General features: G+C 34.4%; 15 protein-coding genes and 1 long non-coding RNA gene across 50 annotated transcripts; 7 read left to right on the top strand and 9 right to left on the bottom strand.

Annotated features, from left to right (window-relative positions):
* Positions 1-2,944: 2,944 nt before the first annotated feature.
* LOC106056257 (myoglobin-like) lies at positions 2,945-27,095 on the bottom strand. Of its 10 annotated transcripts, none has more exons than XR_008776454.1 (16): positions 24,432-24,597; positions 21,206-21,342; positions 19,939-20,034; positions 19,565-19,684; positions 18,984-19,102; positions 13,801-13,815; positions 13,315-13,414; positions 11,160-11,313; positions 10,488-10,539; positions 9,163-9,232; positions 8,980-9,055; positions 7,645-7,746; positions 6,967-7,063; positions 6,654-6,730; positions 5,776-5,893; positions 4,194-4,329 (listed from the first exon to the last, which is right to left on the bottom strand). XR_008776454.1 is itself a non-coding variant. In XM_056019489.1 (15 exons), exons 2-15 carry the CDS (start codon positions 21,320-21,322, stop codon positions 4,175-4,177), a joined length of 1,350 nt encoding a protein of 449 aa, XP_055875464.1. In that variant the 5' UTR covers positions 21,323-21,342; positions 27,075-27,095; the 3' UTR covers positions 2,945-4,174. The 10 variants fall into 10 exon arrangements, 8 of the variants coding, with proteins under 8 accessions (XP_055875464.1, XP_055875461.1, XP_055875462.1 ...); XR_008776455.1 differs by having other exon boundaries at positions 5,776-5,875; XM_056019489.1 differs by lacking the exons at positions 5,776-5,893; positions 24,432-24,597 and adding an exon at positions 27,075-27,095 and having other exon boundaries at positions 2,945-4,329.
* Positions 27,096-27,104: 9 nt separating this feature from the next.
* LOC106056261 (serine/arginine repetitive matrix protein 1-like) lies at positions 27,105-39,206 on the top strand. 3 transcript variants are annotated; one of them, XM_056019481.1, is made up of 7 exons: positions 27,105-27,203; positions 31,887-31,937; positions 32,362-32,445; positions 32,568-32,651; positions 33,538-33,970; positions 34,070-37,033; positions 38,772-39,206. In XM_056019481.1, exons 1-7 carry the CDS (start codon positions 27,123-27,125, stop codon positions 38,885-38,887), a joined length of 3,813 nt encoding a protein of 1,270 aa, XP_055875456.1. In that variant the 5' UTR covers positions 27,105-27,122; the 3' UTR covers positions 38,888-39,206. The 3 variants fall into 3 exon arrangements, with proteins under 3 accessions (XP_055875456.1, XP_013068358.2, XP_055875455.1); XM_013212904.2 differs by having other exon boundaries at positions 38,754-39,206; XM_056019480.1 differs by having other exon boundaries at positions 27,106-27,203; positions 38,757-39,206.
* Positions 39,207-40,394: 1,188 nt separating this feature from the next.
* On the bottom strand, positions 40,395-60,186 carry LOC106056262 (uncharacterized). Its single transcript, XM_056021110.1, has 7 exons — positions 60,054-60,186; positions 59,913-59,958; positions 54,940-55,173; positions 53,373-53,582; positions 53,042-53,152; positions 48,264-51,566; positions 40,395-46,952 (listed from the first exon to the last, which is right to left on the bottom strand). Exons 1-7 carry the CDS (start codon positions 60,108-60,110, stop codon positions 45,037-45,039), a joined length of 5,877 nt encoding a protein of 1,958 aa, XP_055877085.1. The 5' UTR covers positions 60,111-60,186; the 3' UTR covers positions 40,395-45,036.
* Positions 60,187-63,979: 3,793 nt separating this feature from the next.
* LOC106050999 (E3 ubiquitin-protein ligase TRIM71-like) lies at positions 63,980-83,589 on the bottom strand. 8 transcript variants are annotated; one of them, XM_056019472.1, is made up of 3 exons: positions 83,260-83,588; positions 72,704-72,942; positions 63,980-65,700 (listed from the first exon to the last, which is right to left on the bottom strand). In XM_056019472.1, exons 2-3 carry the CDS (start codon positions 72,738-72,740, stop codon positions 64,835-64,837), a joined length of 903 nt encoding a protein of 300 aa, XP_055875447.1. In that variant the 5' UTR covers positions 72,741-72,942; positions 83,260-83,588; the 3' UTR covers positions 63,980-64,834. The 8 variants fall into 8 exon arrangements, with proteins under 8 accessions (XP_055875447.1, XP_055875446.1, XP_055875445.1 ...); XM_056019471.1 differs by lacking the exon at positions 83,260-83,588 and adding an exon at positions 75,895-76,093; XM_056019470.1 differs by lacking the exon at positions 83,260-83,588 and adding an exon at positions 73,024-74,527.
* Positions 74,605-75,312, bottom strand: LOC129921582 (brain tumor protein-like). Its single transcript, XM_056021109.1, has one exon. The coding sequence runs from the start codon at positions 75,310-75,312 to the stop codon at positions 74,605-74,607; it is 708 nt and encodes a 235-aa protein (XP_055877084.1).
* LOC106051000 (uncharacterized) lies at positions 77,258-90,121 on the top strand. 3 transcript variants are annotated; one of them, XM_056019477.1, is made up of 4 exons: positions 77,258-77,446; positions 83,187-83,245; positions 83,841-83,920; positions 87,434-87,612. In XM_056019477.1, exons 1-4 carry the CDS (start codon positions 77,393-77,395, stop codon positions 87,595-87,597), a joined length of 357 nt encoding a protein of 118 aa, XP_055875452.1. In that variant the 5' UTR covers positions 77,258-77,392; the 3' UTR covers positions 87,598-87,612. The 3 variants fall into 3 exon arrangements, with proteins under 3 accessions (XP_055875452.1, XP_055875453.1, XP_055875454.1); XM_056019478.1 differs by lacking the exon at positions 87,434-87,612 and adding an exon at positions 89,839-90,121 and having other exon boundaries at positions 77,259-77,446; XM_056019479.1 differs by lacking the exon at positions 87,434-87,612 and adding an exon at positions 89,249-89,513 and having other exon boundaries at positions 77,262-77,446.
* Positions 90,122-90,187: 66 nt separating this feature from the next.
* Positions 90,188-119,985, bottom strand: LOC106056263 (vitamin K-dependent gamma-carboxylase-like). Of its 4 annotated transcripts, none has more exons than XM_056019466.1 (18): positions 119,471-119,985; positions 115,529-115,859; positions 112,411-112,639; positions 111,524-111,679; positions 110,591-110,756; positions 110,309-110,387; positions 108,413-108,519; positions 107,492-107,655; positions 102,302-102,477; positions 100,466-100,609; positions 99,449-99,580; positions 98,571-98,725; positions 96,802-96,983; positions 92,584-92,708; positions 91,737-91,854; positions 91,255-91,381; positions 91,062-91,167; positions 90,188-90,330 (listed from the first exon to the last, which is right to left on the bottom strand). In XM_056019466.1, exons 2-17 carry the CDS (start codon positions 115,592-115,594, stop codon positions 91,071-91,073), a joined length of 2,223 nt encoding a protein of 740 aa, XP_055875441.1. In that variant the 5' UTR covers positions 115,595-115,859; positions 119,471-119,985; the 3' UTR covers positions 90,188-90,330; positions 91,062-91,070. The 4 variants fall into 4 exon arrangements, with proteins under 4 accessions (XP_055875441.1, XP_055875443.1, XP_055875442.1 ...); XM_056019468.1 differs by lacking the exon at positions 115,529-115,859 and adding an exon at positions 115,071-115,120 and having other exon boundaries at positions 119,471-119,984; XM_056019467.1 differs by lacking the exon at positions 115,529-115,859 and having other exon boundaries at positions 119,471-119,984.
* Positions 119,986-125,494: 5,509 nt separating this feature from the next.
* On the bottom strand, positions 125,495-133,519 carry LOC129924512 (uncharacterized). Its single transcript, XR_008776451.1, has 2 exons — positions 131,279-133,519; positions 125,495-125,970 (listed from the first exon to the last, which is right to left on the bottom strand). It is a non-coding gene; the product is annotated as an uncharacterized LOC129924512 (long non-coding RNA).
* A 1,882-nt stretch (positions 133,520-135,401) lies between these two features.
* LOC106056264 (leucine-rich repeat protein SHOC-2-like) lies at positions 135,402-142,591 on the bottom strand. 2 transcript variants are annotated; one of them, XM_013212911.2, is made up of 6 exons: positions 141,203-142,575; positions 139,893-140,041; positions 138,598-138,732; positions 138,220-138,343; positions 137,145-137,243; positions 135,402-136,747 (listed from the first exon to the last, which is right to left on the bottom strand). In XM_013212911.2, the coding sequence occupies exons 1-6, from the start codon at positions 142,347-142,349 to the stop codon at positions 136,578-136,580; spliced, it is 1,824 nt and encodes a 607-aa protein (XP_013068365.2). In that variant the 5' UTR covers positions 142,350-142,575; the 3' UTR covers positions 135,402-136,577. The 2 variants fall into 2 exon arrangements, 1 of the variants encoding a protein (XP_013068365.2); XR_001215685.2 differs by lacking the exon at positions 135,402-136,747 and having other exon boundaries at positions 138,220-138,339; positions 141,203-142,591.
* Positions 142,592-142,960: 369 nt separating this feature from the next.
* On the top strand, positions 142,961-159,642 carry LOC106056265 (SEC14-like protein 1). 2 transcript variants are annotated; one of them, XM_013212912.2, is made up of 16 exons: positions 142,961-143,341; positions 145,620-145,769; positions 146,700-146,831; positions 146,999-147,127; positions 147,425-147,659; positions 147,778-147,932; positions 148,064-148,253; positions 148,449-148,537; positions 148,657-148,727; positions 148,840-149,146; positions 149,700-149,837; positions 150,657-150,905; positions 151,333-151,478; positions 151,915-152,016; positions 154,828-154,879; positions 156,035-159,642. In XM_013212912.2, the coding sequence occupies exons 1-16, from the start codon at positions 143,279-143,281 to the stop codon at positions 156,077-156,079; spliced, it is 2,253 nt and encodes a 750-aa protein (XP_013068366.2). In that variant the 5' UTR covers positions 142,961-143,278; the 3' UTR covers positions 156,080-159,642. The 2 variants fall into 2 exon arrangements, with proteins under 2 accessions (XP_013068366.2, XP_013068367.2); XM_013212913.2 differs by lacking the exon at positions 154,828-154,879.
* A 901-nt stretch (positions 159,643-160,543) lies between these two features.
* Positions 160,544-197,743, bottom strand: LOC106056266 (dynein beta chain, ciliary). Its single transcript, XM_013212914.2, has 58 exons — positions 197,157-197,743; positions 196,556-196,746; positions 196,243-196,429; positions 196,046-196,145; positions 195,707-195,918; positions 195,024-195,257; positions 193,930-194,097; positions 193,686-193,802; positions 193,305-193,433; positions 192,978-193,114; positions 192,699-192,767; positions 192,399-192,525; positions 192,144-192,290; positions 191,829-191,937; positions 191,481-191,725; positions 191,145-191,280; positions 190,322-190,518; positions 189,797-190,051; positions 189,461-189,630; positions 188,969-189,191; positions 188,380-188,583; positions 187,337-187,738; positions 186,427-186,897; positions 185,683-186,180; positions 184,832-185,071; positions 183,204-184,211; positions 182,123-182,893; positions 180,918-181,091; positions 180,502-180,705; positions 179,616-179,717; positions 179,283-179,450; positions 178,175-178,414; positions 177,695-177,856; positions 176,882-177,199; positions 176,489-176,567; positions 176,042-176,268; positions 175,343-175,504; positions 175,014-175,247; positions 174,447-174,707; positions 173,680-173,826; positions 173,427-173,565; positions 171,978-172,372; positions 171,385-171,654; positions 170,606-170,761; positions 170,247-170,371; positions 170,039-170,154; positions 169,241-169,500; positions 168,478-168,648; positions 168,177-168,299; positions 167,861-168,054; positions 166,903-167,179; positions 166,343-166,570; positions 165,764-165,955; positions 165,243-165,362; positions 164,717-164,959; positions 163,509-163,697; positions 161,885-162,139; positions 160,544-161,619 (listed from the first exon to the last, which is right to left on the bottom strand). The coding sequence occupies exons 1-58, from the start codon at positions 197,511-197,513 to the stop codon at positions 161,257-161,259; spliced, it is 13,398 nt and encodes a 4,465-aa protein (XP_013068368.2). The 5' UTR covers positions 197,514-197,743; the 3' UTR covers positions 160,544-161,256.
* A 436-nt stretch (positions 197,744-198,179) lies between these two features.
* Positions 198,180-210,272, top strand: LOC106056267 (CDP-diacylglycerol--glycerol-3-phosphate 3-phosphatidyltransferase, mitochondrial-like). 2 transcript variants are annotated; one of them, XM_056019461.1, is made up of 10 exons: positions 198,222-198,311; positions 199,507-199,656; positions 204,672-204,873; positions 205,241-205,318; positions 205,803-206,086; positions 206,692-206,873; positions 207,700-208,055; positions 208,243-208,468; positions 209,937-210,019; positions 210,144-210,272. In XM_056019461.1, exons 2-10 carry the CDS (start codon positions 199,622-199,624, stop codon positions 210,261-210,263), a joined length of 1,566 nt encoding a protein of 521 aa, XP_055875436.1. In that variant the 5' UTR covers positions 198,222-198,311; positions 199,507-199,621; the 3' UTR covers positions 210,264-210,272. The 2 variants fall into 2 exon arrangements, with proteins under 2 accessions (XP_013068369.2, XP_055875436.1); XM_013212915.2 differs by lacking the exon at positions 199,507-199,656 and having other exon boundaries at positions 198,180-198,311.
* LOC106056268 (ADP-ribosylhydrolase ARH1-like) lies at positions 209,337-225,337 on the bottom strand. 4 transcript variants are annotated; one of them, XM_056019465.1, is made up of 13 exons: positions 225,285-225,337; positions 218,367-218,416; positions 217,286-217,456; positions 217,088-217,141; positions 216,382-216,483; positions 215,458-215,533; positions 214,960-215,016; positions 212,954-213,075; positions 212,697-212,802; positions 212,076-212,249; positions 211,855-211,905; positions 210,930-211,032; positions 209,337-210,729 (listed from the first exon to the last, which is right to left on the bottom strand). In XM_056019465.1, exons 2-13 carry the CDS (start codon positions 218,380-218,382, stop codon positions 210,658-210,660), a joined length of 1,104 nt encoding a protein of 367 aa, XP_055875440.1. In that variant the 5' UTR covers positions 218,383-218,416; positions 225,285-225,337; the 3' UTR covers positions 209,337-210,657. The 4 variants fall into 4 exon arrangements, with proteins under 4 accessions (XP_055875440.1, XP_055875438.1, XP_055875439.1 ...); XM_056019463.1 differs by lacking the exon at positions 225,285-225,337 and adding an exon at positions 220,310-220,333; XM_056019464.1 differs by lacking the exon at positions 225,285-225,337 and adding an exon at positions 220,090-220,154.
* A 5,561-nt stretch (positions 225,338-230,898) lies between these two features.
* On the top strand, positions 230,899-240,242 carry LOC106056269 (uncharacterized). Of its 6 annotated transcripts, XM_056019456.1 has the most exons (4): positions 230,899-231,039; positions 231,265-231,478; positions 234,992-236,754; positions 240,106-240,242. In XM_056019456.1, the coding sequence occupies exons 2-3, from the start codon at positions 231,433-231,435 to the stop codon at positions 236,701-236,703; spliced, it is 1,758 nt and encodes a 585-aa protein (XP_055875431.1). In that variant the 5' UTR covers positions 230,899-231,039; positions 231,265-231,432; the 3' UTR covers positions 236,704-236,754; positions 240,106-240,242. The 6 variants fall into 6 exon arrangements, with proteins under 6 accessions (XP_055875431.1, XP_055875432.1, XP_013068374.2 ...); XM_056019457.1 differs by lacking the exon at positions 231,265-231,478 and having other exon boundaries at positions 230,934-231,039; XM_013212920.2 differs by lacking the exons at positions 230,899-231,039; positions 231,265-231,478 and adding an exon at positions 231,606-231,691.
* Positions 240,142-252,578, top strand: LOC106056270 (solute carrier family 15 member 4-like). Its single transcript, XM_056019460.1, has 11 exons — positions 240,142-240,282; positions 241,569-241,737; positions 243,507-243,605; positions 244,027-244,100; positions 245,033-245,172; positions 246,474-246,643; positions 247,519-247,727; positions 248,612-248,798; positions 249,066-249,254; positions 249,642-249,776; positions 250,444-252,578. The coding sequence occupies exons 1-11, from the start codon at positions 240,142-240,144 to the stop codon at positions 250,665-250,667; spliced, it is 1,737 nt and encodes a 578-aa protein (XP_055875435.1). The 3' UTR covers positions 250,668-252,578.
* Positions 252,579-261,446: 8,868 nt separating this feature from the next.
* Positions 261,447-287,903, top strand: LOC106056243 (solute carrier family 15 member 4-like). Its single transcript, XM_056019455.1, has 12 exons — positions 261,447-261,691; positions 265,422-265,628; positions 266,511-266,679; positions 267,313-267,411; positions 268,179-268,252; positions 268,773-268,912; positions 271,665-271,834; positions 274,132-274,340; positions 276,368-276,554; positions 277,232-277,420; positions 278,496-278,630; positions 285,641-287,903. Exons 2-12 carry the CDS (start codon positions 265,485-265,487, stop codon positions 285,844-285,846), a joined length of 1,722 nt encoding a protein of 573 aa, XP_055875430.1. The 5' UTR covers positions 261,447-261,691; positions 265,422-265,484; the 3' UTR covers positions 285,847-287,903.
* The last annotated feature ends 455 nt before the right edge of the window (positions 287,904-288,358 follow it).

Raw genomic sequence — 288,358 nt, 5'->3', positions numbered from 1 at the left:
CCAGACCCCCAGCTATTCGTCTGGGGAAGGGGGCGGGACGCTACTGGTACAAATTTGAGAAACACTCCTATGAGGAAAAATCGACAGCTAATTGACCACAACTGGAAAAAATAGGGTTTCACTGGCAGCTTAAAAAAAAAACGTATTCTATTACGTGTAACATTAAATCTGGTCTATCTATTGTTAGTGTAGGTATACGCTGCATGTGAGAGACGATGTGTTGCACACAGAAAAATATACCTAGAGCTTAGATCTTTAGATTGGCTAACGAGACAATTGGATCTATGTTCGTTCATTATTTTTTTCATTTCATCATCTAAATATTTTTTAGGGGAAAAAATGGGGGGGGGGGTATAAGCAATGTTCTTAAGTTTTCTGAGAATTCGTTCTTATTAAAAGGAAAATTCTTCGTTTTCAGAAAATTCGTAAACACCTACCCAGAGGTGGAAGCCTCCCCTTGCAGCCTATTTGGCGTTTCCATAAAATTTTTCTGAGAAAAGATTACGTGTTTTTTTTTTTTTTTTTAAGTGAACCAAAATAAATGAACTTATACCTGCACTGATCGATTTGTGTACCACTTTAAATGTGTGTCGATTCTATTTTAAAATGTCGCTGTACGTGACATTTTATCAAAAGTTATTATTATAGGCCTAGCTACTTGTAGGTTTAATTATGGTGTATTGAAATAAGATAGGACTGAACAACAACTGAGAATATTTTGTCTTCACTAGATTTTAGAGTTCCTTATGGAAATGTTTTTACATTGTAGGCCCTACTGTTAGGTTTGTAACGCCCGACAGAAACCATCCTAAAATAGATTAAAGATTACGTTAACGCATGATTTTTTTGTTCGGGGGGGGGGGGGGGGAGGCGTTTTTTCACCCTTTGCTTACACCCACACATATGTGTGTATGTGTGTGTGGTATTAATTTTCCTAACATTAATTAGTCCCTTAACTTTTCCGGACGTCTATTGTACCCTAAAATAGATTTTTAGTTGTTTTTTTCTGGAGTAAGTGGAATAGCTTATAAAAGATAAAAAAACGCTTCTATAAAATGGGGTTAGCCCTAAAAATCAATATTGTCATAAAGAATGGTCTTTACGTAACGTGTTATCTCAAAAATTATAATTCAGGGAGTGGGCAAATTACGTAAAGCGGGCCACATGCGGCCCGCCGGAGTGTTTTATGCGGCCTGCAGACACCTACAAAAAATCAGGTGTGCCCACACGTTATAGGCTACATATAAAAATGTCAAATATATTAAAAACAAATAATTTAATTTATTTAATAAATATCTATATAAATTTTGGAACTTCTGATTCTTATCAATTATGATGTAGAGGCTAAAGAAACATTGTCTCTACGTCATTTTTAAAAGTTTAAAGTAAAACGAAGAATATTTTTATTCGCAATATTTCGAAACATTCAGTCAAACACACAAACTCAGGCCTTTTAAAATGATATGTTTAACAACTGATGGAGCCCGTGCTTTGACTGAGAAAAATAATTAAAAAAAAATAAATTAAAGAAAAAAGTTCCAGTCATAAATACTAAACGGGAAAGTTTGCGCAAATCTGCATTGAATATCAAACCTATTATTGACCCAATCATCTTAGTTATCAAATTCATTAGAGCTAGGGGTCTTAACCACAGGCAGTTCCAAGAAATACTGAAGATTTGGAAACAAAACATGTCGATGTTCGGTACCATAGTAGTTAGTATCTGCTGGCTTAGAATGGGCAAGGTATTGAGAAGAATATGGTATATCAAGAAATTATGTTCCCTGAAAGAAATTGATTGTGATGTTACTAATATTTCTACTGAAGAGTGGAAGACATACTTCATATTTTTCATCGGAGGTATTGCAATGGATTGTTTGCACATGAAATGTATGTGCATTTTAAATCTGTTCAAACAAAGCCTGTCCATTTCTCCAGGCAAGTAAAAACAAGTTTTGTCATTTTCCTTAGTTGAAAGATGAACCTATTTCTAGTGAAATGGTTGAAAAGTATAAGATTTATTTGGATTCTTTAGTTGTGGAATTCAAATGCAAATTTTAAGACGTCTGAGAACTTGGAACCAGTTTTCAATACCCTCAGCTCACCATTTAGTGCAGAAACTGATTCAGTTCCAGACGACATACCTCCAAGCAAATTATGACCCAAAAGAGAAGTTCCAGTCAGTTCTTTCTGCGGAAATTTTATGGGTGTCAGTAGCTGTATTTACACACTTAAAAAAACTTTGATGCAAAACTTTAACTTGTTTTAAAATAAACAAGTGTAAGAATAGGTCGATGTTGACTGTAATTTGACAGCAGTCACAAGAATAACAACTAGTAAGCTAGTTCCATAGTTAAGGAACATTATGCACGAGTGTAAACAGTTAAATACTTCATGTTAAGTGCATCTTTACATATGTGGTAACATGTGGAGTAAAAAGATTATATAGTTTTAAAAAAATATTCCTAAAATGAGTATAAGAGATTGTTAACTCTCCTTGTAATTCAACTGGGTGTGGGAAAAAAAAAAGAAATGTAAATGTATAATGCATAATACATTTTAATTAAATGACATACACAGCAAGAGTATTTTTCTAATTGCATATATATATATATACACACACTATTTTTTTTTTATGTGGCCTTCGGTAGAAAAAGGTTGCCCACCTGTTATAATTTATTCATAAACAATATTTTTTTAATTTCTAAAGATCACTGCATCGTTCATGCTATGGCATACACAGTGCACTCTGCTCAAATCTCTATAGTAGACAAGGGGGGGGGGGGAAGAGAAGGTTTACATGCTGTCATTAGGAGCTCAGAACAACTCAAAGAGTCAGGATTTGAATTCATGCCCCCCTTGATAGGTAGCCAAGTGATTTATACCATTCAGCCGACACAAAACAATTTAACAATATTAAAAATGCAAAAAACAAAAAAATAGATTTCACTTTTAATCAGGTGTATTATTATTAAAGAAATTATTTGCTCCAATCGCATAAACAGGTCAATAATATTGTAAAAATATTAAATATAATTATAATCTTAATGTAAAGCACTGGTATAATCTTTTGGTAAATGATTGGTATATACTTAATGTAAAGCACTGATATAATTCTAATGTAAAACACTGGTATAATCTAAATGTAAAACACTAGAATAATCCAAATGTTAATCACTAAATGTAAAACTCTGGTATAATCCTAATGTAAAGCATAGGTATAAACTTAATGTACAAAACATCATCATTTATCAAAACGTACAAGAAAGTTAATTAAAAGATCCTATATATAATATAGTCAAGCAGAAGTCATGTGATACAAAAATGCTGATAAAAGGTTGCAAAATTAAAATATCTTTTCAAGGACAGGTTGTTTTTTTTGTGTTTATTTGTAATAGACCTTAAAATGCAGTGCTGTAATGGTGAGCTATTTAAATAACATGGAAAATGGGAAAAAAAATCTTTGTTTTTTTTTTTGTCTCTGTGTTGAAAAAGAAAGCTGCAAACTTAAAATGCTCTACAAAACTGAACAACATAATTAACTAGATTGACAATTTAAATTTAGGAAAACGCACCAGAAGTAAAGTTTACAATTTTCTACCTCCTGGGATAAACAACAAAGAGAGATTACATTTAAAAAATAAGAATCAATGAAAGTAAATTTAAAGAATAGGTAAGGCAAAGACCGCATACAATTAACCATATTCTTGAGACTAGATTAAGCATGACAGTAGTCAGGTAGCTGGGACTAATTATCTCAAAAATAATTATTTAAAAAAATATATATTTACAGAAAGATTTCTTTAAAGCTTTATCAATAGTGACTAGGTCTGCATCAACAAATACCAAAATGAATAATCCTTCAATCATTGCAACAAAAATAAAATAATTGTCACTGAACCTGATTACAATAGAAAACTTTCAAGATTTTGGCAAATTAAAAAAAAAAAATAAGACCTGACTTTAGCCTCTAATTCTAACACAAGTTTGTGTGTAAAAAAATATATCCCAATATATTATGGCCAACTCTAATACTGTAAGCATACAGATATATTATAACAACATCACAATAAATTACAGCAACACTACAATAAACAACACTATTTCCTTAAACATAACAAATGACTGCCCAAGATTCAATATATATTATCACTTTCAGATTTGATTGAGATCCTTACTTTTGTTTAAAAAATCGCACAGCTCCAAAAATGACTGCAACTCCTACTGCAGTAACTGCACCTATAGTTAACCATGACTTTTTAGATTGCCTTGAACCAATCATTTTGGTTTCTGTGTCTGCTCTAACATCTTTAAGGAATGGCATTACACCTGAAAAAATAAATAAAAAAGAATGTAGATATAGTTTTTTCTAAAATATCCTTTTGTGAGAAATTATCTGTAGCTCACAAATACTTTGTTTTATTTTGCTTCTATAAAGAATAGTATAATGTTCTATGTACGTTAGGATGTAAACACAGGTAGAATTAAATCAACAGTGATGCCAATAAAGATCTCTACTAGTAAAACTGGTTATGCTACCTGGATAACTTGCAAACTTGTATCATTATCTGCCCAATTAGGGTAATCAAAAATGAATTTCGTTTTTTCTAAATTCATAAAAACTTGTGATTTAAAGAAATAATAATAAAATGCAGCATAATATAATCACTTATTATACAGGACAATGCTCTTAATGTTTTGTAAATCAAACCTGCCATAAACTTCAATGCCAGAGTGAGCAGTACGTGTATAATATACTAGTCGACCGGCGGCGTAGCATATGCCGCTATTTTGCATAGCCGGTCTTAGGCCACTGCAACCTATGCGACCGCAGTGGGCCCCCACTTTCAAAGGATCTGCACTTTCATAGGACCCGCTCTAATTCAAGGTGTATACATTTTAATTAAACCATTTTATAACTTAAAACAGATTTCCCGCGCCCTCCTGACGATTTACCAGTAACTCCTGGAATTCTCCCGAAATCTCAAAATATACGAAAAAGTCATTAAAATATACGAAAATATATGCAAAAAAATTGTCATTTTGGGGTGTCATTCAATATGGAAAACAATTCTCAAAGATAGATTGAAACATTTGGTAATTCTTGCTATTGAGCGGGATCTATGTAGGAAACAAAATTATTATGATATACTGTATGACTTTGCTACATGCAAGGCTCGTAAAGTAATTCTGTACGTAGTAAAGAATGAATAAAATGCATAGACAAATTTATTTTCTAATACAAACTCTTAAATTTCACTTATTATCCACTTCCCTACCCAAACTTGGGCCCGCGAAATCCATTTCGCATAGGGTCCCACAATGGTTAAGTCCGGCCCTACTATTTACATATAGTAGATTATTTAGATTAGTTCCTTGTCCAAACCTCCCTCAAGACAAAGGGGGATGGGAGCGGGCAGGGTTTGATACATTTAAACGACAGTGCAGCCAGTCATCCGTAGTCTGAATACTACTCTTGTTTTCTCATGGACAGAAATACTTCTTACTACTCGACAAACTCTTGAGGGAAGAAGAGAATTTTATATATAGATTTTGATAACATTTTTTTATCCAGACTTGGTAATAAAAAGTGTATCAACCATATGTAAAGTAAAGAACCCTTTCAGACGTTGCGATTTATAGGGCATATGATGTGAAGGTCATCTATTTCTATGCCTGACAGTTAATGAGGGTGTCATGTAGCCAGCACAATGACCAACCGCTTTTACTTTCCCTAACAAATGTCAAGTACCCAAAAGTGCTGGGTGTACTCACAGTTGTCCTAAAAATCCCCAAATCCCAGTCTTCACAGAGATTCAAACCCAGGACCTCATGGTTCAAAAGCCAAACACTTTATCACTCAGCCACCATGTCACTAGAATCAACCATAAATCTAGTTTAAAATATAATGATTAATTTAAAAAAAAAAAACGTCTAAATCTAGCCTTCTAAGATTATTTTATTGAAATAAGTCCAATAAGTAAAACAGATAATGTCTCATTAGAAAAACATTCTGAAGGTCTAATATTTAACTGTGGTGGAAGTAAAAAAAAAATTCATTCTCTTTCCCTTGACTTTTGTCGTAGGGGTGCTGTGACAGTTGATGTAAATAAATGTGCTGTAGGTTAGTATCACAAGTGAAAATGAATTAAAAAGAGAATGCTGATGGCTGTAGATCTAGTTGGCTATGAGGTGAGACAACAGGGGCTGAATATTTGTGAAAAAAGCATCAGATGCATTAGAATCTAAAGAAGAGAATACCGGTTTATTATACATTTTTCATTAATGATGGGACTTGCAATAACTGTTGACCTATGTAGGCCTGTTAAACAATTTTAAATAACCTAAGATGTGGATAAGCCTTTATCTAAAATTGATCAAAACATTTTTTCTCAGATAAAAATTTGTCTAATTCATTTAGACCAACTTGATATTTTTGTCAAAGCCTATACAATTTATCAATGTCCTGTTAAAACTTAAAAAAGAAATGTGTAGCCAAACAGGGTTCAGAAGTATTTGTACTTACAAAATTATCATCTCAAAAACATACAGAGTAAGAGTAATACAGGCTGATAGCAATTAGTTTGTTAAACCTGTCTTTTGGTGTATTCTGTGCATTGTAATTGAAAGAATGAAAGAAAAATTAAACTTACTTGTTCCACCAGTTCCTTTAGAGTCTAAACTTTTGTAATTGCCTTCATTCATCCCCTTCGATGCTACAATAATATATCTGTTAATTGGGGAAAAAATGATTATAGAACTGGAAACATTTTCAATTTTCAACTAATTAATTTATTATTAAGTTAAAATATTTTTTTTTAAATATTTTTTTGTTTGTAATTAACTCAGTGTAGTCTTTTCAGATTCCATTAAACTACAATATGTATAAAGTAAAGAATTTATAAAGTAAATAATTTCTATCAAAGCTGGAAAAAGACAAGAACATTTAAATAGGTTAATACAAACTTGGAGACTATTTGGATGTGGTATGTTCTCATTTGAACTAAAGCAGTAATGCAGTTATTGTAAGATGACTTCAGGACATCATTGGTACTTGATTCAACTGAAACAAAAGGAAAGGCATTTAGAAAGCATACATATGTCACCAACATCCAAATACTAAACTTATGAAATAATATGCCTAGGAAGGATAAAAAGCTTTAAGTCAACTAATCCTAAACTAGCTTCATCAATGCTGCAGCTGTGCATAATTTGTTGAATGCTAAATTATAGAGCACACTTGACCAGCTATAGAACAAAATAATATAAGAATAATATTAGATCTTCTTATTCCATCTCATAGCCTAAGGGCATTGTCCTAGCAACATAGATCTGTATTCTATGTGTATGTCAAAATAATAGAGTATTGACATTTAAGATTGAAAGTCTAAAAAAAAAGGTTTTTGTCTGCAAGACATTTGGACCCATTGTTTCACAGATGTTGTCAAACTGAAAATAATCCATTATAAATCATTCACCATCAAATGCTAGCTTTCAATAACTTTTTTTTATCCTAGAACCAAACCAAACCATTAGAACAAGAAATTAAAGTGGACAAAAAAATATTCCTTTAGTGATTATCATATTGTAAAAACTAAATCAACCATCCTATCAATATGTTAGTAAGAAAAAAAAAAAATGTACCTAGATTTCTCAAACCATAAGGTCTGTTTTCTAAATATTCAACAAATCTTTTGTGTTCAGGTGGCATGTAATTTCTCATCTTCACCAGTACATCTCTTTGACCTTTTAAAAAACAAAGTACAACCTAAAGATAAAAATACATTTGATATCAGACTAGAAACATATTAAATGAATGAGAACCATTTACAAAACAAAAAAAACAAAAAAAAATATTAAATGAAATAATTTAAATAATTATTTGAATATGTTTTTTTAAACATAAGGGAATAATAATGTAAAATTATTATTTTTTTCTCAACTTTTTAAATCAGAACTACAACAATTAATTTGTGACAATATACATGTGTATATAATACTTATAAAACTTATTAATACACAATATCAATACTAATCTCTAACTAGATCCAGAATTCAAGTTAACACTACTGTCTTCTAATATTTACAAGTCTGTATCCATATCACCAAACTTTAAAATTTTCTATACTCTGAATGATCTATGCGACTGCAGTGGGCCCCACACTTTCATAAGCCTTTTCAGCCTAACGTCAAAGGAAATGGCAGTGTGATAAATTTATGGAAAATTTCACACCTGGAAATGCTGAAGGTGACTACAGGATAAATTGCTTCAACAGAATTGTGGACGCTGCAATTCAATCCTTGCAGATGAGATTCGCACAGCTGAAATCAAACCAAAATCTATTTGGGTTTCTTTTCAGCTTCAAAAGCCTTCAGCATGATGGCATACAAAAGTTTAAAGCGAGCCTCGAGCAAGCATTGACATCATTAACAAACAAGTCAGCAGATATATGTCATCGAGAATCAGCAGATGAAATGGAATCTTTAAGGCATATTCTGCCAAATACCGTCAAAACTCCAGTAGAAATTTTAGCTTATCTGTCCACTAACGAAAGATACTGGGTACTTTGCTTTCACAAAATACTTAGTTGCACTCAGAATATTTTTAATAATACCTGTAACTGTGACTTCTAGTGAAAGAAGCTTGCCACACCTCAAACTAATCAAGAATTACTTGAGGTCAACAATTCACTAACTTGGATTGAATAATAAGCAATTCTTGCTATTGAGCATGATCTATATAGAAAACATAATTTTGATATTTGACTTCACTACACGCAAGGTGCGAAAAGTAAAATTAATTTGATTGTGATTTTGTACGAATTTATTTCCTAATACACTATCTTAAATTTTCAGTTATTATCTTTATCGCTACCCAGACTGGGCCCAGCGAAATATGTTTCTCATAGGGCTCCACAATATTTAGTGCCATCCCTGGTTAGCATACACAAAATATTCAAAACTGTATCAAAACATTACTTTTTTTATGCTCCACTCCTAGCAGGCCATCTAATGCTTGATTGGTTGAACTTTGAGCAGCACTATCTCCCAGCATCTGCATTAAGAAATGGATACATTTCATACATAAAATGACTGAATGCAGGTAATAAGTTAAAGCCATTTCCCCCAAGAATCAAAAAAAGTCCAACCACTTTCACTTACTTTGATGGGTGTAGTTGAGATGCCTTCATAGACAAGTCCATCTGGCAGTGGAGTTCCTTCTCCACCCCACCTGGAATGATGTTTAGCTTTATTATCTCAAAAAAAAATTGTTGCACAGTTGTACATTTTAAAGTCAATAAAATAAAAGTAATTAAAATGGAATGTTAAATATACAAATACATTAAATACATTCTTTCAACAATTCAAGTAAAACATTTCATAGAAAAATTTGGATAAAAAAAAAAAAGAGATTTTTATGTCTAGTTTTTAAATTGGTTGGTAACTTGGACAAAACTGACATTTAGAGGCAGTTTTTTTCATTTAAAAATATTTTAAACTCTCTTTTAAATGTTCTATTTATAATAACATTAAGGGAATGTCTGATTGTTGCCAATGATCCTTAAGGTTGTGCATAAGCTTTGCTGTGATTTATTTTTATGTATCAAATTTAACCAGGAAGAAAGATGATATGTTAGCCAGGTAAAACATTTACAAAGTTTAAATTTAGGGTACAGTGATCACTTGCCACTTTGTGCTTCAGCTTTTGCAGCTTAACTATTTCACATTTTTAAAAATAAATTAAGGGGAAAAATAAGTAGCAGATATTCTTGCCTTCCAATATTTTCTGAAAAATTCTATTGCAAAAAAAATATTTTATGAATTTTTACAAAAGAAAAAAAATCTAAAATTTGTAAAAATATATTATTAATATTAATTGAAATAAAAGGTGCTACGCACATACTCCTACAATTGTAAACAAAAATGATTGGTTGCTTCAGTTGCCTGCTGTTCCTGTACACTGGGGATCTGGCTTGCCTTGTATTCCAAAACCTGATAAGCTTTTTAGTACAATGGCACCCACACTATCATTACGTACTATACATCGTCTATTGTACATATTCAGTACCTAGGTTCATTTAGTCTAAAAGCAAGCTGGGTTTGGGGTAAAAATTAAAATTTTAAATACATATACTGGTTCTACTTTTTAATATGAATTTCATTTACATATTCTTTAAGGTGTCTGAGATAAAGGTGAAAAAAAGAATGAAAACTTGCATCATGTACAAACTTTGTAAAGAGCAAAAAACTCTGTATAACAAAAAATATCTTTTGCAAATGAAATTACTATTTAAGCTACAATGGTATATCCATTGTATAAAAAAGAAGACACAATCTCTGTGCAACTAATCCTTAGCCCTCTGAGAAGTAAGTTTATAAACTCAATTTTTCCAATTCAGGTACAATGAATTAAAAAAAGATGTAGTCAGTACCTTTACAAAATGGTTTGCCTTTAAATGCATAATATTTAAAACATATGTGATTACCCTGCTAAGAATGGACGAACTTCATTGAAAAAGGTTTTAGCATCCAAATGATCTGAAAAAAAAATTAGTTTATAAATTAAAAATATTGACATTGTTAATAACAAAAATTTTAAACTCACTAAAAAACACTTGTAAAATTATGACAAAGTGAAATAAAAAAAGTATGATGGATGAAAGCTTATTACATATAGGTAATAATTTTAAACAACAGCTTTAGCATGCTGAATAAGTGTCCCTTTTAAAATAAATATGTACATTTTTAAAAATTGACATTGCCATAGAAATGAAAGGATTATTTTTTTTTTTAGCCATTTCATTGAGTGTATAAATGACTCCAAATATCATTTTCTTACTTTTAAAAACAGAATATAGTTATGAGAAGACATTGGTGTTAAAGAGATTAGTCCTGGTTGTGATCTACATATTTTGCATCAAAAGATAAATATCAAGATTGGTCTACTTAGGGACAATGCTAGGCATTTTTCTTATGATTCCCTATAAAAAAAATTTTTTTTTGGACCTCAAAGTACTCCTTTCCATGAATAGTTTATCTTTTGCTTAGTCAGGGATTTATCTTGTTAATACATTCAGTTTATGATGTGCATCAAAAGAATTTACTTTTTTTTCTAAGCTTTTCTAAGTTGTTAAATTATAAAGGGCTGTTTGTTGTACCATGCATTCTGGTCAGTGATTTAGTCATCATCTGAATAACTTTGTTGATTTCATCTAGCTGCAAGGCTACCCTATTCTCTATGTCAGTCAAAGCTGCATCTCTTGCATTTGATACCTCAGCAACATTTAGCAGATTCAAAATCTCAACAAAATTCTGAAACATATATTTTAAAAAGTGATGCACAATTTAAAAAAAAATCAAAACAATATTTCTCATAGTCAAGAATTTTAAGAAAAATATTGATTCTCTATATCTAGAGATTAAGTAAAGAGGTACAATATTAGTGTGGTAGAAGAACAAAACTAAATTATATTGGACAGGTAACTTGAAATAGTCTTAAGTTAATAGTTAAAGCTAATAAGAAGAGGTAATGTTTTATTTTCTTTTTGTCTTAGTCTAATATAATTAATATAATATTTCAATTTAGTTCAAAGCAAACATACTGTAAGAAAAATTCAGGGTAGATGAAATTTAGTAAGTCTTATTGTATTTTATAATTAATGAGGGTATTATGTGGCCAGTAAAACAAAAAAAAAACAAAAAAACACCTTTACACTTTAGTGGAGATGTTAAATAGGTAAACCCTAAAGAATTAAGAACATTCTTGTGTCTTCCAAAACCTTGCCTCCACCATGACCTTCAGCATGGCATAGATAAACTAATATTTGGTCATTATGCAAGCTTATCAGATATAATAATTATTAATATTTAAACTACTGACTTTAAATTCTGAGTAAATAATAAAAAATAACGAACTAAATAATCCCAAATAATCTTTTTTTTTTTTTTTACAATTGCACAATTCACACAACAATTTTCAAGAAATGAAATAAAAATCAAACATTATTTCTGAAGAACTTAGACATAACTCCTCTATTTATCTTCTGTGGATCAAACAACATGGAGAGTAACAAGAAAGCCAATACCTTCCTACACAACCCTATACAAAGAAAGATGGTTGTGATAGGGCTAGTTCCATGATGTACCATACTTAAGTAGCCCATTTATACTTGCGTAAAATAAATGCTACTTTGTAGAAAGCAGCTACAAATATTTTATGATATTCAGCTGTGATTTGTGTGAAATCTACCCTTTGAGGAAATAAGTATGTAAAACTGAACTATGTGATTTATCATCTATAGTATTACCAAACTGCTGTTATATCAGGTCTCTTCTATTTTAAATTACTGTGTATATTATTTTCATTTGCAATCAAACAACAAATCAATTAAAGCCTCATATTTGTTGGCATTCATAACTACCAGAATTATGAAACCTCATAACAGTGTGAAGTATTAACAGTTGCCAGCAGCCAATGATCAAAATAAATAATAGTATTTGATCAAGTAATTCACTTACAGTATAATAATCTGCTTAATTAATCCACAGAGGATACAAGCCATCAAAGTTATTGACTTTTTTTTTTTATTGAGTTTTTTTTTTTGTAATGAAACTATACAAGTCAGGTATTTGACGCAGTTGCTTCTTTTTGAAAACACACAAAGTTTCTTGGAAATATGTTTGTGTTATTATTATTAATTATCATGCTATGGTAGCAAACATTATCAGAACTAACAGTAAGATTCATTATCAAATAATAGCAACAGAGGTGTTGCTAAAAAATAGTTACAAGAAGTCATGAAAATGTTTCTAACATTTTGTAGATGCATCACTTTAAACAGTCAAGACAATGAACAATTCACACTCAAGTGGGATGGTTGTTGAGAAGAAAGATGTTAAAATGTATTTTGTTACTTTTTAACTTAAAAATGAAATCAAAACCAATTTTTTGTCAGAAAGCAAGGCCACAATTCAAAGCCTTTCTCAGTTATGAAACTGCATATTTGTTTATACTCTTTGCCATTTTGTGAGAAAGATGTGTTTTAAACATGGGGCCAACAGTTGGAATATGAAGCAATTTAGTTTATTATTGTTTTTGTTCACAAAAGACTATTAACTTTGCTACACCATCCTTCAAGACTAAATTTCATTTGTAATTAAAAATTAATTAATTGGTTACAACATTAGGAAGGTTAAAAAACCAAATCAAGGTTTAGAATAAGATCAAAATTCAGTTCATAAATCAAGCATTTCAAAGACTCAGCCATTTAGATCATGACGTAAATTTATATGAAAATTTAAATAAGAACTCACCTTTAAACATTTAGCAAAATTGAATTCTACCATGAAGGGAATGATACAAAACCAATCACCATCATATCCTCCAGGTAGATGGTAAATACACTGTAGATTTCTTGCATAATAGAACAAAAATGTAGATAAAGAGAAACATTAACATTTTTCTAAAAAAAAGTTGCAGGTGACTAATTTAATGACATGACATTATAAAGCTTGGCTAAAAAATTGGTTGCTTATTCTGTAAAAAAATATAAATATATACAAATATTACATGTTCTTTAGTTCTTTATTCCATATTCTTTAGTGTTATTTTCTTAAGATTGATATTTTTATCAGGCATTAAATAGGAATATAACAATGAGAAAAATAAATGTAAAAAGTAAACTGTCTGTGATTAAAAAAAAGAAGCTGAAAATAGAAATTAAAACTGTATCTACAGACATGTCTTTATTTTGGTATATTTTTGTTTACATCAGTATTTTATTAAACAAAATAACTTACTCAAAATCAAAAGCTCTGAAACAAAAATTTAAAAAATTATTAAATTATAAATTAAATTAAATTATTATATTAAATTATAATTAAACTATTATCTAGATGTGTCAAGGCATATTAAGGCATATATCTCGAGATTTCATTATTATCTTTTTCAATGTGTCTGCTTTTGCCAAGTTATAATTTTTCCAACTTGGTAGTCAACCCCAAAAATGGCGTAGACAGGTGCGGACAGCACCCTTGCCTCCCCCCTCCCCCATGACACCACTGCTCCAAGATACCTAGGCCTACTTCTTCCCAAAAATTTTGATTAATATATTGGAGTAGACATAGTAAGAAATAAAAAAAAAAGGGGCCTGCACAACTTAACAGGTTTCCCATGCGAACAGTATAGACTAATACATTATTAACCACTACTAGGCTTACTAATCCTGATCATAATCGCTCTAGACTCTATTTACTTAATAGGTCTAGACTAGATCCAGAATATATATAGATTAATATAGAATCTAGATTTTATCTAGATCTAGACAAGAATCACAAGATCTAGATTTCTTGACTAGTTCTAGATATGATATACTCATATAGCATCTAGTTTAGATCTGGATCTAGACTCTTGAAGATTTAGATCTATCTAAATCAGTGTTTCTCAAACTGTGTGCCGCGGCACACTAGTGTGCCGCCGAAGATTTGCAGGTGTGCCGCGGGAGTTTTCAGAACGCCACACGTGCAGCGTTACGCAGGTCTGGCTACTATTAAATTTTTATTTTACGTTGCGATGATATCCCCACTTGCAACGACCAGTAATAATAGTGGGTCGCTCCATATTGACGGAAAGGGTTGTTAGCTCTTTAGGTTATGAAATTTTCCACTATACATAATTATAATGACTCAAATGTAGGCCGCCTTAGTAGACGCAAAGCAGTTCTTGAATTGGTAACGATAATAATAAGCGATGTGTTTCGTGTAAATTGTTTAGGTGTAAGCTAATAATACCAAAACAAAAAAAAGTTACCCATGGAGAAATACGTTAGCAAAAATGAAACTGCGAAAGCATTATATGAAAAGCAAGGAACCAAACTAAGGTACAAAGAAGATTACATCGGATATAGTTTTATATCTTCTGGACCTGAAGATGCTCCATTGTTATTCTGTCTGATCTGCAATGCAACTCTGTCGAATGAGCCGCTTGTTCCAAGCAAATTGAAGAGACACTTGGAAACAAAACATCCAGCTGTAAAAGCGCAACTGAAGGAATACTTCGAAAACATCAGGGCTCAACAAAATAAACAAGCTAAGAAACTTATGAATTACCTAACGCTGACAGAAAAGGGATTGATTGCAAGTCATAAGGTTGCTCAGTTATTAGCGAAACGCAAGAGCATGCATCTGTCATTGCACCAGCTTTAGCAATAGTTGTTGAAACTATCCTTGGACCCGATACTGCCGAAAAAGTTAAGAAATTTCTTTTGTCCAATGATACTATCTCGCGCAGACTTATCGTCAGATTTACAAGATCAAATCTGCGAACACTTCGACTTGATTGACGATAAAGTTTCTCTGCTGTGGTCTCTTTCTTTAAGTTGATGAATCCACAGACGTTAGCGGCAAAGCCCAGCTGCTAGCTTTTATTCGGTTCATAAAGAATGAAAAATGTGTCAACGAATTCTTATTTTGAAAAGACTTACCAACTACGATCAAAGGTGAAGATATTTTCAAAGTGGTGAATGAAAACATTTTGCTATTTAAACTACAGTGGAAAAACTGTGTCAGCGTTTGCACCGATGGCTGTCCTTCAATGCAGGGAAATAGAAAGGGATTCGTCACTCTTTTGCGTCAAGAAAATCCAAATGTATTAGTTGTTCACTGCATGATCCACAGATATGCTCTTGCCTTCAAGTCTTGGCCGAAAGATTTGATATCTGTTCTGAATCAAGTGATTGAAGTTGTAAACTTCATAAAATCTCGACCGCTTGCATTCCGACTTTTCTCTCTGCTTTGTGAAGCAATGGATTCAGACTACAAATGTCTCCTGTATCACACCAACGTTCGTTGGCTCTCCAGGGGAAATGTGTTAAAGCATGTCGTCTTACTCAAGGCTGAGCTGATTTCATTCTTGGAGGCTGAAAAAAAAAGACTTTGGATTTTCTTTTCATGACGAGATCTGGTGGGTTAAGGTGACATTTCTCTTTGATTTATTTGACAAATTAAATTCATTGAATTTAAGTCTTAAAGGACCATCGGAAACAATCATCACTGCATCTCAAAACTGAAGTCATTTGGTGAAAAATTGTCGTTGATGCAAAGTAAGATCTCGAAAGGACTGCTTTCCTACTTACAATGAATGTGCTTCAAATAAAGAAATGAGCCCCGAAATTCTGGACACTTTGACACATCTGCAGTCAGCATTGCAGCATTACTTTCCAACAGTTGGAAGTAATGAGTATGGATGGGTCAGCTCTCCATTTGGAAACAATGAAGCTACAAATCTTACAAAATGAAGAAGAAGAGCAACTCATTGATTTAAAAAATGATGCAGTTCTATAGTCAAATTTTGGGGGAAAACAGCCAGGACATGTTTTGGATTTCAATCAACAAGTTATATCCTGCAATCAGTTTAAAAATAATTCTTCCATTTGCATCTTCATGGTTTTGTGAGTTTGAATTTTCAGCACTGACTGAAATCAAGTCTAAGAAAAGAGAGAGACTTCTTACAATAGACGATGAAATGCGAGTTTGTTTGTCGACTCTGGAGACTTGATTAGATCGCATTTGCTCTCAAAAACAGGCACACCCTACACATTAAATGTAATACTTAAAAACAGGTCAAATCTTTTTTTTTTTATTATAAAACAACTGTTGCTCTTCGTGGTGTGCCGCGAAATTTTTGTAGTTTGTTTACTGTGCCGCCAGACAAAAAAGTTTGAGAAACACTGATCTAAATCTACATCTTGATCTAGAATCTAGATCTCAAATCTAGACTAGATCTAGAAAATGTTTGTAAAATGTTTTACATGTTTGGGATGTTCCTTCAGAGTCAAAGATAATTTACTTCCTAGTCCTGCAGGGCAGGGTTTGAACCTGGGATCATCGATTAATCCAAATGACAGTCCAGCACGCAAAACCGCATGACCAGGCAGCCATCCTAGACTAGGTCTAGACTAAATAGACTCTTGATAAATAGACTCTTGATAAAGATCCAGAACTAAATTTATAGCCTAATCTAGACTTAGACTAGATTACTAGAATCTAGACTAGATCTATAAATAGAATCTAGATCTACTAGATTGTAACTAGGTAACTAGATCTAGCTAGGACAATCTAGGTCAATATTATGATCAGGATTAGTAGGCCTACTACTGGGTTACAGATTCACTTCTTGATGTGATACTACTGCTTACATAATAAATAAATCTGCACCCCTAAGCTGTTAGAAGATAAACTATTTCTTAATGGATTATAAATGTAAGTTTTGTTTAAATTGTTTAATACAATTAAATCTAAATCAAGATCTATGTCTGGCCTCTATTTATTGTAATTTAGATTGTTGTCAAGTGTATAGCCTAATGACGATGTGCGAAAACTGAGCGGTATAAAAGTAGTTTGTTTTTTTTAAACTTACAATTGAAACGAAGTTCGTATTAAAATTCTTTTTTTAAAAACAACATTTGAATCAATATTCTATTCCATGAGTTAGTTAATAAAAGGAAAATCTATTTTATAATCATCGATCCATTGATACTTTTCAACTGTGACCTTAGATGCAATTTTTTTTTTACCAATGAGCGAATCTATGAATGAAGCTTGATTTATTAATGAAGAAGCTAATGAACTTTTTAATAAGACTTACTTCCCCTGAAGTTTTTCACTGAAAAGTGGTGTAATTTTTAAAAAAATCTGCTTGTATATATAATTTTTTAAATTAGATGGTTCACTTTTGGAAAAGAAAAAAGTAGCTGTTGCATCAGAACTTTGAATGATCTAAAATATCATGATGTCGGATTTTCATTTTCTCTTCTAGTTTCTGAGATCTAAATGGGAAGGACGGACAGACAGGCCTCACAAAACTAATAGCATCTTTTCCCCTTTCGGGGGCCGCTAAAAAACATTAAAAGTTTGAGTATTACACAACTATTTTGGAGAATACTTTTTGCAGAAATAAATCATAAGTTTTCAAGAAACTACTATTGGTCAAGGTTTATCAGACATTTACAAAGCAAACTGTAGTGAGTTGTTTATTTTCTCTGTGTGACCAGCATGTCCATTGTACTCGAGCAATCAGTCTTGTTGAATAAAGTCAAGACATGTTCCATTGTGTTATTTTAATAAAAAGACATTTGTTGCAGTGCATTGCTCATTGGTCCTTTTAAAAATATTGATCAATAAATCAGAGAAATTTCTAGTGGGAAAACATTCTTCAATGCCTGGAGACTGTTTGGAATTTTGGAAGCATGCAAGATAAGTAAAAAAATCTTATTTGTTTGTATATGTTGGCACTAAGATTTTATATATTTGTTGAAGGTTTTGGTAAAGCTAAAAAGTAAATACTCTTTGGTATGGCTTGCTACCCTAAGGGCCAAATATCAGGGGAGGCTTTAAGTCTAAGTAAGTAGTGCTAATCATTCAAAATTACATTTCTTGTATAAAAGAAAGTGTCACAAGCACAAGAAGAGAAATAGAAAACAAAATAGAAAGAAATAAAGACTAGTCCCTAGAAGGTTATTAACCCTAGAGTTCCATATAGGTAAAAAGAAGAAAATGATCAGTGCAGAACTGATTGCTTAAGTGCAAGTAAAAAAGTATGTTACACATTCACAGAGTTACATCCAATTTTATGCTATTTTTTCAGATTGCATCAACAAGTTTTTTAGCTTCTACGCCCTCCTCCTTCAGTCATGAAGCAAATATGGATCATCTCAATGAAATGAGATGAAAGCCTGGGCATTAATTGGTTCGGAATGATGTCTCTACACAACAGTTCCTCACCCCTTCACCACACTGAGGATGTGTCCAAAGGAATGGCAGGTACCAATACAGTTTGAGATCAGCAGCGTCACAGTTCCTGCCAAATTGTACACCTGTGTGCTCCAAGCTGCCAGCTCATGAGTTTTCCACAGGGTTCACTCAGTCAATGCTACTGTACTAAATATGTAATTGAATGCTTTCAGTAGTAGAAACCACAAACTTACCCATTAGGATCTTTCAGTCTCCAGTTGGCGAGGGCAAGACCTGCATGGCATAAAACTGGCTGCATCCCGAGGAGCTCAGATATACGATAGAAAGGGACTGCCAAGCTTTTTGGAAGTGACTAAAAATAGGTAGAACAACTTTATTAGTAAATTACATTAAATTACTAAATTACATGTAAAACATAGCTAAAAAAAATACTGACAGACAGGTCAGTACAATTAAAAAAGATCAAGAAATAGTCTTACAATAAAACTGCTATAGTAATTATAAAAAGAATTTTGAATTTTACCTTTCTTAAAGAATAATATAATTTAGAAAACCTAATAGAGTCATGGTAAAATCAATTTGCAGAGATTTTACTTTATATATATAATACATTTAGTTGACAATACGGTGATAAATTTAAATGTTATGGCATTTACTATGAATTACTGAATGGCTAGACCTCTAATAATGATGGGGAACATTAAATTTTTATATTTATATAATGTAACTACAACAAAAAATGTGAATTAAAAATTTTATTTACACAAAAAAACAACAATATTAGCATTAAATTTTACTTAGCATTAAATTTTACTTTTGGAATGCCAGCTTCCCCATTTTGCCACACATAGCCAGCAGTAATAAAACTGAGCTGTAGATGGGCCAATCTGAGCTGCCTGTGACCAGACAGTTGGTTGTAGTCTAATAAAGGTAACTGAAAGAAAAAAAAAATTATTTATTTTTCTGTTTTATACATATAAAAAAATGGTGTCTTTTTTTTTTTTTTTTTTTAAGCTATGAACAAAAATAATCAAATTACACACAAAAGTTCTTAAGAAAGAACAAGACTGACCAGGAAGCTAATTAATTATATTTGTAATTTAAAGAAAAAAAAATGGTATGGAACAAATTAAAAAAAAAAATTTAGTTGTAAATATTCTTGCTAAAAAAGAAAAAAACAAATGTCACCTCATGAACAGCTTCTCTGACTCTCTTTGCTTTGTACAATTCAGGTAATTGTTCAGCTAATGTATTCCAGGGATTGAAGTAGGTTGGAAGAGATGTCTGTTAAAAACAAATAGATGCATACAATTTCACAAATTTTGTATACGTAGTGTGATCAAATATATCTGCATTTTCGATAAAGGTACTGTTTTGACCTATTAATAATAATAATATCTTTATTATCCACACTTTTTTTTTATGGTTTAAGCTCTAAAAGTCATGATCATATTAGAAAGGTTTGACTAGAACTCATTAAACATTGCACATCATCATTCTTATTCCACAATTTCATTAAATGAAAAGGTGTGTCTCAATTTTGGGGAATATTTTTTCAAATGAAGATATTTCATTATCATAAATAATTAAAGTTAAAAGATTTAATGTTTTTTTTTTAAAACTCATTGTAATTTATTAGGCTAATGTAAGCCATGCAACAAGGATATAACACACACATTCGCTCTCATGGATATAACACACACACACACTCTTATAGATATAACGCACACTCTCACTTATGGATATAATACACACACACACTCTTATGGATATAACACACACTCTCTCTCATGGATATAACATACACATACTCACTCTCCCTCTCACACACACAATGTGTTGCTAGATGAATAGCTGAACATGATAAATTGTTCAGGCTACTAAAAGTCAAAGTTTTATTTCATGCTTTTTTAAAAACTGTTTACTTCACTAGTTTCACTAGACCCTGGGGAGCCACAACGCTCTTTGTATTCATCCATTTTCTGTTTCTTTTGCCTGCCTCTCTCCTTTGTTCCTGGTACTCATCCTATATAAAAGTCTCGCAAAAAATCTAAAGACCACACTTGCTGGCCCACTTTACAAAAGGGCCCCAAAAGATAGTTTTAAAAGAAAACTTAGCATAATAAAACATAAAAATAAATGGATTTTTGCTGAACATATGGTGTTATCAATTCCCAATAGTGAACAAGATATTTTGTTTGTTTTACAAAGTTTTAAAGTGGTGTCACATGATATTCAGTTATTGCCCACAGAGTAGAAAATCCTTCAACAATTTTCTTTACGTTTCACAAATCATTATTGTGGCCATTTTCTTTTTTTTTTTTGGCTTCAGGCTAGCAATTTTATTTTTATTATATCCAAAAATCCTACTTGGTCCTACTAGAACCAGCTTAATATCTAATTGAAATCAGATTGTAAAATTAAAATCTGGAATACATTTTTGTGCTCAACTTACCAATGGATTCTCCACCAAAAATCCAAAATTTACTGATATCTTGAAACTATTAAGATTGAAATCAAAGCTCTGTGATCTACCTGCAATCCCATTAGTGTTAACACTCTGATTTGGCATTTTGTTTTTTTATTTGTGATCTGCAAAAAAGTAAGTAAGTAAGTAGAATTTAGAATCTAGATATATGTTGTAGGTTGGTAATGTTTGTAATATCTTAAATGTGGCAGTATATCCTATCTGTAGGTGTAATCTCTTTCTAGAATTATATATTACATTATCTGTAACTTCAACAACTATGGCATTATTATTTAATACGCCGGTAGTACACAAACTGCTTTGCAAATGTTGGCGAGAAGGTGCTGTGCCACAAGATCTGCAGGATGCTAAAATCATTACACTTTATAAGAACAAAGGTGACAGAAGATACTGCAACAATTACAGGGGCATCTCCCTCCTAAGTATTGTAGGCAAAGTCTTTGCTCAAGTGATACTTCCCAGGCTACAAAAACTCACTGATTGGGTCTATCCAGAATCACAATGTGGCTTTCGCTAAGGGAGATCCCCGATTGACTTTTCTCCATCCGCCAACTCCAGGAAAAGTGCAGAGAACAAAGGATGTCTATGTACATTGCGTTTATTGACCTGACAAATGCCTTCGATCTAGTTTGCAGAGATGGCCTCTTTAAAATTTGTACAGATAATAGGCTAAATGTAATATCTTTCCACCAAAATATGATGGGTACAGTGCAATTCAACGGTGCCAGCTCTGACTGTTTCAGTATAAACAGCGGAGTTAAACAAGGATGTGTCCTGGCCCCAACCCTCTTTGGAATACTATTTTCACTGCTAATCCACAATGCATTTGACAAATCCACCGAAGGCATCTATCTCCATTACAGATTTGATGGCAAACTCCTAAATATTGCCAGACTGAGGGCCAAAACTAAAATCAGAGCCACCCTCGTAAGAGATATGCTATTCCCGGATGATGCAGCGGTAGTGGCACACACGCAAGAGGAACTTCAGTCACTAATGTCCCGCTTCTCTCAGGCCTGTAAAGAATATGGCTTGACTATTAGCACGAAAACAAATGTTATGGGACCACCTGCTACAGCACCACCCTCCATCCTCATAGACAATAACAAGCTGGACACCGTAAACGAATTCTGCTATCTGGGATCCACAATTAAAGATGACCTGTCTCTAGAAGAGGAGATAAAAAAACGCATAGGGAAGGCTGCCTCGACCTTCGCTATACTCAGGCCAAGAGTTTGGGAAAACCATAAGCTAACTACGGTGACCAAAATGGAAGTCTACAAGGCATGCGTTATGAGTACACTGCTGTATGGCAGTGAATCATGGACCACCTATGCAAATCAAGAGAGAAAACTGAACTCATTCCATTTGAGATGTCTCTGTCAAGAGCGTGGGCGTGTAAGATGTGAGATTGTGTGTGTGTTTGTTTATTTTATTAGTTGGTGTGTGAATTGTTTTTATCACGGGATTTTCAAGGGGGGACAATTAGGTTTCTAGCGGTCAGTCTAGCAGTTGGAGAGCTGACCTGGTCTGAGTAGGGTGCTGGTGTTTTGTGTATTTCATAAGAGTGATATAATTGTGTGCCTTATTAAGTATTAAAGTATTATCGATATTCATGAATATAAGGAGTTAGAGTTGATGTATACTAAGTGTTCGTATTTGAGTTAAGCAAGTATTGACAAGTGTAATTGAGAATCATACCCTAGATTATCGAGCCATACGTAAGTGGTAAAGAACTCACCCGAGTTCCCTTACAGTCTCCATAGGATCTTGAATGTCACATGGAAAAAAAAAAGTGTGCAATACTGAGATCCTTGCGCGAACAGGTATTCCCAGCATCTTTACAGCCCTCAGACAACACCGTTTGCGCTGGCTTGGACATATTCGCCGGATGGAGGACAAGCGCATCCCGAAAGTCATCATCTATGGTCAACTCGCAACTGGCACAAGAAAAACTGATCGCTCCCACCTCCGTTACATAGATGTAATAAACCGTGACCTCAAATCAGTGAACATCAATACTGACAATTGGGAAGACATAGCTCTAGACTGCAACAGATGGAGAGAGACGGTGACCAAGAAAGCTATGGACAGTGAAAGAACATGGGTCTCAGCTCAGGAAGAAAAACGTACAATCCAAAAAATGGCCAGCTCCTCTACCACCGAAGCAAAAGCCACATTAACCTGCGCTATCTGTGGATGGGAGTGTCTCTCCAAAATAGGGCTCCACAGCAACATGACGAAGTGTGCTCTGAGATGAACCATAGATATAGTCGTTCTACGACTGAAGGAGGCCAATGAGAGTACAGTAGACAAGTCAAAGTCAAGGTCTAGATTTTTAGACTCTTCTAGATCTAGACACATCTACATAGTTTGCTCCTCCTTTCTTTTTCTTTGACTTGAGAGATCCAAATGAGCTAAATCAAGAGTATACATACTAATACTAGATCTAGATATATTTATAGACTATGTATTTTATTACCTTTATTTATGATAAATCAGTTGTGTAAAAAAATATTTATATAACGATAATAAAATATTTTTTTCTTATGAATAAATAGATTTGTTTTTTTTTTTTAATCAAAAAACTTTATTAATGCGAATACTATTTATTGTTTGGAAGAAATAAATTGTGGCTCTTTAAAAACATTGAAATTTTTTAAATCGTAATTTTTGGCTCTTTCGGCTCAAAAGGTTGCCGACCCCTGAACTAGACTTTACTAGACTAAATCTAAGACAAGTCTAAGTTAACTAAGACAACTAGACATCTAAGACTAAGACTAAAGTCTAAGTAATACTAACTTACTCTAAAACAGAACTAATTTATATTATTTATAATAAATGGTATTTCATTTATAATATAGACTCTAGTTCTAGGTCTAATTATCATTTATTATGACCTATAAATAATGTATAATATAATAATACTATAATATAATGTTAGTATGTACTTGTACTCTAAATTCTAATCTAGATTAATTATCATTAAAGTTTAAACGATTAGTCTTTAGATTCTAGTAGATTCATTAAGATAAGACTAAAATTAGATCTAGAATCTAGATCTAGTAAAATTAGTAAAATCAAGACATAGAGAATAGATCTAGATTCTAGATCAACTATCATCTAATCATCTATATATTATATAGTAATCTAGTATAAAAATCTGTAAATCTGTTCTAGAATAGATCTATACCGTACTACTACTAGATCTAGATGTCTTGCTATATATTATAATTACATATAGATCTAGACCTCTATGTATATAGATTATAGATCTATATTTATATAAAGATCTATAGACCCTATAATGGGCCTTTCTAGTCTACACATCTAGAATAGGTCTAGACTTTAGACTCTGTATAGATTCTGAACTCTGAACTACCGTTTCAAACCGTGACCTCCGTGTATGTCGAAGGCGCCGTTCAAACACACGATACTTAGATACCCAGAATTTGTTTAAAAAAAAAAAATACACATATTAGGTGTGATAGATTGGCACCTTCACGGAGGTCACGGATATAATAGATCAATACAAAGTATAAGAGGGTATAATATATGTATAGATCTAGTAGACTTCTAAAATTTTTCTTAGCCGTTTTTGTTGAGCCACATTTAGTCTTTTTCAATTTCGGCAGATGGCTAATCACTGCACTTTATTAATGGTGCCCAGCCACTGGTAGAAATTTGTAACCTCTCTTGGCTATAAAGTACGCTCTTGGAATTAGGTGACTGTAGTTTGCGTTAGATTTTATATCGGAAAGGGAAGTTTTATCGTCAAAATTATTTGTTGGGGGGGGGGGGTAAAACTAAAAAATCTCTGGATTTTTTTTTTAACAAATTAACAACCCCCTTAGCTACGCTCATAGAATTTGGTGACAGTAGTTTGCTTTAGAATAAAAACCTCAAAACTCTCTGTATGGTGGTTTTTAAACTCAAAACCATCTGGAAGTGTTTTAAATTTAAAAAAAAAAGCCCTCTGGGGGAGGGGGTTTATACTCAAAACTCCCCTTTGCTTGGCTACTCTAATAGAATTTTGAGTGTTTAATTTGCTTTTTTTGTGTGTGTGTATTGAAGAGGCATTTTTTAGCTTCAAACCCCGCTTGAGGTGGTTTAAACTCAAAACCCCCTTTGGCTACGATCATATATATAGCATTTTGAGTGTGTAATTTGTTGGATTTAAAATAAAGAATCCTTTTGATTATGCTCATGGCATTTTAAGCGCGTATTTTTTTTTTTTTTATTATTGGAGAGGTATTTTTTAGCTCCAAACCCCGCTGAAGGGGGGTTTAAAGTAAAGAATCCCTTTGGCTACGCTTATAGAATTTTAAGTGCGTAATTTGCTTTTTTTATAATGAAGAGGTGGTTTTTAGCTGCAAACCCCGCTGGAGGGGGGTTTTAAACACAAAACTCCTCTTGGCTACGCTCATAGAATGTGGTGACTGATGAATGGATAGTCTTATATTGAAGAAGGGGGTTTATCGTAGATTTCGGATGGGGTTTTAAAATCAAAATCTTCCTTAGCTATACTCTTGGAATTTGGGGATTGTCGATTTTTTTGTTTAATTTTATAGAAGGTGGTAGGGGCTTATAAACCCAAAACCCCTTTGGCTGCGCTGGGGCAAGTGATGTGAGTTAAAATCTCAACTAAAATAAACAAAATCAAAGCAAAAAATCAGTCAATAAATTCCGAACCCCCCCCCCCCCCGGCTACGCAATATATATATATATATGTATATAATAGAGAGAGATTCACTACCAAAAGTCATTCTCCAAGGTAGCCTAAATTGGAGGGAACAAAAAGAAAGGGTAGTCAAAAGAATAGCTGGCTGGATAACATAAAAAAATAAATAAACCGGCCTATAATCTTTTGATATCCTTCTAAGAGCCGCTGACCGGGAAAAGTGGTCACGGGAACTATCACAACGCCCCTACGACGAAAGTCAAGGGACAGATGAGAGATGAGACTTGTAACTCCTCAGACGAAAAAAAAAACATAAATTAGGCTATCTTGCTAGTCAGGGAGTAATCCCAGAGCCCAGTGCCAAGCATTTTTCTTGCATTCTCAGCTGATGAAACCGGAGTCTATAGCTAATTATTCAAGTCGAAGCTAGATAAAGTGAGAAAGGCGCATACCGATACTGAAATGTTAGGAACAATTGTAACACAGAGTAATTTCGCTTCTCTTTATTTGGTGAGATCGGCGTATTGTCGTCCTTGATGTGAGCAAGACGTCTTGTAACAGGTCTATTTTGTACAGGACCGGATCTAGACAAAATACGGCCCTAAGATTGTAACAAGGCAATTTTTTTTTCTCTGATTTTCATCAGAATGAAAAGTCACTCAATATTATGACTTTTTATTGTAGTTCTTAACACTAGCAAGCACACTTTTTAACCCTACTACTGGTCTAACAACAGAATATCATTCGCATTATTAACCCAATCCAATAAATAGTGTGGCCTAATATAAAGGATTGCATTAGATAATTTTGAAAACATTGTAAAAGACGGACATTTTCACACTTCTGTCTGCAGCACTCAGGAAGCGACATAAAAAAGAATAACCATTTCCCTTTTGACGGATGTCTGGCAACCACATGGACTGATTTAGACGAAAACGAGTGGTCGCGCCCCTACGATTAGATTGTATTGTAAATATTACCCGCCTCGCTCAACCTGTGATGCATCCCCCTCCCCTGCAAACATGACTATTAGTTTTCTATACCTAATTGAGCATCTATTATAAATTTAAATAAAAAAAATATTAATAGATATCATCTCGTTAAAATATAGATCTAGATTCTAATTTATTTCAATATAAACTATAGATCTAGCACCCGAGTATAGATTTAGTCTGAATCCAAATCTGTTATTTTATTCTGGAAATGAGAAATCGGACCGAGGTGAATGCACACATATATGCAGCAGTAAATAAATACAAAAACAAAATGGCATCAGACCAAGAGGTAGGAAATCGCGGAAATTTTTAAAACAAATAGATCTAGTTTTAATCAGGACTAGCCTTTATTCTGCACTACTCTCTTTTCTGGTCTACTTATTACTAAACCTAGATTTAGAATCTAAGCTAGATCTAGAATATTAGTTAGACTAAGTAGAAATAGATCTATTTAGTTTAGCCACTGGCGAGTTGGGGGGGGGGGGGATAGTATTTTCTATGACGTCTATGTCATCTAATCTAGATTGACTAGATCTAGATCTATCATCTATGATTAGAAGTTAAATGTAAGATAGTTAACTCACTGTTATTTAGTGTTAAGACTTAAGACAGTAGTACACTAAGTAGTAGACTTAGACATATATTATATTAATATTATATAGAGTTAATAATACTTAATTAATAGTTAAATTAAAGATATGGTAGATTCTTATAACTGAACACCGACTTTCGGGAACTAGGTCAATTTTTTATTTTATTTTTTTATTTGGTGAAGGTTTAACTTACAAAAAAACTGAAAGCAGATTCTTATTCTGCAACTAAAGGACTATAAAAATAGTTGTGTTCCTTTGTATTACCACCCATATCCATGCCATAGTCAAGATTTTATTTTAAAATAAATTGGGTCACCTCATGCTCCTATTTTGAACGCGGTTTTTGGGCTTTCTCCTTTAGTTGAACAGTGAGCACCGGTGTTGAACACCACTACGTAATTGCTAATAAATTATATCTGTGTTACTTAAAAATTATTTAAATTGTAGTAAAAGAAGTAGATTCACTTTTGCAATATGTATTTATAGTCTATTTCCTCATATACTCTCTCTCTCTCTCTTTATATATATATATAACAGGCAGTGGTGGATAGTTTGTGACACTACACGCTGAGTGTATACCTCTCCTCACCGCCAGCTTATCTTGCGTGATCACATGCAGTGGGCATGGTCTCTGGCTTCAAATTAGCAGCCCACACTTTTTCTTTCATTCATACGTTATATATTCTAGATATCTCGATCTAGTTCATGTTTATTCATTGAAAAAAACATAGATTTATTAATCCCAATAATATTTCTTAATACGATTTTGCTGTGTTCAAAAAGGAGAATGAGCTGAATTCATTATTATTTGTTTGGACACCCCCTTTTAAAATTTTATTTAACAGCTAACGGTATAAATGTGATTGGAATGTCTTTCTAAAGATGTTTGGAAGCTTATTTTGATATGCCCATCAGCCTACGATCAAACAGGCTCATAATATAGCCTTCATCCCTTATATGGGTATGAATTGCCTGGGGAGGTTAAAACAACAGCTTTACATACATGGTTACCGCGAATCTAAATAACTGCCATCTGCTTTGGAAAAACGGAACAAAATTACTGGAACTTATCTAAAATTGGACATGCGCAGTTCCGAAACGTCGTTTTTAGCTCCAAACATAAAAACAAATGAGTCAAATGAATTACAAACAAAAAAAAGCGACCCGTTTAGAAAGGAGAATTCGATGGGGTGTTCAAAATATAAGAGCCTCCTATAGATTCAGAATTAAAAATGAATAGATTATAGTATTTATAGATCTAGATTTAGAATTCTATTCTAGATTCTAGATCTATCATCATGTCAATCATGTATTCATGATGATGATCATCATTTCAATGATCATAAATATGATACTTAATGTCTTAAATATCTAAGTATGATGTCTAGTCTAGTGCCTAGACTCTAGCCTAGTCTTTTAATTAATTATTAATAATAAATAATATTACTTTTTATTAGTATTCTAATAATAATAGTTAGTAATAGTATTAGATTATAATTAGATCTAGATCTATTTCTATAAGTTAAGTTTTAATATAAAACTTATTAAATACTTATAACATTAATAAATATAATTTGAATATGATATTATTAGATATATATTTATATATTTATTATTATTATAATTATACACAGATCATTAGAAGCTCTTATATTTGGAACACCCCATCAAGTTCTCCTTCACCGAACGCGTTGCTTTTTTTGTTTGTAATTCATTTGTTTGTTTTTATGTTTGGAGCAAAAATCTAGGTTTCAGGATTATGCATGTGTCCAATTTTAGATAAAAGTTCCAGTATATTTGTTACCTTTTTCCAAAGCAGATGGCATTTTTTTAGATTCTCTGTAACCATGTAAAGCTATTCTTTAAACCTCCCCCTGCAACTCACACCCATATAACTATTTCACAAGGGATGAGGGCTATGTTATGAGCCTGTTTGATCATAGGCTGATGACTGATGGGCGTATCAAAATAAGTTTAATAAGCTTCCACTCATCTTTAGAAAAACATTCCAATTACATTTATACTGTTAGCTGTTAAAGAAAATAAAAAAAAAGGGGTGTCCAACAAATAATAATGAATTTAACTTAGAATTTTCTTCCTGGAACATGGAAAAATTGTAATTAGAAATATTATTGGGATTTATAATGTATACATGATTTGTTCAATGAATAAACATGACTTAGATCGGGATATCTAGAATATATAATTTATGAATCAAAGAAAAAAGTGCTGGCTGCTAATTTGAAGCTAGAGACTATGTCCGCTACAGGTGATCACGCCAGGTGAACTGGCTGTGATGATGTGAGAGTCATGAAAAGAATTATAAGCATCTATGGGAGGGTGGGGGTGTTAAGATGCAACAATATCCAAATTATGAAAACAAGAAGAGGGTCCATGGATGAGAATTAAAAGTGAGAGTTGAAAATGTCATGTTTATTAAATTATAACAATTAATTAAATCTAATAGATATATATCTTTAATCTAGAGTCATTTCTGTGTTTCTATAAATAGAATATATATATATATATATATATATATATATATATATATATATATATATATATATATATATATATATATATATATATATATATATATATATAAACTATTAATGAAAAAAAAAAGATCTCTATCTATCTCTCTATCCTTCTATATCTCTCTCCCTCTCTCTCTCTCTCTCTCTAGTATATGAGGCCATAGACTATAGATAAATACATATTGCAGAAGTGAATCTACTTCTTTTAATACAATCTAAATGATTTTACATGAACACAGATCTATATAATTTCTTAGCAATTACATAGTGGTGTTTATTGACAGTGATCAGTGTCAAATGAAAGGGAAAGCACAAAAACTGCATTCAGCGTAGGGGAATGAAGTGACCCAAATTATTTTAAAATAAAATCTTGACTATGAGTGTTAATACATAAGAACACAGCTATTTTTATTGTCCATTAGTTGAAGAAGAAGAATCTGCTTTCATTTTTTTTTTTTGTAAAAAAATTAAATAAAAATTTGACCTAGTTCCCAAAAGTCGGTGTTCAGGTATAAGAATCTACGATATATATTGTTACCATTCTCTCTCCTACTCAGGCCTTCTGCTAAACACAACACATCAAAAACTTGACAACAAGGCTCCAAATAATCTGGTACTTTAATAATGGTCAAATCAAACAGCCAATACGACACAATTGGCAACGCAATCAACTGCTACAACGTTAGACCGTATATCACTGTACTAAACTCATAACTCTACTGTCTCTTTCTGGACTCGTACGTTTCACTGGAGGACTGCACCAGGACCGACTTCATGGCTGACTAACAGTCCCAGTCTCAACGCTCTCCGGTCTTGAACTGCCGCTTTCTTACACACTGTGTCTGGTCTGCGCAGGCTTATGATCAGATGACCATAACACGGGCGCTATTCACGTGCAAAGTTCATGCCAGTACTGTCCCTTGCCTTTCAATATCGCACGCTAAACTGTATTACTGGCTTGTGTCACCTATGTCAGCTGATCACACACAGTTAACCCTTTTGCGTCAGGAATAGGGTTATAACAATGTGGAATAAGAATATGATAGATATAATCTAGGTATAAATATAGATTAGATCTAGAATTCTAGATCTACTCATCTAGATCTAGTACTAATATAGCAGAGACAGTAGAATTAGATTTCAAAAATTAAAAGTTGAAGTCGAGTTTCATAGACGATAGATCTATTTATTAAATAAGAAATTTAATAGTAGATATAGTATTAGTAGTAAATTTCTAGCTAATGAAGCTGATTTCATTTATATTTATGAATGAAAATATGAAGGAAATAAACAAATTATCAGGTCTTATGAGCTACAAGAAATGTCAGAGTGGTGTGGACATGATGGCAGAAACTAACAAAATATTTAAAAACTGTGATCAAAATAGTCTGAAACAATTATATAGATTTAGGCCTAGGTATCATTAAAGTAATTGGTCAGCTTATCAACAATTTTTTTTTTATTGAACTGGGGAGGAATCCCTTAAAATAGTAAAACAATTGAACTAACTCAATAACCATATTTCCTAATATTTCCACTTTCTGTGGTCCCTTCTCTCTTAGCTGCCTTCCTCAGGTAGGTTTCATCTTCCTCTTCCCTTTTGATCCACATCACCATCTCCTTTAGAACCAGCTAGCTCTCAAAGAAGCTCAGCAAAAAAGCATCTTGATTGTAATCTGAATTAAACTGTTATTGAAATGCATTTTGAAATAAATATTGTATACTATACACTCTTCTTCAAACTAGAACTTAAATGGTATTCATAAATACTTTTCAATAATGTATTACATGTTTAGTTTTAAATTGTTGTATATTGAACCTTTGATTTTTTTGTATGTGCAGGATGAGGATTTAGAAGCTTTGAGAATTGCAGCATTAGCAACTCTTAAACCAGTAAGTATATCTAAGTTGGTTTGAAAACTAGATTTATATCTTGTTTTATAAAAGAAGTGAAGAGAGAAGAGAGCATCTATAATATAATAATGACATAACTAAGACTATTAATCTTATTCTATCAACTATCAGTTGTAAGCAATACATTTTTTAAATCTGTGTGAGCAATATATAAATTTAAAAAAAAAGGATATATGTTTGATTAAACCAAATCTTTGGATGAATTGGAAAATAAACTTAACATTGCAAATAAAATAAAGCTGTTATAAAAGATTCACACTCTCAGTTTTGTAAAAAAAAAAAAAAGTTCAACACATAGTTGTAAAATTTCAAGCATATAGGTGTAATTTGAAATTGCTTATACACCATTTTTATAGTTGTCTAACATTCTCTCTCCCCCTTTCTAAAAATCCCCTTTTCTCAGAAGCCCATCCAGCAAGTGATTACATCTATATCTGGAGTCAACCGTTCATCTTGGAATGAGTTCCATGCTGATGTTGTGCCAGAGGTAGTTAAGTATTATATGAACATTTCAAAGCTTTGAGAAGATTTTTTTTGAAACATTTCATAATATATATGTGTGTGTTTTGTCTGTGTGGTTTGTTAGAATCTATCGTTTGTTTTCCACAGCATCAGTATATTCCTGAACCATTACCAGAGCCAGCTCTTACTATGAACATGCTAGGCCAGAATGTGCACCCCTGGAACAATGGGGTAAATAGAGTATTATTTTGTTATACATTATTTTACCTTTCATAGCTGTGCATTAAAGTGTTTTAAAAAGGTGTTAAAAAATGATCAAATGATAGTTTGCTTTATCATTAAGTAATTAGTAATACAATTTTTTAAAATCTTCTAAAATAGTTTCTTTTTAACAGTGCAATGTTTTTTGGTTACCATCTTATCATTTTTGTATGTTGAAACTTTTCTCAACCATATCCCAAAACAAGCAGCCAAAATGTTGTTTCCATATTAAATTACAGTAGAGTCCAGATAGTCTGAAATAATTGGGACCAGACCTTTGTCGGATTAACATTAAGCAAAATTATTGAAATAAATACAATTACATAAACTGGTACAGGAAATATTTAATTTCATCTCTCTGAAACAAATTCTATGTGTGAAGTGTGTGACAAGAGAACCAAATGTTTCTTATATATTTGTAAAATAGTTTTCTAGATTATTTACTGTATCAGATTTTAAAATAACATTATCATACTGTTGCAATTTATTGCACTTCACTAAATAATATTAACATACCCTTCCTGGAACTATTCCAAGTATTTATGATTTATTAAAGCAGTATTCTTTTAACTTTTAAAAAATTCCTAAATATATCCTAATTTTGGTTTCAGATGAAGCAGACTTTCAGATTAATTGAAGATTATTGTGACTCCACTGTAGTTAATTGATAAACTAGTCTATATCTTTCACTCATCTGATTCATTTTGAAATGAGAAGTTGGATTTTTTAAAAATTTATGTTCTCTTGAAAACTCTCTCTATAGATATTTATATATATATATATATATATATTGTACTCTGTACCAAATGTACCACTGCTTTTATAGATGGTATTTAAATTTTTCATTTTCTTTCAGATTGCCTTGGGTTCTGAAAAACCCTTCCGTTCTGGTATTCCATCAGAAAGGCGACCATTTCACCCAAGGGCCCACCACAGATCATTTGGTGACCGGGGTCGACCTATACACGACAGGGGCAGATATCCCAGACGTGGATATGTGTCTGAAAGAGGAAGAGGATTGTTTATGTCAGCACGGGGAAGGGGAATGGGACCCAAAGGACACATTGAAGTAGAATCAGCAGGTGGAAATTTGATTGTCATCAACCCAAAAGCTGAAGAGAACAACATAAATGTTCAGACTGGGAATAATTTGCAACTTTCTAATAATGTTTTGCACCAGACAAGTAAGCCTAAACTCATACTGCCGCAAGATAAGTATCACCTAACCGCCTCCTTGAATGAAAAAGGTGACTCCAGTAATACTAATTCACCAACCACAAAGGGTAGAGGTAGTGTATGCTTTCATTTCTTAATCTCTTACTAATAAACGCATGGAATATATTCCAAGAAAAACGTTATACCATTTTTCTTTCTGGTTATATTTTCAGATAAGTTTTCCCGGTACAATGACAGTGGAAGTGAAGATGAAGATGATGACTGGCTGGAGACTTCCAAGGATGTTGACACCCACATGATGGAAGAAGAAAGAGACCTAGAGACATCGGCTACCAATGCAGATTTTGAAGTAGAAGTTCGGAAGCTGGACTTCTCTGACCAGGAAGAGGAAGAAAAAATGAAAAGTCTATCTGATGCTCCTGTAGCTAGTGACGATGAGAGCATTGATCTCGATGTCTTAGCCAGTGATGACCATTTGATAGGGGATGAATTTAGTGAAGATAAGAATGTAGTTTTGTTGGACGAGGACAAGCTGAGTCCTGAGATTGATTTGGATGTTCTGGTAGATCCCCCAGATGAAAGTCTTAAAGTGGCAGATAGTGCTACTCTATCTAACTCTGTTAATCAATGTGAGAGTGTTAGAAAATCCCTATCTTCATCATCCTCTTCCTCGTCATTAGAATCATCTTCTGATTCTGATAGCGAGAATGAAGATGGAGATAAGGTTGAAGATGCTGAGACAGATATTAAAACAATTAGTGTTGGTTTAAGTGCTCCGGAAGTGGGTTTAAAAATATCTCCCCCATTGGAGGAGGATGCAGATTCCCTGGACAACCTTTTAATGGACATTTCTAAACAGCTTGGAGAAGATCAGCCACCTACTCTGCATACAACTTCATCACCTCACAGATCTACAATTAAAACTGAGTCGCCTCATAGGATATCACCATCCCCTGAACAATCTGTTAAGTCACCTGTGCAAACAAAACCTACATTGTCTTCTGTGGATTCTCAGCATAAATCATCTTTATCACAACATAAATCCTTAGAACATAAAGTTGCACCTGCTATTACATCTCAGTCTCCTAGACAGAGATCCATTTCACCAAGGACTAAAAATTTAAAATATACTGGGACTCACAAAGGCACTGTTTCACCCAAACAACGATCTATTTCACCAATACAAAGATCTCTTTCACCCAGACAAAGATACATTTCACCCAGACAAAGATCTGTTACACCAAAACCTAGATCTATCTCACCAAGACACAGATCTGTTACACCCTTACGAAAATCTATTTCACCCAGAAGGAGATCTATTTCACCTTGTAGATCTAGTTCGCTTATTGGCAGACCTGTTTCACCCAGACGAGGATCTAATTCTCCTAGATTAAGTTCTATTTCACCTAGGAGGAGATCTATTTCACCCAGGCGGAGATCTATTTCACCCAGACAGAGATCTTTTTCACCCAGAAGGAGAGCTATTTCACCTAGGCGGAGATCTTTTTCACCCAGAAGGAGATCTTTCTCACCCAGAAGGAGATCTATTTCACCCAGAAGGAGATCTATTTCACCCAGAAGGAGATCTATTTCACCCAGAAGGAGATCTAAGACACCCAAACAAAGATCTTTTTCTCCAGGTCGCAGGTCCCTTTCACCCAGAAGAAGATCTATTACACCCAAACAAAGATCCATTTCAACCAAAGTCAGATCTTTTTCTCCAGGGAACAGGTCTATTTCACCTAGGAGGAGATCTAGTTCACCTAAGTATTGCTATTCATCAAAAAATAGGTCTCATTCTCCAAGAGGAAGAGCATTATCTCCAAGGCAGCGATCCATTTCACCACATCCTATTTGGTCTAAGAAGAGAGATGATTCTCCTAGAAAAATTGCACCTCCACAAAGACAGCATTCTCCTTCACCTTCTCATGTAGCCTCACAAAAATCTATTACTCCATCAAAAAAGTCATTGTCACCTAGGAGATATACTGGTTCTGATAGAGAAGAAAGCAGAAGGAGTCAGAGGCCTAAAGTTTATCATGGTTCAGGACATAATGCTGATTATAATGGACACAGACGTGACAGATATCTTCTCGATAGGGACAGAGGTACTTCAAATCACATTTCTCGTTCCAACATAGATAGTCCTGGGCGACAAGGGGACATGAGTAACCTTAAACCAAGAGACAAAAAGCTAGAAGACATCCCAGCCATAGATTTAGAAAAACTTCCACCAGAGGAAAGGTCCAGAATTGAAGCCAGAATGAAAAAATTTTGTACAAATGAAGTCAAGATTGATCCTGCCAAAAAAGTTTCACTCAAAAGCATAAAAGAGCGCCCCAAAAAACGCAAACAATCTGGTGATGAGGATACAGAAGTGAAAAAACCTAAAAACATGAATAAAAAAAAGCCCAAAAGTACTTTTGATTTGATTATTGGTGAAGGGAAAAAGGGCAGAAGCTCAGATGGAAAAGATTTAAAAACGCTGGCAGTTTTGGAGGATGAAAGTGATGATTCTGATACTGCAAGATCATGGAGGCAGGAAGGCAATCCTACAAAGAGACCTGCACGCCATTCTCCATTCCAAATGTCTAGTGATTTGAGAACACAAAAGTCTGGAAGGGGGTCTCAGAATCTTCATAGCAAACACAGAGCAGCAGATATTCAGAGAAATGACACAATAAAAGGTAGATATGCAGACAGGTTGGATGTTTCTAGAATCAGCAGTAGTGGTAAGGCTCTTTTTGATGAGGTTGAGGCTAAAAAAAAAGTAAGCAAGGTTGTGAGCTCAACTAAATCTTTAGTTATTCAAAAACCACTGCGCATTGAGGTGCAGGTTATTCCAAAAGAAAGGACAAAGAAGTCAAAGCCAGACTTTACTGAGGTGTACAATGTTCCGGCCAAGCGTCTGCACAACAGTGATGTTAAAGAGTTAAGTGCCTCTTCAGAGAAAAAAGTGAAAAAGAAAAAGAAAGATAAAAAGAAATCTATAGTGAAAAATGAGCCTGACCCCCTTCCAACTTCAGAGGAAACATCAGATACAGTTTCTGCAATGCTGTGTCAGGCACAGGCCCCCCGGCCTTCAGTTTTAGACCGTCTTGGCAAAAAAGTTCCGCTAAAAGTGCACAAAGAAAAGAAAAAGAAGAAGAAGAAAAAGAAAGTGCTATCTGATGATGGTGAGCATATCATGAGTTAATTAATTATTTTTTTTGAGACCCCCCACCCCAGGTCAGTCCGAATGTGGTGCTATTACAAGAAGAAATATTTTATAGCTATATATGCTTACAGCTGCACATTGTTTTAAATGTGTGGACTAATTTTTTTTTTTTCTGAACACATTTTTAAGGGAAAAGGGTTGGATTTATAATCTTATTTGGGTATATGAATTTTTAAAAAAATTAATGGGGGTTTATTTTTTTGGTTATTAACACTAAAGTTTACTTGCATTTTTTTATTTTTTTTTATTTTGTTATAAAATTTTTGAAATTGAATGAAATATATTTGATTTTTTTTTTTTTTGGATAAATAAAAATTAAAAAGTTTTTTTAGTTTTAATTAGCAAAAAGGAATGTGCATTTATCTTACCTTCTTTTAATGTCATACTTTGTTGCTGATATTTGTTAAGTTACTATATATTGCAATATTTGTACCTAATTTAGTGAATTTCATCTTATTTTCATAGGACTTATGGAAAGTTTTATATGACTGAATGATAGCAGTATTTCGCACTAGAAATCAGTTTAATATTGATTGGTTTAGTGATAATATTGTTTTTACAATATTGTAATATTTTAATTTTGTTCCCTTTCCCCCTCCTTTTTAAAGTTATTTAGTAGTATGAAACTTTTTTTTTTTTAGATGTAAGGGGGATATTACAATTTCAGGGGCGTTTTTCAAGTTTAGATATTTGTATAACAAGCATAAGAGCAAACTATCTCAGCTCACTAAGAAAAAAAAAACATGCATTAACTTGTCTGTTGTGAAGGTTTTGCTTGGGGGGGTTGCATATTTCAATTGTTATAAATGTCGCTGATGTTGTCTTGAGATGTTGTATGCCAATGAGTTTTTTTTTTTATGGGGGATAAAATTAAATGCATCCAATGTTAGTTTTGATCTTCATTTTCTATACCGCTTACAATCTGTGATAAACTACTACCCAGTGCTTTCACAAGTGATCTGATCTATGGGGGCTTTCATTGGAATCTATTGATGACATGCTCTACATTGATGGTCAAGGAAACAAATGTATTTTGTTCTTGTTTGTTTCATTTTAGTCCACAATGTTTTGTCATTTTAGATTAACTTTTGACATACAAATTGACTTGGTATTGCCACCGATGTTATCTTATGTGTTCAGCTTATTCATTTGTTTTATACCACAGCGTCCAAAGCAAGCCAACTGTGATATTTGAATAACTTAACATTCTTTTCATAGCCCATTCCATGTTACTATTGTTGCTTTTTCATAGAATTTCATTCCATTTTTTTAGTGCAGTGTATTTTTTCTAAGCATTTAAAAGTGTTGAATTTCTCCGACATGTGTGTTTTATCGTTAAATTATAATATTGCGGGTAGCTGAAATAGATTATTTTTAATGAAAAAAAACAACAGATTTCCATTAAAAATTTAAAGACTGATTTGAGATATATTTGGATGTAACTCACTTTTACAAAGGCTTATGAACTGACTACTCTGCGTTTGATGCAACCTAAAAATTTTGTTGTTGTTTATGGAGGTTACTCAACCTATACAATGGTGCTAATTGTTTTTTATCATTTCTTATTGATTTTTTTTTATGCTGTTGACTAATTTCTAATGCCTGTTCTAAAACTCATGTAATAATTGATGGTCATATCACATTGATATATTATCTGTTACTTGTCATGTTCTATCAAGCAGACTATTCTTCATCAGAGCAAAATGTCAAGACATCAGAACTTGATGCCAAGATTCAAAAGATCAAGGCCAAGAATGAAGCCATTGCTCGAAGACAGAGAGAGATTGAGCTGGATAAAGAAAAATATGGCTGATCAGAGGATACCAGTGCTCACTGTTTGAAGGATGGAATTATTGTTAATTAGTGTAAATATGTTCATTATTTTATTTCAGATGATTTCACATTGTACAATACATTTTTCAAATTGAGAAAAAAAATTCTCTAAGATGTATGATAATAAATTTAAAATCATCAGTTTCTATTAAAAAATAAAAACTACAAAAAAAAAAAAAGACTTGCAAATTTGAATAAAGTAGGAGCAAGTTGAAGATTTTAATAATGGTTTTAAAAAATTTAGGAGTAAGAATAAAAATATAAACTGTTGAGCCAAATAAAATGTGATGTGCAAAATCTTTTTTTTTTTTTTTAATTTGTTTCACTTTTGACTAATTAAGAACTACCATATACCTTATGATTAGATTCAGCATTGAAACACCACTGCTTCCAATGTGGGTTTGCTGTTACACACAAAAATGGAGTTATTTGACTTTTATAGACATTTCTATTTGAAAAGTTTTTCTTCTTCATATATAGTAGTCACTATTGTGGAACAGTTTGGTGCTACTTTTAGTTTTAATTTTTTTGCTCCGTAATGGTTAGACCTATGGAAAAACTAAAAGTATATAGGCATTGCCCATTCATTTTCCAATAAAAATAAACGCATTGTTTAGTTTTTCAACACATTTAAATTTTACATATGGTCAGTCACAATTACGGAACAGGATTTTTTAAGAAGTCACAATTGCGGAACACTGTAAAAATGTTGGAACAAAGCCTATATAAAGCATATATTTATTAGTCTTATATAATACGAACTCATTATCCTTTACATTAATTTTATTTTATTAAAGCTTAAGACAACACGTCACTTTTTAATTCTATCTCTTCTTTAATTTAATTGAAGTCACACTACCCTGATTTTCCTTACAAGAATTTTTTGGTTATATTTGTCCTCTTTTTGTTGGACGTCTGGTAATCATAAATTCTATATTACTTGTAATATGTATTTAAATTTATATTACTCATAAACTCATTATTATTATTATAGCTTTTATATGCTCAGAGCGCTTGTGGACCGGTGGGGGGAGAGGGGGTATCTATGAGTTGGTTTTCCGTGCTGCCGTTATTAAACTCCAATAATCTAATTTACTATGTAAATGCGCAGGTCAAATAAAATTGTTTAAAATTGAATTCCTGGTAGATAGCTATGAAATGAAGTGTGTCCACATCCATTTATAAACCGAAAATTAGGTGTATCATACAGGTGATGGGTCATTATCATTTTTAAAAAACCTTAAGCCCTGGTACGTGAAAAATAATGGACGATTCCAAACCTGTCAACTTTAACCTGGAGTCAAAATTAATTTTCTGCTGTAAAAGGAAAACCCTTATGTTGGAAATGGACCATGCGCAGTACCGTTACATAGTTACTAATTTCGACGAGCTGTTCTGCACAAACATGCCTGTTCCGATATAGTGACTTGGGCATAGGTCAGCAGGTTATCTCCTTGACAAAAACTCAATCATATACAATATTGTAATTGCAGACAATGAATAATGTTTTATTTATTCCTTTTGCACATCTGACAAAATAATAAATTATGGCATAATAAAACAATAGTTTGATACAAAGAAAAAAATATGTAGAGAAAAGTATACAAATGAAATATGAACATGCATAAGATGGCTAAAATAGCTGATCCCATATTGCATACAAGGTAAAGGCACATTAAATAGAGCATTGTTTGAGGCACTTCATGTTTTAATAAAACACAAATTAATAGCTCATAAAGACTAATAATTCAATAAATGATTAGATGGGTATACTTCATCATTCTATAATCCATTCTACTGATGCATGCATTGTACACAATTTTTACCCACATGGCATTATTTTGTGATAGTAGCCACCTAAGTAACACATATGACATTCTGATACATCCAGGAGTAACCTTAGAACTATGTCGCACAATAACATAGTGTCTCAATATGTCCCGACATAGTAATTGTAGTAATAGTAAAATAAAAGTCCAAGCATATTTATATCTGCTCCTATGTAAACAAAAACCTAACATTTTTGTGCGCTCTACTAATAGACAAACTGGTTTTAAATCTAGAACATTTCTTTTTGACAATATGAATAGTTGTAAACAAGCCACACTTTTCATTCCACCTAGTCTGTGTTTGACAAAATTGTACAAGTAAATGAAGATGTTCAAACTAAACTAGCCAGGCAGACAAAAACAAAATATGGGATAGCTGCAAATCATTGCTGATCATATTTCAGAAGACAACTAGATGGAAACAATGCTGAAAACTATAGAAGTACAGGCTCTACTATGCAGGCATAAATAACATTACATGCATGTTTTTAATCAGTAACAGCTGTGAGATGGAGAACAGCTATTTTGCAAGTATTTGTTCCAGTATAATGGAAGACAATGGCCCATAAAATAACGAAATGTAATTTGGGTCTCATGAAAAAAAAAATCATGACACAACCTTGACAAGTAATAACATCTGGCCAATGTCACTTGCTAACACCAGTAGGTACAGCAAAAAAACATTTAGTACACATTTACTTATGTAAACATTGAACTACTGCAATATACATTAACTCAAGGAAAACATTTCATCTAAATAGCAAAACATTGAGACCTTCAGTTATTTACAATGGACTCAAATGTGCACATTATTATTCAAATAGTGATTCTAACATTACTTAGTAGACAAAACTTTCTACAGAGAAACAACTATTTTGAAAAACAAGGACTATAGAATTATTATCACTCACTATTGTTTCTTCTTTATTATTGAAGCTTTTTTTTTAACTAGAAGGAAAAATATCAAGTGTGACATGTTAACAGCACATTTATTTATAATGCATTACATTATAAGCCCTGAACATATTTTTTTTTTCAATTTTAAATCAAATGATAATGTTCTAAAGATTATAGAGTAATGAAATAAAGTTATAACTGGGAGAAACTAATTATATTTGTTAAATCCTAACTTAAAGCAACTGTATTTAAAAAAACAACAACCTTATTGGTATTAATAAAAACTATATATACAAGTCTACTTAATAAAACCTAGGTTTTTTTGTTGTTTTTTTCTAAAAAAATTAGATTTTTTATTCATTTATAAAAAAAACATTGTGGACAATTTTTGTCAGGTGTGCAGTTTAATAATAATAATAAAAAGTCTCAGTCTGTGAACAAATTAATTAATAAAGACATTCTTGTATGCACAAACCAAAAAAATAATGACAAACTGGACACAACTCTCCAATGTTGCACATGGTATTAAAACAAACAAAACCTGTCTCTACCTACAAATGTGTTGAGTGCTAAACAATGTGCACAACTTTCTACCTTTACTTAAATGAAAACCAAATGATTTATTACAAATTCTGATATTCAACATGAATGTACTGGAATGATAGCAAAAGACAAAAGTAGTTTGATATTTGATGGTGAAATCTGTAGGCATTCTGTCGTTGCTCTTGTTGGCTCATTGACCTAGGTTATGGTACAAGACAAAAAGTCCAAAACAAAAAAAAAAAAAAAAGATCAAAACTGTCTAGAAGATACAAGAGAGGAATGTTATTATTATTCTTTTTTTTAAAGTAACAAAAGCATCTATCCAAATATAACAAAAGAAACTACCCTCAGAAGATCATAGCATATCAAAAAATACACTTGATTTATTCTATCAATATCCCACATTTTTTTTTCTATTTCATAAAACTATTCTTTTAAAACTATGTGTATGCAACCAGAAGTTCAATATATTTGGTTTAAAATGAGAGCTAATGGAATGGTATAGCCAGTTTTGAAATATAGGATAAAATATTCTTCAGGTGAGGGCATTCTACTGTAGATTATTTTAAACACAACGCTAATACTAGGTGTTACTGTATTTTAAAGGGCAATTAGGCAGATATGAGTGTTTTATAGAAATACATGCATATGAAATACCGCTCACTGACTGATCATCACAAAATCTCTGGACCACCAAATGACACTTAAGAAAGATTCTCATTCTAAGTACAGAAATTGACCAAAATTGGCGAAAAATCGGAAGCTCTCTTAAACCATTTATTATTTAATTTTCAGTAATTTACTAAAAAGGCTGAAGTACAATTTTGTAGAAAAATCCATTGAAAATGTATTTATAAAAATTTTTTTAATATCATAGAATACAATTATGTCCTTTTTTTAAACCACTCAATAACTAGTGCATAACTCACCATTTTAGACACTTAAAAAAATAGATACAAAAAAAATATTTTTTTTTTTTTAAAGAACAGAATATCTATACACAATGTCCTGCATGTGTGGATGGACAAAATTACTCTGTTATGAAAAGTAAAATCTGTAGATATTGTGAAGCACTATTTTATAGCAACTTGAGCTAGAGCTACATGAATCTACAACTAGAGCTACATGAATCTATTCTATTCATCTATTTCAAAGAATAATAATTTCATATCCTAAAACCTACAGACAAATGATTTAAATAACCTTTATAACTATGTCTGACACAATGATCACACTTTGTGTTTCAATTTACAATGAAAAATTTTTTTATAACTTTTAGTATGGCAGATTTTTCTATTGCCAGTAATATTTTGCACACTATATCAATTTTGTTTAACTATCATTTCACTCTTCAACTACATGACTCTACGCCAAAACATTTAGTATAAAAATACAAAACAAAATGAGCATAAATAGTCATCAATAAATAAAGTCACACAGTACAAAAACAAAATGCACCTTTGTTCATCACAATTTGTGCAGCATTAATACAACCATCAACAAAAGTAATACTGTTTGAGGTGAAACAATAATAATCATCAAGAAAAAACAACTTAAAAAACTATACACATATTAATATATCTTATGGTTCAGTTTGCATATATTGTTTCAGGCACAACTATTTTGACTTGTGTAGTTAGATGTACATATTTACATTCACTATTTTACAACAATTTATATGTGAAAAGTACAAGACAAATAAATAATGTTCCAGTAGATAAGTGGATCATGTTCAGGTTGATATCAAAACAACTCAGAGGATATGGAGGGAAGCTTTTACTGTTTTTACTGTTCATAAAAGTAACTATTCAGTTTAATTCAGAATAGGTCACTTGAAAAGAAATCACTACTTAAAGATAAAATAAATTGCATTTTCTTCATACGTATTCAATTTAGCGAAGAACAGCACTACATAGCCCTCAACTTTCTTACTTCCTCGTTAAAAAAAAAAACAACAGAAAACCTTTCGGCTCAAATTTCAATTCTACATATCTGAATCCACAGTTCAAAGTAATTTTTTTATGTTGTAACACTTTAATTTAAATTAAAAAACAAAAATGCTTTTGCTTCTTTCTTTCTTCAACAACAAGAGCAAAAGGAAAATTACTTTGTACATATCTGAACCAACATTTCAAACAATTAGCTTTATGCTACAAGATTAAATGAACAAATAGTACTGTCTTTTTAACTTCTTTCAAATATAACAGTTTTTTTTTATGATAGCCTACATTGATATTTAATGATATTTAATTTTAAAAAATTTGCATAAAACTACTAGTAAACAAAAGTTTTAGTTTCATTAGCACATTTTCTTACAATGTTTGTAAGATAAAAAAAAAAATGTTTTTCTAAGAAACTACATTATGAAATTATAGAATTACAAAAAAAATATATGTATGAATGAATTAGATTAACATATGGGATGAATGTACTTTTGTGTACTTGATAACATAAAAACACATACTTAAATAATAATATATTTTTGTTCCCAAGATCCATATAAATATATAGAAAATGATACTTTTTTTTTTTTTACCAACCTGGTAATATCTAAATAGAAATTAGGAAATATCTGATTAAGATCAAAAAGTTTGTTCATTCTGTATTTAAAACAAGCAAACCTTGTCTAAAGAGTGCAATGATTTAAGAGTTGGTGTCAGGTGACAAACTAAGTTATAAAATAAAAGTTTAATAACATTTTTTTGAAAAAAAGAATTATTAAGAAGAGATGACAACAAGAGATAACCTTCAAACTGTTTGAGGTTGCCCATAGAAATATTCATTGATATCACAGCCAGCAGTACACAAATTCATGTTACCTCTCATATACTAGACAGGATTTCTGAAAAAGTTAAAAGCATTAGCAAGATTCAACAGAACCAGAGCTAAGCTTTCTCTCCCTTGAAATAAAAGTGAAGTGTTTCTTTTTAGAGGAAGCAGGAGCTGAGTTGATTCTATTGAGTTGGCTTGCAGACTTAACCTGAGTACCATCTCTAGCCTGTACATGTTCTTGCCTGGCCTGTTGCAAGGCCTTGGTTGCACTGTGGTCTATCAACACATAGCGCATTTTGGCAGAGTCTTTAACCTTCTTTGGTCTTTTGTGAGGACGAAAATAAACAGTTGGAGGGTGTTGGGCAGGCTCGTCAGAGGCTTTGGTCATGTCTACCTCTATGTAGTTCAGTTCCTGTTCATCATCCGATGAATCAGATGTATTTTCTGAAGGGGAAGTTGGCACTTCTAAGGGGGCAGGAGGTAGTAGCCTGTGTCTTGGAGGCACCATGGGTGGCGGAGGTGTGGAAGGAGGAGCAGGGGGAGTGTATGGAGGAGAAGGAGCATAATAAGATGGTGGAGAATCAGAACTATCTACAGGGGTCAAACAAGGTGATGATGAGTGAGATGATGAAGAAGAAGATGAAATGTGTCGAATACGAATTGGTGGAGGAGGATCACAGTGGTAAGGAAGTGTATCGGCACTGTTGCTGTATGGATCACAAGAAGACAATGGTTTCAACTGGTTGGAAGTCATATCAATTTGAGAGCTTACTGCTTTTGAAAAACTGTTTACCTGGGATGTATATGTTAATCCTAAACCTCTGGGTAGAGTCAAATATTTAGCAGATATTGCTTCAGTGGAGGCAGAACTGCGCTCAGCTGCTGCAGCTGCGTTTAAAGAATCAATATTCTTGTAACCACTTGATTTGATAGTAGGAACCTGAAGCTGCTGACTGGATGAGCTAGTGGACATGGCTTCAGCTAACCTTTGGTCCTCAGCAAACTGATTTCTTCTAGAAATAATACTAGAACTTACAAATTTCTCATATTCCTTCCGAGGTACCCTATCACTAGAGGATTTGTTTGAAGTCTGGATATTTTTCATAGCATCTTTCTCTGAAGCAATAACCATTGGAATACTTAATTGAAAATTTTCAAATTTTCCTGGATCTGGATCAGAATGCCGCAAGCTGTGATACTTTTTTTGCTGACTAGAAGGGAAATCACCAAATGGGGAGTTCGGCTTTGGGGAGAAAATGGAAGACATAATAGAAAGCACATTGGTCTTGGTTGGAGAGACACTAGATTGACTACTACTGCTACTGACATGTCTGATACTAGGCTGCACATGTTTGCTTGTAAACTCTTGGTTAACATAAATGGGATAATGCACTTCTTGATTGGGAGAAGACTTAGGATAGAATGGTGAAGGAGGCGGGCTAAAGCCACACAAGTCCACAGGGAAAAATATATTTTCTGCACAAACATCTTCCCTCTGACCAGAATCATTGTTGCTCAAAGCAGAACAAGAAGGATTGATGGTCGAACAAGGTGACAAGGTTGGCTGAAAGAAAGCCAAGTCAGGATAAATGCTCTTTGAAGGGCCCTCAACGGTAGAAAAGGTTGGAGAATTCTGTGGTGTAGATAAGGATGATAGAACAGATAGCGTGTCATTATGCTCCAAGTCAAAAGTCGAGACCCTTCCAGATGCTGAGTGTAAGTGAGATGTGGTCAACATTTTGGCCTTCCTTTTAATAACAACATATTCATGGCCATGGCGTGGACGCAAGACAGTTTTTGCTGGGTGAGCGCATTCCATGAGGCCATCGGGCAAGCTGTGGGAGGTGATGGCTCTTTGAGACCATGTAAATGTGAAGCTGTCATCATTGTTTCTTGATATCACATCTATGGGCAACATCAACGTGGTATAATTTACAAGTGGATAAGTATTCTCAGTGTCTGTCACAGGAGAAAATCGGGCTGCTGCTTGTGTTGAAAGTTGTGCTGCAAAATTTTAAAATAAAAAAGTTTTTAAAAAATTTAACCCAAATATTCATGTATAGCAACTAAAATTTACTTTTATATTATGCCTTGAATGACTGAAGAAATAATAAGAATTTACCCAATCATTCAAACTGAAAATATTAAAGAACTTAATTTAGTAAAAAAAACAACAACTATAAAATATTCTAATAATCTATGAGTAATTTAGAATGACAAATGTTTCAAATATAGCTAATAAAAGACACCAAAAGGATTTTTTTTTCAATGTATGGAAAAACAACATTTAATAAAGGTGTCATAGTGATGTTTCTATCAGAAGTCTAATATTGTGTGTGAGAATAGTTTTGTCTGGGTTGAATGAGATATGTTCTGAGAATTGTGCATTTGAAATCAATATAGATCTTACACATATTCTGCGTTTCACCAACTCCCTCAACGACCTCATTCCAGGCAATATAAAAAACAACACAAAATTTAAGGGAAAACAATTTTGCCTATTATGTATTCAGACTGGGCGTGTGACTTTGCCTATTATTTATTTAAACTGGGTGTGTGACATTCAACTCAGATTTCATAAAACTATGACATTGACCATAGTAAGATAAAAAAAAAATAAAAAAATGAGGACACTGCTAAATGAAACAAATATAGACTATTGCAAACAATAATACATCCCGAACAAAGCTCTATACTAGTTCAAGCAAAAATAAAACATGAAAATAAAATGAAAATTATGTTACAGATGTTGAAAGGCAGTTGGATCTAAAAAAAAACAACAATCTAATAAATAATAACAAGTTAAAATGAAAATTATGCTTCAGGTGTAGAGACTGAAAATAGAGGTTTTAAATACTAACATATATACACTAAAATAAATAAGTAACTAAAAAATCATGCTTTAAAACACATTCATAAAACCAAAATATTGAATTAATCGTGCACAAACAAATTTTAAAAAATATAAAAACAACAAATGAAAACAATATCTCATTAGGCATTCACTATGCAAAAAAACTGCAGATCAATTTTTAGTTCACAAATGATTAATGTTAGTAAAAAAAATGTGTCAACTAAACACTGGATATCACATGGCATGAAAAAATGAACTGAAAAAAAAAATTAAAAAAAAAAAAAAAAAAGGTTAAAATGAAACTGAAGCCAAGGACGAAACTGAAGGGAAGACAACAAACATGCTTTGAATGCTGGTCACATTTTGGTTCTGAGTGCTCCAGGTGCAGCACAATGCATACAATAGAAATTTACCTGCCTCGTTAACTCTTATCCAATTTGAAAGGTGCCTATGTGGCAGTTATCGTTTATCTTTGTCATTCTGTGAACTGTCTTTTCCCTCTGTTTCTTTCTCCTTATTAAAAACTTTCACTTCATCTAGTTCTACATACAGGGGTTCAGTACTGGTTGGGATGGGTGGAGACGTCTCTAACACAGGTGACAAAGGCACCTGGTATGACTTCATCTTCGGGGGTAGGTTTGGTGGCAGACGCTCATTACGTGCATCAGTTTGATGAAAGCTACTACTATCTGGAGGTTTTGGAGGTCCTGTGTAGGATTCAGAGGTCGAGGAATGGGTCACACTGTTGCAGCCAATAAGCTTTTCAAAACTGAATCTTCTTTCACCCTGGACTGTTGTTTTAGGAAGCTTTAAGTAGAATGACTGGTCAGTATCTTGTGCAGGACTTTTAAGTTCCAAAGAAGAAGATCTTTGGTACATAATGGGTTTTTTGAGACTATTCTTTTGCTGAATCATTTCAATAAGCTTCTCATCGTCAGTTTTGGAGGAGCCCCCCTGTGCAGATAGAGGTTTTTGAATCTGAGAGTATGGATAGCGGGGAATGGCTGAACTCTGCTGCACATGAAGAACAGTTGAAGAACTGTCCATTTTCTTTTCCACCCTTGTCAGTAGTGGTGACATGTCTGAATCATCTGAGACATCTTTAATGGAGGAAGAGCTTTCACTCTGTTCTTTTTGTTTAGGTGGACTATTTGGTTTTGAAGAACTAGACCCCAAAATGCAACTAGATCCTATTACTTGACTTAGAGCTGCAACATTACTACCATCAAGTGATTCTTGGTAACTGAGACGATTGGGGAAACTTGATGATCTGCGTCTTCCCAGTTTTAATTTTGAAGTCTTTTCATCTTTCACAGCTTTGGATGCTTCATGCTCTGACATACTTCGCTCTAAAACACTATTTCTATTCTTATTGGACTTTTCCTGGAGCTGGAGAGCATTTTTATCCTTTGAACTCCTGCGCTTAAACCTAGCAAGGAACCCTTCTTTAGCAGGCTCTGGTAATTGCACATCTCTGTTTGCAATATATGACTCGCCTTGAGCTGAATCAATATAAGTGTTGACATATGTTGACCGACTTTCTGTCATTTTCTTGGTGAAATCAATCAAATTTGGAAAAGGCATTGGTGGTTCACTGGGGCTAGGAGAACTATGATTGGATTTTTTAGCCTTTGTGTAAACTTTTGTTGCACTTTTAACTGGTTGAGCTTTATTCTGGTTGCCAAGGTTCACGTCTGCTAAGCCTATGTGGTGGTTGTCTTGCCTCATTGTTAAGGTCATGGGACGAGGAGGACAAGGTGGGGGTGGCGCTGGTCCTAGTTTAGTTCTTTGATTTTGTTTGGCAGTATCCTTCCCTGGAGTTTTGGTAACATGGATTGAATCAACACTGGGCACAACCATACTTTTTCTATTGGGAACACAGGACATGTCCATATAAGTGCATTCTCCAGACATATTTCTTTCATAGGTCATGGAAGCCAGTTTTAAGTCAGCTTCTGAAATGTATAGGTCTTTGGAGTTCAAGTCTCTTGCAGCATCTACATCCAAGTATATCTCATCTTCACAACTTTCTGATCCAATCACACCCATATCCATATAATCCCCTCGTACATGTACATTTGTACCTTTGAAAAGACACTGGGCCTGTGGACTTTTTCCAGACCTGAATGGTGACTCTGGAACCACAGACAGCTTATGTCTTATTTTAGGGCTTCCCATCATGCAGTAATTGTCCTCTTTCAAATCCAGTTTTTTTTCTTGGCTATCTTGACTGTTTACAGCACTCCTTTCAGCTAATAAGTTACTCTCACCAAGAGTGTGTACAGACTGACTTTGTTGTATATTTGAATGGCTAACAATTTGTCTGTTAGAATATGCAGCTTGTAATTTTTTCAGTAATGCAGGACCTTTTGGGGGCAACTCTGGTGGTAAATCATTGTCCACTTTTAAAGGTAAATTCTCATAAATAGCTTCACAGTTAACATAGTTTTCCTCATGTAGATGTCTCCCTGCATCAGAAGTGAATACCTTGACCAGATCATTATTGAACCTTTTATGGTTAATGTTTTCATCCATCATGCACTGTAATGATGCATAAATGATAGGATCATTAGAAACACTGGAATCATCCAGTTTAACAAAGAGTATCTCCTGGTTATCAGAGCGCTTGTCCTCTGACCTGTTTTGTTGAGAAAACTTGGAGCACTGTTGGCCAGATGCTTGAGTAGCATAATGAGTGTTAGAGGGAGTGTTTAAATTGACAAGACTATTGCTCTGACTGCGAGATTTGACATGCTTAGCATCAATAGCTACAAGACCAGAATCCTTCATCGTTGGAATAGATTCAGAACTCCCAGGAAAGTGTACATGGCTGAATGACTCATCATCATATCTGCTCAAATTGACATAAGGCAATGGTGCCAAGATGTTCTTGACTTTTCTTTGACACAATGGGCTTGCAGGCAAAGGTTCTGGCATGCTTGTGTTTAACCTCTCAGTTATAGTTCTGTCCATTTTTCTAAGTACCATTGGATTTTCAGCTTTCATTTTAAATGGAGAAATATTCCCAGAAATGATTGTCAGATTATCTTCCAAATTATTCAGTCTATGCTGAAGTTTGTTAGGACTACAAGTTGAGTTTGATTGATCTTTATTTAGTTCTTCCCCCTGTTTCTCACTATTTTTAACTGCACAATTCTGCAGAATTTCATCCAATAAAACCATTTCTCGTTGTAAGTGGGATTCTTGCATTTGTAAGCGCTGTAATGATTCTTCTCGAGAGACAGAGGGAGAGGGACTTTTTCTGGCCAATGCATTGACTTTCAGATTAAACAGGTCATAGGATTTATCTTGTGTGGGCTCCTCTGTGCCACAATGAGTTCCTTCTTTTCCTTTGTAAGTAATCTGCTTATAATTACAATAATCGTTATTTAGGACATGTTCTGAATTAACTACCTCGGGATAGTTTCTAGGGACATGGTAGTTGGACTCTGCAGCTGTATTGCCCACGTGTTCTGCAATTTTCCTACCATGATTAGGAGGCACATCATAGATTCCAATGAAGTGATCCACGTTGTCCCGTGATGCCACTATGCGATGATGGTCCATCACACTCACTGAATGTCTCTTGTACCAGCTCCAGTCCTCAGACTCAGCGCTTCCAGTCTGGTTGTCATAGCAGCAGTTCAAGGTAACAGGGAGAGGTGCCTGGGGGGAACTACTATTTGGATGATGATGAATGTATGAGGATGAATGAGTGGGTAACATATCAGCAATGAGATGACTACTGAGATCAACCTGTGAGCCTGCAAGATTGAGGTACACAAAAGAAAGATGGATTCTTATAATCTTTAGTAGTTTGCTCACTAAGAGATTTAATTATTTTAACTCACTAGCTCATACTTCCATTAGAAAACACAAGAGCCCAACTGTTTGTCAGTATCCCTAGCTAACTTTGCACACTGACTTATGCTAAAACAATGGTCATTCTTCATTTGAAAAATATATAAAAAATAGTTGCAAACATTTGGTTTTCACTAAATATATCTTTTAAACATCATATAAAGATAAACTTTTGAAATAGAATTCCTAATTATTGTAGAGCAGTAGGAGCTAATGAGTTAAAAGAATAATGCAATGAACTTTGAAGACTTCCAATGATAACCAAATAGAGCTATGTAAAATTTGTTGGCACACCAAACAGTGGATTTGAACATACACTTCTGTTAAAAATACATTGTAACTTTTACGGAATTTAGAAATGCTTGAAATTTATCTCTGAATGATTATAATAACATTATTATAAATGATAAATATAAATATCAAATCAAAGTTCTGTGAATACTGAGAAATGGTTTGTATTGCTCAGTCAAAAAGTAGAAAGCTCTCTTCCATCTGGTGACTTACATACACACAAAACCAAGACCAGCATGCTTTTGGATGGAAATTACCCCCCCCCCCCTATTTTTCCCTTTTTAGGCTGTACCCCAAAGTCTGAGGAAGAAAACTGAAAACTATCCCAGACTTTGGCAGATGCAGTTCAACAGTAAGCCACTCCTGCAAATCCACTTAGTGCTAGTCATAGATCCCCTGGTAGTTCTCTATGGTTCCACAGTGAGGCTAAGACCCCTTTTGTTACTTTGACAAGCAGATTAAACAATATTCTTTCAAACTACAAATATTTATTTAAGAAGATTCCTAAGCCCAGCACATTCTTACAATTAAATTAAAGGTAAAATTACAAATAGATGACATCAAAGGAATTATTACAATAAAAAAAAAAAGAAATTGAAAAAATTTCAATACAAATTTTGTACAAAAATTTAGAAATTGTAGAAACTATAGCCCAAAAAACTAACTGTAAAGGATCTCCCTAAGAAAAGCATCATTTAGTTGTTTTTGTGTTTAGTTTTTATTATTATATTACAGAAATAGAAATATCATAGAGTAATTCTGATCTGACAGATTGTGAACTGTGGTATACATAAGTATCTGGCTGCTGTGGTTGTTTCTTATGTCATTGTTAAAGACCTTATTGATGACCACAATGAATTTGAGTTGTTATTGGACAGTGACTATAAAATATTGAGTAAATAAAACATGTTTTGTTACTGCTATAGACTTTATTAAATAACCACAAAGAATTTTATATACTATCACAGATGGCATATTAAGTATTGGCATAGATAGTTAATAGCCATGTGTGAACATTAAAATATTCCTTAAACATAATGCCTTTTTTAAGAAAAAATATTCATTACATATAAAGATGTCCACTTACTTCTGTTTAAATTTCTTCTATGACCATTAGACATTTTGCCCATGGAAGCTAATTGAACAATATCTTCAATGTCTTTGGCCTGCTCTGATTGTAGGGCAAACACACCAGTGCCTAGAAACATTCATTAAACATACAAAAATATAATCAATAAATATCCTAATGACATTATTTTACGTTTTTTTTTTGTTCCAATAAAATTGTTATTATTGGTTTAACCGAACTATCTGAATTCAGGAATAATTGATAATTTGGACAAAGATTCTATTAATACTCCGAAAGGGGAAGAAAGCATATCAAAGTATTGAAAATTAAAAAAAAAACAACAACCCACCTTTACCACAGCGACTGCCTCCTTCAAAACAAAATTTGTTGTCATTCGCTCCAAATCGTCGCAAATCTTCAATATTCCAGGAAAGCAGAATTTTGGGAGGTGTCTGAGCAATGAGACAAAATCTAAGGTCATGGATCACTAATCTAACCTGGTCTTTAGCCAGACGACTACTAGATGGAGCCTTCACGACTGTTACTGGAAACTGGTGCTCTATTGTTGTTTTAATGGGGAAAAAAAATAAATTCAAATAGTGGTTTGAAAGGTCATAATTTTTTTTTAAGCATTTAAGATCTTAAGAAATTAATTAATTTCTAAAATCATACAAGTTGCTACAATACTAATGATGACATAATTAATTAATAAAGAAGACCTAAATGCATGTCTTAAAAAAGATTTATAATAAAGAATTAGAAATGAGGGGGAAAAGGAACAAATAGTATGGCATGAAACTTTTAAAATAAATTAAAATATAAAGAAAATGAAGGGTTTTTTTTTTTTGGATAAAAAGAAAAAAAACAACTGTAGACTAAAAAAGCATTGCCTGGAAGTCAAAAGATTAAGGAAGATTGCAGTATTTCAAAAGGCTGTTAAGATCCAATAGTGACTTACAAATTTTTTCAAATAAAACATAAATAATGACAACTACAGAGAACTGATTAAATTATATTGTACAGTCAGTAAATTAAAATTAATGCATTGCTTTTAATTCCAAAGATTATGGATAAGTGCTTTCACATGACTATGCAAACCCAGTTGAGACCTGCAAATTTTACTCATAAATCATAATTGTATTTAAGGCAATTATAGTAAAGAGGATTGTTAAGTGCAATCATTTAATACTCACTTTTGTTCAGTGTGCTTCAACGAATTTTTTTTTTTTAAAACATTAATTTAGCTAAAGCATAGAATTTTTTTGGAGGGTAATATATAAATCAGAGGTTATGTTTATGTCATAAAAACTATATTTATTTTTCTTTAAATATCAGTTTATAAATGAATAATTTAGAGATTACATTTTATTATGACAGGATCAAGAATCAAAATTAAAAAAATGATATTCAACTAATGCCAAAGTTGTTTCTCCTCAAGTTGCTAACAACAAAAAAAAAAACAACTGAAAATGTTTTTTAGACAAAGATTAGAAACATAAATTGATTAAAAGATTTATAGAGATCAGGTCACAGACAAAGAAATCCTATGCAGAACATGGATTTCATCACTTCATGAAGTTGTGACTGAGCGTGTCATGAGGTTTGCAGGACATGTCCTCCAACAGAATGAATTAGTTGCAATGACATGGAGGCCAATACAAGAAAAGTGCAAATAAGGATGTCCGTGTATAACTTGGTACAACATTTTCAAAGAGGACCTCAGAGCAGTGGACAACAGATGGAAAGAGTAGATTTTTCCAGTGACAGATCTTTATGGAGGCAACTTGCTACCCAATGTGCTGAATGGTGCGGGAGGATCTAAGTTTATGTAAGTTTACTCAAATTAAAACCTACAAATATTTAAAAAGATATTTAAATATTCTTTAAAAAAAAAGAAATTAAATTTGAGAAAATACCTTCCCCAAGGCTTTGCCTTATTTTGATTTCAAACTGTATCATGTGTTCTCTTTGCTCAAAGGCCATGAGACTGGTAGATTTGTGACATATGATAGCCAAAACATGTAACTCTTTATCAAAGGCAATGCCAGCATCAAGCCCGAAGAATGCCTCCAGGGTAAAAAAAGTTTTGGGCTTTGCCTCCTCTTTGACAGCTTGAGAAACATCTTTATACAACAAAACTTGCAGTTGATCTGAAGAAAGACAAAAAAAATGTCAGCTACTTACTGCAGTGCAAGTACCTTATGTAACCCTTTTAATATTCATTTATTCCCCCACCAAGTTTGATATGCCTGCAGTTACTTTCTAACTTTTTACAAAACTTATATCAACTCACTCTGGCAGAATTAAAAAAAAAGTTTGTACACACTATTTCTCCATCATCCAATCTTGGATCAAGCTTAAATTTAGCACAAAATTTCTTTTACCTGATAACACAAGAATTAACAATCAATTAACTATTGGTAATTAATTATTTTGTTTGGTAACTCCAATAAGGGAAAGAAATTGTATTTGGCTGATTGTGAAAGAAATTGTATTTGGCTTATGTGGTGGTATTAGTCAAATTAGTCCCCTTTAAAGGTTGCTGCTCTAAATAAATAAAAACAAAAAAATATATTTAACTATAAAATCTTCTTTAGTCATAAATACCTAACTAGCAGAGTGGTTAGCATGCAGAGGATAAGTGAGCCAAGAGTTTGAATCCAGGTCGACCCCCCCCCCTTTTTTTTTCTTAAAGCTTTTCAAAACCAATTACAGTAAAATCCACCCAGATCTCCCTTTCTTTCTCTCCTCTCACCCCATTTACCCAAATAGTCCAGGTAAGTGATAGGATCATAGCGTATCGAGAAAGCTAAAAGCATGAAAAAGCACTAAAAAAACTTGGTAAAAATATTATCAATCGCACTTATTTATTCTTGTAGGTCTAGATCTATTACAAATGTAACTACATAACTGATCCAAACTAATTGATACAATAACACTTTGTATTAGCTTTGTTTTTTTATAAAAAAGTATTTTTTTAAAATGTTTTTGTTATCATTTTAATCATTCAAAGCTTTAAAGACATGTCAACTCCTGATTTTCAACTACTTAAAAACCAAGAAAAACATTGTTTCAAGCAAAAAAAGAAGCCAAATTACCATTTTTTTAAAGTTCAACGTGAAGATCTTCATATACTATACAGTTAGTGTACAAAGATAACACAGCCAAGGCTATTACAGTAACTAGAGATTTTTAAAAAATCTTTCTATATTTTTAAACTAATTTTTTTATGGCCTTAGAAAAGAGATGTAATAAAAAAAAAAAGATAAAAAAAGGGGGGAAGATTTTTTTTTTTGAGTCAATATTTTTTCTCTTTATTTTTTGTTCACTCAATAATACACTTTTTGTTTTCTTCCCTTAGAAAAAACTCCCAGCCCACTTCAGCTCAGATGCCTCTTTCTTCTTATGGTTGTGATGCGGATAGAGAAAATGGGATGTAACCATCAGACACAAATTATACTAAACAAGCCGCAATTTTTCAAGAAAAATCTGTTGTGAACACTACTCATGCCAGTCAAGTCAGATGTGGTCATGAGACCATCCAGAAAAGATGGGAGACGTACCGTCAATTTTGAGAAGGCTTCAGAAACCCTATACAAAGAGTTAAGGTGTCAGAGTCAGGTAGCTTCCAGCTAAGCAAGAGTTCAGTACTAGACAAAAGAGCTACTAGAGTTTGTTACAGCAGAACAGAGTTTATATGACGGTACATAGATAAAGACAGAACATTTGTACAGTCAGTGTTACATGTTGCCAATTCTACAATATTGGCTGTTGATTTATTGCAAATTAAAGTTTTACGTTACTTTGAGCCGTGAGTTGTCAAGTTCTTTGAGTTGGTAGCGTTGTGTGGTGCAGTGTAGCAGAGAGTCCAAATGGAGAGAGTTGTTACAATATATGCTATAGGTTCAAGAGTGGGCATGTAATTATAAAACAGCTAAAAAAAATTGAAATAATTTGTAAATATCAACAAGTCAAGACAAGGGTAAAGACAGGTTAAGCATCTTTCTTAACCCCTCCCCCCTTTTTTTTCCCACTTTTTAAAAGTTTTAATACTATCATTGGTAAAAAATAATATTTTAAATGTTTGTCACCTTGTTTTTAAAAAGAAAATCAGATGTGCACAGAATTTAATTTAAAGAGTCATCTACATTTTATGTGTTTTTCTACAAGTTTTAGTAGTGACCTCCCTTTTAGTCATTCATTTGTAATGGAAAAACTTGAAAAAAACAAACCCTCAAAACTACTCAATATAGAAAGATGTTTAAACTGTCCTCGTCTAGATTTTTTGAAATTCATAAACTATTCCAACTTTATTTACCAAATTAGAGTTATCCCATCTGCTGATTAATTGATTTGTTATTTCTATTTTTATCTAGATGAAATGTATGTATGGATTTATTAAACAGAGAGAGAAAGAGACAGAGAGAGGTCAGATCTTTAGTCTTGTCTAGTAGGTTTTTTTTTTAATCATTAAAATAAATTATAATACTAATAGGCCTACTATTTCTTTTTCTAAAATTGCTTACAGCTGCAAATATTTATAATATTTATTTTTGGAGAACCTTGAACTGCACACTGACAATCTATATTTACACAACAGTAGCAATTAATAATAATGATTGCTGAATAACAATTCAAGGATTCATTTTTTTTTTCTTTTCCCGCACTCAGAGTTGAAAAAGTCAATAGGAGTAGGATTGCCAACTCAGTGACTCATAAATACAAAAAAATAATTCTACAATCTAGATCTGAAAAGTGGGAGATGGTGAGTCAGAGAAAATAAAATACCAAGGCAACAAAGTAAATATAGATCTATATATTCTATTTTTAGATCTGAAGACTGAGACCTGGTCTAGATTATCTTATCTCATAAATTAAAGAGGTTCCTTCAAAGATATTTACTGATATTGATATATATATAATAATATAGTAATGAATAAATGATAGATTTCTAGAATAGATGCAGATCTATTAGTAATTATTAACATTCCATATCTAAATCTATACCGACATTAGAGTATATAAAACATATCTCAATTAAATTATCTAGTGTCTATAAATAGATCTGAAAGCTGAAAAGCTGAAAGTCTAAGACTAAATCAACAATCTAGCCTCTAGGTCTAGATTTGACTATTTCTAAGTCTAGTTATTTATTTCTAGACTCTAGACCTCTATCTAGAATCTAGATCTATATTTACTAAAATGTAATTGTACATGTTTTTTTAAATAAATTTAAGTGATTTAAAACTAGGTCACTACTCAACTACTGACACTAGGACCTAGGACTAGGTCTAGAGTCTAGTCCTAGTTGGTAGAGATGTTATTTATAACTAATATTATTATTATTCGTCTAGTTCTAGATTTTATTGGCACTACATTCTAATTCTGTAATAGCTCTAAATCTACAGTCACAGTCAATATAAAAGTCTAATTTTGTAGCAGATTTGGTATGGTAGATCTAGAGTGACTAGAGTTTCTAGACCTAGATTATTTTTTCTAGATCTAGTCTATACACCTAGATTAGTCATTAGAATAATTAGATTAATTAGATCTATCTAGAACTAGAATATCTAGACTCTAGTCACTCTAGACCTAGTAGTAGATCTAGAATCTAGATCTAGTAGTAATGGCAATGGCGACCCTGCCCGTAAAATAAAAAATTACATTTCTCCTACTTCACACACTTGAGTGACTTGGACTTGATAAAACTAAGATTAAGACTCACTATTGACAATTGAGATAATTGACTATTCACTATTAGTGACTAGAATCACTAGCTAGATCTATTTCTACTTAGATTCGAGATTGACTAGAATCTAATTTTTGCAATTTTATTAGTTTTTTGTGTGCATAAATCATAATAATAATAATGTTATTTTATGCATTTTATACTGCATACAAAATGCTAAAAAGGCAAGGGAATAATGTCAGGAGTCGTCTGTGACCTATTTCGACCAGTTTCTAGAAGCTCGAGGTCAAGCCAGTGCTGTCCAGCGTAAACAAGTAAATTTTAGGTATCCAATCAAAGAAAGGGGTTAAGTGAGTTAAGGAAAAAAATAGCACACATCAGCTTCTAGAAGGTCAAAGTTAATAAAATAATTATCTGAGAAGTTTACATGATTCTAGAACATCCGATTAAGAAATGTATAAATTAGGGGAAAGTCAGTTAGACGGGTTTCTCACATAGTAGTGGTTCTTGTAAAGCGATGGTCCTCGCTGAGTAATAGTTTGGTAGAGTAATATTAGCGGGTCCATTAAAGTTTTATTAGTTGAAGCTGAATGTTATATATACTAAGTGAAGTTTCATGTATCTTTAAGTTTTATTTATGAAGTGTCAAGTTCTTATTGAATTGAGAAGTTAATTTTATGTGAAAGTTGAAGAAGTATTATTAAAGAAGTTTGGAAGAAAATACAGAGATGTTTCTTCACTTCATTGAATTATCAAGTTTGATAATATAATCTAATGATCTATTAGATTAGATTTAGATGTCATTGTGACTGTCAATCTATGTAATGTAGATCTCTATATTATATACTATATATAGTAATATAAATATAGATCTACAATCTACTAGATCTAATATAATTATTTATAATAATAAATTATATTATATTATAATATTTAGATATCTAAATTTTAAATAGATCTAAAATCTAATTTTTATTTAATTTTAATAATAATAAACTTAAAAGTCAATAAAAGTAGATCTTGATTCTAGATTGGATCTAGATTCAATAATGAATCAATAAATGTTTAAAATAATATGTAAATCTAACAATGTCCAACAATGTTTTCTACTGTTCGATTAGTCATAGATCTAGATTTGATCATTTCTTTAAAATAATAACAAAGATTTGGCTTTCAAAACAGTTTGACTTTTTGACTCACCAGCCACTGGGGATGGTTTCTTGATAATGCACCATCGAGGTTTCCACTGCAAAAATAATAGAATAAAATTAATAATGTACAGCGTAACCACAAATGCTTTAAAAAATGTCATTACAAAATTGTTACATAAACTAGGCCTACTTTTTTGCCTTCGCGAAACTTTATTTTCCCTTCAACTACTTTAATAGCATCGGCCATGTTGGTCCCATGTTCAGCTAATCGTAACAAATTTGCCGACAGCGCTGATTGGCCCAAAAGTTTAGCAAGAACTCGCCTTCGTAGTTGTAGGCCTACTCGTAGATCTTTAGTGCTTCCACTCGGATTTTTTTTTAAATACCCAAATCTGAGTTTCAAAAACTCAGAAATACCAAACTAGAAATTGAAACGTCATTTGTTTCCCCCCTCCCCCGTTACATAAACGTAAAGTTTACGAGGCCATGGCAGGGCAGCCTCTTTTACAAAACTTTTATCAACTCTGTCTAGTAAAATATTTGTAAACGTTAATTATTCGACACCCAAGCTGAAATTTTGCACAATTATTTCCTTTCCTTGACAACACAAGAATGACTTTAAAAAAAAACACCAATTAGTTAATTAACTATTGGTAATTAATTATTTTGTTTGGTATCTCGAACAAGGGAAATATATTTTACTTGACTGGAGTGGTGGTAGCTTAATTAGCCCCCTTTAAAGGTCGCCGCTCTAAATTGAAACAAACTTTAGGTGTATAACTATACAATCTTCTCTAGTCATAAGTAATAACTCAATAACAGAGTGGTTAGCACGTACCGGGCCGAGGATGCGTGAACCACGAAGTCGAATTCAGGTCGTTCCGCTCTTTTTTAAATGCTTTTAAAAACCAATTATGATAAAAATCCACCCAGTATCCCTTAATTCTTTCTTCCTCACCCCTTCCATTCTTCCAACTGGTCGAGCCAGATAAGTGATTGGATCATAGCCAGATAAGTGATTGGATCATAGCCAGATAAGTGATTGGATCATAGCCAGATAAGTGATTGGATCATAGCCAGATAAGTGATTGGATCATAGCCAGATAAGTGATTGGATCATAGCCAGATAAGTGATTGGATCATAGCGTATTGAGAAAGTTCAAAGCATGAATTAGCGCTAAACAAACAAAAAAAAAACATTGATGTTGATATAATGATCTAATTAATAGTAATAATTGTTATTGTAAAAAAAAAATATGAGGGGCCTCGCAAGTATCTATTAAATTGGGCTCCGGCCTGCAGATGATCAATGCGACAAGATGAATTTAAGTGTTGGAACAGAGACTATGAAAAGGACAATGACTATTCTGGTGATATATCAACGACAGCAAAAATTGTTATCATAATATCATTAGGCCTACAGATATGGACGGACTGGCCATATGGGCGTTTGGGCAAATTCCCGGTGGGCCGGTACCTAAGTGGGCCAGTAGGGCCACCGAAACGACCCTATGGATGCTACTATGTATTACATTTTTAAAGCATCGCGTTTAAAAAGAAGTCTCACTACAGTGTAATACTAATTTGATCTAATAAATTTTCCGAAATACTGTAAAAGCCTACATCAGTAGACAGTGCTAGGCCTACACGTAGGTTTCATCTTTTTATGGCCTACACACTTAGCGATTAGTACGAAGCAACATAAGGCCTACATTTCTAATAGAAAAATATAGAACTCACTGTGTGCACGTGTACAGTTATTGGTACTCAAACTTAACAATGATTTTGAATTTTAACGACAGGCATGCCTATAATTGGATGCCTATCATATGATATACAATTTATGGGCCTGATTGTATAGAAATGCCTGCACCGATTTTAACGCCCAGTCTACAGAATCTTAAACAGGTACATTTATATTGGAAGAGTTAAATTTTGTTATCTGCTTGGCTTATAAGTTTGTGACTACGTTGTAATGTACACATTGAACTTGTGAACACATTTTCTGCACGTTAAAATGTATAAAGATAAAACATGATGACGTAATTATCTTCTGTTTTGAAGTAACGTCTGCAATCTATAAGGTAAGATGACACAAGAGCACTTGGAAGATTTCATTTTGAAGGCTATTCTATAAGAAATTGATTTAGACTTAACGACACAATTATAAACATATGCAGTGAGTAGTTCGTTGATGGGGATCTTTTTATGTTGATATGTTCATGTATAGGTCTACAATAAAAATAATTTTAACGTTAAATAGTCCCTATATTTTTTAAAGTCTTACCTTATCTTATCTTATAAATTACAGACGTTACGTATTCATGTGTCAATCTAGTCATGCATCATGTGATGCATGATAATCATTGACTTAAACTTTGCTAAGTCGTTGGTTATTGCGTTAAGCTGTACTATTTTGTTAATATCAAACGATTTCGCAATCATGTTATAAAATATTCAATTCCAACTAATAAATTTTGCGCTTGATAAGTACATTTTATATACAAACTGAGATTTCATACTAATTATCAGCCTATTTGTATGCGGAGATAACAAGTAGAAAACTCACTAATGACGTATCCATTTGTTTCATTTTAGATGCGCTATCAACCTTAACATATTTATGAGGCTAGCTACGAATGGGTGCCCGTCATATAGAACGCGATTTGTTGGATGGATGGTATAGTGTCAGGGCCAATTTTGACAAGTCCGCTTCTTATTTCACACTACGCGGCTACATATAACCGTTCATAAACCAAACTAGCCGAACTGTGCTTTTGAGAATGTTATAAAATCTTTAAAAAAAAAGATGTATTGTTATGCACTATATTAAGATTTGATCACTATTACTGATTGAGAAAGTCTGTGTGTCACAGAAGCTAGTAATCGTGTCAAGCTCGCGTTTATCAGCACGAAACCCTATCGTGATGATATTGTGATCGATCACGGCCCTGGCATTAGCCGCGTAGCTGTAGGCTAACAAAACATTCAGACCACTGATGAACAGTCGAGTCTATCTACTCGTTTATTTCTGATTGGTACCTTGCTACAGAAACAAGAGCCATAATGAGGCACTACGGAGAGTCATTTCACTGACCACACGACATCATTGTATCATAGGCCTACTCCTATGCTATATAACGTTGATGAGTTATAAATAGCAGTGCAAGGTGGGGCGGGGGAGGTAGAAGAAGCTATCTTCAGTTAGTTCTCACAACACTATATTTTGGTGTTCAATTATTAGATTAAGTTGTTTACTATGCACAGTCTAAAACTAGTAGATATTTTTGGCGAGCATCTTTTTCTGGTCTATTATTTTTCACATGCGCAAATATCCGACGTAGTAGTATTTTTTTCTCCTGAAGTAAGAAAAAAAAATTTAGATCTAGGTGAGGTGGCTGGAAGAAGCCTTTACTATGCTAAACCAATACTCTAAACCTAACATGAAAGCTTTTTCATCATTGCTTTTTTTTTTAACAACGCTTACATTAACTCACTTTGCATATTTCTTGAATGTTAGAATTTTTGCTATCGATTTTTCGACCACTTCTTATGTGATATTTGGAGTTGTCGTTCTTTGATTTGCCTTCACCAGTTTCCACAAATCGTTTTTTAAAGTTCTAGAATAAGCATAACAATAACAAATCTAATCATCAATTACGCATCGGTACATTTTAAAAAGTAATTGTGTCATTGAACTCAACTCAGTTACAGCGCTTCCAAATATTGTTGTCATGATACCCAATACTTTATTTTTTTACCTTTTCCTTTACCATCTTTTAGTCTGTTGGACCAAATTTGGGCATCATGCAATTTTTGTCGACCGTCTTTCTCCATTTCTCCCTGTCTTTTGCCATATAACCTCTTTCAGTGGCAGGCCCGTCCATTTTTTTATATTGTCTTCCCATCGCTTTCTCTGTCTGCCTCTTCTACTTTTTCCTGATACTGTTCCATGAAGGAAGGTCTTTGCGGGGAAATACTTACACTGGTTAGTAAGAGTAACAATGTTTATCAAGTGTTTCATATTAACAAACAAATGTGTTATTGTAGCTTTAGTATTACATACATTTACATTTCAAAACACTTAAACATTTGACAAAATATAAATTAGGCATATTAATCGACTTATATCAAATTTTTATTTTATAAGTTGAAGCACACCAATATGCTGAAACAGCGATTTTTAAGACATTCCAACAAGAAAAGCAAAAAACAAGTGCATCTTTTACGAAACTATTTGTTGTTTGTATTAAGGCTTATAGCTAAATAAAAAGCAAGTGAATGCAACCTGCATTGTATTTTATACCTTCTTCTGTAATTTTGTAGCAATTTCAACTTTACTTAATAAAATGTCACTTGTGAATTAAGAAATAACAGGCATGCATATAAACAAAGTTTGAAATCCTTATAACTTAAACAAATCCAGTAAAATCTTGCATTGAACACTAGTGTGGATCAACACTCTGTGATTGACTTACTGTTAAAGCCTCAATGTTCACGCTTTCAAAGCCATTTCACATCTCACTGCATGGTTTATGTTCTGCAATTGACTTCAGAGATGTATATTTTGTATCCGCTGAGCTTCCAACATTGTTGGCTAGCTTTATTTGTGCTCACATATTTCATTTAACAATAAACAGAACAACGTATCCAATGTTTCTAATTTTTAACCAAGATTTATGATGTTTGATTTTCTTTTCCCTTTGCAGAAAACAAAGTTATGTTAACCCCTTAAGTACATTAACAAATGTAAATGTCATGAATTTTACACCAGCATTCATTGAAGACCACAGTGCAGAATTCAAATTCTTACAAATAAGACCTTTATCAATAGGCCTAATTTTTGAAAGTATCGGTTGGTTATTGGCTCGGATTCAATGAACCCCTTTGCGCCTGGTTGCTTCGTCACTGGCTTATACCTGGATTGTGGCTTGAACATTATGTAGAACTCTAAAAAAAAACAACTTAAAATTAAAGTCTACAGACTGTTTCTCTTATCTCTCCAACATTGAGCACACTTTGAAGTAAGTCAGTTTCATTGATATTGGCAAAAGTGATTGGATCCAGCAGATCGAACTGAGAATTGTATACTTTGGTTAGATCTACTTCATTGATCTGAGAGTAGGTTTCAAATATCTCCCAAATATTTCGACTTTTTCTGGCCGATTTAAAACTCGCAAGACTTCTTGACAGACTTTCAGAAGCTTGTCGTGACTTTATGATTTCCGACTCGATCTTTTCACACTTGTCTGTTCTTTGATTAGCCAACTCTTCGAGTAACGCCTTCTTTCTTTGACTTAGAAGTTCTTCATATCGACTAAATGTTCTATTGATGAGGCCTGCCACATAGTCTGAGTTGGTCATTTGTGTGTCCTTCAGTTCTTGTAGCTCTGAAACACTCCTCTGTAATTTTGATAGATCTTCGTGTTTGCTTTTCTTCAAGCTATCAAAGAGGATGACGCTAGATTCCAAAACCTCTTTAATATCTTTTATCTCGTGACCTTTTGACTTGTCGTGTTCCAGAACAGTGCAATCATGGCACACAGGGATGAAACAAGTTTGACAGAAGAAGTTAAATGGTAAAGGGTGTGCGTGCTTTGAACAAAACATGTTTCTTTTATTTATAGATAAGTTGGAACGCTTTTTCTTAGTAATTGCATGACTTGTGCTCCTATTTCGGGTGATATCGTGAATAGGCCTGTTTAGAGCAGGGTCACTCTTGTCATCCCTTGCCTCTAGATCTATGTTTTCCTCGAGTCTGGCTGTTCCATTGTTTACTACAGGAAACATCAAGGAATCGCTGTCTTTAGAAGAACTGCTCCCCATTTCGCAGAAATCTAAAATTATAAAGTAGAAAACTATCAATAGAGAAAAAAAATTGAAGCTTGTTATCAAATATAAATTAGAATGATGAAACGACTCTTCATTCAGGAAATTTAACGGTAATCACAAAGGTTCTTGATGCTTTATTTGGAGGGTGGGAATGCTTTATGGGATCACAGGAGTTTGAGACGTTACAGCCTGAACATAATGTAAATATTCATTATATATATACAGTGGCGTAGTTATACTGAAGTACGACGTGAATCTGGAGTCGACTTTGCCATAAAAACATCAATAGTATCCAAACTAGTCGGGCCTCCCAAAGGAATTAGTGATAGGCTCATGACCCTAAAGCTGCCTTTACAAAACGGAAAGAAACATATTTCCATTGTTAGCTGTTACGCACCCACCATGACCAACCCAGTTGATGTCATAGCAAAGTTTTACGAAGAACTAAACTCCACCTTACTTGATATTCCAAAAACAGAAAAGCTACTCATTCTCGGTGACTTCAACGCAAGAGTCGGCTCTGACCATCACATCTGGAAAGGAGTCTTAGGCAAATTTGGGATAGGTCAATGCAACAGCAACGGATTATTACTACTCCAGACCTGTGCTGAACACAAGCTGCTCATATCGAACACAATATTCAGTCTTCCAATGAGAAAGCGAACTTCCTGGATGCATCCCCGCTCAAGACACTGGCACCTCATAGATTACGTCATCACCAGACAATCTGACCGTCAGGACATTCGTGTCACCAAATCTTGCTGTGGTGCAGAATGTGGTACAGACCACCGCCTCATCATCACAAAACTAAACATTCGTATCCAACCAAAGAGACGTCCGCAAAAATCAAAACCCCTAAAAAGGTTAAACACGGCCAGCTTAGCAGATGACAAAACTGAAAAGTCGCTTGCAAATGCAATAGAGAACTGCCTCAAGTCCACCCTTCTAACTGAATCAAATGTTGATAAAAGCTGGGAATGCTTCAAAGAAGCTATCTATAGCACAGCAATAAACATACTCGGTCCTATGGAGAGAAAGCATCAGGACTGGTTTGATGAAAACAGTACTGAGATCAGAAAACTATTAGACGAAAAGCACAAGCTCCACAAATTGTGTCTGAACAACCCAAACTCCCAGTCCACTAAAGATGCATTCACTAACATCCGCAAAAATGTGCAAAAACAGCTACGCCAAATGCAAGATACCTGGCTTAGCAAGAAAGTGGAAACAATACAGGAATTTGCTGACAAGCACGATATAAAGAACTTCTACCATGCCATAAACGAAATCTATGGACCCACAAAGTCAGGCTCATCCCCTCTATTAAATGCTGATGGGACAATCCTATTAACAGATAAGGAAGAAATCCTAAAACGCTGGGCAGAGCACTTCGAAAAGGTTCTCAATACACCTTCCATCATAAATGAAGCGGCCATAGACAGGCTACAGCAAGTACCAATAAATGAAAAAATGGATGACCGCCCTACGCTAAAGGAAACCGATCTTGCCATTCAACAGCTCGCAAGCGGAAAAGCCCCAGGAGCTGACTCCATTCCCTCAGAGATCTAAAAAAAAAGGTGGATTAGCCCTGATTGAAAGACTTCATAAGCTCTTCTTAATTATGTGGGAAAAAGAATCAATACCACAAGACTTTAAAGATGCCACAATTGTTCATTTATACAAGCGAAAAGGAAACCGCCAGATCTGCGACAACCACAGAGGAATATCTCTTCTCTCTATTGCTGGGAAAATCCTTGCACGCATCCTACTAAATTGGCTCATGCAACACATAGAATTTGGTCTACTACCAGAAAGCCAGTGCGGCTTCAGAAAAGAGCGTGGAACCATTGACATGATCTTTGCAGCAAGGCAACTCCAGGAAAAATGCCAAGAACAAAATGCTGACCTGTTCTCAATATATGTCGACTTAACAAAGGCATTCGACACTGTTAGCAGAGAAGGACTCTGGAAGATCATGTCAAAGTATGGCTGTCCACAAAAATTCATAACCATGGTGAGACTATTTCATGATGGCATGAAGGCTCGTGTCCAAGAAAGTGGAGAACCATCAGAGCCCTTCGAAGTATCAAACGGGGTAAAACAAGGCTGTGTCCTAGCACCTACACTGTTCAGTATCATGTTCTCCGCTATGCTGACAGATGCATTCACAAATAGAGAAAACAACGAGATAAATATATCATACAGATTTGATGGTGGCCTATTCAACCCGAGGCGGCTTAAAGCAAAAACAAAAACAAACGCAGCAGTAATCAGAGACTTGCTATTTGCTGACGACTATGCCCTAAATGCCTGCTCTGAAAACGATCTGCAGAGCATCGTGACTTCTCAAGAGCATGCTCAGACTTTGGCCTTACCATCAATACGAACAAGACTGAAGTCTTATATCTACCTGCTCCTGGGAAAGCCTACTCGGATCCAAGCATTACTATAAATGGACATGATATAAACGCAGTGGACAAATTCACATATCTTGGCAGCACACTCTCCAGAAATGGAAAAATCGATAGTGAAATCGACCTGCGTATCGCCAAGGCCAGTGCATCCTACGGCAGACTGTCTACAAATGTCTGGAACAGACGTGGTATCACCACAAACACCAAGCTAGGGGTCTATAGAGCCGTCATCCTCCCTACATTGCTCTATGCCTCAGAAACATGGACAGTGTACAGTAAACATGCAAAGAAACTAAACCACTTCCACATGACATGTCTGAGAAAAATACTAAATGTCAAATGGCAAGACAAAATACCAGATACAGAAGTCCTTCGAAGAGCGTGTCTGCAAAGCATCCACACAATCCTGATGCAGTCCCAGCTGCTATGGGCAGGTCACGTCTACAGAATGGAAGACCACCGCATCCCTAAACGACTCTTGTATGGCCAACTAAGCGAAGGAAAGCGCTCGCAAGGTGGTCAAAGAAAGCGCTTCAGGGACACCCTCAAAGCTTCTCTGAAGGCGTTCAGCATAGACCCAGTCACCTGGGAGACAGAGGCACTTGACAGAGTATCATGGCTTGAGAACTGGCGCACAGGTTGCTGAGGAAAAAAGAACAATGCTGGCCGAAGAAAAACACCAGAAAAGAAAAGCAAGGCCCACGACACTAGCTCCAGCTGAATAACCTGCCCAGTGTGCGGCCGAACATTCCGGGCTCACATAGGTCTCACCAGCCACATGAGGATGCATAAAACCCAAGTGCAAAGCCCTCAGCCCCCTGGATGACAAAGTGGTCATCATCGAACCACGATGGACGAACTATATATGGTGGGGAGATGGGTGGGGGAGAATTCGAAAATTCCGCCGGGCCCCCACTCCAACTGAGTGTTCAATTTTTTTTACATTAAATACTAAATATTACGCCATTATCTCATGTCATGATGTCGAATGTTAAAATGCAAGCCCACGAGTCCCAAACGATGGCGATTCCCTAATTACGCCACTGTAAACATATATTAGCAGCATTATGGTATAATAGTTATTGAGAGAAGAAAGTAAAAAAAAATTAATGAAAGTCAATTAGAAACAAATACCCAGGAACTATCGTCAGTAGAGTTAGCTGGATCCGCAGCGTCACAGAAGGTCACGGGGTTACGCGACTTGCATAGAACCTGCCTCTAATTAATGTTAGAAACCTCGATGGTTGAGTGAGATTTTAGCCTGGAAGCCTACATGGTCTGCATTTCAATGCTAGGTGATGTGGCTGGTTTGGAGGTCCGTGGTTCGAGTCATGCTTCACCATACGTTATTCCCTAAATAACTTTTGCACACTAGTGCTGCAATAATATGCTATACATGGGCGTAGCCAGGGGGTGGGGTTCTACCATCCCCCGAAATGAAATCTCCCCCCCCCCTGCAGGGGAACAAAAGAGTGTTTGTGTCTTGTATCTCTTTTGTGATGGTAAAATCACAAAATTCTGACACAAAGGGTGATTCTTTATTTCGAGGATCTTGTTAGCTTTTTTTATAGATGTTTGTCTCAAACAACTGCCCAAATGGGGTTTGTTTTTTGTCAATGATTTTACCTGCAGCATTTAGGATTCTATAAAGTTTATTTTTATTTTTAATGCTCAGATTGCCATATCAGGCAGTGATATTGAAACTTAGAATATTGCAGATGTGAGCGTGATAAAACATAGCCAAGGCCTTTTCGCTAACATTAAACGAGGACAGTTTTCTTAGTAATCGTTCAATAGTCTCTCCAGCTATAGAAACAATATCATTTTCCTTCTTTTCCCTACGAAAATCGATTATCATTTCTTTTGTTTTTTTTTACATTTAATAATAAAAAATTATCTTTACAGTATTTTTTAATGTGTTTGTCACAACGTGTGTTGTGGTGCCGGGGATTTCACTTGAATTAAAATAGTTGAATAAATGACGATCTAGGATTCACAATAAAAGATTCTTTGTTAAAACACAACTCTGGAACTTTATTTAAATATAAAACGTAAGTACAGCTTATGTACAAGTTACAGATCAACAAGCACAAATAACATTACAAAGGCTTTAAATCAGAGCTCTTAGAAAACGCGACTGTTTACTAGGACATTCTTTCATCGACTGGCGTTCTTTCTACTCTCGTCAATTCTCTGGCGCTTAAATGTCTTTATTTATTTTCAAATCAACCAATAGATTTGCAACATCGTAATTACGTCTCGGGTAAAACCTGAGGCGCTGTCAAGGATCTAGATTTGTGGGGTAATTCCTGAGGCTCAGTCAAGGGTTTATATTTCTATTTACACATAAGCAAATAAATCTATGATGGCATCTGTGACAGTGTTATATTTCTCTGAAATACTCATTTACGTCTGAGCTCTCTGAGAGCAGGGCAAGAAGAGCCGCATCATCAGCGAATTTTGTGAAGGAGCAAAAAGGACTATCGGATTGAAAATCAGTGGTGTACAAAATGAACCACAATGGCGATGTCACAGCCCCCTGGGGTGTCCCTGTGTTAACTATGCGTGCATTTGATATAACATTGTTTACCCTAACCCTCTGAGATCTCTGGGTCAAAAATTCATTAGCCCATAGTATTATGTATGGACTAATATTCAACGCTTTTATCTTTTCAATGAGTAAATGAAGTTGTATAGTGTTAAAAGCGGATGAAAAATCAACAAAGAACAATCTTACATAAGTGTTCGGTAACTCCAGATGTTTGTAGACACAATTTAAAATATTTAGGATGGCATCATCTACATCTTTAACCTTTTGGTAAGCAAATTGTAAAGGGTCCAACTTACTACAAAGATCATTCAGAAGAAACATTTTAACCAATTTTTCTAAACATTTAGACACAATGGAAGTAAGTGAATCAGGTCTATAGTCATTCATTTCCTTCGGTTTGGAAACCTTTGGCACAGGTACAATTATAGATGACTTCCACACAGGTGGTATCTCATGGTTTAGTAATGAAGTAGAAAAAAATATCTTGGAAAGGTGCAGCTAGTTGTTCAGCACATTCTTTTAAGATTCGCCCTTTTATTCCATCAGGCCCACCAGCTTTCATTGGGTTGACGTTTTTGAAAATGTTACAAACTTGCTCTTTAGTAATCGCTAATTCTAAACAGTTGTTAACGTTGACATCCGCAAGGGCTTTGAGTTTTAGATAATTAAAATCTTTCGTGTCGAAGCGACAATAGAAATCATTTAATTCGTTGGCTACTGTTTGTTCATCTCTTGTAGCAAGATTATTTTTACTTTTGACTTGTGCTCCTGCCATTTTGTTCAAGATGGACGCCTGTCTCATGTCACTTGTCTTAATCGAGTCTTCCAGCTTGGTGCGGTAGTTTCTCCTCCCTTCCTCAAGATTGACGTTGAGATTTCGTTGAGCTCTTTTCCTTGTCTGTCCATCGCCACTCATATATGCTCTTTTCTTTTTGATTATTTCCCATTTTATTTTTGCAGTGACCCATGGTTTATTGTTGGGGTATATCTTGATACTCTTAGTACTGATACACATGTTTTCACAGAATTTGATGTAATTTGTCACTGCGTCGACCCATTCTTCCAGATTTGAAGTGGTCTCTTTAAACAAACTCGCTTTGTTTGGGGACATTTACGCATTTGGTGTGGAGCTAAGCTTGGTTTGTAACACATTTTATGTCAGCAGTGGTTCTTAATTGGATATTAGTTTCACTAAATGCAAGAAATTGATTGGATTTGTAATATAATAATACTTAATAAATATAAATAAAAATAAATAATAATAATACTTTTTAAACTTGTTTGCGATGTCCACGCACGGAGTGCTAGATTTTGCTTTGAGAGAAAACGAATGATGTCCAAGATTCTCTTTAGATAATCTCTTTACTCGTTCCCTAATTTTTAATTAAATCTTGCGCCTTGCTGTCAACACTGTTCCCTACAGACGAATTACAAATTCCCTCCTAGCAAGCGATGACTGAATGTGAGCTATGTTGGTCTCATACTTCTCAATGTTGGTCTCATACTTCTCAATGTTTGTAGACAACCTCCATCACCCTTTGAATCTATTGTTGGATTTAAATATAGATGTAGTACTTGATCTTGGTTAGAAGGGTATGCAGGGGAAGCACAAAAAAAGTGTACTGAACATTTAGTAAGAAATGTACCAACACAACTTTGTTCCTCTTATATATACGGAGCATTGAACAGTGAAATTATACTGTACCATGTATCTCTGAAAAAAGTGTAAAAGTGCGTTGCCTTCAGAGCTTTAAACAAATGTAATTAATTTGATTCAAGATAATCTACAGCTAACATTTAATGTAAGAAAGCATGTAGGAGAAAAACAAAGCAGCGAAACAAATACATTTGTTTCTTTTTTGTCATGTGTTAAACAAATGTATTGTTTTTACTGACAAAGTTTGTCCTTAGCTTGATGCCCCTCATTATTTGATGCCCCGTGCGGCCCGCACCACCCGCACATGGCATGCTACGCCACTGGTAATGAAACTGATATTTAAACAAAATCTAGCTCAGCTCAATACAAAAACAAAATGTCTTTACTTTTCCAAATCTCTGGGTCGTCTTCCGTTCTTAGCATAAATTATGACAGATCCTGTTGTGACGTCATCATTCTCTTCGACGACAAATTGAAGCTCCCTTTCTTCATCATCACATTGGAAACATCCACAAATACATACTTCATAACATGAGCACTAACAAAGGACTTCCGAAGATAATAATTGTTAATAATCAGCTTTGGTTGAAAATATCAAAACTTAATCTTTTCCTACTGTACAGACCTAAGTAAAGAAAATGATGATAAGTGTCTAGTTTTACATTAAAAAAAAGGTTAGTAAGAAAAAACATATGTTGAGTGTTACCTGCCAGTATTTGCAATACTTGTCCTAATAAAGTACTAGTACTATTAGCCTAAATCTTGTAGGTTAAATAAAACACTATTACAACAGTTAACACCTTAAACAACAATAAAAAAAATCATATAAGTATAATTTCACAGTATATACGTAATATACAATAAATATGCCTTCTACTATTACAAACTACATAAGCAGGTATGTAATCACTGTTTAACACATTGAAAGCCTATTACACCAGTTCTGCTTACAACTTGGACCTCGCTCCTTATCTTGTGGAGAAACATTTAAGAACTTAATAGGCATTACGTAGGGCCTACTATCAACAATATATATGTGCGCGCATGTGTGTGTGTTGTGCGTGTGTGTCTAGAACTGGTATATATGTTTCTTATTCAGTTAGGGCCTATCATTCTAATTTCTAAAGTGAGTGTGGTCGGCACTATTTCGATCTAGCTCTAGGTCTCGGTCATTGACACAAAAAAATAAGTAGGGCCTAATAACAATTTTGTCTACCACTTGAAATCGGGAATATGCAATTTTTTTTTTCAAAGGAACATTTTATTATTAGAAGGCTATAGGTCAACAAAGTGAAGTTTTTTTTAAATTTAAAGATGAGAAATGAAATCTATTTATCACAACGCAGTGCATTACATAAATTAGGCTCTTAACCCTGGGATTTGCAGTGCCTGGTTGCAACAGGAACAAGTTTGGGCCTCAAAAGGTGTGTGTGTGTGATGGGGGTTAGCTTCTTTAATTCATGTGGTCGAACTACGACATTTGTATTATTGATGGAAATAGTATAACAATGTTGTTATATTAAGAGTGTGCAAGGGATTGCATTAAACTAATTTATAAGATAGGAGGCAACATTATTATGCGAGGGACATTCAAGGCGTTACAGCACATTTACGTCTTTAATATGCGTAATCGGCCCAAGATCATCTTCATGTGAAGTAAGGCGTCTTGTTGCGGACATAACGAAATTTATAATGTACAACAGTCAGAAGAATTTCCAGTTTTGACACGAGAATTTTTTTTTTTATCTTTCAAGATTTAGACCGATTGATTTGACAATATCGAATTGTAAGTTAATAGAATCTTATGGCCGAAAAGGAGTTATAGGCCTATTGCCTTAAATAGTAAGAGGAACTTTTAACGTGGGTGTCATGTGGCCAGCACAATGACCAACCGTCTTTACGTTTTCCCAACTAATGTCAGGTACCCATTAGAATTGGACTCAGAGGAGCCCAAAAGATCCCGAAACTAAAATCCCAGTCTTCATCAGGATTCGAACCCAGGACCAACGGTTCGGAAGCCAAGCGCTTTACCACTCGGCCCCAGGCCTTCAAAAATATTACAGATATTTAAATGAAAAATATAGGGGAACAAAAGTGGCAACAACTCTAATAAAAAGACGCACTGAACACCAGCATTTCATGTTGATTCGCATGTCTACTTTGTAACATAAATAAAATGTGGTTCTAGAGTCGAGATCGTTTTAAATACAATAAAAGTTACAATAAAAAAAAATTACGAATTGAAACGAAATATCAAAATAGTTATAAACAAAACAAGTCAATCTGCTCATTCCGATATCTCTCCAAGATTCTGTATAGCTTGAACAAAATCGGTTTCTCCAGTATTGACAAATGAGATTGGATTCAACAGCTGAGACTGAGCTATGGATCTTTCAGTTAGAACCTGCGTGCTGTTTTGAAGCTTTTGATATGTATCAAATATCTTACGATAGTCTAGAGTCTCTTGGGCTGATCTGAAATTTTGAAGACTAATGGATATAAATTCAGCAGTTTGTTGCGACCTGGTGATTTCAGACTGCATTTGGTTAGGCCTTTCTGCTATTCGATTGACCAGCTCTTCCAGCAGTATCCTCTTCCTTTGATTTAGCATCTCTTCATATCCATTGAACGTTTCGTTAATGACAAGTTCCAAGGAATCTCTATTGGGCACTTGAGTTTCTACCCGTCCTACAAGCTCTGAGGTACCGCTCTGCAGGCTGGAAAGATTGTGGCTCATAGTTTCGTCGAGGTTTCTAAAGAGGTCAACGCTGGATTCTAATACCTGCCTGAGGTTTCTGATCTCATGACCATTAGAACTTAAATGTTCAAGAGCAATACAGTCACGACAAATTGGTATAGAACAAGTTTGGCAAAAAAAGTTTAACGGCAAAGGGATCACGTGGGACGAGCAGAAGTTTAATGGATTAGTCCCCGGAATAGTCTCATTCATTTCTTCATCGGTAACGTCTCCTACATTGGCCTGTGTGTTGCCCATGACTGAATTCTGAAAAAAAAAATCAGACAAACTTTGAACTATAAAGAATGACTTTTTAAATTTTTGGCCCGTTTTTTTACTCATCATTGTAGATCTTCTATATCTGTACTTAAGCATATTTACGGTTATCGCGGGGCCCCATCACGAGTAGGGTCATAGCTTACGAAAGAGGGGTCACGGAATTCACCGTAGGGCCCTGCTCACACCCACTCTAGGCTGGCTGAGGCTGACAATCCTGTTACACAGTGCAAACGAATGACGGCGTTAGATTCGAACATTAGACCATTGAGTCTCGAACAACAAACCAATCAAAGATATTAATATGATACACGGAAAAGAGAGAGAGAGAGAGAAACTATGTTTAGTAATCGATAATTATAACAATAAAATGGCTGACTGGTGAGTTAAATGTATTGTGCTTTGGACTGTAGGCAGGATGTTCCAACTGAGTTTGTTCTCCCCTGCAGACCAGCAGATAGTTTGAATTAAGACTTAATATAATAATCCAGTCCCTTTTACAGAAGAAACTATTTAAACAAGCCTTTCATTTAAAATTTAAAAAAAAACAAAAAAACTACACACCTTCAAAGAAAAATATGTCGTCACGCTAGAGTTACAGGTTTCTCCAAGGCCTAGACGCCTGTATCAATACGATCTATTATAGTTACGATGGTTTAGAAAGGAACCGATGAATAATTAAAATATTGAAAATCCTTTAAGGGCTATGTAATTCTACGATATAATCACACAGAATTAATTCTTTAACATCTGCTCGTCTGATGTAGGCCTAGTTACTTTTGCGAACAGAACACAGTGGTATTGTAAAAAGTGAGGGGCGAGGGCTATTGCAAGGGTTCTGTTTTTTTTTTTTCAAGTTTGCATAGGGTCGATAAAATATGAGATAACAAAGTTTGCAAAACATCTTGAAATTTGAAAGCTGGCTAGGGCTAGAGTTGTTTGATTGGAGATCTGTGAACTCAAATTGTGTGTGTGCTCAAACGGAATATTGCTTGTGTTATGTACTACATAGTTTTGTACACAACTACAGTCTTTTTTTATTCCGTGCAACTGGTTTATAATAATACAATGTTATGAGCATAATAATAGAGTCGAAGACCATGTCCACTTAGTATGGCTTGAATACACTGAATGACTACACAACACACACATCTCTAGCATTTCGAGAACACATTCTAACGGACAAGTTACACGCACATGTAAACATCCACACATCCCAAAGTGATACCTTGGTTGCAACTAAAAGTTATTAATTGCACTAATTAGTGATTTTTTTTTGTACTTTAGAGAGATTCAGTCGCTAAGAGGTCATTTGAAAAAAACATTGTTCATCATAACATCTTCTTTTTTGAAGTAACGTCTGTATTATATAAGATAAGATAAGATTACAGCTTTCTTTCCATCTTCACGTGAATTGTCATGGCCCACAAAGCCCAGGTCTCCAACATTAGAAGCTACTATAGTCAGCTTCTTGTTGCCTTTCCCGGGCAAATCCCTATAGCCAGCTTCTTGTTGCCTTTCCCGGGCTAAACCCTAAAGTGAGCTTCTTGCTGCCTCTCCCGGGATAAACCCTAAAGTCAGCTTCTTGCTGCAACTACCGGGATAAAACATATAGGCTAAACCAATCTATGACATAGGCCTATTCTAATTTTCCCTTTTATTTAGAGTCTAAAGCTTAATTTTTGATTACGTAATGTGTATCAAGGATTGGCTTCTTTGGTCACATAAGAAGTTGCTAAGGGAAAAGATCGACTCCCGAGACGTAAAATGCCACAGAGAGAGAATGACTAAAGAATATTGTGAGAGACGTCAACATAAACCATGATAAAACGTGACACCTAAAACTATTTCGGAGTGCTCGTTTTTTTTTGTTTTTGTTTTGTTTTCTAATGCCGGTTATATTTTTGAACATTACTCTCTAGCAAATATTTTTACTTTTAATTGCATCACTTCCTCAAACACTGGACCAGAACGTATACTAGAACTGTAATCTAAATACTAAATCTATTTCTTGTAGAGCTGTGTTGATTTGCAGACGTGAAGAAATATTTACTGAAATAGAATGCCTTACATTTACACTTATCTTAGCTCCAGCTACTCTTGGTGCTTTCAGATTGTACGTTTTTAGATCTACATTTTATTATGTTTTGTAAAAATTTATTTTTCATTATTGGAGGAAGTGCTGATATCATGGGCGTAGCCAGAGGGGGGTTGGGTTCAAACCCCCCCCCCCCTTGAAATGAATCCCCCCCCGGGGCGGAATTTAGTGACTAATTTTTGGCTTCGATTTTATTTATTTTAGGTGAGATTTTAATACTAAATCATCACTTGCCCCAGCACAACCAAGGGGATTTTTAGTTTAAAACCCCTTACCTGATATCAGGGGATTTTGAGTTTAAAACCCCCTACCAGGGGGGGGGTTTGAGTTTAAAACCCCCTTCCAGGGGTTTTTGCAGTTAAATCCCCCTCTTCTATAAAATAAAACAAAAACAAAATGCAAACGACAATCCCCTAATTCCAAGAGCACAGTTAAAGAAGATTTTGATTTTAAAATCCCCTCCAAAATTTATGATTAACCCCCACTCCAGAGATTTTTTAGTGTTAAACCCCCAACAGATGATTTTGACAATAAAACTTCACTTTTCGATATTTAATCTAAAGCAAACTACAGTCAAATAATTCCAAGAGCGTATTCAAGAGAGGTAACACATTTCTACCAGTGGCAGGTCTCCATTAATAAAGTGCAGTGAATAGTCATCTGTCGAAATTGAAAAACACTAAATGTGGCTCAACAAAGATGGCTAAGACAGATTTTAGGAGTCAGTTATAGAGATCGGGTCTAAATCTAGGAAATCCTATGCCGAACTGGGAGTCGACCCCTTAGTAAGATTGTAACAGAGCGTCACATGAGGCTTGCCGGACATGTTCTCCGACAAAATGAATTACGCATAAGAAGAGTTGCGATGACATCCTAATACAACTTGGCGCCACACATTCATGGAGGTCCTCAGAGCAGATTGGAAGAGGCTTCAGACATTACCAGTGACAGATTTTTGTGGAAACAGCTTGACGGCAAATGCGCCAAACGGCGCAGGAGGGTTAAAGTCAGTAAGAATAGCACATAAGGTTTTTGAAATAAAACTTTGTAATAGCAGGAAAATGCTCTGTAGATACCTCAGAATATGCATTTTGTAGGCTTTTAATACCAGAAATAGTGCTTGGCGGCGGGGCTCCTAGCGCTCCCCCAGACCCCCTTGCTGGCAATGGCGGGGAATCTACAATTTTTAACTAATACCAGAAAGAACCTATTCTAGGGCACAATAAACGTCTTGCGAAAGAATGAAGGGTCAGAATGTAATAAAGATTATGTACACACACACACATAAATACATATAAATATTTTTTTTTTGCGGGGGGGGGGGGGGGAGGGAGAGAAAACAAACCACCCCCGAAAAAAAAATCCTGGCTACGCCCATGGTTGATATACTATGTTTTTTAAAATGTATATGATAAATTTTGTGCACATTATTAGAAATGCAAAATCAAATTTGCGAAGCTAATTCGTTTGTAGCACAAAATAATTTTAATGTCATATGGAGGAAGCATTAGACTTTCACTTTATGACTTAGTTACACTTATTCAAAAAAGGGGCATCTAACTAGTGGTCAGTAGTGGTAATAAAAAGAAATGTGATTTTCGATTCTAATCCAAGATTGACTGCCAGACATTGAGACATCGTTAAAATTAGAGCTAAATTCTATAGTTTGTAGTTGGCAACATTGACGTCCAATTTAGCGTCCCTGACATTACTCGGTTTATTGTTCCTATTTAATAGATGTATATCTATAAATATACTTCGATGGGCGGGACATGTAGTCCGCATGCCAGACAAACGCCTTCCCAAACGACTTCTGTATGGGGAGCTGTGTGCAGGAAAGCGCTCCCAGGGAGGTCAATACAAACGCTACAACGACACTCTCAAGAGCTCCAAGGAATGCGATATCGACATTCACAGCTGGGAAGCACTAGCTCTCGATCGCTCCTCATGGCGTGAAGCTGTGAGTCTCGGAGTCTCAAGATTTGAAGCAAGAAGAGTGGCCAGGGTGAAAGAGCGCCGAACCAACAAAAGGCTGAGAGAAGAAGAAGGCCTATCTGCAACTGACCAAACCTACCCATGCCACGTATGCGGCCAGCTTAATAAAGCGAGGATTGGACTCTACAGTCATCTTAGAGTCCATAGGAAATGAGAAATGTGCTAATCTTCGACAACGAAGGAGGAGTTATATATCTATGGTGTAGGAGATTTTATAATTAAATTAAACACCGAAGATTTAGTATGTTCTTTATTTAAATTTTTTTTTTGAAAATCTGCCTTACTTTGAAAAGTTATCTCTACAAGCAATACAATACTGTAAGAACAAGAAAAACATGTTTAAAAATACATTATAATATGTGTAATTGTATCAATTAGTTTGGATAGTCCTTTTTTTTTTTTGTAAAAAAGAAAATAGGTGACGGTCCTAATAAATTAATAATAAACGTTAAAATACAAGAAAAGTCATAATTTTTCACCACATTTCAAAAGGTGCCGGTACGCCGTACTGGTGCGTACCGTCACAAAAAAAGCACTGAGTTTGGATCAGTCATGTAATTATACACCTTATTGACCTAGACATAATAATACTGTGCGATTAAAAATATTTTTAACGTTTTTGTTTAGCTTTTAGCATCCTCAATACGCTATGATCCTATCACTTGTCTGGACCAGTTGGGAAAGTGGGAGGGAAGAAGGGGGGTATCTTGGTGAATGTTTACATGATTTAACCCTATTGTCATTGACGTTAGGATTTTTAATTTGGTATCTTCCACCGAGCTCTATGGAATACTTGACATTAGTTAAGGGAAGTAAAGTCGGTTGTGCTCCCTCATTTTGACATAGAGCTTCTTTTCACCTGCCCAGTAGACGATTTTTTAATTGATCGAGTAAGGGCACTAAAGCAATCATTTCTTCCTGCTCTCTTCAAAGTCCATTTTACGATAACTCTGATAGACTTATATTGTTAAATGCTCCCCAGTTACTCAGATCAAGTTAATCTAGATAAGTTGGCCTATAATTACGCACAAACTACGGTATTTCGGAATTCTATACTTTGGTTATTGGTTGTTAGCTGATTATAGTTGCTAGCTGCCAGTCGTCACGTTTCGGGTCACGTGTTAACATGTCAAGCCGAGACCAATCATCATCACCGCAACATGTGAATAGTGGAGATCAATAGCTCGTTCCCACGCCACAGGTCTGTTGGACGTGGCAATAATCTACTGGTCTCCACTGCCCTTAGGTTGCAACGTCGCAGGTCAGTGTTGAGGCCTAATATGACAAACGGCTTAGAGCCACTAGTCTCCACTGACCACAGGTCGCCACGTCACATGTGTTCAGGCCCACTCTAACGATTGGTCCCAGTCCAGTCCAATCTTTTTTTTTGTTCCTTTGTTAGCGGCCCCCGAAAGGGGAAAAGACGCTATTAGTTTTTGTGCGAAATGTCTCTCCTTCCGTCCCGTTTAGATCTCGTAAACTAGAAAAGATATTGAAAATCCGACATCACAATATTTTAGACCATTCAAAGTTCTGATGCAACGGCTACTTTTTTTTCTGAAAGCGAAAAATCTAATTTTTAAAATCAGTTATGCAAGCAGTTTTTTAAAGAGAAAAAGCTAATTAGTATGCATTATAACTTAAACCTAATTTAAAACAAATAGTAATCTTATAAAATTCATTTTCCTCAACCTTTTCTTTTATTGCTGAAATTATTTATTTTTTTTGAGGATTCGAATAAGAGATTGAGCCTTTTCAAAACAATTAGATCAATTATAACAATCAGTTAGGCCAGGGGAGGCGCGGTGGTTGAGCGGTAAAGCGCTTGGCTTCCGAACCGGGGGTCCCGGGTTCGAATCCTGGTGAGGACTGGGATTTTCAACTTTGGAATCTTTGGGCGCCTCTGAGTCCACTCAGCTCTAATGGGTACCTGACATTAGATGAGGAAAAGTAAAGGCGGTTGTTCGTTGTGCTGGCTACATGACACCCTCGTTAACCGTAGGCCACAAAAACAGATGAACTTTACATCATCTGCCCTATAGACCACAAGGTCTAAAAGGGGAACTAGTTAGGTCAGGTTCACATCTAACTTTACATTCACTTTCACCTATCCTTTGATCTGCGGGACCGTTGGGGCACTACACAAGATGTGTTAACCTTCTTTCTCCATTCTTATCTCTCATTTGTCTTTGATATAATTTCATTTGGATGTTCTTTCTGAAAATATTGAAGCCTGCCACTTCGGGGGCCAATTTTGAGTTTGTGTTTCCACACAAACTGTCTTTTGTAACCTTGTTTAAAAGATCGAAACGACTAGTTAATTTGATCCAACGGCCTTCGAGTTTTAATTAAAATTAACACACTCCAACGAATCCGTATTTCACTTTCACTTTACAAATGTTGCTCTCGTCTAAACGTACACTCTAGCTCATTAGCTAAGTCTTGTCAATCCAGCATATCCCGGCAAGTTTATGGTTGATTTTTAATTTCAATCTTTAAAAAAAAAAAGCAAGCTTTTGATGACTTTTGTTTTTGACCAGACTTGTTAAATCGACCCTTGGACTTCTGTTATAGACCAATGTATTTGACCTAGCCAGTTCAAGCGGAAACCATTCTATACAGCTGCTTTGGGACGCCAAAGAAGAGATGCAAGAAGGCGTAAGGGACGGTGTCGTGAAGCGTGGAAAATGCAATTAAGGAAAGAAAGGAAAGAAGTCTTAGCTGATCAGAACAAGGCGTATATGAAGTCTTAGCTGATCAGAACACGGCGTATATGAAGTCTTAGCTGACCAGCTAAGATCATTGCGGTTGAAAAACATGCGTTAAGTTGGACTTAGCTTTTGGCATGAAGACGATCGAATAATTTGAGAAGTGCAGAGAGCCAATACTAGACTTTTCGAAGACAGATCTTTCCACTTTGAGCATGTATCTGCATATTGAGGTCGGTGAGCATTCTGTCGCCGTCATTTAGTACGATTGGTCTAGAGCAGTGTTTCCCAAACTGTGCTCCGCGAAACCCTAGTGTTCCACGAGCTCTGAAAAGATGTTCTACTAACTTTTGGAATAATTAACTTGTAGGTCACCACCTGAATTAATCTCTCTAAAAAAAATAAGCAAAGTGTCTCGCGAAATAGGCCTACTCAATATATGCGAAGTCTTCCGTTAAGGAAAAAGTTTGCGAAACACTGGTGTAGAGAGATGTTAAGCCTCTCCAAAATGCGGAGTACGAAAAAACACCAATATTCTCATTGGGCAAATTTATTCTCAAAGAATCGAATACACTCATATTGAATGGAGAGACGCTCAAATCTGAATCTTATCCGAGTAACCTCGGCGTTCTCTTGGACAGATTACCCAGGAAGTAAGACTAAATATTGTCAAAAGCCTTCTTCAAAGTGGGGATCCTACTGAGAGAGCTCACGCCCGATTCGTTTTTAAATCATATAACCACTCACCTTTTTGGTTCATGGCATTGTTTTATTATTCGAGGACTTATGGGGACTTGCTTTTAGTTAAAAATGTATCAATAAATGTACGCTGTCCCCAGAGGACACAAAACGGATCAAAGCTGGTATACAAAAGAAAAAGATACAAAACTGATTAAAAAAAAACATACCTATGTAACAAGAAGAAGATAAATAATAGCTTGGATTTATCTCTTATTTTTTAAACACCTTCCCTCCAAATTAAATCCCTTAGCTAAGTGCGTGTATTTTGTCTTGATTCTTTATACATACAAATTGTTACTTTTTCTTTTTTGTAGTTGTGTCCTGTCATTTATTTACCAGCTGCCATGCGCGGGAAACTGAAGGAAGAAGCAATGTAAATATTCTTACCTTTCTATATTTATCAGTCTTTCTTTTAATATAGTTTGTTTCACTTTTCTTGACGTCTCAAGTTTTTAGATTAACTGTGTAACGCGTTAGCCAAAAAAGTGGTTGTATGCTAACGCCGAGTCAACGTTCTGTTACCGTTATCTGTATTTAGTATGTTACTAAACTTATCACACGAGAATCTTTTGAAGCACGCTATCTTGGTAATCGTAAAACTTGAGACAAGAATAGTGCTATCTGGTACACAAATTAAGCCAGAGTTGTATAGATCTATATGTGTCTGCATTAGCATGCAGACATTTATCAACCTTTTTTTATAACTCTGTAGAGGAAGAGTTCAGGCCTTTATCTATTACTCGTGATATCGTACAGTAGCCCAAATCTCGCTAAATGTAACTTCCTCTGCCTAACCCCCACTGTTGTTATGTTTCGTTCCACTTCACTGCCACCGCTTGCTTTTTAGGCAACATATTAAATAGGAACTTTTTAATCGTGTTGCTATCCTCAAACTAAACCAATATATAACGATAAACCCAAACACATGTCTACATGTGAACATTAATTACAATCATTTGATTCTTTAGTTCGTACACCAACTTGGGCAGTGACAACCCTCTGTCTCAACTCAACACTGGCAAACATTTTCTATCAAGAGTAAAAAAAGGTGCGTAGTGTAATTTGTTACTTCCCTTTCTCAAAATTGTCCAGATCTCTTATCTGCATAATTCAGTAAGATGAGGAAAAAATAAGTAAGAATGAATTAGAGTTGGAGAATAAATGTTGTTGAACCGACTTTTTAAAATGTTATTAGAGTACCCTTTAACAATTATATATATTGTTACGAATCTCACTATCCAGGCTCTCTGCAAACTGCACCATACACCACCAACTTAAAGAACTTGACAACTCAGGGCTCCAAAGTAACGTAACACTTTAATAGTTGAATAAATAACAGCCAATACTGTACAATTGGCAACACGTACACTGTACAAATATCTCTCCGATAACACCGTTCCGCAGTATCAACTCTTGCACTGGCCTCTCCGTCTCGTTCCGGGCTTGCACTAGGTTCAACAGTTCAGGACTGACTTCACACACTAGGTTCGTTGTGTCGGACTCGATCGCAGACCAAGATCAAGACGCCAGCCGTCTCAACTGTACTTGACAGTACTCCGCACTGAACCGTCGTAATGCTCCGTACAGAACCACACCGCTGAACTGTGCTGTAGTCGACCGGACTGTAGTGAACCGGGCTCTGAACCTCTGCCGTGAACCATCTTGACTGCGACACCTCCGCTCTTATATAGGGTCCCTACTGGCCTTCTCGAACCGGACAGAACGCCGCTCGACGTTTCTAGGTGGTCAGATGACTACAACTCTCGTGACGCTCCTGAGCTCTGTTGACGACGTCGATCCTTCCCGGACCGCCGTCGATCCTTCCCGAACCGCCGTGTTGACACTCGTCTCGGCTGACCGTTGTAACTCGTCACGGTTGACCGCTCGTCTAGCGCTGGCCTGGGGCGATTTGCGTCGGCTGACTACACTCACACCACTACCCCTATCTGTGCCACCACCAGGTTTATAACAATATATATATATAAAAGCATTTCCACGAATAAAAAGAAATCCATTCGTAGTTACTCCCCCTTCTTACCATACCGTAGATCAGGGGTCTCAAACTCATTTCAGCATGTGGGCCACAGTGGAAAGTAACAACCATTCAGAGGGCCTCACCACAAAAAGACAATTTTTTTTCATTAAATTTTACGAACACTACTGTCACTGCAGTTAAATGCTAAAATAAAGTTTTTATAATTATTAATTACATTTAGTGTAGTTCATTGCATGTACAGGCAGTTTAGTTTATTAAAATAAGTTGACGTTGTCTCTGTCACTAATTAAAAAGCAGAAACTGTAGCCCCCCCCCCCCCCCCAAAAAAAAAAAAATTTACTAGGCCTACTGCAGATGGCTTGTCACTCATGTTTCTGTCCACTCAGCTGAGAGCGTTTGGCAGAGACCAGACCATCGATGTTAGGCCTGAAGTCGCGTGTAGTGGTAAGCCGCAAGGTTGCTCTTAGATGCTCCTCAGTCAGTCTTGATCGTAATGCTGTTTTGTTGATCTTCATTCTAGAGAAAAACTGTTCGCAAACGTACGTACTCCCAAACATCGCTAGAACTCTATCAGCTGCGCAGAATAAGTTTGGAAACTTCTCTCTGGGAAGAAACTGGTAGAAATCTGGAACACCAACATCAGCGTATTTTAGCTTCAGAAAAGTGTCACACTGCAGGTCCAGTAGTTCCATCTGGACTTCCTCTGGAACGTTTTTCACGTCAACTGCGAACGGAGTGGCAACAAGGAAAAACTGTGGTTCGAGAGCAGTGAATTGCTGAAAGCGGTGTTCAAATCTTCCAGTAGTCTGAAGAGGATGTCTACGTAGTCTTTCAGGCGCTGTGGTTCAACCGTAATGCTCTGTAGAAAAGACAAATGAGCCAGGTTTCCATCTGCCAGCTGAGTGGCCCACAAAGTCAGCTTGTATCTGAATGATTTGATGCGGTCAAACATCACGGTAATCAGCTGCTTTGTGCCCTGTAGTTGTGAATTGAGTGCATTGAGATGTTGCATGATGTCAGTTAGAAAAGCAAGATCCCACAACACATTGGGTCACTGAGCTGAGGTATGTCTCCGTCTTTCATTGCCATGAACAATGCTATTTCCCGTCTCAGTTCAAAAAATCTCTGCAGTACTTTATCAGGACTCAACCATCTGACTTCCGTATGATACAGCAACTTTCCGTATTCCGTTTCTAAATCAGCTAGAAATAACACAAACTGTCTGTGGTTGAGACCCCGTGCACGTATGAAGTTCACCGTCTTCACGACAACATCCACCACGTTCTTCATTTGTAGACTTTTGCCACAGTGTGCTTCTTGGTGCAGAATGCTGTGTAAGACTGCAAAATGTCCCGCCAAGCTGAGCTGATACTGTTTCTCTACCATTAATCCAACAACAGCAACCTTCTCTAAACACATTGCTAGTGCACCGTCCGTAGCCACTGAAAAAGTTTTTCCCACGGTAGTCTACATCTGTCAATACAAGCTTCCAGTTCTTGAAACACGTCACCTCCAGTCGTCGTTCCTTTCATGGGTAGTAAGTCCAATAGCTCTTCAACAATGTTCAAGTTTTCGTCGACCCTACGAATGAATACGGCACAGTATGCGGTGTCTGTTACACCAGTAGACTCGTCCAGTGCAATGGAATATGCTACAAAGTTTTTTTCAGCGGCAATCAGTTGCTGTTGAACATTTGTCGCTGACTCGGTGATCCTGCTTGCAACTGTGTTCGAAGACAAACTTATTCCCTCGAAGAGTTTCTTTTTCTCGGGGCAGATAATTTCACACGCCTATAGCATACACTCTTTTACAAAGTGGCCTTCAGTGAATGGTCGTGATGCCATCTCGCTAACAACAAAGCTTCACAGAATCTTCGCTTGCAGTGGGCGGACACCTCATTTACTGATTTGTGCAGTTGTAAATCATTTCACGGCTTATATGTGGTCATTGTAAATTTTATCTATTATTTTTTAATTCGCGGACGTAGCCGCTGGCCACACAAAATTGTTTCGCGGGCCACACAGCGCCACGTGTTTGAGACCCCTGCCGTAGACTATATCGTATGCTGATTATTTTTTTTTTATGTTAAAGGGTAATTGGACTATATAAATTTGTAAAGGTTTCTCCATTTGCATTTCTAAGTTATTCTATTATGCAATAGATATTTTGGCCAAGCTAGTCCCCTGTTACAAGCTTATCGCTTGTTCTTTTATTCATAATTCATTAAATCTTTTTAAAATATCATACATTAATGTCATAAAGATATCGCTAGATAATTAAATGAAAATCTCTTTAGATTCAATGTAAAGGTCATCTATTTACAAAAGGGTCGGCCACTTGTCCTCAGTTACACATTTTTAAATCTTAAGTAAAATGGTTTCCAACATAATGATTTCACTATGTGTTTCTTAATTTGTATCTGTCAGGGGACTGAGTTTTATTTATATGTCTTTAGGTAGTTCTACCATCACACCCAGGACACTGAGTTTCATGTCTTTTATATGCATGTGGGTAGCCCTACCATCACACCCAGGGGACTGAGTTTCATGTCATTTATGTTTTTAGGTAGCCCTACCATCATACCCAGGAGACTAAATTTCATGCCATTTATGTTTTTAGGTAGCCCTACCATCATACCCAGGAGACTAAATTTCATGTCATTTATGTTTTTAGGTAGCCCTACCATCATACCCAGGAGACTAAATTTCATGTCATTTATGTCTTTTTAGGTAGCCCTACCATCATACCCAGGAGACTAAATTTCATGTCATTTATATGTCTTAGGTAGCCCTGCCATCACACCCAGGAGACTAAATTTCATGTCATTTATGTCTTTTTAGGTAGCCCTACCATCATACCCAGGAGACTAAATTTCATGTCATTTATATGTCTTTAGGTAGCCCGGCCATCACACCCAGGGGACTGAGTTTTATGTCATTTATGTCTTTAGGTAGCCCTACCATCACCCAGGGGACTGAGTTTCATGTCATTTATGTCTTTTTAGGTAGCCCTACCATCATACCCAGGAGACTAAATTTCATGTCATTTATATGTCTTAGGTAGCCCTGCCATCACACCCAGGAGACTAAATTTCATGTCATTTATGTCTTTTTAGGTAGCCCTACCATCATACCCAGGAGACTAAATTTCATGTCATTTATATGTCTTTAGGTAGCCCGGCCATCACACCCAGGGGACTGAGTTTCATGTCATTTATATGTCTTAGGTAGCCCTGCCATCACACCCAGGGGACTGAGTTTCATGTCATTTATGTCTTTAGGTAGCCCTACCATCACCCAGGGGACTGAGTTTCATGTCATTTATGTCTTTTTAGGTAGCCCTACCATCATACCCAGGAGACTAAATTTCATGTCATTTATATGTCTTAGGTAGCCCTGCCATCACACCCAGGAGACTAAATTTCATGTCATTTATGTCTTTTTAGGTAGCCCTACCATCATACCCAGGAGACTAAATTTCATGTCATTTATATGTCTTTAGGTAGCCCGGCCATCACACCCAGGGGACTGAGTTTCATGTCATTTATATGTCTTAGGTAGCCCTGCCATCACACCCAGGGGACTGAGTTTCATGTCATTTATATGTCTTAGGTAGCCCTGCCATCACACCCAGGGGCCTGAGTTTCATGTCATTTATATGTCTTAGGTAGCCCTGCCATCACACCCAGGGGCCTGAGTTTCATGTCATTTATATGTCTTAGGTAGCCCTGCCATCACACCCAGGGGACTGAGTTTCATGTCATTTATATGTCTTTAGGTAGCCCTACCATCACCCAGGGGACTGAGTTTCATGTCATTTATATCTTTTTAGGTAGCCCTACCATCATACCCAGGAGACTAAATTTCATGTCATTTATATGTCTTAGGTAGCCCTGCCATCACACCCAGGAGACTAAATTTCATGTCATTTATGTCTTTTTAGGTAGCCCTACCATCATACCCAGGAGACTAATATTCATGTCATTTATGTCTTTAGGTAGCCCTGCCATCACACCCAGGGGCCTGAGTTTCATGTCATTTATATGTCTTAGGTAGCCCTGCCATCACACCCAGGGGACTGAGTTTCATGTCATTTATGTCTTTAGGTAGCCCTACCATCACCCAGGGGACTGAGTTTCATGTCATTTATATGTCTTTAGGTAGTCCTACCATTACACCCAGGGGACTGAGTTTCATGTCATTTATATGTCTTTAGGTAGTCCTATCATCACACCCAGGGGGAGTGAGTTTCATGTCATTTATATGTCTTTAGGTAGCCCTACCATCACCCAGGGGACTGAGTTTCATGTCATTTATGTCTTTAGGTAGTCCTACCATCACACCCAGGGGACTGAGTTTCATGTCATTTATATGTCTTTAGGTAGTCCTACCATCACACCCAGGGGACTGAGTTTCATGTCATCAAGGATTGATGAGAACACAGACAAAAAGTAGAGGGCGCCAGCAACACATGCTGCTTTTTGGTGAAACAAAAAAACCCATTGTTTTCCTGGATATCATCTGATCCAAAGTGTTGAAAGTTGAACATTCCAATAGATCAGTTGTGATAAAGCTTTAGTTCATTTCAATTTCTTTTTGTATTTTGTTTCATGATTATGTATTGACAATAAATTGTACTGCACGAACATTTGTAAACCTTTTTTTTTTATGCTAAATAATTACAATACCTTAATTTACTTAATAATTAGTGATTGCAGTAATTAATGAAAAACTATAGACTTTTGGTTATTTTACCAATGATAGCAGTCTGCAATGGATAAAATGAAAATGTACCATAATGGTATTTAATATGCACATAATCACACTAAAGTTGTATTTGGAAATAAATATATAATAATGTAGCAGTAATAGTTCTTTGTTGTAATACAATATTAAAACTAGATGTTGTTATAAACAGAAATGAGTAGTAAAATATAACAATTGTTATTCCTGTTATTTTTTCTTCATTAGATTGGAATGGGTTTATCACATCAATTCCCACAACTGTAATAAGAAGCTCAATGGTGCCTGAATTTGCTAATTCTCTATATAGATTTTCTCTGAGGTTTTTCAAAGTCAGTGTCTAGTGTGTGAACAGTCTGTAACAGTTAAAGGAATTGAGCACAACATATATGCCTTGTAATTCACTTTTACTGGCCAAAAAAAAAAAGTTGAATAAAAAAATCAAAACATTCTTGTAAACTTGTCTAAGTAAATTTACTTGCAAAGTTAAACAAAATTTGAGTAAAAAATAATCTTCTACAAATGCAAAAGTAAATTTACTCACAAAATAACAAATTGAAATAAAAAAATCAAAACATTGTTGTAAAATTGAATAAGTTAAATTTATTTAATTCAAAAATATAATACGGTTTTCCTTTGATTAAATTTCATCATATAATAAATATTTTTCTATTTCTTTTAATATCTTCATCCAACAATTTTACTATCATCCTTATGTTCCTTAAAAAAAAAGAAAAAAATGTAATGTGTTTTAGTTAAAAGTACTTAGCTGAAAATACCATAAATATTTATATTAAAATAACTAACAATTAAAATATGTTTTTATAATGACATGATACTTTGTAAATAAAGGTTTAAAAAATATAAACATTTTTGTGATATTTCCTTTGTTATATCTAACAAGGAGAATTAAAAATCTCAATTATTTCAAAATTCTATGTCTTTGGTTAATCAACATTGTAACAAAGTATGAAGGTCTTATCAATTTCATTAAACATAGGGTATTTCAGCAGTGGCATAAATAGGGGGAGGAGAGAGATGGGGTCCAAATGAAGACCCCAAATGAGTTACATTAAATATTAAGCAATTATCGCATGTCATGATGTCCAATGTCAAAATGCAGGGACACCTAAAGAGGTCAAGCTCTTCAGGCGTACAAATACCTAGCTACGCCACTGTATTTCTGAGTGTCAAAACAATGATTCATGCACGCATTGGTTATATACAAATGGAACACATGGACTCAAACAGTAAAGGTAAAATGATGTAAAAACTATTCACACAAGCAGCAAAGACACAAATAAAAAGGAATCAACTGGCTTGTCCTTCAATAACCACCAGAGGATAGAAAAAAAACAAAAGGGGGGTTGAACTTAAAAACAAAACAAAAAAGGAGTGGTGTACGAATAACTTCCTCTCTTCAAACATTTTGTGCTTCTAAATGAACTTACATGGCAATGTCACTTAGTTGTTTCTGATTTATAAGTGCTATTGAGAAACTCATTGAAAGAACTCCTAGTAGCAATGCACCACAGAGCACCAAGCCCAAGTTGTAAGCTGAAAAAGATGAACCATTAAACCTGGTACCACTTGCAGCTTGAGCTTATGTAACAAAATTACAAACAATGTCCATTATCAGCCTACCTTCTGTGCAAGTTAACAGATATTTTCTTAAAGAAGTGTTTCACACTTCCGCCTAAGATTGGTACACTGGTCTGGCTGGTTTCCTCTTTGTCATCACCATCAAGGTCCATTTCTGGACTGCTTCTTTCTGAAATATTCACATAAAACCAAGACTAGGCAAGTATGTTAGTTTTCTAAAATAATAATACGAAGAAATGCTAGCTTAAAACCTACTAAAAGTTTTTTTATTGTCAAGATCTAGATAATTAAAAAAAAGATACTTGTTTTAAATTTTCCAAGAAAGTTGCAAAACTTAGCCTCATTTGACCTCATTTCTCTTTTATTTTATCTATTTTTTCATCATATAAAAAAAAACATCCAATAAGAAAGTCTGTTTTTTCAGGCTTTTATACTGTCTTGTAGATGTTTTCAGTAGAGTTGAACTTAGTCAATTATTTACAGACAAAACAGTTTGAATAATGAAAAAAAAACAACAATTTTACCTTCAACAGAGCCATCTGAGTAATTCAGATTGGCTTGAGTGGTGTTGACAAACAAGTACATGAAACAAGATGGTGTCTCAGAGACTGTGTAAACTTTATGAAATACATCGGCTGGAATCTAAACCAAATAAAATAAAAATCAGGAATAAATGATACACCCAATGATACCCACACTCCTCTTAAGATTGAAAAAGTGATGCAAGTGGAGGAGAAATTTCTTGAAAGTTGTGATAGAAATGGAAGTGCAAGGCATGACTTATATTGATCTAGTTATTTGAAACAGCAATTAAAAAATTAATGTAATGCTGGCAATGAAAAGGTTGGAGAATAGACCACTGAAGTTATTTTAGTTCTTGCTAATTGCTGAAATAAATTCAGCAAAATTTAAAAAAATGACAATATTGTGCAAAAAAAAAAAGATACATGTAACTCAATACTTATAACATAAAATAGACTGGACCTAAATAAATTAACCAATAGTCTAAACTTTCATTAAATCTGTTTCTCTCTTTAAAACATATAATCAGATCCGAGAAATGGGGGTAGAAGCTACCATGTTTTAGAAGACTTTGAACCTAGAAATTGTTTGTATATTTATATATAAGATATATATTTAAATATATAAGACTAATAGTATTAACAGTTATAATTAAACTATATCTAGTATCATTATTCATTGTTGTTTTTAACTCAAAGATTCTAAATAAACAAAATTTTATTGGACCTGTTTAAATAACAATTATTTATGAAATAATAAGTATATCTTTTTTGTTTGACACTATACATAGATGAAAAGTTAACTGTTTCACACCACTACATTCTAATTGACAAGGAAATGGGAGATCACCTGAAGAGATTCATTTGTTTTCACAGTTATGTTGAAGTCTTCCAGCTCCACAATTACTCTCCCCTTGAGAACTGTTAATGTTGTGTTGCTAAAGTCTGGCTGGACATAGTTCTCTAACATCAAGCCTTAGGAACAATATAAAGTAGAAATCCATTTTCAGGCTAGCATTGTCTTGGGGAAAAAAGTAACACAGTGTAAACACAATCACATAAGCCACATTCAAATAACAAATAAGCCACATTCAAATAACAAAGACATCTTCTTATCTTATATAATACAGATGCTACTTCAAAAAAGATGATTACGTCCTACGCGTCATGCACACACTCAAGAAAATAAAGCACACACTTGTCATACCCTTTGACACAAAACACACAAGCACATAATACACAAAAGACACAATCATACAGTGCACAAAACACATTACATAAAACACAATTGCACAGTACACAAAACAATTGGTACACAAAACACACAATCACTCAGTACAAAGAACAAACATTACACATGCATTACACAAAACACAATCATATTGTACACAAAACACACAGCACATAAAACAATCACACAACACAAAAAAGATACAATCATGCAATGCAATAAAAAATCCAGTACACAAAACATACTGTTATAAACCTGGTGGTGGCACAGATGGGGGTAGTGGTGTGAGTGTAGTCAGCCGACGCAAATCGCCCCAGGCCAGCGCTAGACGAGCGGTCAACCGTGACGAGTTACGACGGTCAGCCGAGTCGTGTGTCAACAGGATGGTTCGGGAAGGATCGACGTCGTGAACAGAGCTCAGTAGCGTCACGAGAGTTGTAGTCATCTGACCACCTAGAAACGTCGAGCGGCGTTCTGTCCGGTTCTAGAAGGCCAGTAGGGACCCTATATAAAGAGCGACGGTGTCGCAGTCAAGGGGTTCAGAAAGCGGGTTCACGACAGGAGTTCAGAACACGGTCGACTACAGCACAGTTCAACGGTGTGGTTCTGTACGGAGCATTACGACGGTTCAGTGCGGAGTACTGTCAAGTACAGTTGAGACGAACGGCGTCTTGATCTTGGTCTGTGATCGAGTCCGACACAACGAGCCCAAGTGTGTGAAGTCAGTCCCGAACTGTTGAACCCAGTGCAAGCCCGGAACGAGACGGAGAGGCCAGTGCAAGACTTGATACGGCGGAACGGTGTTATCGGAGAGATATTTGTTATCGCAGAGCTATTTGTACTGTTCTATGTGCTGCCAATTGTACAGTATTGGATGTTATTTATGGACATTAAACCTTTACGTTATTTTGGAGCCCTGACTTGTCAAGTTCTTTAAGTTGGTGGTGTATGGTGCAGTTTGCAGAGAGCCTGGATAGTGAGATTCGTAACACTGGTGTCAGAAGTGGGATCGGATCGGAATCGGATTGGATCGGATCTACTATGGCTCGTCTGAAACTGCTGTACGAACTTGAATTTAGAGAACTGAAGGAAGAACTCCGTGATCGAGATCTGAAAACGAGCGGAAATAAAGAAACCTTACAAGCACGCCTCCGAGAATGTATAGTTGAAGAAGAGGAAGATCCAGACACGTATCTGTTTGAAGTCGCACCAACTTTAAGAGAGTTCTTGCACCAACAGCTAGATGACTGGAAGGAAGAGTTGCGGGCTATGAATACGACATGGAAGAAGTCCAACGAAGAGACCTGTACCAAGCTTGAAAAGATGTATACCTCAGTGAAGGAAGTGACAAGCCCCGTGGTGAAATCGATGGACGTGGTGGAAGAAACCCTGTACGACCAAAGAGACTTGAAAGATAAAGGAGCTGCGCCATCGTTAAACAATGAACTACTAGCCACCCAAAGCTTTGAAGAAATATGCAGTGACAACGGCAATGCTGATGAATGTGGTGCTGCCTGTCAATCTGAAAACAGGGAGTACAGACCTGTGGAGCCGAAAGAGACAGATGAAGAGACAATGGAAGCTGCCTATAGTTCGAACGAAGCTTGTGATGCAGCTGTACCTGATATGAGCACCTCAAACAGCAAGACATATCAAGTGAATGTTTGCTCCGCGTCCAAGCATTTTGCTGAGGAACGTTTGCAAGTTGCAAGTGGCGTACGAAGGTGGGACCCTACTGATGCTTGCCCAGATTCTAAGACCAGCGAGAGAAGCCCTGATGGTGACCATAAGAACCCAATGAAATCTGACGAAGCTGTTGAGGGACATTTGCAAGCTAAGAGATACCAGCCAGGTCCGTACCCAACAGCCGTTGGTCCAGCTGCCAAGACTGGAGAGGAAAGTCCTGATGGTGGTAAAGAGAATCCAAGGCAGTCTGACGTTGACATTGATGGACATTTGAAAGACGAAAGTAATCGACAAGGTCTGAAACCAACAAGTGATTGGCCCGATACTGAGACGAGAGAGAGAGGTCCTGATGGTGGTGAAGAAAGCCGAATGGAGCCTGAAGCCGAAGACGAGGGACCTTTGCACCTGGAGTGTTGCCAACCTGCCCCACCAGCATGCACTCCAGACAAGGCTGAAGATGATGATCTGTTCCACAATTCCCTGTCCTGTGGATTTGAATCCCATCCCAGTCCTTCTTCGCAAAGCCCTTTGAAGCCACCTCTTTTGCCAACAATCTTGGTAATCCCTGCCCTTACATCCTATACCTCTCCATGTGTCAATTGGCTGCCCTCAGTACCAAACGACAAGAGAGCGATGCAACTACAACGTCACTGCAACAAGAAGACGATCAACTGGAGGAAAAGAAGAAGGCTGCGTTTGCTTAGTCCAACGTGCATGGTGATGCTACCAAGAAATAACTGCAGCCACATGAAGACCAACTGGCGGAGAAGAAGAAGAAGGCTACTTTTGTTGAATGCAAGATGGATGACGATGCAACCTCGATATCACTGCAACCACATGAAGACCAACTGGCAGAGAAGAAGAAGAAGGTGACTTTTGCTGAGTGCAATATGGATGACCATGTGATCACGAGGTCGATACAACGAGATGAAGGCTAACTGGAGGAGAAGAAAACGTTTTCTGAATTCAACATGGATGGCGATGAAAGCACGACGTCCATGCAACCAGGTCAAGACAAACTGGAGGAGAAGAAGGAAGCGACCATTGCTGACTGCAACATGGATGGCTCCGTCAAGCTCAAGAGGCAAGCCAACCGCCACCGATCGACCCCCGCCTGCAGCGATGAAACTCTACAGCCAATGTCATGATTGTTGCTTCTGTCCGGGACGGACAGATCTAAGGAGGGGGCAGTGTTATAAACCTGGTGGTGGCACAGATGGGGGTAGTGGTGTGAGTGTAGTCAGCCGACGCAAATCGCCCCAGGCCAGCGCTAGACGAGCGGTCAACCGTGACGAGTTACGACGGTCAGCGGAGTCGTGTGTCAACAGGATGGTTCGGGAAGGATCGACGTCGTGAACAGAGCTCAGTAGCGTCACGAGAGTTGTAGTCATCTGACCACCTAGAAACGTCGAGCGGCGTTCTGTCCGGTTCTAGAAGGCCAGTAGGGACCCTATATAAAGAGCGACGGTGTCACAGTCAAGGGGTTCAGAAAGCGGGTTCACGACAGGAGTTCAGAACACGGTCGACTACAGCACAGTTCAACGGTGTGGTTCTGTACGGAGCATTATGACGGTTCAGTGCGGAGTACTGTCAAGTACAGTTGAGACAAACGGCGTCTTGATCTTGGTCTGTGATCGAGTCCGACACAACGAGCCCAAGTGTGTGAAGTCAGTCCCGAACTGTTGAACCCAGTGCAAGCCCGGAACGAGACGGAGAGGCCAGTGCAAGACTTGATACGGCGGAACGGTGTTATCTGAGAGATATTTGTTATCGCAGAGCTATTTGTACTGTTCTACGTGCTGCCAATTGTACAGTATTGGCTGTTATTTATGGACATTAAACCTTTATGTTATTTTGGAGCCCTGACTTGTCAAGTTCTTTAAGTTGGTTGTGTATGGTGCAGTTTGCAGATAGCCTGGATAGTGAGATTCGTAACAATACTATTACACAAAACATAATAAAACAGTACAAGTAAAAAAAAAACACTCTCAATAGACAATCTTTGGTCACGTTACTAGGCAAAAGTGCTGAGAAAAATTGGTAGAAAATATATTTAAAAAAAACCCCATCAATTGGACACAAAAGAAACTGTTGAAGTGAGAGAAATCTGTAATCTGTACTACTCTGGTAAAAGGTGCTAATAGAATATACCTGGGAAATCTGCCATGAAAATCACATTTGTATTCTTGTTGTTGTCATTGATCAAAGCTGCCTCCATCTGATCCAGTTTCTCTCTCCAGTTTGACAAATCAACAATCAATGGCATTATATAAGATGGTGTTTCAAAGGGACTCCACTCTGCAGTTAATATGTCCACATTTGGATTAACCATCCTATCAAGTAGGTTTGAAATGTGTAAAATTACAATCGAAGTGTATGAAACATAGAGAGTGGAAGTAAATAATAAATGTTTTTTCAACCGAATCAACAAAAAATGTATACTACTAAAAACAAGTAAAAAAGAATGTATTGAGAGGTTCAGAAACCAGCAACATTCATTTTGGATAAATGTCTACCAAAATCCAAAAAATGAACAAGAAAATCCAAAGTAAACTTAATGGCTTTCAAATTTTCCCTAAATAAATTAATAGCAATCATATTCTTTTTTTTATATATACATATATTTTGCCTTTTAGTTCTAATTTACATTCAAAAGACATTTTAAAAAAATGCAAGAAGAGAAAATATAAAAGAAAACCATAAGAGAAAGACAAAAAGATGGCAGAAAGTGGCAAAAGACAAATAATTTTGTCATGGGCAATGAAAAAAATAAAGAAAATTACTTCATAAGTCAGAATTATTGATACTCTTATCTTTAGGAATAGTGGTAGTTTGTGTGAAATTTTTGCTTTTAAAAACTATACAACTGCTACATAGATATAAAATTGTTTAAGTGATGTTAGTGGTGTGCAGGGTCGGTCTTATGCCACTGCAACCTATGCAACCGCAGTGGGCCCCGCACTTTCATAGGCCCAGTGCGAATTCTAGGAGTAAATTATTAAGTTAAACCATTTTAACTTATTATTAAAGGGTTCTTAGAATTCTTCTGAAATTCTAAAATATACGAAAAAGTCATTAAAATCTCATGAAATTATTAAAATCTTCTGAAAACTGATGCAAATCTCCATAAAAACTGACAAAATTGTCATTTCGGGGTGTCATTCAATATTGACGACACCAATTTAAAAAAACGGTATTGTCAGCTTTGATTAAATAAAAATATAATAATAAGAAGAATTTTAACTACAACAAGAAGTTCAAATTTTTAATTTACTTTAATAGTCACTGGCATATAAATATAGATATAAATCCATATTTTATGTCTATGTCTTAATCTATCTCGAACTCTAAAAAAAAAGCGTTATTTTGCTAGTCGATAGTAAATCCAAAAAGCAGATCTGAATGTTTATCGGCTTTTTGTTGGAAAACTACTATCTACTGTAGATGGCTCATAAAGTGATTTTGTACTTCGTAAAGTATGAATAAAATGCAAAGACGAATTTATTTTCTAATACGAAATCTTATTTTTTACTTATTATCCTTATCACAACCCAGAATGGGCCCTACGCAATCCGTTTCGCATAGGGCCATGCAATCTGTAGGACCGGCCCTTGTGGTATGGGTTCTGGACTATTGTCTCGATGGTCCAGGATTTAAATTCTGTCTGCTACTATCCCTTGCCATCTTGCATGAGGTTTAAGCTCGGATGTATTAATCTTCAGTTCTGAAGAAACATTTCAAAACATGTAAAAAAACGAAAGTGTTTTTTCCTTAGCTTAGGATCTTAATTTGCTTTGTTTGTGCGCTTTTTGGATCTTTGATACTTTTTATAACTTTATTCATTAAGAACTGGATGAGTAAGAGGTTGACTTTCTCCTCGTCAGATGTTTCAATGGAATAGTTATCAAAAGTACATTTACCTTTGCTGAAATCTCCCATTCAACGATTGCCAAATGTCAAAGTAAAGCTCCACATTGCTAACATTGAATTTCTGAAGATTTCTAGCAATGCACACAGCATACTGTTTGATCATGTCTCCATGGGTTGCCCACCTTCTGTTGTTATAACTCCACACCTGATGAATAACCAAATGATATACAGCAATAATAAAAGGCCTAATAAAATCTATGTATATGTGGTATAGGGAACTTCAATTTGAAACCAAGTCAGATAAGATCATTTTTATTGGTCAAAACAAATGGAAATTCTGTTTGACTTCAATTGATCACCTCAGCGTAACTACTATAACAATAACAATATACATGCAAATACGAACAACATTCACACACAAAACATATACATGCTCACAACCAGCCCATTATCAATTAAACTTCTATGTACTTCTCAGTGTAACACTCTGACCAAAAGTGAGATAAAGTTCTTAAATATTTCTGTTTTAGTCCTAATGGAAAGGAGATGATAATTTCATCCAGATCTGATGTAAATGGTGTAATGGGTGCAGGTTGTCTTTAAGGATCATGTGTGTTTTGGAAAGGCATCTTTCATGAAAAATTCTGCAAGAGATGGTAGCTGTTTTCGAGTGATATACGATGCTTTTTTAATTAGTCTATTTAGTTTATGTCTTTGTGCCAGTGAAGTATTACCATACCAGCAGCTGATGGCAAAGTTCATTAGATTACAGATGGTTGCTGTATAGAAAAGTTTCATTATTGTTTTAAGGTAGAAGAGTCATTGATGAAGTTTGGTGTAAAGGTTTTGGAGTGAACACTGTAAAATAACATTTTTAATTAGTTTTTTTTTTATTTTAAAAATATAAATGAACAGGTTTATAACCTACCATAGGATCTAAATATCCAGTGTCACCAGTATCTTTATTATGGTAAGATATGCGGACATGCTGTATTTTCCAACGATGCACCATCATATCCCATGAATAGCCATACAAGCCATTGGTCCAATTATTGTAACCCTAAAAGAAAAACATTTTAATAGACAAATAGCTAGTAGTTTTACTGTAATTTGTAATAGTAGAGATAACTGATTTCTAAATTTAAAAAATGTACAAAATACATTTGTTGTTCTTCTTCGAGCCAGCTTTTTAATGGTCATCTGTAAGCTTATTTGCAGTCTGTCCCAAGGAAAAATAGCACAGTGTTTTTTTTTCATCTGTCAAGACTGTCTCTGTTATGCTAAGTTGATGTGGCAATAAGGTTATAGTGTTTGAAAGTTTTTTAAGGGTGGGCACAATGTCTATAAGGGTGGGTGTCAAATTGATTTGGTTTAGACTTAACTTTTCAATATTACAAGCTGCCTCACATAACCAAATTCTAAGATTCCTCATGTCAGGTAAACCATTGGAACTAGTTGCAAGTAGGAACATGATGGCCATGATAATGCATACTTGTCATAAAGCAAATATTCAAGAAACCTTAACAGTTTATGTCTATATATAGGACTATGCACCATGTCCTAAAGCAAACATTAACCCTGTTTATTGCAAATTTTCATGTAAAACGACACCAATTCATTGTAAACACATGTGCACAGCTGTTTAATTACAATTGGTTGGTTATTTTTAGATTCTGATTCATTTTTTTTCATAAAATAGGCAATTACCAAAAAAAAGCAGCCCACCAGCACAGTAGCAATTTTGGAAATTACTGAAAAAGCAGTACACCTGTCTGGTAGTGCTATTGTATTTTGTATTAATATTTCGTCACATGGTGTGAAGCACAACATGAAAGAGGGAACATGACTGGGGAATGCTTCAAGTCTTACAAAATGACTAAACTAAAACAATGTGAATGAGAATAGGATGGCAGAATAGTCTCTAGACGAGTCTTTTTTTTTTTACCTTTGTAATGCCATGGGAGTATGGAAGGAAACACTGTAAGGCAAGGAACAGAATCGTAAACACAGAGACTGCTTGATGAAGAAAACTTGGCTTTGTTGGCGGTGTCATTTCAGAATGTTCTTTCAAATCTTTGCCAGTAGGAGTCTGCAAAGCACAAATCTCTTATTTATAAATAAAAAAAAAAGAGACTTCAACTCAACTTCATTTTTCCAGCAATAAAATAAATCTAGAGATTGAATGATTTCTATTAGAAAACAAATCGGATCAATATTAGTTTTAATTATATTGGAGAAAGTTTCACCTAAGATCATTATTTTAAAGAAAAAGTCATCTATATAATTATGATTTGACAGAATGTTGAGTATTTTTCCTACCCACATCTAATTGTTGATATAGACATTCTAGTTCATTAGGTTTGCTTTTTTTTTCTATGTTATGATTGAAAAGCAATTTCTGAAATCCTCCTAACTAATGAGAAAAATATTGTTTTCTTGAAATCTTTTCTTTTTTTAATTAGGGTAACATTTTTGTATTTCTAAGATATATTTGAGAGTTTGATTTATTATTTTCTAATTCACTTTGTAACTTTCTTTACCCAAAATGTCTCAAACTTATTTGATTTCACTAATGGTTTGATTCTCAACAGTCAACATTTGTTTGTAATCTGCAGTTCTGTTTTATTTATCTTGGGTCACACACAAAACAAAGCATGCATATACAGTGTTCTAGTAATGGCTTAAAAGGATTAGATAGCATTTTTTTAATAGTTCTTATGAAATTAAGAAATATTCAAAATAAAATGTTTTAGTTAGTATAATCAATTTATGAAATTAAGATATATTCAAAATAAAATGTTTTAGTTAGTATAATCAATGCGCAAATAATTTTTAACAAATGTTTTGCGATAAAACTGAAAATATTAATGTTTATAAATGTATATGTTTTCAAATTCAATGAATTTTTGTCAGCCATTATACACTTTTTTTTTTTACCATCCAAATGAAGCAAATGTTCCAGTTTATAATTCTTTTTCATCAATCATTCAATTAAAATTATTGCATTCAGATTGATTCAAATGAAGTGTATTGGCAGAATAACTATGAATAGATTGCTGTATCTAGTGTACAAAATAATGGCAGTGTTGATAAGCTATGTGTTTCTTAAAAATAATATTTTCTGCACTTTTTAGTACTGCATAATCCAATGTTCTAAGCTTTCCATTTGTGGCACAAAATAATTTCAGTATGAAGCAGTCATTAGATTTGTACACTTCATTGGTAACAAATTTGATTTGATACAAAGATCAACTGCCACACATTAAGATAGTGTTTAAATTAGAGCTGAATTCTTTTTTCATTTAGTTAGCAACTGTTAACATGATGGTTATAAAACTAGGGAAAAATTTGACTCTCTGATGTTATAAATATGGATAAAATTGCATTAGTGACAATTTATTGAAATATCTTCTTTGAAAAATCATTTTATTAGATATCAGAATATTAGATTTAAAAATTTTTAAAATGCATTGGTAATATTGTTGTTTTTACTTGATTACTTGAAAAAAATATGACCCATTTATGTCTCCTTTAGAAACACATATTACACTATAGGTTATGAAATTCTGTGATAAGATAAAACACCAACAAGGGAGACAACTACTTAGAACACACTGATATTAATTAAAAAATAAGGAGATAAGTAAGAAAAAAAAATCTTTTTGCTACTTTTAACAACAAAATTTAAAAAAAAACAACTTACTCTCACGTTTGATTCTAAGTAAGAAAAAAAAATCTTTTTGCTACTTTTAACAACAAAATTAAAAAAAAAAAAACTTACTCTCACGTTTGATTCTGTCGAGTGATCTTGATAAACACAATGTGAACTTGGCTGGAGCTCTTGCTCATATCTTAGAAATATGCTGAAACAGTTAGGAATGTACCGTGACAGCTTTCTAGGCCAACTTGGTGAGCAAAACAGAAGATTGGTGGTCAGCATGACATAAGGAAACATCCCTGGCAAATAAATAGAAAATATCATAAACATAGTCTACTTAGTACTTACAGTAGAAAAGAAGTGATGCCTGTTGGAGTGATCGTTAAATGAACTTGTGTGTTACCCGTGCTTGTAATCGTGCTAGTATTTGTAATCGTGTTCGCATTATCGTAGTCTGTGAATCGTGACCAGTCTGTACTGTGTTATTGTGTGTATCAGTCGTGTTTTATTGAAATAAAGCCTTGTTTCTAAGGTTATGAATTGACTTAGTATATTACAATTTATTTCAATACAACCATTCTTAAATGGACAAGTTTTTGCGTCCCAATAGACTGGATGCTGATCCTAGTTCAACTAATGCTTCAGTTACATGGAAACATTGGATTTCTTGTTTTGACAGATTCGCAACGAAGGTAGGGGCTAGTGAAAGCGAACAGTTTGACCTGCTATGCAACTTTGTGTCTCCATCCTTATATCAGTATATTTCTACCTGTTCTAAATACTCAGAAGCAAAATCTATTCTTGAGAATTTATTTGTGAAGGCCCCTAATGAAACATTGGCCAGACATTTGCTTGCAACTTGCAAACAAGAAGTCGATCAAAGTCTTGATCAATTTGTACACAAGCTGAGAGTGATGGCCAGAGATTGTCAGTTCCGAGCTGTCAGTACTGACAAAAATGAAGAGGACGCCATTCGCGATGCCTTTGTTAGCGGCATGCGTTCGAGTGTAATTAGACAGAGGCTACTTGAGAAAAGATCCCTTGACTTGAAAATGGCTTTAGATATTGCCAAGACTCTCGACATGGCCCAAAAAGAATCCAGTTCGTTTAGTACTCCGTCTCAATTGGTAGAGTCATCTCTTTCGTCATCGGCAATCTCAACCGAAGAAATGGTGGACTCAGAAACAATCGCAACAGTGAATACTAAATGTTTCTTTTGCGGAGGTAGTCGGCATCTCAGAGCGAAATGCCCTGCCAAAGACTGCATGTGTCATTCGTGCGGGAAAAATGGACATTTTTCGAAGGTTTGCAGGTCTCGCAACACTCCTATAACCAAAACAAAAGTCAAAACATCTCCTAGCCACGAGATTAAAAGACAATCTTGTAAAGATTGTAGCTGCATTAAGGACTCTACACATCTAACATCACTAATTGCTACTTCGTCTGTACCTGGTTTAACTAAATCAACAGTACACATCTCTGTAAATGGCGTGAACCTAAAAGCCCTAATTGATACAGGTAGCGGGGAAAGCTACATTTCTTCAAACATACCAAGAGAGTACGATTGGTCAGTGACACGTTCAAAGCACAAAATTTCTATGGCGTCATCTCAACTGTCAAGCGTCACAAGAGGCCACACGTTTGCATCGCTAAAATACAAAGGGGAAGTTTACAATCAATTCAAACTTTCGTTACTAGATGAACTTTGCACTGATGTAGTGCTTGGGTTAGATTTCCTCACATTACACAAAGAACTGATAATTCCATTCAACGGTGGTCGACCTGCATTTCATGTCTGCTCGCTCAATGCTGTTAAGGTAGAGGCACCACAATTGTTTGCAAATTTATCCCCTGATTGCAGACCTATTGCTACTAAATCTCGTCGTTACTCCTTCCAAGACACACAATTTATTAAAGCTGAAGTTGAGAAATTGATACGAAACGGTATCATTGAACCTTCCAAATCACCTTGGAGAGCTCAAGTCCTTGTCACGACCAATGAGCGGCACAAAAAGCGAATGGTCGTTGATTATAGCCAAACTATAAATAGATTTACTTACCTGGACGCTTACCCCATGCCTAGAGTGGATGAAATGGTGGAGAAAATTTCCAGGTATGAAATCTTTAGCACATTGGATCTGGAGAGTGCTTATCACCAAATACCTATCCAACAGAGCGAAAAGAAATACACAGCCTTCGAAGCTTGTGGTAAACTCTACCAGTTTTGCAGAATACCCTTTGGGGTCACTAACGGTGTAGCTTGCTTCCAGAAAACCATAGACACTATTATAGAAAAAGAAAAGTTGTCTGACACGTTTGCCTATGTCGACAATGTAACAATATGTGGTACAGATGTAGACTTCCATAACAAAAATCTGTTGCATTTTCAGAAGGTAGCTCTGGAATACGGAATAACTTTCAACGAAAGTAAAAGTGTATTTGCTACTAAGAAGGTAAAGCTGCTTGGATGTGAAATATCCAAAGGGCATTTGAAGCCTGACCCTGATAGATTTCAAGCTCTGCGAGATTTGCCACCTCCAAAAGATCTGAAGTCTCAGAAAAGGATTGTAGGACTTTTGGCATATTATGCTCACTGGATACCAAATTTCTCAGACAAAATGTATCCTATAATGAAAAATCAAATTTTTCCTGTACCTACAGAAGTAAAAACAGCGTTGGAAGACTTGAAAGAAGAATTGCAGAAAGCAGCAATTTTCACCATAAAGTATGACCATCCTCTAATTGTGGAAACTGAAGCTTCTGACATCGTAGTAGCTGCCACTTTAAATCAAGAGGGAAGACCTATTGCATTCTTCTCTAGAACTCTTTCACCTACTGAAAGGCATCAATCTGCCATAGAAAAAGAAGCCACTGCAATAATTGAAGCCATATGCAAATGGAAGCATTATTTGTGTGGCAATCATTTTACCCTTATTACGGACCAGCGGTCTATTTCATACATATTTAAAGACACTCATGACAAGAAAATTAAAAACGATAAGATACAACGGTGGAAATTGGAACTAGCAAGCTTCAAGTTTGATATACAGTATAGACCTGGGAACGCCAACACAGCAGCAGACACCTTGTCTAGAGGGCACTGTGCAACCATGACGAAACAAAGTAGCCTGAAGACGTACCATGACTACCTGTGTCATCCAGGTGTCACTAGACTTCTACATTATGTCAGGTCAAAGAACTTACCCTTCTCGGTTGAAGAGGTCAGACAGACCATTCAACAATGCAGAACCTGCAATAGAATTAAACCGCAATTCTATAAGGAATTTGCAGGTACGCTCATCAAGGCCACACAGCCCTTTGAAAGAATAAGTGTTGACTTTAAAGGTCCTTTGCCATCAGCTACTCGCAACAAGTATTTGTTAACAATGATTGACGAATATTCGCGGTTTCCATTCGCTTTTCCCTGTCCTGATATGACATCTAAGACAGTAATAAAGTGCTTCGACCAGTTATTTTTCCTCTTTGGAACACCCAGTTACATCCACTCTGATCGTGGCACATCATTTATGTCCACAGAAACTACAGAATATCTACATTCTAAGGGCATAGCCACTAGCAGGACAACGCCCTATAATGCCAAAGGAAATGGGCAAATAGAAAAGCTGAATAAAACATTGTGGCAGGCTATTTTATTAGCATTGGACTCAGGGAAGTTGGAACTATCACAGTGGGAATCTGTGTTGCCCCAGGCACTTCACTCAATTCGATCATTACTGTGTACTTCTACTAATGAAACTCCACACGAACGGATCTTCAAATTCAACAGAAGATCGCCAACGGGAACATCCTTGCCTACTTGGCTACAGAACCCAGGCAAAGTATTACTAAAATCCCCTGCAAGATCTTCAAAATTTGACCCATTGGTACAAGAGGTTGAACTTATTAGCTGCAACCCACAGTACGCCCATATACGATTTCCAAACGGCCGGGAGGAGACAGTGTCGCTTAGGCACCTGGCGCCAAAGGAAAGTTCCACGAACGACTATTTCGAACCAGAGAACGGTATTCTGCCTCAAGAGGTCGGTGACTCTTTGGATCTCTCACCAGGGAGTCGCTACGGGCCTGACACTATCAGTAATTCACAGAGTCCCACCCCAATGATGTACAACCAGCCAGAAGTCATCAGTGACTCACAGGGGAGCCACCCAATGCCAGAGGCCAATATTGACTCGAGTCCCGTACAGGACAGTTACGACTTGCAAGGAGAAAAGTCTACGCCAGAGATACCTCCGGATCATTCCCTTCATACGCATGGTTATAACCTAAGACCCAGAAAGAAATAAAGGAGGGGTGAATGGAGTGATCGTTAAATGAACTTGTGTGTTACCCGTGCTTGTAATCGTGCTAGTATTTGTAATCGTGTTCGCATTATCGTAGTCTGTGAATCGTGACCAGTTTGTACTGTGTTATTGTGTGTATCAGTCGTGTTTTATTGAAATAAAGCCTTGTTTCTAAGGTTATGAATTGACTTAGTATATTACACCTGTGTAGTGACTTCCTAGGACAATCAGAAGGGTTGAAAATCATTGATGAACAAGATGTTTTGAAGTTAGGAATGATGGGTGGCAAGTGGTTGAATGATATCAACTGATGGACTATCTAACTGAATAGACTGGGAATTTGTAATCTGAGAAATTGATTTGATAGCCCAACTCTAGTTGTACTTGCTAAGAGCCTAAAGACAGCACGGAAACTTGTTTCAAGATACCCCATAGCGCAGATACATCCTCACACATCTAATGAATTGAGAGACATGTTGTTGACATAAGTTGCTAGACTATCTAGCAGCGGAGACTAGAATCATTTTTTTTTAGAAATTAATTTGATAATTCAACTTCAGTTGTGTGTGCTAAGTGCCTAAACGCAGCATGGAAACATTGTTGTGATGCCTCATCCCACATGTCAAACAAAAGCACACCACACATGCTAAAGTAGCATGTAGCATTATACACAAAATTAAAATAGTAAAAGTAATCCTAATAAGCTGAGCGGTAAAGCGATTGGCTTCTGAACAAAGATTCCCGGTTCGAATCCTGGTGAAGACTGATTTTAAATTCTGGGATCTTTTGGCACCTCAGAGTACACCCAGCTCTAATGGGTACCTGACATTAGTTGCGTAAAGAAAAGGCGGTTGGTCATTGTGCTACCATATGACACCCTTGTTAACCATGGGCCACAGAAACAGATGAATTTTACATCATCTGCCCTAAAGATCGCAAGGTCGGAAAGGGGAACTTTACTTTTAATCCAAATAAATTAGTTAAGACTACTCTAATGTGTAAGGAAACTTACCAATGGGAAAGATCTGAGAGTTCATGAAATGAAATGAAGTAGAAATCAATAAACCTAGAGACTTGGTCTTGTTGATGAAGAGCAGGAAGCCAACAAAGAGATCAATGAATAAACCTCCAAGATGAACTATAATCAGATCAATCTTTTCATCACTCAGAAATAATCTAAAAAAACATATAAAAGACAAATGTTGATAATTTATAATGCAGAGTGTGCCACGTGGGAGTGGCTTTTTTAAATTTCCCAACCTCTTCCGTGGATACATGGAAAGAAACAAGTTTTTTTTTTATACAAATTCAGCGCAAAAATTAAGTCCCTATTTTTTTTAAATAATGGCTTCTAGACTTTTTATTTGCTGAAAACATCCTCTCTACACTAAATACTAAGATAGAAATAAAGACTGCCAAAATTGAAAAACTCATACACAAGTTCAGTTTTATTTAAGCAGAAATAGACTAATAAATGTGTTCTATGAAGAGATTATTGCCTAATGTAATCATAGAAGCAAAGATTAAAAAAAAAAAAAATTACTGGAGCATTATTGCAATGATTCAGGAAAAAGAGTAATTATCTATTTGCATTGGCAGCTTCTTTCAAGGGCTAACAGATGCTCATCATGCATAATATAAAAATAAATAAGATTTTGAAAGATTTCATGTAGAGGTCTTGTGCTCCAATCTCTGAAGATTTGTAGTTAGTATCAATGCTGTGAATGCACCAGTCCAGAGTTTTGATCGAAGAGAAATATTTATAGCTTTTAAAACATCCCATTTGTCTCTGTACTAACTTAGGCTCAATAATGTTAAAAGCTATCAGTTAGCTTACTGCACATCACACAATAAGTGGTCATAATAATTTAACAAATAAATGTAAAACTAATATAATCAAATATTATCATTAAAAAAACTGCAACAGTCTTACTTGAAAGGCATGAAAACCCAGTGAACTGACAGTGACCTCATTGAATAGCCAAAGACCCAGTCATGGTCAAGTTTCTTTAATCCAGCAATGAAGTAAACCAGAAATATCTGAAATATCATTTAATGTTCCCTTGGTGGGTTCATACAAATAGTGCACATGCATCACACAGAAAGAATATCATTTTAAATTCAATGTCAAACAATACCCAATGTAAAGTAGTGAATATATCTTGAACAGTAGAAGCTAACTTTCCTTGGTAATGGCAATTTATTGAATGTTGTATTCCTACATTTTTCTAATACTCCAACATTTTCTCCGATAAAGACTTATTTCTTGTTACCATTTAGGCCCAAAACTCATACAGAGTTGTTGAATGCAATAAGATTGGAACCTTGGACCATCATTTCAAAAAGAAAGTATGAAAAAAAAAAACAGCAGCATGAAAAGCTAACCAATGATAGAAATATGTATCAAAAGCATAATTTTCTAGACAAGATTAAATGTCATGTAATAAGAGTCAAGATTTTTTACTGCATTAACAACAAACAACATTGATTTTCCTATAGAGCTAAAAACAAGTCAAGGAAGTTAAAAATAAGCATGGATCTATCCAATAGAAAATTCTGTTTCTTTCCTGTCTATTGGAGAAGCTAATTTTATGCAAGGGAAGAAATAAGCAGGATCAGTCATAAGTTTCAAGCTTCATGGTAAGTTTACTTTTGACAATCCATTATTGTAATGAAATTCAAGCGTGTGCTAATAATGTGAGTTTATTCTTTTCATGATCTCCTCTTTCAGAATAAAATTGTTAAACTCTGGTACTTCTTCACTTCTATGGTAATTTGTGTTATGACAATTCAAATACATTTTAAATGTAGACTAGCCAATTCAAGCCTAAGAAACAACACAGCTCATCTTAAATAGGTCCAAGTAATCTTGACACTAAGTAATGAAAAGCAGATCTTGTTTCAATTTAAAAAATTAAACAGAATAAAGTATTATAAGAAAAAAAAAAGAAAAACTTTAGCTGACAAGAAAAATGTATAAATAAAATAACACCAGTAAGCTCCTTACATGCAATGTTACTCCAGTTACTGCACAGTACAATAATAAAGAAGTTTACGGCAAAATAAAAACAATGAAACAATACATTCTCTTTTACTTATTGCAAGAAAAATCTTTAAATTTTCATTTTATTTTTAGAATATTTAATAAATTGTAATAAATTAGTTTATTTGTGTAGTTGTTTAGGTTGGTGCTTAAGTATTTTTATTATTAGTGTACTACACTAATAATAAAAATACTTAAAACTGTTTTTTACATTTCTAAGAGCTTTCAGATTTAACCCATTCACTTGTATTTTCATTTTTTTTAAAATTGTGCTTCAAAAAATATAATTAAAAAGTTGTTTTTTTTTAATATACATTAATTATAATATAATCTTGTTTTAAATAATGCATACTTTTAATAATTTTAGAACAGAAAACAACCTCATAAACATTCCATTTCTCTTTGGCCTTACACATTGCAGTATCAGAACGTTTATTGACAAAATGTGTAGAAAAAAAAAACACCACAAGATAGACATCTGGTTTTCACTACAAAAAAAAACAACCCATAAGAGTTATCTTTTCATTTTGTACAAACACCAAGAGCTCTTTTAACGCGTAAGTTAAAATGAATCACTGAGAAATTCCTATGGCATTGTATAGCATTAGGAGTTAACAGCAAATACTGTATTTTATCACAACAGGAGTGAATGAGTTGAGGTCTGACATAAAATATCCTTTAGTATCTCCTTAGAAACTAATAATCTCAACTTAAAGTAATTAGAAAAAGTTACCTTCAAAACAAAGCATGCAGATGGCTAACACTAAAACCACACTGTAATACAACCTGAGCCTGCATTAGGAAGTAGTTCCAGTAAGGAATGTGAGCATTATTAATAGAAGGTTTCAGCAGTCCATCTAGTGAACTAAAACAAATATAATATTTACTGACAGAAGGCTATACAAGTGCATCTAAAAAAACTACAATAAAGAAATATACAAAAATAAAAACAGATATATTTTTTAAAATAAAAAACAACAACTATTGTTAAAATTTTAAATGTAGTTGATCATATTAAAAATGAAAATATAACTAATGAAATTTTGAAAAAAAAAATTAATCACATACCAATACCGATTTGCATCCGACATGAAAAAGTGAAAAGCAATTATCCCAAATAAATATGAATGGTTGTTCCAAGCAGTTTTTTCCAGGAAAAAAATATACCAATAGCAAACTAAATAGATGCTGCAACTGTATCGAAATTTGAACCCAATCAGAATACCCACAGCACCTAAAAAAAAATAAAGCAAAAGATTATTAAGTTACTGCAAAATGTGATTGGAACAGGAATTATTCTAGAATGAAATAGAAGATAAGTGAATAAATCTTGTAATAGTTTGAAGAGATTCTTTTCAGCAGCTTTAGCTCAGTTATATATATTTTTAAGTGAATTTTATAACAATTCTAAGTAGCAGGAATCGATACACTTAAAGTGCACTGCAGTTTCTGAACTGGTTTAGAGTGATCAGCAAGAGAACCAAATGTTCTATTAGGAGCATACTTAGAGTCGTAGAGTGAAATGGGAGAAGGAATGAGGATAGAAGAATTATGTCAAGGACTGCATGTAGTTCAATCATTAAAAAATTTCCAGAAAGCTTTCATCTGTGTATTTTTAAATTGGAACAGTAGCATTGAGCAACAGCAAATAGAAGCAATCCAAATAAAGTTAAATGAAAGCCAGACACAAATCTATCCTTGAAATTTAGCCGATTTTAAATTTAAAAAATTATAAAAGTGCAATGTGGACCAACAATTTATTAGAACTCTCCTTAATGAGTGTCAGATACCTAATGATTCTACTTATTCTTTACCAAGGAGGATCAATCCAGACCCTGGCTTCAAGAGCCAACATCTTAAACCCTCATCTACGTCCAAATTTTTGACATAAAAATAATGGCTAAAATTTATATGGAATTAGAAAACATGAGAAATTATTTTACACTTTTTGAAACAAGGCTGATACTGAAGTCAAGTAACAGTTATGTTTAATACACCTACCTACTAACATGGCCATGTAAACCAAGCACATCCATTCCAAAGGCAGTGGTTGTAAAAATGAGAACAAGGGAAACCTGCAGGTATCTACATTGCCCCAAATACCATCAGCTAAACTCATTCCACGTTCCATCAGGGTATCTATCACCATGAGAAATCCTACCAGAAAACAGAAGATCTCATATTACTGTTGTTGCTAAATTAAATTTAAAAAAATCAAATCTTGATATGTGTTATACAACAAATTCTAATCACAGCAGTAAGTTTCAGTTCAAGAGTTATTTTCATTACTGAAGTCAGTACAGGTACATGGGTCCAAACAAAACAGAAAAAAAAAGGATGGGGCAGTTAAAAAAAAAAGGACATTAAAGAGGGTGTCAGAAAATGTACAGAAAGAGTGATTGTTAAGGGACATGAGTAACTAGAGATGAGTAACAAAAAAAATAAACAAGGGAAGGGAAGGTCAAAGCTATTTAGAAACTGGCGAGCTTCTTCACTTGCCAGTCTAAAAGGACACATCCCAAACTATAGTGTCTGTGGACTAACTGTGCTTGTCCGCCATTACCATCCTTATAGTGGTCTGCAAATGAAAAATTTAATACACATGACTATTTGATGGGTTATTGGCACCATTTTTTATTGTAGTAATTCAAGTAACCAGGAACATTTTGTTTCAGAGATTCAAAAAGATTGAGAAACTCTAGCTTGCTTGAAACTACTAAATTAACTATTATTTAGTTTTAATAAATGTGTTACATAACAAGTATTTGTTAGTCAAGCTTGCTCAATTTAAAAAAAAACATGTACCCTTCTATGAATGCTTTTCTTCATTACAAGTTTTAATTTGTTCAGATTTTTGTCTAATTTAGCTGTTTAAAAAGAAGTAATACCAAATATGATTCGTACAATCCCTAGACAGGCTGAGTCAGATGGCTGGCAGAGAAGTCCTACAAGTTGTTCCCAAAGTTGAAAGCCATACACTATAATGGACCTGCTGTCATGTTTGATGTCACGAGATTCACTTTTATGGCATCCTGAGTTGGCAGCTTTATCTCTCTCTTGATTTTTTATGTGAGTTTCATGAGAACCAGATTTTTCAATTCTCCTTCTTAGCATTTCCTAATAAATAAATAAATATATTAATTTATATACATATATATGGTACCAGTAAAGTACAAAATGCAGGCATTCTATAGAACACCTCATGTTTTCAGGCAAAATGATTCATTTGCTTGCATTACAGTGAGACTTATTGTAACCATTTTGTACTTTGCCTATAGAATATGGAATAACAAGGCATTCCAATCAGATGTCTTAATTTATATAATGAAAGAGTAAAAAAAAATCTGTTGATAAAGAAAAGTAAAGAAAAACAAAAGTGTCGTCTACAACATGTTCTGTTTTTACACATTTTTTATTGCATTTCCAAATCTTCCTCAGTCTTCGATTTTTGTAAATTATCTTATGTTTAGAAAAAAAAAAACAATGGGAGACCCACTAAGGCTTACAAGGCAGCTTTATAGATTTTAACCAAAGAAATAAAAACAAAATTTCTTGACTTTTAAGAAATGTTTGACCAGTGTAACTATTTTAGTGTATAGGTAGATCTTCGTACTTATCTATTTACATATGCTTGACTAACTAGACCAATGAGTTATTTTCTTGTCTGACCACTGAACATACAACAAACACTATTGCATAACAGGCAAGGAAAAAAATGCAGTTTGTCTTGTCATCATCTACACTACAGTACAATAGGCCTACATGTGTACATCTATCTGACCAAGCTGTTAGAATCAGTTGGACACACAGACTATTTACTCTTTGGACAGGGATGATGTGTGAATTTTTTTTCTCTAGAGTTGGTTATCCTAATGCTTTTATCTACATAAGCCTAACTTTAGATTTAGACCTAGATCTCAATAATAGGTCTAATAAAGACTATTATCTATTATACGCTTTGGTTTCATCTAAGGTTTAAGCTATAAAAAGGGTGTACTTGATGTTCCTGAAGTTAATAAATTTATCACTAAATATTGACATAACCCGCTTATTCAATTCCTACTATGAACTAAAAGAAATTAAACACCACCATATGACTCAAAAAAATTCTGAACAACCCCATTCATAATATTGCACAGAAGCTTTTGGCAAAAAATGTTTAACAACATTTATAGTGCTGCTAAGTGTAAGTGTAGATATTGGCTCCAGAACTTCTACCACCATCTTATTTTACCAATACCTCTTCAAATGTGACTAAATATTTCTTAAATGCAACATTTTATTTTAGAATGAAGGCTGTTGGTAGCATGTGCATGATCAGAAAACAGGGAAGTGCATTTCAACCGCTACAACATGTTTTACACATTTTAATTGAACTTTTAAGTTTGTAACTAAAAAAAAATTAATTAAACTACAATTTTAACTAGAAATTTAAAAAAAAAATTAAACTTAGGACTTAATTATTTTTGTTAACTTTTGCCCATTGTTTTTATTTTTATCTGGATGGAATTTAAGTCAATCAGATCAACCTGACCACAGGAATTTAAATGAGAATAATAACATTATTTTAAACACTATTTCTTTTTTATAGCATGCCCTATTGAGTTGATTTTAATGTTTAATTTTGAGACGAGTAAAGTTATTGTACAAGCTCTTTTTTTTATGAGTAAATCTGTATACATCAATTAAATTGTGTTTTCCTAAAAATCACAATAAAACCTTAGATCAGCTTATAAATTAAGATCTAGTCAAGTGGTACCTTCTTAGAAGTCCTATTTGTCTTGAACACAGATTTTTTTTCCCCCTTTCAGACTACATAATACAAACCATCTTTATAAGTGTCAACAATTTACCTTACACAATAAAGTTGTACATAGCATACACACTTAGACAATCTTAACAAATTCTACACTTTAAGGAACAGGACTAAATTAATTACGTTAATGGCAAATAGAAATATTATCCAGAGAAACTTATTTTATTAATAAAATACTTTAAATCAACATTTCACACTTTACCTGTGACACAAATAAATGATATTATTGCTTGACATTGCTAACATGAGCACTAATTACACATAAATAGAATTTAAAATAAAAACAAGAAAGCTCTAGAGAGAACCTGGGCCTCAAGGGATGATGGTTAGTAGAGCAAACAAAGGTAGTAATCACCTAGTTCTCTATGAGGAGACATGTTTGTTAAACTCAAGTGTATAAATGTGAAATTCTATTATAAATTTTTCTGGATATAGATTTTAAGATACAGTAATGTGAAGAGGAAGTTCAATATTATATCATCTACTAATCTGTGATGTGATAGTCAAGCAAATTATGTTTTGAATGCAACAAGAATATTCTGATATGTTATTGAATATTTTACTCTGTACTAAATGTTCATCTTCTAAGTTGGAAGTTGCAGTGTTAATGAAAAAGCAATAAGTAATAAGCAATGTCAACATAATTAATGAGTCAACAGCCTGAGGCAGTTCTAGTCATTCTATAGAATGTCAAGAAAAAGTTGGAAATGGAGAAATCATTATCTACTTTACCTGAAATCTTCTGGCGCTTTATAGAATGCTCAGATGGATTTCACACTTTGCTGGTAACATATTTATAGATATTTAAACTGGTCATGTTAAAATGCAAAATTCTTGCATAACAATATGCAATTTCAATTAATATATCTTTTATATTATTCCAAGTTTTTTCCTGAAACTAATTGTTTTAGCTGCTTCTAAGGGGAAACATTTGAGACATAGAAGTTGTCTGTCAAAATTGAGAAAAGACTAAATGTGGCTCAACAAAAATGGCTGAGACGGATTTGGGAGTCAGATTGGATCTCAAACAAGGAAATCCTATGCCGAACTGGGAGTCGAACACTTGGTGAGGTTTTGACAGAGAATCGCATGACGTTTGTGGGACATGTTCTCAGAGAAAATGAACTACGCATACCAAGAACTGCGATGACATGGAGGCCAATATGAGGAAAGCGCAAACAGGGACTTACTTGGCACCACACCTTCATGAAGGACCTCAGAACAGTGGACACCAGGTGGGAGGAGGCTTCAGACATTGCCAGATCTTTGTGGAGACAGGTTGCCACCAAATGCGCCGAACGGCGCAGGAGGACCTAAGTCTAAGTAAGTAAGTAAGGGGAAACACCAAAAATGTGTTTAAGCTGTTGGCCTTGTTTAGATTTCAAACTCAAAAGGGCTATTCAAAATCTGAATTTTTTAATCACAATCTTCAAAAGTTGAATGACTCCTTTCACTCTTCTGTAAATAATGTATCCTTTTCTTTCTGAACTTTCAATCTCCTGTAAATGTTCCATTTTGGTTCTGAAATTAAGCATGAAAATATTTCCATTTTTTAAGCAAGATTCGATGATAAAGGGAGTTTTTGATATGCATTGTCTTTGATCGAAAACTGTATTAACTTATGAAAATTCTGTTTCACTATTTCAGCCATCCTTTTCAAAAAGGGTGCAAGTGCAGAGCAGGAAAATAGTCCTAACTACAGTACGTTGCTACAAAACTGTTCTGACAGAATGTGCAAGCAAGCCAACATGAGTGTGAAGATTGAGCATGTTTATGTTTCACCAGATTAGAAATTCTCAGGGCAGTTTTTGCAAGAGCACAACGAATGTCATTTCTGTACCAGGTCTAATGCTGTATTTAGACTCAATTACTAACAGGCTGGAAAGAAAAAGGTGCAACAAATCTCCGACAGAATTTGATTGCAACACTTAATGCAGAATTATTTAACTGACATTGAAATTTTTCACTGCAATGCTATTTATGTTTTCAATAAACTTTTCTTGACTTGTCTTAGGAACATCTTCAACTACTGTGGATGGATTTCAAGGTAGATTTGGAAAATATGATGAAAATTGTCTACAATTATGTGCAAATGTTCTTTATCTTTTTTCTTTAGTTCATTTTCATTGTTATAAAGTGATTCTATCTGTGGTTTTGCTTTCTGATTGAAAATAAATTTTGAGTTCATTAAAAAGATCAAAAGGACGTTTTAGACTTTTGCCTCTTGACAACTATCTCACTTAGTGTGAAATAGCAAAACACTACTGTTCAACTTTCCCTTTCACAAAAAAGACTTAACTAACAATGTTTTTATTGCATCATGTGAATCTTTTGGTTGCGTCTTCATTGCTAATATTTGTCAATTAGCAGGTCTCTGATGCGGTCAAATTTTACTTTGGTCCTTGCCTTCAGCCTCTGAGCATTGAATAGACTTGAATCAGTGCAAAATCCTATGCCAACTCCAATGGTCTTAGATGACCTCTAACAAACGACTCACTGGTTGAAAACCAGGGATATAGATTTAATAGATCTACATAGATCCTACATATTCCAATAACTAGTCTCTAGTAGAAGCTAATATACTTAAGGCTAGGTGTAGTTGTAATACACTCTCACTACAGTGTCTATAGCCACAGCTCTATAATATTGATCAACAGACCTTATATTTTAGGTCATAATTATTATTGCATATAGGTTCTAGAGCAGTGTTCCCAAACTTTTTTGTCTCATAGACCCCTTACCATGTTTTCCAGTTTCGGTAGACCCCCAGATGCTTAGCTAATTATGCAATTTTCAAAATTCATCAACATCAAATGTCTATTTTTTTTTCTAAGTTTATTTATTAAGAAATAATTCAAACTGAAGCTAAATAAAATGTAATAGTTATTACATGAATTTACAAAACAAAAAATATATGCCTATTAGTGCTTTAATAAAATTTCAAATTTGGGCTTCAATTTAATTAGGTTTCTTATTAAAACTTCTCAGTTAGTGATGTCCATTTTTTTTAGAACTATCATTAGAAGATTGGCAACCTTCTTGAAACCTTTTTTTTTCCCACTAGATATGAAGATAGCAGAATAACAATAAAACTCTTTGTGATAATATTCTGATAAGTATCAGGTATTATCTAAAAGAACAGATTTCCATTTTTTTAATTGTACTTTAAGCTCTTCATTAGTACTTATTCCAAACAGTTCTTGTAATGTTACATCCCTTTTTCCTATATTATCATTATATGGATTGATTATCCATTCATGTTTGAACCTATCCAGAATCTCCTGAAACCTTAGCTGAAAATTAGAATAAAAGACGAAAAAAAAACTTTAAAAGACTGTCAGCTGACAATGGCTTTGTCTAAACAAAATGCTTAAAAATATGAATATCGCAACTGGGTTTGCGTAGTCCTGAGAAACACTTCACTTATCCTTAATCTTCGGAATGGAAGACATTGCCATTATTATTATTGTCTCAAATGATCCCCAAGCTTAGATGATTTCATAGTGTCATTACTTTGTTGCATAATAGACACACAGGCAATGAAGATATGAATGAAGTCAAATTTTAAATAATCAACACTGTGCTATCTACAATTCTTTTTGGATTCGGCAATGTTTCACAAAGACAGAATTAAGATATTTAAATACAATGTCAACATTTACAAATTATAAAATTCATTTGAATATCAGCATTAATTCAAAGGATTTATTAAGGTACAAATCATGAGTTTACGACTTAATTCCATTAAATAAGAGCAATCTGATATAAACCTTGTCACATGTAAATTATGAGTGCGTCTGGTGTGAATGTACACTTTGGTTTCTTATAGTTATAATGCTTTTTTGTTTGGTGTAATGCACAAATTGTAAGACAAATTTCCATATGGACAATAAAGATTATTATTATTATTATTATTATTATTAATAGGAAAGACTGGACCTGCTTATATAAGATCCACTATCGTTGACCCCTATTTACATCTCATAGACCCCCATTTCATTTTTATCTCTCATAGACCCCTTGGAAGTTGTGTTGGGAATCATGTTCTAAAGGTTAGATATACTGATATATATATAGCCTAATAATTTAGGTCAAAGTTTCTACCTTATATAGACATAGACCTATATAAGCAAGTGTTTTCCAAACTTTTCCCATGATGGAACACTATATATATGCACATTCTGTATTTAGCAGAACATTTTGCTTATTTTTTTAGAGAGATTAATTCACATGGTGGCCTACAAGCTAATTATTATATAGAGAGACTTTTTTTTAGATATAGGCCTATAGAATTTATTTGTGGATCTATAAAAATAAGATCGATACACTAGTTAATCTAGACAATCATATTTTCTAGACTCTAGATAGACTAGATGATTATGTTAGATTAATAGATTCATTCTAGATCTAAATTGACATAGAGGAGAGCCTCTGGTTGCATGAGGCTTCAGAACAAGACAGCTGGAGGTCACTCACAAAAGCTGCGGGATACACATTTGAGACCAAAGAAAATCTGCTGCCGGGGACAGACGCAGACAGCGAAAAGAAAATCTTAATGTTGACCACTGGTGGACAATGGTTGTGGCAGAATATGTAGGTCACAGCTAGAATTTAGGTTAGGCTTGATTAGATTCAGAGGTCTAGATAATTCTAGCATAGTTCTAGATCAGAATTAATAGAATCTATTTTTTTACAAAATCTACACTACAATCTACAGTGCATAACTACATTACATTTAACTCAGATTATCTATCATTATAGGAAGCAATGATCTTTTTTTTTTTTGAAGTAATATTCTATATGACATGTCTGTATTTTATAAGATAAGATTATAAGTCTATAACTATATACAAGTAACTATATAGTCTAGTAGAGTATATGTACTATGTATAAAGATCAATAGATATTTAGTCAATTTAGATATATTATCATATATTACTAAGTTCTAGTACTAGACTAGATCTACTATAACTAGACTATAGTTTACTTAAGTTTACTATAGTCAGACTAGTATACTAGTCGTCTAGATCTATCTATAGAGTTAGACTAATTATATTTTATATTATTATAGTATAGATCTAGATTAGATTAATTATTATTATATAATTAGACTATATACATAGACTACTTACCGCTAAGCACCAACGGCCAAAGGTCTAAAGAAGTTAATCTATTATTAATAACTGTACACTAGATATACTGGATATAGTCAGATCTAGAATTATAATAATCAATTTAATAGAGCTCTCTAACTCTTACGTTGCCTATGGATGGAATGGCAAGGCGAAAGGTAAGTAAGCCCAGTAAGGTGAGCTAGACAAGTCTTTGACAAGATGACGTTAGTCTAGTTTACATCACTCATCATCACTGCATTCTCTATCTTCGAGATTTGATAGAAATAAGAATCTAATCAGGATCTGGCGATCTGCTGTTACTAATTTTAAACCGTACAGTGGAGTAGCGAAGGTAATTAAGATAAAGGATCTCTAGATCTACATATTGATTTTAGTTTCTCATCGCACCCACAAAGAAAACGCGAGCCATCGTCTCTAGGGCTTCAAGTGGAAGCTAGCAGACAATGCGTGTGGACTAATAAAAGGGAGGGGGTTCTGCAGTTTCACTTCAACACTAACAGTCAAGACTCGAGGCGGAAGAAGAGCATAAAACCCGTAGCTATAGTACCGGTCAAGGCGTACTGTGTTGCTAAGCAGAAAATAGGTGATAACGGTACGCTGTATGGCAATGCAGGGATTACGCGGTACGTGCCATCACTCAGATCATTGCTTCTTTTTTATCCGAAGTCAGAAGTCTCATCTTTCAATTTAAATCTAGAGATAGACCTAGTATATAATGTTAATCTTAGCATATATATAATCTTACATTAAACCTAAATAACCTAATCAAAATGCATATATAGAATATTGTTGGCCTCCTTCAGTCGTAGAACGATTATGGTTCATCTGGCACACTTCCTCATGTGGCTGTGAAGCCCTATTTTGGAGAGACACTCCCGTCCACAAATATCGCAGGTTAAGGTGGCCCGGGTACGCTGTTCTGCCTCATCGTGGCACCTGGGTGGAAACGGCTACTTGAGGGGGTAGCTAGGCTAAATGAATGGCGAAACATAACTCCCGTGGGGATGCCCACGGGTAGACGAGAGTCAACCTCTTGCACGGGCGGGGTTGTAAAAAAGTCCCCACGAACACGTCCCACATCCATGCGCTGTTCCTCAAAGGGACCGTTACATCAATGGCGGTTCCCACACAGCTAGCTTGGTACAACGAAGGAAAATGACGGTGGCTCCCGGTGCCCTCGGCCTTCGGCCATGTGCAGCCAAGCATGCGTCGGGGCCAAAGGCATTGGAAACAGCAATGTTTTACATAGGCATTGACTCGGGTCCCTCTCAAACAGAACTGTGTTCCCACAGGTTTGTTTTTTTTTACTGTTCGGCTGGACGTCCAAACAGGGTTTTTTTCAAACTTAGAGCTCGAAGAGCCTTCGGCTCAGCTCTTAGACATCAACAAGGTTAAGGTGGCTTTTGCTTTGGTGGTAGAGGAGCTGGCCATTTTTTGTATTGTACGTTTTTCTTCCTGAGCTGAGACCCATGTTCTTTCACTGTCCATAGCTTTCTTGGTCACTGTCTCTCTCCATCTGGTGCAGTCTAGAGCTATGTCTTCCCAAATGGTCAGTATTGATGTTCACTGATTTGAGGTCCCGTTTTATTACATCTATGTAACGGAGGTGGGGGCGACCAGTTTTTCTTGAGCCAGTCGCGAGTTGTCCGTAGAGGATGACTTTCGGGATGCGATTGTCCTCCATCCGGCGAACATGTCCAAGCCAGCGCAAGCGGCGTCGATCGTCTAAGGGCTGTAAAGATGCTGGGAATACCTGTTCGCACAAGGATCTCAGTATTGCACACTTTTTCTTTCCATGTGATTTTCAAGATCCTACGGAGAATGAAATGAATGGAATGAGTTTAGTTTTCTCTCTTGCTTTGCAAAGGTGGTCCATGATATGATTCACTGCCATACAGTAGTGTACTCATAACAAATGCCTTGTAGACTTCCATTTTGGTCACTGTAGTGAGCTTCTGGTTTTCCCAAACTCTTGGCCTGAGTCTAGCGAATGTCGAGGCAGCCTTCCCTATGCGTTTTTTAAAATCTCCTCTTATAGAGACAGCAGGTCATCTTGAATGGTGGATCCCAGATAGCAGAATTCATTTACGGCGTCCAGCTTGTTATCGTCTATGAGGATGGAGGGTGGTGCTGTAGCAGGTGGTCCCATAATGTTTGTTTTCTTCGTGCTAATAGTTAAGCCATATTCTTTACTGGCCTGAGAGAAGCGGGACATTAGTGACTGACGTTCCTCTTGTGTGTGTGTGTGCCACTACTGCTGCGTCATCCGCGAATAACATATCTCTTACAAGGGTGGTTCTGATTTTTGTTTTGGCCCTCAGTCTGGCAATATTTAGGAGTTTGCCATATATATATATATATATATATATATATATATATATATATATATATATATATAATATATATATATACAGCAGTGGTGTAGCTGGGGGGGGGATTAAACCACCATGGGCCCCACACTTGAAGGGTGCCCCCAAATGAGTGTTCGAAATTTTTATTACATTAAATATTACGCAAAATGCAGGGGCCCCCAGGCCCTCAAATGATGGCAAATTCGTATAGTTACTCCAATGCTGATTAGCATGACTAGATTAGTAGATGGACACGCTGTAACAGCTGTAATTTATAAGATGAGATAAGAAGGTAAGTTTTACTTCCACGTATACGGTCTGCAAGAAGTGTCAACATAAATGGTCATAAAATATGAGACATGCTATCCAAGATCCATCCGTCACAAATGCTTCAATCGAGACTATTTCTTATAGAAGGCCTCAACACTGACCTGCAACGTCACAACCTGTGGGGATTTTAGACCAGTAGCTCGTTACCACGTCGTACAGACCTGCGATGTGGCAACGAGCTATTGGTCTAAACTGCTCACAGGTTGTACATGTGACGTCGCAGGTCAGTGTTCCGCCTTTCTATAACGACTGGTCTCGCTATAATACTTTCAACAACAACAAAAAAAAAGACGATTCAAATTGTACATGATTATGTCCAACGTTTACCATACATTAGTAAAACCAAGTAGGCTACATCACAATGACAAGAGTCAATCAAACAGAGGGACAAAATGTCAAAATCAAAGACCACGAATTTGAAAACGTCCAAACTTTCAAATATCTAGGAAGTACTATTAATTTAAAAAATGACCTACTAACAGAAATAAAGGAAAGAATAGCAGGAGGCAACAGGGCATTTTATAGCACCCACCATTTACTTAAGAGCAAAGGGATTTCAAGGAAAACCAAGAAAATAATATACAAAACCATAATAAGACCAGCAGCAATGTATGGAAGTGAGACCTGGACACTGACTAAGACATCTGAAAATCTACTTAACAATTGGGAAAGAAAAATTCTTAGGAAAATCTATGGTGCCATAGAGGATGAAACAGGGTGGAGGACACGCACTAACTATGAGATATATCAATTGTATGAAGACCCACCAATAGTGAACGAAATAAAAAAGAACAGACTACGTTGGGCAGGTCACCTTGAAAGAATGTCAGACAACAGAGGAGCGAAAATTGTATACAGGCAAAAACCAAAAGGCAGACGACCCAAAGGCAGACCCCGAATGCGATGGATAGATGATGTGGAAGCAGATCTGAAGCAGCTTGGGCTAGGGCGTGGAGAATATAGGCCCAGGAGAGATCTGAATGGAAGGATGTGTTAAAGCAGGCCAGAGCCCTCCATGGGCTGTAGCGCCACTGGGATGGATGATTTACCATACATTGTTTTTATTTTCACTCTTTGTACACTTTGATTTGGTGATTTAGTTATAAGGTTAACACTATCATACATGCACATCGCCGTCATCTATGCGTTCCAGATACGCTCATGTCAAACCATGCCACTGCGCAGCCCAAGATGTCTTTTAATGTTATTCCGTGTTCCTCTCTTCTAGCATCCAGCAGCATGCAGGCCGCCCAGTGTGTTGTGATGGTCTTCTGTTTCTTGTGTCCTGCCGATACTTCATCAAAACAGTTACTCTGGCTACATAAAACATTCAACCCTAACTTACAAACGCAAAAAAACAGACCCTAGCCCCACTTTAGAAAGACAAAAAATAAAAGCACTTTTCATAGGCCCTATGATAGATTCATATTCGTGCTCTTTCTTTTCTCGTGTCATTTAGAGCCCGGGCAGTGGGCACGAATCATCCAAGAAAACCAATATATGACTTGGTAAAGTGTGAGTCTAATTAACACGTAGTTGCTACAACTAGGTTGACTTTTGGGTTGTAGCAGTAGTCCAGGACGTATAATAATTAAGAATTGTTTTTTGTAGGCGTAATTTTTAATACATAAGCCTAATCATTTATAAAACCAAGATTTGTATTGATACGTTCACTGTACAATATTTTCTAACATTTCATCGTTTCATTTATTGTAGGCCTATTAACTTTGTGCTTCTAAAAGGCTTTGTAAAGAGGAACATGACAAGGAAAACAAGAACAAATATAAAAATACTTTTAAAAAATCTTATATGAAGTGTAGGTCTAATTGTATCAATTAGTTTAAATCAGTCTAGCAATTAAATTTGTAATAGATCTAGACTACAAATAATAAATTTGTGAGATTTCTTGGTTTTGCGCAATTTCATGCTTTTAGTTTTCTCAATGCTCTACGATCCTATCACTTGTTTGGCTCAGTTGGGAAAAAAAAAGAGGGCACAAAGAATAAGCGGGTATCTGTGTGAATATCAACGTGATCCTTTGAAATGCATTTTGTAAGAAGACAGAACTCAAGCATCACAAAGCCAATATAGGCCTACTAACCACTGTGCTTATGAAAATAAAAGGTTTCATAGCTATTTATTGTTAGTTTGACGCTTGGGTTAGAAGCAAGGCCAAAGGCCAAGCACGCCGGGGAAACTCCCCCAATTTTCTCTGTACCACGTACATCAACCTTGCACATGTTCGCCAATAAACGACCTCTAGAGTAACGGTGAAGGCTAGTGACATGTTTGTTGCTGCTACTTCCATCACATCTAAAAAGGCTGAAATAATAAATGGTAAAAATAAATAAAAAAAAAAGTAAAAAAAATAAAAAATAAATAACAACACATATCTTTTTTTTTTGTCTATGAATATTTATATTTAAAAAAAAAAAAAACAAGAAGAAGAACCAATAGGCCTATATACAAAATAAAAAGCTTTTATTGGTGGAAATTGCATTATTTTGAACCAATCATATAATTAATTTTTAATATAGCTAGACTAACAATAATAAATATGCAAGATTGGAAATATTTATATTAATTGCTTTTGTTTGGCACAACGTTCATGCTTATAGCATACTTTTATCCCCCCCCCCCCTTTTTTTTTTTTTTGCGGGCCGATCTGGCGGTCATAAATTAAGCAATGTCGCTACACAATAAAATAGGAATCTTCAGCACAAATGTGAAAGCAGTTCTTTTGTTGCATGTATGTCGCAAAGAATTGGAGAGTAACAACAAACAATACAGACAAGCTTCAGGCATCCACCAATAAATGCTTGCGACATAACACTGGTAGCCTACCTAATCGCCAAACAAAATCTCAACTATAGGCCTAGCTTATGGGAAGCAAATCCTAAAACACCTATAGAGCAAGAAATCAAACGGCGCTAATGGGGCTGGACACATAATGCTAAGAACAACAGAAAGCATTGTAAGACGAGGCTGGGAGACCAAACTTGGAGGAGCTCGGTTTATCAAGATGCAAAGGTGGCAGGATGGAAATGAACAGAGGGAGATTGCCCAAAACAGAATCCGATGGCAAAGTAGGCCTACTGTTGCAGCAATGGGCATACACTTTTTTTTTTTTTCGTGTGTGGTTTTGGGAGGGGGACACATTTGTGTTTGCACACATACATACTGTGATGTTGCTTGTTCAGGCTGTCTTGAAGTCAACCAATTACTCTGCAATCGTTTGGGTGTAATTGTTCGGGTGTATTACGTTTAGTTGAACAACAATCCAGATAGAACGAAACAAACATCTATTTTAACTAGTGAAGAGATGTAGTCGACTCTGATGAACTATTCAACATGTATTTATTCTGATAAAAGGGCCACAGTAGAAGTCTCTGTCACTAAATACGTCGTTACCCTGGAGTGTTCTATCGCTAACTGATTTTCCGGTCTCTAACCCAACATATCCCAAACGTCACTAGTCCCGTTCAATATGCGTCTACTATGGTGCGTCGCTAAATAACTAAAATAACTAACCTATATAAATAAGGTGTCTAACAGATTCCTCCCCCCCTTGAAAAAAAAATATGTCAATATTTTTCCACTACTGTCAAGTCTTACAAGGGCATTTTCAATTTAAGGGGAAGACCACAAACATAAAATCTTGATCTCTTCATCTTGACATCTTCATATTCATGTCAATGTTCATAACAGTTCATAACATTCCAAAATCATCTTCATTAGTACACAGTTCATCATAAAAGAAAATGTGGCATCTTATGGGCACGTCACACGTCACAAGTGTTCTTCACTGGCAGTAATCTGATAAAATACAATATTTCAAAAAACAATTATAGACTTTATTTACACATTCAATAAATTTTTTTTCTTACCACCCTTTTATACGCTTTTGTCCATTTTTCTTTTATACTCACCCTTTTCCATAGAACTAACTTTCGTCAATGATATATGAAATGATTCACACAAAAAAAAAATATCCATACTTACTTTTAAATGCTTAATATCAACTTTACTTATCTCCCTTTTCCATAACATATAAATGGTGTCAATATATTAATATATATTACATACTCAATATAATCATAGTTTATTTACAAAATTATTTCATTTCAATGTCATTCTAGACAATAGATCAGCTACAATATTCACAGATCCACTAATAGCTTTCACTTCAAATTTATACTCCTGTAGTGCTAAGAACCATCTATAAACACGACTGTTTTTCATGCTCTTTTGCTGTATATATTGAATAGGTTTATGATCAGTTAATAATATGAATTTCCTTCCTATTAAATAGCTCTCTAGCTTAGTAATTACCCATATTACAGCTAAGGCTTCTCTTTCAATGACACTATATTTTTTCTCTGCCTCTGACAATTTTCTGCTTACATATAATATAGGATGTAAGTTATCATAGTTCTGCATTAAACAACCACCAATAGCATTACCAGATGCATCAGTTGTGACATAAAATATTTTGTCTTTATCAGGTAGTCTTAATATTAGTTCATGACTAAAAACATCTTTAATTCTGTCAATAGCTTTCACACATTCCTCATTACAAACTACTTTTTGAGGTTTTCCTTTTTTAAGTAAGTCATTTAATGGATTCACTATTTCTGCTAAGTTCTTAATAAACTTTCTGTAATAATTTACTATTCCTAATATGCTTTTAATTTGTCTTTTTGTTGTAGGTATTTCAATATTAAGTACTTTCTTTATGTTATCTTCAATAGGGCTAATCATGTTGTTATTTACTTTATGTCCTAAGAAAATTATTTCCTCCAATCCTATTTCTACTTTTTCTGCTTGAATTGTAAGTCCACTTTCTTTTATTATTTTGAACACTTCTTTTACATCTACCAAATGTTCCTCCCAACTATTATTAAAAATACATATGTCATCCAAATAGCAAATAACATTTTCTTTGTTTCCAATTATCATGTTCATCATTCTATTAAATGTGGCAGGTGCATTTACTAATCCAAAACTCATATAATTCCATTGAAAAATACCATATGGTGTTACAAATGCTGTGTAAGGTTTTGCATTTTCTGTTAAAGGTATTTGCCAATGACCTTTAGTTAAATCTAATTTAGTAAAAAATTTTGCTCCATTTAATTTATGTAAAATATCCTCTATATTTGGCATTGGATATGGGTCAAATTCTGTGATGTTGTTAAGTTTCCTATAATCAATACATAACCTTATATCTCCATTCTTCTTTTTGGCTATCACAATTGGTGAAGCATAAGGAGATGTTGATGGCTCAATTATACCTGATTCTAGTAAATTGTCTATTTCTTTCTTTACTTTGTCTTGTAAATGTAGCGGTATTCTATATGGTTTAAGCTTGATAGGTTTTGAGTCTGTTACTTTAATGTCATGTTTAATAATATTAGTTTTTCCTGGTATACTGGAAAAAATTTCTTTGTATTCCTGTATTATTTTAGTTATATCTTTTGACTTTTCCTTAGTTAAATTATTAAGATTAATCTTTTGCCAAGTTTGATTCTCTTTTGTTTCTATTACAGGTATTTCCTTAATATCATTTTCATTATGATTTTCATTTGTTATTATCATCAAGCATTCTTCTCTTTCTGAAAATGTATTTTCTATTTCCTCCTGAATGTTTTGTATCAACTCATCTTCTCTATCATGATACAGTTTCAAATTATTTATGTGATATGTTTTAATTTTCCCATTTATTTCAATTTGATAATTTACATCACTAATTTGTTTTATCACCTTAAATGGACCTTTCCATTGTTTACCAATTTTATTTTTCAGGTCATTTATCAATATTAATACATTGTTTCCTACTTCTAGTGTTTTCAATTGTCTTTTCTTATTTAGATTCTCATGAGCACTTTGTTTGTATTTCTTGTTGTTGTTATATGCTTGAGTCCATATTTCTTTCAATTCTGTTGTGATTGTTGTTTCACTGTCATTATTTAATTTATTCTCATTGTCTATTAGATTTTCTTTAAAAACATCTAATTCATCTCTGGGTTTTCTTCCATGTATTATTTCATATGGTGAAAATTGTGTTGCTTCATGGATGTTGTTTCTATGAGCAAATAGTACATAGTTAATGTAATGATCCCACTTGTTCTGATTATTCTGAATTATTTTTGTTAGTGATCTTTTTAATGAACCACTCTCTGGGTGGTAAACCGAAGAGTATATGTGTTGTATATTGTATTGTTTAGTCCATTTCTTAAATTGTTCTGACTTAAACTGAGATCCCTGATCACTCAATATAATTTTAGGTATACCATGTCTTGTAATTACTTTTTGAGTTATGGCATTAATGATATTCTCTGCACTTGTATTTGATAATGGAATTGCCTCTGGGTATCTACTAAACATGTCTATTACTGTTAGAATGTATTTGTTATTATTTTCTGTTTGAATTAAAGGACCTATTAAATCAATAGATACTTTCTGAAATGGTGCTGTAGGTTCATCCATTTCTTGAATAGGTGCTTTATTCACTAGGCTTTTGTTAGATCTCTTTTGACATATGTCACATGAGTTTATATATTTGTTGATTGTTGCTTTCATTTTGGGCCAAAATACTTGTTTTGACAAATTCCTATAACATTTCTTTACTCCCCTATGTGCTGCTAAATTATTATCATGTGTCATGATTAAAACATCTTTCCAATATTTCTGTGGTAAGACAAGTTGTTTTATTTTCTTGTTATCATTACTTGTTTGTCTAAATAATATTTTATTCTCTATACAAAATTTCTCCATTGGATTATTATTGTTTTTATCTGATATTCTTGAATAAATTTTCCCAATAATATTATCATTCATTTGTTCTAATGCAAATTTGGGTATTGTTTCTTTTTCACTTTGAGATATTTGTGTTTCAAGATTATTTTGTGTTTCATTTTCTATCTCTCTTTCCTTAACCTCTGTATTTTCTATTTGTATTACATTACTGGTTTCTTTTTCTTTATCATTACTTATTACATTTATTGTATTTTTCTGTTTCTCATCTTGTTTATCCATTGATCTTGTTATTACCATACTTGTTATATTTTGTGTTTCTATGTTTTCATGATTTTGTCTTATGTTTTTGTATTTGTTTTGCCAGTCTTCTAATTCTTTTCTTGAACATTCTTTAACTCCTTTTATGTTTCCTACTAACATATCATATCTCATTTCTGGTATTGCAATGCCATCACAATAACCAGTGAAAAATGGAGTTTCAATGTACACCCTTATAGCTTTAAATTCCCTTACGGTGCCATCTGCTAATTCTACTTTCTTAGTAAACCCTTTATACCAATGAGGTTTGACAAATTTAGTTTTTACTGCCAAAGTGTTACAACCTGAATCCCTGATTAATTCCACCGGAATTCTATCTACAAACCCTGGGTACACTGCAAAATTGTTCCTATTTCCTTCCATGAAATATATCCTATCTGTACCTTTGTTTTTGTATTCCCTACTGTAACTCCTATTTCTATAATTTCCCCTGTCATTCCTATCTCTACTCCTATATCTACTGTTATTTTGTTCATTGTACCTATTTCTACTTCCAGACCTACTATTCCCTCTTCTACAGTTAGCTGCTATATGACCTTTTCCTTGACATTTAAAACAGGTTATTTCATTATATTTTCTATTTCCACTATTTGATCTGCTTCTATTTTTACTTCTATCAACATTTTCTTTGGTGTATCCTATTAAATCTACTTTGCTCTTATCCCTATCAGAAAATGGTTTATTTGGATATGCATTTTTGTATACTCTCATTATCTCTGTTATTTCATCTATAGTTTTTGGGTTTCTTTCTCTAATAAAAGATTGTAATTGAGAATCACATTTATTTACAAAGTTGTCCACTAGAATAAAATTTTTTAATCCCTCATAAGAGTTATTCACTTTTTCTAATTTTACCCACTTATTGAAAAAATCCTTTTCCATATTAATGGTAGTTTGGGGTTCTATTCCTAATGATGGTATATTGTCAAAGTATTTCTTTCCAAAAGTTGTAGCATTATGACCATATGCATTCAATAACTCTCTTTTTAAAACCTGATAGCTATCATCAATATGATGGTCATGATTTTGGCATATTGTTAGAGCTTGACCATGAACAAAGTCTATCAGTATTTCAGACCACTCTTCTTCAGGCATATTAAATGTAGACATTTTTGCCTCATATCTTTTCAAAAAATCACCAATGTCATCCTTCTGTTCATCAAAACTTTGTATTTTTCTCTTTAGCCATGTCTGTGAATTATGGTTGTCTCTTTGTGTGGTAGAATTATTTGAGTTATTTGTGTTATTTCCTTGTTCAGTTTGAGCTCTGGCTTGTGCTGCATCCAATCTCATTTTCTCCATTTTCGCTTCATGCTCTCTAATTTTTTCTCTCTCTTTGTCTTGCCTATCTTGGTCCTCTTTTTGTTTCTCATATTCTTCCTTTCTGATCCTTTCTTGTCTCTGACGTTCTTCTTGTCTTTCTATCTCTTGTCTTTGACGTTCCGTTTCTTCCTTCACAACTTGCTGTACATAAGCTGCTAAGTCCTTTCCTTTTAACTCCATGGCCTTTCCATCCTGCATAGCTGTTTCCTTAACCTCCTTAAGGTCCACATATGATGATGTAGCCATTGTATTTTATATTTTATATATATTTTTACTTAGCCTATATTGGTTATGGCTATACTTTAAACTTATTTTATATTTATGTTTTTCCACACTTTTATACAAATTTTAAATGTTATGTCTCTATCTATAAATTTAGTAAATGTATAAATCTAGTCTGAGTTATTATGGTTATATTCAAATCTGTATATTAGGTCTAGTATCACACAAATTTAAATCTAGTATATTATAGTATGTATAATAATACTATTTAGATCTATAGTTATCAAGAGCACTATGACTTTTAGATCTAGTATGAATAACTATGATCAATTTTAAAATCTGGTATGACTGAAGTCACAGTGAAGTGTTTAGAGTAAATTCAAAGACTGTCTAGAGTCTAGATCTAGAGTCGATTATGGTTCTATTTAACCATACGAAACAAATATGTGTATACAATGTCAAATATATCTTCAACAAGATATATATATCTAGAATGTACTACCTTCATTCATCTTCCAATTAATAATATTTCAAATTAGAGTCTAGATGATTTAATTGTACCAAAGAGATGTACAACAATTTGCAGATCTAAATTTAGCCAGACGATAGTGTTTGACTACATAGCCAGTTTCGGCATTATTCTCATGGCAAAATCATATTTGATTTTAACCGCTCAAACTAAATTTATATTAGTCTGATTCACAGTAAAAGAATCCTACCCGCACTTTCTATCATTAAGTGAAAAAAAAAATACAGATCTAATTAAATTAATAAAAATAAATAATTTAAAATAATATAAACAAATGAAATAATTAAAATGAGACTATCGCTATGGGTTGGGATGTGACAATATGGCACACAATGATAACGTCACGAAGTAACTAGGCAACAACGGATATGACGTTTACACAAACAAAACAAATTACAACCCTAAACGTATAATATAGCTTTTCATCTAAATTATGTCTTTACCCCGACGGGTTTTAAGGCGCACCACCTGATTTTACTCAGGCTAACGTACCAAATTTAGACAAAATCTATTTCTAAGGGCAATCTAAACATATACTAATAAGAAAAATGGCACTTAGCTTTTGATAAGAAAGATCCCTTTGTTCGGACTCCCGAATATGCTAGATCACAACAAATTCCACTGCCTCTCTTCCAGTTCTGACTCTGTTCTCCGGTGCTACCAGTATCCCACGTAATGCCACAGATGTCCTGATATGCCACAGCAAAATGTTTCAGTCCCTTCGACGACTGTTGATGACCGTATGTGTAGTTCCGACGACTTTGTGTACACAGTTACTGACGAATAGGTTAACGGTTCTTCTGGCGATGACTTGACTTGTGTAGATGACTACTGACAAATAACAGTCTCTTGACGGTAACTTGATCTGGACGACTGACGAATAACGAATTTCTTGACGATGACTTGATCTGTGCTGACGAATAACGACTTTCTTGACGATGACTTGATCTGGGCTGACGAATAACGGTTTTCTAAAATAGTTCACTGCTTCTGCTGCTACTCTGGTAGTACGACGAAGTTTGCTGTTGTACTCTGCTTCACTAGACCAAACTGTCCAATGTAGACTAGGTGAGACCAAGGTCACCTCCGACGACGTTCCGTTAGACGATTAACGGTTTTCAACGAAATTAAGTGGATGTAGCTGTTTCCACAACTTCACTGCTAACAAGTCTAGGTATGGTCTAGACCGACGAATACTAGATATATCAATGTTCAGTACTGATAAAGATTACTTTACTAACCTTCCAAAGGTTAAACATAGTGACCGTTATAAAAATGGCAAGCAACCGGTTCAATGAGCAAACTGCTCCACAAGAATCTCTCCAAGGGTAAGACGACAGAGCGATTTCGATTTAGTTAGCTACCAAACTTGTAGTACTCACAATACTTCTGACAGCGGGCAAACTGTCCTTCTCGAAACTGACGAGGTAAAACTTGATACTCAATGTGGCTCCTATGACGAAGAAAAAATATGTCCAACAGGTTCACTAACGATCTCTCACCCGTTATGAATGAACGGTTTCTCTGGCTGTAGGTCGATTCAGCATATGAAGATCAGGCTTTGATACTATACTGGTTAAGTAGACCAGACGTTGCGATGATTACGGTCCTGACGAAGGTCACCCTGAGTTAACGGCTCGTTGAACGTGCGATCAAACAGGCGACGACTGCATGTAGATCTAGAACAAAGTCACTCTGCGGTGATGCTGTGTTCAGCCGTACTCCGATGAAATCTTATCTTCGAGTGCACGACCCTCACCTGAGTAAACGTTCTGCTTCGAGGTCCGGTTCGATGTTCGGCTTCATCAGGGGTCCGGCTTCGAGGTTCGGGGTCGCCACTGTGATGTTGCTTGTTCAGGCTGTCTTGAAGTCAACCAATTACTCTGCAATCGTTTGGGTGTAATTGTTCGGGTGTATTACGTTTAGTTGAACAACAATCCAGATAGAACGAAACAAACATCTATTTTAACTAGTGAAGAGATGTAGTCGACTCTGATGAACTATTCAACATGTATTTATTCTGATAAAAGGGCCACAGTAGAAGTCTCTGTCACTAAATACGTCGTTACCCTGGAGTGTTCTATCGCTAACTGATTTTCCGGTCTCTAACCCAACATATCCCAAACGTCACTAGTCCCGTTCAATATGCGTCTACTATGGTGCGTCGCTAAATAACTAAAATAACTAACCTATATAAATAAGGTGTCTAACAATACATACCCGGCGCCTAGCATTATTTCAAATTCACTTTCAAAATCCCTATTCATCTTTAAAAAAAGGCAAGTCAAATATTTAATCTTTTAAATTACTTACCGCACTTTATAAATGGAGCCCCACATATATTGCTTAATCGCTCATGTGATAACTATAATTTTGCTTTAATTTTTAAAGGGTGAATTTAACCTCCTCCTCTTGGAAATTGGTGACAGTAGCCTATTTTTGAAAAGGGATGGGGAGAGTTAACCTTAGTCATGGTTGCAGCACTATGCTCCACTGGGAGTACATGTACTGTTTATATAAAGGGCACTCAATGCTCGATAGACTTTTTTTTTTTTCAGTTTCTCTTTGTAAGCGATTGGGAGGGGAGTGTTAATGTTACCAGTAAATGTTTTGTTCTAAATATGAGGCTGTTAATGTTACCAGTAAATGTTTTGTTCTAAATATGAAGCTGTTAATGTATTTAAGCTAATTTGAAAGATTCTCCCAGGCTGTTCTGGATGGGGTTTCTCATGTGTTAAAATTGCGTGTGTACTAATGTGAATTTTGTCTTCAATTTTTTTTGGTTGTGTTAATTCCATTAGTCTCTACATTTTGTTTACACATAAAAGTGAAGAAATATCTTTTTTTTTTCCTAAGCCATTCTTACTTTTAAAAAGAAATTACTGTCTGACCTATATATCATTAACTCCAATCTGACGTTAGTTGAGTGGGTTGCTAGATCTGTGTCATACAGTGTCAACTTGTTTATTCCGTGTCCACGTAGTTTTGGGATTCAGGGGCCATCATCCTGGAGGCGTTCTAGCTACATTGCATTATAGGATTACTTCAGAAAATAATACAATTAGTATGAATTAGTCTTGTTTTATACAGCAAGCCCTGATGCAAACATATTCGAAGATGATGTATAGAAAATCAATTCTTTTATTGTTCCCAAAAGATTGTTGTCTCAATATTCCTCTTGAAATGTAACTTTTTTTCCCAACTGAAATTTTGGTTAGACATTCATTGCAAAATAAGTTATCTACCATGATTATTATCGAGTAAAACAAAACATTTAGTCAAGGAAAACCAATTTTCAATTGCTTTTGTATTCAGCATTGGGGGAGGGGGAGGTTACTCTGCTCTACTGCATTAAAAGAAGGTGGGGGTGGAGCATGTTATTATGAGTTATTGCAGTAGGAAGCTACATTTGTAAGCATAGAAGATTGGGTTGTGGGCGGGGTGAAAAAAACTAATGGTAATCATTTATACTGTCTCAATCATTCTTTTTATCTAAACAATTTATTATTCCTAAACAATTGTAAGGTTTGATAAAAAAGCAAAGTGGAGTTCAGGACCAAAGTAACTAGTCTTATTGTGTTAAAGATCAATACTTGCAAAATGGGGAAAGGTGTATTTAACCCAAGAAGATTGCAAGTAGGTGCAGATACCCCTTTTAGATCTAGTAATCTATGGGGGCAGATGATGTATAGCTAATCTCTTTCAGTGGCCAACAGTTATAATAAATAATGAGGGTGTAATGTGGCCATCACAAAGATCAACAGCCTTTACTTTCTTAACATGTCAGGTACCCATTAGAGTTGGGTGGACTCGGAAGTTCTGAATCTAACTTTTCACCAGGATTTGAACTCAAAATCCCAAGGTTTGGAGGCCAAGCATTTTACTACCACCATGCACCACTCAGAAGTTTGATAGTATTAAGGTTTTGTGCTACATCCAAGCAGTAACATTTTAAAAAATTAAATCTTATCTTCATCTTCTCCACTTAAAAAACAAAACAAAACAGAAAGATGTGCATTTATATTTGTTTACAAGTATATACATGTTTATTTAACAATGCAAAATGTTAGTTGTTAAAAAACAACAACAACCAAAGTTGATGTACTAATATCATGAGCTTGTTTTTATTTGAAAGACAAAACATTGCTGCAGCAGTATTCTGAGTTTCAGTTTAGTTACAAATTCATCACTATTGAGACATAGCAGGTTTTCATTGCATCACTTAAATAGGATTACAAAGTGTCATGAATCAATAAGTTTTAAAAGACAAAAAAACAGTTGAAAGACGGAAAGTTTAAAAAAACAACAACTTTATACACACAACTTTAAAATTGGACAATTATAATTCATTTAGTCAACATAAAAAAATATAAATAAAAAGAACGAGCTAATTTCAGAGACATGCTACCTTCTTTGCCCCCCTCATGAATAAAATACCTTGTCTCTACAACAGAACAGTTTAAGTGAAACACCCTTCTACAAAGCATTCCGTTTCAATACACACATTGTCATATATTTGGCTAATCAGTTCTAAAGATGAATACAAAAACCTTTCCAATGGAAATGATATTGCCATCCAAACAAACAATGATTTACAAAGATAAAAGTACAATCCCATGTTTAAAAAAAAATACCTATTACCTTTATAAAGTATAATTAGTTATTGTAACCATAATAAAAATAAATGAGAATAGGAAATGAAAACAACATAATTTCTATTAGACATCTAAAAAAATTTGAAAGACTTAACCATAGTGGGCAGTTTCAGGCCACAATTGAACATGAAAAGTGCTAAACTATTTCAAGGACAATATATTTTTTTGTTCCAAGACTACTATTTTTTTTTACAAACCCCAAATGCTAGAAGTAAAAAAAAACAAACACTGAGGTTTTGGATCTTTACAGATATAGATTAAAAAGCAGACTAAAACACACAAATCCATAAAAAATGCTTATCCCAATGACAACTAGAATGATTTAACCACAATGACAGAAATATATCTTAAAATGCTTGATAGCACCATCTTTGGATGTAACATTGATAACAACTTAGTCATGTAAAGAATAAAAACTATTTTTTAATGTTAAGAGCTAAGAGTAATAAAAAAACAACAACTATTTATTAACTAAAACACTAAATTTAAAAGAACAAACATTGAATAGGCAAGGTTAAATATATTAAAATCAAAGTTTGGAAAAATCACAAAATGTTTGACTAAAACAAATTTCATTGAAAATGTTTGATGTATAAAATAACTAAAAGAAACAAGTCTTAACTTTCTGCATGATCAAATTGCCCTGTAACACAACCTCTGAACATGTTAATTTTGCATCTAGCATAGTAGTTAGTATAACTGACAGCTGGACCAGGGATCCAATTAGTCCCAAATATGTAAGAGAATTCATGACGATGAGGCTGGACAGAGTCTGTTTCATCCAGATCTAAAAAAAAAAAGAGAAAATTAACATTAAAAAAAATGTATTATATACACTAATAGGATAGTTCTAAAGTCCAGTTCAAAATATCATCTACCCAAGATAATGTAGAAAATATTGTCAGGGTAAATAAGCAGACACATGATGAGAAAGATAGAGTATATACTTATTTTCTTTTACAACTTGCTGGAAAAAAATAATTGCTATTATAAATATCAACCTTTTTAGTAAACCCTTGATACAATTACATGGTTATAATGCTCATGTAGTTATTGTAGCTATAGAAATAAGAATTTTTTAGAAGTATATAGTTTGCACCACAAACCACATGGCTGGTTACCATTTGTTTAAGTCAAGAAGAGATACATTGTAAAAATTAAATAATGTGATAAATTTTCCCTACCAAACTGTCCATTATTTCCTGACATCTCTTTCTCTGAAACCTCATCCCAGTTTTCCTCCTCTCCACCAAGCTCAGTTAAAGCTGATTTCTGCATAGAATCTGTGGAAAAAAGAGGTTGCAAAAAAATATTGTAAATATTTTTGCTTTCATGCCAAAAACGTTTTCATTTGTCTCTTTAGTAAATACCGAAAAGGAAAAGACTGCTATTGGGTGCGAGCAGCATGTCTTAATGACATATTTTGATCTCAAAACCAAAGAGATTTACTGAAAATTTAATTTCACTAAGGCCTGCATATTGAAGAGGTGAAATGATTTCTTTTGGTCTTCTGAGAGCCAACCCCCGTTTTAAAATTAAACAAACAGTATTTTCATACAGATAAATATTTTTTAGAACAAGAATAATCGTCAAAGGAATGTAATGGAAAAGGGAAATAAAACTTTTTTTCTCTAACAATTCAAACAAAACTGTCAAACCAATGTAATAAAAAATTTATATATATATATTGTTGTAACCCTGCCTTGCACCAGTGCTCTAGATGCGCACTAGCGCAATGTTGAACATAAACAGGAAGACACTAGAATGGAGAGAAAAACAGTGTATCAGGGATTGTGAAGAGTCTGAATGTTTGGGAAACTAAGACGCCAACGTTTGTGCTGCCTGAAGGTTGTAGTAGGGACCTAAAGCGAAGCGGGGAAGGCTGTCGTTGGTCCACATTCAGGTTAAGTAGCAAAGGACTGGTATACTTAGTAGTAGTAAGACTTTGAGAAGCTGAAGGAGGTTATGTGTTTACCCTAGTGAATAAACACAACTATTTATTTCCTGTTAAACTGTGTTGAGTTGCCTGCCTTTTGGTTGAGTGCCTAACCTAGAGAGTTACAATATATATATATATATATATATATATATATATATATATGTGTGTGTGTGTGTTTGTAGGTGCAAAAACTACTTGTAGTTGGGCTCATTGTAAGTGCCACAGAACCCCATAAAAGATTCCATATCAAAAGGGTCTTGAAATGAAAGGAATCAGCAATAGTTATGGCATGATCACAAAGATGAAACATTTATTTTTACCTGTGCTATTACTTCCATCCCAGCTTTCAGATCGAGATAAATCTTTTTCAAACTGATCATTGTCTTCTATTTCTCTATTATCTTCATCTTTACATTGAAAACTTTCATCATGACATTCATCTGTCTTAAAAAGCAACAAATTCCTAAGTTTTAAAATAACTACTGTTAAAAAGTGCCAAAATTTAAATGTACTAATAAATATAAAATGAAAAAAAAAACAACATTTAAACTTTTTCTGTAGTTGTTATTGGGTATGTGTGTTGTGAAAGATAGGAAAAGAAACCGCTAACATTTTATTTTTAACAGTTCAAAGGCAAGAACCTGTCATAACAATATTTAAGTAAAATAGGAAGCTTAAAATAAAAAATATAATCTTACAAAATCTGAATAGTAGTCCTTTAAATTGGTCAATTCAGTGAACATGAAGTTAGGATTTACTTTGAATGGATTCCCTTTAAGATTTAGAACCTTTAGGTTGGTCAAGTTTTTCATAGAGTCTGGGAGTTTTCTGAGCTGTGAAAATAAAGAAAACGTTTTAAAATGTTATTTTTGTACATATTTTTTGGTTACTTTATTATGCAGTTTGTTTTCACCAAAGTATAATAAATACTAACAGAAATTATTAAAAGAACACCTATAAAAATTTGAAAATTTCAATGGTATTAAATATTAATAGCAACAACACAGCAACAAGGACTCATTTTAAATAAGAAAATAGTTCAATATCAGATTTCTAAAACTCATAATTATTTGTAAATTTACATTTCTATTTTAAATATAAAAATGCAGGGCCTATTGTTATGCTGATTTTATCATGTAGCATACAATTTTGCATAAATGGCTATTAAGTTATATTAATAATAACTAAAAGAAAAGCCTAGAAATCTTGTACACACAATTTCTCCCACTCCTAATTACCAGATCAGGCTAAAACTTTTGCACAATTATTCATTGTTGATAACAATGTACGAATCAATTAAAAATTAGCTAATTCGTTAATGAATAAGTCATAATGAATTAATTTTGAATCAAAATGTACTAAACTAAGGGGAGATAAGCTTCAGACTCGAGCAACTTCTAAGCACAGAAATCTTCTCCCATATATCCCCCCCCCCACCAACTGGTCCACAAAAGTGATCAGACCATAGCGCATTGAGCATGCTATAAGCATGAAAACTGTGCTAAACAAAACAAATATTAAAATATTTGCACTAACATTGTTAGTCTAGAGCTTTTAAAAATTAATAGCATGATTGATTCAAAATAATTGATGCGGTTCCACTCAATTTAAGCTTTGTTTTTAAAAAAATATGCTCTTTAAGTGGATGATTTTTCAAGAGCTAATCTTTTTGACACATATTTTTTAAAATATCATTTACTAATAATGTTTGTAAAAGTGTCATATTATTTCTTAAAGATCAAGTTTATCTTATTTAAATACAACAACAAAAAATAATTACAATCAATAGAGCAGTCTTATGAGTTTCTGCATAATTATTGATTAAGAAGTTGTGTGACTTCTGAGAGAACATTTCAGCAATAAGAGTTCTGAAAAGTAATTTGGTACAAACAACAAATTCATTCAATTCAAATACATATCATATCTGCACAATTTTTACAAATATATATTATATATATATAGTTTATAATGTTAAAGATAATAAAATGTTTACTTTGTTTGAATCAAGGTACAGCTCAGTTAAAGTTATCAAGGCACCAAAGTTATCTGGCAATATACTCAGGAAGTTTTCTGAAAGTCTACAGATTCTGATGGAGGCAAGATAAGAAAATGATTCTGGAATACTGTTAATCATATTTGAACCTGAAATGTAAACAGAAACTTTATTTTTCATTTCATAAATAATTTGAAAAGTGCACTGACTCTCTGCGATAATCAGTGTACATGCTACATGAGTAAATCAGCTTCATGTCTTGACACTAACTGCCTACATCTTTTTTGTTCCTGCAATGTCAGACTAGAAGCACAGCTTGAGATATTATCTAAACTACAGAGCTTAATTTACACCACTTTACATACCTGCCTTTTGCTTGGTTTTTGGTATTTCTTCACTAGCTAACAACTAAGTTTTAACATTTTTTATAAAATAATACAGGCAGTGTATCCTAATAGCATGCTGAGTAACTTCAAGAATGTTACTTGGGTGAATGATTTAGTTCATTTCTAGTTAAGATTAAGAAGGTTTATAAATTGCTTATTAAATATAAGAGATAACGATGAGCCAAGGCTTAGTGCTAAAGCCAAAAAATATATTGAAGTGCTACTGTACCAAAAAAATCCTGCATTACTTATTATACTAGAACCTAGGAACAGTATTAACAATTTACTAAGAGGTGCAATTTACAGAAATTTCAAGTAAACAGGCATATAAAATCTGTAGTGATTGTCTGAGTCAATTCATCACAGATCTTCATATAGATTTTGTAGCTATGTTCAATTATACATAAATTGTAAAAAAATAATGTCCTAATAAAATGTGGAGACGAAAGGCCCAGGAGAGATGGAGAGATCTGAATGGAAGGATGTGCTGAAGCAGGCCAGAACCCTCTATGGGCTGTAGCGCCACTGGGATAGATGGATGTCTTAATAAAAGTTTTAGGCATAATGAATAGACTTCATGCTTATAAATTATAAATAAGGGTACTATGAGATTCATTCTAGCCAGCTATTTGTCATTCTGATGTAACCTGATACTAAAAATGTTTGTTAAACTTGGCTGATGAAGTTAAATGTGTTATATATGGTGAAAAGAGCAAACGTCAAGTGGCAATAGAGTTTTACTTTCTTCAAGTGATGTCATGAGATACCTTTAAAAGATGAATTATTAAGAAATTACGAAAGCTAGATGGCTCTAGATTAAAAGTAAATTCACTATTTGCAAGACTAAGCTCTAGTACTGACAATGAATCATTAAAACACTAAAGTTTTGCATGTTAAAATTAAAATTTACAGCTCAATACTAACCTAAGTAAATTTCTTCTAAATTCAAAAGTTTTCCAAAGTCTTCTGGCAATGCTCGAAGCTGATTGCCTTCTAGCTGTAGTACAGTAAGAAGTCTAAGATTCACTAAGTTTTCTGGCAAAATATGCAACCAATTTCTACAAGGCCCTAAAACAGTTACATCCAAAGAATTACCCATGGACAGTCTCTTGAGGGAAACAATTTTACAAATTGAATTAGGAATTCTAGATATTTGATTCCCACTGAGATCTATGCTTGTCAATTTTGTGGATAAAATGTCAAGTTCATCTGGAAGAAATTCACTACAAAGTTTGTTGTTTGTTACTGAAATTTCTTGTACATTTAAAAGGTCACCAATCCATAATGGTAATTTTTTTAACATATTACTATCTAAAACTAATGTTTCTAAAGATAAGGTTGATTGACAGCGATCAAAAAGTTTTTCCAAGTTGTTTTTTGATAAGTCTATTGACTTCAAATGTTGTAGATCACCCAATGTTTCTGGAATGCTGCTCAAGCAGTTGTTCTTCAAGTTTATTATGTTTAAAGACTGCATGAAATTCACAGTGGACGGCAAAAATTCAATTAAGTTTACCTCTGCATCTAAAACTTTTAATTTTTTCAACAGGCCTAAGGTAGCTGGAAAAGATTTTAGCCTATTTTGTTTTACTTTTAGAATTCTTAAGTTTACATTTTGTCCAATTTCAGAATAAAGAGTCTCTAATTTATTAGAGGTTGCATCCAATACTCGAAGTTTTCGTAATTTATGAAGTGATTCTGGTAAGGATGAAATGAAATTGTAGCCTACAAATAAAGCTTTTAAAGAAGATATATGTCCAAAATCATCTGGCAAAGACATTAACCCATTTCCATTCACAGAAAATATTTCTACTAAAGGCAGTGCCCTGCCTAGTCCAGTTGGTAGTTGAGTCAAATTGCTATGATCCAAGTACACATGTAGCAAACATGTTCCACTGATACAAAAATCAAAATCATTATGAAGTTTTGCTGGCAAGAGAGCTGGTGGAAACGGTCTACATTTTTTTCTGTAAAAATCTTTTGACAAATCTATATATTCTAGATCTAGATTCCTCGCTATGTAACAATTTCCATTTGTGTTTTGCATAACCTCCATTTCTTGTGTACCCATGAGTGTGGTGTCGGTTGTCAACGTTGGAACAACAACAGTTGACAATTTTATATTTTAATTATTTTTTTCTAAATGGCATTCGATTTCAACCCAGATCTATTATAAAGACAAAACCAAGAAAAGTTTAAAAAAAAAAGTGTAGGAAGAGTAGTCGAAGTAACGAGTGGAGGTCGCTAAGTATCGAGTAAAAAAATTGGATAGACTAGATGAATTATTTAATAAGCAAAAGAAAAACAAAGTTTTATAGAAAATAATTTAAAGAAACAATAGTATTTGAAGAAATAGAGCTATCAATTGTATATCTAAATTTTATTTTTAAAAGATAAACCCTCCACAAACTTATATACAAAGTAAAACTATATCTAGCTTTAAATTTAATAACGGTATTTAAAATAGCCTTTTTGTTTCTAAAATTAAAGATTTGGAACATTTTAACCTTTCACCTAGTCTTTGCAAAACTAATAGAAAATCTATATAGATCTAGATCTATCTATCTATCTATATATATATACATAAAATAATTTCTATAAATATATTAATCTTAGGGTCATAACATTTATCGATTCGAATTAAGAAACATTATCGATTATAGATTACAATCTTTGCGCAAAGTTACTTCCCCTTCCGTAATTGAACTCAGGAAGGAAATGGAATTATAGATCTCTAGATCTAGACTTAGATCATAACAATGGATAGAGAAAACTAGATTCCCCTAGATCTAGATCTAGATTCTAATTAATATAGAATTTATAGATCTATCTAAATGTAGATTCTATACACTTCACTCGGAATGACTTAGATGTTTAAACCGAAAATGGAATTAGGCACACAGTTGGCATTGTTTACACATTTCTTAAGTTAAACTTGAACAGCTGACTGACTCAGTGACTGCAATCACTGATCACTCGGAATCAGACTCATTCAGTACAATGGTCCAGACATATCAATCACCCGTCAGGGTGTACAAACACTCTTTTGAACTTGTTATGGCAGTGAGTTATATTATTGTTAATTGTAGGCCCCAGGCTAGTATTAGAATAACAAGATCTAAATTCTACTCTAGTCACTCTAGCTAGTTCTAGAATCTAGATCTAGTTAATTCTAGATCTAGAGCCAACTAGAGGAGGCTCTTATAACTTTTGAACACCCCATCGAATTCTCCTTTTTGTTGAATGGGTCGCTTTTTTTTTTTCTTTGTAGAAAATATCATGTTTATTAAATTAAAATAATTAATTTATAGCTCTATAATCTATATAAATTTATTTCTGTCTGTTTCTACATATAGATCTAGATTATATAGGTATTTAAATAAATAAACTATATACGATATATAAAGTTAAGGCCTCCGCGCGGTGTTGCTTCTTGACAATCTGTCTAGTGTAGATCTGACTGTAGGTAACGCTGAACTCAACACTTCAGTAACACCGGTGAAAGGCCGAAACAATCAAATAGGTAGTCGACGCTGATATGTTGTTCTACAAATATGTTTAATACTCAAAAGGGAATCGTCCGATGTCAATAATGTTGTAGTCAAGTCTACTACTCTACAATAAGCGTCCTCCTTCTAGCGTCGTTTAGAGCGTTCTTCTTTTTAAAAGATCTGTCACGTCACTTGTCGCTAATTAAAACTTTACCCTATTCCCGAAACAAATAACTAATTCCTAACTACTTCCTAATCATGTCATAACAATATATATATTTATATATATTATATATATATATAAATATAAAGAGAGAGAGTATATGAGGAAATAGACTATAAATACATATTGCAAAATTGAATCTACTTCTTTTACTACAATCTAAATAATTTAGATCTACAATCTAAATAATTTTTAAGTAACACCGATATAATTTATTAGCAATTACAAATTGGTGTTCAACACCAGTGCTCACTGTTCAACTAAAGGAGAAAGCCCAAAAACTGCGTTCAAAATAGGAGCATGAAGTGACCTAATTTATTTTAAAATAAAATCTTGACTATGGGTGGTAATACAAAGGAACACAGCTATTTTTATAGTCCTTTAGTTGCAGAATAAGAATCTGCTTTCAGTTTTTTTGTAAGTTAAACCTTCACCAAATAAAAAAAATAAAATTTATATAAAAATTGACCTAGTTCCCAAAAGTCGGTGTTCAGTTATAAGATCTACCATAGTTGTGCTAGAGTTCTATAAATAATAAATATAGATTAAATATTATAATAACTTTATAATAAATATACTATAGATCTAGTATAAGACTGTCACTATCATGACTATGTGACTATACTAACTACTTAAGTCTTAAAGTGACTAAAGTCTAAACTTGAACTGTCTAAACTATTATTCCCAACTCATTCTTAAATTTAAATATTCTTAATCTAAATCTAGATTCTAGATGTATGACTAGATTTAGATATTAGATGATACTACTCCTACTTACTAGAAAAGTAACTAGATCTATGATCTAGATATCTTTTACTTTTCGATCTTGATCTAATCTATCTAGATCTATAATAATCTATATTTCTGTCTAGACTTGGAGTAAAACAGAGTTAACAGACAGTGACATTTTGTAAGGCTATCCAAACACATCACCTATTAACACTCCTTTATTTTATTATTTATACCTTAATTGCTATATTGCTACTGTGCATGCACCATTTTATTTCATTTCCAACATTTAGTGCTTCCTTTTCCTTGAGAAGGCAAAGTTCATCTTCAGGTCAAAGTAGACACACAGAAAAAATAATTTTTCCCTCTTGGTAAACAAGGGGAAGGGTCATGACGCATCAGCTCAATGAGACTTTTATTTTTGGCTTCTAGATAGATGAGGAAACACATGTGATTTATAAAATATGTTGTCAGTAGGTCTGGATCTAGAGTAATCTAGACAATACTCTCAATATTGATTCTGTCGTCTATGACTATAAGTATAATAAATTATAATCTAATAAAATTCTAGACTAAATCTCTCTAGATCAGTGTTTACTGTTGATTAAGGATAAGATATAGGTTCACAGTCAGCAATAAGCAAACAACATTAGTGTCATGGTGGAAAACCATACTTTATTATCTTGAACGAGTGTACCTTTGTGCACCATATCAACATTTGTTTGTGGAACACTAGGGTTCCGCAGACCTATGTGCAAGACTAAGCTCTAGTTACACTCTAGTTATACTCTAGCTCTAATATACATAAGGATAAAAAAAAAAACTTATTTATTGTAGATTGGCTGCAGGCTTTCAGAAAATAATGTAAGACATATAGACTGCTATATTACATCAACAGGCTTATCAAAAGAGGTTTCCCACCTGCAAAATGATTCCAGTATTTCTAGGCAGTGACATAACACATGAGTTTAAATCTGAAGATGGTGCTGAGCACATAGTGGAGAGAAGATGTAAGCTGAATGTCGATGCACCATATCTTCTCAAGAAGGTAAGTGAACATATTTCAAATGATTTATAAACATTTAAATGAATGATAAAGCTTGCAATTTTTGTTGGCATGTTAGTAATTTTTTGGTAGTTGCACAGAATATTTTTAATGAAATAAACTTTGTGTTTCCAAGAGACTCGAGTACAATTAATACGTGTGTCTATTAAAGTTCTTAATGATTTTTATACACTAACTACTTTAAGATTTATTCAAATGAATGAAAAGTTGATTTAGTTGAAAAAATTGTCAAATCGGTCAAAACTAGTTAAGCAGTTAAATACTGTGTCAAAATAATTAACACACAGAGAAGAACTTAGTACACCAGTAACCACATAACTTTTATTTGTATAAACAACAACAACATATCATCTTATTATAATCATTTAGTTAGCACCTCAGTGAGGCCTTGAAAGTTATTTCTATGTAAATAAAAAAAAATTAGAATTTATTAAACCAATGTAATTGTAACCTTTGATCAGAAATATAGAGTTAGCACTTCACTAACTGTGAGTGGATATTAGAGATTAATCACTGCATTTGATGTAGGAGAAAATGCCTAGGATATAATTAATTAAACAACAATTATGGTTAAGCTAGTAATAATAATTTAATATGCTGGCAGAAATGGGTATTTTTTTTTAATGTAAAGTATTTCATGTGTACACCTTTGAACACTACAACTAATCAATTGAATAAAAGTAATTTCATTTCATTACAACAATTTCTCAGGTCCCTGAATCTAGAAAGAAAACATAAACATATAAAAGCTATTTCTCTACATCTCAGAAAAGGCTTTATTGTGGAATGTCTTAGTTTTTTCGTGCAAGAAATTTATGGAATTGATTCCTACAAAATGCTGAGTCATTTTCCCCTCAAGTTTTCATTGTTTCTTAATTAAAATCAAAATAACATTTTTTTTTTCATTTCTAGATTGCTGGTGTTGACCATGTGATATTTATTCAAAAGAATCATTTGAATCGACGTACTAGAACATTGGATATTGTTGCTCATAATGAAAGCTTCTCCTCTAGACTTACAATTCAAGAACACTGTCACTATTCGGTATCTACTAAGTTATCTTTCGGCCTTTGTTTTGAACATTGCATTGCTGTAATTTTTATCTGATTTGTAAACAATTTAAATCCATTTATGAGTTTGATTTCATGCTGCTACTTATTATTTTTTGTTTAAACTTGTGGTATTGAATAGAATTTATATGATGACATTAGGTTCACCCAGAGAACCCCAACTGGACATGCTTTGAACAGGATGCCAGTCTGGATATTAAACACTTTTTTGGCTTTGAGAGTACAGTGGAGAAGATTGCAATGAAGCAGTACACCTCAAGTGTCAAAAAGGCAAGTCATTTATTTACTAGCAAACTAATATCATAACTAGTTGGCCATGTCAACACATTTTTTTTTGGCCACTTATAATGGAAAAGAATTTTACTTATGAATTTTTAAAATTATAATAATATAAATATTATAAATTATAATAATGGTTTTGATATAGAGGTTGTTTGCGGTTTGTAGCAGACATCTAGAGGCTTAAAAAAAACAAAATGTATGACATATAATCTCCAATGAAGTCATTGCTTATTTTCATTTGTATTTAAAAAAATATATTATTATAATTATAATTATTATTTCAAGGGTAAAGAAGTTATAGAATATTACATCAACGAACTTATAAGTGAAGGAGTAACCTATATACCTCCATGGAGCGCACCAGCAGGAGTTGAAAATGCTGAAAAAGAAGAGGATCCTAGTCAAGACAGTGGGCTGAGAAGCCGTTCAGATAGCATTGGGAGTCAGCATAGCCAACATAGTTTAGTGCTGGGCGCAACAGCAGCATCTATTCAAAGGAAATCTCTTACACCACCAGAAGGTAGCATCAAGTTGAACTTGATTGTTATAGTCTAATGTTGCATGTTTACATAGATGTAAATTTGTATATTAAATTCATTTTTTTTTCTTTAATCATTTTAATTATAATTTTTTTTTAGTTGTTCTCTCACCTGAAGGTGGACCTGTGATTAAAACAGATGTGGATAAAATTGATGATGATTACATTGCTAGATTTCTGGGCCATCTCACAATGGTTGAAGAAAGTCAGCTTGTGCAGCTAAGAAGGTGGTTACAGAAAACACACAAAGGCAAGGTAAGTAAAAACATCATAAGTTGTGGTAGCTCATCCCCACAAGAAGTGAATTATGGTATCAATTGTTGCATACCAAAAGAAAATAAGAGATAAATTTAAAAAAAAAATAAATTAATTTACTTAAATTTTAGATACCCAAGGATGCGCACATTTTGAGATTTTTAAGAGCAAGGGAGTTTAATGTGGAAAAGGCTCGAGAGATGTTAGTTCATTCTCTAGCCTGGCGTAAACTGCACAACATCGACAAAATCTTAGAAGGCTACAAGCTTCCTGAAGTGCTAGAGAGATATTATCCAGGAGGCTGGCACTACTGTGACAAAGGTAAAGCAAGAATATCTGCATTAAATGTTGTTTTTTTTTGTCAAAGACTAGAAAAGAACACTACAGGCTAATTATTAAGAACATATAAAAAAAGCTTAAACTTGACTGGATACAATAAAATCAATATAAAGGCTGTCATTTGCTTTTTATAGGTTTTTACTTCTGCTTTCAGTTTTTAAAAAATATACATTTCAGATGGTCGCCCATTGTATATCATTAAACTTGGGCAGATGGATGTGAAAGGGCTCATGAGATCTGTTGGGGAAGAAGCTATTCTTAGACATGTAAGTTGATTATTTTTTTTTCACTATTTGCTTAAATTGTTGATACCTGAGTTATAAATGTTTCTTGTTTTATTATATTTAATTTTTTTTCAAAGCTACTTTTTTTTTTTTAATATCAGGTTTTGTCTGTTAATGAAGAAGGCCTACGAAGAGCTGAGGAAGCCACTCAAAAGAGGGGATATCCAGTTAGGTTAGAATGTACCAAACTTATATTTGTATATATAAATATATAACTTTATTTTATAGCATGCTTAGAAAATGTGCCTCAAGTTATTGTATGTATAAAATTGTTTTTCAAATAGTGCCTGCACCTGCATTGTTGACTTAGAAGGGCTTAGTATGAGGCATTTGTGGCGCCCAGGTATTCGTGCTCTACTGAGAATCATTGAGACAGTTCAGGCTAACTATCCAGAGACTATGGGCAGACTTCTCATTGTTCGTGCTCCGAGGGTGTTTCCTGTGTTGTGGACACTAGTCAGTCCATTCATAGATGAGAACACGCGCAATAAATTCATGATATATGGCGGCAAGGATTACCTAGGCACTGGTGGTCTGGTGGAGTTTATGGATAAGCAGTACATACCAGATTTTTTAGGTGGTGACTGCTATGTAAGTAATATGAGCAATGTATTAATTAAGCTTGGTGGTGCGGTGGTCTAATGGTTAAGCGTTTGACTTAGGAAACTGAGGTCCCGGGTTCGAATCTCAGTGAAGACTGGGATTTTGAATTTCAGAATTTTTGGGGCGCCCTTGAGTCCACCCAACTCTAATGGGTACCTAACTTAAGTTGAGGAAAGTAAAGGCGGTTGGTCGTTGTGCTGGCCACATAACCTGCTTGTTAACTGTTGGCCCAAAGAAACAGATGACCTTAACATCATCTGCCCCATAAATCGCAAGGTCTGAAAGGGGAAACTTTACTTTTTTTACTTTTACTATTAATTAAGCTTAATATTCTTCTACTAAAGCTTAATGCTTAAGCAAATAATTTAATTGACTGACATCAGTATATAACAAGATAATTCTGGATCTATGATAATTAGTCAAGATAATTAACATTTCTTCTTCACGCTTGGTAAAAAAAAAATTGATTTTGGCAAAATCTGAAGTTCAGACCGTTCAATATATATATTATTGGTACTAATTTTGTTCTGTGTCTTCTTAGTGTGATGTCCCAGAGGGTGGCCTGGTGCCAAAGTCTTTGTATCAAGAAGACTTGGTGGACAGATCTCCAGAGGAGCAGACTCTTAGTACTGACAGCTTGTACCAGACTGCTGCAGTGGCTAAGGACTTTCCACATGAGGCTAGTCAAATAGTTTTTTTAAAAGTTAGACCTCTTGAATCGAACCATTTTAACTAATTAGACAAAGGCATGCATTGTCTGGTAGCCAAACCCATTGTACATTGAGTGGTAGTCTAATGTAGTCAGGTGTACAGTTTGAACTGGAATTTTACCCAAAGGTTAAGGCCATATCGACATGAATCAGAGAATTTTGGCCTGCTATTATTATTTTGCTGATTTTTTTATCATTGTAAATGAAATTACTCTATATTGTTTCTTCTTGACTGTGTGACATGACAAGGAATGGAATTTTCTATCACTGAACTATAATAGTTGTCAGAATAAGTTGTCAGTGAATTGTTGTTTTTTCGCGGCATTATAGGGTTTAGGCTCATTTATAATACCATCTAGGAATTTTATTGATATAGATCATTGTTAAATAACTTGGCATCCTAACATTAGAATTAGCATTTTCTAAAGGTATGGTGCCATTTCTAGTAGATAATAATAAAAAAAAAAATATTTTTCTTCAGCTTAATATTAATAAACTGTCTAAAATTCTAATTTTAGTACATACGATCCTGTTTGTTAACTTTTTTAGAGCTGTGAATAGAATAACTAGACTATATTAAATAATGGACTGTGCTCTTATTAGATATTGATTTAAAGAAATATCTTATTTAGTAATTTTTTAGATGATTGATTTTTTTTTTCTTGTTTCATTTTTATTATATTTTACATTTCCTACAAAATAACGATGAGTACATTATATGGATATTTATACAATTATTATAAATATGTATACATTTCTTTCATTAAATTCATTATGTCTGTCTTTAGGTGTTGATTGAGGTGCCAGAAAAAGGAAGTGTGGTTACCTGGGATTTTGATATTCTGAAAGGAGATGTGACATTTACAGTTTTTCTCTGCCGAAAGGCAGCTCCACAGCAGCCTCTTCACCAACATTATGTAGGTGGTACATCTGGCACTATGGGCTGTGTGCAGTACATTGACAAGACAATGGTTGTTGGGCGAGACATCAGTATAGTAGAACCTCCAAATATATGTCGGGATGGTGACAGTGTGCAGGTTGGTGAACTGACTTAAAAACAACACATTACTTCTGGGTAGAGCCCTGCTGTCCCTCCTTAAACATTAAAAAAACATGTTTACCTTTCAAACTTATAGAAGTAGATTGAAACAGTTTCTGTTAACAAAGTTATAATTGTTGTTGGCTTTGTATTCTTTACTACTATCAACCATCTAAAATTTCCACCACAAACATCAAATGCACATTAGAACTATGACAGAAAAACATCCTGAAATCCAGAGTTTCAATAATGTTTTTATCTAGGCCTTGAGAAATGAAGTTTGTCAGTAGAGTGCTTATATTCTCTAAGCTAGCTTGTCCATATCCAATATTAAATTATAGGCATATCTTATTTCAGTCACTCGTAGAATATTGGAAGTAATAAATTAAAAAAATTTCCTTTCATTTTTCTATTTACTTCTATAGGGATCACATGTGACCTCACAGCCTGGGCGCTACATTTTACAGTGGAAGTATTTCGATACAACCAAGCCCTCATTTGATTTTCCACTCAGCTCTCACAAGTCAAAGGTCATGTACCACACAGAGCTCCTCCCTTCAGCTGCGTTCAGGTAAGGCAACTCAAACTAAAATGTACTAGTCATGAGTCCAGTATGCTTTATATATTTCATTGATCACCCAGTGCTCTCTCATTCTTAATGAATTGGAAGGGGAAGTTCAAAAGTATTGATTCAAGTAAATGCATTTGTGTTTACATTTGTTTACAACAGAAAGTAAAAAAGATACTCTTATATTTATGTATACTATAACAAGTGATACTATCCACAAACTCTCAAAAGAAATTATTCAAGAGATGGAAAATAGAAAGATGCATTATAACTCAAGTACTAGTACATGATGTGTCCCGATCTGGATATAGTTTTTTGTGTAATCAGTACAGTTTGTTTTAGTTCTGGTTTGAAAATGGCATGTTGTATTTAGTCCCAAATACTGTTTTAAATAACAATTATTCATAAACTATTTATGTATTCATTGTTCTGATTTTAGAGGCTCCATGACGAGTTTACAGTCATGTCAAAGTGGTTTCTCTTCACTGTCAGCTGGTACAGCTAGCAACCAATCCATTGCAGGTTCCTCCTGCCCCTCCAGGTGATACCCCAGTCAATTCATTAGAGTGCTCTAGTCTTTGCTTCATTAATTGTTGTTTTTTTCTTTTTAATGTCAAATATCACCAACAGCTATAGGATACTTGTATAAACATTAAGAGTGAAGTTATTAACTTAAGAAAATATGTAATGCTAATTGGGAGTTGGCTTTGTACTCATTAAAAATCAGTAGTAAAAGTAATTCAAGACTGTAAAACCTTGGGTGGAGTGGTAATGAGCATAATCTGTTCTGGACTTGGCTGTAGGGTAATGTTATCACAAAGTACACATTATTTTTTTTTTAGTAGATACAACTTGGGATGTTAAAATAGTACTGAAAAAGTCTTCACAGTTGTCTGTAATTGCAACTTAAATTGATACAAAATTGCTTATTTTGTAGCTCACTTGCTAAGTATAGTACTCACTACAGTTTTGGTGTATTTACTTTTTTTTTTTGAAACATGATTTGGTATTCAAAATACTTGATTTCTTCTATTAGATTTATCATTTGAAAAAAAACTATTTGATAAAATGTGAAATGACTGTAACTGTTGGTGGCTTTCTAACCCTTACTTGAACTCTTACAACCAGCATGCCATTTCTTGTAATGTAATGAGATTAATGTTTTAGTGATAATTGCATGCCATGAGTTGGATTACAATGATCATTTCTGAGTTTAAAGCAACATCTTACTGCTGTGTTTCTTTTCTATGAGTCTCCTACTTTATTTACTGCTGTAATAACTTTATATTTCCTTTTTTTTTTTTTAAATTGTTCTAAAAAATGGTTGATTGTTACGAAGCTAGGTAGTTGGGTGTGTCTTTTAAGAATGTATTTCCATACAGTCTGTACAACACTTGGTGTGTTATTAAGCGAAATTGGATTGCAGTTTGCCAGTAATTTTTACATTTTCTAATGCTTACATATACATATTAAATTATTGGAAACAATCTTTCTGATCCAATTAAGTCTCAGACTGACCCATTTTTAAACATTGTTTATTTGCACACTTTTTTTTTTGTATGTAGGAGATGACATTTACATAGATATTGCCCAATTCATGTAGCAGATGAGCGCTTTCAGTCCATCTTTTTCTTGCTCTTTATCATGATACCTTACACTTTGGTGTTGTATGCTCAACCTAGCATTTTTACTAGATGTCTAAACCATTAGGTTCTCGTTGACACATACATTTGGCTTTAATTAGTCAATCCTTGAAAAGAAGAGATAATGCATCCATTAATTGTTATTAGTTTTGTTGATTGCTAAAGACTATGGTAGAAGTGTAGTGGTAAAATTGTGTGATATTCTTCTTTTGTTTCTCTAGTTTTTTAATTATTATTTCACTTTTTTATTTTCTGTATTTTAAATTTGTTATTAGAATTTTTTTAAGGATCTAGTTTTATTATTGTATACTTCCGTGGGGGGGGGGGGGGGGGGTAAATTTTTAAAGAAAATAGGGTGATAATAATACATCGTAACTGACTGTAAGGTCATGGTGTTTGTAACAACATATTAATATGAACTCATTGAATGCCTTATCATATTGCACGGTACTTGTTATATTACTAGAAACATTGTCATGTTTTTTTTTTTGGGGGGGGGGGGGGAGATAAGAAAATGTTTATATTAGAAACAAGTAAATACCCCACATAGCCCACCTTCAAGTCTTCCTAACAGTATACAAACTATTGAAGTGTTCAAACATGTGTACATAGAGGTTCAAAGAAAGTTTGTATAATGAAATTCAAAGACAAAACAGTGAAGAAAAAACTATGAAGTTATTCTCTGACTGTTCTCTAGTTCACTGATCACATTAAAGCAGCATGTTTGATTCCTCATTGTATTTTGTGAGGTATAAAGACAAGGCTCGGGTTTGTTATCTGTCATGAAACATTAATAGCATATTATGAGGAGATTTCTATATAAATATATACATTATTTATTTATGTTGTATTTCTTTTGTGTTGTACTAAAGATGACTAACATTTGATATTGTACTTGTAACTCTATTATTTATTGCATTTTAAAAAAAAAAAACATTATATATGGTTTTCTTTTCTTGTATTACTATTATTGTACTCAAAGGGTTGTGCACATAATATAACACACACTTATAACATATTTGGACACCTTGTCTCACTTGTGTTGTACTGTTTGTGTGTCATAATCTTTATAAAAATTGCAGTGCCCAACAGTTGTCTCCCTGCACTCACTGCTTTAGAACTAGTCATCTAGTGCTCTAGTATTGGCTACATTGATAGTTGGTTCTATTACTGTTTATGTTATTACTCAAGTCAATGTAATCTATTTTCTGTCTTTCTTCCTATAAATTTGACACTTTTGAAGTTTCTTACTTCTATCATTATTCAAGCATGATCTGACTTTTGTAACATTCTAGAATAATGAAATGAAAATAAAAAGAATAAAATCTCATAAAGCATAAAATTTCATATTTATTTGGCCTTTTTTTTATTATTAATATTTTCTTTTTATAAAGTTTTGTTGTTTACAGTGACAGTATAAAGTTTTTGTGTTGTTGACAAACATTTAATTTAGTATTAATTCCATTTGCTTGTAATGTAGTAATAGTAAAATTAATAATGGAAATGTCTTTGTTTCTGAAGATTAAGGATGAGTGCAGTGTTTCACATGGCCACACCAATTGTGAAATGTAACTAGAATAAACATTCAAGAAGGAAACACTAAACATTAATTATTATTAATTATTCACATTGAATTATTTACATTGATTTAGTGGTCTTACAATCTTAATATGCTGATGGAAAATTAACTTCCATTTATTATTTTATAGGATTTTTAACGTCTTTCAGTCTTCAAATTCAAAAGGGATTGAAGTGTCAAAGGTAAAAATGATCAACATCCACTGACCCCCCCAAAAAATATTTTAACATTAATACCTTGAAAAAAAAAAGCAACAACTAAATCTGCTTTATAAGTGACTGCATGTGCTTCATCGTCTTAATGCTTAAGTAAAGTTACAAATTAAATTGAAATAATGAAACCAGAATGCTGTAAGACACTATTTAGTATTCTTTGATACTTGGAAAATAATTCCAGTAAACCATCAAAACACATTTTCAAACCACTCTAATCAGTTCATTCTGTAACCAATCTGTTCATTATGTAACCACTTAATCATTGTGTAACCACTCAATCATTCTTAACTGCACAGTCATTCTTAAACCGCTCAGTCATTCTGTAGCCACTCAGGTCATTCTTTAACCACTCAATAATTCTTAACCGCTCAATCAACACTCAATCATTCTGTAACCACTCACTTCGTTCCATAACCACACAATTATTGCATTATTGGGAGAAGTCAGACTCTGCAAAGACTTCTATCTTTGTTAGTTAACTAATAAAATTGTCCCTTGTGATTCAATCTGTGAATCTATAAGAACATATGCACCTGAGCGCCAGTCTACAACTGATATAATTGTTAAACTGTAACAGGCAGTAAATCTGATATGTAGCCATAATAGTGATCATTGGATCAAGGAGTGTCATGTGACTGAGTTTTGGTTTTAAATCATGGTTATTTTTAACTTTTTTCACATTACAATGCTGGATATTTAAAAAGCTATTTTTTTAATACAATTTTTCAACATTTGTCATTGTTTGACTTGGTGTTGTATAACTAATAATTTTAAAAGTTTTATTATTACTCAACTTTATTATTTTAAAGGTAATTAAAATTAAAATTCCTTAGCCATTTTCTGCATAATTTCAGTTATTATTATCACAATTAAAAATCATATTAAGTGAATTCAGATAGATCTTTGTGAGCTGAACAAATTAATTATGTATTAAAATTAATTGATAGTGCAAGATATAGTAGATTTTTAATAAAAAAACTAAATAAGAATATAGATTTATAATATACTTTAAATAATGTTTTTAGCTAAAAAAAAATATATGTTTTAAATTTCTTATTGTCAGGAATATATGTTTGAAAACCTCTAAGCAATGCCAACTTATTCTTATATATTTTCTTGTAGATCTCTGATGGTTCCACCAAGATGATTGAAAATCCAAGAAATTAAACAACAACAACAGCTGGAATATGAAAGGAAAGCGCATACTTAATTTATGCAGGTTCCATAAATAAATAATCAAGTTTTTTTTTTTAAATTATCTAATTGGAACCAGGTGACATTTTGTCCTCTTATCTTTTAATTTGTTAAATGGCAACCTTGATTGTGTCACTTGTAGATAGACATCCTTAGGCTGACCCCTGTCAGATCATATAGTAGTAGACATTTTTAGGTTGACACTTGCCACAATAGTTTTTACTGTACACAGCACTTTGGTTCCTCCACAATTGTATTTTTGATCCTGTTTGTACAGTTTTTTTAATGTGTTCACATTTCATTATTGTATTCAGTGTAAGTTTGAGCATGGAATGAGTCCAACTATTTCTTTTGATTGTTCAGGAACCAGTGGGGGAGAGCTAGTTAAACCAGATGATTAATGTCAAAATGATTTTTTTTTAAATTTACAAAATAAAATTGTTCAAACTTGTGAGTAGGGCATAATGTCCTTTATATTTATATGTTATTGTTACACTTGAGTGAAAATGTGTTAGTATTTTAAACATATATATGGATCTAAAAATGCCAAACTTTTTGATTGTGCATATTATCTTAATTAATAAAGCACTAGCCAAGGTGTTACTTTAACAGATATATATATATATATATGCTTACATTGTCTAAAATGCAAGTTTAAGACTCATGAAAGAATTTTAAAAAATAACTTTTCTTTTTAAAATTTAAAGTTATGCTTTGAATCATTTTTCATTACTCTTTATCACTGAAGGCTAAACAAATTTAATTTTTTAAGAAACATAAAACAAAATCATACTAAAAAAGGAACAACAAAAATACACAAAAAACCCAGCACCAAAAATAAGCTGGTTGGGCAATTGTAATGCCTGTTAAGAAAAAGAGTCATAATATATACTATTTTTTCCATGAGTTAACAAGTTCTAATGGTTAAACTTAGGGATGAACTAATGCATTAACAAGAAACTACAGTTGCATAGACTGTGTAAGCTGAGTGACATGCATTTAAAACAAGATTATTATTTTCAGCTTTTAGCTGAGGAAAAAACAAAAAAAAAACTGTTTGTTTTGAGTTGGCAGTTAAAACATGTTTACAATATTCATGTCATCATATACTTTAAAAAAAAAGCGTCATTAGATTGTATATGTTGCATTTAGTAATGAATGATAGCTGTATCAATTCACTCCTCATTAATAAAATATGACTTCTTTTTGTTTGCCACATGTCAAGTAAAAACATAACATGCTAACGTGATGGTTTTGTGGGAGAACAATTGGTTGAAAAGCTGTTTAAATATTGCATGTTTGCTTTTCATTCTGGCTCTTGTTTGATGCATACATAAAATAATTAGCTAAAAGCATATCATATTTAAAACTGTATATAAAATCTGTACTGTTTAGATGTAGAAAAGTAATTATGCCAGGATGAATCAGTGGTTGAAAAACATTCTAGCAGTACAATTAAGACAAGGAAAAAGTTTGTATCTAGTAAATGTTGTTACATAGAAAAAAATGTTCATCTGAACAAATTGTATTTGAGCTTCAATCAAACCAGTTACTTTGTTCTTTTTTTATATTTATATATTGTTGTCTTCTAGCCTAATAGTTCAAGTATTTCCATTAATTATTCAAATGAATTTTTTTTTTAATTCAAGGAAGCTCTGTATAGTTAATAACTTATTAATATTTTCATTTAGTGTACAAAATTCAACTGTAGCTTATTATACTGATTAACATGTCTGTAAGGTTATAGTCTATTTAAAAACATTTACTTGTATTAATAAATGGTAACTGACTTTAAGATGTTTAACAATATGTTAGTATTAACACATGTGTTACCTAGTCATATTGAATGATACTAATTATTTATTTATTATTAGAAATATTGTCATGTTTTTTTGTCAACCAGCTATTTAAAAAATGTTTATTTTATAACTATAGTAAAATTCCTAGTAAAAATGGCAGATTATTTATTCATCGTTTTTTTTAAGAATTCCTGAGACTACATTAGATACATTGCAATGAACAGAAATGAATGTATAAAGCCTATGGGCATGCCGCTGCCCAATTATAAGCTGTACTAATTAGATGTTGATTGTTTGGGTGATCAATCAATTAAGGGACAAGTATCACAAAATAAAAGGAAGGAGAGATAAGCAATGATTTTTTTTCTTTAAAATTACACACAAAATATATGACAATTTTTTTATATGCTAACTTCTCCTTCCTCTGTTCATTTTCAATTAAATTGTTGGTTCAATTGATATAGAAACTTCTACTGTTGTCATAGTGATCATAGCATGTTGCCACCTTGTTTGATTACATTATGAGTCTCAAAGAGAGTCCTTGTATAAATAAGATATTAGCCTGGCTGGGTTTTTTGTTTGTGATCTGCACATTCAACATCTAGTGGTGCTGTAAATAGATACATGACTTTCCAAATTTAGTTTTTATTATGGAATATGATCAGATGTTATAATATAGCAATATGAAATGGCATCAATTCTTTTTACACATGTTTGAAGAAATCTAGTTTTGATGTTCTTTTTATCATTAAGCTCTTTATTTTTTTAAAGTATACAGACATGAACCATAGACAACCTAACTTTATACTTCATACAACAATCATTGACATAAATCCTAATTTTAAAAAATAGATAATTCTCTGGCTTTCTTAAACATAAACAAAGGAATTTTTCATGGCTATTATTAGTTCTTGGTAATAAGCTTCTGTCTTCTTTGTTACACAAAAGACATATAGTCTTTGTCCTAATTGTTACAATATTAGTTTCTGGGACACTTTTATGTATTATTACATCTGTTTTCTGCATTCACAATTACTGTCATCTCTATCAGTTCACCTTATCACTAATTAAAACTTTGTATTTGTGATTCTTCTAGGGAATAAAAAAAAATGTAATCACTTTTACATCCCCAGCAAATGTCAGATACCCATTAGAGCTGGATAGATGTTCTCTTAGTCTCAATCTAATCTCAAGCTTCACTGGTACTTGAGATGGGTTTAGAGGTCATACTTTTTACTACTCAGCCACACAAACATTATATTAAAAACTAGAAAAGATATTTTAAAAATATTTTTTTGGACTGATTTCAAATGAGGCTATATGTCAAAATATTTTCTAGTGCTTAGTTGTTGAATGAACTGTTTCGTTTCTTCCTTTGAACTAAGAACTAGAAGGACTGAGAACTGAAGTGCCCCAGTTTATGATGGTATTATCTGACCATGATTTTATCTTTTACCTTAACATACCTTGGTAGACTTAACCTGAGCTGAACAAAGCTTAGGCTTGATAATCAAGCTGTTTGTCACTTTGTTTTTCAAAAACTGCTCAGTAATATCTTTTTGTGTGTTTTAAAAATTGGAGTAAACAGTATGTGGGAAGCAATATTTTTTTTTGTAATGAGTTGAAATTGTATTCAAGCTTATGCTATTTTTTTTAATGCTCAGTATTATACCAATGTGATCCAGTCATAAATGAGACTTAATAGAATTGCTATAAATATATATATATTTTTTTTTTTACAAAAATCAGCCCTTTTTTTGTGTAAATGCTAATATTTTTTAAACATTGTGTTTGCTAAAAAAAAAAAATTTGTTCATAATAAAGGAAACAGTAATACTATATTTTTTTCAATCTAAAGCTGGTCTTTATATCTTTTACTTATAAGAAATCATGTACTTTACACTAATTGTGATAATGTGGTTAAATCTTTGTTTGCTATTTAGTTAGTTTGCAGCTCCTAGACCATGTTTCACTATCACAATTGTTTTTTTCACCTATTCTCTTCACTCTACCAATGCTTCTTTCTGAAAAGAAGTATATTCCAGTTTTTTTTCAATTAATTATATAATTCAAGGTTATAAAACAATATGCTAGAGTTTTGGTAAAGTGAACAGAAAAAGATTACATTTCTATCATTAATAGAATCTCATTTTTCTTGAAAAATAATTATTGATACAAAATACTCATTTAAATTTCACTTTATGTAACCTATTATGTATGTGTAAATTTTTTAAAACATTATTTACAAATGGTGTAGTTTCCTAAACTTTAAAGCATGGAATTTTATGTTGGTACTAGCATGATAATGGGAAATGGGCCAAATGTTATTGTTGATGGAAGAATTGTATAATTTAGTAAATTAATGCCTAGGGTTCACCAGATTTTTCTGAACACTTATCTGTTATGATATAACAAGAAAATAAAAAAAAATTGAAACAAAACTAATGTGTTACTGTTTTGAATGTCTAACTGAATATAATGGCTACATTTCTTTTACATGTTTCAGATGCTCCTTTTGAAGTGAAGATTACTATATCCCAGCCCAAACCTCCCACAGGAAGGTGGAGGATTTTATATGTATCTTTAATTTTGTGTGTGCAATATTTTGTTCTAATTATAAAAATAATAATATCAAATATGCCATTAGACACTGTTTTAATTTATACACAGTCATATCTCATCCAATATACATAATACATAAAGCAAATCATCACAATTGACAACAAAGTCATCTTCAACATAATCAACATTTTTGAAACAGGAAAATAAAAAATAGTAATTTAACATCAAGAATACTTTTAAACTGAAACCTGGCGAGTTTTGACATGCACTTATTAGTAGTATCTACTTACATTTAGTTACTTATAATTTTCATCAATCATTTCTAAGCTGTGAAAAAACAATACAAGTAACACAAGTATCACAAAATAAAGATTCCATTGTATATAATCAAACATATTTCAAATATCACAGAGATCCATAGTAAAAAAAACTGTTGCTGTAGGACGGAAGTAGAAATAATTTTTTTTTAGTTCTGGAAACAAGCTTGAAATGATCTTTTAAAAGAAAAAGAATTGTTGATCAAATAGATACAAAAATAAATAAATAAAATTCTTCACGCTGATTGTTTATTTTAACTTTTCAAAAAATGTAAAAACAGAATGAGAAAAGAATCTGTAGAGCATCATATAAAAAATATTTTTACACTATTCATCAATTATATTATAACTAATGCACAAAAGTTGTATAAATTTATATCATAACTACCACACAAAAGTTGTAAAAATTGATTCTTTCTAAAATGCTGATGTTTTTAGTAAATAAAAGAAATAATGACCAGGCAGATCATTTTTACACCTGTAGCAACAGGGCCACACCGCCCAAAACCCATTTACTGGGTTTCTCTTTAGATTTCAGATTAAAAGTCCAAACAAATGTTGGACCTCTTGCTTTGGTTTTGTAGACGGGACACTCATAGACTGTCCTCAGATCCTGACGATCAACTGGTATGGCCTTAATGAAGATAACAGGCATGGGTGGGGCCAACTCTTTCAGACGAGCCTCTCCAATCATGCCTGTCTGCATGTCCCAGCGTGCACCTTCCATGTATAAGCCATGGACATAAGCTCCTTCTCTTGGTGGTCCAGCCATGTCTTCACGAGATTTCTTGGTAACATCACACTGCAAGCACATGCGATCTAGTGGCCATTCATTCTGAAAATAAATTGATACAGCGACATTGATCAATAAAATAAAAATACAATTGATCAACAAAAATCTTTCCAATCACAATATAAATATTTAAATTTAATATTGAATACAAATATACTCATGAATATTTATGAATATCCTTTCACAGGTAAAAAGCTAGCTTATCAAGAAAATGGTTGAAAAATCCAATTAATACTCTTAATTAAGACCAACATAAAAAAATCTTTATCAATGTTAAGATTTTATAGGCATTAAAAAAAAGACTGACCTTTCTGGCCATTTGCTGCATGATAGCTGTGAGGAAACTTTGTGGATTGAAGAACCCTCCAAGCCAGACAGCTGCTGGAAGCTGGAAATCTGAAGTCCATGTCTCTAGCTCTTTAATTCTTTGCAGAAGGTCTGCATACCAAGCTGCCAAGTTGTACAGTGATGGATAGGCTCGCTTGGCCCAGTTGGCTGGAACATTATCCAAAAAGAGACTGTTGCTGAGGTCCTCCATGTCAGCAGTAATGGTCAGTTCACCCTATAGTTAGGACCAAAGTATTCATGTGAACATTATGTTCTATTTATAAGTAACAGTATAACTCAATATAAAAAAATCTATTGTGTTAACAATGATTTACAGTTAAGTTAAAAATTTAACAATACATTTGAGCAATATTTATTTTATAAATCGTAAATATGTTGGACCATTATCAGTATATATGGCTCCTTCTGTCTTGAAAGACAATGGATGCACCCAGACAAGTCACTGGCTTTGATTTCGTCTTGAGATGGGGTAGAATCTGAAGTGACTGATCAAGCCAATTCTGGAGTGGCAGAGTTTGCCACAATCCTAGGGCTAGCTGACATGGCAGCTTTATTTTTCTTTCTCTTGACTGAAGCAGCTTTGTTTCTTTTGCTCGTACCAGCATGCACAGTCCATCTCTATGCTGTCTGGTCTTGGACTTTCTTCTCCCACATACTTTCGTATATCAGTATATATCATTAATACATATATGGCAAAGTTCAAACCAGCACACACAGTCTGGTCTTGGGCTATCTCCTCCCACATACTTTTGTATATCAGTATATATATCATTAATTAATATACCATTTTTATATTGTTACAATCTCTCTCTCCTACTCAGGCCTTCTGTAAACACTGCTAAACACAACACAACACATCAAGAACTTGAGAACAAGGCTCCAAATAATCTGGTACTTTAATAATGAGTGAATAAGTAGATAACAGCCTATACTAGACAATTGGCATCAAACACATCAACAACTAAAATGTCACTCTGTACATCACCGTACAAAACTCTACTGTCTCTCTTTCTGGACTTGTACATCAACACATGAGGACTCAACCAGGACCAACTTCATGGCCGACTAACAGTCCTGGTCTCGACGCTCTCCGGTCTTGAACTGCCACTTTCCAACACACTGTGTCCTCGTACACGCAGGCTTTCGATCACATGACCATAACATTGGTCATATTTGCCTGTAATAGTGTAATCGTAGTACTGTCCCTTGTCCATGGCCCCGCTGACCTGAGTTATTCATGTGTGTGTCAGCTGAGCCTATAGTTAACCCCTTTTACGCCGCCAATAGGGTCATAACAATGTATTACAAATTTATAGGACTTAATTTTACGTATCATATAAATTCATATGTTCCCACAGCATTATATTTCAATGATATATAACACCAACATCTGATAGATCAAAGAGATGCTTAAAAAGAACCTGAAGTAGTTTAAAATATAACAATAACCTTTGCTAGTCCTAAAAAGCCAATATATAGGATTTCTTTTAGCCTTATATGTCTCCATAAAACAGCAAAATTATAAATGTATGTTTAATATGATTTCTACAAGCAGAACATATATACACTCAAAAACAGTTTACCTTCAAACCCAAATCTAATTCTTTCAGTGATCTCCTCATTTCACTCATCAGCATGTTCATACGTTCACATTCTTGGAAGGCAACCACCACATATGGAGTCCTGTCTTCTAGTGGCACTTTAGCCATAATTTCTTGCATATTAAACTCATCAGGAAGTTTCTCTACAATTTCATCCAAAATGGTCTTGACCTATAATATTACAAAAATATTAAAACAATATAATTTTAGGGTGTTTTTTTTTTTAATAAGAATCCAAATATATATTTGCCAAAATGTATTTTAGAGATACAGAATTAAAAAAAATATATTAGGAAAAACGATGTCATATAAATGATTACACATTTCTTTGACTATTCAGAAATTATTACTTTGAATTTAAAAAATGCTTAAAAAAAATAAAGATAAATAATATAAGAATGGCACTCTTAAATTTAGTAAGCAACTTAAGGACTTGAGCAAACAATGAGAGATTTACATACTCAGACAAGGTAGGCAGAGAGTGCAAAAATGAGTTGATATTTTCTAAATAAGTACATTAATCTTTTGAGTGACTAGAATTAGTAGGTGTATTTTGAGAGATGTCTTCTTTGGGCTGTGAAATAAAGCTTTTCTTAAATGTGAAATAGATGCTAGCTTTACTACTACCCAGTGTATTTTTTATCATTATCTTTTTTCAACTCAATTCTTTCTACATCCTCAATACCTTCAACCTCATCTGCTTTTGCATTAAGACAATTAAGAAAAGTTTTTTCAGTGAAGGCATTAGACTCTCCTATACCACACACCCAATTTTTCAAATACTTTTAATACTTCAAGATATATTCATTCTTTTTCTACTTAATAAGATATTTATTATTATCATCATCAAACTCAATGTGAGTGAGAACTTGAAAGGCTAAAAAATCTCTCTTCTAAAAGCACTGGAGAAAAATCAAATGATTGTGCGCCTTGCACATATGTATATATATACAAGTTAAAAGCATAAGATTTTCCAGACCAGTTAAAATGGAATTCAGGAAGTCTGAAGAGGCATGATAGATCCCTAGCTACATTTTATTCTTTTTAAGTCTTCATTTTTAGTGTTTAAAAAGGGTTAAGAGTATTGACAATTTTTCTTTGTAAAGCCCTTATTTGAAATTTATAATGTTTCTTTGACATGTAAAGCTATTACACAGAACGAGAATGAAACTTTAGCCACATAGTCTCACCTTCTCTTCTCTGCTGACTCCACCACCTGCACCAGCTCCAGCATCACGAGGCTGCATCTCAAAGACTGTCCTGAACAGGTTCTCTGACCTGGTTGTCAAGAACTCAATCTCAGCATTTGGATGAAGACCATAAAGGTAAGGGCTCTCAGGGGGGAGGTTGTCATCTATGTAGGCATGGTAACCTTTGTAGTCTGAGTTGGGTGGAATTGGGAAGTTGGGTGCCAAGAATAGCTCTGCATCCAACTGCAAAATAAGAACAGCCTTAAATTTAAACAAGAAAAGAAACAAATATATAATGATTAGTAAACTCACCTAGTCTGATAAATATATTGTGAGTGTGAGAATGATGGAGGCACTATTTAAACAGGGTATCAAAAACATGAATATAAATGCCAGATTTTTAGAAAAGGCTATGAAACATATATGTTTTTTTAGCCATCAATGAGTTCCCAGGAATAAAAAAACTAGCGTATTGATGAGGCAGTTAATAGTCTAGTTAATTATAAACAGATTACAAATGCTTTACCATGTCAGAGTGCATGTATACTTCAAGGTAAGTACGACACAATTTTCTATCCCAATCATCTGTGATATGCCCACCATACATAATTTCTCCAAAGAGATAACGGAGATCTTCCCAAGGTACCTAGTCAAATCAAAGCAAAAGAACTTAAAAAAAGATATGGTGAAAAACAAAACAAAAATATATTTAATTTATTAGTATATAATTAAGTTGATTTACAACTGTTTTAGAATTTAAAAAAGCCATTTCAATCTTCAAAAACACTTCTGAAAGTGATATCTTAACTTAAAACCAATGAAACTATGTTGGGACAAAGTGATAGCTCAAAGACAAAAAGTGGCTTATGAGTTGATATTTAAATATATAACAAAAAAAACAACATCAAATTACAATTTTTATGTATTAGTCTTATTGCCAAAACATTTTTATAGTGTATAAGAATAAAATCTCAATGAAGCAATGCATTGGCTCATTTACTTACAGTTGGATGTAATTTTAACCGGGCACAACCTAAAGATTGTTACCTTGACATTGGCTTCCAAGTAGTTGTAGAGCACATTGACACTTATGGTCAAGTCACCTGTGTTGTAAGGATACACTCTGTTCCAGCCCTGGGGTCCAAACTTTCTCCTCTCACAGACCACAGCATGGAAGTAGCAGAGGGCGAACAGGATGGCCTTGAACTCTGTTTCACGGGCACACATTTCCAATGTGTCCTGAATAAAGTTAGAAAATTAAAGAAAATAAAACGGAACATTTGTTTCTTCAATATAATTACCAGAAATAATTATTAACTGCAACTGAAAAAACCTACAAAGATTTATATAGATCTGGTGATATGAAATATTTTTGCCTAATTCTAATTTGAAAAGGTTTAATGAGCTTAACAACAACTTTTTTTGTAAAAAATTTTAAGAAATGATTTAGAATTACAGTAAAAATAGTCTAGCTACTTTAATGTTCGAAAATCAAAAGAAAATAGAAAGTTACTGATGTATGGTAGTAAGAGTCTATTTAAAATGAATATTAGAGGCAAATATTATGAGAGAAAAAGAGTTTGCCCAATAACTATCTTTGGCAAAGTCTTCAGTTGAAGTTACTACCTGATTGAAGTTATCTAGAGCTTTGTGGAGGTTGGCATACATTCCAGTTGGAGGCTCATTAGTGATTTTAATGGCTGACTCGAGGATACCTTGAGGAATAATGTGAGAATCTGGGCTTCCTGCAGGCTCAGCACTGATGAAAAGTCTATACTTTTCATGACCAACTGCAGAATACTCTTCAATCTTCTTTTCAAGTTGTGATAACCATTTGGCCACGAGATGGACATTCTACAATAAAATATATCAAGCAGTTTTTGTTTGAATAGTTCTTTAGTTGTTTAATGTAATCTCTAAAAATAAATAAATAAATATTATATTAAGATTTATATTTAGACACAAAGATATAAATATGATCATAATTTTGAAAGTATACTACAATTTATAATAACCCAATTAAAAGCTCTAAATGTTTTATACTGCTTCTAATTTAATTTCAGATTATTTATAGAAGTCTAAATAGAATGGAGAAAATTGACATGTTGCAATGAATCAGTTTCTTTATTAACAGATACTTATCAATGAATCAAAAGTGGAAAATTTGTAAAATAGATTCAGCCAACCTGTAGCACCACCCAATGACCTTCCTTGGCGGCCAGATCCATGGCTTGTTCAGCGACAACTTCCTGACCTTGACCTAGAGAAATATTGTGGAAATTGTTATTGTCTGTGGTGAAGCCAAGTTTCTTTCCCAGACTTTCCACATCCTTCAGAGGGTCAACACCAGGGGACAGAATAAAGAAGATAGGTGTGGAAGGAGCTGATTCTTCAAATGATTTGGAAAACTCCATGGCACGTCCTTCCACATACTTAGTGCCTAGCATTTCTTCAATGAAGTTCCTGGAAAATAAAAAGAAGGGTTTTGACCAAAATAATTGTTTTTCAATGTCATGTTTAAAAATAATTATAAAAAAAGTAAAAATAAAGTTCTTTCAGACCTTGTGATATATAGGGCAGTTAATGTAAAGGTCATCTGTTTCTGTGGCTCATAGTTAGTGAGGGTGTAGTGTGGCCATCACAATGACCACCCAATGTCAGATACCTGTTAGAGCTGGGTGGACTCTGAGTTGTCCTAAAGATTCCGAAATTAAAAGTCCCAGTCTTAACAGGATTAAAACCCAGAAACTCTCAGTTTGGAAGTCTAAATAAGCTTTACCATTCAGCCATTGTGCCTCCCAAAATGATTATAAATATATATTTTTTTAAAAATTATACACTGTTTTACATCATTAATATCTACTTTCAAACTTCTATTCCAATGGATTCAACTTTTTGTTTAGAGTGAAATCCCCAATATATATATATATATATTGTATGTTCTCCCATCACTTCAAGATAAAAAATCAAAGTTGATTATTTACCCAAAGTCTGGAAATAGGGAATTTATTTGATTGTTAGAGTTTTCATATATTGAGGTACCAAACAGTTATATACTAAAATATATGCCATTCTATAAAATCAAAGGGCAATCTATGTTAAAGCTTATACTCAGAAGGTTGAAGCAATATTGTCTTAACTTACGTTAAGGCATATGTCATTCTGTCTGGTCTAAGAGCTCTCATCATGCAGAGCTTCTGGAGGGAAGTCTTGTTCTTCCATTCTTGTGGGAATTTCTCTTTCTCAGGGCACTCACTTTCAACAAACTTCTTCCATCTTTTAGCAGAGCCCTCAATGTCCCTATCAAGATTACGGAATTCTTCCATCGCTGCTAGAGCCTGGAGTCAAGAATGAAGAAAAAAATACAAAATATTTTTGCTGAAAAAACGGCTTCTTTCCCTAAAAAGATGTCTTAATTTTCTAACAAAAAAAAGGGATCTTAGAAAATCAAAATTTGTACCTTGATGCCACCCCAACAGTTGTTGTTCAAGAAATCTACAGGAGATGTTAGATTTGGAACAAATGGGAATCTCAACAAGAAATCTAGCTCTACTGGGTTGAGTGACTTTCCTTTCAAAAGTATCTGCCAAGACCAATTCAGCATGTGTAAATGAATGTTTCTGAAATCTTGTTTTACATTAGCAAATCACTGGCAATTTTTTATTATATAAATCTAGCATTGTATAGGACAACCTTTGCAAGTAAAATAACATTTAATGATTTATTTTAAATGCTGTCTATGTACACAGGCAAGTGCTCACCAAGAAAGTCATTTGAGTACTGAATATAAGCTTATCCTTTTCAAAGAGACCTCTGGTGGTGTAGATGTAGACAGAGTATGTAATACAGTCTATCAAGTTATTGACACGGTGCTTCAGGTCTTCAGCAGGCTCAGCTCTGTCGATAGCTTTATCGAAAACAACACTGAAAGCCTGCACACAAAAAGAGAAAACAACACTGAAAGCCTGCACACAAAAAGAGAAGATGGTTTTCTAAAAGTGATTCTACTTACGTATCAAAAGAAAAAAACACTTAGTATATATACATTTATTTTATTTTTATACATTGATTTGAAAGAGTTTTTTTTTTCTAATGCAAAAATGTTTTTCAAATTTTCTTAAAATATTAATTAAGAAACAATTTTTTTTACTACTAATAAAGTAAATCTTATTACAATAATTATAAAAACAAAAAAAAGCAATATTTGAAATGTTTATAAAACACTATTAAAAAAAATAGTTAAATATATGAAGTACCCCTTTCAGACCTTGTGATCTAAGGGGATGATGTAAAGGTTATCTGTTTCTTTGGCCAACAGTTAGCAGGAATTCATGTGGCCAGCATGACAACCAATCATCTTTACTTTCCCCAACTAAAAAGTTAAGGTTGGGCATTCTTGTAATCCCAAAATTAAAAATTCCAGTTTTCACTAAGATTTGACCCGTATCTCACAGTTTGGGGGCCAAGTGCTTTACAACTCAGCTATTATAAAAACATTTCTAAAAAAGTTAGAAGTAATCTGACCTTGAGTGAGAACTGGTACATGGGATTGATCTTATGAAGATCATTCATAATGAAGTACAGCAGTGATGCTCTGGCAGCAGCAGCTCTGTAGTTCTCACGAGCATTATTGATTTCCACTTCTGTAACCTTGGCTTCTGCAGCTTTCACCTCTATCTCAGCAGCAGTTCTCTTAGTGGTCTCCAAATTCTCAACCAGAGCATAGTCTCCCAGGAAGTTTCCTTCAGCAGCTGAGAGACGAGCTAACAAATTGTCTTCCAAACCTAAGTAGTAAAAAGTATCCCAAATTAACTCTACATGTGAAATCTAAGAATTATTCTATTTTAAATATCAAATATTTTTAATCAAATTTATTAAACAAAATTTCATTAAATATGATTTTGGTCTTAGTTTATTGGAATAACATTTTATTTATGACATCTTAAGCATATAGGCAAGACTGTAATAAAAAACCAAGAATTTTTGTAAAAATGATTTCCACTGTAAGTGTGTATTATAAGTCACCATGGAGTTTTACTGAAGCATATTAATGACATTTTCAGAAAAAAGTATTACAGCATTACTTGCATGCTTATTACAGCTGCTTATTATTATTGATATAATAAAAAATGTGAACTTTAAAATGAAGAAGACACAAATTTGTTGATATTTTCTAACCCTAAAAGTTTTTATTTAAAATTATTTTTTTTTTATCTATCAGTATTTTCATTTCAATATAAGTTCTTCATGTAGACTTATATCTTGGTTTGAAATTGACTTTTTTAAAAATTGGTAGGCTAGAATCTGAAGTTTCTGACATACCCTTCAAAGTAATTTTAAACTCATTTTGTTGCCGTGTTAGGTCAGATTTAAGTTTTTCAAGGTCAGGTCTTTCCTTTGATACGACTGCTCCAAGCAATTGATCTTCCAAACCATCTCTGTAAAAAAAAAATAATTTTATTTTTCAGGAAAAAAAAATAAAAATTATCTAATGTAAAGATGAGTCAAGTAGCCAAATTGTTACAGTTACCTTGTTACAGTAAAGTTGATCAAAGTTGTCTGTGCCTGCATCTCAGGTTTGTAGTGAGGGTTAGCTAACTTTGTCTGCAGGATAAGTCTGAAATCTTTGTGGTATTCAACTTCCTTGTCTCCCATCTATTCAAAGATCATAAACTTATATCAAAACCATTTTAAACATTATTTACTCACACTGAATAAACTCCAACATGAATCTCATATGAAACAAAAGAGAGAGTTTTTAATTGGTTTTTAATATTAAGTTAATATGTAACTATATAAAAATGTAATTATAGAAATGAAGATCAATCCATTGAATTGAATTTAGCTGAATCAATGAATCTTGGTTGAAATATGACTAATTCTAGATACCTTAATGTAACGTCCTTTCTTGATTGTGTTACGGCCAAGAAGTGGATCAAGGACAGGGTCAACATTTTCCTCAATGTTTTCCAAAAGTACCACATCTCCTGACTGGACAGCTCTCTCTATGGCTTCAAGGTAACCTTTTGTTCCCAGTCGAATCACCTGGATGGTTTAAAATTTAGTTTTATTATACAAACAAAAATTACACTGAAATTTGACAAAAAAGTGAATTCTTGTTCTTTGTTTACACTTGTTTTTTTTAAGATCAGGTTTATATTTTAAAAAAAAATCTCTTTAAGCAATAAAATAGAGGTGGGAAAAAAAAAGAGAAAGCAATGTCGAGAAATGTGGGGAGTGATTAAAGTAACCATGCATAAAGCAAGGAAGCTATATTGAAACTTTACAGTTTCTAACTAAATAATTTTTTTTTACAAATTTGATTCAACAGCAATAAAAAGGCAAAAAATACTTATCAATAATTCCTAATCATATATACTGGGTAGACCAGTAATCCAACTTTTTATGGAATAAGATAAGATAATTTTTATTGGTCCAATCAAAATTCAGTTTGACTACAATTGACCTCCTCAGCCCAACTACTGTAAAAATAACAATATAGATGCAAATATGAACAACTGTCACACATGAAACGCATGACCACTTTGTTCAGATCTGATGTAACAGTGGTTTAATGGGTGCAGGTTGTCTAAATTGTGCAGGTTTTGGAAAGGCATCTTTCATGAATAGCCCCCTTTATGAAAATTCCCCATCGAATCTGCTCAAACCTTTAAGTCAGCTCCATATTTGGTTTTGATCCATTTGACACCCTGCAACTGTGGGTCAATCATCAGTGGCCATCTCTCACATGTGGTCAGAATGGTAGCATTCTCTGTGGACATGCGATCTCCTGGCAAGCCTTCATTGTTCCAGGAAGCAACAAGAGCATCATCAATCAGCAAGGTCAAAGGATCAAGGCCTTCTGAGACAGGAATGGGATTCTTCAGCCCTTTCAAGAAAGGTAACCAGTGATTGTCCATTAGATCTGTTCTATAGATCTGTGGGTTGAAAAAAAACAGCAGAAATTTTAGTAGAGCTTAATAATTGTAGGCTTAGACAAACAGTATTTTAAAATATTTGATCAAACTAATTAAAATTAAAATTTGTTTCTTTAATCATTAAAAAGTAACATGAATAGCAAATATATCTCATAGTCAATAAATGTATTTATTTATAATTATTAACTGTTTTAATTAGTAGTTCTACTAACCAAAGGTTTCTGTAGCAGTTATTAAAAAGAGACATCAAATGTTCTTTCTAATGGGTTTAGTCACATATCCAATGAAATAAACACAGCATGAAGGTAACAAGTAACAAATACCTTAGTGAAAGAGCCCACATAAGAGATGAATGCAGTAATCATCAACACATCACCAGGTAATGTCTTCTCATTGGTCCTAAAGTTGGCAATGGAATCTGCCCACCTGACATTCTCTGAAGCCAAGCCTCCAACCAGCCTGTTGGCCAACTCAATTGTTTTTGCAGTTTGTTCAGCTTCTTGCTGGCATCTCAATTTCTCAGCAGTTGCCTTCTCAAACTCTGCCTGGCACCTGGCCAGTGTTTCCTCCAACTCTGCTACTTTACTCTTGATGATGCGAAGCTTCTCCCTAGCAGCAGATAGCTCAGCATTGGCTTGGTTCAGAGCATTGCGCTTGGGCTCGACAGTGCAGTAGACTTCATAGTACCTGACTATGTTGATAGCCCAGGAGCACAAACCTTAAAATATGAACATAAAAAGACTTTCAATTTAGGTTTGTAAACAATAAACTATAAAGTTACATTACAAGTCTATATTACTTTCAAGAATATATAATATATATAAATATTGTTAGATAGTAAGTATAGAAACTCGCCATATTTGATGGATTTTAAACACAACATTTAGTGACTTCATGGATTATTGGGTTATAGTTTATTTATGTTAATAGTCAGTTGGTGTCAGGACTTCAAGGTGACAACATCTTGTTTGGGACAAAGACTGTGGTGTTTATGTATGAAACTTTTGAATGGTCTGGACTTAGTCCTAACATCTTGTTCATGTGTAGGTCTTGTTCATACGTAGTTTAAACACATCTAATACACCTGTACCAGTAACTCAAACATCTTCTGAGTTATCAGACAGCCATCATACAACTACAAGATCAAGGCCTATTACATTATGTAAAGCTGCTGAAAACTAATGAAATATAACCAGTAGATTCGCTGAATGAGAAGGACATCAAAAGTCTGAACTTTACATAAATGGCTGATGATCCAAAAACCTTTTTCAAATCCTGATGGGTATAGGAACTTTTACTCTGAACTAAAGGCTGGAATTACAAACTCCCCTAATGGTACCTCAACTAAGTTTGGGAAAGTAATTACAATTCTTCATTGTAATAGCAACACAACACCCTCCACAAACAGATGGCAACAGTAAAAGGTTACTTCATAATCACTAGTGATGGGAACTAAACTAACTTTTAAAAGATAAACTAAAACTAGTTTTCAACTAAAATTAAGTAGTTAAACTAAAAGTTTATAATGAATTTCAAAATATAGTTAAACTAAAATAGTTTAGATTATCACTAAGGGATATCTGAGATAAACTAAATGGATAATTTGAGAACCCTCTATCAGAAAGTAATATTAATTGACATAAAATGTTTTTGTAATCAATGCAATATGATATAATTCTGAAAGTTAGTAAAATATTTTCTTTTTGTTCTATAATGTTTTTTTTTTTTTTATTTTTGTTGCTGTTTTAATTTTAAAGAGGTAAAATTTCTACCTGAAGCAGCAACAGATTTAGCTCTAATAAACTCTGGTTCAAATTCAGGATCTGCCAAGTAAGGTTGAATAGCTTTCAGACAGTTCTCATGAATGTTATCTTTGTCATAGTTGATCAAGTTGTCCAGGAATTGATCCACCTGTCAATATTAATTTGTATTTCTATTTGCAATTTTTTTTTGCTTTTAATCTTTTCATATAATTATGTCATTTTTTTGTTTTAAGTCCATAGGCTAGTAACAAAAAGTTGAAACCTTGTTCATGATTGTTGCTTTTGCTGCCTTCCAAGACTTGTCTTTGGGAACTTTTCCACCAGGGGCCAGCAAACACATAACAGCAGCCGTTACATTTGTGACAGCAGCAGGAGGGGCACCAAAAGATTTCAGCTCAGTCAAATTATTCTAATCAAACAATATACCAATTAAAATAGTGTTGTGTGAAAGTAACATATACAGTTGAATAAATATGCAGAGGAAAAAAGAACCACTGAACATATATTAAGGATAATATATGATAGTATTATAAATAGATATAAAACATAGCAGCTTTGCATAGTTAGAAGAAGAAATAATACAAAATACTTAATAATAGAATAACAACATTATGAACATAGAAATTATTTAATGCAATGATTTTTTTTAGAATGAAAACAAATGATCATGCAAACTTGAATCATGAGACATTAAGGGACATACAAAATATTATCTGTTAAACAGTCATTAATCATGTGTCAATATCAATGATGATAAATTGAACCTTGGTCACAACAGATAACCACTGTCCACTGCCACTACAGCTTAACACAGTACAAACTCAAACTGTAGTAATATGTAGGAATTAATGCCAGGACCAAAACTAAGTCCCAGCCTCATTGAGTATCAAGTTGAGTACCCGACATTTGGGAACAAATAATGAAAGGTATGGTAACTTATAATATGTCATATGTTAGCAAGCACTATGTTTGTTAAAATGCTGATTTCAAGCCACCATAGATTTAAAGCAAAAAAAAAACTCCCAGTACCTTATTCAACGTGTTCAAGGCGTCTTCTGCAGCCTTCAGAGCTGGCTCAGCTTTGGCAAGGTCAGTCTCACAGTCTTTGGCCTTGATCTCTACTTCTGCTGTAATCACTGTGACCTTCTTCTCTTCCTCATCTGCAATGGTCTTCTCTCTGGTCACTTTCTCAGTCTCAGCACCCACAATCTGAATGAGTTTGTTAGCATCTTCATTCTTGATGGCTAACTCAACCTCCTGTGAGGCTAATTTGGCTTTCAGATCATCAACCTGTAAAATGAAGTCAACCTCTGTTAAAAATATGGCAGTAAAAAGTCCTTATATGAAACAAATATTAAGATAGTTAAAATAAAACGCAATTAAAAAAATAAATTATTAAAACATATTTAAGCTAAGCACTAGTTGAAAAATGCTTCTGTTTTATTTTGCAATGAATCAGGTAAATATTTTATCTTTATATCTTGACCTTGCTTTGATTAAGATTCTACTAAAAGTATTAATGTGTTGCTTTAAAATAAAAATGGATTTCATTACTTTAAAAAAAATTAATACTTATTTAAAAACATTTAAGCTTACTTGTGAGGCTGTACTGCGAAGTTTTTCAAGTCCATTCTCTAAACGGACTATACTAGCCTGCAGGTCAGAATTTTTCTTGATGAGCAGATTCTGGTACAAGGTGATTTGTTCCAAGAAAGATTTGGGTGTTGTGTAGTTGTACCTGCGCTCATTGACAAGGAACTGATGGGACACTTCATTGACAGATTTGTGAACATAGGACATGAAGTGGGAGATAGATTCTCGCATCTCAGGCTGAAAATGGTGAAGAATACATTACACCAAGATTGTTGGAATTATTTTATTTAAAAAAAAAACAAAAAAAAAAAAACAGTAGAAAAAAAAAGCACCTGAAGTAACTCTACATCTTCCAAAAATCTGGCACTAACAGACTTCAGAGCTTCTTCTGGCCACTCATGGAACCAATCAATAGATGTGCAGTTTGTTACAGCAGGGAACTTTCTGCTTCTGACACGCAGGGTGGAACCCACAGGGGAGAAGCACAGAACAACCTGGAAAAAAAATTTCCAGTATCTTTTTTTGCAACTGAACAAACTGTAATAAATAAAATTATGCCACTATAGGGAGACTTTTTCCAAAAATTACAAGAAAAATAAATTTTAATAATAATAATAATAATAATCTTTATTGTCTGTATGGAAATTTGTCTTACAATTTGTGCATTACACCAAACAAAAAACATTATAACTATAAGAAACCAAAATGTACATTCACACCAGACTCACTGATAATTTACATGTGACAAAGTTTATATTAGATTGTTTCTATTTAATGATTTAATTGCCAGGGGAACAAAAGAGTGTTTGTGTCTGTTTGTCTTTGCTATCGGTGTCTTGTATCTCTTTTGTGATGGTAAAATCACAAAATCCTGACACAAAGGGTGATTCTTTATTTCTAGGATCTTGTTAGCTTTTTTATAGATGTTTGTCTTAAACAACTGCCCATTTTTAATATATCTTTAATGTTTCTGCATCCTTTAATATTTAAAAAATTTTAACTTTGTCAAACTTTGTCTTTCACTGTCTTACCTTCAGCACACGCCTAACTCTATCAATAAAGAATCTCCAACAATTTTCTCTGGAGTCCTCCATGCCCAAACCTTTGACTTCATTCCTCACACCAGAGATGACCTCTTCAACTTCATCATCAGCAAACAAGTCTGGGATTTCACCAGATGCCAACAAGTCATTGATTAAGACAAGGAATCTTTCTTCTGCCACTTGTGCATCTGTCATCAAGAACATTATACCAATACCTGGAGGAAAAAAAGTTTTCTTAAGCATTTTTTTTTTTCAAAATAGTGTAAGTATTTATGAAGATAAACTTTTTAGTCTAAGTTTCAATTAAAACAACAAAAACTATGACACGAGAAGAATGTATTAGATTTTTGAGAACAAGAAAATTGCTGGATTGGCTGCTTTGTTAATTGTTAGCCACAACTACAAAATATGATCTTTTAACATAAGTTTGCAAACCTTTGACACCAGCTTTGCGATAGAGTCCAGCCAGATCAAGTTTCAGATCTGCAATTGCATAGCCTTTTCTCAGTGTTATCTGACAAAGAATAATGGATTATAACATTAAATTCTACAAAATAAAATACTTATAGAGTTGTCTCTGGCTAATATTCATTTAGTAAGTAAATAGGAGTAAAACAGAGATTGGGCTCAATGGAATGAAAGGTTAGACAGCACCACATGGACTCATTAATTCATTTCTTCATTAAGTTAAATACCCGGTACTTGACATAAATATAACCTTATTTATCTCATGAGACAAACTATAAACATTCCTTTAATAAATAAAATCAATGCATCTTATGTAAATTTAAAATACAAAAATTGAAAACTATTTTGGAATTACTTTACCTGGAAAACTTCCAGTCCACTGATGGAAGCAGCCAGACGAGAGAGTGACTGTTTTCCACTGCCACCCACACCAATAAGCAGGGCATTGCCTCTTGGTGATTCCAGGATACGGTTGATGCGACAGATGTGAGACATGGCATCCTCAAAAAGTACCAAGTTCATGGCAGCATTTAGCTCATTGTAGTTGTCCAGAGCCTCCACCAAAACTTTATTCACACTTGCCCAGCTTTCAACTGGCAGATATTTTGGGTCTCCAATACCTTGGGCAAAGTGGCTGTAGATAAGTGGCAGCTTGAAGATCACATCATCTGGCATTTCCTAGATAAATTATGGCAAAATTGATATTTTCATAATTTCAAAACTTCAAGAGCACAATCAAGAAAAGAAAAAGAGAGACCCACTGATTTGAAGACCCACTTCTTCCATATAATAGTTCTTATTAACAAGAGGATGAATTCTTACTTACTGTCTAAAATGAATACATCACTGATGTACAATATAAATATTTTCATGTTCAGCCTTTTTATTTTCTTATTACAGAAAACTTCAAAGATTTTGTGCATGATGTCAGGCCTTGTAAGTTAATTATCTTGTGAGTAGGAAGTTAAGCACAGTGAATAAGAAAGGTCTAAGGGTCAAGATGTCTAGCTACAGAGATGAGATAGTTTGCTGGGATTGTTATGACAGATATGCTAAAGTTTAAAGACATGTTTAAGTGTTAAAAGATATTTAAAATGATTTGTCAAGTAATATAAAATATAAGTCAAATATGATGAAATACACAGCTCAGATAGAAAGAAGTACACCAGTTACCTCAAAAGATTTTTTGACAACTTCTTTTTTGAGCTTATCGTATGTTTCCAGATCTTTCTCATCAATAAGCTTGTCCCTGTAGACACGGTCAGCTTCATGGATCCACAATCTGACCAAGTCTGATGGAACTTTGCAGCATTCACTTTGTGCAAACAGAAGACCCTGTTTTTAGAACAAATTTTCTGGTTGTATATCTATCAATCTTACTGTATAACAGATAATGAATCTTGTTTAAATAGCCAGATAGGTGTTTAGTTACTACATAACAGTTAATGAGACTTGTTTAAATAGCCAGATAGGTGTTAATAGCTTAACAGGTAACTATGAAAAATAAAAGTGTTTTGGAAATCTTAAACTGAAAATTATTTACTAGAACCATGGTTAGCTACAATTGGTATATTACTACCTTCATTGTTGTTCATTGTGTTGAATGCAACCACAATTAATAAATATTTATATTGTTTGTAATATATCACTGACCTGAAAAATGTTGGACATGTCTCTAAGGTTGAAGACATAATGAAACTTGATGGCAGTTGGCAGGAAGGTGGTTGACATCTTGGACTGCATGGACAGGGCACCATTGACTAAGTTGGTAGCAAACTTCTGGACAGGCCCCACAAAACTGCAAGAGGCCAGGTGCTGAGACAGAATGCTGGTGTAAATGGTGAACAGGGCATCTTGGTTGGGGAAGCTCAAGGCAAACACACAGAAGTGACGCTGAGAATACAAAGTGCAACGTCAGAAAGGAGTTAGTGAGCATGTTGTTTAGTCACTTAGATGGCCATCTACAGTAGTAATGCCATTTATTTCCTCTAACATTAAAACTGTTATGCAAAATAAAAATTGTATTCATTTGTTATGTAACCATAAATTGTATAGTTTCTTTTTATAATAAACTAATACTTTTTTTTTTATTAATTCTATGTGAGCCTAAATATGTTACTGGCAAATGAAGATAAATGCAATAATTAAAATATAGATTATATAATATAGAATTGCTAAGAGATATAAAATATATAAATATAAATTAAATAAAATATTCATAAGCAGATATTCTTGTTCATGAAATGTAACTCTTTTGCATAATATTGCTTTTTCCTATTCAGTTACGGTTCTTATATATCAAATTTAACATATTAATAAACATAAGATAAAAAAAAAAAAACAACTTTCTTTAACTTGAACTGCAAATAGAGACAATGCTCTTATCTTCTTATATTATATAATACAGAAATTACTTAAAAAAAGAAGATGATTACATCCTACGCATCATGCATTTAGTCATACATATTAACCAATGACCTCAATTCTGCTAAGTCACTGGTTTTCCTGGCTAGCTCAGGCAACCCATTCCATGCTCTAATAGCACTAGGGAAGAAGGAGTATTTGTACAAATTTATCCTATCATATGGAATGAGGAATGTGCCTTTATCTTTGTGACTTTCTGAGTATTTTATCAGATTTTGTTTTTGAATTGAAGATTATGGTTCAGTGTTATATCTATAATTGCTACTTTACTTTTGAGTCTTCTCTCCTCAAGGTTTTCTAGATTTAGTGATTTTACTAAATGCTCAATGTTACTTACTTGTAATCTGGAGTCTATGGTGAAGCTACCAGCTGTAGGGTTCATGCAGGACACATACTGTGTGTTGTGGATATCCTTCAAGGTCAGTTTGGACCTATCATACCAATGGCCATGGTCTATGTGCTGTCTTATTAAAGTGTGTGGCTGGACAGTGTAGTACTTGTCTACCTGTAAAAAGTAAACACACACATACATTGAACTTAAGTTTCAGCAAACAGTTTCATGTGAACAATTCCATTACAAATATTTATTATTATCACATGGGTACTTTTAAAGATTATTTATTACTAGCACTTGTAAAAATAAATGACACTATAACAAGAGCTAACCAACCTCTGGCATGTTCATATCATCAACAAAGTAGATCAATCGACGAGCACCTGGTGGACCAAAGTTACGACCAGCCTTTTTCTCAAGAGGTTTTTCCAGAATTCTCTGAGTATTACAGAAATTAGTTATTTTTTAAATGTAATTAGCAGGATTAACAAAATAACATAAGATTAATAAATATTCTCAAAATAAATGAAAATGTGATTTGATTGCAATAAGGTTTCTTTCACCATTTGTTATTAGTTCAATTTCATACACACACATTCCAAGAATACACAATAGTTTGGGAATTCTACTTTCTCTTCCTTAGTTTCTACTTAATGGCTAATAAGTAATTTTGCAATCCTTATTACTAATGTCTGTATATACAATTATGAAATGCAATCTAAAACTAAAACCTATAATAGTTATTTTGCCTAGCCCATTCCCTTTTTCAACAGAACCCACTAGAATCATTTAATTAGGGTCAAATTTAAAAGTGATTAGACACAATAAAGAAGTGGTGAAAAGTCTAAACTTCTGCATCTTCTTGGACTGCTAACTTATACATGTATAATAGAAGGTTATGAGTAATCTTTATGTAACTTTGTAGATTGGAACAATAAAGAAAACTCACATTTTGATGATATCATTTATAAACACATAATTATTATTATAGCTTTTATATAGCACTACTTTCATGCTTATAGCATGCTCAGAGCGCTTTTGGTCCAATCTCATTTGTGGACAAGTGGGAGGGAGGGGGTATCTAGGAATTGGTTTTCCGTGCTGCCTTTAGGCGCTCAGTAAACACAACTCTGCCCGAGTCGGGTATCGAACCTCAAGCCCCCTTCTTGGTATCCAAGCGCACTTGGCCTCTCGACCACGCTTCCCAAAGTGCTGAATTTACCTGTAGCATCTCACTAGTAGTGTAGAAATTAAAAGGCACATTGGCCACCATGAAATCTTCATTTAGGTTGTTGAGTTTGTCCTGCATCAAGACAGTTTTGCCAGTACCAGCAGTACCAACCAACATGACAGGCCGACGTGTCTCTACCAAAAGATCCAGGAAATATTTGACTCTGATGGTCTCAGCAGTGTGCACCAATGTGGCCTTTTAGGATAAGAATTTAGAAAAAAAAATGCTTATATATAATTGAAATAGCAAAATATAATGAATATGCTCTTTTTTATATATCTATATGCTGAACAAAAAAGTTATCATAATAAAAGAATATTTAGTTCTATAAATAATTTCAAAATAAAATAGTCCAATTCAAATGTTTATCAATGATCAAGTACTGCTTTTGAAAGAGGTCCATCTACCTGTAGAGGTATGTCTGGGTCATACTCAAACTTTGGAACTTTCTTTGTCCATGGCTCAAACTTTTTGGTCTCTGTGTCAATGTAGTAATCAAACACAGTACCAGCAGATGGGAACTTGATGGTCTTAAAATCAGTCACCCACCATTTGGTGAATTCAACTCTATGGTCAACAAGCTGTGGAAGTCAACATTAGTGTTACATGCAGACACTTGCTGACATTTTCATTACTAATTATTTGCATTTGATGAAGACTGCTGTGAATAAGTTATGTTGAGTTTCAAAGTAAATTAATACCAGTACGTTTTTTTTTCAAATGGTATTTTCTTATTGAATTAAATGCATCTTAAAATCTTAGCTTATTAATTATAAATACTTTAAAAAAAAATTATGTCCATGTGTTTACCTAATTGTTAATGTTAAATCTACTAAGTCATTGGATTAAGGCAACCCATTATATGTGCTACTGGCACTAAGAAAAAAAAAAGAGCACTTGTGCCAATTTGTCTTCTCATATTTAAAAGGACATCTGCATTTATTTTTTGTATGATTATGGGCCCTGATAAAAAAAAATGTAAGGTAAAAGTGGTGTTGGCATTGATGAATTATGTTAAATTATCATAGTCTTTCTTTAATATGGATTGCTAAAAAAATGTGTCGATTGGTTACTTTTTTTCTATCAATAACAAAGCTAAATGACAAATCTATCTTTAGAAATGGATGAATTTCATGTTTCTTCTAAATAATATAAATATATACACAGATATTAATAACTTTGTCCCACAAATACATAAAAAAAGGTTAGTAGGGCTAAACAGAAATTCTTGAATATCTTAACACTTTTACATTTTTTCCCCTTAGTCAAATGGATTTCTTTCTTATGCACAAACATAAAAATACTACCAATAAGCCTAGTATATTTTTACTCCACCAAATTAATAAAATACAAATGAACTGGTATGAAAACACCAAACTGTGAGATATGAGTGGACAGAGAAATATAGAGGTGCCAGTCCTAGAGGGAAAGTGGAGATGGATTGGTCACACCCTTAGAAAAGATTTCAAAAACAGAGCTAGACAGGCACAAGATGCAGAGGAAGATCAAAAAGAATGTGGTGATGGGGTATACTAGATGAAGCCCTATGTTCCATGAGGATTGCAAAGGAAAGATGATCAATGCGCTAAAAGCTTATAAAAAGTGATATTACCTGATCCTGGAAAAGAGCTCCACCAAAAGCCCAGACACAAGCAAAGACAAAGTAGAGTTCATATAGCTCTTTAGGACAGTCTGGAGGTGTGTTTTCCATGGTCAAAGTCACTTCCAGCAAATAGCACAGCATCTGGACATGAGCAATCTCGGCAATGGGAGTAATCTTCTTAAAGCGAGTCCTAAGCTGTTCAAGGCACATTGGGACATACTTGTCAAAGAGAATGGTGAGATTGGCCCTCTCAGACTGGATTTCTCTGGTGTCAATCCAGCTTTGGACATAAGGATTCCAGCCAAGGTCCTGTGGGTTAACATACAGGATACCTGCTCTGGACACAGTGGCAGGTGTTGCTGTCTTCAAGTGGCTGATCTCAAATAGAAGCCTCATGGAAGGTGTCAGAGGAATTCTTTCATTACTTGCTAATGTTAATACTTTGTTGTCATCCATGACAGTGTTGAGGGATTCAATCCACATAGGGTCAATGTCACCATCTAGCACAATCCACTTTGGTCCATCACCAGACATGTTGGCAAGGTCTCTCATAATCACAGAGAAAAGTCCATCCTTCCATTCTCTAGTGGCTGGGTTGATTACACCAAACAATTCATCATTGGTGACTGCCTTTGGATCAAGATCAATGGCTGTAGGCTTGCGGCCCATGTTCTTGTATGTTCTCTGCAGGGTGTTCCAGACTTTACTTTTACCAGTGCCACAGTTTCCAAGCAAGAAGACTGAATGACGCACCTCAAACAATTCTTCCAATTGCACAATCTAACGAAAAAAAATAAAATCTTATTAGCAGAAATGTGTGGATCACCCTTAATCAACATTAGGTACCCATGTAAAATGAATTACGTGGTGAGTTTGTATTCTTTATCATATTGTAACAAGTGAAAAGTCTCTAATTTATATATAAGTATATTCTTAACAACAAAAAAAGATCTTAATAAAAAAACAAATTTTTAAAATTCATTTAAGTGTTGAAAAGATTTAAAATTAATTTTGAAGCAATTTATTTTTCAAAATAAAATTGAAAAGTTTGTACCTTTATAAAGATATGAAATAGTTGCCAAGTGCCTACCTTAAGGATGAAATTTTCCTCTGGTTGTAACTTCTGATCATGTGTTGCCTGACGAATTTGTTTTTCAAACTCCATGTTCCTCTTTCTGGGCACATCAAGGGCAGGGAAAAGGTCACCAATGAGACCCATAAATACTGGCATATCATCCACAACAATCTTGGGGATATTGAAGTCTCTCAATGCTCTCATGAGCACCTGGTCTTCTGGGCGTCCACGGTCACTCCTCTTGAGATGACCAGCAACCACAAGGACAGATTTGATGGCTCTAAGACCCCAGTCATAATGGTCCTGTTTGGAGAGTAGTTCTTTACAGAGGCTGTACAGGGTGATGAACTTCCTAGCAAGGAGACGAGCATCAATGAAGCCCTCAGCTACCAACATGATCTCACAGATGAGCTCAAAGTCTGGTACCACCATGGCACATGGTCTGAATAAAGCTTTGAGATTTTCAGGCAGCTCTGTGCGGCCTGCATAGCCAGGGTTCATGGTGATGAAAATGCCTACAGAAGGCAGCAGAGAAATTTCCTCACCCAAGAAGTTGAAGCGTTTCTTCTTGTCCTTGATTGCATCTTGAATGGTCTTCACCTGGACTGCTACAACAGACAAAACTTCTACAGCAATACGGTTGAATTCATCAAAACATCCCCAAGATCCTGACTGGGCCAGGCCTTTGTAGATATTGCCAATAGACTTGTAGTCCATCTGCTCTGAGCAGTTGAAGACATAAACCATAATGCCCAAGGCTCGACCCAAGTCTTTTGTAGTTTCAGTTTTTCCTGTACCAGCTGGCCCTGCTGGGGCCCCAGACATGATGAGGTGAAGGGACTGGGTCAGTGTGATGTAGCAGCGATCAGTGAGAGGGGTGATGACAAGACGAGGAGTGTTGCCCAGGTACTCATGGGCATATCGGAACTGAGCATCACAGATGTTAGCAAAACAGTCTTTTTCATTGTCATCCCAACGGTGTCTGAGTTGGGACAGCCAAATGAATGCTTGTGAGTTGTCAACCTGCATTAAATTTTTGAATATTTTTTTGCAACATTTTCATCACAGTCTTAAATTTCAAATTATAATAATAGATCAATTTTTAATCTTGCAACAATTATTGTAAATTGGACACTTTATCATTATAACACAATACAAATAAAAAGGTCAGTTTCAAATTTAGTTTTTTCTCTGACAATTAATACGTTTGTAAACTTTGTGCTATGATGTTTTGTTATATTTTTATTAATCTCTATCTAAAGTAAGTTTTTTCCCTATGATTATTAAAAAACAACAACACATCAATTCAAATCATAACATTTGATAATTATATTCTTATAATTGAAGAATTCATGTATTTTGTGAAGACCCAATCAAAATAAGGCAATCATTCATTAGTATTGTTGTACAACAAATTTGATTGCTCATGATGTGCTATTTCATTAATACAAAATTTATATGATATTTCTCGTTATTATGTGAAAAATCTCAAGAGGGTAAACATTTTGAAATTTATATATAATTGATAGTTGGGCTAGTATTTTTTATTCCTTCTAACTCAATAAAACACTGTTTACAATAAAAACTAAAATTAGAAGTCATTTAACTTATATTTCTAGATACTATCATGAACACGAACAGACCTTCTGGGTAATCATTTTGGCCACCACATCTCGAGCGTGTACGTCAATGGTACAAATAGTCATAATCTTCTGACGGTCTCCACTAGATAGGTCGCCTAGCAACATAGTGATTAGAGCGTTCAGCTGTGAGATCTGCTTTTTGTTGTAATCCTTCAATGCATTCTCATAGCCTTCCTCCAGTCGACCAAATGCTATGTTGACCTCTGTGGTCCACCAGATTTGAGTTCCACACAAAGCAACCTGAAGATAAGTTTTAGAAAAATTCTAAATACTTAAAATTGTTAGAATTTAAAACTGCATCGTTCATGAGTTTAAAGAAATTCACATTCATTGTATTCTTTAATTCTAAAAATGTTTCTAAAACTAATAAGGTAGCATTTAGAATGTCATATCTTATGATGCCTTAAAATTTAGAATTAAGTTGGCAACCAGTCTCATAAGTCACAAGCATCTCAAATGAGATTATTTGATTTTTGTTCAAATATTTTATCAACATAATATAAAACAAAAAAATTACGATCTTCAAATGTTTTATGTCATTGGATGATATTAATATTAATAATTTATGTTACTTATGTTAGGTACGCTTTAATACATTCATATTATTTGCTCTTTCAAGTTACAGAAATTCCTTTGAAAAATAAGCTATAGCCCAAACTTCCTGCAGGGTAAATGAGTAACTGCAAGTAGGAGTTTAACCTCAAACCATTAAGTTGATATCAGAAGTGTCATACCACTTCCTTGACTAGCCAGCCATTCAATGGTAGAGGCATTAATTTTGCTGAGGATGTACAAGTATATACCTAAGTAAGAACACATTAAATGGTTTAGAAGTAATTAAAAAGACTAACTTGTGCAGGGTAGTCAAACAGCCACTGATCTCTTGGCTTCTCCTCGTAGCCACTCACTGCCTCTGTCATTTCATGTCTCACAGTGGCCTTCATGGACTCCAGCAGGCGATTCAACCAGACCTCTACCTGGCCATTTAGGTCACATGGGCTGTTCAAATCAACATACTCTCCATCCTTGCTGTACATGCCCAGTCCATTTTTAATTGGGTTGTTGTCCTTGTCCAGCTCAAACTTGAGCTTGGCCATTGAGTCAAAGAGTTTAGTGAGGTGGCGTGCCACTGTGACTGGGTCATTGCCATTGGACAGAATGTCCAAAAGATCAGCTGAAGAGACAAAGTAGAATCTTGGGAAGGCAAGCCTTTTGGTTTCAAGATATTCTGCCAAAGCTTTTTCACAAAGTGCCAACTGGCTCTGTAGAGTTTCCAGCTTCTCATAAAGGTTCGGCTGATTGGTTGAGTCCACAACATTTTTAGTTCTTTCAACTTTACTGACTAGTTCCTGAAATAAAATGCAATATGTTTTAATAGATTAAGTTTAATGAAAACTTAATAAATTAACAATTAATTTCTGAGATTTTAAAAATACTGTCCATAAATAATTAATTAGTAAAATGGAAATAAAAAATAATTGTTTAATTATTTAAAGTTGCAAATTAAATTTGAACACAAAAATAGAAATGATTTGACTAATTATTTTGAAAATGTATATTCTATTAGAAAACTAGAAAATTTTCTTTTTTTTTACCTTGAAGTCTGTGTCAATCCCATCAAACCTTTTTGAATCTTCTGGAAGCTGTTTCCTGATATCCTCTGAACCAATGAAAATGGACTCTAGATGGGACCATGTCCTCTGTACTTCCATATAAATAGAAATGACCTGGTCAGCAGTAGACAGCTTTTTCTGCCATAAAGAGACCTCTTGAAGGAAGTGGGCAATATACTTAGAGGTCATCATGTTCTGAAGCTGGACCTGGTTGTCCTCTAGGGTTTCAATAAGCTCCTCTGAGGTCTTGATAATAGTGATATTGGTGCGAGAGTGCTTTTCATGCTCAAACTCCATTGTTGACCAAGTGCTGTCCAGTTCCTTCAGAACTTTCTCCATGCTCATTTCCTTCACAGCCTTGTCCACAATGTTTCTGACCTCATCTTCAAAGTTGTGCAGGTTGAGGTTCAGGAGGTCAGCAAGAGTTGTGCTTTCATCCATGACAAATTTCACCTGAAAATATTGGCTTGTTTTTATAAGGAGATTTTTGTACATGCATAAAGTTTTGTTTAAGTTGATCATACTATTTCTATAAAAAAATTCCATCTTTTAAATTGATTAGAAAATTTAACAAATAAAAAACAATGTAAAAACAATATTAGATTAAATGGGGGAAAATGGAAAATATTTAGCAATTGTATTTTAGAAGCCATAAACATAAGGGAACCACAAGATTGGCTCTGGTTTTGTTATTCCTTATTACACTAGGCATTGAAACTTACTGTTTAACATATCTTTGAATTATTTTGAAATTTTTATTTTAAAATTTATTGCAATTATCATCAAACAAGCTAATGAATGCCAAATTTATTTTAGGAAATACTCTGTTTATTGTATGAAAACTTTGTTTTTCAGTTTCTGAAATAAAAAAAAAAAATTAAGAGTAGTGTACCTTTGTTGCAGTCATAAGCTGCTGCCAGTGCCTGTCCCTAATAGCTGGGTTCTGTAGCTCACTCACAGCCCTCAGAGAGGTCAACATGTTCTTTACAACATTCTCCAGCCCAGTGTAGGCATCCCAAGCCCTCATCTCCTTATCCAGGGCCCTAATGTCTTTGGCAAATTTTTTGCAGTCTAGGTCCATCTGCTCAACATTGATGTCCTTCCATAGAGTTGTCTTCCAGTCATCAATACTACTGCGGACAATTATGATGTAGTCCCAGAGTGTCTTTAGCAGCTTGATTTCTTTGCGACACTGTTTTAGCTGCTTGAAGTCAGGTATATTCACCTCAAACAGACCAGCAGAGTCCATGAGGGATGCCATATCTTGTTCCATCCCTTTGATTTCTTCATGATACTAAAAAAAAAGATAAAATAAAACTAGAAATAGGTCATGCCATTGAGTTTCATTATATATTAGTGAATAACTATTTTGTATTATCACAGACTTAGTTTTTCTCCATCTTATTCAACTATTTTGTAATACAGATATATTACAAAATTTAAGTTCAAAATGTCTAAATAACCCTACTCCCATGATCATTTAGCTCCCTTGAGACAAAATTTCTAAATAACCCTACTCCCATGATCAATTAGCTCCCTTGAGACTAAATTTCTAAATAACCCTACTCCCATGATCATTTAGCTCCCTTGAGACAAAATTTCTAAATAACCCTACTCCCATGATCGATTAGCTCCCTTGAGACTAAATTTCTAAATAACCCTACTCCCATGATCATTTAGCTCCCTTGAGACTAAATTTCTAGCCATTTCATTTTAATTTTATTTCATTCCCAAAAGCTCTAGTTCACAGCACTATATTTGTTCTCCTGAACTAAAAGCTTCAGCAACAATTCTGTGTACACTCTTAGTCTAATCAAAGCACACAATGTAAATGTACATATTTGGTTTCATTAATCAGATTGCTGCAAACTACTGGTATCATACAATAATTCATTGAAAAAAAGAAGAAGGGAAAAGGGTGGTATTATTACTCACTTTGTCAAGGTGTTCATAAGGCTTGTCACATTCATATTTAAAAGGTGGGATAACTCTAAATCGTTCTCGAAATTTGTACTGGTTGACATCAAAGCTAGCACTCTTCTTTCTGATGTTTGTCACTTCATTAGCCTGCAGTGGTGCCACCTGCTGCTTGACGGTGATTGCAATTTTCTTTGTATTGTTCCACTGTTCTGGTAATTCCTATGTACACAATTTCAGAGACAATAACATTATTTTTGCTCAAATGTACATTTTGCTACTAATTTTTTTAGTTTTAAAACATACTGGTAAGCTGGTAGGAGTGGCTGAAAGCACATAAAAAGAGACCTAAGTCAATATTTAAATGTTAAGGTTATCATAACAATTAGGGTCTTTTTCCTAATTTGAATATTAGAAACAAACAAAAACTTGCTAAAACCATGAGCCTGCAATACTTTTTTAAATTTAATGATTTTTTATAATAAACTCTAAATATATGTCCTTTGGCAGATTTAATGCAACAATCAAATAAAATAAAAATTATAATTTTGTTTATAAAATAAAAAACCCAAAAACTTTACTACTTAATTTTAAAACGAATAATTACCTGAAGCTGTACATGAACTTCATCTGGCATTTCTTGGTCATATGTCTTCAAAAGTTCTATTGTCTGTTTCAATGGTTCAAACATTTCATCCGTTGTTTGTTGTCTCTCACGTACAGCAAACAGATGACCCATGACCTCAACGAGCCCAGCATAGTCCCCTTCAGCAACAGGTTTTTGTAGACCTGCATCTGTGGTTTTGATAAACTGAGCCAAGTTCTTCAAACTGAAATTTGTCATGCAGAAATGTTACCATTAATCTCTATCTGCAGCTTTGTAGCTTAACAAATTTATATTTTAATTGGTTGCATTTAAAATGAATTCAAATAAATTTAATTGAAATGACAAAGGTCAAGTACAAATTAAATTAATCTTAAACATTTTCCAACCTGGAGAAAAAAATTGAAAATCTAATGAAAAATTAAAACTAATGTTTTAAGCACAAATAAGTTTTAGATCTAAATAATAAATGACTTCTTATCTGTGTGCCCTCACCTGTTAGTCACATGATCAATGAGATGTTGCTTGAACATAAAGCTCCACCGTTTGATGATGTTGATCAGATTTAATTTAAAAGGTTTAGCATCAATGCGGAACCACTGTTCAAAAAGTTGAGTATCTTCAATGCGGACCACATCTTCATAGATTTTTTCATAAGTGTCAATCTGTAAATGGAAAACAAAATCAAACTTAGGTGGTATCACTAATTGCAAAAATCATTATAAAAGGTACTTGTGAACATTAGTACCATAAAGTTAACTGAGAGTGCCTAACGGTCAACATTCTAAAAATAAGGCCAAGTGCCATGATAATGTGATGAAAATTGCTTGCCTGTTCTTTAAATTGGGCCAGTGTTGGGGGACTCTCAGGTACACCTTCATCAGCATGAGCCTCTATTTCCTCAGTGGTCAGGACATGATTGTAGAGCAAGAACTGCCTCATGAACTCATTGCGATCATCGACCCAGAGATATGCATAATTATCAAAACTGTTCTTGTACTCCATGGCCTTGTTCATGATGTTCTGGACTCTGTCCATCAACTCTTGTCTCATTTCATTCAGTTCCTCCATGTCTTCAAGATCAGGCTGTTTTTTTAGGGTGACAAAAGTACAAAGTAGATAAAAAGCTAAATTGAGGCAGCATATCAATTATATAAAAAATATATAGATTATAAAGATGACTCCATAAAAATGAAACTATCAAAATGAAACTATAAAAATAAAACTATACAAATGAATCTATAAACAATCTAGTATAAATTGAATATTGTTTGATAGGATAACACAATTTTGTTTTAAAGTTTTCAAAATTCTTTCAATTTAATGCTTAGAAGAGATGAATGATTCTAGCAATACCTGGTAATGTTGTTGACCTGAGTGCTCAGCCAAGCGTGGAATGAGTGATGCTTGTTTGTAAACATCTCCAACCAATCCATCAATACCATCATAGAAACCATCTGCTACACCAAAGTCAAGTGATGGGACAAAAACCATTTCTGGCACTCTGAGCTCAAGTTTGGCTTCAAACAGTGGACCAGGATTCTGTTTAGGATCTGTAGCATAGAAATCAATACGTCTCATTGCAGAGAATTGAAACAAATGTCTTATTTTAATAAACTGTAAAAAATTAACATGCAAATTATATCAAGGAGATTGAAAAGATTATTTACAAATAGAAAGAGAATCATTCAATATTCTCCTGATGGTGCTCAGAATTGCACTGAATGTGCAAAGTTGTTGTCACAAAGTAGAAAAAAAAATGAAGAATTTTATTATTATGCTTTTGGTTGATTAAGAATAAGCAGTTTCATGCCTTGATCAATGAATGTTTCAAATTACAAGGTGAACATCAAAATTACTTTTATAAGTGCTATACGTAGATATTTTCAAAAAAGCAAAATCCTATATGTTTATTTTTTTTGTTTATTTTATAGGTTTTGGATGTCAAGGGATGGCAGCAGTCTGAAAGGCACAACCAGGCAAACACCCAATTTAAAGGAAAAAAGAATAATGATTAAAATAATGCATTATTTTATAACTTTTGATTTTATCAATTATTCCTAAAATGCATTAAATAGCTTAAAAATCTTTTTATTTCAATCAAAACATTATAAACTTTCATTGTTTGTCATAGATAAGTCATTAGGCAGAAAAACAACTTTAAAAAATTGACAACTACCTGTATTGTTGAGCATAAACTGTAAACTGCATCGAATAGTGTTAAAGAATCCATCAACTATCATCTCATCAATGTAGTCTACATAAGCTTTCCAGATGTCTGTGCTTACATCAGCTTTAAAATATTCTAGGTTTTGCTATAAGATGTAAAAAAATAAAGGTCATTAAAAATTCCTCAAAGTTTGTAAACACAAATAATAAACAATTTAATTAACAAAAACAAAAATAAATAAAAACATTATCTTTTAAGTTTGCAGCACTCTGTGACAACTACTACAACCAAAAAGCTTTGAAAAATTTTATTTAAAGCTGTGCTAAGAAAAAACAAATGTCTAACCTTTAGTAGAGCATGAATGTTTTCCCCAGCAGTTTTGATTTCAGCATATCTCTTGGCTATTCTATCTTCACGGTCATCCTGTTGAAGAAGTGTGTCATGTTTGTCTTCTTTGCGTTCAAACAGTGGTGTCTTAGACCAGGTTGTCATTATCTTCTTGATCTCTTCCACATTGTCCTTAGACTTCTGGACACGAGTTTCCAAGTCATGAACTTTGTCTCTGGTTTTCTCAATGTAGTCCCACACATCTTTAAGCATTAAGCAACAAAAAACAATAAGTTTAGAATGGCTCTTTAAACAAACAGAGTCTAGTAATTACAATTTGAACAAAGGAGCAATCTAATTCCTTACTTTCATTCTCCCAGTTAAGAGACTTCTCTGCTTGCTCCAGTTGTTGATCTATATCTGCTAACTGGTTCTCTATAAGAGGAAACTCTACTTCTAAAATAGTCTCTCTGATCTGTGAACAAAGTTTAACAAGATCTTTTTAGTTTATGATTATCAAAATAAAAAAAAAATTATACATGTTTTTTCTTATAAATAAGCATTATAGTTAGTTTAAAGCCTAATGTATTTATAGTGAAAGTATGAAGGCTATTGCAAAAGTTGGAGGTTTTTTTTAGGCAACAAAATTTTTCATTGTGAATTTCCTAAGATTTTGGTTACCTTATTATACCAATGTACTGTCAGGTCAAGGTTGGCAACGAACTTCCTGAAAGTTTCATTCTTGGCATACATGGCTCCTGCACTGCTTGGAATTTCTTCTTTGGATCTTATTTCCAGATACTTGACTTCACGTAACACAGCCACCAACTAAACACATAATTCAGTTTTGTTTACTTTATGTTTTATATTAAACATTTTTTTTTAATTTGCATGCAAGAAAAAGTATGAAATAATTAGTCTATCAATAACAATTACCTGGGGATCAAAGTTTACAGATATAAGTTTTGTTTCTTCATTTCTTGTAATAAGAGGCTGCTTCAAGTTAAAGTTGCAGGCTTCATCTACACCTTTAGTCCAGTCATTGTATACTTGTTGGTCCCACCTTGCAAGAAAAAAAACATTATGCATTGAAAAATATTGTAAAAGATCTTACAAAAATATGCATCCTTAAATTCTTTAAACTATATAGATCATATATAATCATAGATCATTTTGAGGTGAGAAACCTTTTTCTTTTAAATGTCAACATTTTATAATATTAAAGCTAAGACTTACTGTGCAAGTAATGCCATCATTTCATCATACTTTTTATAGACCTGTTGAGCATGTTCACTCTGCATAATTCTAGACACATAGATAAATTGGTAAGAATGAATTCAATTACATGGTTAATAGTTTAGTGTAATAGAGAAAACTAAAGATTCTATAAGCCCAAAACTCCTACATTTTTTTAATGCCTGACATTATATTATATGTTGCTATGTTGCAGATGAATCAAATTACTATCAATAATTGGAAAAAAAAAACTATATTTAATTAAATTAAAAATCTTACGGATGCTCCATTCTTTTAAAGTTGGCCATTGGTGCTGAAATGCGATCTACCATTTCTTTTGACCACTTCAGAGAACCAGTCACATCTGGCATATTCTTGTGAATAGAAGCTTTACCAGTTGCAGCTTTGAAGGCCACCTAGAGATTTAAATGAAAAAAAAAGATAAAAATGCTTTTTATTATAAAAATAATTTTTTTTAAAGTTTTCAAAACTAAGTTTAAAACTTGGCATATCAAAAGTGTTCTATATATTTAATTTGAACATTTTAAAAACAATCATAAGAACATTTAAAAAACTCATGCAAAAAATGTTTTGACAAAATGTTACCTGCTTATCATACATAGTTTTAGCTTCATCTAACATCTGATGCATCATGTTCACAACAATGGGATATTTCTCATCAAAATCTTTCTTCACTATTGGTCTCTCTAGCAAGGAGCCCATGATATCAATCAACTTGAAGCAACAAGAAAAGAAAACATTTTGATTCTTAGGATAAATCATTAGCAAATCAAAAGCAACCAAAAAAATAAAAAAGATTCCCACCTTCAGCAGTGAACTTATCGAATAGAAAGTTAATGCTCTGCACTATGAATTCTAAAGCTTCTAATGAGATTAAAAAGAATCTATATAGGGCTGAAGAAGACATTCACTGCTCTATTAGGGGTCATGACACTTAAACTAGCACCTGGCTAGTGTATTACCAACCTTGAAGGTAGATTCCAGGCTACAACAATCATCAAAACCTTGACAAACAATAGTGGCAATACGTCTGCCAAAGTCATCCACTTTTTCCAAAAAGTTTTTATAGTCAACAATAAATTCCTGAAAAATAAAGAGTAGTAATTTTAAGTTATGTTAAAAAAAAAAATATTGACTGTATTTTATGAGCAATAAAACTTTGATGTCTTTTAGTATGAAGACTAATATCACTTTTAGTATGAAGACTTACATCACTTTTAGTATCAAGACAATCATAGGTCCGCTCTGAGAAGACTTTGTACTGTTCATTGAACTCTGTAAAGATGGTGATGACTTGTGCACTCAGTTGTTTTCCTTGAATACCACCTAGCTCAATCTTTTCCAGTTTATAAAACTCAAGAGCTGTTTCAATTAATTCCTAGTGAAGAAAACAAATTTGTTCTAATTAAAATGAAATATACAACAACAAGAATACATAAAATGTATTAAACATATAAATCTTGATCATACACCCTCACTTTGGGTTGACATTCTTTGCATGTGTAAGTTATCATTGTTATTGTTAGTTTAAAAAATGTGAGTCTTAACAATAAACTGAAAACATAATATTTTACTGTATTTCTCAAGATTTTTTATCTGAGTATATTAAAGTGACTTTTATGCTGGTATTAAGACATTCTCTTTGGGTCTAAACACTGAAAGCAATGTCATAATGTTGATATAAAACTAAATCTGCTGCTTAAAAAAAAATCACTTCCTAAATTGTGCCTCAGTTTATTGCTTAGTCATATTGAGCTGGCTTTATTCACAAACAAAAGTTTTGAATTTCATTTGAAACAAATATATCTGATAATTGTATTAATAACATCAAGTTTCATGAAGTTAGGTATAGTGAGTTTTGAATGAAGGGTGTGTAATAAAGAAAGAGTTTCTCTATTAAAACTGGCTTCCCTCTTCTTTTTCTGAGGTAAAAAAAAAAATTAATGGATAGAAACTTCACAAGGAGATTGTTTCATTACAGAAACACATACAAGAGAAACAAGAGAAGGCTATTAAAAAAAACATCAACTATAAAATGCAGAAGTAGACACTATTTAGTAAAAAAAAAAAAAAAAAAAAAAAAAAAAAAAAACTGAAAGTATAAGTGAGTTAACAGGAATAAATTAAAAAAGAGAAAGATGGATTTTTGCTAAGCCATGATTGCATTAACAAGGTTTGGCTGTATAGAGGCTTAACAGATCAACAAACACAAAGTTAGAAATGAAGCATACATAAGCTTTAGTTAATCATGAATATAAACATGCTCTAATTGGAATGCAATGATTGAAATCTTTACTGGCTTACCTTCACTTTGTTTACTCTCTGCTGAAACTTTGAAAATCTAGCAAACACAAGCTCAGGAGCAAACTCCCATTCTATTGGTTGTTTCCCATCTTTAAAATAAGTGGACAGTTTGGCCTTGTGCTCCTCATAGGATGAATAAAATTTGGCTAAAACTTCATGAGCTTTGACAACTTTACCATAAATTTCCTCAACTTCACCTTTGAAAATCTCCTCAGGAGACAAATAATTTCTAGCCTATGGAAGAAAAGAGTTTTATTTTAAATAATACAGTTAGAATATTGCAACCTTTAAATAGTAACACAAAGTGTTATTGTGTGTGTGTGTGTGTGCCTGTGTGTGTGTATAAGAAAATCTATTCAAAATCAAGTAACTATCTAGTTATAAGTAAGCTTTATACTTTCCCTCCACTGATGGAAAGCTAGTTAAATTAAAAGTGGTACTACAATGGAGGCCATTAACCAAGTTTATTTAAGTACACATATATAGTTAAGGCTCTCAAAGGCTATCTCATTAAAAGTACGAAATTCCATTAAATAGACCTAGTGATTTATAGGAATGGTGAAATAAAATTTATTTGGTTAGCAAAATTGTTGTGCAATTAAGTAATGATCAACAACATTTACCAAACAGATGTTAAGCTTAAAGACTTTATTAAAACTGTCTTTCAAAATTTCAGCACTCACCATGTCAATAATCATGTTACACATTTCTTGAAGTAACACAATCACCCTGGCAGGTGTGTTGTAGTAGCCTGAGTTGGACCAGATCAAACACACTGTGTGCAATAAAGGTCCTAGGAATTTGCCACACTCATCGAATTCAGCTTGTTCAAAGTCTTCAAGCTGGAGCCGGAGAGGTTTTAAATGCATATTTATGTCCTGAGCCTCTGTTAATGCTGGAAAATACAACAGTAGTTTTCAAAGGCAAACATAGTAAAGAAAACAATCTTTTTAAACTCATGGCTTTTTATTTTGAATAATGGTTCTTTTTTATGGCTACATGAGCAAAAACTTAAAATTTACCTGCAACCACATCTCTGAAAATATTTTTAAAAGATGGAAAATAGCTGCTATTGGCTCTCTCCAATAGCTCAACCATTTTCCTTACTTTTGGATCTCTTAGCTGAATAAAAAATAAAAATACACAAATTATAAGAGATGCAGAAAAAATCTATAAAATATCTAAATAAAAAGAAGCAAAAGAAAAAAACAACACTGACTTGTTCATAAATGCATTCTAAGTTCTGAGCTTTGTTTTCCCAGAATTTGATCTCTACAAATGGAGATGGATTGAGTCCTTCCAATAAAGGCTGAACTGAATCTCTTTTAAGTACATCTCTTATCTGATGTGTCCATTCAATAATAACAGATTCAATTGCATGGACTAAACTTCTGTCATATGTTTCTCTGTAAAAAAAAAATGCTAGGGTTAGGGATTTTACATTTAGTAGAAAATATTAAATGAGCAATATATTGTATGTACACTATTTTCTGGTATGAAACTGTTAATATCAATAATAAAACTAGAATTACTTTTCCCCATCTCCAGCATCTTCCACTCTTTCAGCACCAACAGGTAAAGGCAGGAGTGTTTTCCCTTTGGCTTGTCCAGAAACAACATAGACATTACTTTTTAAGTTATGGACATGCCGTGTAATATCCTGTGATACAACTTTTGGCCACTGTTCATGGTTTCTGTCATTTGATAATAGGGGTACAAGAACCTGAAATTATAGTATTATTAGAAGAAAACAAGCATCTAATTCAGTATCCAAATACTATATTTGTAAAATTTAGGATGTAATGTAAGGAATAAATAATAATATTTCCTTTTATTTCCTGATATCTACAAGTTATATTTTGCAGATAAAGAAGAGAATAAAATGACAAAATTTGAATCTATGAAAAAAATGTCTGCTTGGTCAAGTGTTTTTTGCGCTTCAGACAATCAGTTTTGAACCCTGCCATCCCTGAAGGAGTAAGTTTTAAAATAACAAATTAACTCAATTCATGCAGTGAAAGCAACACCACAAGAAGAAGGTCTTAGACTTCATCAAAGCTAGTAACAAGCAACAGATCATCTACTTTAACTCTCCTATAAATGTGTTAAATATTTTGTTTTTAATAGTATTACCTCATCCACAAAAGCTGACAGCTGATCTAATGGGGAAGTGCTTAAATCTCCATAGAGTAAAACATTTCTTAATACTGCATCTTTCAGTACTGGGTCTCGAGAGCGTTTTACAAAATAACAGGCTTTGGCCTTTGGATTTGTTGGCCATTCATATTGCACTTGTAGACTACCAGCAGCAGTAGCAATAATTATGATAGTGTTCAAGTCAGGCTTTTCAAAAAAATCCATGAATAACTGTTTGTTTTCATCTAAACTGTACATCTTGGTCCATTTATCTGGTTTTTGTTTCAGAGTTTTCAATACATAATCTGCCATAAATTCAACCCGAACATCACCAATTTCTAGTTCGCTGGCCATTTTCAGAATTTGTTTCAAATAGGCCTATCACTATGCACACGAAATATTGTAGATTTTTAGAGTATTAGATCTAGATCTTTATAAGAACATCCTGTAGCATTTTTAAATACTTATTTGCTGGCAGTGAATAAAATATAAAAAGAAAACAGCTCTTGGACAGCTCTCGGACTTAGAGAAGTGTTTATTGTTACTCTGCCAAGTGCTTGGTCTTTCTCGTGTTGCCATGGATCGTTGTCAGGGAACAGTGCACTGAACTGCATAAAAAAAAACAGGAGCAAGGGCTATAAGTAGTAGGCTATAGGCTGGATTAGAATGCCAATAAACAATCAATGTAGATTTATAGATCTAATATCATTATATATTGTTCATCAATAAAAACTAATATCATTATATATTGAACATAAATTACTATATAGTAGGTCCCCTATTAAATTTAAATTATTATCATTTTGATTAGCTAGGTGACAGTATACTCATAGTCATATAGATCATGTTACATTAAAAAAAATGCAATATTGGTTGTGACTGTATTGGGCATTTTTAAAAGAATGTTATTTTTATCTACGTCTAGAATCCAGATATAGAGCTAGATCTAGATCCCAAATATGTATAAATATATTAATATTTTTTTAAAGAAAATAAATTTTCATGTAAAACCGAAATTATTTTTATTCATCTAAGTAAGGGAGTGCACTCTTTAAAAAAAATGGCTACTGCTATTTCAAGTGGTAGATCAAATCTAAGATTGAGATCTATAGCAAGGTTACTCGCTAAACGCAATATTATAAAAAGAAACAGGTGGATTTAATAAAAAATCATAGGCATACTTTTTATTATAATATTAAGATCGATCTGGACTTGAATAACTTATGGTAGTTTAGAGAGAGAGTAGTCCTTAAGGGACTGCAGGCACTCCGACATGGCCTAAATTGTGCCGATGTGCCTAAAATCAAATCAAATCAAACTTCGATTTATTGCGTTTGGGCCTTGGCCTTTGTCACTGCCACTCACTCACACTGTCAGTTTGTGGCGGCTTTGCCGCCTTTGCCGGCTTTCACAATTTCAGTGAATTTGAATTTCGTCTTTACTGTAGTGTACACTAGACGTCTATCATCATATTCATAACTTTATAATAGTTTATAACCATAATACTAATAGATAGAAGCTTGAAATTGGAACACATCTACCCTATTATATGATTTTTAATTTGATTGTTTTATCTCACACGCAGCTAACAATAACATTTATTCACAGTCACAGCTAAGCCTAATCCAACTCAACTGTTTACTTTCAGTGACCAGTGTTTGTAAATTGACTTTGATCCTTTTTCTAGAATGAAGTTTGGAAGAAACTTCCTCAGTTTTATAATATTTATAAATATAATGTGAAATAACACCTTGATAGCATTCTCTCCACTAGGTTGATCAAAGATTTTAAGCCATTAAACAATGCATTAATCATTTATACTTCATATTATTAATATCAATGAGAATTGCTAATGTCTACTCTAGCGCCACAAGTTGCTGCATCATGGAGTGACTTCATTTGAACATCATCAGGATGGGCCTAAACTTGCCTTAAATAAGCTGATTTCCTTTTATATTTTGTGTACTTAAGTATAGAATATAGAAATTTTTTTTTAAATTATAGAAACTATTGATTTTAATACTATAGTCATAGATTGTTATGGTAGTTATAATTTTTCCACTTACTCATTTTGAAAAATAGCCTAATTTGGCATCATTTCTAACTGATAACAGCATGTTAGGATAAGTTTTTTTTAAATTTTGGAGGACATTTAATAATTTAATTTACAAATGAAATAACAAACTTTAAGCATTTAAATCTAGGTCTAAATACAATAAAAAAAATACCAAGCTTGCTTAAAAATTATAGTTTTTATAATGCAAAATCATTCTTACCTATGACTTTATTGTAAATTTTCTAAATAAACATGACTTTCATTTGTTGACCATGTGGTATCATTCAAAAGCTTAGGAATCCTTTAAGATTATCACAAGGACATGTCTGAGCTAGCGTAGTCTTCTCTGTCAGAAGAACATAGATGCTGTGCATATTGGCCTGTTTCAAAATGATCCCCCCAGGAGATGCACATTATGCATCACATGCAGTTTAAGTGGATGTAAGTAGCCCAGCTCTCACTGCCATATAAAGAAGTGTGCTCAGAACACATGCATTATTGACTAGGATTTTGGTTGCTGTAGTCAATTTGGTATTTTCCCAGACACACATGTAGAGTTTTGCCATTGCTACAGAAGCCTTTCCTATTCTTTTTGTCAGCTTTTTTTAAATGAGGAATGAAAATCAAGCTAAATCTCTATCTTGGTCTGCATCTAAATTTGCTTTAAATAGTATCTAAATTGACCTGTATAAGTTGTTTTATAAATAGTGATGGGAACTAAACTAATTTTTTTTTAGTTAAACTAAAACTAAGTTTGAACTAAAAAAAAGTAATTAAACTTTTAGTTAATCACAAATTGAAAAAATTAGTTAAACTAAACTAAGAAACTTTAGTTAAACTTTTACTAACTATTTTGACCTTTTTTAAGGACAAACAGCCAAACATGAAAAATATAAAGCACAACCAATCTCTTTAGCAAAATGTAATAAACATTTATTTGTGCACATGAAAAAAGATTTAAATGTCTTTATGGGATAGATGTAGATCTTAATAGAATCACTAGAATGATACTACTATAGAAAGAAATTAGAAGTCATTGTCCAAGTTCTAATATAAGTTACCTTTAGAAGTAATGATAAAACTGCATGTTGACTCTAACTAACTCTAGATTCTAGAATATTCTGGATCTAATATCTTCCACAAACGAAATGATCAGAAATATAATCTGGATCTAGAATTAGATCTAGCTACTAGACCTAGATCAAATAATTAATATTTTAATCTAAAAATAATCAAAGAAATACTAGTTACTACTACTACTACTAGATCTAAAATCTAGATAGAGTCTAGTAGATATCTTAGTAACTCTAGATCTAGAGATTTTAGATTATTATTATTATGATTATAACTAGATATGGGTATTTAGATCTAGATCTATATACTCTAGTAGATAATAGTAGATCTAATAAATCTAGATAGTAGATATAAGTAAGTATAATTATAATAGAAGTAGATGTAGTCTAGATTTAGTATTAGATCTAGTATAGTGACGACTATTATTAGTAAAATGTAAAAATGTTTATAAAATGTTTTACATGTTTCGGATGTTCCTTCAGAGTTGAAGATAGTTTACTTCCTAGTCCAAACCTCCCGCAGGACGACGGGGGATGGGAGCGGGCAGGATTTGAACCCTCGACCATCGATAAATCCGAACGACAGTCCAGCGCGCAAACCTCACGACCAGGCAGCCATCCATTATAGTCATTATAGATAGATCTATCATCTATGCATCTTAGGTCTTATTATATAGTATAATAAGTAATCTAAATATATCTAGATCTAATCTAGACTCTAATTCTAGAATAGTAGAATCTCTAAACTAATAGATCTAGTCTAATAAAGTAAAGTAATATAGATTTCAATTAATAGATTTATTAAATATTATTGACTTATAATTTTAAATTTACATCTAGATCTAAGACAAAGTCGACTAAGACTCTGCTTAAGACTAAGAGACTAAAATAATGAAATATAGACTATTATGACTATAGATCTAATAGTAGTAATACTAATAGACTAATACTAATAGATTAGACGCCACTAGACTGTAACTGTAACTCTAGACACTCTAGTAATAATCTAGTAAAAAGTTTTAAAATAAAAAGAGTAGACATTTCTTTAATACAGGAACACACTGGTGTTTAATAAAAAGCAGCAAAATGTAGATCGATGGAAGCAAGGAATTAATCAGGATTTATCAAGAAGCGAAATTTGCTAGAAATATAATGAACACGTTTATTTTTCTCGCCTTTCAAATAGTCTACCTTGAATTAGCGGGAATAGCGACCGGGTAAAGGTCAAAAGGCTTTCTAGTGACCTGTGCACCCTCTAGTTTATTCTCCTCTCTATTATTCATTATATATATTCTCCAAATTACATAGATCTAAATATTTATTGGTATGTATGTTAAAAAAGTTTGTAAAATTTGTAATTAAACTTTTTAGTTTGTAACTAAAAAAAAATAATATAATTAAACTAGGATTTTAACTAAACTTTTTTTTTTAAATTAAACTTTGGCCTTAACTAATTTTTTTTAGTTAAACTAAAAGTTAGCAACTTTTTAGTTAACTTTTGCCCATCACTATTTATAAATGATGGTAATTAACAACTTAAACATTGTCTATTGACACTAATTATTATTTTTCTGTATGTTTAGTAGATGATATATATATATATATATATATATATATATATATATATATATATATATATATTATTTATATACAATTAAATTACTTCTAATATCACTTGTAATAGTGATACCAGATTCTATATTTTTATATATATTTATATATAAATTGCTCATTATATTAGATATATAAATGTAATATTTCTTTTTTTTCTAAATCTAGACTTCTTCAATGTAATAATAATTACTTGATCTAGATCTACATTAAAACATAATATCAAGGCTTACCATGAAAACACCACACCTAACTCTTGGGTTTGATGCCATAACCCAAGAGGGTGTACTTGTCAACTCAGTACATCTCACCACTTCAACTGATACTTTTGTTTTAGCTTTAGATCAGTTGAGTGATGGGAGGGCAGAGGACTATGAAAAACACTTAATTTAAAAACTTAGCATATGTTTATTCTAATTTTCATAAAATAGCTTTTTCTAATTGCTATAATCAAATCATCAAAAATATTTCCAACATTATGCCAGACCAGGCATATGTAAATCATGCTTCCTGTATTAGATTAAGTGCATTATGGAGCAAATCCTTGAATGAATTTAATGCCACCGGCACCCATTTGATAATATTTCAAAAGGCTGTCAGTTGGCACTGTAGACAGAAAGGAGAAACCCATTCCGCTGGATCGCTGATAAGTTGTTTGCACAGTGACCTCAATAGTGAAACTGGGAAGAAGCAACTTTTTGATATGGGTATGGTGACTAGCCCTTGGATGAAAAAATTGTTCAAAGCGCCTGGTGCGCAAGCTATTTCTCATTTTGGGGCTATCACAGTCATTAAAGAAATTCTAGCCCAAGTAAATCAATGCCAGAATGATCGCTTCAGCATTTATACAAGGAACCTAGACTTCTTTGGTAAAAGCCATGACCCCATACTAGAGGTTCTTTTGCTCTGCCCTCAAGATAAGGAAGTAGAAAACTTGATAAAAGCTAGTCTATCTTCTATCGCACACTATGGGCAGTATAAAAGGTATCTTTGTATGAATGTGTCTGATCTGATGACCACTCAGACAGAATCTGCTAGGCTACATAACATGGATTCTGAAGAGGTGATTGGCATGTAATGATGTCCTCTAGAATCTGTTCCCTAAAGAACAGAACTGTAGCCAATCTAGATTCCTTAAGTGCCTCAGATATGACTGAAAGGGTGACATGGGCCATTGGTGTCTCTCGCAGTAGGAGGCAGGCTAATCAAATGAGGACGTCAGAGGAGGTGACTAACAGGAGACAGAACAGCCTGTGGTTAACAAGGGTGTCATGTGACCAGCACAATGACCAACCACCTTTACTTTTCCCCGACTAATGTCAGGTACCCATTAGAGCTGGGTGGACTCAGAGGCGCCCAAAGATCCTGAAATTAAATATCCCAGTCTTTACCAGGATTCAAACCTGGGACCCCCAGTTCGGAAGTTAAGCGCTTTACCGCTCAGCCACAGCATCTGGAAATGTTATTGACAGGTTGATATGTCACTATTTCTACAGTGCAGGCCCTGTATTATTCAGTGGCAGGGTTAAGGGACTGAAAAAAGAAATGTAAGCTAACCCCAGTTGTTGTCAACTTTTACTTTGCAGTTTCAATATTGCTTTTAACTAATTAGCTAATTAACTATTTTTCTTCGCCATTTAACAATCTTGGGTATGATTAATGATATGTGGTACATCAGCACTTTTTAAATATATCACAAAAATAACAGATTTGAGCCAAAGTAAAATAAAATAGAAATGTTAAAAATTAAAAATATATATTTTATTTAGCACATCTTAAGTTTTATTTTGGTGTCTTGTTTTTAGATGTGCAATAAAAATTAGTGAGATAGTATTTAAACTGTTTAGCTTATAATCTACATCTACATATTATTCATTATTGGAAAGCTCAGAACAAATCAATTAATAATATACTATTAATAAAATATAAAAATAAAAAAAGTTTTATTTAAAAAATTAAAAATAACAATGTCTTATTGAGTTAGCTAAAAATTTGTAATAAATGTAAGATAAATAAATATTAGAAAAAAAAATATCATACCATAAGCTTTATTTAGATATATGGTCTTCAATTTTCATATAATGTGGTGTGTGGTGTCTTTTTATTCATTGGACCTATACCAACAATCTATATATTGTTGGAAAGCTCAGAAAAAGTACTAATCTAATATCAAATTATATTTTTTTTTTTTTTTTTTTTTTTTTTACATTTTTGTCACATAACTACACTAACCATCATAATGATCATTTAGGATCTCTACTAGATCTAGTCTATAGATCTATATTTTCTATTTCAGTTCTGGTAACTTGTTAGGATATTTTTTAAATTTAGCTGGTAAAACTTAACATCGAAGAACATTAAGCAATCTAGATTCTAAATTTTGAACAGCAATAATTGAATAAAAATTCTTTTTGTACACATTTTGAATGTTCCTTCAGATTTGAAGATAATTTAATCTATACCCTAGCCCAAACCTCCAACAGGACAACAGGGAAGGGCAGCGGGCAGGGTTCAAATTTCAGATTTACAAAACAATACATGTGGTGGTTTAGGGCAGGATATTCCACCCACCTGCCTTGTCAAACATGGGAAAGACTTTGGGGTCAAGAAATAATCTGGAGCTGGAGACTTCACTCACCAGTGGGTTTAAGTTTTAATGTAACACTTTAAACATTTTTAAATATCATTTATTTACAAGCATTAAATTGTAGAATGTTATTTTTTTTTACATCAATTTCTGAGGGTTTTTTTTTGTTGTTTTTTTTACTTTAGAAGTTTTTGTACCAAGCCACCAACCTACAATCCATTGCCAAACACAGGGAATAAATATAATGTTGATGGACATCATTTGGCTGGGCCAGGGGAGAAACTGGACAAATTTAGTTGGTTATCACAACATGGGCCTCAATTTCATATACATGGAGAACAAGTCCAAGTAATCACTGAGCCTGCTCAGTTCTATGAAGTTTTGAAAGTAAGCTGTTGTTTATTTAGATAGGATTTACAATGTTAAATTGTGTATTTGTTTTTAAATCTCAATCATAATAAATGTGACTTCTATGGTGTATTTATAGAGGTCCTTGAAAGGGAAAAGTCACTATTAGTTTTGTATGGTTTGTGTTCATTTGTATGTTAAGGTCTCAAAAACTAAAAGTTATATTGAAATCTGATTTCACCATATTTTGATAAAAGTATGTGCATACCAGCTACTTTTGGCCTTCTGAAAGCAAACTCTTTTTAAATTAAATATGAAACCATTTTTTTATACCAATACACCATTTTCAAGATTTAATTTGTATTAAACTTTGTTCATCAACTGTCATTTCATTTGTATTACTTAGTTAAAGACAAGAAGAGCCAAACATAGAATCACATATGCATCATTGTACCTTGGCACAGGAGCTCTAGAAAAGGATTTGGTGAGTTTTAGCATCTCATCCATTTTTTTAAATCTTTCATAGCATCCAAAATTTTTATGCATAACTAGCTTTGATAATGTCTCAGCCAATTATAAAATTCTAAGGAAAAATATATATAATCTTAAAAAGGGTTATGTTTGAAAGAGCACAAATTTAAAATGATGTCTGGAATTATGCAAAGTCTGTAAAATATGCTATTCAAGTTATGAGGGTAAAACAAATAATTTAAGTCAACTTCCTTTTTCACCTTTTTTTTTCATTCACCATCAAAGCATCTTTCAAAAAAAAAAATCCTTTTGCTTTTTTTTTTTTCCTGCATATTTTAAATGTTCTGTCTTGAAACCTTAAGCAATGTCTTTGTATTGTTTTCATACAATTTATTTAAGTTATAAAAGAGCTAAGACTTTAAAAAAAAATAATAAATATTGAATATAGTTTGTGAGAGAAGAATTTTACAAAAATTGAATTTGACTTTTGAAAATAGGTTTCAAGTATGAGAGAAGCATGTCTGAATGCAGTTCATGCAGGAAACTCAAAGTTTGAGGTCAATGTGTTACTCGATTACACCAGAGGCTCAAGAGGCAAGGTTAATTCTCGTTCCATGCTACGCCCTCTTATGGCAGAGCACAGCAATGTCAAGGTCTCACTGTACCACTCGCCAGACTTGAGAGGCTTGTTAAAAAAAATTCTCCCCGAGCGCTTTAATGAAACAGTGGGTCTAACGCACATTAAGGTCTATTTATTTGACGACAGCTTCATCATTAGTGGGTAGGTAATAATAGAGCATGTGCCTTTTTCGTTCTCAGAGTGATTGAACAGGTTTTATTAATGTCATGATATTTATGTTAGTATATATTTGTTTTGATAGCTTTCATTGGTACATATAAACATAGTGTGTTTGAAACTCTGATAAACATATACTTTAAGTTGAATACTGTAAAACCAAATCACTTTGCTTAAATAAAATGGGGTCATAGATTTGATTTTGATTTATATGTGTTGGACATTTTTTTCAGAAATGAAAATTGTGTTATGTCCAAGCCCAGAGCTTCTGAAAGACGGGAGGGAATGGCAGACGGCAGGGTTTAAACTTGGGTCCATTGTGATGACAGTCTGATGTTCATACTACATGATCAGGCAACCTGATCAAGTTTATCAGTTATTAAATCTTCATTTTGAAATGTTTTTTTTTTAAATTTATTTTAGACTTTCTTTTTTCACATCTTGATTCTAAAAGAAAACATTTTTAATGTACTTGTGCAAAATGTAAGGACAATTTTGAATTTTTTTAATTCTTGTTCCGCAATGCTACTTAGATTTATTATATTGCATTTATACTTGATAATTAATTTGTGTTTGTTCTTTTGTTTAAGGGCCAATTTGAGTAATGACTACTTCACCAACAGACAAGATCGTTATATTTTATTCAACGACTGCCCAGAGCTGGCCAATTTCTTCAATGACTTGGTTAAGACCATCATGTCCTTCTCTCTAGACCTTTCACCTGATAACACACTGAACCTGTCTCCAGGATGGAACTGCCATCCATATAAAGGTGAGATTTATGCAGCTTTAGTTTAGAAGAAGCCAGAATAAGATTTCTTTATTTACACATTACAATATTATCTCCCTTGCCTTGGGGAATAACTCAAAACTATAGACAACACACAATATACATAATGTATTTAAAAGTATGATTTATCTAAAGTTTGCTCTAAGCCCAGAGAAAGTCTGTAAAGAGAAAAGAAGTCTGGAGTATCTATAGTTATTTCTGTTTTGAGACATGCTAGTGGCACAGTGATCTCCATTGAGGTTTCCAATGACTCACTTATTTATCATTCTCTGCTGAATGTTTAGCTGTTTGATTTTTAAATTGTGTTCATTTATAATTCTAACATTTTGAACTCATTGAGTTATTTGATTTCTGTACTATCATAGCATGCACAGTGCTTTCTGGTCCTATCCTTTTGGTAGATATTCACAGCTAAAGGTCATCATAAAGAGATGTCCTTGCTACTTTAAAGCACATACAAAGCACAACTCAACTTAAGTGAAATCTTAAATATTACTAACCTCAGTCAGGATTCCAACTATTTAGTTCAACAGCCTAGTACAGTAATACCCTAACTATAATCTAAGGGCCATATCCAGCCTGAGACAGGGTGCTATCCCTTGAAACTGATGTCAACAGTGTGTAATAAAGCTGCAAAGGCTCAATTCCATTGAGCTCTAAGTGCCCTGTGTTATACACATCTGAAATAGGTTGTCTGGCCAAATAAGGTTAGGCATCTCTAGCCTAGTAATTTACCTACATACTCATAGAATATGACTTCTATTTTTTTTTATTCATATTGAAAAGCTTCTAATTTTTATGATGACAGAAACTGATGGTGGTCTGGGGTTTAAAGTAGCAGCCAGGTTAAAAATCAATGATTGCTTGAAAATGGAAGATTTTAGCAGTATTGGAAATAACAGCAGCATAAGTGCTGAGAACACAAGGCTAACAGGTGATAACAGGAAGAATGTTGAGACAGATACTGTCGTGTACCCTTTGGTTCAGATGGGCCCTTTTGGAGTGACTCACGATGAGATGGCAACCTTGGGGTTATTCAGGTCCTCTGAGCCCAATGATAACATCCTCCTGGCATCTGGCTACTTTAACTTGACTGACCATTACATGTCTGTTATTTTGGACCAATCACTTGGAAAATTTAGTATTCTAATGGCTTCACCTCAGGCAAGTAAAAAATGTATATGCTTATTGTAAATGAAACATAGTTAAATGTGTATTCTTTATTTAATGTGGCCACAATGTATCTTTCCATTTAAAATACTTAAGCAGGATAGAAAAATCTTTATTTATACTTTGTTCTAATCATGAAATAATAATGATAATATTTCTGATCATTTTTTGTTTATTCTAGGCCAATGGATTTTTGGGTGCTAAAGGCATTGCAGGGGCAATTCCTTATTCTTATATTTATCTTGCGCACGAGTTTTACAAAAGAGTGAAGGAGAGAAATCAGACCAGGCGAATTCACCTGATGGAGTATGTCAGAGACAGGTGGACTTTTCACGGTAAAGGTCTCTGGTACTATTTACCCAGTCAGCCACTCCCTACACTGACACTTGTTGGATCACCAAACTTTGGTAAGATGGATACTATACTGTGTTGGATTGTATGAACTGGCTATTATTCACTGAACAACAGCATTGCAACAGAGTAATAGTCTCATAAAAAATACTAAAAAAAATACAATAACTTTATTAAGGACTTATATTTTTGTATGAAACTGTGGATTATTTCCTTTTTATATGCCCAAACTGAAACCTTGAAAAAACTAAGTATAGCCTACAGATAAGGACATAATGCTATTTTTCCATAGAGTGGACTGCAAGGGCCTTGAACTCAGCTGCAAAAAGCTGCAGACTGGAAGAATCTGGCTACAAATGTGAATGCACAAGATAACACTATTTAAATCACCACATTTTAAGAATGATTTAAGCACAAAGTTCAACTTTTTAACTAAAATTTGCATTAGTTGAGGTGATACATATTGAATATATACATATTGAATATCATAAAAATGGAAATGTTTGCCCAAAATGTCACATTTGATCAATCTTCTTCAACTTTTAAACTAGCATTTGCATTAGTTGAGGTGATACTTATTGAATATCATAAAAATGGAAATGTTTGCCCAAAATGCAACATTTGATCAGTCTTTTCATATACCATTATGTTTAAATTTACTTTTATTATCTGCTAATAGATATGACCAAACAACACATTTCAACTGCATCCCTAACTTATGGATCTAGTTATGTTTTCTGAACAATATATAAATTTTTATTCAATACAATGGAGCCCATAGATTGCATGCTGCTTAATTTTTAAATAAGAGACAATACTAGCTCTTTAACTTGTTCAGATTTCATTTAAGGGCTTGAACTGCAGATATATCAATAATTAGTCAGAAGCTTCATTGTATGTGAACAAAGAAAAAAAAACACCAAATGTATTTGTCAGAAGTTTATTTTTCAAGTATTAACAATAAGGCTAACAATTGAGCACTTCATGTAATGGTGTTGAAAGGTCCATTATTAACAGTAGGGTGAACAACTGAGCACTTCATGTAATGGTGTTGAAAGGTCCATTATTAACAGTAGGGTGAACAATTGAACACTTACGGTGTTGAAAGTTCCATTATTAACAGTAGGGTGAACAATTGAGCACTTCATGTAATGGTGTTGAAAGTTCCATTAACAGTAGGGTGAACAATTGAACACTTATGGTGTTGAAAGTTCCATTATTAACAGTAGGGTGAACAATTGAGCACTTCATATAATGGTGTTGAAAGTTCCATTAACAGTAGGGTGAACAATTGAACACTTATGGTGTTGAAAGTTCCATTATTAACAGTAGGGTGAACTATTGAGCACTTCATGTAATGGTGTTGAAATTTCCATTAACAGTAGGGTGAACAATTGAACACTTCATGTAATGGTGTTGAAAGGTCCATTATTAACAGTAGGGTGAACAATTGAGCACTTAATGTAATGGTGTTAAAAGACATAGCATAGAGTGATTATATAATTATTTAGTTTTTCTTTACAGGTTTTAGGTCTGTTTACAGAGATTTAGAATGTCAAGTTGCATTGGTTACAGAAAATAAACATTTACAAGAACAGTTACGAGAGGTAAACTTACAATAGAAATATTTAAGAAATATTTAAACCAATAATTTTTTGTATTTGATTCACATTTATAAAATGTCAAAATGAATATTCATATTTATTTGATTTTTATGTATTTTATTTTTAGGAACATGTTCGTCTGTTTGCTTCATCCCAGCCAGTAGATGAATCCACATTTCAAGGCCGTGATCGATATGTCCCTTTGTGGATTCGATATGTTACTAAATTAATAAAAAATTTCTTTTGATATCTTTAATCTCAAATTGTTTTTTTTTTCCTTATACATTTTATTTCAATTTAAAAACAACAAACGAAGCAAATACATAGCAACCTTCCATTGCAATATATTGTGATAACAAACTTGTACATCTATGACACTGAAGTAAAAAAAAATAATTTGTACTGGAATATATACTTGATATTCCAAGCATATAACATTTACTAACAAAATAAATAAAAAAATATATCTCATTGAAATATATATCACAGAAATAAAAATATTTGTAAAAGGCTATTAACTTTTTACACAAGTAGATGAAGAGAGTTAAAAATTTATATAAAAAAGAAAATCCCCATGCTGAAAGAATTTTTTTTGTCAACTCATTATGGTGCTTATTTATATGTCAAGCTTGATTATATTATCAGTTACTCTCTTTGGCCAGTGTGTATAATTTTCTAGCCACTGTCACAAGTCGGTCTCTGTATTCAACTTTCTGTGGACAATTAAAAATCATTCAGTAGTGTAATGAGACATATTATGTCTTATTTTCTAAATGATGGTTCAATATGTACATTCTGTCTTATTTAGACGAATAAGTTAAGTAAGTAAAACATTTTTCAAATTATTTTGTTAGGAATTTAAAAAAATTAGCAATTTTTGGAAGTTACCAATTTAAAAGATTCAAAATATCACCTTATGGTTTATAGAGGGGACATCATTCAAGCCATATGTCACACCATACCAGCAGGCTGCCATGACACCAGTACTGTCACTGTCCCCACCATGAAACATTGATCTGTTACAGAGTTGAACTTAGTCAGTAATGTGTCACCACCTCAAAGTTGGTGTCATAGAGTAGAAACCCTAATTCTATATTGTAAATGTTAATTCAATATTGTGAATCTTATTCACAACCCATGTTGCACTAAGGTGAACACTTTTGACCTTAGGTGAACCAGAGAATTAAAGGCAGTCAGTCCACAAAGAGATCTTGTAGCAAGCACTTGATAGAGTCACTTAATATATAAGCAGTAGAGTTAGATGTTTAAAGTAGTTGGTTATAGAATAGTTACTAAGTTGTTATATTGGTGATATTTCTGTTGGATTAATACTGACCATTCCTGGGTCGAATTGTATATTGTATTCACCATGTGGTGTTATATTAAACTTATTGTGTCTGCTACACCCAGCGTCATTTCATTATTCTGTGATTTGTAACTTGAACCCAATGTCACCACCACGCCTACATTGATGAACCGACAATAGTAGCACAGCATCAAACATAACTACAGCCACATTCATAATATCTAAAATAACTACGGTGATATTTTAAAATATCTTCAAAATATTTTAACACGACATATCAACTAAATAAGTGAAGCTGCACCTTTTTTTTTCAAATTTAATTTTCTAAAATGAAAGTTTGACCAATATTCTTTTGCAAACAAGTAACAGCAATCATATACCTTTAGCCTCAAAGATGGGAGATAACCCCCAAAGGCTTAAGATTTATGTCCACTAAAATTTAGCTTACAATATTAATCTTAAGAAAAGATTCTTCACTGATGCATTGAGTTTATAAAAATTAGATAACAATATAATCAAATACAAGACCAACCTATAACACAGCTCCTTCCAGCTACTCCCTGCAGCGAGATATGCATCATACCTGATAAAAATAATGAAATATTTTCATTAACATTATAAATACTTAATGAATAAATATTCACAAAACACTTGCAGATCATAAAGGAGGTCGTCTATCAAGACTAATTAAACTTTAAACTACCATACAAATTACACAGGTCCAGATATACAAATACCAAACTGAACTCTTACGCAATCATTGGGGCATCATGTCCACTTGCGCCTCCGAATCCAGAGAAACTGACTTGCTTTACAAATTTATCTCGCTCTTCAAATCCATAAGGTTCTGGAAATATTGGATCAGTCTGACCATCTGAGAGATTTCTGGAAGATAGATAAGTTTCCCAAGCATTCTGAAAATAATTCCTGAGATAATATTTTTTAAATAACATAAAGTAAAAGTCAGTGGCAATATTGTATGGTGTATAAAAAATACCCACTTACAAATAGGACAATTAAAAAGTGTAAACATTTGTTTAAATGACAAAGTAGAAAGTAGCTGGTCATAGAAGATGATAGAAATCTTAATTATTGTGTTATTATAAGCTATGAAGATATGTTCTACGTTGATAAAAGATGAAGGCTTTTTTGAGGGATGGAGGAGCTCTAGCTTTTATTAAAACTGATTGCTTTATAGCACAAATTATTTTTTTGCTACTTTTTGCTTTTTCATGTTTGGAAATGTAATTTACTTTAAAAAGCCAGTAAGAAATACATACAAAGTTGATATTACAACTGGTTTTAAATACTGATGTAAGGGATTCTCAAAGAAATCCTTTTATTAAAATTTAAATAATTGAATTACTAACATACCATTCACTTTTGCTTTCTTCAACACAATAGCTTGTCGACTCAATATATTTCAAGGCTAATGGAATAGTTTCCATTAATCCCTTGCCCCAGGACTTTGAAGGTCTACCTAAAAAGAATAATGGCAAGAAATACTACATAATGTATATTAAGGAAACAATTATGTTCAAAATAAGGTCAGTTAATATTCATAATCTACACTAGTCACTAAGACATGGACTATACAAGGTTGTCTAATCTGACAGAACAAAAAACAGAACCTTGAACTGCAAAGGCTGTGAACAGTGCTGCAGCCAAACTTCCCAAGTAGCCAGTTGGATGGTGGTGTGTCATACGACCTGATTCAACACTGATGGCTATTAAATCCTCCAATTGTTCTGGCCTGTCAGATTGATCACAATTGTTAAATTGAAAAAAAAAATTTTAACAGCAATAAGTTTTTGTTAAAAATATTTCTTTTCTAAGCAGATCATACTGAAGGAATTAATCAATATATCATCTTATCTGTCCCTTGACTTTTGTCATTAGGGATGCTGTGACAGTTTGCATTACAAAATCCCTCTACTTTTCCAGCTGTACTTAAGATATCAAAAGAGGCCGGCCCCTTTTTTATGTTGTTCAGCCAGCTTTTCTTTGAATGACCTTTTATTTGAACTCCTTCCATTTTATCTTGAAGGAAGAATTTTAACAATATGACAGAGCAGTTCAGCTTTCATCCCTTCAGAGTATCGAGGAGTTCAGTTTCCAGTCAGAGTGTTGATTTGTAAAGTACATACTCATGTGTCTTTTTTTCCAGGTATTTGATACCCAGCATTTTTTCTGTAGCATTTATTCTCAAAGGCTTGAATTCTTTATTTAGCCTTAGGGTTCAGTGTCCAACTTTCAAACCATATTAGAGTACAAAGACCATTGAGGAAGAATATAGTTTTCATTTGACTTGGAAGCTGATGTTACAACTCCAGGTTTCCAATTTGCTCATGGCAGTGGATGCCAAGCTTAAACAGGTTTTAATTTCTTTTATTGATCCTCCATCTCGGAATGTTTAACCCTAGGAGTCTACTTCTTTTAATGTTTTGCAATTCTAATATATGTAACATCTCGTACTATCTCATCCACACAAACTACTATATTTTCATGCATATAACCAGTGAGCGCGGGTTGTATGGTTTTGTTTTTATTTATTTTGTAATTTGTGCGGGGTATACATATGTGTTGGTTTTATGCACATGCAGGAAATGTGCACAAAAATGTGGTAGCATTTTGCTTTTTTCAGCACTGATTTAAATGCCAACTACTCGCAGCATCCAGTTTTGAAGTAAAATTTAGTATCTGGTCCTCAATTTCTCCAATGATGTCGATATGACCTACAAACCTGAGGTTGGAAATAGGCCGCCCATATTATGGTCAGGCTAAGAGTAAATCTTTCTAGAGTTTCCATCATAATATGCTCCAGAAATAAGTTTTAACAATATGACAGAGCAGAGGTGGAGGAAGAATGCCTTCTTGCCCTACTCCTAGGGATATCCTAAAACTTTCTACAGCTTGGTTGTTACGAAGTACTATTAAGCTATTTGCCTTTTTGTATAGGACTTTGATAACATCGATAATGTTTTTAATCTATGGTTAACCTCCCTCATCACTTGTCACATGCTATCATGCTGAACCAGTCAAAAGCTTATTGAATTAACTGAATATGAGGGAACTGTGTAACTAAAAACTTTTACTTTTCTCACGTGAAGTGAGTTTATCATAAAGGATGAATGAGTTGGAGGACAATATCAGATTCCCTAGTGACAGCAATGCTCCCAACAACTCTGTCAACCTGGCCCTTGCATTAGCTTATAAAAATAAACTCTGCATCTTTTAGTTCACATTTATGTGATCTCTAGCTTTCTATTCTTTCAGGTAGGTCTCATGAAAATTTTTTTTTTTAAATTCATGCATTCAGGTTGGGATACGACTACTTTATCTATTTTCATGTGTTAACTTTTGACATAACTGGTCTCTAAATTTTACATGTACAGGTTGTGATTATATCCCTTGCCTTTAACAAGTATCTTGCTAATATCTTCACAAGCTCAAGACGTCATATATTTAAGTAGTCTTCTGGTTTCATCTTCACTTGTTTGGGTTAGGACATTTCATGGTCCTTGTTTTCTCTTGATATGCATTAGAAAGCAGTTACAGTTTTTGATCTTACTCTTGAAGCATGAAACATGATTTTGTAAAGATTAACTTATTGACATAAGACAAGAGTACACCAAACCTTGGATATCTCAGCCCAATACACATTGCTCTCATGGCTGCCCCACATCCACCTCCTCTGAAAATATAAAAAAAAAATTATTTACTCTTACACATGATTTAATTCTTTTGAGTCATTCTTATCAATCTTATTGTTTAAAAAACAATAATTCCATTTGCTTAAACTTTGTTGGTTTTACTCTTTCTCTCCTATTTGACGATACCATCGTTGATTTTGACCTCATTAAAATAAATTAATGTTTAATTCTATAACTTGACTTTGTGTTATATAAAAAGAGCATGCAATTGAAATTATGTTAAAAAATATTATAGACATTTTTAATATCAATTTTACTAAGTGAAGATTTAAAGTTTTAAAAACATGCGTACAAAAAATAAATTTACTACAATGCAAAAAAAGCTTCCACTTTTAACATTTTAAAGTTCTACGACTGACACTGTTTGCTTTGATTAACATTCAGAGTATCAACTGATACTGTTTGCTTTGAGTAACATTTACCTGGGGCTAAAAGGTATTCTGTATCCATATTTCACATTGGGTCTCAGCTCACTAACAGAAGACATGCAGGTGATACCTGTTATAAGAAATTTTAAATCAACATTCTTAACATGAGCTATTATGTACAAATCAAAACTTATGTGTACCTTTTTTTAAATTTAATTTTTTATTTAAACTTTAAAAACTGTTTGAATGCAGAACATTGTTTTGAAAGTAAAATGCATTTAAAGATTAAATCTCCATTCTTTACACTTTATGTTTACATTTGTCCACAGTCAAACTAGTCTCCTTAGAACAATTACACAAATATTTTCAGTATCATTTTTAATTTTGTGGTTTTCAATTTAAAAAATACATGAGACTTTGTGTGTGTTATTCTTTCACTTTTAACATTGGACTATGAATAATAATAAGGCTAGTCTTAGAGTTTGAAGAGTAATGAGAAATGCAGTATTTTCCAAGGCTACACAGGTGACATATTTTGCCAGATCCAGGTTATTAATAACCATTATCTGCCAGTGGTTGATTTAGATTTTCTTTTCACTGTTTATATCTGTCCTCAGCAGCAGATTTTTTTTGGTCTCAAATGTGTATCTTGCGGCCTTTATAAGAGACCTCCAGCAGCCTTGTTCTGAAGCCACCTGCAACCAGATGCTCTCTTCTATGTCTGTTAAAACAATCTGGCGCCTAAATGTTTCCATGGGGTAACTCTATTAAGTCAACCAACTTTCAGCTCAACAAAAAAGAATGCTTTTGGCAAACATTCGTCCATCATATGAGATACATGCCCTGCCTAAAAATATTTACTAGCTTAATGCTGTCTTTTTTATTTTGTTTCAATTAGAATGTTTACTGATCAAAGCTCAAATTACCAATTATGTACCTTTACAATAAAGTTAATCTAAAGGCATTTTGATGACTCACCTGGTGCTCTGTTGGCCATATCTTTCATACATTTTTTATATTCAATAGCTAAAGCTACAAAAATCTGTTCTCTTTCTTCTGATTTTGAACACTTTATCAGGGCTTGAAGAAGTAAAAAAAAATTGCTAAAGTCAAATTTAGGACATATCTAAGTCAACCAAAATCTAATGATAGCCTAATCTCTATAGATGGTCACACAACCCCATTGTAAATTCTTTGCCATAATAGCAATTCTGCCTTATAGGCTTTTGTGAACTGTAATTAAAATATTACTTTAAAATACAATTTCAATAATTCTTTCTTTTATTACATTTATATTGTTAAACTTAATATAAAATGTCTGCATAGTACAACCAACTTTGAGAAACCACTTTGATGAGCTTGTCTAGCTGAAGTTTGAATTTCCCATTAAATATAGATAAATCTATACCAGAGGAATTAAATCTTAAGGAATCTACCACACTAAAACACAGTTGAATGTGAAGGATAAAAAAAAAGTACAAGGGTTTAAGAATTTCACTATATAGCAATTACCATGTATATAATCTAAGTGCATATATATGATCAAATGAGTTGGGTTTCTGAACATATCACAGTTGAAGCAAAGGTCCTTGGATAAATTAAAATTTTATTTTCTGGGTTTGAATATCAAAAATAGGAATTTTACTGTTGTACTACAATATATTAAAAACTTTGAAATACTGACCTTCACCAGTAGCAAGGTGCATGACAGTATCATCACTGACTATCCAATGTGGTACTATGACAAAATACATTCAAAATAAATTCTACATAATTATATGTATTTCCTTAAAAGTAAATCTAAATACAAAACTTTTAAAAGATGTTTTTAAAAAATATATAAAAAATAAAAACAATTTAATTTGTTTCTAAATGTACTTACACTTGACATTGATTTTCTCCAACCCACCCAACTGTTGAAGTTCTTTGTAAATCTCTGGTCCACTGTGACAAAACTCCCATCTTCCATTGTTGTAGCCCAAAGCATCCCCTACTCCACTCAACACCATAGCAGCAATATAATTGTCTTCTTTGAAATTTGGACATGCTGACACTAGAATACAAAATAAAACAATATATTTGTAGATACTTACAGATTTCTGCTTGTCCTAGAAAACTCCAAAAAACAAAAAAGAAGTTAGTGATCCTAGAAGATATAAAAAAAATAATAAATTTTCTTATTTGAAAGGTCTTTTAACCCCACCCCCGCCAAATCTCATCCAAGTGAAAATATCCCCCTGCCACTCTCTAGTTTGAAACTTTAAAATTTAAAATTATATGTGCCTTGATGTGAAAGTATAATGTTTGAGAATTTTTTTTATAAATGAGACAAAAGTCTTTCTCCCTACAATGTTTTCACATTTATTATCATTTAAATAAATATGTTGAAGGTAATGCAACTACACTGACCATTAATGATACATAGCTGGGTGACATAAATGACTTCTTTGATTAGTAATAATGAGCCCAGTATTATAAACATATTGTTGTAACCCTGCTACACTAATGGTGCGCATCTGAGCACTACTGAACACGGCTAGTGAAAGACATATAGAGACAGGAAGAAGGACTGTTGTGATGTCATGGGAGTTTGAACAGTCTGGTGCTGAGTGCTGTCCTGTGTGATACTAGGAAACTGTGTGGGAGACCTGGAGCGACACTGGGAAGTGTGTCGGTGGTCTGTTCTGTGTTCTGGTATGAAGTAGGACTCTTAGAACTTAAGACATATTACTCCCTGTGACTTTATAGAAGACGTCCAAGTCTAACTAGTAACTATTACTATTTGTTGATGCTTATACTAGTTATACTAAATAAATACATCGTTTACTGTTGCCGACCTGTCTTTCGTTGAGTGCCTGCCTTAGAGAGTTACAACAACGGTGGCATAAATGACTTCTTTGATTAGAAATAATGAGCCCAGTATTATAAACATATTATATTTTATATATGAGAAAAAAACTTACAATGAGATACTTCCATTCTCTATTGGTCACTGTTGTCACAAGTTGGCTTGCTGGGGAAAGTAAACAAAAAGATAACAATAATGAAATTTACAAATTTGTTTAAATCAGTTGTTTTTTTCATTGTATACTGTATTATTTGGAGGCGCGGTGGCTGAGCGGTAAAGCAATTGGCTACCAAACTGGTGTCCGGGGTTCAAATCCTGGTGAAGACTGGGATTTTTTATTTCAGGATCTTCAGGCGCCTTCGAGTCTACCCAAATCTAATGGGTACATGACGTTAGTTGGGGAAAAGTTAAGACGGTTGGTTGTTGTGCTGGCCACATGACACACTCGTTAACTGTAGGCCACAGAATAAGATGAACTTTACATCGTTTGCCCTATAGACCACAAGGTCTGAAAGGGGAACTTTCCTTTTTTTTTTACTGTATTATTTATAGTTATAGTTATATCATTACTATTAGCACTTTTTGAAAATCTTTTTGATGAATGTTAATAGGATAATGAAAAATGGTCCATACGTAGATAATAAATTAAATGTTATTAACATATTGATAGAGTCAATGGAGAAGATGAAACTATAAATATAACATAAATATTACCCTAACCAGACTAGCTCAATCTATCTTATCTTATATAATACAGACATTACTTCAAAAAAGAAGAAGATATCTAATTAAGTTAGATCTATTTTTTTTCTAACTCTGACATCTACATGTGATGTAATGCATATTGTTACGTCTTTATATTGGATGAGACTCTTTAGACATGTAAACGACAAATCACAGTTTATAAATACTTTAATCTTTATTAACACTCAAAACACTTTCTTGTTCATATTCCTCCATTTCGGTCCTTCTCTCTCTTCTTTCAACACGCAATCGCACCATTTCACATTCACACTAAGATGAGAATGTTACATGTATTATATAAGATAAGATAAGATGAGAACAATTATGATGAATATATATATATAATTATACATATATATGATTTTTTTTAAAAAACGCTTTTGTCATTCAGGTGGCTGAGGCAGCGGTAAGCCTTTAAATTTATACTTAATTTGTAAAATTATACTTATTAATTTTTTAGCCTATATAACCCTATAGTCTATATAGTATATTATAGTTATAGTATTCTATACTAAAGTCTATACTCAGACTATAGAGTATAATATAGGCCTATATTTTTTATAGAGAGAGAGAGTGTAGATCTATAGTCACTATAATTTAGTATAATACATTAACTTAAGAACGGTATAAGGTATAAAGTATATACTATAATGAGATAATGTAGTAACTTATACTGTATATATAGAAATAGAATGTTTTCTTTTACATGTTTCAAATTTTACTTCAGAATTCAACTCTAATTAAGTTAACTCTAATCTGATTTACATCATACTAGATTGACTAGAAGCAAGGTCTATTACTTAATTATACCCCCTAAAGTTTTAAATTACGTAGGCCTATATTATACTAGATTCTAGATAGTGTAGTAGAACTCTATAATATACTCTAGTCTTGAGCTGTAGTCCTGTAGCCTGTAGCTTGGAATCGATTCAATCATCGATTGAATATCTTTGAATATCTTATCTTGAACTCTAGATCTATCTATATCCTATATTAATATTTATATTGACTCAGTTATAGATAAAGATAGTCTATATGAAAATAATTAGATCTAATATTAATATATTATTAGATTCATATTTTTAGTAACTGACATGAAATACACCAACAAAATACTATTTATAGATCTAGATCTAAATCTCAAGTCATTGGTTAATATGCATGACTAAATGCATGACGCGTAGGACGTAATCATCTTCGTTTTGAAGTAACGTCTGTATTATATAAGATAAGATAAATTTAACCTAGACTAGGCTAGACTTAGACCATAGACTATATATTTGGCTATTATATATAGACATGAGCATAGACCACCTCTACTAGGCCCTGCATGTGCTCTAGATCTAGATATAGATCTATATCTAAACCCTTGATCAGATCTATTATAATTATATAGACTACCAGAATATAGTTCTATATATAGATCTAGTGTAATTACCGTAGCTGCGCTAGAAATCTTCAAATTAGAAAAATCTGACTAGCCAGGCTCGTCAATACCATCTGTTTGGGGGGGGGGGGGGGAATAAACTAAAAATCTCTGGAGTTTGTTTTTATAAACGCTACAAAACATATAACACACTTAAAGGCAGCATCAGAAGTAGGTCCCAATTTTTTTAAATAAGAGAAAATGGCGAATCAAATGTAGCCTAAAAAAAAAAAAAATAGGGACTCGAGCCTATGCGGCCGCAGTGGGCCCCGCACTTTCAAAGGCCCCGCGCGATGCGAATTCTAGATGTAAATTATTAAATTAAACCATTTTAACTTATTGTTGTAACTCTAGGTTAGGCACTCAACGAATAGGCATGCAACTCAACACAGTTTAACAGGAAATAATAGTTGTGACTATTCACTAGGGTAAACACATAACATGATTGTCATGATGATTCATCCTTCAGCTTCCTCAGAGTCTCACTACTAAGTATATACCAGTCCTTTGCTCAGTGGCGTAACTAAGGGGGGGGATGGGGGGGAGAATTTTAAAATCCCCCCGGGCCCCCACCTAGGGGGGGGGCCCAAATGGGTGTCCGAAATTTATTTGTAAATACATAAATTAATATATTTGATTGACAAATAGTGTCAACGGGTGTCTTTTTTAAATCAACATTTATGGATTAAATTTATCACAAAGACTAAACCTAGATATTTTAAAAATATTTTTGCTGCAGAGATCAGTTTTTATAGATTATCGAAGGCTCCCATTTCAAACTTTGTATCCACGAATAAAACTGCATGATATACAGCGAATTCCGGGTATCTAGTTACGTTTACTAATAATAGATCTAAATTGCTAGTATTATATGGCTATGGGACACTAATTAACCTTGAAGCAAAATTTACAGAATCGAGTATAACTAAAAGTTATTCTTAACAATGCTAAAAGTGTCCATTTTTCGGGTTTGGCGTCTATAATTTCAGAATTAAACTTCACACTCGAGTTATTACCCCTTTATTCATCTTCCCTCAATCCAATGGAAACTCTCTCTTTTTATTTACATGTAATGATCTAGTCCTTTTGCTTTCGCGCAAAACATAAACAAAAAATAATGACGTAACATCATATAATATTAATACATCCTTCCTATTGAAGTTATTATCACACCCTTCCTTTTAAAGTTCTTAATAGTGATATCTACTAGCAGGGCCGGCCCTAGCATTTGCGGGGCCCTATGCGAAACGGATCGCGCGGGGCCTAGTCTGGGTAGGGATAAGCATAATGTCAAAATTATTTTTTTTTAATTAGAAAATAGGCCTACTTTCGTCTTTGCAATGAATTTTTATCAAATGAAAGCTCGCAATGCCACTTTTTATTTATAGGCACCCCAAAACGTCAATTTCGTCTATTCTTCAGGAGATTTGAATAAATTCAAAAAAAGTTCAGGACTTTATCGTATATTTTGCCTTTTCATGAGATTTCATGGAGGCCCTGAAAAATCAGGAGGTCGCGAAAACCCTGTTATTTTATATACATTATAATTTTTTAATTTAATAATGTACACTTGGAATTAGCGCGGGGCCTATGAAAGCGCGGCGCCCACTGCGACCGGCACTGTCTACTAGGAACTTTAACAATTCGTCCACTTCTGGTTGTCTTGACTGAACAAGTTCTCTAGACGTTGGTCTATAACTGTCTGTTTCATTTGTTGCAACAGTTTGCAGTTCATTGTCTTCATCGGTATCATAGTACCCAGAGATGTCTTCATCGAAACTCTTATTGAAAAAGCGTTGAGTTCTTCTGTATGTTTTTCCATCGTTTGTCTTTATGATGTAAGATCTGGCTGCTGAATGTTTTTTTATGCCAACTGCTTTCTGCCATGTTTGACCTAGACGAACTCTCCGACAGAATAATCTTTAGGTAGTCTTGCTTTTGCATCGTATTTCACTTAGCTTTTCATCTGTCGTTCGTTGAGTAATGTCTCTACATTTTCAGCTACCAATGGTTTAAATAGTTTGTGATCAGTTGGAATGATTCCCTGAGTCTTCTACTCGTCAGCAGTTGTGATAGTGAATACGGCAGTCCACTTATCGGAGTATTTCTATACTCGAGCATAACGAGATATGGATCTTTCCCACTTTTGTATACCCTGAATCCTTTTGCTTTCGCACAAAACATAAACAACCAACAATGACGTAATGCCAAAAAATATTAGCACAGAATCTTCTTCATGCAGTGGAAAATTAAGAATTTTTTGCCTATCTGGAATTCTGGTCAAAGCTCCTGTGCCCAATTAATATAGTTCGGAAGAAACTACAAAAGTCTGGACTGCATATACGTGAATCTGCTAAAGAAATTAGTACCCTTTCATGCTTTCTGCAAAATGATGAGAAACTGACAAAAACCCAATCCATCGAAAAAGCAAAAGAAGGTAGTGAATACTATGGATTCCCTGTAATCAAAACAACCATATGAAAGAAAAGACTTGATGGGAAGTTGAGTTCTAATGTTGGACTGTCAATACAACTGCATTTCAAACGTGTTGTGACAGAAGTGCTGGACAGATTTCATATGGAGATGAAGGGCAGATTCCAAAGGCTGGAAAGAAAATGGATACCTTTGGGTTTCTTCTTGAACCAAGACACCTGTTAGAAGACACGCTTGTGACAAACTGTGCTTTTTTTCCTGTTTGTATGATGAAATAAATGGAAAATCGCTTTTTCAATGATGTCATTGATGCACGAGCACTTTTCATCAACAAACAGTAATACAATCACCAATAGACATATTGAGGAAACAGGCTTCATATGGGAATTACGTGTGCTCAGACTTTGCAACCTCCTCCGAATACTGCTAACTCAGGCCACTTCCATTACGACATTAAGTCATGTGAGAGATCATTCTCAAAGCTCAAGCTCATCAAAAAGTATCTCAGGAGCACAATGACGCAAGAAAGGCTTATCATGGTTTTAATGTCAGTCAAGTCACAAATACTAGAAAGTATCGATGTAGTTGATGTTATAGATGTCTTTGCTGCACAGAATGCACGACGTGAAGCGATATCAATTTAGATTTGTCACTTGTGCATTATTTAACTAATAAACAACGGTATTATTCATTAAAAGAGTCTTGATGATTACTTTTTGTTAAGTTTACTGATATACTGAACCAATTTGATTTGGGGCTTATATATTTTTGCGTATATTATCCCATGTCATATGTCGAATGTCAAAATGCAAGGGGCCCCCAAAGAGGTCAATCCCCCCGGGCCCCCAAATCCCTAGTTACGCCTCTGCCTTTGCTACTTAACCCGAATGTGGACCAACGACAGCCTTTCCCGCTTCGCTCCAGGTCCCTACTACAACCTTCAGGCAGCACCAAAAGCTGGCTTCTTCTTAGTTTCCCAAACATTCAGACTCTCCACAATCCCTGATGCACTAGCTGTTAATATTCTCCCCGTTCTAGTCTCTTCCTGTTTACGTTCACTAGTGCGCTAGTGCGCACCTCAAGCACTGGTGCAAGGCAGGGTTACAACACTACCCCCACCTTAGTCTTTTCGTCCCGAAAAGAAATATGTTCACGGTTGATCAGTGGGAGTCACAGATTGCATGGAGCGTGCTCCCCACAAAGCGATCCACACTGCTCTCTGCGGGTGCCGTTTTCTCCTTCTCCAGTTGACCAAGTTTCTTTCGACACGATGTCGCAAACGTGGCCTCTCCATCCTAACGGTTGTCGCTGGCGTCAGCCACCTGACACATCGAGTGGTAGTGACAGCTCTTGTTGTTGTTAATGCAGTTGATTCAGAACTGCGCTTCATCAGGCCCTTTCTAATGATGACTTGTGAAAGAGCTGTAGACCCACATGAAGCCACGCTGTTTAACAAACTGTCAGCCTCAGCCGTCTCATGGAGAATTGTCTGTAAGGCACCTTTACAACGTTTCAGGTGCAAAAGTCCATCAGCTGCAGGGTTCTTCTGACCACCTTCAGAGCCTCTCTCGTTGGTGAAAGCAGAAGTATCGAAGTCCACTGGTTTCATACCCTGTTGATGGGTTTCTTGACATTTGCACTCCCTTCGTGAAGCACCGCATGTACAGTTGTTGCTTACCACCTGAATGCAACAATCAAAATTCAAGTTCCCCACGTAGGTACTGGCAGATCGACAGGGGTCCTTAAGGTCCAAAATGACAGGCTCTAACGCAGGCTCAAAGTTTTCCTGCTCCGTCCAGGTCATTGTTGCACTCAAAGCTGGTACAGCAAAAGTTTCAGTCGCGTAGCAGACTTCTTCTATTGCTTCGACTGTCTCTTTCTGTTCATCTTTGTTCTTCTTGTTAAGATTGACGCATTCTTTGTAACTATCAGTACAGCCACAGTCTTGAATGAGTAACGGTTCATTGTTGTTGAATGATGTTAGACTCCTCTCTCTTATAGGATTGATCTGGCCTTGCACGTTACGTATCAGTTTGTCCATAGAATGATTCATCGAATCCTGGAAGGTACAAAGTTCACTTAACCAGTTCTGCATGGTTTTCAGCACCTCACCAATATCTGGTTCTACCTCAAACAGGTATATTTCCGGATCCTCCCCTTCATCATCAAGAGCCTGCCAAAGACTGGCTCTCATTTTTTCTTTTGCACAGAAGATCCTCAGCTCCCTGGCTCGGAGCTCCTCTTTTAACTGTTTACAGCTAAGTTCATCTAGCTTCCTAAGCGTTGTCATTCTTTCCTTTCATTGAGCTGCCCAAATCCCACTTCGACACCAATTGTTGCAACTCTAGGTTAGGCACTCAACGAATAGGCATGCAACTCAACACAGTTTAACAGGAAATAATAGTTGTGTTTATTCACTAGGGTAAACACATAACATGATGATTCATCCTTCAGCTTCCTCAGAGTCTCACTACTAAGTATACCAGTCCTTTGCTACATAACCCGAATGTGGACCAACGACAGCCTTCACCGCTTCGCTCCAGGTCCCTACTACAACCTTCAGGCAGCACCAAAAGCTGGCTTCTTCTTAGTTTCCCAAACATTCAGACTCTTCACAATCCCTGATGCACTGTTATTCTCCCCGTTCTAGTCTCTTCCTGTGCAAGGCAGGGTTACAACATTATTAAAGGGTTCCTTGAATTCTCCAGAAATTATAAAATATAAGGAAAAAGTCATGAAAATCTCCTGAAATTATTAAAATCTTCTGAAAACTGAGGCAAATCTCCTTTAAACAGACAAAATTGTCATTTCGGTGTGTCATTCAATATTTCAATATGGAAAACGCCAATCCTACTCGCGATTAAAAAAAAGACAAAACAAAACAGTTTTGTCAGCTTTCATTTAATAAAAATGTAAAAATAAGCCGAATTTTAACAAAAACAAGAAGTTCAAATACTTAATTTACTTCAATAGTCACTGGCATACAAATATAGATCTAAATCTATCTCGACCTCTTCGAAAAAAACAACGATATTTTGCTAGTCGATAGTAAATCTAAAAGGCAGATCTGAATTTTTATCAGCGTTTTGTTGGAAAACTAGTAAACTACTATCTACTGTAAAGTTAATTTAACAGTGATTTTGTACTTAGTAAGCTATAAATGAAATGCAAAGACGATTTTATTTTCTAATACAAAATCTTAATTTTCACTTTTTATCCTTAATTATTATAACGCAAATTAGGCCCCGCGCAATTCGTTTCGCATAGGGCCCCGCAAACCTGTAGGACCGGCCCTGTATACCTACATGGGTGTAGTCCGGGGGTGGGTTCTAATTTTTTAGATTTAATTTTTTTTTTAGGTGAGATTTTAATGTTAAACCATCATTTGCCATAGATCAGCCAAAAAGGGGGGTGGGGGTGTGTGACTAAAATCCCCCACCAGGAAGTTTTGAGGTTAAAACTTGAATCCCCTCATAAAACAAAATAAATAATGAAAACGACAGTCACCAAATTCCATAAGCGTAGCCAGGGGGGGATTTTGAGTTTAAAACCCACTCCAAATTTATTTTTACGATAATACCTCCTCTTCGATATAAGACTAAAGCAGTCACACAATTCTTTGAGCGTAGGCAAGGGGGATTTGAGTTAAAACCTCGTAGCCATAAGTGGGATTACAAATTTCTAATGAATGCAGATTGAGGTAAATAGGAAATATTCACAATGACAGAAAAGAAGTAGGGCACTTTTGAGCTCCAAAGGTGCCAAATAAAGAGGAGCTCAGTTTAACGCCATGTCTCGGGACTGGGTACGATATAGGCTACCTATAAAAGCTAGAGGCCAAGAGTCACAATGCGTTGAGTCACAACAAGCTTGTAGGGAACTCTGAGAAAGCAATTAAGGGAGTTGGAAAACTTTTATTATTATTGCACTATTAAATTTGTTATCACATTAGAGCTCTTCGACTCTACTTTTTAGAATACATCGCAGCCTCAGGTTTAGCTTCTAGCAGGGCCGGCCTTAGCTAATAGACCGATTAGGCCGACAGACTCCAAATTGGGCACCGCGCCTGTCAGGGCCCCGTTTACTTTTAGCATAGAGCTTTCAGTCATAACTCCTGTCGAAGGCTTTTAAAGATGTAGGAATTAAATGGTTAACATATTTAGTATATCATTTGATTGGAGTAACTTTAATTAACTTTATTTAACCCAATGGTGCCTTTTGCATTTTAGTTTCTTCCTATACTTAACATTTGGTTGTTTCTCGCTCAGTGGAAAGATCAAACTCAAAGTGAAGCCAAATTAGAACTTATTAAATAATTTTTGATCAATCGCAACTTCGAGAATGACCGCTTCTCTGAACAGAGGCGGCGAGGGGTGAGGTGGCGCGTTAAAGAGAATACTTTGTCACAATCACCCCACCGTACAAATACTCTGTTCTAAGACCGCCTCTGCTCTGAACACTCTGTGACAATGTGAGAAATAACAGGCATGCTGTGAGCCAGTGAAAATGTTTATAAAACTTGATGATAAAATGTAATAATAATTATTTATAAAAAAGCCAAATCTCATATTGAATACATAATTGATAGGCTATGTCTTTAGGCTATGGAAGGCTTCTTTGAAGCATAGCATCTGTAAACAATTTTCTATAACAATATCATGGTGGCATGATCCTATAACTCTTTGTGGCTTGTAAATGAAAACTTAGCAGTAACGACTCAACAGGTTGACATTTCTTTTATGCTCGTGATCTCTGAAGTTTCCTCTGCATCATGTTTCATTATTTAACTGCCCATCTCACAAGGTCATGGGGCGCGTTGGTTGAGTGGTTAACCGCTTGGCTTTCGAACCTGCGTGGTCCTGGGTTCAAATGTCAGTGAAGACTGGGATTTTGAATTTCGGGATTTTTAGGGCGCCCATGAGTCAACACAACTCTAACCCCCGGTTGGTCGTTGGGCTGGCCACGTTACGACTTGCTCGTTAACTGTTGGCCATAGAAACAGATGACCTTAAAATCATCTGCCCCATAGCTTAAATTAGGTCAGAATCCCGGTGAAAACCTGGATTTTGAATTTCGGGGTTTTTAGGAGGCCATCGAGTCTACCTAACTCATATGGACATGTCACATTAGTTGGTGGTGGGGGGGGGAAATAAGGGGTTGATCGTTGTGCTGGCCACATGACATCCTCGTTAACCGTGAGCTACAGAAACATATGACCTTTACATCATAGCAAAGTCTGAAAAGTATAGGCCTACTTTACTTTTATTTAAATTTACTGTGGTTGACCAAAAGTTTAAGCAACTTTAAAAGGTGTCGAAGTTTACATAGATCAGCGTTTCTCAATGTGATGCGCTTGAAAAAAAAAGGGTGAGCTACGCGCAAAGGTCAGGATCGAAGGCATTTTTTTTTCTTTTACTTGGGACTAAAAAAATCTGACGTGTTTTACTGTATTTTATAAATCCTTATTTGACTTTTATTAAAGACACAATGACATTATTACCAATGTTAATTTAGGCCTAGGGTCTAATGGCTTCCCAGCAGCCAGAGGCGGCCTTAGCAGTGCGCGGGGCCCTGGGCGAATGTCAAATGCGGGGCCCTGCGCTGCGTAGACTAGATATATTGTACCAAGTCAGGCTAACGGGAGCGTCCGCCACTAACACTGAAGGCCTTTTGTTAATAAACAAACTATCTTACGTAATTACTGTACTATTGGCCTTTAAACTACATAAACTCGAAATGTTCTCTTGCTTAACTTTTGAATCTGATAAGTCCACAAAATGCTTTGTAAAAGACATCTGCTCTTTGTGGCTAACATCAATCAAGGATGACGGGAAAATATGCCATCAGATCCATAAGTTCATTTTAAATCCTATATCCGAGGTACTGGTCGTTTTAATTCGTCGAATTTCTTGCATGGTTATGTCAATTTTGTCAAGTACCGATATCTCAACCAAGCCTAAAAACTGGCTGTTTCTCTGTTCTCCCACGAAATGCGCTTTTTTGTGTGTTTATTTGTTTTTTTTTTTTTTTGTGTTTTTTTTTTTGTCGGTTTTTTTTTTACGCCAAGGTGAACTGTTAAACAGTTTACAATGTTTACAGTTTACAGCTTACAATGTACAGGTCATAAGATGATGTCTTAATCGAAACTGAACAGTATTTCGAAACTAAAAATGTCGTGTTAAGAGCTTAAAAGGTAATTGGTATCATATAAATGCCCAGTAATATTGAGCAACAGGTTGTAGTTTATGAGAACTGGTCTGGTTTTCGAACCTGACGGTGACAAGTGAATCCCCTATCGAGGGGCCCCCTTTAGGCGCGGGGCCTGGAGCGGTTGCTCCACTTGCCACCCCTTAAGGCCGCTACTGCCAGCAGCTCTTTCATGTTCTCTTGGTCTTCCTCTGTGTCTTGTACCCTGGGGGTTTCACTCCAAGGTCTGTCTAGCCCTGTTGTTGGTATCTTTACTAAGAGTGTGACCAATCAATCTCTACTTTCTCTCTAAGATCTGCACCTCTATTATTTCTCTGTCCACCCATCTTTTTCGTTCAATGGATTCCCAGCTTTCTGTACTCCCGCGTCTTTCCTCTGCGTCTTTCCCCCTTGGGTTTCAATCTAAGGCCTGTCCAGCTCTGAGGTATCTTTTCTTTGCTCCACTTTCTCTCTAAGATCTGCACTTCTATTAATTATCTGTCCACCCATCTTCCACAGTCTGGTGTTTTCTATTTTGTCATACCAGTGTATTTTAAAGATATTTCTAAGACATCTGTTGATGAAGGTCTATTCTTGTGTTGTTGTTGCTTCAATTGTTCTCCATGTTTCAGAACCATACAGTAGGCCCGCGTTGACATTGGAGTTAAGGATTCTTATTTTAGTCTTGTTAGAGATTTCCTGGTTAGTTTTAGGTGTGTAAATGTCTGACGGGCTAGCTTTATATGACGTTTAATATCTTCATCCGTTCCACATGATAAAACTCCCAAGGTAGGCCTATATGAAACTATCTACTTGGTCTATGGTTTGAGAATCCATGTCTATGTCTCCATTTTGTTTGTTATGTTTACTTTAAGTAGTTTTTTTTTTTGGTGGTTTATTTTTAGTCTGTGATAAAATTTAAGGCTATGTCATCTGCGAATTTCAGATCATCCAACTTTTGTGTGAAAGTCCATTGGATTCCTTTGGCTGAATTAGATCCTCTGTAGTTTATAGTTGGCCATTTCCTTGGCAACTTGTGCACATCTATACATGGTTCCAGTAAAGCACGACATACTATGTTCTCACGTTAAAAGATGCCTTTTGAAAATGGAATTGCTTTTTTTTTTTCATCGGTTCAAGTAGAGTGGTCGGCCTGTTTCGTTCGAATATCTCCTGTACAGTTCCCAAAGTCCATTTTGTGGAGCTCTACTCTCGCCTCTGACTTTATGTTTAGTGTCTTTTTGCTATGGTTTCTGTAACAGTATTTTTTTTTTCATGGACAGGTTGCTAGCCTATCGGCGATCGCACAACCCCTATGCCCCAGGGAGGCATTCTAATTTTTTTTTACAATGGACAATAAAATCTGACGTAGCGGGCTATTTGCACTGTATTTTAATATTATAAATCCGTTGTTTTTTTTTTTATATAAATTTTATTAAAGACACAACGACATTATAAATACCACTGTTAATTTAACCCTAGGGTCATTATTGTTTAATGGGATGTGTGTTTTTTTCCTGCTAGTACATTCCCCCGTTATTCCAAAATAGCAAAAATAGAGGTTTATTTATTTGAAATCAAACCAGGAACTGAAAAAAACAAACAAACAAAAAACTTTGACCCCCTTAGCAGAAAACATAGCCTATATAAATAGTATAATTGACACTGTACCCCTCGCCGATCACTTCGTGGTTTGCTGACCGTGGTAACCTATTTATGTAACTATACCCCGCCTATAAGTCTATTATAATGTGTAATGTAATGTGTTTATTGCATGATATAACAGACTTTAAGTAAGTGGGTTATTTGCATTTCTCCCTCATACGTCTAATAGATCTACATATTGTTGCAGATATTCGAATTATTCAATAATGTAAATCTATTCTTTATTTAAATTTTTGACAAAATTTCACCTATAACCGAGACTCCACACTAGGTTATCAAGTGTTGGCATACTGAAATTATGTTAATAATATGTTGTAGGTCTACATGCCAGTTAGTAAGTTAAAATTCTTATGTTGTATTAGTGTAAAATGATACGTATTATTACGTATATCGTCATAAACTGCTATAAAGTTTAACTAAAATTCAGAGAATCTTTCTCAAATGCTTTAAGTAAATTCAACTAGATCTACTCTATTTTTACTTACAATAATATTTTAAAGTACTATTTAGGAAATTTACTCTATAAATATATACGTTGAACATTCTTAAATTTCAACAGGCTAACAGTGATTAAATTAAACATAATGAAGAAGCCTCCCTGTTGCCCAAAAACCCGGCCAAGTGGGTTTTTTGTGGGGCTTTTTTTCGGGTATTTCTTTTCCACTATTGTTTTGGTCTTCAAAGTCGACTTAATAATTTTAGATGTAACCGAATTTCATTCGACAAAATGATTAATGAAAATATCAAAACACAGGGCACAGTTTTTGATCAAGGTTAGTAGATCTATGTTAGATTGTTATCTTAATATTTTTAATTGTATTTAACTTAGATCTAGTCTAGTAGAAATATCGAAATATCATATATGCGTACACGGTATTGTTTAGTTCTCTACTCTAGCTATGACTTCCCGTGGTTAGCTGTGACCGAGTCGTGTGGGTTTAATTAAGGTTGTGTTGACCTAAGCCTGAGTTAACCGAGTAAAAAAAGTGGGTAGCTAAAAGTAAAGCTAGGCAATGACTAGATGTGTAGGTCTAGACTCTAGATCTAGATAAGTCTGACAATATAATACTACAATTTATACTTTATGATCTAATAGAAGTCATCTAGGACTAGATCTATAGATCTTTAATCCTATTATTATTCTTATATATATAGTTAGATCTATCATCTAAATTAATCTAGAATCTAAAATCTATATCTAGATTAGATAAAGATAGATCTAGATTCTAGATTAATTCTAGATCTATATATTATACTACTGAAAAAGCCTCAAATTAGATTAGTAGATATATAGATCTAGATTCTAGATCTATTAATCTAATCTATCTATTTAAATCTATTAAGTTTATTAACTATTACTTTATTAAGTTTATTAGATCTATCATCTAAGGCGTCTAAGGCTCTAAGTCTAAGGTCTAAATTAATCTAGATAGATCTAGATCTATATACTACAGAATAAACCCCAAATATATCTAGATTCTAGATATATCAGCATATCTATTAAATCTATTCGTTAGTAGATCTAGAATCTATACAAATATAATTATAATATTTATAATATAAATATACTACTAATAATAGTAATATAGTAGATCTGGTAATCTGGTTAAAAAAATAATAAATAATAACTTTCAGTAGTTTCAGAAGGTATTTAATTTAATAGTAGGCCCACTTAGACTTACACTCCTATATTGTCAATATTGATAATATTCACATATAACATAAGAATAAGAGTTATATAACAAATAGATTTACTTAAATTACCAAACATAACTTTTTTAGTTTTTAAGAATAAGAAGGTAGAAGGCAAGAAGATGAAATCTAGATCTAGAGAAATCTAGTAGAGCTAGATATAATATTAATATAGATCTAGAAATCACCACCCATATATCTACTGAATCTACTATAACTTAGACAAAGGGACTGGGAAGAAGCTAACATCACACACCCCCATTATTTAAAAAAAAGGAGAAAAATCAGACCCAGGAAACTGCAGACCAGTATCACTAACAGTACCAGCATCACATGTAAAATCCTAGAATACATATATATATATATATTATAGTATGTAGCAACATCATAAACCACTTAGTGTGACTTTGACAAACATTATATTATTATGTCCTTACTCCATACCAACATTGCTTTACGAAATATAGTTCATGTGAAACACAACTAATAGGACTAATTGATGATTTTTCAAAAGATTTAGTGGGCAAATAGATGCTATCTTATAGATTTTTCTAAGGCTTTTGACAAAGTTCACCACCATAGTTTGCTTAAAAAAAAAATAATTTTGGCATTGATGGTCCATTTCATCAGTGGATTAAAGATTTTCTGATAGGGAGAGAACAAACTGTAATAATAAATGGCTCTAAATCAACACCAATAACACTCAAATAACATTAAACTCAGGTGTACCTCAAGCAACAGTCTTAAGTCCACTACTATTTTTAATTTACATAAATGATTTACCAAATTGCATTAGTTCAGGAACAAAAGTCAGATTATTTGCATATGATTGCATAATATTCATTGGCCTCCTTCAGTTGTAGAACAACTATAGTTCATCTCAGAGCACACTTCCTCATGTGGCTGTGGAGCCCTATCAACACCGATAGCACTCAAATAACAGTAAACTCAGGTGTACCTCAAGCAACAGTCTTAGGTCCACTACTATTTTTAATTTACATATTAATGATTTACCAAATTACATTAGTTCAGGAACAAAAGTCAGATTATTTGGAGCATGTCTTTCCACCCAGAAAAATGTCAGTTATTAAGAGTAACAAAACTAAAACAAATTAATTCCACACAGACTAAAAACGCAAAAGGTGTTTATAATAAATGAAAAACTATCATGGAATCCCCATATTGATGCAAATATCAAAAAATCAAACAAAGCATTAGGGTTTATTAAAACAAATTTCTATAAATCGAATAAGAACATAAAAATAAAATGTTATTTAACCTTTGTTTTGCCAATAATAGAATATGCATCCTCTGTTTGCGACCCTTTCAACTCAAGAAAACATTAAGAAACTGGAACAGACACAAATAAAGCAGTGAGATTCATAACTAACAAATATTCACATTTGACTAGAGTAACACCTTTAGTAAAATCACTAAATTTAGAAAGCCTTCAGTAGAGAAGACTCAAAAGTAAAGTAGCAATTACACATAAAACACTGAACCATAATCTTCAAATACAATAACAAAATCTAATAAAATACCCAGACACAAAGGTAAAGGCACATTCCTTATTCCATATGTTAGGACAAATTTGTACAATGGCTCTTTCTTCCCTAGTGCTATTAAAGCATGGAATGGATTGCCTAAGCCAGTCAGGAAAACCAGTGACTTGGCAGAATTAAAGTCATTGGTTAACATGCATGACTTGATGCATGATGCGTAGGACGTAAATCATCTTCTTTTTTGAAGTAACGTCTGTATTATATAAGATAGATATAAAGATAATTACATATAACTGGCATAATTTTTAGCTAGAAAGTATTTGAAAGTTGATTAACCTACCTTCCTTAAGTCCATAACTAATTATATAACTTAGATAATTACTAATTGGTAATTAATAAATGGTGTAAGCCTACTATTTTCCCAAAAGTGCAAAGATATATAGATCTAGGATGTTGAACATGTGGTCACAGTTGTTGGTCAGTTTATTGGAATCCATATTTTAATAACCTTTATTAATAGACTTTCTGTATATCGTTGAAGTCTCTTTGCAATTCACTTTGTAAGCATTTTTATCTATTTGTAGTTGGGATATCCTTCTATAATTAGAGAATTTGAAATTCTGAACCTTTGTTATTTTACATTCTCTGTATATTTCTCTTTTGTCAAATGTTATCAATCATAGAGAAGTTTGTCTGTTATAGTTATAAGGTCTTCTGAGGACTAATAAGATCTTTTACCAGGCTTATAAACCAAGACTTAAAACATTCCTACAATAATGGTATATTAATTCTGGAAACATAATAAAATAAAAATAATTTTTTCAGACTTTTTATTTTTTATTTTTCACAAAATTGAAATTAAATCTTGTAGCTCATTAAAAAATATTGTAATTTTTTAAAATATAAAAGTAAGAACAAATTATTTGAATTTCATGAGATCTTTGATTTGGGTTATTTACTTTTGAATGATTATTTGGATTTGTTGAATTTAGTATACCCCCTAATTTAAATAGAATTTCACTGTAGTTATTTACATTTGAGCTCTTTGTGTCATTCCTGATAGTATTATTAATCAATGTGTTACACTTGCAGGGTCAATAAAGACATCATATGGGCGTGGAAGAAAAAATGCAGCAGAGTGGGCCGAGATGATCAAGGATCCTGACACTGGCAAAGTCATTTGTAAATATTGTCAAACACCAGTCAGTGCAAAGATTGAAAGGATTCGAGTTCACTTAAAGAAATGCAATCAAAAGCAATCTTTTTCTGGACCAAATCCTATAGAAATGGAGATTTTAGAAACCATTTATGGAGGCACAAGTGCTTCTCCAAGCGTGGTGCAACTGCCCCCTAAAAAGAAGAAAATGAAATTGGCAGATTTTAGTAATGCAACCACAGAGCATCAGAAAAAGCAGCTAGATGTTTTTGTTGCAAAGTTTTTTTATGCCAACAACATACCATTTAATGTAGCCAATAGTAAAGAGTTTAAAGCTATGATTGAAGTCCTGAGACCAGGCTATGCTGGCCCTGAGGCATCAAATTTAAGTGGTCCTTTGATTGAAACTGTTGCTGAGGAGATAGACACAAACACTAAAATGAAATTGCAAGAATACAACAGTGTTACCCTACTTCAGTATGGATGGTCACATTTAAGAAATGATCCCTTCATAGCCACTGGGATGCACACTGGTCAGTATGACTTTTTACTGAATGCAACAGATTGTCCTCCTGGTAAAAAAACATCTGAATACTGCACAGAGTCTCTCGAATCTGCGATTCAACTGTGCCTCGACAAATATGGCAAAACAGTGTTTGCAGTATGTATAGATAGTGAAAAAAGGATGAATAAAACAATGCACTTTTTAAATGAAAAAACCGGCCTGCCTGAGCTTCTAACCTATGGCTGCTCAGCGCATTTTATTAACTTACTTGGAGAAGATATATCTCCGAAAATAGCCATACAGGATATAGTGGATGTGAATAAATTCTTTCTCTCTAATGCCCAGCTCACAGGATGGCTGAGAGATAAGCAAGGGATCATGCCCCTGTTGCCTCCTTGCTCTGGGTGGCACTCTCAGTATGACTGTCTGAGCACTTTCATTCAGAACTATTCCTGTTACATAGATATTGTTACAGAACATTTTCAAGAAGTTCCTAAGGATCTGACAAAACTACTGGATAATGTTACCTTATACAAAGTAGCATTCCAGAACTTGAAAGAGATGGCTAGCCTCTTCAGAGCGCTGGATCTCATTCAAGCAGATTCTACCAACATTGCTCAAGCTGTAGAAATCTGGATGGACCTTCTAGAAAATCCTGATTTAGAAGCTTGCAGAGACACCATAAAAAGAAGAATGGAGGAAGCCCTTGAGCCATTCCATTACCTTGCCAATTTTTTTGACCCAAGATACAGAGGAAGAAGGCTAACAGCTTATCAGGATGATATAGCTGAAAAATGGCTAATTGACAGCCATCCAGAATGGCTGGCCAGATATATGTCTTATAGAATTGCAGATCCAGAATATTTTCCCAGCTCCATGTTTATGGATTCTTTCATAAAGGAATTCACACCAATCAAATGGTGGAAGATAATGGAGATGAAAACAGCCAAAAAGGAGAACTGGCCTGCTGGCTTCCATCAGTTTATTCAAAGTTTAATTTCTTGTCCTGCAAGCACTGGCTCTCTTGAAAGGATATTCTCCACCTATGGTCTTGCTTGGCCAAAATTAAAAGAGGATTTATCTGCAGAGAAAGCAGAAAAATTAGTGAAAATCTATCAGTTCTTGAATGTTGAAAAAAGCTAACTGTTGTGAAAAAAACAAATTGTACATATATTTTGTTATGTATATATATGTGTAAGTAATATGTTTGAAATATTTAAATTTATTATAAAATATAAAATTTTCATATTATTTTGTTGTTCTATTTGTTTAAAATCCATAACCCATTCTACAAAATGTTCAATTTTTGACCAAAGCAAGGTCATCTAGGCCAGATTTTTTGGTTCATAAATTTCCTTTTTGGCAGTATCAAATAAAACATAATTTCTAAGGTAATTTAGCTTAATACTTATGAAGAAAACAACAACACTTTTTAACCAATATTTATTTTTAAGTTAAATAATATTTACGTTTAAGTTAAATGATAATCATAAAAAAGATGAAAAAGAAACAAATGATGAACATCTGCTAAAAAATTGGTTATATGGTTATATATATATATATACATATTTTATTATTATAGCTTTTATATAGTGCTACTTTCATGCTTATAAGATAAGATAAGATAATTTTATTGATCCAATCAAATGGAAATTCAGTTTGACTACAATTGACAACCTCAGCGTAACTACTTTACAAAAACAATATGGATGAACAATTATAGCATGCTCAGAGCTCTTTTGGTCCAATCTCATTTGTGGGGAGGGGGTGGGGGAGAGTATCTAGGAGTTGGTTTTCTGTGCTGCTTTAGGGGCTCAGTAAACACAACTCTGCCCAAGTTGGGTGTCGAACCTCGAGCCCCTTTCTAGGTAGCCAAGCCAAGTACAAGCGCACTTGACCTCTCGACCTAGATGCTTTGAGCTAGACACTTGGTAAAATTCTTTAATAGTTCATGTATAAGCTAAACTCAGATGGATACCAAACAGCTATTGGGCTAGGACAGTGAGTTAATTGTGCTGGCCATATGTAGGAACAATTTGACTTCAATGTCTAAAATGGAAGCATGCATTTATAATTCTGAAATTGCCAGACATCATGGATACCAGTAGTGCTTATTATTAAATGACTTTAGTGCTTGTAAGCATTGCTGCTAGGAAACTGTCACGAGTTGAGTCTGTGACCTATTTCGACCAGTTTCTAGAAGCGAGGTCAAACCAGTGCAAGTGTCCAGCGTAAACACATTAATTTTAGGTATCCAATCAAAGAAAGGTTAAGGGAAAAAAAATAGCACATGTCAGCTTCTAGAAGGTCAAAGTTACTAAAATAATTAGGGGAGAAGTTTCCATGATTCTGGAATGTACTATTAAAAAAGGTATAAATTAAGGAAAATTCAGTTAGACGGGGTCCTCGCTTAGTTATCGCTTAAGTCCTTTCTTAGTAAAGGTTTAGTTAAGTTTTGTGATATTAGCAGGTCCATTTAATTAAAGTTTTATTAGTTGAAGTAATATTATCTGAAGCGAAGTTTCATGTATCTTTAAGTTTTATTTAAGAAGTATCAAGTCAAGTTGTTACTGAATTGAGAAGTCATTTTATGTGAAAGTTGAAGTATTATTATTAAAGAAGTTTTAAGAAAATACAGAGAGATGTTTCTTTCTTCACTTCATTGAATTGTCAAGTTTGATAATATAATTCCCGGCAAGTGTGATCGTCACAAAAACATCTGGGTTTAAGTCCTGGTAAATTTCTGGATTTGAGAATATTTGAGTCTTGCTTAGGAACTCAGCAGAGATTCAGCAGCTTTCTCTCAATTGCTTTTCAAGCATATTTTGGTGGACTTCATGTTTAATAAACAGTTTCTCCTGTATAATATTAAATAATCAGTAAACAAACAGAAGTGTAGCTCATACTTTTGAAGTATTCCAAAACTCAAGCATGTTTGGATTTCCAAACACATTTACTCTTTATAGTTGTTTAAAACAGGGGAAGGGAGGGGGTTCCTATCACTGCAAGTTTTACCACATACAGCTACAAATAAAAATGTTTCCACACACAAGTGTTTGGGTTTAAGCTTGAAAGCTGTGATTCAAAATGAACTGCTGTGTCATGGTTCACATCATGACAGTACATAGGCCCAGTATGTGATACTACTGTCATCAGCTGATAACAATTATTATGGTTAAATAATGAACATAAGTTTTGGTTGTTTTAAAAAAAGTTACTAGTGCTGTTAGTAATTTCTTGGATTGTGATCTAAACTGAATATTCATGATGGATACATGTAATCTAAAAGACTCAAAAGAGACTTTGAAAAAATATCCTGCTAATCATTGAATTTGCTAACATAAAATATAAAAAGGTACTTTTTAACCTTATTAAAAAAAATAACCTTTTAAGTCTTTAATTGTGTTTTTTAAAAACTATTTTATAACCTTAATATTTGTCAGTCATCTCTAGAACTTTCTAAAAAAAAAAAAATAAATACTTCATTTGATAATGTACAAACTTGAATGAAAGTAGTTCTTTCCTTGTTTCACTACAAGCCTACTTATATATAAATACAATTAGCAGGAAAAAAAAGTGAGGATATATATACATATGTAGCCTATATATAACCTTTTATGTATTTAAGAACTACTCAGTGTGAAAAGACAAAAAGAATGGACCCTATCCATTTTAAGCAGCTTATTATTGTAATTTTAAAAAATATAATTAATTATAATATTATAATTCTTATGAGTGCATTGAAGTTAAGACTATACATACAAACATTATTCTAATTCTCCTTTAAGCATGTATTCAAATAATTAATTAATAGATGGTTATGCGAATAAATAAGAGTATAAATCATTTAAACTTGTATTTAAATTTTAAAATATAACATATGCTGTGTAAACAAACTAATTTCTTTTTGATAAATATGAATAGGTCGACTACTTATTTAATGACTTTCTTTCAACTAGAGTTTCCATTAAACCACCTAAGTTTAACCAGAATTTAACACAAAAAAATCATAATTAGCTGTAAAAATTGATAAACATGACACAACAAGAATCAGTCTTAGTGCTAGACTGAAACACCAAGAAATGTATGGATTAATTATACCAAAGCACATTTAACATACTGACATTATCTTGAACATTAAAGAACTTAGAGAGTTTTAGAGAGTTAAGTATACCCTTTGTGTTCAAGAATTAAGAAAATTGATGAAAACGTTTTCATTGACCAGTCAGTACTTTGTGTAGCTGAGCATTAATGTGTCTGATACTAAGATGTCATACCTTTTTAGATCTGCTCAACATATGAGTGGAAGTTTCTGCATTAGGTGAGCGTAAAAAACATTAGCTTTTTAAAGTAACCCTATTAGCCACTGTTTATATGATCTGGTGTTTTCCTGCCTCAAGAAACACTGGGAAAGTAATTTTTTTAAAAAAAGTTTCGAATTAAAAAGCTTATAAATGTGCTTTAACTGTAACTGAATCTATGTAAATTGAATCCCATCATATCTGAGTTACTTTATTTTGTTTGTTATATATTGTTTTCAAGTAGATTCAGCTTTCCTGATGCGTCAACCAGTGTGATAAAATGTTGCGAGCAGATGTGGATCAGGAGAGATCACCTCTGCTGAACAGAAACACTTTTAGAAATTCTCTGACTATAAGTGATGATGATGATGATACATATAAAGAAAAGATTGGGAAAATCCACTTGAAGTATGAACCAAAAGTAAGTTAGCAGCTGCATTCAGCATATTTTCAAGCATTCTCTATCAAAATACAAATAAAATGAATCTTAATGGGTAACTCTGATACTTTTTTGTTGTTGTTTGTTTTTAAAAGATTTACTAGATTTTTTAGAGCGAGCTCCATTAATATTCCTTTCTGTGAAATGTACATTGTTAAGCCAGAGAATGAAGACTTATTACCTTTACTGACACCTAGATTAGGTTTAGGGGATAGTAGGCACTACAAAGGGGTAGAAACTTTAATGGTTCGGCTTGCTGCACCTTTGTTTGAATGGCCTGACTGGTCACCCCCCCTTTCTTTTACCCTTAAATTTCACACATGTGGCTCCTGTGCCATGCCCTGGAAAAAACGCTTCAGCTGGCAGACTAAACCATGTGAGGGGGTGGTGCTAACATGGCACCACTGGGCAGAAAAGCCTTCAAAGCCAGGTCACTGGCCAGGGCATAAGAGTCCTAAGATGGACTTTAACTACCACATGTTCAAGACCAAGGCTGACCAGCTAATTGGAAGTAGTAGAATGTGGTTAGGCATTGAGGGAGATGGGCAAGAATCTATCCCTCATTACTCTACATGCAATTATGAGACCGCATCACTAATGGAATTAGAAACAGGATTAATACAGTGATTGGACCCCATGATGTCCTGCTAACTACTGTCAATGGAATGGAGAAAGACACTCAACAGATCTTGTGTGATGCCTCATTGGTTTAACAGAGTAAGGGAAATGGGAAGATAAAATTGGCTTTATAGTTTAGATGAAGTAAGTAAAAAAAAAATAGAAAGAAATGTCTCCTGTAGTCATTGAATTGACTTAAATATATTTTTTTTACTTATTTAGTAATCACTTCACAAAGTCAATACTGCAGAATGTAGCATCTTGTTTGAATGCTTTAGCTCCAGCTGTTTTGGTCAAGTATCCATTTGAAACTAAAAATCTTTGGGCCAGGTCTACAAACCTGAGTTACAATCCCTGTATGTCTACTAGAATTTGAACTACAGACATTTTTAAAAATCTGTAACCTATTTCTCTGATAATTAGAATTAATGATTGCAGCTACCAAATACCTTTGTTTCTACTCAATAATTTAATATTGTTGCAATTTTATTATATTACTGATAAAAATGAAATATATTATTATTATTATTATTTTTATAATTAATTACATTTGTATAATTATTATAAAGTTGTTTAAATATATATATATATATATATATATATATATATATATATATATATATATATAATTTTATTCCTTTCCTATTTAGGTCCCCATTTTCAGCCCACAGAAGTTGGCTATAGTCTTATGTATCCTGTTTGTGGAGCTATGTGAAAGATTGGCCTTTTATGGAGTCAATGCCAATTTAGTTCTTTTCTGTACTAGCATTTTGGACTTCACCAGCAATGATGCTACAAATGTTAGCCTTATCTTTTCAGGTAACATCAAAATAAATATCCAAAGCTTGTGCTTCAAAATATTTACCCTTTTTAAAAATATTATTAATCTACAGATTAGTGAGTGTTATGCAATGTGTGTATATGTGTTTATATGGTGGCAGTGGGAAGAGGTGAGGGATTGGTTGTGAATGATTCGACATAGATGTCATTGTTGGCACTTGGTCTTAGAGAGAGATGACCCCAGAACGCCAGGCTGAAAGGTTGTGTCATTGTAGTGAGTAAGATTTTGTTGAAGATATTATTACTAAAGTCTACTACATTTATTTAATTTTACCATGCGTTGATTCTGTTTATATTATCAATAAAGTTTTATTTAGTTTGTTCACAAAAGGAAGTAATTCAAGTTTTTTAAAAGTTTTATTATTTAAGATACATTACTATGGTTTAGTTGTCTACCAGCAGTTTGGTGCTACAAGTCAATGACTGGTAACAACAGTGAGTGCCTAGGTGTCTGAAGTGTATGATACAATCACCATGCTGTATGACTGCCTGGTTGTGTGGTATGCATGCTGGACTTTCATTTGGTCATCTCGTTAGTTCCACATTCATACCCTGCCCCCTGTCATTCTGCAGGAAGTTTGGACTAGGAAGTAGATTATCTCAACTCTGAAAGAAAATCAGAAACATGTAAAACATTTTACAAACATGCTTGGAAGATGCTTTTACACATCATATAAGTAATCTAAAACATATGTTTGCATTAAACTATTTGGTATATATGACTATATACCAAATATTAAGCTGCTATTTGAATTAAATAAAATTTTCTAATTTTCCATGGAGGGCATCTTACAAAAAAAATAATAATTTGTGTTTGCAAACTGGAGTTAGCTTTTGTCACCATTTCTCTGCTTACTTGTCATAGACTGATTTATGAAAACATCCTTTAGTGAACATAGTGTTGTATTTTAAGGGAGGTAACTCTGTTAGATGATGAATGTTTATAATGAATACTGTGAATGATAGCATGCAACAAACATAATAAACATCAATCTTGGTCTCTAGTTCTTGCTCACACAGTTCACTGATGCTGTCTCTATTGCCACTGACATGGGTTCACAGATCTATGTTGCTCTATAGTTGCCTTAGGAATTGTTACTCTCGTAACTCACCAGGAATGTCTTCTACACTGCAGGAACTAATCGTCCATTGTTTCATAGACCTTCTGACAACTCCACAGTGCACATCTGCTGTTTCTCTTCCTTGCTGGCCTGTACTGGGTGATGATCCCTTTTGTTCTACTGCAGGCAGAGGGAACCAAGCTTTAGTCCAAGGCATAAATGTTTCTCTCACAGGGACAGAGATACAACAATATGAATGGAATTTTTTGGACAGTGAACCAGTTTGAGGATTTCAACTTTCCCCTGCAACCAACAGGGGATTACAAAGTTGGCAGCAGCTACATCATCAAAAAACTGAACTGTTTTTTCACAAACATAAGATGAAACTCATGTTGTTTAACACTATCTGTTTGCTAAATGGATCCTTTGGAAACATTTTAAGACATAACTCATGCTGTTTAAGATCACCAGTGTGCTAAATTACATGATAAATGAAAAGAGCTGAATATATCAAAGTGCTAATGAACTTTCCTGGCCATTGAAGCTTACTATCACTAATAACAAGCACCTTTTCTTTAGTTAAAGAAATACCCCAAAAATGGCGAGCCAGCTGTTATTTTTCTTTTAAATGTTTTATTATATCCTAACACAAGTGTGGCTATAACTCTGTGTCTCTTTAATGTTTAGGTTCAGTTTATATTATTCCCATCATTGGAGGTTTCATTGCTGATGCCTGGTCCAACAGATTCAATGTGATATTTGCATCTGGACTTATCTACCTTTGTGGTTAGTACACCCTTTTTTATATGTTGTTGAAAATTTCCTAAATTAGTAACATTTTTTCTGTAGCATTATGAAAAGCTTTTTGTTTAATGACTAGTTATAGATACTTAAATAGAATTATCCTATTTTCCTATTTTTGACTATATAAAGAGATATATGAATTAGTTTAAATAATTTTTTTTCAAATGCCTTACCATGCACGTTTATTCATGGTGAGATGTTGTACAGGGATAAAAATCTGGACAAACAAATTAGTCACCATTTTTTTCTGTACATTTATACAGCAAGAGCAGAACATATAAAGACAGTATTTTAAAAATTTGAAAGGATTAATTACAATTCAGATGAATTCAGTGACATTTTTTAACATGTTTCAAACATATTTGATTCAACTGATAATTTATTTTTATTATTGCTCCTACAGGGTTGTTTTTAATTGTGTGTTCAGCAGTAAATTATGAGACCTTGTTTAATGAGACTAATATAAACCCAGATGTAGTAAGTAGCCTACATATTTTTGTAGCATTTTGCTGTTAATATTATTGTATATGACGTGCAGCAGGAGAAAATCCAGGAAAAATACTGCCATCAGAGACATCAATGTTTAAGAAGTTTTTAATTTTGTAGAAGTTTCGATGTTTATTTAATGCAAGTACATTTCTACAATAAAGGTCATTCTTTAGTCTCCAACTCTCTCTACTAAATGAATAAAGTAGAACACTTGGCAATGGCAATCCCTAAATGTGCAAACATTTTTGCTACCACATACATTAACAGGCACAGTGGCTGAGTGGTAAGGCGCTTGGCTTCCAAACCGGAGGGTCACGAATCCTGGTGAAAACTTTTTTTTTAAATTTTGAGTCCACCTAGCTCTAATGGGTACCTGACATTAGTTCTGGAAAAGTAAAGGTGGTTGGCATTGTGCTGGACACATGACACCCTCATTAACCATAGGCCACAGAAACAGATGACCTTTACATCATCTGCCCTATAGACCACAAGGTCTGAAAGGGGAACTTTTTTTTTTCTTTACCTGTTCAGTTAACAAAGGGACAGCTACAAAACATAAATCCTTTAGCACATTGAGAGGTTCCAATTATTCTTGTCTCACAATCACCCACCTGTATCATATTACCATGACAGTGAATGAATCTCTCTACTAGTGGACACCTACTATTAACTTCCTACGTTACCAGTACTCTCTAATTTATATATTCTACAACAATACATATCACTCTCTCTCTTTTTTTGACATTGACACTTGCACTTCTCATGTTTCTAGTCCTCACAGTGTGCTATGTCTCTTATCTCTAGTGTTAACTCTTCATTGCTAGCTGATCAACTGAATCTCAATAATTAAAATGTATTCCTTGAACCGATTTTTTCAAGACTGGAATGCTCTGTTAAAACTTTGTGTCTGTATATTTCAGGAAACTTTACGCATTTTTTATATTGTTGGCTTGTCACTTGTGGCTCTAGGAACTGGGGGCATCAAAGCCAATGTAGGATTATTTGGGGCACAGCAGGTACAGGATCTTGGCACCCAGGCTGTCCAAGTGTACTTCAACTGGTTAGTTCACAACCTAATACTTTTGGAACTAGTAAACAGAATACTAATAAGGTTATTTTTTGAGTAAGAAGATTAATGAGGAATGCAGTATTTCAGGTGGCTATGCAGTCCCAGCTGCAACCAACACAGCAGACATAATATTTTTTAAGTAGTGGCCGATTTAGGTTGTTTTTTTTTGCCATCTACCTCTGTCCGCGGCAATGGATTTTCTTCTGTCTTCTGGTCTCAAATGTGTATCAAGTGGCTCTTGTAAGAAATCTTCATCAGTCTTGTTTTGAAGCCACCTGCTATTGTGCTCTCTTCTATGTCAGTTAAAGCAAGTTGGTGCCTAACATGGTCTTTAAAGTGTTTCTGGAGGGACACCTCTCCTATGCTTTTCAGCTGACCAGAATGGTTGCCTTTGGCATAATGGTTGTCCCTTATGTGGAATACATGCCCTGCTGTTGAACTATAAGCAGTCCCTCTAGTGTCCATGCTCATATTTGTGAGAATATTGCTATTTGTAGTGCAGTCTTGCCAACATATGTCCATGATATGATGAAACACAGACATCTTTTGGTGAAAGCATTCAAGAAATCTTAGTTTCTTTCTGTATAGTATCCATGTATCAGATCCATAAAGAAGGGTTGAGACAACCACTGCTTGGTAGACACTGATTTTTGTAGGTATGTGGAGCAATTTATTCTGCCACACTCTCATTTGGAGGTGTCCAAAAGCTGGCTTTATTCAGGTGCTTATCAACTTCCCTTAAAAGTGATGCGTCATTTGATACTGTGCTTCCCAGGAATGTGAAGTGATCCACCATGTTAAGTGGTGTCTATTCACTGTGAGTAGATTTTATTGGGTTACTTCTGAAACATGATTTCTGTTTTTCCAAGGTTTATTGTTAGACCAAAAAAGCGGGAGCATATGCAAATTCATTGAAGTGAGCTGGAGCTAATGGTCAGTGAAAGCAAGTAGGGTTCATTCATTGGTATAGAGAAGCTCTGTTAGGACCATTTCCTTTGTTTTTGTATGAGACAGTAGGTGCTGAAGATTGAAGACATTGCTGTTTGAGAAGAATCTGACCTAGATGACTGAGCAGTTGCTGCCTCATTTCACCAAACATTAGCTAAAGAAGATAGCGACCATTTAAGTATTTTTATATGTTATTATATTAATAATGTTAATACCATGATTGGGAGAATATCTAAGGTCTTTTAATGAACAAAAAAATCACATAAAGAATAACCTTTTTTTTTTTTAATTTTAAAGTTGAATGCTTATTAGAGTTTAAACTGTTTTATAATGTTATCTTTCAGGTTCTACTGGTTTGTAAATGCTGGTGGTTTGATAGCTTTCTCAGCTGTTGCTTATGTTCAGCAGAATGTCAGCTTCACTTGGGGATATGTTATTCCTTTGATATCCATGATAATTGCTCTTATACTCCTCAATGTGGCCAGATCTTTTTACATTTATAAGCCTAGACAAGGTATTCAAAATATTTAATATAGATTCAAAACTACTTCATATATAAAACATGTTTTCTTTTTTTTTTTTCATGTCTTTACTTGATATAAATTTTTTGTAATTCAAAAATAAATCTATAAACCAACTTCAATTCTCAACTCATCTGTTCCTTGATTTTCATCGTACTGGTCAACCTTCACTTTTCCTGTTCAGCATCTGTCCTTAAGATATCAATAGACAGGCTTTTCTATTCTTTTACCATCTGCAGTCATATTTTCTTTGGATGTCCTTGTCTAAAATTAGTATTTAATAATATAATTGTAATCCCATTTAATCACTAAGCTCCCTTTTCAGACCTGGCGATCTCTAAGGCAGATGATGTAAAGGTCATTGGTTTCTGTGGCCAACTGCCTTTACTTTTCCCTAACCATCTTTCTTATTAGAGCTGGGTTGGACTCAGAGGTGCCCTAAAGATCCAGAAATAAAAAATCTCTAGGATTCGAACCCAGGGCCACCAGTTTGGAAGCCAACTACTTTACCACTCAGCCACCATGTTTCCTATTTACTCATTAGTCTTGGTCTAATTAATTTAAATGTTTGCTAAAATGGAAACTTAGGACCTGTGACTCCCCAAAAAAGTTAAATTTCTGTAGTTTATTTCTTTTAGATATTTCCAAGACAGTATCATTGGCTACATTTAATAAGTGTCAACATTATTATAAGATAAATAGTATAATATCAAAATGTAGCATTCTAAAAACTCTTACTGTAAATTTTTGCATATCAAAAGATAACCCCTCAAAATATTTCTTTTTATTGTAAAGGCTCATTTGTATAGGAAATAGAACAAACTATGTTTAAGAACGAACACTTCTAACTAAAATATTTTTTTTAAAGGTAGTGTTTTGATCACCTCCTTCAAAATTTGCCACCAGGCTTGTTCGAGAAGGTCACCTGAGATCAATGGTAAAAGATCGACCTTTGACTCAGCACGGAAACAGTATGGTGGCAGCTATGATGATGTCACTGTTGATGGTGTGATTGCTGTTCTCCGTGTCTTGCCGATATTCTTTTTTGTTATTATGTTTTGGGCTATATACTCCCAGGTGAGCTAGTAATAATGTTAAATTTGATTTATGTTTTTAGTAGCTTTTGTCAGCTAAATAAAATCTAGTTTTCTAATTTCATCTAAGTATAACATATCAAAATCAGCCAATGGAGATCACTGTGCAGGTCATCAATTTTTGCAAAAATGGTTATTCGGTTATCTAGAAAGCTCTATTTGAGAATAAAGAAGAAGAAAAACGAAATAAGCTAGCTATGATCATATAATACAACTGTGATAACTTAACAACTTTTTTCATGAAGGCTATTATTTAATTTCACTTCAAGAGCTATACATTTAGCGATCTTTGTTTTAATCTCATTACTGTTTGTTGATTAGGTTAGTGCAGACATGTTATCTGAGTGATTATAAATTAAATAATTAAATTATGGCTTTTATATAGCGCTACTTTCAGGCTTATAGCATGCTCAGAGCGCTATAGTCCAATCTCATTTGTGGACGGGCATGAGCGGGGAGGTGAGGGTGTATCTGAAAGTAGGTTTTCTGTGCTGCCTTAGGCACTCAGTAAACACAACTCTGCTTGAGTCTGGTGTCAAACCTCTAGCCCCCTTTATAGGTAGCCAAGCCAAGTTCAAGATAAAGAAGGTGACTTGTCCCTGACTTCTAAATTACCTTTAATATTAAAAACTAGATTTGTTTAAAATCCTGTTGAAAATCAGGAGACATCCTGCATCTTTCCAAAATAAACTAAATTGTTAATTTTGATAGTTTAAAAAGTAATAAAACAGTTGTTATTTTGACAGTCCAGATTGTTTTAAAAATTCTAATGCCCTCAGTACCAAAAACTAAAATTTTATATATTATAATTGGCCAAAAAACTTGTATACATGAAATTTTAAGCTCTTTTGCTCCTTTCAATGACAGATGCAGTCAACCTATTTCTTGCAAGGTGAGAGAATGGATCTCAATGTTGGTGGTGGTCAAATTCCTGTGGCCATGCTGAATGTCTTCAACACTATTGCTGTACTTATTTCCATCCCTATACTGGATAGAATTATCTACCCTTGCTTTCAGCGTATTGAGCGTCCTTTAAAATATATGCACAGAATAGGTAAAATCTTCATTAGGATTATTGTGTGTCAAACAAATACAAAATAAATGAAAATGCTAAAATATAGAAACAAATATTTAAAACATATAACCTACTACAAAATTTTATATTTTGTAAAATACATCCATCAATTTAAGTAAAATATATGCATTAATGTAAGTAAAATATATCCATCAATTCAACTAAAATATATCCATCAAGTTAAGAATAATATGAAACACAAATAATGTATTTTAGTTTTGTATTATCTTTATTTTCATACCTTAGGTATTGGCTTGATACTGTCAGCTGGCTCCGTTTTCATTGCTGGCTGGGTAGAGATAGAGAGAAAGAAACAGTTTGGCTTTGATCAAGTTGTAGGAGATGAAAAATTTTATTCTTCCAATATGTCAGTCTTTCTTCAAGTTCCTCAGTTCATGCTTGTTGGAGCAGGAGAAGCTTTTACCAACATAGCAGGTTCTTACATTCACACTTTAAAGAAAAGTTCTTAAGAGATTTATTGTACCTATTAATATTAATAATAGCTTTATATAATACAATATAACTTTAATTTAGTTAATTGAACCAGTGGTTTACTGGACCAACAACTTATTCAGTTGGAATACCAAGTACCACAATTCTCTTATAGCACAAGTTAAAACTGTAGTTGTACCAGCTCTTTAATAGAACTAAAAGTGTCTTATAAAGCATTAAAAAAATCACACAATGGTACTGGATTAGGCTATTCATGTTATATTTAAAGGAAAAATATCTGTGCAGCATACATTTAAATTATTTTCTTGTGCAAAATAAATGTTTACATATACAGTAGTGTTTGAAATTTGTTTTGTTTTTAATTGGCAGGTCTGGAATTTGCCTATACTCAGGCACCAAACACCATGCAGGGTCTGATAATGGGAATTTATTTAGCCACTGCAGGAGTGGGCAACTATCTCAGTACAGCCATCATAGCCATCATTGAAGCTACTACAAAAGATGGTAATTATAATAATATAATTACTGCAAACTTAAGATTTCAGCTTTTAAAAATATTCTTGACCTTATCTTCCCATTCTCACACAGTATCTATCAATCTTATCTTAAATATATCAATATAGAAACATTGTTTGTGTGTGTGTGTTTTTTTTGTCTTTCATTTTTAATGTGTTGGTTTAATTAAGTTTAAGTTGTAGAGAAAAAAATCTAATTGAGACCGTGCACAGATTTTGGAAGGAAGTAGTACACACACAAAAGTCATGGTTCAATGAGATACAGTTGTTAAAGTAATGCAATAAATTCAGACCATCAGATCCTAGATTCTTATTTTAGAAATTCACTCCATTTTTGCTCTTTTAAAGTTACTAGACATTACTACAAATCTATAAAGATGAAACTTGCTGCTATGAAGAGGATGATGACCATCAAAAGACATGTCCTTACTTTCCTTTGTTAAACCAAGCCCTAAGTATAAATATGTAAAGCCTGAAATCAGTGTTTCATCAAAATATAATTGTTCCATTTTAGTATCAGCAGCCTGCATTACCCCATTCCACCTTGTTTGTATTGAACTGCATGTTTTGAATTATCTAACCATCTTTCTTATTTTGATGACAATGTTCAACTCAACTAGTATTACTTTTTATATCATTGACTTATGTTCCTACAGACCCCTGGTTTCCAGATGATATCAATGATGGCAAAGCAGAGTATGTATTTTTTGTTTTTGGGGGTTTGATGGTGGTATTTTTCTTGGGTTATCTCCCTGCTGCCTACACCTACAAGTATAAAGAGTTTGCCACTGATAAAGAAGCTGCTGCTACAACATCTGGCAACAGTCAGGCCACTACTGTCAAGAGGACATTCAATGAAGACAGTGTTACTATATTCTGATGATTTTTGGACTCGGCTACTAGTACTACATAACACTTTCATTTGTTTGTAGAGCAGCAGTCCTTCAGCTGAAGTACAAATAACCCTTCAAGTACTCTCTGTTGGGAGGATTTTGAGGTTAAATACACTGACGGTAGCTCATGTTTCTTAAGGAGAACTACTTTTAGCTTTGCGCGCGCCTTAGAGAAAAGAATTAGAAAAAAAGGAAAAGAAAACTCTTCTTTATTAACTTCTTGATAATGTTGAGTTATAGCCTAAAAAAAGTTCTGTGCTTTGTTTGATCAAATATTCTATTGAAGTAATTATGTCTGTTATTTGCTTATAATAAAAGCTTTTTTTTTCACTTGTGCAATCAATTCCTGCAACCACCAAAGAAAATTATTAAATATTATGAACTTGTATGTAAATAAAAGCGTCAAATGTATTAGAATAAGCTCCACTTCACTGCATTGCTTGTTCTCTAATTCCGTTTTAGTTACCAGGAATTCATATATTTATAAAGATCTTTCCAGGGAAAGTTATAAATTGAACTATATACTAAGCACCTTTCCAATGGTCTCTGGAGCATGAAAAATTTGAATGTGTCACTCAGGATAACCAGGGACTTAAAATAGTTCAAATCTCTCATTTATATAAATTATGACATTAACACATTAATAACCACAGAACTCGTGTATTGTTTTTCTGGAGATATTCTCTGTAGTATATAATGTACATCATTGAAGGTTACAATGTTTTGACCATGATGATATTTCATCAACATAAATAGAATTTTAAAAAAAAATCTTTGATTTCCTTTACACTTATGAGATTTTTTGTACTCTCAAAAGATATTTCAGTTTATACATATTATTATAAAAACCTAGCATACACACACATGTACACCCTACACCCACCATGAGATTGAAAAAAATTGTTTACAGGTATATATATATATATATATATATATATATATATATATATATATATATATATATATATATATATATATATATATATATATGCCATCTGTTTATATCATGCTTGATTGCTGAGAAATATGCTTAAACTTTAAATTATTTATATAGTCCACAGTTGTTAATGAACTGTATGATACTATTATACCATCTTGCTGTTTTTACCACACAGGTCCATACACTTCACACTAAAAAATATGCAAAGTTGTACATGTTTGTTTATTCAAATTAAGTCTTCTGCATCTACTCTATATGAACATATATATATTATATATATATATATATATATATATATATATATTTATTTATTTATGATATATGTAAATGAATAATGTTAAAAAAAAGTTTCCTAAGACATGTTTCCAAGTGCACTTTGGGAAGGTAGAGGGGGGGGGGGCACTGGGATTTCTTTTTAGATTTTGTTGTCTCTTGATTTTTGTGTTGTTTTAAAACTCAATAAAAATCAAATTAAGTTTTAATAAAAAGAAATGTTTCCACTTGCCTTGTAATCATATTCCAGTTTTGACTTCAGGGTGGATGTGTTTCTATCTGTGTACTTTATTTGTACCACATAAAGGCACATAGACTAGTATTCAGTTAAGCTCAGTGTTAGTTTTAAACAAAGTATTGGTGTTCAGTTAGAATAGGTCTATATTACAGGGACTATCATTGTTATCTATTGCAAATAAACTATTGATAACACTTTTCTGATGTTTGCTCACATTTTCAATAAAGAATTCCCACAAAAGCTTTTTGCAATACTGGTAAAAAAAATAATAATTAAATTTCAGTGACTTATTGCAATTGCTTTTTGATCTGATTTTTATGTATAATTTATTTATACAAAATTGCTATTTTTTTTTAGCTGTTTAACTTTTTTCTCTACAATGTTTGTAACAAGTCTAATAAATCAAATATTTTAAATAAAATAAAATACTTTCTCACTTTTTAAAAATATTGTTAGTATTTGAACTAATAGAAATAATAGTTAATTAACTTTCAGAGACTTTGAGAAAAGGAGAAAATTCATGACTTGTTATATTGAATTAGGTTTCAAAGATATTTCTAGCAGCCCTCTTTTTGAATCAATTGTCCAACATCAGTTAAATAGTAATGTTATAAATCCTTATATTAAAAAACAACAACTTTGTTACAGAAACAAACACAAAAATATCTGAGATATAAAATTCATTTATTATTTGTTTCATTGTTTAGGTGAAACATTTTCAATTATTTCATTGTCTTAAAGCTTAACAGGGTGTGGTGGCTGAGTGGTTAAGTTCTTGGCTTCTGAACCTGTGGTGAAGACTGGGTTTTTTAATTTTGTGATTTTTAGGGCGCTCTTGAGTCCACCCAAGTCTAATAGGTACCTGACTTTAGTTGGGAAAGTAAGGAGGTTTGTTGTTGTGATGGTCACATGATACCCTGCTCGTTAACCATTGGCCAAAGAATCTGCCCTATAGATTGCAAGATCTGAAAGGGAACTTTACTTTTTAAAGCTTCAGACATTAGAAAGGACTGTGCACATGAAGTCATTTTGTTTAAGGACGTAATTATCTACTCTTAAAGTAACGTCTGTAATTTATAAGATATGATGTTATCAATTAAAAAAAAAACACTTCACCTTCACCAATGTTATAGTCTGTTGAGGCACCACACAAGATTAGTTGATCGTCTTTCTCCACTCCTCTCCATTCCTAGACGTAGGACGTAATCATCTTCTTTTTGAAGTAACGTCTGTATTATATAAGATAAGATAGACAAGTTTTTTGTTTTGTTCCTTACTGAACTGATATCTATAACACAATACCAATGTTTGATGTCACCTCTTTCAATATTTGTTTACCTTTCTACTTGTACCGTGTAAACTAATAAATGCATATGATAAATATCTTACGCCCTATTTCCATTTATGTGTAAATCTAGATTTAATAGTTACCGTATTCAATGGTACTAAGTCTTTTGGTTTTCTTAACATGTTCAGTCAGCTTATTTCATATTTGAAGTCGTTTGAAAGAAAAAGTGATAGGACATTGGATCATTCGACTAACACTAAACAATTTTCCAACTATATATTCCTCGTCAGATAATATTTAGCCTAATTTGTATCACTGGCGGATCCAGGGGGGGGGGAGCGGTAGGGGCGATCGCCCCCCCCCTCTGCCGACCCCAATTTATTTGTAGAAATCACAGCTTGCTAACAGAATCAATTAAATATCTACATGATTAAAACTTGTTATAGATATTTTAACCGATCTTTATATTATGTCGTTCCCCTGTTGAACGATTGGGTGGGGGGGGGCGAATACCTCTACTGCCCTTCTCACCTAAACCCTGTAAGTGTGTGTGTGTAAGGGGGCGGTCCTAGTTTTATGGAGAAATCATATGTTGTGAACAAAATTAGTTGAATGAATATATACATTTTATACTATTTCGCTCCCCTTCTGATATCTTGGATGGGATGGGCGATTGCATGTACTTCTCTCACCACTCTATCCCTCTGAGTGGGGGGGGGGGCGGTCCTATTATTATGGAGGAATCATAGTTTGTGAACAAAATTAGTTGAATATCTATATAATATAAACTACGTATTGTTATGTGAAACCATTGTATATTATGTCGCACCACACTCTAATCTCAAATTTACTGATTAGTAAATATAAAATGAAAAAAGTGTTGTACCAGGGGGGAGGGGCGATACATGCAATCGCCTTTCCCCCATCGGACAAACCAATACTTTTCTTTTTCTATTACAGTTAGGAAATTACAAAATAAAAGAAAAGCTGTCACTAATATAATTTATATATGCTGCTATAAATTAAATTCTTATATCGAGTCGCCCCACCCCTATTCTTTAATCCCAAATGCAATCATTAGCAGAAATTATAAAAAGGAGCGAGGATTAATCTTTTTTATTCTACCGCCCCTCCCATTTCAAGACAGAGCTTATGTAATTTCACATGAATTTATCATAATTATTTTAAGAAAGACTTTGCTTTGGAAAAGCTAGAATTCAAATGAAATTTTTCATTTTAAGAGTCACGAATGAGTCACAATGAGATGAGTTCTAAACCCAAATAATCTTTTCCTAGTCGCCTTTTTCCAACCTTTACTCAATCTGATATTTTTCTAGTTTAATTAATTTAGCACTATAACTCACAATTTATACTTGAATTTTATTGAATATTATTTATCGAATATTTTTTTTTCGGCAGCAATCCTCAAAGCCTTAATCTAAATATGTGGGGTATCTTATCTTTTCAAGGAACAAATTGGTTTTATTTGCAACGCATTAAGGGTCTATAAATTCATATAAGACTATTTTTCAAGTACAACATTATTTATAAAGTCTTTTTTAAATAGGATGAATAATCAGTTTTAGGTCAGGAGAATGCGATTCTTCAGTGAAGAATGCAAGAAAATGCTTTTGGCGTAGAGGCTTTGCCCCGAACCCCATTAATTAAAAATAAGCTGTAGATGTCAGAAGAATGCGTTTCTGAGTGAAAAATACAAGAAAATGCTTTTGGCGACGGGGCTTCGCCCCGACCCCCACTGATTGATGATGAGCTATAGATGTCAGGAGAATGCGTTTCTCCAGTGAAAAATGCAAGAAAATGCTTATGGCGTCGGGGCTTAGCCCCGAACCCCACTGGGGAAGCTTGCAGCGCTCCCCCAGACCTCCAACCTTGCAAGAGAAAGGCCTCAGTATTACTGTTTTTTTTGTTTTTTTTTCGCCGAAGGTGAGAAATACTGCTTTTTTATTCTCATATATGTATATATATATATATGATGTGCGCACGTTTATGCATAGGTTTAGGGTTTACTAGGCGATAGGGTTAGGGTTTGGAAAAAAAACGCCCCCCCCCCTCCAAAGTTCTGGATCCGCTAGTGATTTGAATAGTCCTATTGGTTAGTTAATAATTGAATAGATAAAGAAGTTAGCCTACAATAGACCAACCAAAAGTACTATCTGGAGAAAATGAGTGGAGAGAACTGACAAGAGAAATGCGATGGAGGAAAGCAACTTGCCCTGGAGAGTATAGCTACGCATGCCTAACATCTACATATTGGTCTGTATAAATACAGATATCTCTTATTGCAGAGACACTTCAACTTAATAATGAGTTCCACGATCAATACATTGAGTTGATGTTAATGACGGTGTTCACTAACAACTATCCTGAATACAGCGAGACGTCTTTACACGATTATGTTTTTCAGTGTTAGAGACATAAAGGCTTCGGGTTTTGTGTGTCTGTGTGAGCATATTTTTCTAAGATTATTTAACCTTATGTATGATCAACTGAGTTAGGATAAGTCACAGGATAAGTCACAGTTGTGCATGTTAAAATTAGTGATGTTCATAAACAAAAGGAATAAAATTTTTTATCTTGCTAATGTAACTCTTCGCTTTTGAACAATGTATTCACATCAACATTGAGAAGTCAATGAAAACTTATTAAAACAGTTTCACATTTTGTATGCACTTTTGAATATTTTGAGCGAGCTTTCGCAGGGGTCTCACAGGAAAGATGTCCATTAAATTTCAAGTAAGTTCATCTATATCTAGTAGCCTAAATTTAAATACAAAATATCTGAAAGTCAAAGTAATATGACAGCCCGAGAATATCAAATCTGACATTTTTATGTAGATCTACGTAACCGTGACTAACTGGACTTAGCGGTGTGTATGCATAGGCCTATAGTGTGCGACTGCCTAGAGTAGTGATGGGTAAACTCCGGCCCGCGGGCCAACTCTAGCCCGGAGAAAGGTTTAATCCGGCCCGCCACAATTTTTGTAAGACTGATTAAAAATAAAAAAAATCCCTCGTAATGTAAAAAATTCAAGCTTTTAATACGAATTGAAAAATTTAACTAATATTAATTAAAATTTGTATGATGCAAGACTTCTTGCTTTGCACAGCATTTTGGTGAACGTGAAATGTGCCTCAATGAAGTGACTGTTCAATTGGTGTTAATTCTCTGTAAAACTTTCCTAAATATAAAACAGTCTTCAATGAGTTAGTAATACTTGCAAATACTATTTGTTCCAGTGTGCTTACTTACATACAAGTGTTTCTCAATTCCATGTAACCTGTAAACTCTAATGCGCTTTACTTAACAAAAATAAGATGACTTAAGGGAGGCAGCGTCTTCGTGAGAAATTAGAAAAGGTTAAAAAAGAAATATCTTCCATTAGAAAAAAAATTGTCTGCTGAATATGAAATCTTTGAAGATCCGGTTAAGTCTCGAATGTTTCACAATCTTCTGTCAAATGAACAAATCAGTTTGTACTAAAGATTCCATACAACAACTTCTATTTACCAATCAGCTAACTAAAAAAAAATGACTTGTCGTATTCCACGAGGATAAATTCAATGACTAATGTGAAGGAAGACTATCTTAGGAATTATGACGATAATATGAGGCAATTCGCTGGCGAAATCCAGTTTTCCAAATATATGTTATTCTCTTCTAAATTTGAACCAAATGATCACGAACTGTTATCCAAACAATAGCATCTTCATGCATCCATTGGTTTAATTTTGATGTTAAATCAAATACTAAATTTCTGTATTTTTCTATAAAAAAAATTATGGACAGAAAAAAACCTTTTTCTTTCAGTTTTTGGCCCGCTTCTAAAAAAGTTTGCCCATCACTGGCCTACAACCTAGATCTAGATGTTGAAGGGACTTATAAAGCCTCACTATCTACGAGAGCGAACCTCAAACGGAGCTCTCTCTTTTGGTAAAGATGTTACCTCACTTGTCCCCAACATTCCAAAGTCCGGACATGATCGATGACATAGGCCTATTTGGGAAAGAGCAAATGTCGATAAACTTCTATGTTGTATCGCCGACAAGTATTTCAAAACAAACGTGAAGATACCTGGTCACCTTTCTAAGCCCTACTAGTCGAATTGGCTTCAAAATGTTACTTTATTGGACATAGAAAATACAATAAACATGCATATATGTGACCCTGCGGGATGGCTGCCTGGTCGTGCGCTGGACTGTCGTTTGGATTTATCGATGGTCCCTGGATCAAACCCTGCTCGCTGGCAGCCCGCTCCCATCCCCCGTCGTCCTGCGGGAGGTTTGGACTAGGAGGTAAACTATCTTCAACTCTCAAGAAACATCCGAAACTTGTAAACATTTTACAAACAAAACAAGTAAAACAAAGGACGTTTGGGCCACGAGGCCTTCATTAGCTACAAAATAAACGAAAAAGACATTTAACACAAAATAGGTTTAATTAAACTTATCTTTCTGTGTTGTTCTCTATCGAGGCAGAAAAGAAATGAGTTACGCTGGTGTAAAATCGCGGGAAATCGGAAGGGGGTGGTGATATCAGGCAAAGATGAATGGGAAAAGGTTGTAGTGTTAGTGTCCATCGTATTTTTAATAAAAGTGTGTTGGTTGTTTATCCCGTGAGGTTGGAGGGTGCCTGACATGTATAAAAAGTTTGTTTTCGATCTGCTGACAGGTATTTTTGTCATTGCATTGTTGTGTAGCAGTGACGTAGAGATCAGTGGTACCCCTATGATGTGTGTTATTGAAATGAATAGAGACGGGCTTAGTTGCAAAATTACGAATGTCTCTAAGGTGTTTTTGGAGTCGTGTATTTAAGGTTCTGCCTGTGTTTCCAATATAGATAATTTGACACCTATTGCAGTTAAATTTTCCACTGATCTTAATGGTCATCTTAGGACAAGTGATGGTGGGTGTTTGCAGGTCTGACAGTTACGTTGTTTACAGGGCCAAGTGCCTGGTTCACTCGACAGGCTAAAAACTCAAACACAAAATCTCTAAAAGAAAGTTAATGTCTACATACCGAGGAACCGTTGTCCACAGGGTATAGTGCAGCGTTTCTTTAGCTGCTGGACGCCGACCTCAGGTGACGAGACGTCCTCTTAAAGGAGCCCAAATGGGTGGGGTGGGAGGGGTAAAAAAAGTCGTATTTTCATTGTAGTTATCAATACATGTTTGAATATTGACCAAGTAAAATGACATTAATACAGAGGCGTAGCTAGGGTGGGGTTGGAGGGAAGGGGAGAATTTGAAAATCTCCCACGGGCTTCCACTTGATGGGGTCCCCCAAATGAGTGTTTTTTTTTACATTAAATATTAAGCAAAATGCAGGGGCCCCCAAAGAGGTCAGCCCCCCCGGGCCCCCAAATGATGGCTAATTCCAGGCTACCACGCCACTGCATTAATACCAATGTTTTAAAAATTAAATTTTCAAAGCGTCTCCGTTAACGTGATTCTGCTCGACTTTCTTGTGACAGAGTCATGACAGAATGGTTGAAATTATCTTGATGGTTTGTTTTAAATAGTGAAATTAATTTAAACTATCTTGTTATATCCCGAAATAAGTGTTTTCATTGCTTGATTATTTGCTAGATCTTTATTTTTTTTTGTTCGACTTCTGGTCGTTTTTCTCTGCTAAATAACTACTTGTGTAATCTGGTCGTTTTTCTATGCTAAATAACTACTTGTGTAATCTGGTCGTTTTTCTATGCTAAATAACTACTTGTGTAATCTGGTCGTTTTTCTATGCTAAATAACTACTTGTGTAACCTGGTCGTTTTTCTATGCTAAATAACTACTTGTGTAATCTGGTCGTTTTTCTATGCTAAATAACTACTTGTGTAATCTGGTCGTTTTTCTATGCTAAATAACTACTTGTGTAATCTGGTCGTTTTTCTATGCTAAATAACTACTTGTGTAATGTGGTCGTTTTTCTATGCTAAATAACTACTTGTGTAATCTGGTCGTTTTTCTCTGCTAAATAACTACTTGTGTAACCTGGTCGTTTTTCTATGCTAAATAACTACTTGTGTAATCTGGTCGTTTTTCTCTGCTAAATAACTACTTGTGTAATCTGGTCGTTTTTCTCTGCTAAATAACTACTTGTGTAATCTGGTCGTTTTTCTCTGCTAAATAACTACTTGTGTAATCTGGTCGTTTTTCTATGCTAAATAACTACTTGTGTAATCTGGTCGTTTTTCTATGCTAAATAACTACTTGTGTAATGTGGTCGTTTTTCTATGCTAAATAACTACTTGTGTAATGTGGTCGTTTTTCTATGCTAAATAACTACTTGTGTAATGTGGTCGTTTTTGTCTGCTAAATAGGTACCTGTGTAATCTGGTCGTTTTTCTATGCTAAATAGGTACTTGTGTAATGTGGTCGTTTTTCTTTGCTAAATAACTACTTGTGTAATGTGGTCGTTTTTCTATGCTAAATAACTACTTGTGTAATGTGGTCGTTTTTCTATGCTAAATAACTACTTGTGTAATGTGGTCGTTTTTCTATGCTAAATAACTACTTGTGTAATGTGGTCGTTTTTGTCTGCTAAATAGGTACTTGTGTAATCTGGTCGTTTTTCTATGCTAAATAGGTACTTGTGTAATGTGGTCGTTTTTCTATGCTAAATAACTACTTGTGTAATGTGGTCGTTTTTCTATGCTAAATAACTAGGGGAAGGTGGGGCTAGTTGTCACAGTTTTCAGATTTTGATGTTTTAAACATATTTAGAATTCATTGATTCTCACCAAACTTAACATGCTGTAACTTAAACATTCAGGCAACAATTAGAGTAAATGAAATAAACTTTATCTCTTTATTTATCAAAGTTATACAACAAAAAAGTGGCTGGGTTGAGGTTGAGATAATTTGCCCCACACCGGGGTAAGTTGACACAGGGATGGGGTAAAATGTCACACATTTAAAAAATCACCATATCTTGCTATGTCTAAAAGAAATAGCATATTAAGTCAAGACTTTGTTCTTGTAGTAGTTTCCTTGACTGGCCGTCGTGAAATAATGATATATATGTGAAGGTTCTGAAAAGTTTTGGACCTAACAAGAAAAGCTGTAGGTTTTTCTTCAAAATAATGTTTATTTTTTTCTATATAATATTTGTAAACTATCTGTTCACTTCTTTCAGCAATGCACCCACTTCCAACATATCTAAATAGTAGGACTAGGTAACTTCTTTCCTAAAATAAATGTTGCGTTAGGAGAACATCTTTTCTGTATGTTGATGCTGGCATAACCTTTGTAAACAGCATTATTTAAAGAGAAAGTCGCTTAATACTATTTAGGTATCTATTAGGTATCACCATAAAAAGGAATCAATAAAACAAATAATTATTAATAAACAAATATTAATATTAAAATTTGTTTTCAAAATGCTTAATCTTCATTGGGGCAAGTTGTCACAACTGTGACAAATTACCCCAACCTGTGTGACAACTTGTCCCACAACAATTTTCAGAACATTTATTTTAATAACATTTTATTGGGTCGAGCTTTTTGAAAAAAACTAATTTCAATGTGTAACTAATACACAGAGACATGAAACAGTGTAATGTTAGACAATCATCTCAAAATTATAAGTGTTTTTCAACAAAATTACACAAAAATAAAATTCCACTTTCCGAACAGTCAAAAACAATGAATCGTGATAATTTTAAAATGCGAAAAGGTATCGACTTCATTTTATAACTATTTGTAAATGTTTCCGTAAACATCTCAGCTGTAGTTTCACATTTTTGATAGCGCATCACATTATATCGATATAGTGTTTGTGACAACTTACCCTTGTGACATTTCACCCCACCTTCCCCTACTTGTGTAATGTGGTCGTTTTTGTCTGCTAAATAGGTACTTGTGTAATCTGGTCGTTTTTCTATGCTAAATAGGTACTTGTGTAATGTGGTCGTTTTTCTTTGCTAAATAACTACTTGCGTAATGTGGCCGTTTTTCTATGCTAAATAACTACTTGTGTAATCTGGTCGTTTTACTGCTGGCGTTTTTCCCCTGATCAATCGCGGCGCAACTGTCCCATGACTGATTATTCCATGTTCGGATAAGGGAGCGTTACTTTGCTATTATTAGATGCCTACTTATTGTGTCATAGTGTGATATAGCAAACAGAGCTAATCAACGATGTAACACTTTCAAGGCCTACTTATCCATTTACTGTGAACTTTAACTAGATCTATAGCCTAGCGTGACATTCTTGGCTAATCAGTTTTCATTGGGAGATAATTATTGAAAGGTAAGAAGGCCAATATTACGTATTTTCTTTTTTTAAATTAATTTGTTACTGCAAAATATTCCTAGCCCGACAAAAAAACATAAATAAATGGCTTGTTCTCATATTGCATCGTTAATAAGGACCTAATTGAACTGGCGTATTAATTCCTAGCTGCTTTAGTGATTTAATTAATATAGATCTATCAGTTGTAGAGGTGAATATTTCATCAGATCTTTCAAACTATTTAACAAAATGGCCAAGAAATTTTACGAAATTTGATTACAAACAGCAGCTCCATCCCAAAATATGTTTCGTTTGAATATATTCAAATCTGCAATCTTGTTTTCTTGATGCACTATGGAAAGATGAAACGTTTTTAATCGCATTTCAAATCAGTTCGATTACTTCGTCCTTCTGACAACCCTTTTGCTTCAAAAAAAATAATGATTGATACACGTGTTGGATATGTTCATAAGTTTTATTGGAAACTCGAATTTTAATATTTACAAAAAAAGTAAACTCTTCTTGGTTTTCATTTTCATTATAACAGATTTATAAAGGAAAGTGACTTTACGCTTAAGAATTAAAGCCCCAGAAGGCCCCGATGTCTGGTTAGAAGTTTGTACACGTTATTTTACCCACATCCGATCTCGGATCAAGTTGAAATTTCTCACAATTATTTCTTGTACCCGACAAACAAAACTCAATTTAAAAAATTAACCAATTAGTTAATTTTGGTTATTAATTATTTTGTTTGGTATCAAGCAAAGGAATGAAATTGTACTTGACAAGTGCTATAAGTTGAAATAGTCCCCCTTGAGGAGGCTTGAGCCCTGAGTTGAAATAGTCCCCCTTGAGGAGGCTTGAGCCCGGAGTTGAAATAGTCCCCCTTGAGGAGGCTTGAGCCCGGAGTTGGAATAGTCCCCCTTGAGGAGGCTTGAGCCCTGAGTTGGAATAGTCCCCTTGAGGAGGCTTGAGCCCTGAGTTGGAATAGTCCCCTTGAGGAGGCTTGAGCCCTGAGTTGGAATAGTCCCCTTGAGGAGGCTTGAGCCCTGAGTTGGAATAGTCCCCTTGAGGAGGCTTGAGCCCTAAGTTGGAATAGTCCCCTTGAGGAGGCTTGAGCCCTGAGTTGGAATAGTCCCCCTTGAGGAGGCTTGAGCCCGGAGTTGAAATAGTCCCCCTTGAGGAGGCTTGAGCCCGGAGTTGAAATAGTCCCCCTTGAGGAGGCTTGAGCCCTGAGTTGGAATAGTCCCCCTTGAGGAGGCTTGAGCCCTGAGTTGAAATAGTCCCCCTTGAGGAGGCTTGAGCCCTGAGTTGGAATAGTCCCCTTGAGGAGGCTTGAGCCCTGAGTTGAAATAGTCCCCTTGAGGAGGCTTGAGCCCTGAGTGGGAATAGTCCCCCTTGAGGAGGCTTGAGCCCTGAGTTGAAATAGTCCCCTTGAGGAGGCTTGAGCCCGGAGTTGAAATAGTCCCCCTTGAGGAGGCTTGAGCCCTGAGTTGAAATAGTCCCCTTGAGGAGGCTTGAGCCCTGAGTTGGAATAGTCCCCTTGAGGAGGCTTGAGCCCTGAGTTGAAATAGTCCCCTTGAGGAGGCTTGAGCCCTGAGTTGGAATAGTCCCCTTGAGGAGGCTTGAGCCCTGAGTTGAAATAGTTCCCTTGAGGAGGCTTGAGCCCGGAGTTGAAATAGTCCCCCTTGAGGAGGTTTGAGCCCTGAGTTGGAATAGTCCCCCTTGAGGAGGCTTGAGCCCTGAGTTGGAATAGTCCCCCTTGAGGAGGCTTGAGCCCTGAGTTGGAATAGTCCCCCTTGAGGAGGCTTGAACCCTGAGTTGGAATAGTCCCCCTTGAGGAGGCTTGAGCCCTGAGTTGGAATAGTCCCCTTGAGGAGGCTTGAGCCCGGAGTTGAAATAGTCCCCCTAGAGGAGGCTTGAGCCCTGAGTTGAAATAGTCCCCCTTGAGAAGGCTTGAGCCCTGAGTTGAAATAGTCCCCCTTGAGGAGGCTTGAGCCCGGAGTTGAAATAGTCCCCCTTGAGGAGGCTTGAGCCCGGAGTTGAAATAGTCCCCCTTGAGAAGGCTTGAGCCCTGAGTTGAAATAGTCCCCCTTGAGGAGGCTTGAGCCCGGAGTTGAAATAGTCCCCCTTGAGGAGGCTTGAGCCCTGAGTTGAAATAGTCCCCCTTGAGGAGGCTTGAGCCCGGAGTTGAAATAGTCCCCCTTGAGGAGGCTTGAGCCCTGAGTTGAAATAGTCCCCCTTGAGAAGGCTTGAGCCCTGAGTTGAAATAGTCCCCCTTGAGGAGGCTTGAGCCCGGAGTTGAAATAGTCCCCCTTGAGGAGGCTTGAGCCCGGAGTTGAAATAGTCCCCCTTGAGAAGGCTTGAGACCTGAGTTGAAATAGTCCCCCTTGAGGAGGCTTGAGCCCGGAGTTGAAATAGTCCCCCTTGAGGAGGCTTGAGCCCGGAGTTGAAATAGTCCCCCTTGAGAAGGCTTGAGCCCTGAGTTGAAATAGTCCCCCTTGAGGAGGCTTGAGCCCGGAGTTGAAATAGTCCCCCTTGAGGAGGCTTGAGCCCTGAGTTGAAATAGTCCCCCTTGAGGAGGCTTGAGCCCGGAGTTGAAATAGTCCCCCTTGAGGAGGCTTGAGCCCTGAGTTGAAATAGTCCCCCTTGAGGAGGCTTGAGCCCTGAGTTGAAATAGTCCCCCTTGAGGAGGCTTGAGCCCGGAGTTGAAATAGTCCCCCTTGAGGAGGCTTGAGCCCGGAGTTGAAATAGTCCCCCTTGAGAAGGCTTGAGCCCTGAGTTGAAATAGTCCCCCTTGAGGAGGCTTGAGCCCGGAGTTGAAATAGTCCCCCTTGAGGAGGCTTGAGCCCGGAGTTGAAATAGTCCCCCTTGAGAAGGCTTGAGCCCTGAGTTGAAATAGTCCCCCTTGAGGAGGCTTGAGCCCGGAGTTGAAATAGTCCCCCTTGAGGAGGCTTGAGCCATGAGTTGAAATAGTCCCCCTTGAGGAGGCTTGAGCCCTGAGTTGAAATAGTCCCCCTTGAGGAGGCTTGAGCCCGGAGTTGAAATAGTCCCCCTTGAGGAGGCTTGAGCCCTGAGTTGAAATAGTCCCCCTTGAGGAGGCTTGAGCCCGGAGTTGAAATAGTCCCCCTTGAGGAGGCTTGAGCCCTGAGTTGAAATAGTTCCCCTTGAGGAGGCTTGAGCCCGGAGTTGAAATAGTCCCCCTTGAGGAGGCTTGAGCCCTGAGTTGGAATAGTCCCCTTGAGGAGGCTTGAGCCCGGAGTTGAAATAGTCCCCCTTGAGGAGGTTTGAGTTGGAATCCAAGTCGAAAAACTGTTTAACAAATCCTTCCAAAAGCGCGCGCGGTAACATTCCCACAGATACCCCCCCCCCTTCTTCGCATCCCTTTCCCAACTGGTCCATACAAGTGATGAGTCCTATGATAGCATCATAGCGCATTGAGAAAACTTAAAGTATGAAAAAGCGCTAAACAAAAACAATTGGCAAAATATTTCTAATCGCAAAGACTTAGACTTGTTAGAATATAAAATATAAGCTTTGTTGACGAGTATTTTTTTTCTTATTGAATTAAAGAGTTCGCGTTTTTAAAATCTACTTTATCTTCCTCTTCTTCTTCTTACAGCTACTAGGACTACTATTACAGAGAGAGAGAGGGGGGGAGAGAGAGAGAGAGAAAGAGTAAACAAGCGATTGTGACAAAAATAATTTGTATTCACAAAAGTACACCACTTTGATCCGTTTTCCTCAGAGCTACCCAATTAGATGTGAGTTTATTTTCAAACCTTTTGAAGACTTAAACTCACACAAGAACATGGAACCCCCGGAGGCGGTGTCCGAGACTGAGCCTCTGGTGAAAAAAACCTTGACCCGCTCTCTGACTATCATCGATGACGAGGAGTACTACAAAGAGAAAGAGTTCAATGACCAGAAGATCACCGTGAAGTATGCCCCGAAGGTAAGCAAGTGTAAACTAAGTCCTACCGCCGACCTCCGGCAAGACGACAGCTTTAACGTCAATATATTAGTTGGTTGAGACAACATGAAAACATTTTGGTTTGCCAGAAAGATCGCAGAAGCTGACGAGTCCAGTTTGTGGGGTATTTTTATCCTCACTGATAACATTAAAACTTACAATTTCAGACCTTGTATTGTATAGGGCAGATGCTTAAAGGTCATCTGTTTCTGTGGCCCACGGTTAACTAGGGTGTCATGTGGCCAGCACAACGACCAACCGCCTTTACTTTTCCCCAACTAATTAGAACTGTATGGACTTTAGGCGCTCAGTAAACACAACTCTGCTCGAGTTGGGTGTCGAACCTCGAGCCAAACCAAGTTCAAGCGCACTTAGCCTCTGGACCACTTTATCCATAACATATCTATAATAGGAGGATAATTTTCTCACGCGGCTTTGTGTCTCTTTCTCTTAGTCTTCCTCGTATTGGTACACTTTTACCATGCTAAGACCTCGCTTAGACGGTGTATGGCTTCGCGGAAACCAGATCACACATGAATGAGATAGCACAATTCAAGTGACCTACTTATTTTGGACACACTTGACGATATTGATAACATATTAAGTTGTCCATTTTATTTCAGCACTGAATTTAATCACTGATCCCCCCGCCCCTTAACCCCCTAGCCCCTTCTACCACGAACCACACTCAAACAGATTTCGGTCCGGAGATTTACAAAAAAAAAACAACTGCTTTGAGGTTTAACTAACGTAATTAATGTATTCTAAATATTGTTTATAGTGAATAATAAACTGACTAGTCTGTATGTCATCATATCTTTTATACAATCATATGTGTTGGTTTTTTATGTTTTGTTTCATCAGGTTCCAGTCTTTAGTTTAAAGAAAGTGATGATTGTTTTAGCCATTCTGTTTATGGAACTGTGCGAAAGAATGGCCTTCTATGGAGTCAGTGCCAACCTGATACTTTTCTGCACAAGTGTTTTAAAAATAAGCAGCATAGAAGCCACAAATATTAGCCTTGTGTTCACAGGTACAGGCATCGTAGTAAACGTAATTATTTATTCACACAATCTTTCTTTATATTGATGTCTCTGAGTAGCTAAGAATGTGGGAATTATCTAGACAAAGTGCAGTCAATTAGCCACAGTGAGAAACTAAAAACAGTTTCTTTTTCTAGAAAACGGCCTTCTTTTTTGATTCTCAAAAGAAAAATACATTATTGTTGGTGTCCTAAAATGTATTTATTTTCAACGTTAAAGAAACTAACTGATCACAGAGAATAGATTTTATTAAATAAGTTTCACAGTCACCTTTTCCTTAGTCTGTTGGACAATTGGGGCACCCCTCATAATCTGCCAACCATGTTTCTCTATTCATCTCTTTCGCCTTGACTCCTTTTTCTTTTTTGCTGACACTGTTCCTTGTAGGAAGGTATTTGCACGCCATAAGGATCTCGCGATATGGCCATACAGTTTAAGTTTCGTTGTTTGACAATGGTCAACAGGTCATGGGGGGTGGGGGGGGGGCATTGTGATCCTGTTTTCAGTTTGCTCATTTGTGACCGAGGAGTTTCAAGGGTAAATTCTGTTGACTCATTACACTAATAACTCTTGAAAGGTTATTTCATATAATCAAATTTGTTCTTAAAACTGTTCTTTTGCAGGAACTGTTTACCTAATACCTATAGCTGGGGGCCTGATAGCTGACATTTGGTCTAACAGATTTAATGTCATCTTTGGATCTGGAGCTATATATATCTGTGGTAGGTTGATACAGAAAGGTATCAATTTGGTCTAAGACGTTGTTATCCTATGAATGCTTGGTAGGTCAGAGTTTAAGGTGATAGTTTTGTTTACCAGGGGGGTAACTCGAGTGACTACATTAATTCACTTCACCTATCCCTTAGTCTCTTGGACCACTGGGGAACCACACAAGATTTGTCGACCGTCTTTCTCCTTTGCTCTCTGTCTTTTGCCACGGATAGAACCTCTTTCAATCGCAGACCCGTCTATTCTTTTATGTTATCTACCCATCGCTTTCTCTATCTGCCTCTTCTTCTTTTTCTTGGTACTGTTCCCTGAAGAAAGGTCTTTGCCAGTCCAGAAGACCTTGTTATATAGCCATAGAGTTTTAGTTTGCGTTTTGTCCCAGGCCCGTACCTTTGAAATTAAAAGAAATACTGTAAGAAAAGCTAACAGAAAAACAACAACATTAATTGGATGGTTGCCTGGTATGCATTCTGGACTGCATTATGACATGCGACACCATGACAGGAGATAATTGCGTAATATTTAATGTAAAAAAAAATTCTGACTTTCAACTGGAGGGGGGGCGGCGGATTTTCAAATTTGTATCCCCCTCCCCCACTCTAGGTAGGCCACTGATCAGAAACATGTTTTATTGTATATAGTTTTTTTCAAGGAAAATAAAACATTATTCCTAGCGAGGCTGGCAAAAGTAATCGATCTGTATAAACAAATCAAGTCAACCATCATTCATATATTTTGTGTATATTCCTTTTCACTCCAGGTTTGTTTTTGTTACTGTGTTCAGCTGTAGACTATAATACATTTTTTGATGGGACCCATTACAACCCTTCTGTTGTAAGTATACACACACCAAGCCCAATGTAACATATTCCTATTACACACTACACAATTTCTATTTTGTATGAAACAGGAAGAAATATTTCCCCCACCTCTTAATTCTGAATTATGCTAATTTTTGCGACGAAGACGCCAAGATAAGGAGCATCTGAAACTCAGAATGCAGCACAAGGCTTTGCTCCGAGCAAATATCCAGACCCCCCCCCCATACCTATATTAAAAAAAAACAAAACACGGTTGGTGGGAAAGGAAGGAAGTCACATTTGAGTACAAATGTTAGAAGCACTAGTTAGTATACTGAATACAAATTACTTCTTTCTATAACCATTCATTCCAAAGTGACATTTTCTTCTTTATTATCTTTGTGCCATTAGCACGACATTCAGGAAATACTTTGCTCAGAACAAAATGGTATTGCTAATCAAATCAATCAATAGAGGTGAATAGTTTGACTCTTATACAAATGTGTATGAACGAGTATAAAGCGGTGCATTTTAGGGCAATCCTATATTTACAGGAAACACGAAGATTATATTTCTATTTCGGCTTGGTTCTGGTTGCTGTAGGCACAGGGGGAATAAAAGCAAATGTAGGCCTGTTTGGTGCGGATCAAGTTCAGGATTTAGGGATGCAGGCTGTTCAAGTCTTTTTTAACTGGTAAGTCTTTTTTTTTTAAATCAATTGCAACTCCGATATAAAGGGGCAAATATTTCGTTTTTCCCAATATGTTTTTTTCGTCAGCTGAAACAGTTTTAAGGCGCCAGTTCTGCTTGTAAGACAATTACTCAATTATTATTAATACCCAATCATCAAGCATCCAGTGATTCCAGGTGAACGCCTGGAGAAAAAAACCATGTCCAGACATTTGAAATATATGATGAAAAGTCAATATCGGTAATAGGGCTAGTAGGCCTATGTTTGTTATATGTTTTCCACGTTTCGGATGTTCAGAGTAGAAGATAATCTACTCCCTAGTCCAATAGAAAGTAGAAGAGCCACTGGTCGTCCACTAATGCATGCTAACACGACTCTCCAAAATCAATAATAACAGTTGGGAAAAAAGAAGCACACCAGAAGGAGATAAAAGGACGAAACTGCAAAAGCGACATTCGAAACCCTAAATTCAATACCATGTAAACCTTAACCCTATGTATAAACAAACACACTCACACACACACACATATACATACATATATACACACACACACACACACACACATATATATATATATATATATATATATATATATATATATATATATATATATATATAGAGAGAGAGAGAGAGAGAGAGAGAGAGAGAGGAGAGAGAGAGAGAGTCAGAGAGAAAGAGAGGAGTGTTTCTCAACCTTTGGCGGAAAAGAAATTACGTTGATTCCCAATCACCAGGCAATATCTTGCATTCTTAGATTCACAAGTGCATTCTCCTGACATCTTCAGTTCTGTATCCATTCTATTTAAAAATGACAGGTCACATTACTCCTTGTCAATGGCATCAATGAATCAATCAAGAAATTTATCAATTAAATAATCAATTAGTTGTAGTTATCTAATGTTGTTTTATATGGAATGCACTAATCCTATGGATGTAAAACTGGTGTAGATAATTAGGTCGTAAGTGGACTCGTAAGTTAACAATTTGAAACTAACTATATAGTCTACAGTATAAAACTTGCTATTTTAATAAGTACTTGAATAGCAAGGTACTCGTGGGCCATGGTTTAAGAATATCCCCTAGATTGAGTTTGACTAAAACATTTCTTATCAAGTATGCATCATTACAATCTAAAATAACAAAAGATTTCCCATGCTCTAATTAAAAAGAACAGTACGTGGAACCAGACTTTTATGGATTCTAGAGCTTCTTGTTTAATTGTATATCAAACGCAGCTTTCAAACACTGACCGCTCTACTTAACTAAGTTGTACGCATTTTCAGTGCTTGAAATTCTTAATGACAAAATAATTATTTTACATGCAAAAAATACAACAACAACAAAAAAACAAACAAACGTGAAATTTTAAAATTTCCTATAATAGACACTGCTGAGGATTAACTTTCCATGATCGAGCTACTTCTGAAACCTCTATTTTCACGCTTTTAAAGTCCTTTCTCAGGTGGTATAATTCATTACAGATATTTTCCAGTTTACTCCAATTGAGGTTTATTTTGCCGGAGATGACTATTAGAAAAGAAAGCTAGTCTAGTCAAGGGAGATGACTATTAGAAAAGAAAGCTAGTCTAGTCAAGGGAGATGACTATTAGAAAAGAAAGCTAGTCTAGTCAAGGGAGATGACTATTAGAAAAGAAAGCTAGTCTAGTCAAGGGAGATGACTATTAGAAAAGAAAGCTAGTCTAGTCAAAACTGTATACGTCTTGGGTTTTGTCAATCACTATAAATAAGTTTGAATTTGATATTCTCCTTTTGGCTACAACCACACGGTCTATGACCTGGTTTTATGACGATGTAAGTGGTTGATTCTTTGTTATTGCTAAAGACGCCCTTCAAACACTGGACATCAAATATATTACAGCTAAGAAACAGTGGCGTAGCTAGGAATTTGCCATCATTTGGGGGCCTGGGGGGGAGTTCACCTATGTGGGGGTTTGCATTTTGCGTAATATTTAGTATTTAATGTAAAAAACAACAGCACTCATTTGGGGGCCCGGGGGGATTTTCAAATTATCCCCATCCTCCTCCCACCTAGGCTACGCCTCTGCTAAGAAAGTTATTATTGCTCGTGTCAACTTAGATTTAAATATTTATCAAGATCGTCACCAAACGCTGATGCACCATACCATCAATTTGTTACTTCGAATTTTCGTTATAATTATTTTTTTTTCATTTGTTGTTTAAAAGACAATGAGATTATAACATCATAATTGTGGGCCCCTATCGGTTATGAACTCGATTCACTGAACCCCCTTCGAGCCATGGTTGCTACGCCACTGGACTCCAGGGTATAACGATGCTTCATTTTTGCAGCGGCACACGAAATAGCGATATTCCTATTTCGAAAACTTATTTGGATCGTATTCGTCAGCACGCGGAAAGGTATATGCATCAAGGCACAGGATGGCTGCCTGGTCGTTCGGACTTATCGATGGTCCCGGGTTCAAACCCTACCCTGCCCGCTCCCATCCCCCGTCGTCCTGCGGGAGGCTTGGACTAGGAAGTAATTATCTTCAACTTTGAAGGAACATCCGAAATAAGTAAAACATTTTACAAAACAGTATCGAACAAAAGCTCCTGTTCGATACCGAAGCCTTGACCTCCCTGACCCTTTCTCTATAGTCGTGCTGCAGCTCGGACCTCTTGGGCTGGAAAAAAAGTACAGTTTTTTTTTTTTATGTGGTACGGGTTACCTCCCGCTCGAATTAATCGCTTACATTTTTTTCCTTTGTATAGGTTCTATTGGTTTATCAACACAGGAGCCTTATTGGCCTTCTCCGTTATAGCCTACATCCAGCAGAATGTCAGCTTTACCTGGGGATACTTCCTGGCCTTTCTGGCCATGGTTGTCGCTCTGGTGGTGCTAAATCTGGCGCGATCTTATTATATCTACAAACCAAGTCAAGGTATGCTGATTTAGAAACAGTCGTGAAGCATGATCTAAGATGAAGGTTACAGATAAAAAAAAACCGCCTTATTGTACCCACAAAATTAGAAATAGATAGCCTAATAATAAAATGATAATATATATATATAAATTGACAATATTAGTATAGGTGCAGACTAACACATTAAAAGCGCAGGCTAGTAACAGTGTACGTCTTAATACTAACATGGCCAGTCATTGAGTATGTCTTGTGACGAACACAATAAGTAAGTACCAAGTGACAAACGTAAAAGCTATTTGACATTTTGCAACTGAATTGCTCTAGATCAGTAGTTCTCAAACTTTTATTGGTGGCACCCCTCTAAACGGGCAAGGATTCGTTCACCCTCCAACCTCCGCAACCAATCAGGTGGGCATCTGGGAGAGCGTGGTGGGCCCCTACATTAGAGTCCAAAAGATATAAAGACACATATTAAAACAAAATTTCCAGTTTTATTTACAATAAGTTTAGAAATCAAATTTACGTATTGAATGTCTCTTAAATGTAGACAATTTAGTCCTTTTTTCTCCTAAATAGTGTTTCTTAGATATTTTATGAAGTGTTTTGTATACAAGAGACCAGAGGTGTAGCGAGCATCGACAGTGCACGGGGATGGACCGAGACCAATCATCATAGAAGGCTTGAACACTGACCTGCAACGTCGCAACCTGTGGGCGATGGAGACCAATGGCTCGTTTCCACGTCACAGGTCTGTAAGACGTGGCAACAAGCTTTTAGTCTCACTGCCCACAGGTTGTGACGTAGCAGGTCAGTGTTGTGTCTTGCTACAACGAATGGTCTTGGTTGGACGGGCGGACATTGAAATGTTGTCCCTGCAATTAGAGAACACTTTTATCTTAGTAAACAAAAATGTTTGCAGATCAAATTTTAAGGCTAAAGAAGGCGGCAACACTGGCCATTACTAGAAATGTGAGAGACTTACGTCTTTGATGGACGTCATCGTCGAAGGATCGTCTTCGAGTTAAGTAAGACGTCTTGCCGCGAACTTTTTTTTTTTGTATTTTAGCCACAAACATCGTCAACATTACGATGTACAAAAGTCGTGAACATTACGATGTACAAAAGTCGTCAACATTACGATGAACAAAAGTCGTCAACATTACGATGTACAAAAGTCGTCAACATTTCGATGTACAAAAGTCGTGAACATTACGATGTACAAAAGTCGTCAACATTACGATGTACAAAAGTCATGAACATTTCGACCAAGAAAGTCTAGAAGAAGAATGACGAATTCCTGAGACGTGTGGAAATGTCTTCTTTGAAAAAACTTTGAGTTGGTAATGATGCTGACACTTCTCACGTAAAACAGTATAGAATTGAAAATCTACCACTCAGACGATGAAGCGACGTCTGTAGCCAAAAATATTTTTTAAAACGTTTTCAAAGTCATTTTACTTGATTAATTAATAGTCAACCATGGATTGATAACTACAATGAAAAATAAAAATAAATATAAGCTTTGGAAAAAGGAATACTCAACAACATAATGACGATAATGTTGAAACAAAAATATGTAGCGAGTGAGCAATAAATTTCAATTAAGACACATATAGAGTCACATCTAGGCTACAATAGATCTAGTCCAATCATTTCAATCCGAGATTAGTTGTGGGAGAAATAATGTGTACAAACGTTTTACCAGACAGACAGACAGAGTTGATATAATCATTCAAAATGAATCTACGACAATTTAGGCTCTGGAAATTTAGTTTATATAATCTTTGTAAAAATGCACAGATATTATTATTATTATTATAGCTTTTATATAGCTACTTTTATAGCGCTACTCTGTCCGAGTCGAACCTCGAGCCCCCTTCTAGGTAGCCAAGCCAAGTTCAAGCGCACTTAGCCTCTCGACCACGCTTCCCACCATTAAACATTGACAGAAATGAGTAATGCATATCGGAAACAACAAACGCTACAACACCATGAAACAACTTTGATCTAGTTCTGTAGAATTCATGGTGGATAAATCAAATGAAGATTTCCCCCATGCTCTAGTTTGCAAACTGCCAATAATTGTTCGGTGCTTAGAGAACACATCGCCTTGCTCTGAATCTACTTATAGGTAAAAGGAAATTATTTAATTAATTAATATTTTTTGTAATTGAACGTCTGTAATTTATCTAGGCAAAGTGGGAAACGAAGAAGCCTGAAGTCATTTGATACTTTGCCGTTAACACATATATTACTTTAATCACATTAAAATATATAGTCTAAAACACCAACACTAACTGAGCATTTTTGTATAGGAAGCGTTCTGATCACGTCTTTCAAAATATGTCACCAAGCTTGCTGGAGAAGGTCGCCAGAGGTCAAAGGTAAAAGACAGTTTTTTGACTCAGCCAGAAGACAGTGCGGTGGTGACTACGACAACGTCACAGTGGACGGTGTTATAGCTGTCTTACGTGTCTTGCCAATCTTCTTCTTTGTCATCATCTTTTGGACTATTTATGCACAGGTAGAAACATATGGGTACACTTTTTATTTGTTTTAAAAGAGAGAGAGAGAGACAAGAGAAGAGAGAGAGAGAGAGAGAGGAGGGGCAGGGGGGGGGGAGGAAAAAAAGAGGGTGGACGGTGTTATAGAGGCCTTACGTGTCTTGTCCATATTCTTTGTCAGGGATGGACTGGGGGGTCAACATTGGCCCGGGCATTACCATTGCTTTAACAGAGAGACAGAGAAAGAGAGAGCAGGGGGTGGGGAGGGAGACAATTAGATCTCTTTATTAGTAGAGAGAGAGGGGGGGAGAAAAGAAAGAGAGGAGAGAACGAGACAACAAAAAAGAATAAACAAGTAGCCTACATTATTTTGCCTGTATGCGAAGTGAGTCACGTACAGCTAACCTCAAATCATTCAAAATGAATCTACGACAATTTAGGCTCTGGAAATTTAGGCACTGGATTTTTAGGCACCGGGAAATTTAGGCACCCGAAAATTTAGGCACCCGGAAATTAAGACACCGTTAAATTAGGCCCTTTTTGATAAGGCTGAAAATTAGGCACAGGAAAATTAGGCACTCTTTAATAGCGTCCATAATTTTGAAAATATTTAAATTTCCGGGTGTCTGAATTTCCGGGACCATAAATATTCGATGCCTAAATATCCAGACACCATTCAAAATGTAATAAAGTAATAACTTTAATGTTCACTTGACTATATCAATAAAAGTAAAATATGAAAAGGTGCTCCCTTACGGACTTTGTGATCTATGGTGGCTGGTGATTTAAAGCTACTTCTGTGGTCAGCACGGGAACACATCGTCCACAGACATTTCGTTCACCGACAAATCATTCATGACAGTTCGTTCACCTGACAATTCGTTCACCCACTAGAGTTGAGTGGACACATGGTTGTCCTAAAAATCCCGATGTTCAAAATCCCTGTCTCTACAGGAATTCAAACTTGAGAACCCCTCTGTTAGGAAGCCAAGCCCTTTACCGACTCAGCTCCATGTCCCTCATTATAGCAATAGACAAACATTTGAACACAATCAGGACGTTTTTTTTAAATTATTAAGATACATTTTAAAAAGGGAGGGGATTGAGGGGGGACAGATGGACCTTTTTGTGCTGTACTAGGTAATTTCTTTTCTTGTTGCCTCTTTGACTTTGTTGAGATGTCCATAAGGTTCGAGATAAAACGAATCATATGAACCTTTGACCTAAAAGTTTCCCTTTCAGACCTTGTGGTCAATACGGCAGATGATGTAAAGGGCATCTGTTTCTATGGCCAACGGAAAAGAAAAGGCGGTTGGTCGTTGTGCTGGAGACATGACACCCTCGTAAACCGTAGGCCACAGAAACAGGCGAACCTTTGACCTGGGAAAGGATTTTATCCCGTGGCCAGGATGAGGAATTGGTTTTTCACCGACTCCTCTGTCTGGCGGCCCCCGTCAACTAGACTATCATTTAATCACATCTGTTTGGTCATGGGTCACGGTACCTTAAGCTAACGCAATCGGTTCCCCCGACCCATGCGAGGCCGGAAGCCGAGCCCACGGGGGGGGGGGCATCTCATATAATCTCATATAATGTGCGTTCCATTGGAAGGTCATCACCGCCCGTATGACCACCGCTGGGGAACGGTGAAATGGGTTACGGACTAGGTAGCAAGCCTTCCTCACATCCTCACCACGTGCAAGTACACTGGCTAGACCATACAGTGGTAGCTCACTGGGAGCCCTGTTTGCCCTCGTTCTTATTCTTTCCGCTTCCCCGGGCGAACGTTTCCGCGGAGGCGCCACGCTGCGGCGACGGAAGTATTTCCTCCGCCTCCTTGACTTCAGAATTCCGTGACTCTTAGACTCCATTTTTAGCTTTTTATACCGGGCTATGTTATTGTGACTGTTGTTATTGTGACTGTTGTCCTTTTCACTTTTACGTCTGCGTTAAAATAAGTAATCTTTCTACCTACATCACCCATCAGCTACAGGGTTGGATTTACTTGTCAAATGAAAGGCTTATTGATTGTTTTCTCAAACTGTAGATGGAGACAACATACTTTCTACAAGGGGAGAGAATGGATTTAACAGCCGGGTCTCTCCAGGTCCCAGTGGCAATGCTGAATGTCTTCAACGGAACTATTGTTCTAGTACTAATTCCAGTTCTAGATAGATTTGTCTACCCTTGTTTTCAACGTTTCAAAAGGCCACTGAGTAACATGCACAGGATTGGTGAGTAACATGTTTCAATTCTCTTTAGTAGATCTCTGAAGTAGTAGGTATCTGCATTAGTAGATCATTGCATTAGTAGATCTCTAAATTAGTAGATCATTACATTTGGAGATGTCTTCATGAGTAGATCATTGCATTAGTAGATCTCTAAATTAGTAGATCATTACATTTGGAGATGTCTTCATGAGTAGATCAGTGCATTAGTAGATCATTGCATTAGTAAATCATTGCATTAGTAAATATCTGCATTCTGGATTATTTTTCTACTGGGGCGGCTAACCCAAAAATTTAAAACTTTTGGGGCACCTACACAATTGAAGAGGGAAAAAAAGCCAGTCCGTGTGCTGGTCACATGGCTTCCCCGTTAACCGTAGTGACAAAACCAGGTGTTGTCACAGTAGTGACAGTACCATAAAACTAACGAGAAGTAGTCCAAGTGACTCCAAGTAGAGCATAGGGTCTCTACAGTACTTTACCATCGGACTGTACAAGTTGATTCCCCTCAATCAGGTCCATGTCCATCCTGACATCTTTGCGTGCACTGATCTCCTTTACATTTGCTTTGGTCTCCCTACATATTGCCCTGTGAGTTCCAGCCTAGAGCCTATTCTGCGCTGTTTTATGTTGTTCGCACAGTATAATTTGTGATTTTGACCTGGCTTTGTTCTTCTCTCCAGGCATAGGTTTGCTATTCTCTGCTTGCTCTGTGTTCGTGGCTGGCTGGGTTGAGCTAGAACGAAAGAAACACATGGGCTTTGAGCAAGTTGTGGGAGAAGAGACATTCTTTTCGTCCAACACCACAGTGTTTCTGCAGATACCACAATACGTTCTTGTTGGGGCTGGAGAAGCCTTCACTGCCACAGCTGGTAATTAAGTTTAATTACACCTTTCTTTCAGAAAGAGGTACGCTGAAGATGAACATAGCATATGCAGTTGATATAAAAAAAAATCTCTATTGGTGATTTTTATGACCGTTAGCAATAATTATATATAAAAATGAGAGAGGACTCTCGCGTGATTAACCATTTACGCTGTACCGCTCTTTCTCCTTTTCCAAAGAAAACATGACGCTTTCAAACAGAATAGTCAAATATGGCGACTTAGTCTATGTAATTGCGCTTGAATTCGTCATAATTATGTAAAGAAAGACTTTGTTCTGGAAAATTTAGAAATCATAAGAAATGTTAAGTCTAAGAGTAACAATTGAGATGAGTTCTAAAACCTATTTCTTTTTCCTAGTCGCCATTTCCAATCTTTACCCAATTTGAGATTTTTCTATTGTAGCTTATAAATTAACTTTTGGAATAAAATTCCCAATTTATTTTTGAATACTAAAAATACTGAAAATTTAGATCAGAATCTCATTGGTCTACACTCTACACGACTTCTCAACATTAATCACTTATAAATGAAATTAAAAAAAAAAAATTTTTCGAAGACATTTTTTTTTTCGAGGGCTACCCTCAAAGCCTTAATCTAAATCTGTGGAGTATCTTTTCTTTTTTAAGGAACAAATCGGTTGTATTTGCTATGTAGTTAGGGCCTATACATTCATATTTGAATTTTTCAAAGTAGAAAACATTATTCAAATAGTTCTTAAAAATTAGACTTTTACGAGCGTCAAAACGGTTAAATATCCAAGGAGGGTTTAACCATCTTTCTGTTGGCGTATTATTCTGACCCAAAACACGTCTACTACAAGAGGTCTCGCTTAACACGCAGATAATATTACGATTAATACTTTATTTGACCTGCCTGAAAAATGAGCTTAAGTTCAGGAGTACGTCTATGCGTTTCTGCAGTGAAAAATGCAAGAAAACGCTTGGCTTTACTTTTCCCCCCTGTAACGTGGGTTATTCAATTTACCTAATACAAAAGATTTAAGTTTGATATTCCTGTATCTGGCTCACTGTTAGTTGTTTTACTTTTTTTTCCCCACAGGTTATGAATTTGCGTACACCCAGGCGCCTGATACGATGCAAGGACTGATTACGGGACTTTATCTGGCCTCTATAGGTCTGGGTAGCTACTTCAGCACTGCCATCATCGCTATCCTGGAGCTAGCAACTCAAGGCGGTAAGTGGGCTCCTTGTTTTATATAGGTCAGTAAAGATTTGTGCAATACTTGGGACTCATGGAGAAAGGTTTGAATGAGTTCTTCTAATGTAGGCCTTTCCAAACTATGTTTTAAACCCTTCACCTATCTCTTGGTGACTAAGGGATAGGCGAAGGTGATACTTGTATAGAGAATTATGTCTCTGCTTAAAAGTTGGAAACTAACAATATATAGCTATAAAACCTTCTATTTTCATAAGCACTTCGCTGGCACAGTGGTTAGTGTATTGGCTTGAGGGGTAGCGCCATTGCGTTTGAATTGAAGTCGAACAACTTTAAAAAGAAATGAATTTAAAAAGCAGTCACGGTAATATTCACACATATACCCTGTTCTTTCTCCCACCCCCTCCAGGTCCCTCTATCCCATTCTTACCCAACGTAATGTGCTAGAGTGCTGAACGTAAATATTATGTGTCAGACGCGAATAGCTCACAGTTTTAGAAAAAATGTTACAAAAGTCATTTTTTTGTAAACAAAAAAAAAATGGTGCCGGTACTCAATGATGGATAGCCTAACTTTTAACTAATAATAAATTAATAATATATGTTAAAATACAAAAAAAAAGCAATAATTTTTTCCCCACATTCAAAAAGGTGCCGGTACGTACCGGTGCGTACCGTCACAAAAAAGCTCTGTATATATATACATATATATATATATATATGTAGGTATTTGCTCTCTATTTACGATTTAGGTAGGTGCTGTTTTACTTAAACACACCTGCAAGTATCTGCATTAAAAAAAAACAGCTTCGTTTGTTGTGTAACGCTATTCGCTAACACCGTATAGATATAAATTACATTTCTATATTAGTATATTTAGATGTATCTATATATTAAACTGATATATTCTAACACAATAGATATAGCCTGTATGAATGCATTATAATATTACATATCTAAAGCTACATATAATAGATGAAATTAGTAGATTTATGTTAATTTAGTTAACTCTTTCTCTCCGTAATTATTTACCACATTCTGGTGGAATCAACGCTGGTATCGTCAGTTAGGAGAGAAAGAGTTAACAAAAGGAATCTTTCAATAAGACATCTGGACATTAATCAATTTCTCTTTTTATGTCAAAATATTTTAAACTTTTTATTTTATTTTTTTCGTACGTTTTTCGGCACCACAAAATCACCGCAACCTTTCTAAATGCCACGGTCTGATAAATTAGACCTACACACTAAATGTCCACTACACAGTCCCGTAGAAGAAAAAAAAACCCGGCGGAGGGGAGGAGGGCAGGATGGTAACGACCACCCGGTCACCATAAAAGACGCCTGTATTATCCTGGAACTATTTTCCTTCATCGCGGACAATGGGGGCGACCAAGTGTAAACGTTTCAACAGGCTTCTCTCCTCATTTTATTTCGACTAGACATTCCAAAGTGTGTGTGTGTGTGTGTGTTTTCATGTTATAGAAATTGCACACGTCAAACATGCGTCCTACAACGAAATGAAGCTTCAAACCCATGTATTGAACATACTTGAGCTTAGTTACAGTTACATTGTAGGAATTGTAACGTTCTTCTACAGTTTTCACATTTGCGACATAGAATGCCAGTGTCCTCCGATTTGTGATTCTCTTAGTACTCCCTTATATATTTTATATGCTTGTATGGTTTGAATTCTAGGCCATATTGTTTTTAAAACTCTTCGCCCCAATCCCACTTCAGAGTTGCCATATATATATATGTGTGTGTGCGTGTGTGTCTTGTTAGCACATTTATTAGTATTACCCCTGTTGTTCCTCTCTCTCCCTCTCTCACCTTTATGGTCATTGTTGTTGCGTTATTCAGTGTTCTGAATCCAGAGGTCAAATAAAGGTGAAGTAAAGGCCTAAACAAACTGATTTATTGATCAAATGAGTGTTGGAGACCCACGGACTTTTAAGAAGACTTAAACCCAGATCTCAATAGCCCACGTGATCAAGTCTCCATTCAAACAAAGATGTTAGTGTCAAATTATCACTGACCTGTAGAGCCTAGAGATGGCCAGATGAGAGAAAGGGAGTTGAGTAACTCTCCCATGTGCGTTCTTGCGATTTGCTTGTAAATCTACTCCACCTCCCGCCTTCTTAACATGATACTCTTCCGGTTAGTTTGTTCACTTTTACTTTATTCAGGAATAAGATCTCATCTTATCTCTTTTACTTCATTCAGGAATAAGATCTGATCTTATCTCTTTTACTTCATTCAGGAATAAGATCTGATCTTATCTTTAGAAAGCGGTGGCTGAGCGGTAAGGCGCTTGGCTTCCGAACCGAAAGTCCCGGGTTCGAATCCTGGTGAAGAGGTTTCTAACTTCGGGATCTTTGGGCGCCTCTGAGTCCACCCAGCTCTAATGGGTACCTGACATTAGTTGGGGAAAAGTAAGGGTGCTGGTCACATGACACCCATGTTAACGGTAGGTCACAGAAGCAGATGACAGGCTTGTGGCCCTAGTGCAGGATTACTGTATCAGGGATGTTGGCTAGCGTGCGGTCACAGTCCAGTCTATAATCATCTGCCCTAAAGACCTCTTTATGTTTTAAAGATTCAATGTTGTATAACAGAGGTATAGCTTAGAAGACTCTTAAAGAATACAAGGACATTTCGCTTGTGCAACAAACAGAAATGTAGAGCTATGTGTATTTTGGAAACTTCGAGTATCTAATTTCTAGTTCTAAACCCCCCCCCCCCCCGCCTTTATCAAATTAGTAAAATTTAATAAACAAGAAAGAGTTCTTAAAAACAAATCCAAACTTCAATGGATAAGTTGATAAAGGTGAAAAAAAGATTTCCCTCAATTGTTCTGTTTCCTCTGTTTCAACAAGATTCGCTCTCCATTCCCCCCAACTCCCTTGTTTAGCCAACGGGCCCTACTGTTAACTTCAATGTCCAGTCAATACAATGGTCATTCATTATGACCAAGGTGTGTGTCACGCTATGGACGCGTCAGACTACGGTCAGACTTGGCGAAACACATCAAGCGGTCAGGTGACTGCAATAAATACAATCTTTTGATGGCCGGACGCTATCGTTGGCTGGTGTGCGTTCACTGTCCGAAGTCATTTTGATTGGCTAGTGGCCCTAGTGCACGATTACTGTACCAGGGACGTTGACTTTGCGATCACTGTACCAGGGACGTTGACTTTGCGATCACTGTACCAGGGACGTTGACTTTGCGATCACTGTACCAGGGACGTTGACTTTGCGATCACTGTACCAGGGACGTTGACTTTGCGATCACTGTACCAGGGACGTTGACTTTGCGATCACTGTACCAGGGACGTTGACTTTGCGATCACTGTACCAGGGACGTTGACTTTGCGATCACTGTACCAGGGACGTTGACTTTGCGATCACTGTACCAGGGACGTTGACTTTGCGATCACTGTACCAGGGACGTTGACTTTGCGATCACTGTACCAGGGACGTTGACTTTGCGATCACTGTACCAGGGACGTTGACTTTGCGATCACTGTACCAGGGACGTTGACTTTGCGATCACTGTCCAGGCGACGTTGACTTTGCGATCACTGTCCAGGCGACGCTTCTATAAGGATGTGAGAAACTAAAGGCGTTGGAATATTTCTGTTTAAATACTTGCTTTTCAAACTTGTGAGAGACGCATTGTATGCTAATTTGTAACTTTTCATTAAAATGAAATTTTCAAAGGAATTGTGCATTGGCATTGATCAATTGGCAGATGAAATACTTCTGAACATTTTTCAGTATCTTACAGACTTGAAGGATTTGTTGACTCTGCGTTTAGTGAACAAGCGGATAGCGTCCGTTGCCATGGATAATGTTTTCACGCAGCATGTTGTGGTTACCAGACAATATCACGTGACTACGGGTATGTTGAGATCTTTAATATCTCCAGTAGCGGACAAAATTAACTCCCTTGATCTGAACTTATGCTATTGGATTGAGCTGAAAGACTTAAACTGTTTGCTGAGTTGTAAGAATCTTCATACATTGCACATGTTGCAGGTAAGAGTCGACCAGGTCTTTCTGTGTGACATTTTATCCCATCTGCCTAATTTGACCAGTCTGTCCTTTTCAATTACTCACATTGGAAAACTTCAGCACCAATTGAGTCTCTGCCAGGCAGCTCGGGATTGTTTGTCACGGATACGCCGGCTGGGCCTTCACTTCTGGAACAATAGCAACTTCATTCCGAATCTGTCAATAGAGGCCGCCGCTGGAGCAAGTTTCTTGGAGATTTTTAAATGCCTGGAAGAGTTCCACGTTTATGGCAGTATCTACAGCCCTACTAGAACCAGCTCTTACTATCTTATGCCCGATGTGAAGGATAAGTCCATTTTGTCCAACTTAAAAGTGATGTCTCTGAACTTCTCAGAAGATATAAAAGCGACAAGTTTCTTTTATGGCACTTTACACAGCGTCTGCAAGGTAATAGGTACGGTTCAATTAAACACATTGCTCCAACCTTTTTACAATTGGGATCGCGGGTGGAGGGGCGAAGATTACGAAATGACAATGGAAAACATGACAACTTTGGTTCATCTTAACATATCTCGTGTCAGCATGCATATTCTTGATGAATATTTCAACTTTGAAACCGCAAGAAATTTAGTGTATCTAAACTTGTCAGGCAACGGACTTGCTGATTCTGAATGTTTACGATATTTGTCTTTGTGTTGCCCTCAGTTAGTCAGTATCAACCTTCGAAACTGTAAGGGGATATTTATAAGTCGAATTGAACCTTTTCTGGAACATGATGAAAACGAGTCATTAGTCAATGATCTCACTGGTATTCAGAGCCTAGTGCTAAACTGTATGCGTTTAAAAGAACTTAATATCAGTGGCCTACACCATCATCCCACAGGCCGAAGCTCACAACTTTTCAAAAGTTTTTCTGAGATTTTATCTCTAAACTCCAACTGGGAAAGTCTCTCAATTTCCCAGTGCTGCATGTATGCTGACTACGATTATGAAAAGTGGACGTTACTTTCTGTTAATTCTGATTCACTTTTTGTTTTGTATGCCCTTTTAAGATTCATAAGAGGCACTCCAGACATGAAGAACTTTGAACTCTACTGCCCAGGTAATCGATTTACATTTACGGAGGATTACGGCATTCAATCGCTTAGCGACACATTCGCTTTGTGTCGAGCCACCTTTAATCTGTTCGATTATAGCCTGGCAATCACGGGTATTTGGATGAACCTGACCACACTCCAGCTCACCGGCTTGGAGGGAGTAAATCTTGGATACCTTCTCAGGATGTTAGCCAATAGATTGAGGAATCTTGAAACGTTGTGCATAGCCTCTTATTGTTGCCCCTCAGTACCTATAGACAACAACACTTTTTTTCCTTTTTTCTCCAAGCTGAAAGACTTTCGACTGGAGCATCCTTTCGTTTCAGTCAACCAGTTTTTTGTCTCATCGCTTGCCAATAGCCCAACACTAGAAAGGATCTGCATCATCTCACACACGTACAGATTTGATGCTGACACTATCAAGCAGCTGTTTGAGATCGCGCCCAATATCATATGTTTTCAGCTTTACACTTTCTCAGCCATTGAGACTTGCAAAAACCTGCAGAAATTCTTGATGGAAAAGTACAGCCAGAGCCGTCCTGCTCTCCGGGTTTGCATCTTTAATCTTTTGGACAGGAGTATTCAAAATGTCATTACAGATGCTCTCCCAGACGTGCACATTGAGGAAATGACCATTCTCCGGTCAAAAGTGGCTACCATACCACCTAGACCATAGGAGAGTGGAAGAGATCAGAGGCGGCCTTTGGTGGTGGCGAGTGAATATTTTGACAACGTCAGCCCACTGTACAAATATTCGTGGCCCTGATATGACCCAGGGCTTTACGCAATGCATAAGCTGTGGCTATCATAGTTGTGGCTATCACAGTGAAGGTTAGGAACACTTAAGCTACGGTTGTCACTATAGAGAGAACGTTAAAAGAATGGCTTAAATTTGTTTAATTACTTTACCTTTGACCTTACCTTTACCTATGCCTTCGTCTGTTCGACGTTGGGGCACCATGTGAGATTCGTCGACCGTCTTTCTCCATTCCTCTCTGTCTTTTGCCTTAGTTAGAACCTCTATCAATGGCAGCTCCGTCCATTCTTTGATGTTGTCCTTCCAACACTTTCTCTGTACTGCCTCTTCTCCTGAAGGAAGGTCTTTACTCAAGGCTACAATGTTCATTGAAATGTTTAAATTGTAAATCTGCTAGAGCCCTGATAATATACTTTGGGAATACATATGGAAACTTTGAAAGCAAATAGAACAATATTAGTTGAAGCTATTACCATTATAGATACTGCTTGGACAAACACAATTTCTGTAAATTCTAAACAATTATTTGTGTATTTTGATAGTTAAATGACATTATTTCCAAAGTTGAATGTAAAATATCTTCTCCTGTAACTGAGATATCTAAAGAATGTTTTTAAAATGTTCTCCTGGAGTGTACATGTTCTCTTCTAACATTGCTGTAGTATTTAAATAAAATATATTTTTATTAGTTCCATCCTTTGCAGTGTACATAGACACTTCTGTTACTAATGTTGTAATACTATTTCTTACTTCTACATCTGAATCATTTGTAAAAACATGAGAGGCTCGACAAATGTATTCATTTTTGTTTCTAAAAATAGAGTCTGTTTTTTGTTATATCTTGAACAAACTGTTTCAAAAGGTTTTTAATTATGTATTTAAAAAAAAATATTTGTTTCTTGCTAGGATCTATATATCTATACCGGTACTAACTAGCTATGTTTTTATCCGGATTTGCTCTGGTTTTTTATTGTTCTATTTTTTGTTTGATTGGTTTAGAAATACGCTAATAAACATGTTCAATATTTTATGTACACTATATGCAAACAAGCAGCTAAAAAAGTGAAGGGAAAACTAACAGAAAGAATGTAAGATTTATCGAAGGTTTATTTCTTTACAACATAGAGATAATCTAACAACGCTTTTTTTTTAAAAACAGATCCCTGGTTTCCAGATGAAATAAACGATGGCAAGGCAGAGAACTTGTACTTTCTTTTCGGAGGATTAACACTGGTGTTTTTCTTGGGTTACCTCCCCGTAGCGTATAACTATAAATTTAAAGAGTTTGCAAGAGAACCCGAAGAGAACACGGCTCCAAGTCCAAATGAACTGTCAAACAAAGTGGATGGAGCCACACTTTTGTGATAACATGATACTATAGGTTTTATTATTGCTTAACAGTCTTACAAGCCTATAGAATTTAACTTAGAAGGAAAAATGATATCGAATAAATTGTAATCTAACTTTCAAAGACTTGCAAAGACTTAATGGGTCTAAAGTAGCCTACTCTAAACCATAACAATTTGTTATTATTGTTTTAATCTAAATGTTTAACTTATTCTTCCGGGACCATCAATAAGACAGTTAAGAGTGCTTATTAGACTACTGGCAGACATCTATTTCTCTACAAAAGGTGTATGGAAAGCTCAAATACACCTGGAGAGTTTTAGGATTTGTTTCCCCCCCCCCCCTCTATTTCAGTGTTTCCCAAACTTTTGACCTATGTGTACCCCTTTTAAAATATTTCAGTAATGCTGAGTACCCCTCGCCCCACACCACACTTTAATTTATTTAAAGAACATAATAACTGGGTATGTACAAAAAAATCAGCATAGTGAATGAGGTGACTTGGCAGAGTTTAAGTCATTGGTTAATATGCATGACTAAATGCATGACGCGTAGGACGTAATCATCTTCTGAAGTAACGTCTGTATTATATAAGGGCAACCCGAACCCCTCCTAAGTCTTCCCGTACCCCTGGGGGTACGCGTAACCCACTTGGGGAAACACTGATCTAGTAGATTCGTGAGACCAATACATGTTACATAGTCGTACTTCAGATATAAAGGCGCATTTATTATTCCATATTCTAGGATAATTCCATAAGTGCGCATTCTTCCCTAGTGCCTTTTGAGCATAGAACGGGTTGCCTGAATCATCCAGAGACGTTAAAGTCTCTAATTAATAAATTGGGTTTGAAATACAGGAGTAGTATGGAGATTACTCTAAGAGCTGGACATCAATATGAAATGGTCATCTCAATGAAGGTGCTCAATCTAAAGGGACAAGTATTCAATGGGCTTCTAGCATTAACATTATATGTTTATGAATTTAAAATAAATATTCCAGTATTGTTTTTAACAAACCATTCTGCTGTTGTTAAATAAAAGAGAATGCATAGTTTTAAAGGATTGTTGAATCAAGAACTGATTGCTAGAATCTCTGAATTTATTGCAACTATTCAAAAAATATTCAAATATAATTTTTTTCCCAGTTTTTGTTTGAGAAATATATACAAAGTTTTGTGTAGCCTTCATAATTGTGGCGGCAATCATTCAGTTGTGAATCCATAGCTCGTATATAGACTTAATAGAAGTAGTTTTTTTTTTTTTTCAATTTTATTGAATTACACTCTTTTTTTTTTTCATAATATGACGCCACATTGTTTGATTCATTTCTTTGTTCCTCATTTTCAAGTATTTATTGTACACATTTTGTATTGGAGATTTTCAGGATAAACTAAACTAAACAATGTCACGCTAAATGGACCTCATTCACCAATCGTAAACAAACAACATTTAGCCACGTGGTTCTCTATCTCTTCTGTACAAATTAAGTAATACACATAGGCTGTCACGTGACAGTTTTTTTTCCATTGTTTTATCAATATTATCACGTGGCTAAATGTTGTTTGTTGACGATTGGTGAATGAGGTCCATTGAATTACAAAGTTGCCAACTAAATAAAAGTTAGAAACAGAAGGATTCCAAAAAAAAAAACTCATTGTGTAGTGCTAAAATCTGCGTAGAAAGGAACAAGTGACTTTTTAAAAACAACTAGTTCATCAACACTTCTTTTAGTTTGCACACCGGATACACCAAAAAGCTGAGCTCTTTATAGTTTTTTCCCTGCCATGTATGAACATCTCCAATAACAATAATAGCAATGTCGATGTCTTAGATGTTAGATTAAGGATGTATTTTGTACATAAATTTAATTTGCATGTTTGTCATATTGATTGTTTTCACCCAACGAAATGTATTTGATTTGCTGGAAATGTTTGTGGTATTGAATTAATTCATGAAATAATCATCTGTTTCCAACACTTAGTTCTTTTGTTATGTTCTCGTTGAAACGTGTTTCTTTTTTTTTTTTACTTTGTAAAAAATCAAATGCTGTAAATAAACAAATAAATACATGCACATATTCGCTTCACCAAATTACATGATCAGATTAGGCTTGTTACATCTCTCTCTCTCTCTATCTTTTGATTTCCTAAATTCACAATATTTTTCGTTAATTTCAAGTAAAAAAAAGTAAAGTTCCCCTTTCAGACCTTGTGGTCTATAGGGCAGATGTTGTAAAGGTCATCTGATTCTGTGGCCTACGATTAACGAGGGTGTCATGTGACCAGCACAACGACCAACGCCTTTACAGGTACCCATTAGAGCTGGGTGGACTCAGAAGCGTCCAAGGATCCCGAAATAAAAATCCCAGTCTTTACCAGGATTCGAACCCGGGACCCCCGGTTCAGAAGCCAAGCGCTTTACCGCTCAGCCTCCGCGCCTCCTTAATTTTAAGATTTCAATGCATTTTAACTATAATGTATCTACATAATAGAGTACCTGGTTGCATGCGGTTTCAGAACGAGACAGCA

Source organism: Biomphalaria glabrata, chromosome 2, assembly GCF_947242115.1.
Source record: "Biomphalaria glabrata chromosome 2, xgBioGlab47.1, whole genome shotgun sequence".
Taxonomy (NCBI): Eukaryota; Metazoa; Mollusca; class Gastropoda; family Planorbidae; genus Biomphalaria; species Biomphalaria glabrata.
This window is presented reverse-complemented; position numbering and strand designations above follow the sequence as displayed.

Bases quoted from the DNA above. Each gene is read 5' to 3' on its own strand.
- LOC106056265 (XM_013212912.2), top strand. From the start codon at position 143,279: ATGGTCCAGACATATCAATCACCCGTCAGGGTGTACAAACACTCTTTT. The intron at 146,832-146,998 runs GTATCTACTAAG...TGATGACATTAG, and splicing joins AAGAACACTGTCACTATTCG to GTTCACCCAGAGAACCCCAA. The intron at 148,728-148,839 runs GTTAGAATGTAC...TTTTTCAAATAG, and splicing joins AAGAGGGGATATCCAGTTAG to TGCCTGCACCTGCATTGTTG.
- LOC106056257 (XM_056019489.1), bottom strand. From the start codon at position 21,322: ATGCCAAATCAGAGTGTTAACACTAATGGGATTGCAGGTAGATCACAG. The intron at 7,064-7,644 runs GTACATTTTTTT...CTTTTGTTTCAG, and splicing joins TTATGGTTTGAGAAATCTAG to TTGAATCAAGTACCAATGAT. The intron at 6,731-6,966 runs GTTTGTATTAAC...CCCAATTAACAG, and splicing joins CACATCCAAATAGTCTCCAA to ATATATTATTGTAGCATCGA.
- LOC106056263 (XM_056019466.1), bottom strand. From the start codon at position 115,594: ATGTCTGAAGCCTCCTCCCACCTGGTGTCCACTGTTCTGAGGTCCTTC. The intron at 110,757-111,523 runs GTAGGTGTATTA...ATTTTTTTTTAG, and splicing joins TTACATGGCCATGTTAGTAG to GTGCTGTGGGTATTCTGATT. The intron at 107,656-108,412 runs GTAAGACTGTTG...ATGTTTTTTTAG, and splicing joins TGGGTTTTCATGCCTTTCAA to ATTATTTCTGAGTGATGAAA.
- LOC106056264 (XM_013212911.2), bottom strand. From the start codon at position 142,349: ATGGGTACACAAGAAATGGAGGTTATGCAAAACACAAATGGAAATTGT. The intron at 140,042-141,202 runs GTTAGTATTGAG...TTTACATTTCAG, and splicing joins TTTAGAAGAAATTTACTTAG to GTTCAAATATGATTAACAGT. The intron at 136,748-137,144 runs GTAGGGAAAATT...TTTTTTTTTTAG, and splicing joins AGGAAATAATGGACAGTTTG to ATCTGGATGAAACAGACTCT.
- LOC106056243 (XM_056019455.1), top strand. From the start codon at position 265,485: ATGGAACCCCCGGAGGCGGTGTCCGAGACTGAGCCTCTGGTGAAAAAA. The intron at 271,835-274,131 runs GTATGCTGATTT...ATTTTTGTATAG, and splicing joins TATCTACAAACCAAGTCAAG to GAAGCGTTCTGATCACGTCT. The intron at 278,631-285,640 runs GTAAGTGGGCTC...TTTTAAAAACAG, and splicing joins GGAGCTAGCAACTCAAGGCG to ATCCCTGGTTTCCAGATGAA.
- LOC106056267 (XM_013212915.2), top strand. From the start codon at position 198,220: ATGGCTACTGCTATTTCAAGTGGTAGATCAAATCTAAGATTGAGATCT. The intron at 206,874-207,699 runs GTGAGATTTATG...TTATGATGACAG, and splicing joins GAACTGCCATCCATATAAAG to AAACTGATGGTGGTCTGGGG. The intron at 210,020-210,143 runs GTAAACTTACAA...TTTTATTTTTAG, and splicing joins TACAAGAACAGTTACGAGAG to GAACATGTTCGTCTGTTTGC.
- LOC106050999 (XM_056019469.1), bottom strand. From the start codon at position 73,323: ATGCCTATTAAGTTCTTAAATGTTTCTCCACAAGATAAGGAGCGAGGT. The intron at 65,701-73,268 runs GTAAGCAGAACT...TTATAATTTTAG, and splicing joins TAAGGAGCGAGGTCCAAGTT to ATTTCTGCGAAATGGGGAGC.
- LOC106056262 (XM_056021110.1), bottom strand. From the start codon at position 60,110: ATGGCCGATGCTATTAAAGTAGTTGAAGGGAAAATAAAGTTTCGCGAA. The intron at 59,959-60,053 runs GTAGGCCTAGTT...TTATTTTTGCAG, and splicing joins AGTTTCGCGAAGGCAAAAAA to TGGAAACCTCGATGGTGCAT. The intron at 51,567-53,041 runs GTAAGTGGACAT...TCAATCTTGCAG, and splicing joins TAGAAGAAATTTAAACAGAA to GCTCACAGGTTGATCTCAGT.
- LOC106056268 (XM_056019465.1), bottom strand. The intron at 216,484-217,087 runs GTCAGTATTTCA...TACTTCTTCAAG, and splicing joins GCACCTTGCTACTGGTGAAG to CCCTGATAAAGTGTTCAAAA. The intron at 211,033-211,854 runs GTTGGTCTTGTA...ACTCTGTAACAG, and splicing joins TGGAAGGAGCTGTGTTATAG to ATCAATGTTTCATGGTGGGG.
- LOC129921582 (XM_056021109.1), bottom strand. From the start codon at position 75,312: ATGGGCAACACACAGGCCAATGTAGGAGACGTTACCGATGAAGAAATG.
- LOC106056269 (XM_056019456.1), top strand. From the start codon at position 231,433: ATGATTAATGAAAATATCAAAACACAGGGCACAGTTTTTGATCAAG. The intron at 231,479-234,991 runs GTTAGTAGATCT...TTACACTTGCAG, and splicing joins GGGCACAGTTTTTGATCAAG to GGTCAATAAAGACATCATAT.
- LOC106056270 (XM_056019460.1), top strand. From the start codon at position 240,142: ATGTTGCGAGCAGATGTGGATCAGGAGAGATCACCTCTGCTGAACAGA. The intron at 243,606-244,026 runs GTTAGTACACCC...TTGCTCCTACAG, and splicing joins TGGACTTATCTACCTTTGTG to GGTTGTTTTTAATTGTGTGT. The intron at 245,173-246,473 runs GTTAGTTCACAA...GTTATCTTTCAG, and splicing joins GTCCAAGTGTACTTCAACTG to GTTCTACTGGTTTGTAAATG.
- LOC106056261 (XM_013212904.2), top strand. From the start codon at position 27,123: ATGAGAAATCGGACCGAGGTGAATGCACACATATATGCAGCAGTAAAT. The intron at 32,652-33,537 runs GTAAATAGAGTA...ATTTTCTTTCAG, and splicing joins TGCACCCCTGGAACAATGGG to ATTGCCTTGGGTTCTGAAAA. The intron at 33,971-34,069 runs GTAGTGTATGCT...TTATATTTTCAG, and splicing joins ACCAACCACAAAGGGTAGAG to ATAAGTTTTCCCGGTACAAT.
- LOC106051000 (XM_056019477.1), top strand. From the start codon at position 77,393: ATGCCTTACATTTACACTTATCTTAGCTCCAGCTACTCTTGGTGCTTT. The intron at 83,246-83,840 runs GTAAATATTCTT...TTGATTCTTTAG, and splicing joins AAACTGAAGGAAGAAGCAAT to TTCGTACACCAACTTGGGCA. The intron at 83,921-87,433 runs GTGCGTAGTGTA...TTATGTTTTTAG, and splicing joins TCTATCAAGAGTAAAAAAAG to GTAGCCCTACCATCATACCC.
- LOC106056266 (XM_013212914.2), bottom strand. From the start codon at position 197,513: ATGGCCAGCGAACTAGAAATTGGTGATGTTCGGGTTGAATTTATGGCA. The intron at 178,415-179,282 runs GTAAGTAACATT...TTGTATTCTCAG, and splicing joins CCATAGACTCCAGATTACAA to CGTCACTTCTGTGTGTTTGC. The intron at 170,372-170,605 runs GTATCTAGAATT...ATCTTTGAATAG, and splicing joins AGAAAGGACGTTACATTAAG to ATGGGAGACAAGGAAGTTGA.